Genomic DNA, 288,358 nt, shown 5'->3' with positions numbered 1-288,358 from the left:
ACAAAATCTGACATCTTAGGTGTGTAAAACAAACATGTTAATCACTATACCACAGAGCCATTAATGCTAAAAAATAACCATAGACTTAAAGATGACCAATGTGAAAGTGCCTTAAACGTGCATCCTTTCTGTTATCCAGTAGGGGGCTCTGGCTTTTAAAAAGAAGTCAAACGGCGTAGAAGTCTATGAGAAATTCTCACTTAATCTATAATCTCAATAAATAGTTTATGGTCCCAATCACCAGATTTAAGTCTTATATGCTAAAATATGATGCGCATATTTGAAATTATAACAAGCGTATCATTATAACTAGTGATATGCTAATTGCTTATTGGCTGTCCTAATGGTGATTAGGACCAAAATTCTCAAGTTAGGCTTAAAAATATGACTTCACCAACTCATGTGTGATGTCTGTGTGATTCTGCCAGGAGCTATAACTTGACTGAAAAACATAAATGAAATGTAAACTGAGTTTGCTACCAGCCATGTAGCCTTATTGTTGACAGAGATACTGTAAGTAGATGCTTTGTCAAAATTAGAGGAAAGAAGGTGGCAGGTTCCTCATTTCCACACTATTGCAATTTCTTCTGTTTCCAGTGAATAACAATCAAATTCCATCCTGTATTTTCTACCCGTCTTTGTGTCAAATAGACAATCCTTATAAAATATTAAGTGGGTTGGTAACAGCTTTTCTTTTATGATAAAAAATCCTCTAAAAGGCAAAATGTCTTGATAATAGTAAAACATGCAGGACTCACTTACACTGAAGCATTAAACTAGCATGACTGTTGGGTCATAGGTTATTTTTGGTTTTAATTTACAGTGGGGCAAAAAAGTATTTAGTCAGCCACCGATTGTGCAAGTTCCCCCACCTAAAATGATGACAGAGGTCAGTAATTTGCACCAGAGGTACACTTCAACTGTGAGAGACAGAATGTGAAAAAAAAATCCATGAATCCACATGGTAGGATTTGTAAAGAATTTATTCGTAAATCAGGGTGGAAAATAAGTATTTGGTCAATAACAAAAATACAACTCAATACTTTGTAACATAACCTTTGTTGGCAATAACAGAGGTCAAACGTTTACTATAGGTCTTTACCAGGTTTGCACACACAGTAGCTGGTATTTTGGCCCATTCCTCCATGCAGATCTTCTCGAGAGCAGTGATGTTTTGGGGCTGTCGCCGAGCAACACGGACTTTCAACTCCCGCCACAGATTTTCTATGGGGTTGAGGTCTGGAGACTGGCTAGGCCACTCCAGGACTTTCAAATGCTTCTTACGGAGCCACTCCTTTGTTGCCCGGGCGGTGTGTTTTGGATCATTGTCATGTTGGAAGACCCAGCCTCGTTTCATCTTCAAAGTTCTCACTGATGGAAGGAGGTTTTGGCTCAAAATCTCACGATACATGGCCCCATTCATTCTGTCCTTAACACGGATCAGTCGTCCTGTCCCCTTGGCAGAAAAACAGCCCCATAGCATGATGTTTCCACCCCCATGCTTCACAGTAGGTATGGTGTTCTTGGGATGCAACTCAGTATTCTTCTTCCTCCAAACACGACGAGTTGAGTTTATACCAAAAAGTTCTACTTTGGTTTCATCTGACCACATGACATTCTCCCAATCCTCTGCTGTATCATCCATGTGCTCTCTGGCAAACTTCAGACGGGCCTGGACATGCACTGGCTTCAGCAGCGGAACACGTCTGGCACTGCGGGATTTGATTCCCTGCCGTTGTAGTGTGTTACTGATGGTGACCTTTGTTACTTTGGTCCCAGCTCTCTGCAGGTCATTCACCAGGTCCCCCCGTGTGGTTCTGGGATCTTTGCTCACCGCTCTCATGATCATTTTGACCCCACGGGATGAGATCTTGCGTGGAGCCCCAGATCGAGGGAGATTATCAGTGGTCTTGTATGTCTTCCATTTTCTGATGATTGCTCCCACAGTTGATTTTTTCACACCAAGCTGCTTGCCTATTGTAGATTCACTCTTCCCAGTCTGGTGCAGGTCTACAATACTTTTCCTGGTGTCCTTCGAAAGCTCTTTGGTCTTGGCCATGGCGGAGTTTGGAGTCTGACTGTTTGAGGCTGTGGACAGGTGTCTTTTATACAGATGATGAGTTCAAACAGGTGCCATTCATACAGGTAACGAGTGGGGGACAGAAAAGCTTCTTACAGAAGACGTTACAGGTCTGTGAGAGCCAGAGATTTTCCTTGTTTGAGGTGACCAAATACTTATTTTCCACCCTGATTTACGAATAAATTCTTTACAAATCCTACCATGTGGATTCATGGATTTTTTTTTCACATTCTGTCTCTCACAGTTGAAGTGTACCTCTGGTGCAAATTACTGACCTCTGTCATCATTTTAGGTGGGGGAACTTGCACAATCGGTGGCTGACTAAATACTTTTTTGCCCCACTGTATAGGTTAAAAATAAATGAACTGTGATGGTAGACTGAGTTTTACAAGTATCTCGATACACCTCTTCATTTTATTGAATCTGTATTTTTATTCTCAGTGCTAACTTATACTTTTTGCTCATTTTTTATTAAGTGTGGTTATACCTATATGGTTCCTTCATTTAAAGCACAGTGTTATTTATTCCCAGTCGTTAAAAAAAGAAAAAAAAAATCAACTCATGACTTGCTGTTGTCTGCAATGTGTAAACTAATTATTGTTCCATTTATTTCACATGGAATGAGTTATTGATTGATATTGAATGCGTCTTCATGGTGTTGGGAAAGTGAATTAATAGAAAACGTCACTTCGGCCTCTTTTGAATGTGTTTTTTTCCCCTTCATGCCTTCTTCTCGAATCAATTTATGCTATCCTAAAGCAGTTTAAAGTTTTAAATCAGACTGTTTATCTTCCATGCAGGTCTGGCTGTGGTTGAATGGCTTAAGACATTGTGATTGATTTTTTGTTTTTTTGGATGAAGCCCCCAAGGGTCAGAGCTGAATGTTTGTTGTCTTTGTTTATCCTTTCTAGGGGGCTCTTTGCAAGTAACTATACAGAAACCCATTACCTGGAAGATGGCAGCGCTGTCACAGGCGTTCACAACTTCACGGTATGTTTCTTTTTATTTTCTGGGTTTGTGGGTGACAAAACAAAGTGATTGAATTTCGAACATTCTTACATTTTCTTCTATGTTACCTGCCCAGCAGCTCATATGAATGTTGACCTTTTGTGAAACTCTTCCTCTGGATAGACTCTCCTTCGCTGTGCTAATATTAGGGTCCGTGAGAAAGTAAAGGAAACTTTGATATAGCAGTTAGAACCGCTTTTAAAACCACCTGGAATTGTGCAGTCATGCGCACATAGAGGACAATCCAGGTGAGTGGGGCCATTTTCAGCCGACAGATTCATATTTGATGAAATGAGAAGGCAGATAGAGGTCAGAAAATGCACTCTGTTTTAGGCAACAGCTCAGATCTTTCTTTTTTTTTTAATGGATTGGATCAAAACAAATCCTAAAGAATTGTTTGTTATGAAGGAATCTAAGAAAGATTGAATTGGTGATCATCTAGGTGCAATCTGAAAGCCACAGTGACCATGAAATATTAAGCACCTATCAAGCATTCATGAGTTTCCCACTTTGAAAATTAAGAATATATAGATATGAAAATATATCTCTAAAGTATAACAAATCACTTGTAAATGTTAACCATGAAGAAATCAATTTAGACATAAAGGGATTACATAGAGAAAAGCAAAGCTTCTGGTTGGTTGCATGATGCTCCCGTATGAGGAACACACTGTCTGCCAGTTCAAATTTAAACTTTACTTCAGCTGTGACTAAAATATTTTGACCGTTAGATACACAGCGTGTCTAGTGATCACCAGACAGAACGTCTTTCTTTGTCAGTGCAGCTTTACTTCCTCTCACTTGGCTGTGTTGACTATGTGTGGTTTGATTGTATTATTTGAACGTGCATGTAATGTGAAAAACAGCACAACAAATAACAGTCAGGACTACATGCGAAACAGCAGAGCAAAGCATGAATTTGTCTGCACTGACACAGACAAATGTTTTCTTACGCGAGCATATGGCCGGACAATCTGTCAAACAGCTTTGCTACAACTGAGGTAAACACTCACCAGCCACTTTATCACATACACCTTGCTAATACAGCCTTGGGCCTCCTTTTGTCTGCTTAATTCTTAATCTGCAGAGTCAATAAGATGCTGGAAACATTCCTCAGAGATTTTGGTCCATTATTGACACGATAGGATCACAAAGTTGCTGCAGATTTGTTGGCCGTGATGCAAGTCTGCTGTTCCACCACATCCCAAAGGTGCTCAATTGAATTGAGATCTGATGTTCATGGAAGTCATTTGAATGCAAGCAACTCATTTTCATATTCAAGAAATGATTTTCGAGATGGAGCTTTGTGACATGGTGTGTTATCAGAAGTTAGGTACACTGTAGTCATGGTCAGCATCAATGGTTTTGGTCAACAAAGGATCCCAAAGCGTTCCAAGAAAATATCCCCCACACTATTACACACCATCATCGGCACGAATTGTTGATATCAGGAAGGTTGGGTCCATGCTTTCATGTTGTGTACACCAAATTCTGAATGTTGCGGCAGAAATTGAGGCTTGTCAGACAAGACAATCTTTTTACAGTCTCCTTTTGTCCGGTGGTTTGTAAAATTGTAGCCTCAGTTTCTTGTTCTTAGCAGACATGCATGATACCCAGTACTGCTGTAGCCCATCTGCTTCACAGTTCAACATGTTATGCAGCAGTTTGTCTTGACCATGTCTAGATACCTAAGTGCAATGAGCTCCTCCGTTGTGGCTGGATGATTAGACATTTGCAATAACGAGCAGTTGAACAAGTGTGCCTAATAAAGTGGCCAGTCAGTATTAAAAACAGAAAATAAATGTTTCTTCATATCCGACACAGAAGGCATGATTGGGAACATATTCTTGGCACAAATGAAACCTCATAGAATTGAAGTACCTTCTTTGTTCTTGGCTTCAGTGCTGTAATAAATATTGTTCATATTCATTAAGCTCAAATAGGTTTTCTCCAGCAACATTTGTTCTGCTTTTAAATGCTGCCGGTCTCTCAAATTTTCTATGGATCCATAAATACTCTAAAATATTACAAATGGATGTAAAGAAAATATTCATCTTTTGAAAAGGTTTTTTTTTTTTTTGAGGTTCAGAAAAAGAAAGGCTATTATAGCACAGAGTAATGAATGAGTTTGATGCTGCTGAACCATGAGGAGCAGTTTCAGTCCCTATGAAATAAAACTGCCACCAGCTTGCTTGATTTCAGGGATTTGATTATCAGCAGTTTGGAAAGCAATTTAACGTTGCATTTTCATTTCGATAACAATAAACGGTCTATGAGGTCTGTGTGTAAAAGGCCTAGCAGACTTATAGCTGAAATGCACAAAAAGATGAGATTATTATATTCGGTAACGTCCAACCCACACAGCAAAATGATTTTCCACTCGAGACCAGAGTTGGGTCATCCCTGGCAGGACTTGGCCAGCTCATCAGAATTGCTGCCATTCCAGAGCACAAAGACAATGAAGGAGTTGTAGTGGAGTGTGAGATACAGAGTCCGCAGCTGTGGGTGGATAAATAGCTTCCCATTTTCCATAGCTATCCATTAATTATAAAAGCTGCATAATGTTTATGTGGACAGAAAGAGTAACAATGATCATAACAATAAAAATGACACACAGAAAATAAAGAATAAATGTCTATGTTACAAGTTTTGTGTGACTACAGCCGATATACAAATAAAAATTTGGGAGAATGGATGAAGCCAGACGCAGGAATGTGGCATTTTGCCTCATGTTTGCATTTCTTTTGTGGAGACTTTTGTGGAGTCTGCAGTAGTTGATTAAAAGTGCGGACACTTCTGACCTCCGTCCCTTCTCTCATTCCTCGCTCATGACCACAGCCAGTTCTTCATGGGAGGATCTTTTTACTGGAAACAACCAGATCATTCGAGACTGATCTGTAGTTAATTTATTTGTCCTGCCGGCAGGGAGGAGACTGATATAGTGATCTGGGCAAGGGATCTTGTGGGTTCAGTTCTGTGTCAAAGGCAAGGTACTGCTGGGAGTGACTTGAGTATGAGTCAGGTCTCCCACCATCGTTCCCATTATCTGTTTTACACAGTCTCCCTTTCTCACTAAATCTAAGTCCACGTACAATCCAATAAATACATAGCATGTAACAAAAGTCATCTACTGGGAATATGAATGATTTCCATGGTTATTAAAGCAGTAACAGAATAATAAGATTGTGGTTATAATAAACAATGTAATGTTCACACCCAGGATTTCCACCCACAATAATCTGGATTCTGGTTATTAATCCTCTGTATTTCAAATATGAATGCATAAGCACTTTCCTGTCTTCCTGCAGAAACCTTAGGAACAAAAAGTCTATTCATATCCTTTATATCAATGCATCATAGTCATGATCTCATCAAAGAAACATGAGGTGCGAGCATTAACTGAGTGTACTAAATCCAGCCCTACTCCTCTCTGCTAAACTATAATTTCATATTTCATGTAATGTGCTTTCCTGTCCCTGCACCTTTTTGCCCGACTATAATGGATTGCTCTCTTTTCTGTCCAGTCCACCATCAGAAAGTGTCCGCATAAAAGTTTCCAAGGTTTCGGTCCACTTCTCTTGTGAAATACGCTGCACAAAAGTACCGAACCACCTACGCTTTACACCTACAGGAGCTGCTCTGCCATGGAAACCAATGCCATGAAACTCCCAGTGGACAGTTTTTGTGTTGCACTGCAGTTGATAGTGAAATATCTAGAAACAAAAGAAATCTCCTGAGCCGACTTGCTGCACCAGTGCCATCCTAGTAGAGTGCCATACTTGTGAAGAATGACCCGTTCTTTCGCAGGTGTTTCCAAAAGCATGCTAGCTAGGTGCTTGATTTTACACACCTGTGGCCATGGGGACTGAAAACACCTGAATTCAAAGATTGAGAGTTATCCACATAGTGTTTCACATCTTTATTGTCTTTTTAATACTTTGGAGGCAGCAGAACAACTCGTCAACTGGCATATAACATGTCAGAAAAGAAATTACCTCCACCCAATAGATATTGAACAACATTAATATTCATGAGATGCTTCCTTGCAACTCAGTGTTTATAAGCCCAGTGAAAAACAATGCTTACACCTAATAATTCATGGTGATTTTGTCACTGCGTCTAACCCCTCTTAAAGAGTTAGTTGCATATGAAATATTCATGAATGTAGTTAAAGGGATTGAGTGCATTTTACATGTGTCAACCAAAATTAAGGTGATGGTAAGACTGAAAGATGCTATTTGGTAAGCCCTTTTCCTCTAGCTATTCGGAGAAGTGTGATATTAATTGGATTATCATAACAGAATTACTGCTAAAAGTGCTGGGATTCAGTATTAAGCAAGGATTGCCTTTAATGCCAGAAACCCACTGAGACACTTGGCATGCAAATTCAGCTGCCTATAGAGAGTAACCACCTCGAAGAAGGCCAGACATCCAAATTTACTGCCTGAACTCTATATTTAGAGGCAGTCAAAGTGGGGTGGAAAACTCACATTTCCTTGTTTTCCAGAACAGGGTGGCAGAAGGACCTCACCTGAGCAAGGCTGTCTAGCTGTAGCAGAAGGCCTGTTTTCACTCTAAACCAGACGCTTCCTCCACACCCTCTAGGCCTTGTTCAATAAACACAGGCTTAATTCACTTTCTTTACTCCCTGCTGCAGCTTGACAGGTGGTCCGTGAAAGTGGGTACCTGGGAATACGGCAGAAAGCAAAGCTTGTGCTGGGAAATGTGGAACTCAGATTTCAACCATCATTAGCCTGTGGTGATGAGCAGGAATGGCTTTTGCTAAGCTGGCAAAATACTATTCCCTTATAGTTAATTTACTCGTATTTCACAGTTACAGTGTAACACCTGGGGCTGATTGGGGTGAACTCTGCTTAAAACCCGACGCCTGTTTTGTTTCACACGCTGCTGCTCTATTCCTTCTGTGTTGAGTTTAAAATCCTATTGTTTTGTTTGTTTTGTGCTCCCTCAGGCAAACTGCTACTACCATGGTAAGGTGGAGGGTCATGACAATTCGGATGTGAGCCTCAGCACTTGCACTGGGATTAAGTAAGTGTGCCAGGCGCTAGTTTGTTTCCCATTTTTTGACATGACACCACTGGTGTAAAAGCTTAGTGATACATTCAACAAGCTAACCCTGATCTCTCTGCTTTGGGACCTGTAAAAGTTTATACTGTAGTGCCAGGTGTCGCTAGAACGGTACATAGTGTAGATTTAAAGTCACTTAAAATATGCATAAAATGCAATATGCAAATATGCAAAATTGCTTATCATAATATAATGTTCTATACACAGTTTGATTGCTTTAATTTGTTTTTGTTTTTTTGTTTTTTGTTCTCCACATTGCCAAAAATCCCTCAGTAGCAGTTTTCTATTACATCTGAGTAATAAAGTGGTAATAGTAGGGTAACAAACAGCGTAGTTTAGCGTAATAGCTTGGTAACAATTTGATAAGCTGCTAGAAATAAGAAGGTAATGTCTGTGAGTTTGAATTTTCACATAGTTATAAAATTGTAATACCCTCATAATAATAAGGTAATATCGGTTGATGTTTTAGTATACAGTATTTGGATAGCATTACTATATTATAATGTTTAAATTAATCCTGCCTTAGCTTCCAAGCATTCTGCTTTGCTTAAAAGCAAATATGTAAATATTATGTTTAATGCTCTGGATTATTAAATGGAAACGTCAGCATATTTTATATCTGGATGACAATAGATAACATGTTAGGAAAGAAAGAAATATTTAAAATGTCCAATACACAAAAATAAGACGTCATCCATGTTCTCCCGCTCATCCAATTCAGTGTTGTGGGGGGCGGGGCCGCATTTCTCACCGATTAACCTCTAACCATCCAAAGATCCAGCCTCTCCTGCAGCAAGTAGCACCAAGCCGACAACTTGTATACTGACAAATTTGAAGTTTTGAAGGAAGAACAATGGTAAAGCAAGCATGATGTAATTGACAGTTCTTTGAGTATTGTCTTATTTAAAAAGATGCACTATTATATTTTGTGTATAGAGTAAAATAATTAATTTATCTTTTTCCTATTATGCCCAAAATGACATATTGGAACACGTTATTAATGTCTGTCATTAGAAATAAACCACTACTAAATTCACTTGGGGTGGATAGCTATATTCTGAGTACACCACACCTCTAACCCCCTCAACTAAACTGTTGAAGCTGGAGTGGTACATTTTGGGCGAAAACTCTTAATAGCATTGGTCAAGTTACAAGCTCCCAGTTTAGCTGCACACATCAGCTTCCAGGTAAAATTTGGGCTGTGCACAAGTTTTTGTCTGTGCAAAGAGGACAGTTACAACCAATAGTTATGATGCATTAATGGCTTTACTCCAAGTTTTAATGGTTTAGATTATGGCTAATTTGTTGGTTTGTTTAAAACCTCTCAGGCTGCTTAATTTGTGTTAGTAAATACTGAATTTTCTGCAAACCATGCAAACCAAGGTAAAACCCCATGTATGTAGTACTGTTGCAAATCTTTAAACCTGACATTCATTAAGGTTTTTAAGGCACGTGGAGGATTTCAGTCTTGTCGAAGCGCACTGCAAATGTCAGTGAGGAGTAAGGATTGCAGCAATATCACTGGACACAATCAAGAATGTTTTCATGAAGCAGCCAGATGTCGACACCCTCTGCAGAGGGATATGCCTGATTGTGAAGCTCATTCTGCTGACCTCAGTCTTGATATTTATTCATTTATTTCAGTTATTCTTAAACCTGTCTGCATAATAATAACAGATCACCAGAACAGTTTTGACAGGAAGCTACACAATTCTTGACCTGCTCACAGAGACAAATAGCTCCCCATTTGTGTTTGCAGCAGTCAGGCTTGGAGTTGGTTCAGCACGAGTTTGTGTGATTGTGAACATTGTGCAAGGTTTACAGAATCTTACAGCTTATGCACAATGGGTACACTCATCGCTAATGACATGTCATCTTGGTCATCACGTTTGATTATTTTTTATTGCATTGTCGATATTTGCACCTCTGATAGCCTCTTCCTCGTTCTGCAGGGGTTTTATATCTCTTGGCGAAAGATCCTATGTACTGGAACCATGTGCTGATCGCTCTGATGGGACTCACTGGATTTACACAGCTGAACACCTCAATTTTGCTCCTGGCACCTGTGGCCATGATTTCAACACGACCTATTCATCTGCGCACACAGACGGCAGCCCATTCAAGGCTTTTAGCACAAGGGTAAGGATTATTAAACACATATTTTTTTTCTACAGCTAGTAAACTCTCAGTATGTAGTATGTGATTTTATTTTCATTCAACAAAGGTACACTCTCAGACTGGGTCATGGTTTGAACTTTAGATCCCTGGCCTTTCAACCTGTCTTTTTTCTTTCCTTTCCAAATAAGTCAGATCGTAAAATCAGGCAGAGCAGAGAAAAAGTTTTAGCTTTCAGCCTTCTTTGTAGTTTAAACATTTAACTTCAGTGAAACCTAAAGACGTAGCTTTAATAGGACTAACTATTTATACCTGGATAAATTATCTAGTAATGTACAAAAGTCTTGAGCCACTATCAATTTCTTTATGTTTTTTGGGGGAAATGGGATTTATAGGAACACATGTAAATACAGTATATAAGGCAAAACCAGAGTTTGTACAGTTCTAGTGAGCTTTCTGGTCAGTATTTAGTATGACTACCATTCTTCTTCATCATAGCCTGAACGCCCTTAGGTAAGCTTTCTTGCAATGTTTAGTCTAAGCTCTCCAGAGTTCTTGAAGGATAGTCGAACCTCATTTTTGGATGTCGGCTTCCTTTTGTTCCGCTTTCTGTCAAGATGATCCCACCCTGCTTCAAATATATTGCAGTTCAGGCTCTGGGGAGGCCAGTCAATAACCAGTATTTTTCCATTGTGTGTGTTATCTATCTATCTAGGTATGCTTTTACGGCATTGGAAGTGTGTTTGGGATCAGTGCTTTCCAGATGGTATTATATGGTGGATCAAAATCTGATGGTTCTTTTTTGCATTCATAATTCCACCAATTTTCCTCCAATCTCCAGCACCACTGGCTGAAATGCAGTCACAAACTATGACAGAGCCTCCGCCATGTTTTTAACTTGTTTCTAGACACTCATTGTTGTACCTTTTCCTAACCCGCTCTACAATATTGAAGACAATTTGAACCAAAATATTTCTAACTTCCCGATAAAGATTCATCACTCCATAGTACCACTGATTTTCAGTGCAGTTAATGTGTGATTTGGCTACCTCAGACTTTTCTCTCAGTTTTCCTTCCATTAGAATGGCTTATTTACAGCAACTGTTCATGCTGAGATCATTTCAGATGAAGCTTTGGTGAACAGTATGTGGATTAATTAAACGACCAGATGCATTTCTTAGGTCTTGTATCAGGTCTTTTTTTTTTATTAAATATCTTTTCCCTTCCTAATGACATGACTTTTGGATGCGGTTCATCTGCTGTGGGAAACTGCTTCACTTGCCATCCACTGGTTCAGTTTCCCGAAATTCTTTTGAGGACACAATGAACACCATGCCAAGATATAAGTTTTTAGCTAATAGCTTTTGGGGAACCACCTTATTGGTCCAAAAGAAAATCAAAGATAATTGTGTTATCTTTGGCATTTTTTGTAGATTCAACCAAATAAATGGAAAGAAACTTAAAATGGGCTCTTTGCTAAGTTGTCTGCTATGTGTAAACACAACACTGGTTCATCCTGGTTCATGGTTGAGTCCGTTCAAGCCTTTTTAGGCTTGAATGATTCATAGGTCAGTGTTAAGTACGTTTTTCTGAACATGGTCAGGTTCAGCAAAATGTTTAGATGAGATAAAAGACCTTTGATAAGGCCTGAAGAACTGTTGCTAAAGACTACTTTAAACAATTAAAGAAGTCTGGTTCCTTGGAAGCAAAATATATAGAAATAAGAGGTGATTTTTTTTCATAGCACTCTATGATATATTAACCCCTTTAAAAAATGTCTCTCAAGTTCTTTTGTGCAGCCTCTTTATGGGACTGATGGTTATGACAGTATGCTAAAATTAGTAGTTAGCTATTAAATATGTCTTCACAGAGCAGTTACCACAGGCAAAACTCTCTCTGTTTCATAGAGAACATTACAGTTCCCAGTAAGAAATTAACACTTTGTTTTTTTGTTTTTTCTTTATGCATTAAGATGATATTATAATCACGTGAGGCTCTGAAAAAGATGTAAAGATGACCAGCTGCATCAACTAGCTAGAGAGAAATATTTCAGTTTGATTTTCTGGACTTCAGAGAATATAAAATGCAGAATTGAACAGTGACAGGATATATATTTTTGAAGCCGGTACTTGTTCTGACAGATGCTCTGGAGTGTGTTAGGAGAGCAGTTTTTAAAAAAAAAGCCTGTGAAAAAAGTACATTCGCTGTTTAGCAATAGCATTTGCTCTTAATGTGAGATGAAACTGCTGGGTTGTGCTTACGGCCTCCAGCAGGACCATCCAGAATTAAAGAGATTGCTTTTAAGAAACCCCATCCCACTCTGCCCCCTGCTACAACACTGAGCATAGAGATAAATCACAAGGGGCACGGCCCTGGGGAGTTTCTAACCTCAGAAAGCATAAGCTTTACAGATGATGAGCACTGATAAGTGAAAAACATAAACTCCAGTCATCTTTATCTTTGGGGTGAGGTAAAGCAGGAGTGGACAAACATGGCTGATTAAGCAGATTAGTACAGGGAAGGACTCGGATATAGGTGGTGCATAAGATGAAACAGATGTTCCAGTTGGAGGCTAAGCAAACATACTAAAATCATAATGCAGAAAAAATGTGAGGGACTTTCCAGGGCTTTAGTTAAAACTGATTTTTATTTTTGCAACCATTTCATTGAGATCAGTGTGGGACGCAGACCAAACATATGGGTATACTGACTGAAACATCCTGTGTTTTCACATTGTTATATTTATTTATTTCTCCGGTATTAGGGATTTTCTGATGTTTTATTGTAGAGCTTGATATCTGCAAATGATTATAGCGCTGGCTTTAGTGGCAAGCATTGTCTTAAATCTTAAGAGGAGTACAAAGATTTAGCACAAATGAACAAACCCTGACAACAACGCAATTTAGAAGTTCAGATGGATTATACCCGTGTGAAAAATGAACTTTTATTTGTTTTATTGGATCAAAATGTTCTCATTTAAAGCACTATGTCCCTAACACTCATTATATGCTAAGAGATGCCAGAATTAGAATGCAAATCATCTCCACTAAGATGCAGTTTATTCATCAGGATGTCGAATGTCGCAACCCCATTGTCAAGTTAAAAATGTGAAAACAGAGGAGACAATGTTTTAGACATCAATGTCTAACTAATGGCGAAAGAGCTTAGCAAGCAGTCTTGTTAATATAGCAAAGAGTATGGTAATAAACAGAGTTTAGTGTAGCAAAGAGAGAAGAAGTACATCAAAAAGCACAAAGCCTTATTTGCTGTACTTAGCAGAAGGCATGCAGGTTCATCTCAGCATGTTACACGGGGGCACAGAGGTGTGCACTGTAGCTTTGATAAACTGCAAAGTACCCTGCTTGAGGGTCTAAAGATTAAAAGGTGTGTTGACAAGAGTGCCCTTAGATGATGAACATCAGATGAGGCTGAAAAGGGTAGAGAGATATGATGGCTTGCTGAGAGGAACAGCACGTCTGCAACATGAATTCTAACAAGGACCCATGTTGAAAATGTGACTATCCATAATGACCATGATTTGAGTGTCTTGTCTTTCATGCTTGAAACAGATCATAGCACATGGATGAGTCATGTCTGAAGTGTGCTTTAATTCATATTAAAGAACTATGAGCTTATACATGCTAGCCTAAACTAATTACAGACATCACATCACCTCCTTTGGTAGGTTGAGGGTGTATACCACATCGGCATCTGCTGCCCTGTAGATGCATCCTTCTTTCACTCCATTACCTATAGGTTGATTATCTAGGTTGAGTTTTTTTTATGCACACCAGTGGAAGTTTCATCAATAAAGGGTGTGTCGTGCAGATTTTCCAGATATATGTTAGATAAGATAGATGCTATAAATAGGATAACAGGTTTGTTTTCCACTTTAGATTAGCAGTGTTTTCCTCTTCCAATAGCAGTTTCAGTTTTATTTTGATAAAGATGCTAGAAAGTATCTTTTGTACATTTAGACCTATGACTCTAACTGACTGGATTCTCCTCCAGAACAACATTGCTCTTCACTGAGTTGAAAGAACAGTATTTGTGTGTATTTTTCCTCCCCAGTGGCCTCCTAGAGACTTAATCACCATAGGGTGTATTTAGAGCACACTTGCCCATCCTGGCTTATCTATGGAGGAGGCAGATAAGAGCAGAGAGGATCCAAGCTGCCAGGCCAGCAAGGATAAAGAGGCTCAGGTTGAAAGAGGGCCATGGTGTGAAGTCAGAACCTTTAGCTCGCAGGATCTGCAAGTGTGTGAGTGGAAAGAACAAGATTGTGTGCATGTGTGTACCTATATGCAGGTGAAACAGACTGTAGCGCCGCGTGTTGTATCAAATAGTTGATGCCAAAGCATGTGATCAGTATGTACTTTGTGACCACAGGCTGTGAATTCTTTTACAATTGGATTTATAGAAGTTGCATCATCATCACAATGGTGATTTTATAAGTTTCATTTCATAAATATTAGATCAAAATTTTAATGAACCAATTTATGCCCAAACACTAACGACATTCCATTCAATGTTTTTCAATTTACTGCTAATCAGCAGTAATGGTAATGGTAAATAACCTAAATAGGACTGGACACTCCTGTTTAGTATTAAAATGTCAGCCTAACAATTTTAGCAATAACAATTTTACCTTTAAAAATCCTCAGCCAGGCCATTATTCTTTATATTTTACTTCCAAGGAGTCAGACTCAAGTACTGTTTAATGCTTATTCAAGCATTAAAAACTGCACCTAATTTAAGGGATGACTCCAATGTTGTGTCTAGACATAACAGAGATCATTTCTTAAGGCATTTTGTTACTAGCAGCCTGTCACAAAACACACAATTTGTATTCTTTTTCTTTAGCTCAATCTATGAAAAATGCCAAAGGAATATAGGTTCACAGACATAAAGTAGCATTTTGTATTAATGAGGTGATTCCCAAGGAGCTATTAGCCAAAAACTTGGCATATCTGGGCATGGTGTGCAGTCTGTCCTTAAAAACATTAAGAAAATTGGGCAGAGTGGAGTGGAAGACCTAAACAACAATCTACAGCAGTATTTACTGCTCTCAGAAATCCACAAAGACCTGTCAGAAAACGTTGATCCAGCATCTGTTGAATAAAGGTGATCAACTAAATATTGATTTTTAAGCCTTTTTTTCCTTATATTTTGTATTTCCATATACATTTATAAACGTTTCAATAAGTCGCTGTACTTTGTTTTCTCATTTTCCTACCAAAACACAAAGAAATCAGGGGTGGCACAAGACTTGATGCTGTGTCTTAAGTATACTCGCTGCTGTAACTGATATTATTTCAAAAATTTTCATTTTAGTTTCACACCATTTTCCTGTCTATTCAAAACAGGTTGAACACTCACAATCTCTGACCACACAAAAAAAGAGCTGAATATTCAATATACTGTATATAAACGATGGGTGTAGCTTCCCTGCCCAGTGACTTAACCCTCTGGGGTCGACGGACGCGCCGGCGCGTGGAAAACTGGACTGATACACCTGATACAGATTAAGGCCTGTGGTATTCTCCTCTGTCTTATAATGGACAGAAACTCTTTTTTTGGAGTGGCACAAATATTTTGTGTGCCTTCTTATTTGATGCAGAACACCTGATTGTTCTGTAAATAGTTTTAAATGGTTATATAAAAATGCCTGAGGCCTTGGCTGTATTTTTAGGTAAATAGTACCATATAACTTTGTTGTTTGCAAAACTTGTGCATAATTTTTAGAATTGTGCAATTTCTATTTGCATTTCAAGTTATGAAAATGATTCATTAGACATGTTTGCGGTTTTTACAGTAAAAATATACCTTTCTTCTACTCAGATTTTAAATTTTTTGTCTGAATTTAGATCAATTGTGCTAATATAGTATGTCAAAATGAAAAAAGAACTCCAATTTCAGATATTTGAGGTTGTGCTGAAAATAATGATTCCAAACAAGGCAAGATAAACAGTTTTTAAAAGTGAAATATAAAGGTAAAATCAAAAGTAGTCAAAAACGGCCAATTATACCCTGGACCCCAGAGGGTTAAACCTGCATTCTTTATAATAACCATCTGGGGGAGAATCCTCTGGGTGCAAAAAAAAAAAAAAAAAGCTGGTAAAATCCCCATAAATTTGTCTGAAAATTTTATTTTATATCTATTTAGCAAATCAAAAATCTTTTTACGTTTTATAGAGAAAATCTATTCATTTCTTTATATTGTGTGCCAACAGACCATGCAGCACTGCACTAAACAAGCAATAGCGATTCGTTTGGAGTGTTATCAGATTTGTGTGACCTTAGTGGCTCTTACTGGGTCAGATGTGAAGCGTAGCTGATTGTTTTTTGCTGATTTTCATTTCTGCTGTCTTTTGTGTAGAGTGCCGTTCAGGTGAAAAGCCATCTCCAGTGGCCACCTGCTGAATTTAGGCTGCCCTTTCCAGAAAGCTGCAGTAAAGTGCTCCTTACTAACATCCTTCTCTCTCTACCCTCTCCTCCTACTCCTTTCTTCTCATCCCCTGGTTTATTGTTTTGTTATTTGCACCCTCCACCTCCTCTGTCATTTTCTTTTCTTGGATTCATATCTCCTGTTCCTCCATCTTTCATCCTTTTCTGCTTTCCATCCAACTGTTGCCTGTCCACTCCCTTTCATTTATCTCTTGCAGCATAAACGCCATGCCCAGACTACAACCAAGTATGTGGAGCTGATCATTGTGGCTGACAACCGAGAGGTAAGCAGAGGTCAAACGTCTCATCATCCTCTTCATCTTCCTGCTGACTTCCAAAGTAAAGAGGCTCAAAGACCAGATCCCAAGCTAGCTTCCTTCCTCTTGAGACACAGATAAGAAGGCGCCACCACTGCCTTTGTGTCAGCTCTGATGCGTCCACTCGCTCCCCCAATTCGCTCTCCAGCTCCATCTACATCCTGCTGCATACATCACTGACCACTTGACTCACAAATGAGACCGTTCCTTATGTGGGCTCTTAGACCTTTTAAGAAAGCTAAAAGAAGAAACAGTTTCTCACTAGTTTGAGACACATGGGTCAAAGTCACATGCTTTAGAGCCTGAATAAATTCTGAATATAATACAAAGCAGTTGAGGTTATCTTTTCAGCATAACCTTTACCGAGGAGCCTTTTGATGATAACAGCTACAGCAGCAGTGGCAAGAATGGGGGTTAGAGCGCACCCTATGAAGACATTTCTACAACTGATACAGTGTTACACTATAATGCGATATGTCCAAAATACTATCTTTGAGGGTAATAAGCATTCAAGAGGGCGGCACTTTGCTTCATTCTCTCTACTTGTATTGTTCAGTTTCAGAAGCAAGGCAAGGACATGGACAAAGTCAAGCAGCGGCTGGCTGAGATTGCTAATTACGTGGACAAGGTAACAATTGAATCCAAAGAGGGAATGCAGTGGTGGATTGTGATTTATTAGAGGTCACATTAAGCTTGGTGAGAATTGACCGACCTGCGGGCAGAGGTTGATTGGATTATGAATGGATGATCAATTTCATAACTTGGCTGGGCATTTTGTGATGCAGCCAGTTTAATAGATTGTGCCGTGGGTGGCTGTTAAACACAACAGAAGCAAAAAGCTGATTTATTCATCTGGAGAGCCATACGCTGATAAATATTTAAGGACTTATACAGAGCCACTTTCGGTTTTAAGTGACTTTTTCTATAGCATTTGTGGTTAATAGGTAATTTGCAGTAAAGACAGTGGCAAAAATATTAAACACATCTATAATCGCATCCCTCTCCCTGCTTCCGACTCCAAACTGTTAGTTCTACAGGGCTCTGAATATCCGTGTGGCTCTCGTGGGGCTGGAGGTGTGGAGTGATGTGGACAAGTGTCCCATAACCCAGGACCCATTTACTACCTTGCACGAGTTCCTGGACTGGAGAAAGGTCAAGCTGTTGCCTCAAAAGCCACATGACAACGCCCAGCTAATCAGGTACTGTAGCATAGAGATGCAATGCCTGTGTTTAGGATAAATCCTTTGTATGAAAGGTTTTCTTTATTCGCAACTAAACAAAAGATGCTTAGTAGTACAGTTGATGGTTATTCTTTGGAGCTGCCCAGTTTACTGGGTGGTGTAGAGTTTCTAAAATAAACACATGACTACAAAAAATTGAACTCCCACCTTTTAAAACATCTGCAAAACCCGTAGCGCACAACATATTAGATTTTTTTAAATACACAACACAAAATTATAAAGTAAAAGGTCATTTTTAACCATTATTTATAGCCTACATTGTCCACCAGTTACAGAACGACCCATCCTACGGTATGTGGGTAGATGCTAGCCACACAGACGCTGTCAAGGAGACATGATGGGTGTTTGGGTCTTTACACAGTTGTTACCCCTCTCATTTGGTAGATGAATGTTAACAAAACAACCACGGCTAAAAAAGAAAACATTCAGAGAACAATGGCTCTGTTACAGCTGCCAGTGAAACAAATGTTAACAGAAACATGAGGTGGAATTTTTTAACGAATATATCATTTTTAGTCAGTGGAAAGATATTAACAGTAGCAGTGTTACAGTAGTTGTTGGTCTGTCAGTAAAAGACTTAAAACTGTAAGCTGAGATGTGTGGGCATTTATCTAAGGTGATGTATAATTTCACACAGCTGCTAACTTGGCCGTATGCTCCCGATTTTGAATAAAGCTTTAGCTTATTTGGCATTCACGACAAATTAGAAGCAAATGAAATGCTTCCTGCCCTTGTATGAAAGCCTTAATATATGTTTTTGAAATGCAGCTGCCAGAGCACATTTGCACTGGTGGACCCGCAGCAGTCTTCAAAACATCATCTTCTGTTACAGGAAACGCCGCATATTGCTAGTGGTCAGAAATCCTCAACGGCGCCTTTGATGACAGAAGTGTGAACACATGCATGGCTGCATATTTGAGCAATATAGTAACCATTGTGTTCTCATTTTCAGTGGGGTGTATTTCCAGGGAACCACCATTGGTATGGCACCCATCATGAGTATGTGCACAGCGGAGCAGTCAGGAGGAATCGTCATGGTAGGCTAATAAGTGTGTTTTTAAGAAGGGTATGAGGAGGGTATACATGGGAAACGCCACTGAATCGCATTTAATACATTTTAAGGGATCACAAGCTGAATGAAAATGCAAGTCATAAATAATGAATCATTACAGAACTTTAATGTGTTGCATTAGCACAAGTCATCCGATTATTTCAGTCTTAAAGGCCTGGCTGGCTGGTTAGGTTTGGTCGCCAGATGGTTCTTCACTCTTGTCCTGCAGATGGTAAAGTAGGGAGTGGATCATTAGGATAGAACTGTGTACTGTATGCACACATACTTAAGGCTGTAGAAATGGGGATTAACCCCCAGCCACTGATGACCGTGTTTGACCGGGTTGTGTCTCTTCATTTACCAGCTACCTCTGAACTCATTAGTTAGGCTTTCCCTGTGGGTCTCATTGCTCTCTCTCCAGGCAGTTAAATCTTAGACATGTCAGACATGAGGAATCTCAATTCACCAGCCCTAAATGTCATATTCATTTCATTGGTGTGGTGAGACGAAGCACAGACGGTTGCGTGACGTGCCCTCCTGAGCTCCTCAGCCTCATCTGTTGGTAAATGAGTCTGAATGGGGTTTTTCCAGGAAACAGAATCCAACTTATTTGCATGAATCTGGGCTGCACATTTGGATTGCACTCAAAATAGCTGACTGTTTCTTTCAAAAGCCCCCAGCAGAGCAGTTCAGCAGCCTAAGCTTGATTTGCACAGTGCTACAAAATAACGTGCTGTGACGAGAGACTCCAAAAGTGAGGTGGTCTGACATGTACAGCTTTGCATCCATGATAGCCATCTACTGTATATTATTTATATGCCCTCTTTGTGGGTTAATGCTTTGAACACCTTGCAGAAAATCCCCAGCAAACATCAGGTTTCACTCTGTGTGCCACTGTAGATTCATCTTTACTGTGCATCTGCTAACACCGTCTATTTTTAATTTCTGTCCTGCCAAAATTGAGTGTCTGATTTTCACCGAGGCCGTTTGGTTTTTCTTTGTCTTCCAACCTATTTGCCGAGAGGATGTCTTTATTTGTGAAGATGAAGCAGCACATCTGCCTCTGTCAGAGTTTGACGAGCGAGCTGAAGGTGACAGCCCGCAGTCTGCTTTCATAGCTCATTTCTGTGCCTCAGTGTCGAGCAGACGAAATGCTCTGATAAGCACAGATTCAACAGAATTGTTTGTTTAATCTTGGCAATATGCAATTAGACTCACTTGTTTTGAGTAATGTTTCTCCAGTGGCTCCTGTGGGGAACAACAATTTGGCTTGCGTTAATTTTTTTGTTATTTGGTATTTTCCTCGGAGAATGCAATCAGAAACGTCTGTTCTTAATTAGCTTCTGCTATTGTTGCTGCGACAGATCTGTATACTGAGCAAATTTAATAATGGATATTGCTTCATGGATTCATGCCTAGCCTGGAAATACAGAGATAGCTCTGAATCACGAGGTAAAGACGTTTGAGGGGAGATGAGGTAAGACGGCACGTTTTGTGATTGATCTCTTTTGCAGGACCATTCAGACAACCCCCTGGGTGCTGCAGTCACTCTGGCCCACGAGCTTGGACACAACTTTGGGATGAACCATGACACGCCAGAACGGGGGTGCGGCTGTAGAGTGACTGTGGATCGTGGAGGCTGCATCATGACTCCCTCCACTGGGTGAGTCACAGTTTCAGCTCCACCCCATCTTAAAAAACACAGGCACACATCTAAAATACATCATTATAATATAAAACTATCACTAATTTAAATTAATGTACTCATTAAGTACAGTAAGTGTCATCAAAAAACCCTGATTGCGATCTTATGTAAACATAATTCCACATGCTCTTCCCTTGTAATTTATTGTTTGCTGAGCAGTAAGCAAATTATGCCAATTAACTGTTGGGCCATTGGGTTTATGGCAGATTCAACAGCTGTGCTAATGCCCCAAGGCAATATGACTCACTCCGAATGGGAAGCCAGTAGTTCAGTGGCAGTGCATGGCCGTGACAGCACAAGACACTGACTGACTTATTCCCTGACATAATGCAGATGATGTCTTGCAGACTAAAGATGTGTACTGTACATGTGGAAACAAGAAAGTTGCTCATTAAGAGTATCTGAGTGACAAAATGGCTTAAAATTCAACAGCTCAATTACATCTAATTGCTCACCATAGTCTTGACATCTTATAGTAGACCCAGCAGATGCAGAGGACGTTCTGAGAAGAAACATTGGGGTGTCTGTTTCAGCCAAGGCCTTGTGGTCTGTGGGAGCCTCCGACTGGTGTTTATGCTGGAAACATCCCTCTCTATTTGGTTTGGCCCAAGCCCATGAAAAACACCATACCAGTATTCCTTATTATAGACTTAGAAAACAACCGAGTCTTAAGAAGTGTAGATTTACATTATACTCTGATTGAGGGTATTCCTGGTCAAGGTCTTTGCCAAATATGGCAACAGAGTGAATATATTAAAAAGGGAAAGAAATGTTTGTTGAAGTAGAAATAAAATGGTTTTGTGTTTCCTTTGCTCTCCTCCTCTTGTCGTCTGGCTCTCCCCTTTTCACAGACAGTTACAGTGACGCTATTCTTTGATATACATGCAACTTTAATGCTGGAAAATCTCTTAGCAGCCCCAAGTAAATAATTGAAGACCCCTGAAAACGGTAGTTTTAATGTAGGCAAAACCCACCACCTTCTCCTTACTGTTTGAATCTGAAGTTGCATGTAGCAATGATGAACCTTTCTGAATGTGAAAAAAGGTGTTTGTGCCACACTTTAAATAAAGGCAAATTAAATAATACATGAATATTTAGCATGTTTTTCTCCACGGAGACTGTTTGCTTTTTTTTCTTTTTTTTGATTATTATAGCAGACAAAAGAAATAAATTATTTAGTCCTTGGTTTTAAAAATAATCCCCTCTACTCCTCCTCTTTGCTCAATATTTCTGCCCTGCTTTTTAATCCAGGATTAAGGAACCAATACATTTAAATAAGGATGTTTAGGAACTCTACATTCTCTCATTCTGCCTCTTTATTTATTCCAGGTCAGTACCATAAAGTTTCCCCCATGGGTCCAGTTCAAGGCCCCTGCAGTTGCTTAAAAGCACTATATTTCTACAAACATTTTGCTAAAATTACCCGAATTCTGTTTTTCTTTTTAGAGAGAAAATCAGATATTTTTACGAAACCGTGTTATCTTACACACCTCTACTCAAGGCCTGCTCTGGAAAGAACTGGCACAAATGCCTGTCTGATTATCAGCCCCTCCATTCTGTAATTGAAAGTACTGGCAAGGCTCGCCTACACTCAGTCAATCACGAGTACCGTTTTTTTTTCATAAGTCTCTTTTGTTTTAGTTAAATGGCACAGAGTAATTGTAGGTTCACAGGAACATTGTTGCTTATATACGGGTGCCCTTCAGACTCTCCTGGCCTTGCTGTGGCTCCAGGAATAAGGCAAAGGAGATAATGAGATCCAGTTTGTCATTGTTACTGTGGGGTAGAGAGTGTTTGTGGGGTAGATGATGGGGGCGGGCAATAAAACTGCAAGCTGACCCAGTGCCAACTACACATCTGCACAGAGGACCGCTTGTTTCCTGTTCACACTGGTCACGGCCATTTGTTGCGTCCTCCTCTCTATCCATCTCTGCATCCACCCATTAGCTCTAAATGAGAACACGCTGGTATTTCTCATCCTTTGAGATTATATCTCCTCGACAAACGCACAAACACAAACACAGCAAATGAGCTCATCACTCTTTTGCGGACATATGAGCACGTGCGTGTGTGTGCACAAACATGAGAAATCCATGTTTTTGAAAGACTAATGCAGAAACTACAGTTGTGCATTAGTCTTCCAGTCCTCTTCCATTTTATTCCGTTGTGTCCGAGCTCCAGGTTTGATGATCTGGTTTACTGTTTATTGACCGGTTTTTGTGCTTTCATTCAGAAAGTGCAGCTTTCTGGATGGAAGCTGTTTATCGCAAGGGCCATAAAGTAAGATGTTGAGCTCATAAAACATACAGCAGGGTGTGCAGGACATGAGAATGAAAAAAGAGAGTATAGACTACATTCTGACTGAACAGCAGCTTGGCTCAAATCAAAATGGGATAGAGCGTCTTGGTTTTCAAAAATAAAAAAGATGAATGATTCTCATAATTTTAGAAAAACTGACATGTCATTCTAGCTAAAACATATTGGCTCTTAGGTATATGCAGATAGCACTGATTTTCTGGGCATGCATGTCCTTGATATGTTCTGAAAGAGAGTGTGTTGCAAAATGACTGTAATACAAAGCTGATATATATGTTTTGTCATTAAATAATTAGAAATCACAGAAAGTGAGTCAAAGGCATGCCATGGAAATGTGACTCATGCCCCACTGATGAACAGGAACTCACTAGTGTGCCTTGTTTAATTGGCTCCGTGGGGAAAACAGTGCTCTTCAGTATCTACAACAAGGCCCTGCTGACATGGCATCAAGGAGTAACAGCAGATCATATGACCTAATGGCATCGCTTAGAGCTCGGGCTCTACTTGCATTAAGGAATCTGTAAAAATCCATATGAAATATCTGGTGAAGCAGCAGTCGTTTTGTTTGTCAGTTGTCATGTTCAGCTTCAAATTTTCTTTGTTCACAATTGTGCCAGAACATTAGGTCTTCCTAAATGTATGTCAGTAATAGACTAATTTGGTATTTTTAAAAATATTCCCCCTGGATATTGCAGAAGATCTGATTCATAACCTCATCGCTGTTTCGTGGCTGAAAAGATGCAGTATAAATTGAATTTTTGTGATCTGAACTGCAAGGACGGAAAGGCTGTGAGGAAAAAGCCCCGCTGAGCTAAATTTGGGTCTAACAGCTCTCTGAATTTTAATGTGATACGTTGCAACTAATCACTGGTATAATAGGGTTTGGCTTTAAGGTCATAGTTTACAGCAAACGCTCATATTAAGATGACGCTCGTGTGTTGGTTATTTTATGTTTTAATAAGAAATATGTAGGGAGGCAGGACATTTTGTCAGCTATATCTTCCTTTAAAGATTACTTACTTCATTCACCTCTTCAAACAAAACAAACAAACACAAACAAATGTCACAGTTTATCTACCTTGTTGTTGGAGCAGCAAAGCTTCCAGCTCTGTATTGTGCGCTGTGCAGAAATTATTCCTTATCATAGACCGATCCCCACTCTCTCCATTTGCATCGATGTTGCTACACTGTAGTCAGTGATTGTTTTGTACTCTCTTTCAACCATCAAATGCTGGACCTCTGAAGCTTAGGAGCCAACTGTCAAACACTGACTATAAGTCGGAGATGAACCAGAGAGCACTAAAAATATTCAATCTATACTGGAATTAGAGCATGAGTGGGTGGGAAACATTGAGTTCGATAAGACGGAACAAAGATTTGTCGTAAAGGCAAGGCAATTCGACTTAAATCAGCTGGGAACAAGATTGAGTCAAACTGGGTCTTTTGGCCGAGACGATGAGTGGTTGTCTTCAGCATTTCCAGTTCACCGTATGCACCAGATGTGCCAGCCATTACTGGCCTTGGCAATGGCCTGCTAGCCCTGAGGACTGCAGCTGCTAAATGCCATCCACTGTAAATCATTGGTGCCTCTGCCTTTTCACAGTCATTATTCCTCCTCCTACCTCCAGATTGTTAGGCTATACCAATTATTTGTGTATTGCCTCTCATAAAGAACAGCTGGATCCCTGAGCAGCTCGTGTATCTCAAGAGTTACAAAAAGAAAAAAAGACGGACGTGAGAGTTTTGTCATGCATTGCACAGGCTGGTAATTGAAGAGCAGGGCTGAGTTCATGGAAACTGAATGAATGCAACGAAGGAGGGGGTTCAACTTTTCAACGGGCAATTTTGGCTCAGGCTTTGGGGGCAAGGAGGAAATCAACAACAGCAGTTGCTAAGGAAGTGCCCTGCTTGTTGAACAGCAGTCTTGACAGCTGTTGATCAGAGAGGAGGAGGAGGGGGAAAGAGGGCACAATTATGGTTATTACTACAGCTGTCTTTAATGCTCTTTCCTTTCACCATTTCATTTCATTACAAAGCCACTCTGATCTTTTGCTTTAATCCAGAATGTCTGGAGATCTGCTTCGAGGTAACCCACTTTTACCTAATGCAACCTGCGAACGGGGTGGGGGGGTCAGCAGCGAGGGGTGATGTAAGCCGCCTCCGCACATGTTGGAAATCAAAGACAAGCCAAGAATGAGGCCGTGCCAAACATTCACAAAGTGTCATGACATATTTAGAGCTGTATTAGATGTGAAAACCCAATCAGAGGGAAACACAATTTGAAAGAGTTGCCAGCATTAAGTTACACAGACGTTTCTCCTTCTCAGAAGTCAAAGATTCCAAAGAGTAAGTGTTTTATAGCTTGTGTGCAATACAGCCAGTAGGTCTCAACAGCTCTACTACATTCATACTGACCTCAGTGAAGTGAAGAATTGTGGGTTGTTTGCAGTTGTGACATTTCCTGTCAACAATCCACCAGAAAAACCTTTAAAAATTACATAAAAATATCATCAAATTAATGCCAGTAAAGTTTTACTAATCTGGATTTCATGTTTGACTGTGTCTATAATATTCAGTTGTTGAGCACGTTGCTGCTGTGGCCAGGTTCAAGATAGATGTGTTTTATATGGTAGAAAAGGTCTCTCTTTCCCATGCAAAGGAAAGAAAATCAGGCTTTTAAAGCCACAGGCACGAACAGGCACGTGGGTGGCAGAGGTGGTAAAGGGTCAGCATTAGTGTTGATGGCATAAATAATAAAATGGCACGATAATAATACATTTTATTTAAATGACACCCTTTTTCAAAAGGGCTTTTACAGACTAGCAAGAAAGCAGAATAAAGCCGATCATTAAGGTCCAACAAAACAAGATAAATCTACGGTGAAGTTGGCGGGGATAGGTGCAAAATGCAAGATACAAGATGACAATTTAAATAATAAATATCAATAAAAGAATAAAAGCAATAGAGCAGAAACAATAAACAATGAAGAAAGACAACGATAAGAGAATAATGGAAAACTGAGACTGTGAGAGATGGCTTCACATAAAAGAGGAAGTGATTTTTAAAGAGGTCACTTATTCAGTGAGACTTATCTGCTTATCTCAGGCGGGTCTCTCCAGAGTCGAGGGGGCCCTGATGAGAATGTACATTTAAAAAAAATTCAAGGGTCCTTCATCACACCGGTTGAACGAGACATTTGGGTATCAAATCATCCACGAATTGTCTCATGCATGTACTTATCTATGAAGCACAGCACTGATATAAGTTTGAAGATTACGTATATATTCATCCATTCCAGCTTTGTGCTGAGTTTTATTGTGTCAGTGGAGTATTAAAAATCTCATATGGTGCTTTTGTATCAGGAGTCACAAAGAATGAGATACAATCTGGACTTATTCATGCACATTTTACACAGACGCTGTCATCTAAGGCACTATATTATCACAGAAAAGCTCAATAAAGCCACATGAGGTCTTTAACAAAGCTTTTGGCAGACACAGCCTTGGGCCGAGTGCTTTCCCCACGGAGCAGACCACCCTCTCTCTCTGTTCCAAAAACAATATTAAAAACACACAATCCCCTATTCCTCCTAAATTTATGGGTGTTGTACGTCTTGCAGAGGAAGCACTTTTTGGGTTGAGTGTTCATAATCCTTTTCTCATAAAATATGTCTAATCAGATCTCCCACTCTCCATGGAGAGAGAAGTCACAGGGGCCCTGTGCTGTTCATATGCTGATGGAACTTTGGAGAGCTCGCTGAGCTCTAGTGGTTAATTGATTTTGTGATTAGCAGCAATTAGCCCTGATTACATTAGACTAAAGAGGGCTCTCGTGGGGGGATCTCAGTTGTCTTCTTGCTCTCTCTCTCTATTTGTGTGACTCACGTAACATTTCCTTCACTCGCAGGTATCCTTTTCCTACGGTGTTCAGCAGCTGCAGCAGGAAGGACCTCACGGCTAGTTTCGAAAAAGGCGTTGGAATGTGTCTCTTCAATATGCCAGAGGTCAAAGTGCTGTATGGTGGGCAGAAATGTGGCAACGGCTATGTGGAGGAGGGAGAGGAGTGTGACTGTGGAGAACTGGAGGTGAGGGTGCTGTAGGTCATAATAAAAATAAAAAAAAATGTTTTTATTTTCAGGTCTCTTGCAGCTTTTGCCAAAAACTCTTAGCTGCTACTCATAAATCATTGTTAATTATGTTTTCCATTCTACATCAAATTAAATAAGGAGACATGCTAGAGGGGCGTGCTGCCCTGACACTAGTAGTTCGCCTCAGCTTCAAATCTAATGGCACAAAGCTTTTGTATTGCAAACACATTCTTCTGATAATTAGGTTAAAGATATGAGTATGGATTAATTCAATCAGTGGAAAGAAGACATGTTTGCGAGGGTTGATGTCTAATTGTGATACAGTACACTGAGAAGAAGCACTGCTGACAGTTTCACACTGTCAACTAGTGAATTATTTAAATGAATCTGCATTGGCATGCACATATTTAATGGAAGTGCATGTTGCCAACTGTTACAACTGCAGGATGATAAAACAGATAATCGTGATTCGGCTGACAATTAGCAGAGGCGAGCTGCTTATCGAATTATGAAATATGAAGGCGACATCTATTGTGATTTAGAGGGATATTTTGAATTACATAATAGCCTAAATGAGAGAACGCCTTGTTGTCTTTTGTAATTTGTTTATGCTTTTGCGCCCCATGAGTTCTTTTGTGAGCTGCTCAAGTTTCAGTCAGGGTCACACTGAAAGTGGCCTTGTCCTTAAAAACAAAGCGCTAACATAAGCTCCGCTGACCTGAGCCAGCAACAATAATAAAGCTCTCCACAAAACTGAGCAGAGTCATGCCAACTCAGGCCAGATCAGAGTTCTCAGCCAGCACCCCTCTCCGCCATTAAAAAGCCTCATTAAAAACTCTGGGTCCTGCTCCTCACAATCACTGGCTACTTCTTTTCAGCGTGACTTCTCTGCCTCTTTTTGGCCCCAGGGACCATGGGAAAGGCCCTTAGAAGTTTTGGAAGGCCCATCATATCAGCTGTGTCCCCTGCCAGCTCCATCCATCCACTTCCTCCCAACTCTTGCAGCATATTCAGACTATAATGGCAAAAGCAAAAGAGCTGACCCTCGGGGGTCCAGACAACCTGCATGAGATCATATATGCACAAGCGCACACACACACACACACACACACACACACACACACACACACACACAGTGCATATCGTATATTCTGAGTCTTGATTGAATTCTTGCTTCCATGTGTATTGGAAAGCAGTGTTACTGATTGGTGCGGTGCATGGGTCACGATAGAGGCTAACAGGAAACAGATGGTGCTCAACAGTGAGATGGGAAATGTTATTGTAGATCTGCCCTCTCTCTCTCTCCCTCCAAAATGCCTCTGGATGCTATCTAAGTGACCTAAACCAACCAGAGCAATGAAATAAGTGATGGCATGCTGAGTGACAAAAATGTAAACAGAGCATGTCAGTCATCGTATCGCACCTGCTCTATTTCAGATAAATGGAATGGAATCTATAGCTGCCCCTAAAAGTGCGTGATTAAAATATTTTTTTAAATTAATGCACTGATTGGGAACAGTCCCCTCTTTTTTTTTCATCAGCCTCCACATCTGCACCTGGAACGTTCTTGGGAAACTGGACAAAGTTGGAGATGCCTGTAAATTTATAACCATAGTTTAAAAAAAAGGGCATATTTGTATGCTGAGCTTAAACCTCCTTTTGGCAAAGGCTTTTTCAAAAGCTCACAAAATCGTTTTAAATGTGTATTAAAGTGAGGTTATATTTCCACAATGCTTTGATCTATCGCAACCATGCCACAGATGTTTTCTAGTCCATCCATCCATCCATCCATCAATTTTCTGCTTTATGTCTGGGGTGGACACCCTTATTTCTCTGTCCCTGGCCAGCACCTGCAGCTTTTCCAGGGGAGCACTAATAGGTTTAATATCTCTGATATATCCTGGGTCTGCCCTACACCTCATGTTCAGGATGTTTTACAGTCTTCACCGAAATGCCTCAGCCTCACAAAAGTTGTCAAATGGAGTTTAATTTTTCTAAACCATAATCGTTATTGCTAAAAGTATTAACTCACCCATCCAAATCATTGAATTGAGGTGTTCCAATCTTTTCCATGGCCACAGGTGTATAAAATCAAGTACCTAGGCAGGTACTCTCTCAGGCGCTCAGTGAATTCCAGCATGGCACCATGATAGGATGCCACCTGTGCAACAAGTCCAGGTGTGAAATGTGCTCACTACTAAATATCCACAGTCAACTAATAGTGGAATTATAACAAAGTGGAAGTGACAGGGAATGACAGCAACTCAGGCATAAAACGGTAAGCCAAGTAAAGTCACAAAGCGGGGTCAGTGGATGCTGAGGCTAATAGTGCGCAACTTTCTACAGAGTTAATAGCTACAGACCTCCAAACTTCCCGTGGCCTTCAGATTAACTCAAGAACAGTGTAGTGTGGGAACAGTTTGGGGACAGCCCCTTCCTGTTCCAACATGACCGTGCACCAGTGCACAAAGCAAACGTCCATAGCGACATGGATGAGGAAGTTTGGTGTGGAAGAACTTGACTGGCCTGCACAGAGTCCTGACTTCAATCCAAAAGAACAGCTTTGGGATGAAATAGAGGAGAGGCTTTTAGAGGAATGGTCAAAAATTCACACGAACACACTCCTAAACATTGTGGAAAGACAAGCCTTCCCAGAAGAGTTAAGGCTGCTATAGATTCCTTGCAGAAGTGCTTGGCTTATCAATACTAAATATGTACCTGATTGTTTGTTTGTTTTTTACTCAAGCTAAAAAGTGAGCAGTTTGGAATGTTGATTGCTGAAGTTTCACTTAAATATTCCAAATAGTTGTATATAAATTAAGATAACCTTTGCCTATTTAAATTATCGAGCCAGTTTAGTAAGCAAAGTAATTACTGTAGATTGCTTACATTTGTATTCAGAAGAATTGCATCTGAAAATACGAAGAATACCTGAGTGAGCCTTATATCATGGCAGCAGAGTGTGGGTTAAGTTTTTGATTGCTATTGTCACACCTGCCTGAACTGAAGTGGAGTTATTAGCTGTGGAAGTGTTGTGCAAATCAGTCTTTTACAATTTGCTTGTAAAGTAGCATCGTCTGTGTTTATATAATCTAAAGTTTCATTCATTTAAACTTACGTCTTTCTTTGTTATCTTCTCAGACATTGTCTTAGTTGGATTCTTGAGCGTTATGCTAACTTAAAAAAGTATTTTGGCACTTGCTTGCTTATTTAGGGTTTCTGCAGGGTGTGTCCTTTTCTTTTCTCAGGGAATGGGGCGATTGTGGCTCAAGAGTTGGGAGTTCGCCTTGTAATTGGAAGGTTGCCGGTTCGAGCCCCGGCTTGGACAGTCTCGGTCGTTGTGTCCTTGGGCAAGACACTTCACCCGTTGCCTACTGGTGGTGGTCAGAGGGCCCGGTGGTGCCAGTGTCCGGCAGCCTCGCCTCTGTCAGTGCGCCCCAGGGTGGCTGTGGTTACAATGTAGCTTGCCATCACCAGTGTGTGAATGGGTGGCTGACTGGTTGTGTAAAGCGCTTTGGGGTCCTTAGGGACTAGTAAAAGCGCTATACAATACCATTCTCTCCTGTTCATTTTACTATTGAGTTCAACATGGTTTCTGGGGTCTGAAAAAATCCTGTCAGATGTTTTTCGAAACCTAGAAACTGCTGTTTCCTTTCTTCACTCAGGTTTTTTTAGTTGCTACGTTACACAGTCCTGCTAGGGCTGCATCCCCTCTGATAACAAAATTTGAGTTTTTGCTCTGGGGTGAAATATGATCTCTTTGTGCTGAGTTAATTCTTCTTCACTTTTGTTCCCTCTTATTTACTTTTCCTTTCTCTGCTTGTCTTCTTTTACTATTCTTTTCCATCGGAAGGAATGTATGAATCCCTGCTGCAATGCCACCACCTGCACTCTGAAAGGAGATGCTGTTTGTGCACATGGACAGTGCTGCCAGGACTGTCAGGTAATATGTGTTATAGTATTTCAGTACAAAGTATTTTTACAGACATCTTACAAAAAAGTTATTTTCTCTGATTAACTTGATTTGACATCCTTTAATCCGATGTAGTAGAAATGTGTTTTTTGGCGTAATTCACATTTCTCTGGGCTTCACTGTGGGTCTTTGTCTTTGTTGTCGTGTAGCTGAAGCCATCAGGCACACTGTGCCGTGAATCCAGCAACTCTTGTGATCTGCCTGAGTTTTGCACCGGTACCAGTCCTCACTGTCCCTCCAACGTCTACCTTCATGATGGCCATGGCTGCCACAACGTGGACGGCTACTGTTATAATGGCATTTGTCAGACTCATGAACAGCAGTGCATAACACTGTGGGGCCACGGTACGTGAAAAATCCCCCTTGCTGCGTCACACTCAACAGTTCAACAATTGTTGCGATTTTTTTTCTTTTTATGTGTTTAATGCATCTTGCAGGAGCCAAGCCAGCTCCAGGCATCTGCTTTGAAAGGGTCAACTCAGCAGGAGACCCTTATGGCAACTGTGGCAAGGACACAAAAGGCTCCTTTGCCAAATGTGAAGTGCGGTAAGTCCTGATGTTGCCATAGAAACTAGTGAATGTATTCAATAGCATGTGATTTATGGAATGCAGTTAGGAACATAAAGCATATTGTACCTATTTCATAAAAAATGCATATACCTCATTGAAATAGGAGCACTTTTTCAATGCTAGGCACCACTCTGTGTGACTGAATGAGGCTGACACAGTTTTCTCAGTAGTTAAGAAAAATAAAGCAAAAATGCCAGATTGGTGTCTCAGTTTTATGAAGCTTTTTTCCCCCCAAGTAGCGGATCCATTAGATGATAGAAAATAATCATTAGTTGGAGTCCTAATTGAGGGTTGCAGAGTCATTTGATGTAATGCAACAAGTTCTGTCTCTAAAATCTCAGTTGTGATCTGGAAACGGCGTAAACGAGCTGCCTGTTCTTCAGTTTCTTTAATTGGACAGAAGGAGAAAGATGAAAATGAAAATAAAGCTCCTCGTATCCACAAAACAGTGACATGTAATTTAATTATTGTATTGTTATTCCCCTTGGTGTTTGTTTACAGAGATGCAAAATGTGGCAAAATCCAGTGTCAAGGAGGAGCTAATCGCCCAGTAATTGGCACCAACGCTGTTTCAATTGAAACCAACATACCCCTTCAGGAAGGGGGAAGAATACTGTGCCGAGGTACGCATGTCTACTTGGGTGATGACATGCCTGATCCTGGCTTGGTCCTGACAGGAACCAAGTGTGGAGATGAAATGGTGAGAGCTAAGGCTTGTGCTTTCAGTCTCATTACATTTATCAGTTATGATTAAGTAGATGTTGCTATTTCTATGAGCAGTTCATGAAAGATGCCTATTGTGCTTTTCATATCTTCTATCATATATACTGTTACAACAATGGATCCTCATGTTTAATAATGAGGTCAGCATATGTGCAGATAATCCCTATGGGCCAACATTTCAGACTTCTGAAGGCTCTAAAAGATTAGTTTCAGACAGGTTGTCTACTCTCATCTCAAGGGCACAGCACTCCCACCTACCTGCAGTTCAGACCTTCTGTTTGTGAGGACCAGTCAATCAGAAGAATGTAGCCTATATAAAGGGGGAATGGAGCTTAAATGGCTTGCTTTATCCAGTGAAAGAACTGGTAGATCTTTTAATGAACAGTTATAAATGAAAGAGAGGGTGATTTTCTTTTATATTAAACATCATCATTGTAATCAAGAAATGAAATAACATCAAATCAAACCACTGAATGTGAAAAACGGTTGGTCCACTGTCCTAAAAATGTATGCGTTAAGGTACATACCAAAAAAGGAAAAGGAGAAGTGCTTATTAACTTCCAGTCAGGGTGGAGAACTCCATCCAACATAAACATGCTGTGAAAAAAGCACAAAAGACATACATGGAAAAAGGTTACCAAAATAAAACAGGAAGTGGCTTGTAGTAAAACACAGGAAGCACACTGAATCTGCGTCCCAATTCTTTGGATGTATAATTCGGAAGAGTGCCTAGATAGGTTGCAGTCCCTGATTTGGGTTGTAACTACAGACAGAGACAAAAACAGAGAAAACGTGGTTCAAAATCATAACAACAAAAACAAATATGAAAGTAATAGCACCAATGCTAATCTGTAAGTCGATATAAACACAAAACTTATTGCTGAGAAATAAGAGTGGAGAAGGGGTGGAGTGAAAGGCCATGACTAAGATGTTTTGAGGAGTTCTTTAAGCCGTGTCCTTTTGTCATTTCAGACTTGCACTGGCTCAGACTCTTAACTGACTTAACATTATTCAGTCTATTTGGCATCTCCTAGTGTTCATCAATCTAGCCATTGGTCATTTCGCTGACACAGTTAGTCCATTTAGTCTAATTTAGCTCTCTATGAGCCTCGACTATTAAGGAGGATCTACCCTCCGCCCTCATCTGCAAAGACATTACATTCTGTGCCCGCTGCTGCCAAGCTCATCTTCACATTCTGCTGTGCTATACTCTCTTTGTGTCTGGTGCCTTTAAGGAGACATATAATACATTTCTGATACATTCCCGTCAGTGGTGACATCGTTTTATTTCATGCTATACTGATTTACCGCTGAAGTGCCTGTCAGAAGCAAATTAAAAGAAAGGGCATAGCGCCTCTGTCTGTTTTTACCTTAAAAATGAAAGGGTTTGGAAATTTACTGACATTGTTTTTGAGCTCACACTGTTGATTTTTCGTGTCGTTTTCTGCTTCAGATGTGTTTGAATCGTCAGTGCCAGAACGTCAGTGTTTTCGGTGTGCACGATTGTTCGGCCAAGTGCAGCGGTCGAGGGGTGAGTACAGTACGTTTCATCCTGTTTCGCTGTTTGAAAAAAAACGATGTGATAGTTGTCAATCCTAAAACAAACCGTATTCCGTCTTCACATCAGCTCGTTTGGGCTGTAATGTGTTCAGAATGCCCAGTACACACTGGCTAGAGAGCCATTACACTGCCTTGCAATCAATCACTCTGAATGCTGAAAGGTTCAATCAATTAGACATAATGATTTCATTTCCGTTCTGCGTAAAGGGTCATTCATCATACCATCAGGCAGTCTTCCTTGTCCCGAAAAATCTGTTGAAATCTGAAGGCCCGGCTTTGTTTGGCCAAACCCTCGGAGCAATGACACACAGTCTGACTTTGAGCTGGGGAAAATAGAGATTAGATTTTTCTTAAATGCCACCCATCAAATGTCTACGGGTGGTCCTGTTAGAGATGAAATGTATGGCTTTGTAGTATTAAATTTCCTGGTGAAGCCCAGAGGCTTTGGCTGTGACTGTGACTGTTTAAGTTGCTCTTTCATCAAATGCATACAGACGAAAGAATTGCGACTGTCTGTTAAAGTGAAACGTGTCCGGGTGTTATACAGCGATATTTGTTTGTGTAGCGCCATAAGACATGTCTATGAAATTTTAAGGAATGTTTTACTTGCTGAAATAAAAAGAGACAGGGCACCTCTGCATGTACAGATTAGATCAAGATGTTGCCTTGGAGAGAGGCCCTCACCTGTTCCATATTACTCAGATAGGGAATCCTCTTAGACTTCACCATTCCTGCACGACAGGAAGAGGGAGAGAGAGATTATAAAAATGTGGTTTAAGAGAAAGGGTCTGCTCTGAATTTTATACCAGACATTTTTGCTACGCGGAGCCTAGCAGGGCTGGCTGTTGATCGATTCTGTCTGCTTCATGCGGCACATAAAGAATGGAAATGATTTTATCATCTGTTCATTCATCAGTTTTCGACTGCTTATTTGGGTCATGGGTGTAGGAGGGCATCGGTTTTAGCAGATCTGCCCAGACTTCCCTCTGCCTGGCCATTACCTGCAGTTCTTTCAGTAGGCATTGCCAAGCCAGCAGAGAGATGTAATCTCTCCAGTGTGTCCCGAATCTCCACGAAACACTTCACCTAGGAGATGTCTAGAAGGCATCTTAGATAAATGCCCAGACCTCTTCAGCTGGGTAATTTTAATGCAGAGGAACAGCAGTTCTACTTTGAGCCCCTCCCGAACGACTGAGCTCCTTACCCTATCTCTTAAGGGCGAGCTCAGACACCCTTCAGAGGAAGCTTATTTCTGCCACTTTATATCTCAAGCAAAAATCCCACATTTACTTATTCTATCGTATTAAATTTGAGAAATTGTTACTTTGCTGTAAAGTAAATGAAAATTTACTACTTCTTTTTTCGGCAACTCAATTTCTAATTTCTGAGATTTTTTTTTTAACATTGAGAAATTTACTATGATATTGTATTGAATCACTCTGCATCCCTTTGCATAAACATAACTCATTTGTAACCTATTAAATTTAAGCAGCATAATAAATGTATGGAGTGTAAAAGGTGTTAAAAATAGGGGGGCGCTTGGTCTCATATAATAGTTAACTGTCCTTTTAATATACTGTAGGTGTGCAATAACAACAAGAACTGTCACTGTGAGGCTCACTGGGCGCCTCCCTTCTGTGACAAGGCAGGTTTCGGTGGGAGTGTGGACAGTGGTCCGATCAGACAAGCAGGTAAGTCAGTAGCTGTTACACCACAGGAGTGATTTATTACATTTCAGGTCATTAAATTTAAAGGTTTTCAGAGTGTCATTTTTCAGCATTTTTACCATAATATACAATAAATTGTGGACTTATGTTTAGACACAAACTCCATGTGAGAAATCCTGAAATTCTGAAGTAATAATGGAATAAACTTGGAGAATACTCCCAAAACTTTTGTGTGTGTTTCTGAGCAGACAATGGGAATCTGACAGTGGGCATTCTGGTAGCTCTACTCGTCGTCCTGGGTGCCGGTCTGACCATGTGCATCAAGAGAAAAACTCTACTGAGACTTCTATTTACAAGCAAAAAAAATCCAATAGAGAAGATCAGGTGTGTTTTCAGCCCGTAATAGTGGAATGATTTCTAGATATAATGCATCTTTTTTGTAACAGATCAAGGTCCGTAAATGAAAACAACAGGTGCCATTGAGCGGGCGAGTCTTTATGATTGGTCACACTGTGAATCCAATTACAGTGGTGAATTTACTTTTGATTGCACAGTTTAAATTATATTACTATTGTAACTGGTGTATGATTAATATAATAAAGTATTTAATTACAGATATATAATTTCTCCTTTATATTACAGATCAGTAAGCGCCGCAATCAGTGGACCAACAGCTCCTAACCAGCCTCCATCAGCAAGCTTAACCTCTCCATCCCGACCGGCACCGCCTCTGCCTCACAGTGCCACCATCTTCAAGGTCACTAGATTGCACACATCTGCTTTTGACCGGCCGATCGCATACACACCAATAGATGTGGCTCTGACAAATGGAGGATCAGCAATAGATTATCCTTGCTGTTTTATTTTTCCTGGAATGCCGCAGCTGTTTCGACAGCGCACATCATTCTCAACTAGATTGACGTGCTGTTTTCACACAAATGGCAGCTCATTCAAATCCAATTAAATCATCCTTTTCCATATGGACTTGTAGAGGAGGTTGTGATAATGGAGTCTGTGGCGAGCAGCATGTTCAGGCACTCTAATACATTTCATGTCATTAACAGCTGTCTGTTAAGAGAGAAACTGATTCATCTGCACATGAAGAATGTTGATGCAGCTGCTTAGTTGACTTCTAAAGCCATCTTGTTGCTCGTAATTGCAAGGCAGAAACCGCATTTTGCTGTACTTGTGTGCCTACATCGCTGTATGCCTTTACCTCCCCCCCTACATTATTGCCCTGACTTAGTTTGTAATGGGAAGTGACCCGTGATCGATCGAGTTAGGGGCTGCTGAAGGATAAGAGAAACTGTGTCAGAAGAGCCTTTTGTGTTGCAGGGTGGCACACAAGTGGAGTAAGCTGTTGTGCATTACCATGAGATTGGTGTTTTCAGTTAGTGGCATGTGGTTTTCATTTGGGGTCAACGGTAAAAAGAGAGAGGATGTAAGGCTGTTTGATGTAGGCACAGAGCAGGTGAGGTCATTTTCCAGTTGTTGGGAGCTGCATTAAACTGCCGCCTGAATGCATGTGTGCCTGCCTTTGTATGTCTTATATTGTGTTTAAGCTGTGCACATCTGGACAGGTTTAAATATCAAGCAAGACTCATATTTTGGCTCTTTAGCTGTGTTCATCTTTTAAGAAGCCCAAGCGAGTGCTCATGGGATAGTCGTGGTCTTTTCCCTTTACGAAGTCACCTGATGTCGACTCGGGGGAATAGAGAGCAACTAAGTGGGAGTGTTTGATTTATGTATCTTTGAAAGCATCAGGAAGGACAGCAGAGGAAGAGGAGGAGATTATCATGATTGTTTCTGATAGGAAGCAGACGGTTTCTCTTCTGACAAACTCTTTCAACTTTAATCTCTCTGTAGCCTCCTCACCGAGGGCCAGAGGCGGGGCTCCCACCGGCCCCCTTCCCTCCCCACAGCCTGCATAGACTGCCCCAGTGCCCTCCAGTTCACCTTAGCCACCCAGTCCCTCTTTCCCTTACCGTGTCCCTCTCCCCTGGCCCTGGGCAACCGAGACCCCCAGTCCCTCCTCCTCACCGAGCCCCTCCACCTCACATCCACGTCGCACCCAGAGGGGCGTCATTTCACAGTGCATCACACCACAACTCTTGCAGGATGGTCATGGTGAGTGAATTTCCTGTTTCCTCAGTTGGAAACATTTTATTCGATGATGTTACTTACTGTAATTTCGCCACCGCTGTGTCTGGGGAGCTTTTACTCGCTACCCAGGCCTGTAATACCCAACCGGGGAAATGATGATGTTCGATGCACTTTCAAATTGCTGTTTTTTGATGTCGACTGTTTTCATGGTTCTTTCGTGTGCTATAAAAGCAGAGGCATGTTGACAGTTATGCACAGTCACATAAAATAACGAGGTTAGCCCAGGAGCTAGCGCCATCCAAGCAAAGCTTGAGCTCTACAACAAAAACCACAACATAAATAATAAAAATGGAGCCAGACTCACAGGAGGGGAGCGTGTGAGGGCAGCAACTGCAAGGAGCAAGTATGTACAAATGTCACAGGGTGGCAAACTTATTGCCACTGTTATTGCATGGGCTTTAGTTATGGCATTGCAGGGTTTCAAAACTGAGAGGAACAGAAAGCCAAATAGTAATTCTTATTTGACTTTAAACTGATTTGATTTGTACTCTTGGAGGTACTCAAGCCCAAAGAGACAGAAGTAAAAAGAGCCAATCTAAATGATTTGAGTGTTTGAGTGTTGTTAAAAAGACAGAAACTGATTGGAGATCATTGGTGCACGATTCTTTCAGGCTCAGATGAACAAGGTTGGATCTCAGACAAAAATTGTCGGCATTCATTTCCAGCCTTGGCTGCTTTTATGTTTCGGTTCTGTAACATTGAATATTATCGAAAACGTTTGCAAATGTCACCTTTGCCTGTGGAAAAAGCATAAAGGTCATCCATTGTTACTAATTGATCAAGAAAACTGAACATAATTGAACCCCAGCGACCCCAGGAATACTGCCGAATTTCTTTTTTTGCATTAAATATCTATAATGTATTTATGTTGAAACTACCATATACATAAAAAACAAATAACAACGTGAGAAAACAAAGATTTAATCATATAACAAATGTCTTCCAGGTGACAGTTACAATAGGTGACAAATGCTGTGTATTGCACAAGATGCCAGAAAAAACACACAGAGACACAAAGCACAATACAGCGTGCATGATAACATCTTCTAAAAAGCAGATTGATAATATATAGTATTGACTGCTGGAGAATTTTTAAAAAGCACCCGTCGATTTCATAAAAGCTCATACACCTGTTCAAAATGTGGCGTACAGAAGCTCTTGGCTGTTTTTACTTTAAGAAGTAGGCCCTCTCAGCTGCACCTATTAAATGGCAAAGTGATTCCTGTTGGCAGCAGGCTTCATCAACTGTATCTTTAGCAGCTGTTTGGCAGCTCCAGGATGTTAACAAAGAACATAAGTCATGAGTGAAATCTCTCTGCTGCGGGCTTTGAAGCACTGTTAAATGTGAGAGCTCCACCTGAGGAAGTGAGCGGGGTTTTAGACAGACTGTTTTGTGGGTGTGTGAGGTCTGAGGTTCATCCCTGTTGATCCTTTCTCTCTGTGGTGTTTGTGGAAATGTCTCCTTAGCCCAGGAGAAGAGTAGGGAATGAATCATGATCTCTGTATTCTAGAGAAGATTTAAACAGCATGATAGTTTTCCTGTTATTAGTTGGTTAGAGAAGACAGCGTCAGCGCCTCAAAGAAAAGCTCAAAGAAAAGCAGGCATTGGCTATAATTATCTGACTGTTAGTGCCACCTGGTGGTGAGTTTCCATCATTATTTAAAAGTGTCTGTCCTTTAATAGGAATTGGAGAAGCCCAGTCCTCCTCAGAAACCTCTACCTGCTGATCCAAGGGGGTCTCGACTGGTGCGAAGTCCCTCTGTTCAGCAGAGCCAAACCGCAGGCCAAGGACCTCCTAGTGTCTGTGGCCCTGTGCCTGCCGTACCCAGACCTCCACGTCCTATCCCACACCTCAACAGGTGGGTTCAAACCTTACCTGGATATATTTAACTCGCTGAAACATTTTTTTTACTTTTTTTTTCCACTTTTCTCTTCCTCTAGGCCGAGTCCCAAGCACCCCCCAACACTACCAAAGCCTTGCATTATTGCCAACGTCAAATACAGCAGCTGAGATTTTGGCCAGAAGGGACATTGTTATGATAAGACTGAAAAGATTTGCACTATGAAAACTCTGAAAAACCTTAAAAAGGTGGTGGCTTCTCTGAGTTTTGAATCAGGAGACCTGCCGTGTCCCTTTTGGTGCTCTGTCTCTGAATGGTGCTACGAGTCTGAGCTCAGGTACATGTAAAGTATTTATATTCAGTATTTATTGCCACGCAGTGCACTGTGCCAGACACTTTTAAGACATGGTAGCAACTTTGAATTTTGAATTACTTGTTTTCGTTTCGCGCCTTCACATCAGCCGACGTTTATGAAGGAGAGCGATCTGTGAAATTGTGCCAACGGAGACGCTTTTGTGGAATGTGTTTAAATGAAGGGAACCCTTTACATTGTGGTTTTGTTTTGCGTCATAAGTGAAGAATTTCAAAAGAGTTGTGCAATGATAGATGGGAGCATCAAACAACATTTGTAGTATTTTTTTTTTTTTAATCCACTGGGGTTTTCTTGAAGGGTAACGCTCTGCATAGCAACTTTGGGCCATCTGACAAGGCTTGAAACAACTGCAGCAAAGGAGATTGTGATATTAATACAACAGATCTTTGATGCGTTCTGCAATCAAGAAGACGGGTCGTTTCTTGGCTCAAAAATGAAATCCAGGCCTGTTCCTTTTTCTTCGTCATTTTTATCACGGAAAGGTAACAAATTCAACTGTGAAATGTCACTGATTTGCCATTTCCTTTTCATTTGCAAGGCCCAATATGCACTCTTGAGGGATCCGGGTACAGAGATCTAAAATGAGCCAAGATCAAGAAAGTATCCCTCAGAAAGAGTAAACCTATCTGAAATATTTGCTTTGCTAAAGGTCATGTGTGTTTTTAATTTTTTTTCCCTTCTATGCTTGCTGCACCAAGGACTAGATTAAATCATGGAATCACTGATGACTCGCTTAAAGGTGTTCCTCGCATGTAAACAGCCAAAGTCTGGCTGCGGTGTTCATATGTGCATTTTAAGTCATGTTTTTATCTAACTGGAAAGGACAGTTTTACTTGATAAGAAAACATTTTTAGATTTCATTCTGCCACAGAAATGATGTTTAATGGTTACTCAGTATATGCTGACTCACTCAAGTGTATCTGGGCTTCTGTTCATTTTTTAGTTTTCCTTTTTTTTTTTTTTTTAACATTTCTACTTTACATATTTTAGATAATCTTTTAAAAAATGAACACTGTTTTATCATTTTGGTTTACTTAATGTTTTTGCTGGATTGCAGTGCATCATATATAAATACATATATACATCCACAATGAGCAACATTTCCTTTGAGCACCGCTGTTGTTCACAAATATGTCTGCTAAAAACTGATATGGATAGAATTTTGTTACTTTTGATACTCTTTATAATAATGCACTAGTTTTACATGCATTGCTTTATTTACTTTGCTTTTTCAATGCTGTCTGTCTATGCCTAATAGAGACCTGTTTGTATGTTACATTGTATGTTCTTTGTATGTTGTGTTACAGGTGAGCACATTTTTTTTCATGGAGAATTTTTGTTAAGGATTGTTCTTTAAGGCATCATATGTAAAACAAAAACAAAAAAACACTTAGTGTCTGTGTCTGATCATGGTATTTTAAACAATCAGTATTAGTAAACCTGTTTTTTACACTGAAAACATTTGTTATTGACTTTTTATGCTTTTTTTTATTACATTCACAGAAACACAGGCAACACTTGAACTCATCAATTAAAGATTCAAAACTGAAAAAAACAATGACATGTTCATTCCACAAGCCTGAGCCAGTGTAAATACAAAAAGATTTCATCCAGCTTCACATTTCAAAACCTCAGTGTCAGAACCCTCTGGCACTTTTTATGCTTAATAAACCAATTTTAAATTACATTTCAAATAATAAACATTATAATAAGGGTGATCTAACATTTTAGAGCAGCATTTATTTTCAGAAAAGTCTAAGGCTTCATACTTGCTGTAAAAGCTTATCTCATTTTAATGCTGTGAGCCTTTTTCTTAAAGCAATTTGACAAGGTCTCCATAGGGGATAGAAATAAGGCTTAAATCAATAGAACTGCTTACTATCAGGATTCGCTTGCAGTGATGTGGTGGAGTTAAGTGGTTGTGTGTAATTAAAAGGCTACTGAAAGGAAACTTTGGGGAGGAAATCTCTTGTTGATAAGAAATTGAGGCCGCGCGCTAACGAAGACAAATGTTTCTGATGAGCTTTTGAAATCAGCCTCAGCCAGCATTTTCTAATTAGTCACATTTTATTTGTCAGTGGGTGAGACGTAGTGTCACCTCAGTGAAGTGTCTAAACATTGGGTTTAAAAGCTTTAAATAATGATCAAAATTACTGACATATCTGTTTTTGGCTGCTCTCAGGAGCTTTAGCTCTATTTTTTACAGATTTGCTGTTTATCAGGAGCTGAAATAGTTTCATTTATTACTCTGATAAAGGTAAGGTGATTTGTAAATGAACGCCAATTATGTAAGAATATAATTGTAACATTAAATAAAGTTAAAAATGGAATTCCAGCTAACATTTAAATATAAAAACAATAATAATCATCTATATACAGCCTGCTGACTACTGCTGAAATTCTAATACACTTTAATGAGCTTGTACCTTTCAACGTTACATGAAAAGATATTTTTAGAGATATTGTTACTGGTGGCAACAACGACGCCATAAGTGTCCTCACTGCTTTACACGTGATTTCATGATAATATGCAGGCGATTATGACCGTCTCTCGGACGTGCTTATTGGTGCATGTGAAGCTCTACGCAAATCAAAACACGTGTGAAACCACGCTGAGATGAAATTACGCACCGATGGACATTGCGCGCACCAAGCTCCAAAGTGGACAGCTGCGAACTTTGAACAGCTTTAAGTAAAACATTAAAAACAAAAGCCTCAGCAAAAGGATTCTCTCACCTTGTACTCCGTCCAAATACGCGAACATAGCGTGGGATTTTTGTTTTTTTAAACGCCAGATGGAAAGGCACGCAGTCTGTTTTTCTATGCTTCCGATTTGAGAAGAATGGACCTGTAGTTGGAGTGGAAGAAGAAAACTTAATGCGCACTAGTCCTGATAAACCCGTATGTCATGTGGGAGGAAAATAATTTGGCAGAGCCGAACGTTTGTCCTGACCGTGAAGAAAGTCCCGCAGAAGACACTTTTGGATTTGGAGATGATCTGGAGTTAAATCAGTTCGATGGATTGCCCTTTTCCTCGCGTTACTACAAGTTACTGAAGGAGAGGAAAACTCTGAGTGTGTGGAAGGTCAGATGTCAGTTTGAGGATGCTCTTGCAAACAACCAGCTGGTTATTGTGTCCGGGGCAGCAAAGACTGGCAGGAGTACACAGGTAAGAGTGTAGTCAGTGTTATTATTATTTTAGTAAGGAAATTTTTACATTCAATTTATGAACCTGGACTTATGTACAGGATGAATGTGGAGCTTCATAATAATGGGGCGTTTACCAGAGCATAACCTACATTGTATAAATTACACATGCTTAATCCAATGTTCCCTGCGATTTGATATATTTAGGACTACCGTTTGTCACTCAGTGTTGCCATGCTTGTGTGAACAGAAGCTGCCCAGCTCAGCAGATGATGTTGTGTCACTGTGAAGCTGTGTAAACTCCTGTCTGCCTGACCATCAGTCTGCACAAAGGCTCCAGCAGGGGTGTTAGGGGACCTCCAGCTGCTAAGCCCTGATCCGCTGGAGCCGACACATGCTGCCAAAGCAGTTTTGCATTATGAGCGATAATAGCATAGGATATCTCCTGTCACAGTTTGTTTTGCTGTGTGCTCAAACAAAAGCTGTTGGGATAATCTGAAAAGGACTCTTGTGAGTGAGAAAAAACAGCTGATGTGGTAGAAAACATTCTCTTGTTTAATATTTGAGGTAGTACTGATGTCCTGAATCATATTTTACTATAAAGACTTTTTAAGCTTTTATCAATGATCTTCTTTCAGATCCCTCAGTGGTGTGCAGAGTTCTGTCTGTCTGCCCAGTATCAGCATGGTATGGTTGTGTGCACTCAGACCGGCAAACAGCAGGCTGTAGATCTGGCCTTGCGTGTCGCTGATGAAATGGACGTCAACATAGGCCATGAAGTTGGTTACACCATCCCTCTGGAGACCTGCTGCTCCTCTGACACTGTTTTGAGGTTTGTTAATGAGCTCTTACTGTGTCTATTTCACTGCCAGCAGTGGACTGTCATTTGAATATAATCCACAAATTTCCCCTTTCATTCTTAAATTTTTTCCTTTCCTCTATTCCTTATTAATTGATGGAAGCTCACTGCTGACAAAGGACAGAGCTCATTCTTGATCTAAATAAAGTCGACCAGTTCAAAGGAAATTATGCGCATATCTGTATAGCCTAATATTCAACGACTCTTGTTATGTTATGTTATTGTCCCAAATGTCAAACACTCAGTAGTAGAATCCTCCGAAATATTGCAATATTAAACTGGACAAGTGGAGGACAAAAGAGGAAGTGGTAGACCTAAAGATATGTAAATCTTTAAGAAGACCTGCCATAACGCTTGAAAGATGCGTCTGACCCTTAGTCGATACTAAGGGTCAGACGGCAGCCAACATCCAAAGAGGAGCTTTGAATGTCCTTCAAGAAGCCTGGAGAACTGTTTGTGAAGCTAACTTAAAGAAATGACGTGAAAGCTTGACTGAGAGAGTTCAGGGTATGTAGAAGAGTGAAGGTGGTTGCACCAAATATTGACTTTTAACCACATTAGAAATGTACAAACTCTGTTTTTACAGTATCCTATTATCCATTTTCCCAGTAAAATGAGATGTGTATATATAGAGAGAAATGAAAGATGGCTCAAGACTTTTGCACAGTACTGCATCTAATATATCAATGCACACTAAACACTTTTTGCTTTTGAAACTTGTGCTGGGCTTTGCACATGATCTAGTTTTAATCAAGTAAATGTTAGTAATAGAAACGATCATCTCTGAGTGTTATTTCCTACAGTGCCATGTGCAAATGACCCCTATTCTCACTTATTTTATAGAATATGTGCATCATTTTCACAGCATGGTGTAAAGCTAAAGAGCCAGATAATATTTAGGAGTATGACACGGAGAAATGAAAGGGAGCTAAAAGAGGGTAAATACTGGTCTCACCAGTCAGCCAGAGATCCACTTTACATAAAAGATAATATTACTGCTAGATGTTTAAATCAGCAGCTGCAAAAAAATTAAGACTTAAAACTTAAAAGGGTTTTAGCTGTTCCCAAGTGTGTGTGTGTGTTGGGGGGGGGGGGCTGTGCTGTGTGTACTTTTAACTAACAGGCTCAAGCAAAATGGTGGCAAATTGACCGTATCTTATTCCTGTTTTATAAACCTCTATTATTAACCCTCCTGATCACTTTGGTTTATCAGGTACTGCACTGATGATATGTTGCTGAGAGAGATGATGTCTGACCCTTTTCTTGAGCACTACGGGGTCATAATCATTGACCAGGCCCATGAAAGGACGGTTGGCACAGACATTCTGTTGGGTCTCCTCAAGGACATCCTGCTGCAGAGGCCTGAGCTCAGGGTGGTGGTTCTCACTGTGCCGCCCATGACAGACAAGCTTCTGAGACATTATGGCAGTGTCCTGCATATCAGTCTAGAGTCCTCATGCACTGCTGAAGTTGTGCACAGCAACAACGGCAACAAAGACTACTTCTACTCAACACTGAGACTCGTGCTGGAGATCCATCGGACCAAAGAGGGTGGAGATGTTTTTGTATTTTTAGGCTCAGCTGAGGTAAAAGATTTTATATTTCAAACAGCTCTTTGACTGTGCTAATGCCTGTTGTGATCTGGTTTAAATTTCGCTCCCACTACCTCCTGCAGGAGGTCCACTGTGCCTATAGTATACTCCAAAGAGAAGGGACCAGGTTGGGTGGACAGTTGGGACAAATGGTACTTGTAGTCCTGTGCTCAGGCCAAGGAGGGCTACTTCCTGTCCTGCCTGAGCAGTCATGCTCCACAAAGTCCAGAAAGGTTTTTCTCAGTACCCGTCAAGGTGAGGATGCATGGTGGGCTACAGAGTCTGTCAAATTTGTCATTGACACAGGAGTCCAGAAGAAAATGGTAAGTTAATTCCAAAGTGATGTAGCAATCTTAAATGAGCATTCCTCTGATATTAATTAGCACTGTTTTTACTTTTATGTAAAGGTGTACAATCCGAGAGTAAGAGCTAGCTCAGAGGTCCTTCAACCCATCAGTCAATGCCAGGCAGACATTCGCAAGCAGCTGTCTGGACCATCAGGTATAAGGACGATCTGATATGGTATAATGTCATGTCATCTCCTCACTTGGCAATACTTAAAGCAGTTATCTAAAAAGTTTCTTCTTTGAAAAAATGTAAGCTGCCATCTTTGGTAACTAAATCTGATGCTTCTTGGGTTAGAAACAACAGAAAAGACTAAAGCAGACTGGTTAATTTATCATCCTTTCATTCATTTGGATAATTTTCATACTTGCAGATTTGGACATATTACAATATTAATTAATATTTGGACTTAAGAAAGCCAAAGAAAAAACTTCCCAGCATTATTTAAAAAAAGCAAAATAAACAAACACAAAATTTAAGTGCAACGGTTTTACTGATTTTTTTCCTCTAGGTAAATGCTTCTGCCTGTATCCAGAAGCAAGCCTAACTTCTGCAGAGAACTCCCCACAGATCTTGGAGTCCAACATTACACCGACAGTTCTTTTCCTCAAAAGGATGGAGATAGCAGGCCTTGGACAGTGCAGTTTCATCGACAGACCAGGTAAAATATCTGTCCAGAGGTGTTGCCACTGGAACACATGCAGGACAACAAGAAGTTTTGTTCTTTATTTTAGTTTTTACTGGTTCCCACTAACAGCATCTCTCTCACAACCCAAGCCAAAGATTCGCATGTGGGAGGTTTTTGACTCAGGAAGGGCTCTGTGTAGCTGTTTGAGCCCAGTCATCCATGACTTAGCTGAGCTGACAGCCCAGCTACTAACCATTGTCTGTGCTCTGACCCACCCTAACATGAACAGAAGAGGCCAGCTCATTAACGATTACACAACATGTCTCATGTATTGCAGTGCCAGACGAGCACAATGAAAAGGAAGTCCATGCCAAAAGTGCTGTAATATTTTTTTGAAAATGTGGGACAAAAGGCACTTGCTATATAAATTATATTTTCTCTATAGGAAAGAAATAAAAGCCGAAGGCATTTGATTTGTGATGAGTGTGTCTTTGATTATTCAGATGACACAAGTTGCTGTTGATATTTTATCCCCCTTAATAGATATAGCAATGAAATGTGTGAAATTTTAAAATATTCCATTTGTTGTTGCAGATCCAGAGGGTCTCATGCAGGCACTGGAGGAGCTCGATTACCTTGCAGCTTTAGACGATGATGGCAACTTGTCTGAAATTGGCATCATAATGTCTGAAATCCCTCTGGAACCTCAGATGGCCAAAGCGCTGCTAGCATCCTGCGAGTTTGACTGTGTGAGTGAGATGCTGACAATCACAGCCATGTTGTCAGGTACGTACGTTTTACATTTTCCCATTCCAGAATTTAAGATTAGTTACAAGTGAGGATCCTTTGACTGGTTTGTAGAATCACCAGGTGGACAGCGTAGTATTGGCTCATCTGCAGTTTCTGATGCTCTTTGGTGAGAGTGGTTTCTCTCAGTGAAGTCGACCTTGTTTGTTGTTGTGTTTTAGCACCAAGCTGCTTTGTGGAGCCGCCTGCTGCCATGAGCCACGAGGCAGTCCAGTGTCACAGGAAGTTCCAGCACCCTGAAGGAGATCACTTCACCCTCATAAACATCTACAACGCCTACAAACAAAACCAGAGAGAACAATGTAAGACTGTCATTGAACAGAACCAATCTATTCTCTTCAAGAGATAAGTCTCATCAGCCACTTCATTATTTATACCTTACAGCTTTATTTCTTCATAGCATTGGTTCAATAAGGTGCTGGAAACATTCCTCTGTAATGTTCAAGGAACAGATTAAAGATGATTTGAGCTTTATTTATTTGAACATTATCCTGCTGGAAGCAGCCAAGATAATGAGCCAGTACAGTGTGGTCATAAAGGGATAGACACGGTGAGTAACAATACTCAAGTAGGCCGCGGCAGTTAAATGATGCTTGATTGGTTGTAAGGGGCGGAGAGTGTGCCAAGAAAATATCCCTTAGACCAGCAGCCTGGACTGTTGATGCAGGGCAGGATGAATTAATGCATTCGTGGTGTTTATGCCATCCAAATTTCAGAGCGGAAACCAAAGCTTAACAGACTCAACATTCCTAGTCTTCCATTGTCCAATTTTGTTGAGCCTGTGCAAATTGTAGCAATTTGGTTCAATTGTTTTTTGCTCTTAAATCTGGTGTGGTCTTCTGCTCCTTCAAAGTTCAACATTTGTGCATTCAGAGATGATCTTCTGCATACCTTGGTTGAATCAAGTGCTTATATGAGTTACTGTTGCTTTTGTATCAGGTCGAAACAGTGTGCCCCTCACTTGTTGTTACTGTTTTGGCCATTCTTTGTAAACCCTAGAGATTGTTGTGTGGAAAAATCCCCATTTTGGCAAAATCAGCAGTTTCTGAGATATTCAGACCAGCCCGTCAGGTATAACAACCATACTACATTTAAAGTCACTTAATCTTTCTTCCCCATTCTGATGCTCGCTCCGAACTTCAGCTAGGTCACCTTGACCATGCCTAAATGCATTGGGCTGCTGCTGCCATGTGATTTGATAAATTAAGGTATTTGCATCAATGAGCAGGTGGTGAAACAGGTGTACCTAATGAAATAACTGATGACTTGATCTTTGTTCTCTACTGTGGTAAATTAAAACTAGATTCAAAGACTGTGTTATCCTATGGGACAGATGTTACATTTCAGTTTCATGAAGAATTATAACCAGATGGATCAGAATAAACTATCTATTCTAAAAATTAACGCAAAAAACAGTTAAAAGAAGACATTAAAAATGTTTTTAAAAAAAGCTAAAATGTGTATGTTAATACCAAATGCATTCTCATTTAAGCCCAAGAACAAACTTTCGATTCCGAGAGGCAAACTGCTTGAAATTTTAGTAAATCATATTACGATACTCTTGAATTAATTAATTAATTACCTCCACATTGTCATTTTTCCACTCAATCTGATCTATTTAAAAGGCATTAGGAATTAAACTGTTTTTACTGTGATAGAAACTTGACGTAAATACTGCTGACCACAGCGCTTCTCTCTCTGTGCATGATGTTTTCTCCCAGATTTGACTACTGAAAAGTGGTGCCAGGACTATTTTCTAGATCATTCTGCGTTGAGGACAGCCGATTCCATTAGATCAGAGTTGACTGACACACTGAACAGAATTGAGCTGCCCATTTCTGAACCCTCCTTTGGAACCAAGACTAACACTCACAACATCAAAAGAGCTCTGCTGGCTGGATTCTTCATGCAGGTACAGAAAAACAAAATGTCAATATCAATGAATTTACCTCCAGCAATTCAATTGTGTTCAAGTTTACGAGGCCTGTTCTTTTCCCAGATTGCTCGAGATGTGGACGGATCAGGCAACTACTTCATTCTTGCACATAAGCACATGGCCCAGGTGCACCCACACTCCTGCTACGGGGCTCAGTCACACAAGCTGGGACTGCCTGAGTGGGTTGTTTTCAATGAGTACATCCTTTCAGAAAACTGCATGAGAATAGTCTCGGAAATTTCCCCGCAAGCGTAAGTCAATTGATTTTTACCCCAAATCCCCATCAGAACAGTTGTGTACAGATTAGAACTGAGGTCTCAAGGATTACCTGTCGTGTAGTGCAGAGGTAAAACAAACATGTTTATTACTGCAGTAAGCATGAGCCATTTGATCTCATTTTAATTTGAATATTTTTAATCTCTTTATCTACACAATATCTTGTGTTGACACAAATGTTTTACATTTAATATTGGTTTTCAAATTTCTCTTTTAGGTTCGTTGAAATTGCACCACTGTACTTCTTCTACAATCTGCCCCCTAGCGAAAGCAAAGATATACTGCAAGACATGTTGGACCCACAGGGATCCAAAAACCGCAAAGAGAAGAAACAGGAAGCTGCAACAACAAGTGGTGACGTAAACAGTGGCTGTGCAGCAGTGACACAGACGTATGACAGATGTATGATTCAGTAAACTGAAAAAAAAATCACAAATTTAGACTGCAAATGCATGAATGCTTGTAAGACATTTGTATAATTAATACAGTAAAGCTTAATTTATTACATTAAATTACTCATGTGTACTACCCAATGTGCTTACAGTGCTGAGAAGGCAAAGATGTCTGTGCTGTAAATATAGAAAAGTTTGCAGTTTAATAGTTGTGATCTAAAAACAATGAGTGAGGGGGTTTTCCGCAACACTGCTTAGGTGTGGACTTTATGCGCACTGTCATTTGATATACCTCACAGGCAAAAAAAAATATGTTCGAGCAGAAAGTAATTTGTCTCCTATGTACTTCCCTATTATGCAAAGTTATAAATGCCAGTATACCTTCACATCCAAGGATCTGATTTTAAAGCTGAAATACGTATGAAACAACTTGCTCAGAATAACTGTGCTTTGCTCATTTATCTTAGAACGTACATCAAGGAAAGTCTGCTCTTGAAGGGATGAAACACGTAGCTGAATGTTAAAAACCACATACCTACAGTGTTACAATACCACTCATTTGCTCTGTAGCCATTACTCCCATTCTTCAGTTTACCACAACTTAACACCAAACTCATCTCATTTTGAAGTCTTCCTATAAACACCTTTGATATGCAGTTGCATGTAGTTTCTTCCAGTATTCAAGTATGCGATTATTCCCTATGTCTTTACAATTTGTACAAACTGTCTTTAAAATTTCTAAAAATGGGTAAACTATCGCCCTACATATTCTAAATATGAATACACGCATTCCTAAAGTCAACTGTACAAAAATTGAATATACTGAATGTTTTTCAGAAGCTTGAAAGCTGTCACTGTGTCCATAGGTGTCTTGGTTTATTGTGAAGGTCACACTGATAGATATTCTTTGAGTTTCTCCATGATGGCAGGCATTCTGTCTGTGGGTATCAGCATCACAGTCCTAAAAGGCTTCATGGGCACATCCGTAAATGACCACCTCCCACTTAAACAGGAGTCTGCCTCTTCTTGGACTGTGTAGTGGAACTTCAAGATGGCTTGCTGTAAGGCAAACACGGACCAGGCTTGAAATCAGAGTATAAATATATTGAATAGGTTATCAGATGGCTGTTTAAATAAATATTTATCTGAAGTTTGACATGAGTTAACGAAATGCTGTATTATTACCCAGATACTGTTAAGTAAGTAGCCCTGTGTATAATAAATATTTAGTTAAAACCTTGAAATCTGTGCAGGTTTTTTTCCCCCCGCTTTACCTCATAAAAGAATTCCTCCTCTGCATTGACAAACATGTATTCCTCTTTGGGAGCTCCTCCTGTGGCTGGGATGCTCTTGGTCTCTTCTCTACAGGTCTTGCTGATAATCAGGCAGTAGTGGCACCTCCCACTGGGCTTATTTGTCCTCTGAGCTTCAGCGATTTCTTCCCTAAAGGACCGTAACATGAAAATCTTTTAACCCACACAAATGGATGTTTTTCCTAGTTTCTATTAAAAATAAATACAGAATGGAATCATTTCCAAATCTCACCACCATATTTTATTAATAGAACACAAAACATCAAATGTTTCATAAATAAAATAAAAAAAAAGTATTTTGAATTTGATGACCGCAACATGTATTAAAACGTTGGGATGAGAGCAATAAAAAGGTGGAAAAGTAAGTGGTATTAAAAAGAAAAAGCTGGAATCATTTATAGCCAATTAGGTTAACTGGTAAATATCAGTTCCCAGATGTTCAACAGTTGTTAAGAGGGGATCCTACACTATAGTAATCATGGACCTGTCCCAACATTTAAGATGTGTTGCTGCTAATATATTTCATGCAATACTAAAAAGGTCTCAGTTTAAACATTTGATATATTTCATACATTCTACTGTGAATAAAATGCTGATTTATAAGATTTGCAAAGTATTGACATGTTCTGTCTTATTTCAATGTTTTCAAACACCATCCTGACCATCTTCTACCTGCTCTCACTCCAATAACAAAACACTAAAGATGGAATGAGAAGGTAAAGCAGAACTTACTGGAGCTGTTTGTGCAGTGGAAGGGCAATCTGTGGAGGCACATTGATGAAGCGCTCACTTAGCAGCAGCCCCACAGGCTTGCTGTTATCATTAAAGATCTTCTCCAGCTGTTCTGTCACAATATGAGAAGCATTCTTCTCACACTGATCCACAATCAGCTCCTTCACCTCCTCCACACATTGTACACCCTGTGAACAGTTCCACACGTAGGTATGACAATTTATATTTAAAAAAACAAAACAAAAAACACTGACATATTCCAGCCCATTCAAGACTAATTCGTTTTAGTTTGCTAGTCATCTGACCTTTCTCTCTGTGAGGTTGAGCATGGTGATGAAGCCAAACACTTCATTTGGGTCGTCATCATCGTCGCTGTCTTCGGGCACCTCAGCTTGCTGGAGCATAGTAGAGAGACAAGTAAATAAACAGCTGCTAAGAAATGAATGTGAATGAGCATGAATATCAAGCTTGGGTTTTAAATGATTTTTTTCCCTGTTCCTTTTCCTGGTGGAATGATTGCACAACATAAATCTTTTAAAAAAGAAAACACTTTGGTGCACAAATTTGAATTTATTCCAGCCTAATGTTGCCATCCACTTTGTACAATGTAGCAATGCTGTTAGCAGCAAAGCAGCTCCAGAGCATCATGCTGCCACCACCATGTTTGAAAGTACCGGTATAGTGTTCTTAGGTTCAAAGGATTCTCTGTGGACAGTGAATTGACGCTGGTGTTCCAGCAGTTTCCAGTTCACGGCTTGAACTTTGGTGGTTCCTGAACATCCAAAACAACTCTCAAAACAACTCATCTCAGGGTGACAGTTTAAGTCTTTGTCCAGATGTTGGCAAAGTAGTCCCACATTCGAATAACTGGTCTAGTATTGCTGTTAAAAATAAACTACCAGTTGTAGTAAATAATGATTACAAATAAGATAAATAGGCCTTGGCCTCATCTAGTCAAGACACTGTATAACCTTCAACACCCCTAATCAAAAATGTAAATAAATATATGTATATATTTCAGCCCTTTGGTTCCTCATGTTTGCTTCTGATCCCATTTGGATTAATAAAACTCCAAAAGAAATTCTAACATGCACTCCCAAATGCAGTTTTTTTAAGTCATTAAGATGTGTGCAGTATGCATAGTTTGCATTAAGATGAACAGTTCAAAGAAATCACTGAAAGCCCAAATTTTCATGACATATATTTCCTTGATCATGTATGTAAACTTCTGAGCACAGCTGTTTTTGGGTTGAAACTGGAGAAATAAACAAAAATAATGAACAAATCCTTTTTATATTTAACTACCGAGTTACTCACCTTGACGACACTTCCAACATGATTTTGTTGGATGATGATGTCTGTCATCTCTGATGTATTCACATGAGCTTTTAAGAAAAGCTGGATCCAAACATAACAGAAATGACGTCAGTGACAGCTGCTTGCACACAGTATTTGAAACGTGAAATAACAATAGTGAACCCAAACCTGCTGCAGCAGCTTCTTTATGCCGTTGAAGTCATTGTCTGAGATGGTGTGAGCTTCAAAGTCTACAACGACCTCCTGAAAGCGTAGAAGTCGTAATTGCAAGTTTTATTGTAACCCATTCTCTGATTAGTTGTGCGAAACTTTCCGATATGAGTTTCACAGGGTTAACTTATTACAGCGTATTCAAGTACAGTATCTTCGAAATAACATTTTCTAGTATATTAGTTATTTCTTTTCTCACATGATTAACCAAAAAAGTATTTTCATGAGCATTCCCGTTCACATTAGCCCTACTGCTGACTTAGCTAACTAGTTAGCAAGGCCATGCCTCCCTTCTAAGACGTGTTTGTTCTTTTACCTCATTAATTTCCTCATCTGACGCCTCACTGTCCTCTTCTCCGGAATCGTCTTCCTCCTCTGGATTCTCATCGGAGCTGTTGTCACTTTCCTCGGGTTTTTCACCAAAACCTACTGCCCTTTTCTTAGCCAATGAAGCCATGCTGCAAACTTAAAACACACGTGTCTACTAAGTGGGCGGGGCAAAGACTAGCAACTATCAGCTACGAAACTAAAACCCTGAAGCCGCCATTATGGCTCCACATATACACGGCTTGCCGCTTATTAAATCCACATTCAGAGCTTCAATGTCGGCTTGTCGCCTGTTGGTGAAATGGAATAAACCATTCTATAAAACGGGGACGAAAATAAATTCAGATGCCCCCGAACTCTTTGTCACGTGTAGTAGATATTAATTTAAATTATTGATACTATATTTTTAAATTAAATAAACACATTCTTGTAATATTACTTGTAATACGATTATTTTACAAGGTTAGTAAATTAGACAGTGTTCTGTCTCCCCTCCTCGACCGTGGATGATGAAAGTCTGAATGAACACTAGAGGTACATAAATTTTGCCTAATATTTCGTCTTTTTCACCGTTTGTACTTCGTGTCACTGTAGCTATACGCGGATAAAATATTCGCTTCTATCACACTTTATCACAGACAGGTTCTGTTAATGGCTACCGTAGATAGTCTGTCATGCACCGTCTCTTGCTAGGGTAAACAAGAACACTCTTACGGAAGAAGACACTAAACATACACTTTCAACTAAAATGGCCCATTCGCTTAATTTATTCGCTGTTCATGTACAGTCTTATGATCGTGACTCAACAACAGTCTTATCAGCATGTGACCGTTTTAGGGTGTAACGTTGCTTAAAGTGCCTTCACACCCACTGTCCTCAGTGTTTTTGTAGCTTTAAGCCTGTGACTTTACATTATTGCAGACCTTAGTAAACCTATTTTACCTTAGTTTGTTCGGAATTAACCATCTTTGTTATTTTAATAATCCAGTGTTTCAAGATGCGTGTATTGCTGCTTAAAGAACCAAAAGATGGAGAGTCTGGACCTGATCCCTATATTAAGGTACACGCCCTTTACAGTTAAATCAACTAACCTTTAACCAGTTTCTTAAAATTTGTCAGTTGAACAGTTATTATTTTCACTCCGAAGGAGCTGGAATCACGAGGACATAAAGGAACCCTACTTCCGGTGCTGTCTTTTAAGTTTGTGTCATTAAACACTTTGACAGATAAGGTAAATTGTTGTTCCATTGTCCTTTCATTAATTCGTTCATTTTAACAGTTTGCATATTCAATGGATTTATGTATTTGTTGCTTATTCCAGCTTTTCCAACCAGAGAAATACGGTGGGCTCATATTTACCAGTCCAAGAGCAGTGGAGGCTGTAAGGATGTGTTTGGAAGAGGATGAAAGAAGGGAAGGTGATAAACATTACTTTTCTCCAAGCTTCTGTATATCATTGATATAAATGACTTTTTTTGGTAAAGATCTTAAAAATACAAGTTAAGTTTGTGTAGTACATTTCTGTAATGCCCAGTGTATGTTGTGCTTTTGAGAATGGCACAAAGCAGTGAAAAACAAATGGAACACCAAGTCCATCTATGTGGTTGGGAAGGCCACCGCTTCATTAGGTGAGTCACATCTATGGACAAAGGTAATTTCTCCCAGAATCCTCCTTTGCGTCTTGAGCTCCTTGTAAACTTGTGCTAATTGCACCAGAGTGTGTCGGGCACCTGGTGCTCATAGTGATGTGTGAAATGCTTTGTCTACCTTCAGCCATTTGTTATACACAAGTGACAGTTTGTCGTTAGTGATTGTTCTGTGTCTTTACAAAACAAGCAGGTGCAACAATTTCTACATGTGTGCTTTAGCTTCTTCTTTTCAGTAACATTTGACAGTGGGTTTTTATTTTGAGTCTCTCAGTGAGTTTCTAATTTAGTTATTGAATTAGTTGAAACGATTGAATGTGTTTTCTCTGCCACACTCTTATGTCAGTATTTAGCAGACTGTGCAAAAGTATTGAGCCACCCTCATTTCTTTGTATTTTACTTCCAAGGACTCAGACGTCCTTGTAATTCTTCAAAGTGCTCTTGAGTTACTCATCCAGGCTTTCAGAAAGTCTTTCAAATTTGTCTTTTGACATTTGCTGGTTTTTCCACTTATTTTCAATCCAGGCTTTGTACTGTGCCATTTTCAGAGGAATGTGGTTTGGTTGTTAAGCCACTTAACACTGGCCTATGAATGCATCAAGTATAAAAAAATGCACCCAAGTCAAGGAATGAACAATTGTTGTGTCTACACATAGCAGATAACTTAGAAAAGACTAGACCGTAATGTCTTTTTAGTGTTTTCTGCTTTTAAAAACATCGCTGCGCCTATTTCCCATTTTCTAGCAAAATATAAATAAATGTGGGGTGGTTCAAGAATTTACCACATTACTGTAAAGCTTATCAATTTTTTTCCTTTTCATGATTTTTATCCCATACAGTACAGAATCTAGGTCTGAACCCTTTGGGAGAGGACACAGGGACAGCAGAGGTGCTATCACGACTTATTATTGAACGTACGGCGTAAATTTGGAGTCTCACATTCCTCACAGTTTAATTTTAATAGTAATTTTATGATTGCTCTTATTACTCATATGATCTCACGTATAATTCCCGTCATAGGAGAGGCCACCAATATCCCACCACTTTTTTTCCCCTGTGGCTCAATCAAAAGGGAAGTCTTGCCCACGGCTTTAAGGGAAAATGGTAAGCATTCCCCCTGTTGTGCCTGACAATTAAAAGTCAAGGTGATAAAATTTCCATTGGGATTATTCTAATTATAAAATAATAATTGCACTATCTTTATCACTGTTGGGATCTGTTTCTTTGTTTCCAGGAGTGCCCCTAGAGACATTAACTGTCTATCAAACAGCAGAGCATCCCAATCTGGAGAAAAATCTAAAGAACTATTTCAAAGAGCAGGTAAAGTGTCATTCTTATTGCTTGTATTTATTTATTTGTTTCAATATAGCAGCTGTTCATTTGTTTGTGTGCTTATAGGGCATTCCAGCAAGCATAGCTTTCTTCAGTCCATCAGGAGTGAAGTTTTGCCTTGAAGTGGTGCGGAGGCTCTCGGCTGAACAGCTGACTCAAATAAAGGTGCATCTTCCTCACAGTCATACACAGATAGATTTAAATAATGCATGAATCTGAAGTGCTTAACAGAGCTTTACTCACATAAATGTCTTTGTTTCCAGTTTGCAGCCATAGGGCCTACTACACAAGATGCAATAGCAGCAGAAGGCCTTTGTGTCAGCTGCACTGCAGAAAAGCCAACAGCTGAACACCTGGCGATAGCGATAGCTAAAACTCTGCAGTGACCAGCTTTTAAAATCCACCTGCCTCATCTTTGGTGTTTGTTGTTATTATACATGTAAATATGTACTGTTATTTGTGTATTTTACTGGTTTACTGCTCATCTTTATTGTTGTTGGACACATGATTCTGCTATTTTTGTACTGAAAGAAAAAAGTTATTTTTTGCAGCACCAGAGCCAGGAAAGTCTAAGATAAAATTATAATTAGCTTTATATGATGTAAGAAAATGACTGAGAAAATAAAAGGCAATCATTGTGATAATATTGAAGGTTTTGTCTGTGGTAATTGCTTGTGTGTGTTTGTGTGTTTATTTCCTGTTCAACACAGTGCTTGCAGGGGTCATCCCTGTCTTTTACTGTCCACATGAAAGTGAAGGTTTTAACATCTTTCCACGGATCAGCTGCAGTCCATTTAAAACCACTGAAGCTTGTATAACATAACCACAGAGAAAGAGTCAAATTGAACAGTTGTAGATTGTAAAAGTTTACTTTTCACGCAGAGGTGAAGAAAGCAGGTTACATCTGTAGAGTCACACCTCTGAGGGGTGTGGAGAAGCAAAGGATTTGCTTATAAAGCAGCGTTGCTCCTCACTCGTCATCATCTCATCTTGCATATAGACCTGGGAGTACACCGCTAAAGGACACGATGCTGAATTTAATCCAGCTGATATTTATGTTCTTTTTGACCAACATTAGCGCAACTGATGCAGAGAAACTTTTCCATAATCGGGATCATTCTGATACACAGACACTTAATTCTCACAAAGCTCAGGCTATAACAGACAAGTACACAGCTGAGGTATATTGTTTTTTTTTTCTTCTTTTTTGACTTCCTGTGTTTCTCAAACGTCAGCATCCATTTAACCAGACACAGGATTTGTCTAATGTAACCCGTGTCTTGTTTTAGTTATTTCTCTCTAGATATGGATTCATCAAGCCAGTTAACTGGGAGGAGGTTCGGTTTGAGGATTCAGACACCTCTTTCAGTGGTGACTTCCTCGACGATCTTCAAGCCACAATCCAGGAGGGAACCTCAGCGTCTTACTCGAGGGCTGCTCATCGAGCTGGTGATCAGCAGGGCTATAACCGTCAAAATGAGAACCAAGCCTTTATTTCAGCACTTAAAGAGTTTCAGAGGGTTTCAGGTCTGCCTGTTACAGGGGTGTTTGATGAGGCCACCAAGTTAGCAATGAACAAACCAAGGTGTGGAGTCCCTGATAAAGAGACTGGTCTGACCATCCCTGTCATCACTACAGCACCTCAGAGCAGTGGTGACTTTGATTTTGAAAACAGTACCACTGACAGTTTTACTGAGACCAACAGGAACAACACAGCAAGTGACATAATCAGTGGCACTTCTTTAGGTACTGCAAATTTCTCTGAAGACAACATATTAAATTTTAATGATACAGACGGTGTGTTCACAGCCATTTCCAATGACACCAGCATGAATTATACAACGGAGCTTTTAAAGATCACTTCCCTAAACAGCTCGCACGACAGCAGACCGGGCAGCCAAACGGGGAATATCAGTGCGAACGCGCATCCGAGTGAAGCAGTGAGACGCAAGAAGGAACCTCTCGCAAGTCTCATATCCAAAAGCAGGCGGAAGAGAGATTTGACTCCAACTGGCCACATGGCTTTTTCCAAGAAGGTGTTAAACTGGAGGCTGATAGGAGAAGGCTACAGCAGCCAGCTGACTATTGACGACCAGAGATACATCTTCAGACTGGCTTTCAGGATGTGGAGTGAGGTGTCGCCACTGGAATTTGTGGAGGATACACATGCCCCATTGGAGGATGTTGACATCAGGCTGGGATTTGGTACAGGTGGGTTTTAGTCAATGTTTATTTGCTTCATTGCAGCATGAAAGCTACTTTTGGCTGCTCCTTTATTCACAGGGGCCACAGCAGGTAGCTCCGCATGTCTGGTTTGGCAGAGATTTATGCCAGATGCCCTTCCTGACACAACCCCAAAAGGATTTGTGTCTTCTCCTGAGATGACACTGGGGATCTTTCACTTGTTAGGTGGATATGTAAATCACTATTTTTCTGAATAAAATGTGGAATGTTTAGATTTGATCCTTCACATCACTAGTCTGTGAAGGTTAATTTCTCATTTCAGGATAAAAAAGTTAAAGGATGTTATCTCCTTGGCCACATATATGTTTAAGACTAATAAAACATCTGTTAATGAGGCTTATTAAACACAAAAACTAAGTAAACCACCACCAGTCTTCTTAGACTGGCCCTTCTTAGGGTCATGTGTATGTATGTCTGAAGAGGATCATTAATGTTTCCACTGTACCTCCTTTTTGTGCCAAATAACATATTGCATCGTTGTGAAATTCTTTCATAGGAAGGCATCTGGGATGTAATCAGAAGTTCGATGGCACTGGTCAAGAATTTGCCCATGCTTGGTTCCTGGGTGATATACACTTTGATGATGATGAGCACTTCACAACTCCCAATGTTGGCAGTGGAATCAGCCTTCTCAAAGTAATTATATTACCGCACGATCAAAGGAACTGCCAGATTGAAATAATTCCAGTGATTAACAACGCATTGCTCTAACAACGCCTTAAAAATATTAAACCCGTTCAGGTAGCAGTTCATGAGATTGGCCATGTTTTGGGTCTACCTCACATATATAGACCCGGATCCATAATGCAGCCCAGCTATCTACCGCAGGAGTCCAGCTTTGAAATGGACTGGATGGACAGAAAAGCTATACAGCAACTCTATGGTACATGGTTACAGCACCATCTAGTGGTTACTTATACACTCTTAGAGAAATGCACTTTGCTGTATTTTTGCCCTAATTGTCTGACGCAAACCCTTTTTTTTGCCCCACCTGTTGTGCTTGCATTTGACACCAGGAGGCTGTAAAGGTCGGTTCAACGCGGTGTTTGATTGGATCAGAAAGGAGAAGACACCCTATGGGGAGGTGGTGATCCGCTTTAACACCTATTTCATGAGAGATGGCTGGTACTGGCTGTATGAGAACAGAAATAATAGAACGCGTTATGGTGATCCAGTTCCGCTGCAAACTGGCTGGCATGGGATCCCAATGGATGGAGTAGATGCACATGTCCATGTCTGGTCCAGGAGAAGAGATGCTGTATATTTCTTCAGAGGTACACTAAGTGGAGAGTTATACTGTTTGAAAAGAGTTAGTGAACAAATGAATACTTGGTGAAAATGTAATTAACTTATTTATCTACAGGTACTCAGTTCTGGAGGTATGATAGTGAGAACGACCAGGTGTTTGGACAAGACTCTGAAGGCCACCATTATCCGAGGTTAATCTCTGAAGGATTCCCAGGGGTGCCAAGTCCTATTGACACAGCCTTTTATGACAGGAGGGACTCCCACATCTACTTCTTTAAAAACAATCTTGTAAGTGCAATATTACCTGGCTGTCAGATATTATTACACTAATACAAGAGCAAAGACATGAGGTTCAGTAAGAAAGTAAATTAGGAAATATTCATGAAGTGCTTAAATGACAAGCTGGAATGATGTGGTTCGATATTAAAACACACAGACCATTATACATTATACATTATTTAGACTTAAAATGTGGCTTAGGCTTAATGGTCATTAATCAAACTGTTTCCATCTGTGGTTTGTAATCTAGCAATACCGATTAGCAGAACATGCAGATATAAAAAGCAGAGTCCTGGAGAAAACCCAAGCTAATTAATTGTTTCTTAGGATTATGAGGGAATGTCTTCAAGCAAACAAATGCACTAAAGTTCCTCTGTGAATTGTTTGCATTGTATAATTGAATTGATTTCTGCATAACAAAAAAAAGAGCAATTATCTCTTTGAACAGGTGTATGCATTCAGCATGGAAGCCAACAACTTGGCAAGAGGGTTCCCAAAAAACATCAGAGACATTTTCCCTCCTGTGGTGAACACAGACCATCCAGATGGCAACATTGACGCTGCCTACTTCTCCTACACTCACAATGCCATCTTTCTACTCAAGGGCATACGCTTCTGGCAAGTAGTGGGCAGTCGTGATCGCTGGCGACGGCCCTTTCTGCCACGAAATGGCCTGCTGCCACATAAGGAGGTGGATCAGCATTGGTTTGATATCTGCAATGTTCATCCCACTGCACTCAAACTAACCCGCTGAGAGTGTTGCAGCAGAGATGTGATAGAGCTTGCTAAAGTTTGCATATGTGATCTACTGATTTCGTTTTATGTACACATATTGTCAAGCTGCAATAACTGTCTAATTTCACGGAGACAACAACAATTTTGAATTTTGTTGGCTAATTTTCACCGAGGTGTGTTATTTATATATGTAACAGCTGCTCTTTCATTCCTTTTCTCTTTTTCGGAGCAGTGCTGAATGCATTCTGCCACAAAAACAATCCTAAAGGACTTCCTATTATTGAGATATTCAGAGAATACATGTATGTATAATGTAGATAAAGCCAATAAATGTTTTGCTGAGCTGCTCAAAATGATATTTGATGTGCTTACTGTAAGTGCACTGTGTAGGAAAATGCTTTCAAATGGCAAATGTGCAAAATAACATTAAAACAGGCTTGTGCGTACTGTGAAGTGACTTCTTATGTCACATGTAATCTTAAGAAAACCTCTAAGAAGATTTGTGGTATTATGAGTGTATAAAAATAGAATTTTGCTCAAAGTGGAAGAGCTGGTTTCAGGGTAAAATTACAGATTGAAAGCATCTTTCCTTTGACGTAACAATATTGAAGAAAAAAAAGACATCAGATTTGTATCCTCGGATTGTTTCTTTTTGGTACAGTATGTGCCTGGAAGGGATACAACATTATTCTCTCAATTTAGATTGATGATCGAGGTGTAGATATACAGTACTAGTCCCTATTGGCACGACTGGATGATTTGATAATTCTATATTTGTACGAAACTCTCAATTCCTGTAAATTATACTTGTAGAAATCCACATCTGCCTGTAGGCATGAAAGAAAGAACGAAAGAAGTGACCTGGAAGCCATGAAACTTCGTCTTTATTAAAAACCCTTAAAAGTTAAGAGCAACTCTTCCACTACAATAGGGTTTTTTGGCTGAGGGAATCAGATAACCCCTATCAATAACAACCTGGAGGTGGTGGAAAACAACTATCGAGACATCGTATTTTTGAATGCCCTCTCATTATGTAAGACACACTATCAATCAAAAGAGAGCCTTTTGAAATGCGCACTGAAGTAAAACGATTGAACAAGGTGCCACAATACTGTTATATTTTATAATAATGATTTGAGCATGATGCAAAGAAACAGGCATTGATTCTGTAATCAATATGTTACTTGAAGACGCTTATTAATTCAGCTCATCTTAAGAGATTAGGCTCCTGGTGGGCCCCAGATAACTAGCATTGTGCTGCAGGCGCTCTATAGGCTATATTAATAAATTAAAGTAGAAATCAATTACAAGCAAAGGAACAAAATGTTGCGGTAAGTGGCGCTACATAGAGGGTTATCATGGGATGATGAGTGTACTCACACAGCTATAGAAGGAGCTTCTCTGTCTGCTCATACCTCTGCTTGTTTTTTGAGATAATGTTTTGTTTTTTCTTGTAAGATTAAAGAGATTTCTGTGATTTAACAGGATTAGGCAACATTTTAGTGATTATTATAAACACGAACTTCATATTTAAAACGCAAAGTTAAAGAAAATTAGAAAATAGTATTTATTAAAATACTATATTGTAATATTAACAATCAAGAGAAATCACTTACATATACCCAGGGTATTGTTGTTTGAATAAAATCAGCTTTTATTCTGCAAATCTCAGCATAAAATATGGACACAGGAATGTTGAATTCAGTACATAAGATGATGCAGTGCAGTGCAGCCATTTGATCTGTTTGTTTATCCCATTATGAGGCACCATACACCTCCTCCATCCTGGAATTTCACATGCAGCAAAATCCTAAATACAAACTGTTATTCATGCATTCATATGGTCCCCAGCAGCTCACTGATCTGTGCTTTTGCACTGATGGTACTGCCGTTGAAACTCCCTTCCCTACACCTCGGGCCTCTTTGAATGCGACTATGATAAATGAGATCAGTCATGCTGATGAAGCTGCAGCAGCCCCAGAGAAATACAAAAACCTGTGTCGTTGCAATTCACATGGGAGGCACTTTAGAAACTGGAGAATGGGATGAAACTCCCGCAGCACATCCATATACTGAAAATCCCCAAACTCTTCCAAGACATAAAAATAACTTTGAATACTGTTGCCTTATTTATATGTCTCCAAGGGATTTTTTTTTCTTAAAACATGGAAATAAATGATTTCTGGTGTTATTTCAAATGAGGATCATACAATTATGTGTTTTTGCATTTGTCAAGGGATTAGTTCAACAAGCTGTTGCGTGTAGATTGTGTGTTGCATTTAAATGTAGAGATTTTTGTCTGTGAGTGTTTTAATGATATCCTTGCTGTCCCGTGTCTGGGGTTGAATTAATAATGAGTGCAGGAATTTTATCACTGTTAGTGTGTTCATAGAAAAATAACAAATGTCACATCTTGTTGGAGCGAATGGTAAATACAGTCTCTTTAAAAATGGGCTTTATATTAATTCACCCAAAAATCTTTCGTGTCCAATTCACCACCTTCCCTTGTAGAACAAAAGGCTCACCAAGTTGTAGCCTGATTAGAAAAAATAATGATAAAGTATTGATTGCTGTCATGGACCTTTTGAGCTTTTGTATAGTATTTTCTTATGGGTTTTTTGTTTGTTTGTTTGTTTTCCATTGGGGGGGAGGGGGGTAAGTTTAAGCTTCTTTATTCTTACTTTTGAAATGCAGTTTCATTTTACCTTTTGAGTTTCCCTGTTTTGTGTGTCTTACCTTCTGTTTTACATCCTGTATCATTATTTATGGATTTACTTCACCTGCCTCTTCTTCCCCAGCTGTTTCCATTCTCCCTTATTACCCTTAAGTGTATTCATAGCCCTGCCCTTCCCTTCAATCCTTTGTCAGAGTGTCTGTTTACCTTCTGTTGTGTGTGCGCTTTGTGCCTTCTTTGGGATCTATGCCCTTTAGTCTTATCTGCTTAACCTTACAGTACCTAATACCTTTGGATGATAGCTCAGTACTAACTGAGTATTTTGCTCAAGTACAGGTTTAATCTGCTTAATCTATTTATTCTACTATTATTATTTATTTGAAAACTTGTATTTCTTATTATTTTGCAGATTAATCATATTATTATCAATTAATCTATCAAGCAACATCTCAGGAATTAAAACTGAAAACAGCTGAAATATGAAATAGATAAATGCACATCAGTGATTTTTTATTTACCAGTAACTATGATCCATTGATCCAAAATAATTTAGGTTTTATTAATCTGGAAAAAAAAACCTCAATTGTATATTATAAATATAATTTGGGGACTTTTAAGCGGTGCACAACAGTTAAGCTGCTTAAGTATGATAATAATTATTACTTAATTAAAAGGTCTAAACACTGTTTAAACCAATTATCCGACACAAAGGGAGATTTCCGGAGTCACTTTTCACATAGCAAATCTGTAATAAGACAATCATCAGAAAATCATAGGCAATCATTTTTATGCTAGTTTTCTTCACTGATTTTATTTGTGATCAAATCTTCGAATTTCCCGGTGTCTTGACATCAAATAGCTCAAGCATTGTGTGACAACAATCAAATCAAAGACAAAGGCAATGCAATGTGCAAAGGCTCCACACCTATTCATTTCCGGGCAGGTTTTCTTTTATTAATCTGTTCTCAAAGTCAAGGCGACGCTCCACAGGATACATACAAAAGCGGAATTGTGCTCCTTATCATAAGTACACTGCTATGATTGATTGAGGGCTCTTATGGTAGTTTGAATAGGTTTTTTACAGCTATTAACATGCAAATATTAAAAAAAAAACACAACAACTTTCAGAATAAAATATGAAGCTATTATTTCTTCTTATTCTAAACAGCAAATGCAATAAGAGCAAGAAGTCAATCTCCTGATAATAATAAATTTGCTCTGAGGTATTTACATTCCCATCCTTCCAATTACTTATGCATCTACGCCAGCATTTAATCTTTGTCAAACTGTTCTGCACCTTCGGCAGCCTATAGCTTAGCACCTCCCTCTATGAAGTGAAGTCTGGTGTAAATGCTCTGTTAAAATGTTAATCTAGTAACATTATATTGTGCCTTGAAGCAGTTAAACTTATCTTCCAAAGTTGCAAAAAAGAGCCCAGCAGAGGGCAACCTCAACACACAGTGCACTGTTGTCAGCATCCATATGAAGTTTTTTGAGGCATCTTTGTGGGTTTTACTGGTAGCGGATGCATGTCTCTGTTGCATTTCTTTCACTCCTTGAATATGTCAGATATATTTTAACAGCAGAAAAAGAAAAGATAGGATTTATTCCACGTACTGCAAATGTCCCCCCCACCCCTTGTCAGCAACCTACTGTGGAAATTTTGACGTGCGTGGGGCGAGAGTGCATCCTGAAATGACAGTTTATGGAAATACAGTTTACCTGGTGTACACACACTCTGTGCTATGTTTAAAAAGGGAATTTGTAGTTTCTGCCAAAGATTTCCGACGCCACGTTGAGGTGGAGTGCGGATCAGCATTTATTCTGCAGTAATAAGCGTGGAATTCAGACTTTCCTGAAAAGCGGATTTTCAGTTGAAAGTTGTTTTGAGCATTAACTCTGAGTGGCATCGTTAACAAGGCTCTGGTGTGTTTACAGTGGTTCAAAAAAATCAAGCACTCGGCAAGAGACAAACTACACACAGGAATGCACGGCGATGCTCACAAACATTGACTTTGCAAATGCATACACATGTACACCCCCATTACAATTAAAACGTACAAACTCATACACACACAGATGTCCTCGTACACGTCTCTCTTCCTCCCGTCCATCCTTTCTGCTTCTCTTCTTGCCCCCAGATGAAGAAGTTTGGCTCAAAAGAGAAAAATACTGACTGAATCCTTTGCGACTGCTTCTCAATTTCAAATTTAAATCATTATTTCAAAGGTTTTATCATCAAATAGTTTGGCGCAAAGTGCTCCTCGCTAAGGATCTTTAATGTAGTAGAAAGGTAAATAGGATGTTGAATTCATAAACCCAAGCCTTCATGCTCTCATTATACTGTGGAGAAGAAGAAACTCCATTTGTGTGATTGAAAACTGTGTAAGTGTGGACTAAAACCATATTTTTATATGGCAGAACAAGTATCTTTGCCTTCACATTTCTTCTTGTTTATACATGCAAGCAGGAGTTTCTATGCCAAATAGAAATAGTACAGTAATTACAAATCTTCTCTAGAGAATACCCCATGTATCAAACAGCCTAATTTGAATGAGGAATCCAAATCATGCAAGTGTAATTAAGTATTGTGTAGCCTCATGCATAATGCAGAATTTAGGTATTGACTAAATACCTGATAAACAAATACTGTGAGTGTGGAGGAGGATATGTTTGTCATACCACAAGCAACCTTCCCAACAAATCCAGTCAGTTCGCTAATTTGCCTCCATATGTGGCAGGGGAATCTCCCACCCGCTGCAAACTGAACCTTGACCTTTGGCTAAGGAGGAATTTTGGAGACAAAACAAGACATGTCAGTCTGAGTGGCAACTGCAGGTCAAGGGGGGAGGGAGGAGGTTCTCTTATGCATGGCCGCACAGAAGTGACTACCAGGCCACCACTTTCATTTACAAGCCTGGGAAAGTGACAGGAGTTGTGCGTGCCATGGCAGACAAACAAAGGGAGGAAATAAGAAACGTAAAGCAGTCTGAATACTGGGCTAGAGGCAGATAAGAACACCTAATGCTTGAGCTATCTTTGTGTTTTATTGTATATTCAAGATGCACTTTAAAGGAGGAAAAAAATCTCGCTGTGCTGATTTTTTTGTACTGGAAGTATTTATTCAACACAAAGTGGTTTCTCTGAAAACTAACATTTGTAGAATCGCAGTGTGGGTGATCAAATGTAAGAAGACACTGTTTCTTGAAATTAAACTAATATTGCTTGGTACACTTGATAAGTTAAACCTTTGCAGAAACCAGACGTTTAATTAGTCCGAAAGGAGTTATGCACTGTTGCTGTTACCGAAAGCCTTTTGATAGCTACATCAGCGGCAGCAGAGTTCTTTTATTCAGTTTCAAACGTCCTCATTTTACAGCGATCACAAGTTCCAGCTTCACACATTCACACAAAATATGGTGTGATGTTGTTACAACCTGTCAACAAAATTGTCTCCAGTCATTTTACAGCCACATCTGCTTATAAGACTACTTGCACATTCAGAAGAACCAAACAAGCAATTTGTCAAGTGGTTGACAACTGGATTTTGGCTTTCCTCCTCACTCACTCTGTTGCTCCTTTCACATGCAAAACACCCACCACCTTTTAACCATCATCTGTACCTCCTCTATCTGAAGATCGAATCCTGATTTTATCCTCACCTCACTTCCCCAACCCCTATTTCTCCTCCTTCCCCCTCTTGCCTCACTTTTCTACCAGAGGAACAGATGGGGTGGAACTCAGGGGAGGGGGAATGATGGCTGGGTTTGAATTTAACAGGGGGACAAGGTTGCTACACTTTGTGTTACATGCCAGTCCTGTTTTTGTGTCCAGGTTTCACTTTCAGCTTAAAATTAGGTTGGAAAACATTAAATGGGGTGACTAAAAAGTCACTCATATCATTGTAGACGTACACAGAAGTTAAGCTGAGTTGCAGTTCCTGCTACCTGGCCCACCCAGGCTGATGGTTCACTGGATAGATGTTTTAAGTTATAGCAGCGGTCCCCAACCCCCGGGCCTCGGGTCCGGGAGTCGTTTGGTACCGGGCCGCGAGAGTTGAGGCTCAGGGGTGAAATGTATGGTTTTCAGAGTTTTTATCGGTTTTCAGCGTTATTTTGTTATCGTTTTTATCGTTTACTCGGTTTTCCTGGGTCTTTTCACGTCTATTATGAATAAATCTTCTTTTTTTCGGTACCGGTACTAGTTTTATTTTGTTGTATTTATCCGCGACACCTTAAAGGCCAGTCCGTGAAAATATTGTCGGGCCTAAAATATTGTCCGTGGCGCAAAAAAGGTTGGGGATCGCTGAGTTATAGCAACTCCCTGCAATTGCTATACATCTGCATGCCACTTTCCAACCCAGCCCTACCTCATGATCATCATCTACTAAGAGTTCACATCCACTAGCTCGCTGGGGCCTTTCTGCATTGACTTGTCACATTCTCCTTGTGTTTGGATAGGTTTTCTCTGGATTCTCTGACTTCCCACAGTCCAAAGATGTGTATGTTAGATTAACTAGTGATTCTAAATTGACTGTAACTCTGAGCATGAAAGGTTGTCCCTGTGTCTGAGTTAGCTAACACCCTACTGGGGTACACCCTAACAAGTTGTCCAGGGTGTACCCTGCCTCTTGCCCTATGACCTCTGGGATAGGCTCCAGGCCAACCTTGACACTAAATTGGTTAGTAGAAGTGAATGGATGGATGCTTCAGTTTTTAGTATCCCAGCATTGAAGATGCTGGTTCACTGTCACTCACCCTTAAGGATACTTGAGCAGTTCTTCTCTCTTACCCTGATAACTGAAAAATGTCTCTTGTAAAACAGGTATTTTTTCTGATAATATCACCGACCACTTTCTTGTAACTTTCGATCTGTGTTGTTACAATGTTGCCAAAGGAACACTTTCAGATGTCACAAGTTATCTATAGAGTCCAGTGTTATCGTAACCTTTACAGGATTATGGTCTGGAGCTAGAAAATTATTGGCAGCTATGTGAGCAAAGGGCTGGTATGTTCTTACTTAGTCTTGGTAGTGCTTCGGCTCTCTTTCAGCTGCCTCAGGAGCACTCCCTGGGCTTGCCACCCTTAACGAAGCCCCTAGTCCACGCAGAATACACTACCCCTTCACACAGACGCTGGAAAGAGTGAACGACTGCCACTTTAACCCAGAGATTCTATTCTGAGGGAGCTCTGCCATAAAAATAACACAAAGCACCTTGCACATGATGAAATATCTCTGCAATGTTAAGTCTCTAGTTTTTAATTTGTCAGTAAATGTGTAGTCAAGTCATTATCTCAAAATCTTCTCCTTCCATCCTTCCTTCCTCCCTTACTTCCTGTTCTTTTTGTTAAACACGTGTTAAAATGTCCTGCGCTCATACAATATATAAAAGATGCATTTCCTAGCACCTACTCACTAAACCCAAACAGCAGGATAGCTGTTTTGCAGCATTGCAACTGAAACCTATTTGAAAATAAACCTCAGAGTTTTTCCAAACAGCTGCCATTATTCATGAATGTCAGCTAAGGGGTGTATTTCATATGTCACTGTCAAAGAGATTATATTATGTTACAACCTCTGGCTGGTGTCGGTAACGTGTTTTTAATGTACCAAACAGTGCATCAATAAAATAAATATTGCATGCTTTTCGCCTTGAAGGATGCGGTGTATATTCTAACCTATGCTCCAGGAAGTGTCGTGTGTCAACCATGAGAGAATTATGTCTTAGAGGAGAAGCGCTCTCCTCCTTAATGTTCATGCATTACATTTTGGAATACTCAGTAGACGGGAATCTTGCTGGGAGCTGGAGTTTGGGCTTTGGCTCACTCTCATGTAGGTCACACCTTATTATGGCAAATTTAAAAGTTCTTGCCACGACTCTGTTTAGAAAATGAGAAGGAGGTCCCCTGTGTGCATGTGTGTCACGGATTTAAACGGTACCATTTCACCTCCTTTCTGGAGTGTCTTGTTTGATCTAAATGAGAATTCGGGGGAAAGTGGAGCAGCTTGTGAAGGAGCAGTGAGAAATCGAGACTGACGTTGCCACCTCATAGCCCTGAAATTGTGTGGAGTAGTTGTGCCAGTGTCTTTGTTTGGAGATTAATGTTGCGTCAGTCACATTCTTTGTATGAGGGACACTAGCCAAACTGCATGGTGAAATCTAGCTACATCAAAAACACCCATTTTGATGCAGAGGAAAATAGGAGAGCAGCATTTGGAGGGAATCATAAATTTATCTGACATGCATGGGCTCCCGCTGTTATGAGGTATTGATATTCTGCCAGTCAAAGCTTGCCATTTGTGGCATCATCAACCTCTGTCTTTTAACTTTGTGTGCATGTGTCTTTGTATGTAGGTGGAACATTGCAGGGTTTTGTTATGCGTAGTTGTACACACAGAGTACTGAATTAGAAGGCCCCTCTTTCCATTTTTTTCCTCCCCTTTTCTGCAGGCTTTGCTCAGGGGCATGACACATTTCTGAGGGGCTTTGGATCCACTGGCCTGATAATTCCTTCAATTATTAAATGGTTGGCTGGCAGATGAAGTGAGGCCATGAATAAAGCAAATCTGCGGGCATACAAACTCTGACAATACAAACACTGTACGGCAATCATTTCCTCTGCTCGTCCTTGAAGATACACTACAGTATCCTGAGTCTGTAATTATAGAGATTTTCCTGGGCATTGCTTTGAGTCTCACCACCTGTAATGGCAACAAAGTCAGTAGAGGGTCAGAATCATACACTGAATCCCAGCCAAACTCCTGCAGGAGCGATCTGCTTGTCGGGTCAGCTCTGAGGGCTTTGTCTCTCTCTTTCCGCACTGGTGTTTGTAAAATCAGAAAAGGGTTTTATCGGTGCACGCTCATTGTGAGTCAGAGCATCGAACATGCATCAGATTGTAGCTCTTTTCTTGTCAAGAGGTATGATGCCTGTGATAGAGCTGTGGCGCATAATAAAAAGCTGATCTTCTCCGACACACTATCCTAACTTAGATCAGTCAAGTGTAGGACAAAAGCAAAAGAAGGGCTGCTGTGCTCCGCCCTAATGAAGTTGTAGGTCTTGTTCCTTGCTGCGCTCTGTTGGAGAAACAAAGCTAATCATAGTGAGAGCAGCCCCAGACTGCTACAACAGAGGGACCAGGTGCTTGTTCTTTTTCCCCCCCTTCTTCTTGCTTTTCTTTTTTTTTTTCTCTCAGAGCACCTGCCTTTAACCATCTGCACCTGCTGTCTGTAATAAGACGACGGTGCAGCACTCACAGCACTCCCTGGATGTTCGACAGATACCACAGTTCACTGCGATGATGCCTCAAAGACATACAGAGCACACGTATCTCTTATCTCCTCCTGGGTCTCCGTAAATAAATAAAAAATGGGGGGAGCTGACCTTTTTGTTGCTCCGACAGGAAACCGAACTTGTCATAGCAGAAGCAGAGATTTGGCTTTTTACAAGCAAAAAAGGTTAAAACACCACAGCTTCAGATTGGTGCCACATATAGGAAGCACTGGCCCCTTTTTCTTCTTTTTTTTGCTCCTGCAGTGCCTCATTGTTGCTTGATTTTAATCTCCTCAGCAACAGACTCCTGGTGGATTTGGTTCACAGGGAGGTCAAGGACGAGCCAAACACTCCACCCTCTTCTTCCAGCAAAGCTTGGGAGGAAGAAGATAGACCTCAAAAACTCAGTACTTAATAAACACACCTTCCCCACAGATGAGAAGGTCAATTCTGCTTTTCTTCAGTGTAGACTTTTACCAGGAAAAAGTTCTCTGCCTTCAATCATTAATGATATAAAAAAAATTAATTAATAAATCTTGCTGCGGATGAAATTTTGGACAAAAACCAATATTTTTAATCTATCAAGAAAAATCCAAATTTAGAAATGAATAACGAAAACGGGATGCAACAGAAGATGAACTGTGTGCCACGCTGCGCCTTAGCCTTTCACTCTGTAGCCTTCTCTTTGATGTGCGAGGTGGAGAAAGCATTGCACCTGAGGGAAGTGTGAGAGGGCGATATGGTAGAGAGAAGGGGAAGGGGAGGCTGCAGCACTGTGAGCCACTGCCAACTTACTTGAGTGTCTATCCACCTTAGCCTGGTATAACCATTGCCAGCATTATTGTGCCAGACTCTGCTCTTCCAGATAAATAAATGCTAGACAAATTTCTCTTTGTTAAACCTGTGTCAACTGCTGCATCATAATGAAGGCTGTTGCTGCCAGAGCATGTGTCCAGCCAGTAATGATCCTCCTGTCTGAGAGGACAATGAGGAAAGAATGTATTCATGCAAACGGATCCCTCTGCTGCTCTGTAGACTCTTTCTTCCCGGACTGTCCTGTCTCTGGCGTCATTGTGCATTTGTAAACACAGTAGTCCAGTTACTGTGCGCAATTATCCTTAAACGTATTCATAGGAGATCTGGACTGTAGTCATTCTAATCATTATTCTTATTATACCAACGACTTATCATTCAGCTGACTCCAGTATAACCCCCAGTTAGCATTTGCTTGCACTCAAGAAGAGATTGTTAAATTTAAATTGCAGCATGGTAGGAATACATCGCATCAGTGCTTGACAAAATGCCAAATCTGGGTGATTTTATGTCAGGGATCTGTCAGGGCTGTCTTAGTATCTGGCTCCAACAGGGACCACTGCTTGTTGAAACAATAATACATTACACTGTGCTTCTTTAAAATCCTCCTCTTGGTTAAAAAAAAAAAATGTTCGCTATTCTCACAGGACTCTACCTAATTATGCATGGAAGATGTCTGAGGGCTGTGGGGGGAGGAGGTGAGAAAGGATGGCTACTGGTGGACTTCGCATGGCTCGAGTGCATTGCTGAAGGCAGCCAAAGACTTTGATACCTGGCAGCTGGATCTCCCCGGTCCCGATTAAAATTACTTTCAGAATATCATGCATCATTACGACTGAAAAATTGGCCAGATCACAAGGTTACTGTGATAATGAGGAGAGGACGACAAGGTAAACTGCTGCAGTGAGACACGGTTTCAAATGTGACGCATATTTACCTCACAGGGTTTTCAAAAGGGGACCACATCTCATTTTCTGGAGGGCGACCCCTTTCCAGAGGTCATATCCAATTAAACAAACAAAACGAATGCAGAGCTTTTCGGTAAAATGCAAAGAGGCGATCCCCAGACTGGTGTAAAAATGCAAAGACTGTCCAAGAGGATTTGATCCACCCCCGACTCCACGCCTCCACTCACTCGTGTGTAATATCCTTTCTGTCAAATATGTATGTAATGAGAGTGTAAGGAGTACTAAAACACATTGCCCTCATAAAATGCATTTTTTACACTGCTTCATATGCAGCCATGCATTTGATGAACATTTAGCAATGTATGAAAGAGAAATGTGATCTGAAATATAAAAAAGGGTTTTTTTTATTTCATATATACGTTGATTTTTATGTTTTTACCTTCTAAGTTTAATCGTTCTTACAGTTTATACAGTGGCATGAGATTTGTTTTTTATTTAAAAGTACACTCATGTGTTTCTTCACATTAGCTATGTGAAATGAGAGGTTTTGTTCACCAGCCTGTGAATTCTCCTCAGTTTTTTAAGTCTAATTTAAGCCCACAAATATATTGTTTGGGTTGCTTTATTTTTTTAAGCAACAGCAGATGTAAAAAAAAAAAAATTTAAAAATTAAATAAATCCACTGTTTAACCCAGAATATACAAATAAGCTCAGCCCACATTCCCAGTGCATCAGCTGATCTCAATTCCAGCCCACAACAACTGATGGCTCAGCTAAATTCTGCTCATCCTGTTAAAATCTCATATAGGAGGCATCTGCCTACAATGTTGCTCCCTCTGCAAGCCGCTTAACAACCCATCTAGGTGGGCTGGAGGTGTGTGATTGCTTTGTTACCTACAGAGAAACAGGAACTCAGGCTGGAGTTATACCGTTAAGGCTAGGGGGATGGGGACTAGATGATGTTATTGACACGTGAGTCCACTCAGGAACTCAGGAAAAACATAAGGCAAAAGGGCATTGTTTGCTCTCAGTTCTGGCATCTAATCATCAATACAATTACCTTAAACGTAAAAAAAAAAAAAATGTAACTATCTTGTTCCGTCCATGATCATTTCCTGTTGAACTTGTGACATTTTCAGCACAATGGGACAACAGGAAGTGAACAGGCTCTGACTAAAACTGGTATTCAGATATAATTCTTATTGAAATTGAATCTGCTTTAATATAAACATATTTTGTACAAGAAAATGACATTTTTAATGTCACTTTGTTCGGGGGAGTGTTTTGTTTCTTTTTGCACAATTTATGGCAACTTATGTGTGACCATAAAGCCAAAGGCAGACTCTACACATTTTGAAAAGTTAAATTCATTTTAATGTAACGCAGGTAAATAAGACGTGATGACTCTGAAATGAGACCCCCGTCTCCTTATCAGCAGCTGACCAGAACAGGCATGTGTCTCCTCGTTCTCGATGACCAAAGTGTGTTTTGGTAGCTGCCTGCTGCTCCTGCTGCTGTTGTTGCTCCTTCAAATGACAGACGCTCTGATTCAGTTTTTATTACTGAATCTTACTCCGGTAATGAAGTTGGGACTGTTATGTTTCTCTCATTACCTTTTCATTAAAGATATGACTAGAAAATGGGGTTGCCATGGAGATGGCTCCATAAAGTCTCCAAGCTGTATGCAGGGCTGCATTGTTTACTCTTTTGCCAAGACTGCTGTCTTCAATAGGGAACGAAGACTTTTTTTTTAAACACCCCTCCACCCCCCACGCACGCACGCATACACACACACCCACCCTTACCGCTCCTTCATCATTTTTCCTTTCTTTTATGGATCAAACAATGACCTGATACAAATAGCGCATTCTTCAGTGGTCCTATTTGTTAATGCTGAGAGGTTCCATTAGCTTGCTCATTGCTCCCAAAATGATAGATGATGCCACTCGGTGAAATGAGTGAAAGGAAAAAAAAAGTGATTCACAGGCTGTAAGCAGTAATTTACACAGAAGACATTCAAGAAAATGGTATTGAGACATTTTGTCTAAATGACGGTTGGACTTAATGTCTACAAAAGCAGCTGCCAGCCTCCTTGAGCACTACCTGCAAGGCAAGTAGTGTCACTGGTTCATATAAGTAAAAAGTAGCTGACATTCAAAAGTGCATGTTAACCCATCTATCCAGGCATCTAACCATCCTTCACGCCGTGTCATCCAAAAACGCTTTGGTATCATATTCAAGATGTAATGGCGCCCAGAAGCAAGGTAAATAAACGAGGGTAAATACAGAGTCACAACCTTTTCTCCTCATTCATCAGCAGCATTTTCCAAACCATTAGCCCTGTCATTGCTTCCTGTACTTTTCGTGTCTGCTGGCTGGCTTCACCTCAGTACTGTGATTAGTTCAAGCAGGATGCCCGCTCATCGATTTTGCTCCACTGGGTGTTAGTTAACCCTCTGCCAGCTTTTAATTGCTTCTCTTGCCTGTTAAAGCACTACACATCTTCTGCAGAAAAAAAGAGCTTAAGATTGATTTGTTGTTTTTTTTTTAATTTGCATGCAGAATTGTGCCTTTCGGAATATCTAGATGTATCGAATTGTATCTACGCTATCAAGGAATACATGTTTTACTTGTATCTAAGAATAAGGTGATTAATTGAATGTGTTACCTGCTGGCAGCAATTTCTTTCATGCCGAGAGGTGGAGATAAAGACGGAGAACAGATGAAAGAAGAGAAACGCTTTGTCTTTCTCATGCGACTCTACCTCTGCCTTTCGAGCTTATTGTGTTTGCCGAAAATAACATAAATCTAGCGTGATTGACAGAGAGATGATAGTTGCAGTAAACAAAAGGTGCTGCACATACACGGAGAGACGAGGAGAGCGTGGAATGGGTTTTTGAAAACAATAAATCACAACTTGCACAAAATTCATGCTGCAACAAATCTCATTTGAGTTTCATTACTACCCCTGGATCCTTCATTACGCAATATGTATCTGTTTATATCATGAAAAAGACATTTAGACATAAATTATAAAGTTACTAGAGGACTCTTTTCCTTCATTAACTCAAGCTGTTCACTGACAGTAAAACATTGTTTGCAATGGATTTATATTTGTGAACAGAATTTTTCATTTTACACAATCAGCCCTCTAATCACACCTGCGCAAAGCTAATCTGTAGATCTAACCATTTTAATATCGGAGCTCTACTTTCTGATCTATGAAAACTTCTTTTGAGGACCCCATAAGCAATCGGTTGCACGTGCCCCTGGCTTCTTGGAAACCAACTGAGAACTGCTGCAATAAATGATCCCAGACCTGCTAACAACCCCGAAAATGTATATATGTTTGTCATGGTTTGATATTAATCCACCCATAAGGAACAGTTTGTTAAAGCTAGACAGGAAAAGTCGGCAGATGCTCTGTCATTAAGACACGAGAAACGTCATTCACAACGAAGGATGATATATATGTTTTTATATTGTATCTGAGATGAACACTGTATGAAATTCTAGCAGTGAAAATGTCATCTTGTGAACAAATGGCAGAAAATCATCTGCAGCAGGAGGAGCCGATGTGTGCTGATGGATTAAATTTAGCAATTTGTGGAACAAACAATTATTTTAAATGACTCAATATTTGGTTGGAAGCAGCACCTTCTCTATGAAAACAACATTTGTAAATGAGACTAATACATTTTATCAACATGTTGACAGAAGTCCTAGAATATGGTTATGAGGGCCTCATAAAGGCAGCCAAGCAAAACTTCAATACTTTGCTAAATGCCCCCTTGGTTTTCTACTCCCTATCATTATTTGAATGCTTTTTGAAGGTCTTTAATTTGCATCCTAATGCTGTGCCCTTGTTCAATTTAATTTACAATGCAGATACAGAAGCGATAAGTGTGATGGAGGTTCATCCCCCAAGAAAAGGAAGAGAGAGAGAGAGAAAAAATAACAATAAGGGGAAAAAAATAATCATTTTACTTTTATATGTCTCTCATATGAATTGAGCTGATAAAACATTCATATTAAGCGAAAAACCATTCACATCAGCAAGTGCATTATTAAAGAATACATGTGGAGACATAAAATAATCATTTCTGAAGCTGCTCAGAGGAAATTTCATATACATCTACCGTATGACTAAGCTGCCCCTTGTTTCACAATTTGTTTATCTGCTTTTTTGCTTCATGTCTACATGTTTGCTTAGCAGTAATTTATGTACTCACAGTCAACATTAGTACATGCAAACAAACAAGACAGAGGCGCACATTTAGGGAAGTGGCAGAGCTGGCGCAGAGTGAAAATGACAATGGTGTCACAAGAAACAGATTGGATTTGGGCATTTTGGGCCTTTTTTTCCCAAGGAAAGGGTGTAAAAAGTAGGTTGCAATGCTGGGGGTGTATGTGCCCAGCCCCCAGGGCTGTTACAAAAAATATGGGGCACTCTCACTCTTTCTTTCTCCTACACACACACACACTCACACACACACACACTTCCTTTCTCTCTCTTCACCTCCCTGTTTTTTCTCCCTTCCTCATTATATCTTCAATTATCAAGTCAGGAGAGAAACTCATTATTTTTGGAAGTCAATGCCCATACCGGTGTTCTTTTTGACACAACACAAGAGGGGTGCAGACAAAGTCCATTTGTCGAGATTCCAATCTCTTAATACCATTAGCTAATTGTGAGAATAATCATTTTAAAATTACACCGAGGAAAATATGATTTTATATTTTCACTTTTAAGCTCCTAGAATTAACTACGCAAAATGATCCTTTTATGATCCTGTGCAGCTGTATCATTAAAGAGCAGGGAGTAATTACTGTTGGCTGATTTCACTATTTGATGCAGCATTTTAATTGTCTTACGGGACACTTTTCGCAAGCCGTGACCAAGCTTGGCGGCACGTGACCCGACTCCGGGACTGTATCTGATTTCATTATTAGCCCCAGTTTGGCTGGCTTAGCCCTCATATGTACCATGAACACCTTTACCCTTGGGTGGCTCGAGTTAATTACTTCAGCCAATAATGCCTGAGATACCACCTAATAAGCATGGAGAGTTACAAATTATGATGCTCAGTTGACGTGTTGCTTGTATCACATCAGTATTTGGGGGTGCTTTAAAAAAAAGATGTTGAACTTTTGGCATAGTCTTTGTTTCTGTGTTAGCTTTGTGTTCTGAATTGATTAGCCAGTCGAACTTACCAAAGTCATTAATTAAATTTGCTCCTAGTCTACCTAGATATAGATTCTCCCTCCATAACAGAACAATAGAAGTGAAATGTACTGTGTGTGTGTCTATGCATGTGTTTTTACAGAACTGCCTCCTAATGAAAGATGTGCTGTTGATTTTTGGGAGATTAGTAGACCACACCGTTAGCAGTTTCCACTGAAACTGCTGTGAACAGTGAAAGCTGCTGATTAATTAAATTACCTGTGAAACTATTAACTTTAGTCACGAGCGCCAAATGGCAGGCTCTAAAGATCTTACACTTTCCTAAATATACATTTTTGTTTGTTACACTGGCTTTCCATAAAAATGTGTCTATAAAGTCCAAGCAAAGATGACACAGACGAAAAAGAAAAAAAAAAGCTGTGCCCACAGGCTGAGTAGTACTATTTCTCAGGAAAATTAAGTTCCCGTTTAACATCAGCCAACAAACACTGGAAAATACCACCATTTTCCAAATGATGCTGCCAAACCCTCCATTATTCAGACAGCACACAGGCATAGTGATCTAGAATAATGCCTTGTGCTCTCAAAGTGTCTTTTTAAGAGCTTTAGTATGAGCCCTCTTGCACTTAGCGAGGTTAAGTTCAAACTGTCTAACAGTTAGCATGTGCAAATGGGCACAGTTCACCGATGTGCAGAGGACGCAGGCTGTTTCATGGCGATTAGGTGTATCTAGGGTGGTAGGTTTGTGACTACACGTGTGGGTTGGCAGTTGGGGGAAAACTTGAGACAATGGTCCACTTCATGAGCGTACACTGTAGAGAAGCCCTCCCACACAGCCTTTGTTAAGCGTTCTCTCTTGAGCTGGCACTCCAGCCTCCCTGAGCCCATTGACTCCCCCTGGATGCTCTCCACAGTGTTTCCTGGGTGAAATATAAGGGGGCCTCTTTAATACTGTAACATCCGTATCCATTCCTTTCACACATGCCCCCCTCTCAGTAAACTACAGCCAATACAATTTAATCCCATTTTGTAGGCAACTTAAATTCATCCAATTTCACAGATTAGGAGTTGTGGTCTCTCTGCAAAATTTTGCTTGGTTGCATTCTTGATGTTTCTTTAGCTTTCATTTTTGACACACTAACACACAAGACACACAACTAGGGCAAATTTTATATAAATATATATATATATATATATACATGTTCATATTATCTAACCTTTCCACTCTTTAATCTGTGCACTAATTCTTATGAAGGCCATATAAACCGCTTGCATATTAGTGTATTTTCCATAAGCCTGCTTTATTTAATTTCAAAGACCTTGTTGGAACAAGTGTTGTTTCTATAACAACCATAAATCACAATGTAGCTATAGGGTCCACATAATTAAACTGAACATATGAACATATAGCGCGAATGGGATGCAAGTCTTATGTAGCATTTTTATTTAATTACAAAGTCTTAATTATAAAATTGAAAAAACAGAAAAAAGATGAATTGTTCTTGAGCGTATTGTGCTCGTCGTCGCAGCCCCTGACAGAAATGGGTACAGTGTCATTTGTTAAAGGCTTTCTTGTGTTTCTGTGAGACAAGCCTCTTTCCCACGTTATAATTTCACCTTCTCTGATGAAAACTTTTCATTCCTCCTGCCAACTTAAAGCCTGCGTAGGGGTCATAAAGTAGCTTGATGTGTAGTGCACTTCTAAGGGTTTGTTTGCTCAGTGGGAAATGAGAAATGCAGTAATTCTTTCAAAAACTATACAGCGCAAATAGATGTATTGCACAGAAGGATGATGGAAGAGGTGAGGGGGAAGGAGGGGGGGGGCGCAACCTCTGACAACAGAGACTGGTCTGTTTTATGAAAACGAACACCGATGGTTTTAATTTACTGACTGCATTAGTCGGCTCCTCTCTAACCAAGCTTGGTGTTGTCTGTTTGGCAGCAGCAAAAGTTATTAATGGTGCAATAACAGGAGGCAAGCCTGGGCACAGAATATTCTATTCTTTCTTAGATTGTGTAATGATTTTCCACAAGCGAGAGTGCTGCCTGCTATTCCTCTTTGCAGCTTTCTTTTTAATGGAGTGATGAGGGGAGGAGGTAGCAAGAATGCGGTCCTTTGGGTTAATTGACTTATATCCTTCACACTGACATGCCTTGTAAGCATGAAAAAAATGTTTGACTACCAGAGAAGATATGAACCGACATTCACCTACTTCAGTGTATATGTATTATATGTCCTTTCCTTTAACACGAACTGTAGCTAAAATAAAATAAAAATTGAAAATGTTGTGTTTCCGGGGGGTGGTGGGTGGGGATACACAAGAGGCCTCTTTGTGCATATGTTACATGAAGCATAAAAGCATAATAAATACAGACAGGCCTAACGCGCTCTGTTACATATTCATTTTCTAATCTGGGAGCATATTTGTGACCTTGCATGTTAGCAGATGGATTCAAGAAGTCAAGCGGTCATTAGAAATTCAAACCAGACAAAGGAAGTGAGTTCAGTAGGAGATTTAGATGATGACCTCCTGCCTGGAGACTTGTTTTCGGTAGCTCGTTCAGGTTTTATAATGCCAGCTCTGCAGGTTATGTTTTTAACCACAATTACTGGCCAATTGTCCAAGTCTGTTCTGTGATTTATGGGTTTTAAAAAACAGCGTACGAGAAGGTCAAGTCGCAGGGCAAAAGTGGTTGGCATTACTGACATGTCCTCTCTTTTTTATCCTCTCAGGGAAACTAAATTTGCCTACACTTCAGTGAAAGATAAACTTTACATTGATCTAAATGTGCGTACAACCCAAGGTTAACACTTCCTCTACTCTGTACTTTTAATGCTACTGAGTATGAATCAATACACGCTCAGCCCCCTCTCCTCTCCATTTTTTTTCCACTAGTCCTCATATTGATTCCATGCATGAGCCTGCAGAGTTATCACAAAACAAATTGCACAGACTTGAATTTGACAATCCCTTTATGAGGAGCGCTTCATTGATTTCTGGATGGTGGCTCTGCTTGGCTCCTTTACAGAGGCGGGAGGGAGGGGGGGTGCTCATTGGAAAGACACACAGCACGGCTTATTCTAATTGCCTTATTGCCTATTGTATTCTGGTGGAAGCTTATGCAGCACAGCGTCACAGGGAAGAAAGTTAGTGACTATTGCTCACATGTACAGTAAAATATACAGTGTGTTCTCCACCTTTTTCCATGGGCATATTTCAGCCCTGCTGGGAATAGCTCTGAGTTGCCACTTTTTCAGGATGCGTCGTGTCAGCGAAATCAGTCCTGCAGTGAGAGGCTTGACACTGCAGTGACAGCGCAGCAATATTTCTCCTCTTGTTTCAGGACATATTACCAGCAGCATGACATCAGAGGACTCACTGTGCACCTAGACCCCCTTCTTACATGCACCACTGCCCCTACAGTCCTCTGGGTAAAAGGTGCTGCATGCTATGTGATTCTAATCATCTTTTTTTTGTTTTTGTTAAGTTAAAAAACAAAAAATCTGACTGGGGTTTCTGTGTGGAGTTTGCACGTTCTCCCCGTGTCAGGGTTCTCTCCAGGTTCTCCAGCTTTATCCCACAATTCAAAGACATGCAGTTAATTTGGGTTAGGTTAACCGATGATTAGAAATGGTCCATAGGTGTGAATGTGAGTTGGTTGTCTGTCTCAGCCCTGTAACAGACTAGCAGCCTGTCCTGGGCACGCCCCACCTCTCACCCTGTGGCAGCTGGGATGGACCCGGTGACCCTGAATTGGATCAACAGAAGAAAATGCATGGATAATTTGGGGAGTTTGTTTTTTTTATTTATGAGTAATTATCTTTCTCAAAATACCTTATAGCTGTGTTCTTTCATTGATTTATTCATTTGTATCTTACATTTGAAGTACGTGTGAGTCTAAAGCCATTGAAATGGGCCGCCATTAGTTTTTTTTCCTCATATAAAGAAATTATTCACCTAAGGCACTTTCCATTTTTGTATTGATAGGCAGGTAAAAGGCATATATAAATGGCTCACAGTATACAGAATGAAGAGTATAATATTATGAGACATTGTGTGTCTGTGAGCCACCTGATGCAATCCACCTCCAGGGTTAAGAGTTTATCCAGACCTCCAAGGTACCATATATATTTCTTGTTTACTTCTCTACATACAGTAGATCACTTTGATACAGAAATGGCCACTAAAAGCCACTCTTCTGCCTCTGCAGAAAGTGGTATTCATCTCTGCGATGTCCTTTCTTTTTCACAAGGTTTTTAGGTCTTCGGTGTAAAGAAAAAGGGGAGGGGGGGGGATTCTGCCTGCCTCTGCCTCCTTTTTCCTCCGTGTGGAATAAAGCTGCATTTTGAGGGGGAGTACTGTCATGCATCATACACCAGGAGAAGCAGGAAAACAAACAGGGCCAGATTCATCAAACAGGGGGAGTTACTCAGCAGGGTGGGGGAACGTTGGGTGTTAATCAAAGTTGAACAGCTCAACTCATTTTATTCCCAGCGGAGAAAGACGGATCGAGGCGGGGGAATAGCAGAGACTGCATAGTGTGTCTTGTCTATGAAAGCAGTGCATACGAGATGACATAAAAGTGTGAAGACATAGATAATTATGTTAAAAAGTTGAAAAATCCTTCCAGTTTTCTAACTTCAACTGAGATTCACGTTGCAAGGATTCATTAAATAAGCCCAGCTGCAAATTGTGAGTACGCAGTTTAACATATTTTCAGCTTGTGCGGCACAACCTAGTCACTCTGGCTTATTTGTTTCTACGTCCTGCAGACTTTGATGTGGCCTGTAATCTTGTCCAGTCTATTAGGATATTCAGATCGAAGCGGAGAGTAAATTAGTAGAGAAGCACTCGTCCAAATTGTGTCTTTTAAAAAATAAAAATAAAAGTAAAAAATCTGCAGTCCCTAATTGGATGAATGGATTTATTTTGTTTTTGGAACATCCGTGGTGAGGCTTCTGTTTAATCTCCGCGGGCCCCTCATCCTGCTTCCCCACCCACTCACCAGATTGATTGTATCTCATAACAGACAATGGCATCAATGAATTCAAGTAGTTTTTCCCCCCCTCTTGGGTAGAGAAGAAAGAAAATCATTTGCATGCAGGTGACATGTTCAAACAGGGCAAGGCAAGATGAATCAAAATGCAACTCAACAGTTTCCCTAATGCTTTGACCTAATTATGCACCCATTTTTCCTGCCTACTTTTTTCCCCCCCTCCACATTGGCTAGTCATATCAAATCCAAAAACATGCAGGATTGGTTTTGATGGAAAAGTCTCTGCTGATTCACTGATTCTGTGTCTGCCTTAGATTAAATTTACTGGAAGATTTGATGTCTATAAAAGAATGTGCAAGATCAAATGCTTAACCATAAGCTGCGCAGAGACCAGACGAACCTTTTCTCTTTCTGATCAGCTATATTAGTGAGTATTTCCCCTTCAGGATGCTCTTAAGGTTGGACATATCATCTTACATCACACTAACCACAACAGACAAATCCAGTGGGCAGAAGACTATACTTGCGCAGACCAAATGAGCATCAAAGAGCATCAGATTTATGATGGTGGAGTATTGATCCCAGAGGAAATTAAAATCATGTTTATAGGAAATTACTTAGATGACCCCACAGATGCTGTCTTACCAAGACGAATATGAGCGTGAGCATTGTGCAAAAGGAAAAAAAATCACTGATTTGAGTGCAATATTGAACCTGAACTATAAAATATAAGTGACAAGTTAAAGTACAGGTTCAAGCTTAATGCAGTGCAGCTCGAGAAAACACATGCAAATACAGAAAGTACAACCTGTATACAGAGGAACAGGCTTTTTCCCCCCCAAGGGGCACTAAAAGGTGACAAACACATTTGTCGTTGTGGCACCTTAAAAAGTCACTTAAATCTAAAACCAGATGGCAGAAACTGTGTCCTGGCCTAATAGCATTTCCTGTTCCTGTGTGTGGTATTTGCTTTATTTAGTTGTGTTTTTTGAATTAGCAGGGAGGGGTTCCCTTAAAGGCAGCGTTAAAGCGTCGGAGAAGATGTTTTTCTCACTTTGCTTGTAATTTGCCTGCTTGCATGTGTTTTCTCAAATCATAGTGCAGCAAGGTCTCAGGGTCACCGCACTTGTCTGGACTTTTGGATAACAAAGCAGCAGCTATTTTCCGGCACAGAGAATACAGTCTGAAATGTGACTGCTTGTAGGCTTTTGTGTTTATTAAAAAAAAAAAAAAAGTTGTAGACACTTAAGCTGCACTCATGAAATCCAGGAATGAAATTTATGCTTAAACTAGCTATGTGTGCTTGGTGGAGTTTTTTCTTTTTCCTTTTATTCTGTGGCCGTCTTATTGCTTCTTTCCAAAAGCCGTAACACACCACTGAAAGAAAAGATTCATACCATGGCGTGTTAACCTAAATGAGAAGAGTGGGAGCTGAGAAATAAAAGAAAACGTTCCAGTCATTGCCACCACCCTGTACTACAGTCTAGGCCAACATTAACACTGAAATGAGAATGACCTCATCATACGTTCAGCCAAATCATCATAAGTGACATGATATTAACTCTGCCAGACAGCTTTATTTTTTTTTTTCTCGGGCAGTTCTCCATTTTGCTATAGTTTGTGGTTCTGTGCCCTTGTTATCTGGCCCTCCAGACTCTACTCTGACTGTGAAGCAGAGGAGCAGAAAGATGGCAGTAATTCATTTTGTGCCACGCCACAGGCAACGCTCTTTTTCCCTTCTGCCCATTACCTCTAGACCAGACTCTACGTCTCAGCAGGACACCGCTTCCTTCCGCTCTGGCCCAGACCCACGGTACTCCAGGGGGTTGAGGTTAGTGGACGACCCACTTCAGATTCTGTCAGCGCCACCCGCAAGCATCTGAGGCACTCCATTCTACCTCCAGGAAAACTGCAAAAACGATGGCAGGCTCACAGTCAGTTTAATCGAAGAAGCAGTGCCTGTTTTCTCTTCATTTATCTTCATATACAAGTTGGAACTCCATTTTAAAAGACCTCTTAGACTAGACTTGTTTGTACAATCACAGCCATATAGTGGCACGTGTGTGTGTCTGTGTGTCTTTTCGAGCTTTTTTGCAATATCCAAAAATAGCATTGTGTTCTACTATGTTTTATAGTTTTGTGGTAAGCAGGAAGGCATTAAGTATTTTTCTAAGGTAAAATATTCTAGTTTGGAATGGAATAAGGCTCAATTACAGTCCAATTCTTCAAAATGAGAAGATGTGCATCAAATACAGGATGCCTGGATGTTTTTGAATTTAGAGTGATACATTGGAAAAGCACTTTTTTTGCAGTATTGCCACAAGACCTAATTTGTTCCCCCGGCAGGCATTTGAGTTTTGTTGTTTTTTTATCTTTATTTTGACATGTTGTTGTTCATGAGAAGATGAGGAGAAATATCTCATTAACAGGCTCTCTCCTATCTCCCTTCATAAATCACTGACATGGAAATGAAACTGTCCTGACAAAAAGGGAGATGGATAGAGGAAAACAAATGCAAAAACATTACATGTACATTCATCCCTTCGCCCTCCTCGTCGCTGCTTCACACGCAGGCATTTCAACAACTGGAACAATTTCTGAATCGACAATTAGAAATGCAACAAAAACCTGAAGTGATTTAAAAGAGGATAAAAAAAATCTAAGAGGGCACTTGTGCTACACTGCAGTGTTTTCACAGGATGGCAGCTTGAGCCTTGATTCATTGATTCTTTGTTCAAATGTGACAAAGCCACAGATCTCTGATTACTGAGACAATGATTACATTTGTCTCATGTTTGTGCAAGGTTTTTGCAGTCTCTTTCAAAAAACCACACCTGCATGGGTCAAAAATACAGACATATTTAAAGTTTTCTTCTCATTCTCTTCCTATGCTGAGCATGGGTAAATTATAAATAATATAACTTATATATCTAAGTTTTGGAACAATGGTAGTAAATAATAAAATACTCATAAGCTCTATCTTGTTTCTGCAAGAACCTAAAAAAATGAGGAAAAAAAGAAAAGGTTTGAAACCTCGTGAGTTGAAAAATGAAGCTAACATTAAAACACCCCAAAATTTTGGGCTTCTTGATTAAAGCTCCCTCCAAAAGCATAAGCAAAGAAAATTCAATACTAACGTTCACACCTTTACATGAGGAGACTAAAAATGAGGTCACAGTCTTGTCCAAGAATTATTTTTAGTTCTCTATGTTTAATGTTCCCCTTCTTGACATGTGAACAGGAGGTGACTCAACCTTTATTTGTAACTATATATCACCTATTTATACTATAAGGCTTAGTCTTCTGTAAAGTAAGAGTGTGGAAGCTTTGACAGAAGGCTATATCTGCTAGCTCTAACTCTAGAATCGGACCTCACAAGTTTTTTTGTGGTTTTGTTGCATTTGGGGGCACTTTTGATTCAATTATACATTTTATATATTCAATTTTTCAATAATACAGCTTGTTGTGCAGTTAATTGTAGTAATAGTCCAGACAGGAATTGTGTTTGTAGGTAAGCGAAATTGCTGTCTGGATTTGTTTACAAAAATGGAGTTTGCGTATATCTCTAGCTAATTAGCATTAACAAAAAAATTGGAACTCCACCCACTCATGCAAACGTGGTTACTTTTAGGACTTCTTGCTCCTTCCATCTTTTGCAACTTTGTGTAAAAACCAAGCCGTAGCAATATTTTTTAATTACGAGTGAAGTTAAAGCTGTTATGCTGCTAACTGAAACGTTATCTTTAGCTCAGCAAGACACAGCAAGCACAAGTGGCATTTTAATTGCCTGTTTAAAAATGAACTATAAGAAAATAATGTCAACCCATCTATGGTGTACGCTACTTCTCGCCCTGTGAAACCTGGGATAGGCTCCAACTTTCATTTGCAAAAAGGCAATAAAGCAAAGTGGACTCTAAAGTAAGACCAACTGCAGATGAAGTCATTTGCAACAACAAGCAAATGCAGATTGAGATGTCAGCCAATGGGATCCCAGGGGACAGTTCAATTCACAGGTACAGTATCCACTGAGAGAGACGAGAGGTAGGCCCATGCAGGTGAGTCCACAGGCAAGGGTGTAGAAATGTTTCAGGTGATTATGTTTGAGATCGAAACTAAGTAAGCTAACTGCTTGCTTAGTTTGCCTGAGCATTGGTCTTTTTTTATTCTGAGAAAGAGGTTTAGGAAGGTGAGCAGGCAGGTGAGGTGATCCGCTAAATTCTCCAGTGAAGGATTTCAAAGAGGGAGGACCAAGTTGATGAAGAAGCCACTCTTCCACCAAACAGGGAATGCTGGGAAACAGGGAAACGCAAAGAAAAACTAAAAGGCTTAGAAAATCACATGGAAGAGCCTGTTAAACACTCAAATGTAGCAAACAATCTGACAGAGAGTGGACACTGGAGATGGTCATTGACTTGTCAGAAGATGGATGGATGGATAGATGGATATCACTGACCTTTTGAACACGGCTTCTCTTTTGTCTGACCATGATATTTTTTGTTTTGAATATACCCTGATGTGTTACAAATATATCCTCTTCCCCTCACGTTCATTTATTTTTGAGTCAATTTCCTTCATACACTCCAATAAAATTTTAAACTACATTGCATCTGACAACGCTGACACTTCTATCACTCTCCCAGACAAGCATAATCAACAATCTTTGTCAATTTTGTTGGATTTAAACTCACAGATTTACCCAGTGGTTGTTACACAAGGGAGTCCGCAGCCCGTTATCCAGTACACCTTCCTCAAGGAGCAGCTGACATTTACTAGTGTAAATCTGTCATCTCAGGAGCTATCTGTATGCCACAGTGTTTTGTGGGGAGAACTTTGACTTTGAGCATGCATTCGTTAACAGTGTAACTCAATCTGAGAAGTGCTTCAGCCTAGCGATGAAATCTAGAAGATTGCAGCTGCGAAAACAAGCAGCTGATGAGTCCCTGAGGAGGTCAAATCCTTTTGCACAACTGAAAATAAGCTCTGATGCGTATGCAACCCTGCAACGGGCAAATCTAGATATAAACAAAGTCCTTAATTGAGATAAGTAGCTGCATTTACCTAATCTTGACTATTTTCGGTCTTGTCCTAGTAATTATAATATCACTCCACAATGTGCAGGTACACTTGAAGTAATTGCTGGGTGTGGGGTAAGCCTTGATGAAGTGGGATGCTGATAGCACCCGTGATTGGATAAAATATAAATCTTTTGATCTCATGTAAAGGTTAAGAATAGTGCATCAAATTTCTCTTTAATTCTTTTTTTCTTTTGTTTTTTCAAAGCAAAAACTCGTTTTTGGAGTTTCATCTGACTGAAATAGAAAATGAATATTTCTTTGATCTCTGAATGAGAAAAAAATGCCAAAAGCGATCACCAGCCAACAGGGAAAGTACAATAACCCAAGTCTAGTAAATGGTGTTCTAGCAGAAGGAGAAAGCAGAGCTACACAATACAGCTTTTGCGAACAAATGCAGAGGATTAAGTAAGTTTCCCTTTGAGAAATTAACTAGTACAAAAAGTGGAGATAAAAGAAGAGACAGAATAACAAGGCCTATTCAGAGGTTTAGCCATGCATTAAAAATCATAGTGTTAAGCTTCCTGACAGATGCTAATGAAGTGATGTTTACATTTTTGATTCGCTGCCTAAACAAAGATAAGACATGCTCTCAGAAAACAGCAAACCCTGCAATCCAAACACATCCATTGAGTCTGTCACCAAAGACATGACAGCTTTCTTCCCTTTCTTTAACAACAATAAGCAGCTCATTTCCATATTAATGAGAAAAAAGAAAGGCAAGTGGATGAAGGGGGGGTGTCGAGCACGGAGGGGGCGATGTTGCTTCTTGTTGTCTTGGCACCTATTGACAAAGTCTTCAAATAGGTTGTTAATGACCAGCCTAAAACAAAGGGAGCAGCCTGTGGAGTAATCATATCAATATGTTGTGTATGTACATCGTGCTGAGTACTGTCGCCATATCTCCTGTGTGATTGCTCTGGCGTAAATGTTTTTTGCCACACATTTAGATATACGCACGTGTTCACGCAAGGACACGTGCGTGCACGTGTATTTGCCGATCTATAGACAGTGCGAAACATCTTTAAAAATCAGACATCCTCATCACACAGGAAGTAAGCTTCAGTACACCCAAAGGGTAAACACCAAATTAGCAGAATTAGAGTACACAAAGCCAAATTGAGAGGGGGGAGGGGTGTTACAAAAGATCTATTGGATCTCTTAGCACCGATGCCACAAAATGTAAACTGTTTATGAGAAAATGCTGTTGTCTTGACCTGCAAAGTAAAAACTGTACACTTCGGATTGGGCCATAAAATCCGACTTAAAGAAGGGGGCGGGGTACCGTTTTTACACTGGGTTCATTCAATATGTCACAGAGACTTCTAAGGCTGTGATTTTTTTCTTTATTTGATGTGAACAAATAAGTTGGGTCAGACCACAAAGGTATTTTAACCACCTTGAAGAAAAGAAAATTTCAGCTTAATTTCATGATCCAGCATTTTTGGATCTTGCACCACTGAAAACTACATGTCTGCGTATTTCAGTTTCAGTTTCAGTCTAAGCATAACAGTAGATTCTTTAAGGTATGCAAGAAGTTGTCATCAAACTATCAACATCACTCAACGTATGCAAGAAAATGTACAAATGCAAATATCTGCATATTTCAGTTTCTTATATGACTTAATCCTGGATTCCCCTCAAGGATATCAGACTCACACTTGAAAGAGATGAAAATTTAAAAAAAAAAAAAGGTTTTATTCACAAATTACATCATAACTTATTATAAATAATTTTGTTGTAATCCATGTATCAAAGTCCCAAAATGTAAATTGTGGCATCTCTGTAATTTGTTCCCGTATTCTGTGTAATTTCTTAGGAGGCATTCGCCAAGGCAACACTTGACTCCGAGAGGCATCTCCTAAACACAATCTTCCAGTTCATAGTGCATGTCATTAGCCTCCTAAATTACAAACATCATTAGGGGAATTGAATCAGCTTAGCATCCTGGGGGGGCTCAGTCTGCTGTTCCTACATGGTGAGCTCATTCTGAGTGTGGTGTCAATCCTATTTCACAAGTTCAAGGAGACCCATTGGGGGTCTGAGCCGTTCACCCCCTCTTTATTCTTGCATGGTGAAGCCCTGTTTCCTTATTAGCAAAATAAAAAAAAGAGGTTGTAGGTGGGTGGGTGCGTGGTGCAGCCTTCATATATGTTGAGCATGTAGGAGCAATGATGCATACTGATCTTTGCAACTTAAACAAGTGCTGGGGCATGCTTTGGCAGCCGTGCATGTTATTATTGATTTGTTTTTATTCATTAGAGAAAATAAATATATTTTACAACTCAACCAAAAACAAAAAAACAATACAAAAAAACAGAGAAATCAGACTGTAATAACTTACCAAGAAATGGAAAGTGTGGCGATGAGCAGGTGCATGAAAATTGCGATTGAGCTGAGTACGTGGGGAAAATCCTTTTGAAAAGAGTCTTCAAGGTGGGAGTAAAGTACCAAGGGAAAGCAACTGATTCATAGGAGGAGAACTGAAATATAGGAGGGGGGGGATGACTAGAAACACAACATGAGGAAAAAGAAATTTAAATAAATTCGCCCCTCGAACCTCCAGTGCAACATGGTCCTTGTACTCTGGAGCAACAACTAATTCCAACCGATGTAAAAAACATGGTGGGGGTGGTGTGCCTTCAATAATTCATCTGGAGATTGAAAGATGTGTGTCTCCAGAGACCGTAGTGTAGATAGCATGTTGCACAGCTCTCCAGGGGACTCGCCATGAACTCTGCATGTGAATTTGTGAGTATGGAGATTGAGTTCAGGGTTCAACATGAGAAGGTCTGATATGGCTCTACACTGAACCCTACCTCCTCTTCTTACAGCATAGAATAAATTCCTCCAGTACTCAAAACTCCCCACAGATCTCCACCAATCTTTTATGTTGATGCAGTGGTGGATTCGATGTGAAATGCAGATCACAGTTTTTTGCATGTTCAACAGTAAAAAAAAAAGTAACATGGCACTTTCCTATTTGTTTACAATGTTGCTTTAAAGGGGATCTGATAGCGTGCATCCCTCCAGTGTTTTTTTTGACTTGAGGCTGTCGATTCTTTTGTTAAAATGATAAAAGAGCACAATAAAATCTTATTGCTGGCTCTGATTTAACTTTAAGTTTGACAAAGGAAAACAGAGAGCATGCAGCATGAGCAGTGGGAATGGAAGATTTAAAGAGATTTCTGCTTCTATATACAGATTACATTAGCTGCTTGTGATTATTGTATGCCGTTTTGCAGTGGGTTGTCATTTATTTGTAAATGTTTTTGCAGCCATGTAGTACAGTGCTTTGTAAATCCTTTTGAATTTTCTATGTTTCTGCATAAATATGGCTTAAGGCATCAGCATTTCTTATAAGTAAGTAAAGTACAAAGACAAATGAATTAAAGGTTTCCAGTACCGTCGATCAGGCTTGCATACTGGCTTGGAAGAATTTTAGCCCACTGGTGATGTGGCGGTGAGCTTCCTCACATAAACTGCTTGCTTCGGGGACTTCCTCAACATTTATTCTAAATTAAGAACAGGACTTTGACATCGCCGCTCCAAAACTTTTCAGGATCAACATTTGTGCTAATGGTTGCTGCATGACTCACCTTCTTTTGACATTCAGTTCGAGAGCAGTTTTCCTTTAGAATTATATATAATTCACAATTCATTTGTCCATCTATGATAACAACCTGTAATGGCTCAGATGCAGCATGTCAGAGGCTGTTCTAGATCTTGCTATTGGGGAGTAACAATGGTCTCACATTTCCTTCGTTTGTACACAATCTGTCTGATTGTGATACATAACAGGCAAAGTCCAAAGATGGTTACAGATGGTTTTGTGACCTTTTCCAGCTCAATGAGCATCAATTCCTTTTCTTAGGTTCTCTGAAATCTCTTTTGTTTGGGCCATGATACATTTCCACAGACATGTGTTGTGAAGGACAGACTTTAGGGATTCTTTAGAGGCCTCATATTTATACTTGAACCTCATATTAAGATAATTTTCAACTGCGATCTACAGGCATGCTGCTGCAGGAAACAAGGTGGGTTAGAAAGATAAATAACACTCAATGGTTTTTCTGTAAAAACACCACTACTTTGTCATTTTTAATTAACTGGGTTCTGTTTTGCAACTTGTGCGAAACGTTTTCAGGTCAGCTTTGTAAGGAAAAATAGAAAATTATTAAGGATTTCCAAAGTGGCACTACTGTAGATGTGTTTCTTCCTTTAGTGTGAAAATGGAGTATCTGATATCATAAAATAGTCACAGTTTTCTGCCACCATTTTCCGTTTTTCCAATTATCTCACTGAGTTCGGTTCAATTCTTGTCTTCTTGTGCTATAAGCTGCCCAGCCCCCACATATAGCCAGTGTTCTGACAAAAGGTGGGCAATCACTGATGGAGAGACCAATAGAGAAGGGAGGTCAGGCAGAATAGAGCAATAAGAAAGTTAAAAAAAAATGGCTTGCTCTGTAATGTAATGAGATTGAGAATGAGATATAGAAATGCATTGTGGTTTCTTGAATCTGTAGCAGCGTTCAAAATGTTTATCAGAGGCAACCTCTTCATGGTTTAATCATATGAATCAATGTGTGTCGTTTGTGCAACAAGTTCCAAAAAAAAAGATAGTAAAAATCAATCATGTGCTGTCCTCCATGCGCCCCACGCTTTCACAAAAAAACTGGGGACGTGCTCTTTGCTGTATATTCTTGTCAAATCAATTGAGCATGGGTGAGTCCAGTGTACAGCACAGTTAAACCATGTCTAGGACTAAATTAAATTCTCTGCCTTTACAAAAGCCATGGCACTACTTGCAGAATAATCACTTTAGAGAAAGCAAAGGAACTCCTAACATAATCAATATTGGGTTGTTGAGATTTGTACAACTCCTTTTCTGTAAAAACGCTCCCTCTACACAGAGCGAACATAAAAAAATCTAAGTGTGTCTCTCCTTAGATCTACAAGGTTTACCCTTCCTTCACCTTTTACTCACTTGGCTGTGCTGTTTTATGAGCTTTCAGTCAGCAGCATCCCACAGTGATCCATACTAAAGAGCACCATTAATCATCGGTACAATGTAATGGGGTGAAACACAAATATCACAGCCTTGTACAGTCTCCTATAACATCTTAGTAGTATGTTAAAGCAATTCCATAAATTATACATTGACTGCAGACTAAAGCACTGCTGGTACATTCATAATTCTGTGTGGTAGCATTGTATGGAGAGAAAGAAAGAATAATTTTGACATATTTGCTTGTAAAATTTTTATCACCCTATGAAGTTGGGTAGAATTTATGTGACAGGCATGCAACATTTTGTCATCCATGTTAGTGGAAGTCGGGGTCGGTGCACTCAGACATCGCATCTAGTTGAAATTTGGACCACACACAGATAATCTGGCTCTCAGGCAACACTGGCAGACCAACAGCCAGAACTGACTGCTATGGCATATTTTACAGTTAACGCCAAGTATTTGAGATTTGACGTGCCAGCGATTTAAAATGAAGATAAAAGGCAAAGAACTTCCTAAACTATTCATGATTGGCTAGATGCTGGTTTTCTCTGCCATTTGGCGAAAGACAGGAATTTTACAGGGATTTTATTGTAACTTTTCAATGAAAAAGGCTGAGTGGTGCACCAAACAACGCTGATCAGAGCAGTGAGATGAAAGTGTTGTGGTGGTGCTGTTAAGTGATTAAGATTATGATTCCAATATGTTTGATTTGATCCCATTGGTCAATGCCCTATTCCTATTGCTTAATTTTAGCTACTGCAACTATACTTAAAGCCGGATCAGGTGACCCTGAACCCTGAACCACCCCTTTCTTATTCTACTATTGGTTCAGACTTTTGCAGGACAGAGGTTTGTTCCTGTTAAAAGAGAGTTTTTTTCCTTACCACTGTCGCAAAGTGCTTGCTTCTAAGGAATCATCTTAGAAAATGCAGGGTAGAGCAATTTAATTCAGTCTTATTCATATAACGCCAAATCAAAACAACAGTCACCTCAAGGTGTTTTATATTGTAATTTCTCAATAATAAAGAGAAAACTCCAAAAAACAACCTTTTGGGTAAGCACTTGGTGACAGTGGGAAGAAAAATCTCCCTTTCAACAAGAAGAAATCCCTTGCAGAACCAGGCTCATAAAGACAGGATAAAAGACAAGGTGCAGAACAGAGTCAGATTTTAGTTTTGAGCCGAAGCTTGAAAGATTGCATTATATTATTGATCATATGATTTGGTACTATAAAACTAAACATGCATTGAATTGACTAGCACTCTACTGTGATTTATATAAAAGGTGAAATCATCTTTTTTAAAAAAAAGAAAAATAATAACAGCAGGCCACGGAACCAAAACAATGAGCTCAGAGAAACTGAACTATACTTAAAAACAATATAGCCTCAACACAGTGATAAAAAAAAAAAAATAATAATAGGTGGTACAGTTTTTAAGAACTGAGAAGCAGAAGTTTGACAAAAAAGCCACATATAGCAATACATCAGATAGTTAACTTTTAAGAGTTCTTGAACTTATCTTCAATGCTCTGAGCATCACAATTTAAAAAAAAAAGGCATTCCCCAAGAAAAGCACTCCTCACCTGAAACTAAAACTATCTCAGTTTTAAAAACTCTTTTAAAAAGAGAGAGAGAGATGCGGTCATTCCAGAGGAAGAAACCAAAAATGACCGCATCATTTATGCTCACCGCGGTAGAGGAAGGTGTGTGTGTAACAGAGAGAGAGAGGGGGGGAGAGACGGTGGTGTGTGTGTGTGTGTGTGTGTGTTTGTGGTGGTGGTGGTGGTGGTGGGGGTGTTCTTCTTCTTCTTCTTCTTGGTTTATGTCATTGGTTTAAACGACCCAAGACCCCGCCTTTATAAAAAAGAGAGTTAGACATAGTGTGACTACAGCCAAAGAGAGAGAGAAAGAGAGAGAGAGGTAAAATAAAGCAGAGAAGCAGTTAGACACCTACTCGGCGTTTATGCTCCGTCGTATTTGAATAAACAAGGACTCGCTTCAACACATTGTAGCTCGTTCCCTGCTCGGCTATCACTCCTCTCTATCCGGTTGTTTCTTCTCGCCTGCCCCTAAAAGAGAAAAAGAGAGGGGGGAGAGAGAGAGCCCGCGAGAGAAGCCGCTCGTGCAGCGCGCGGAGGATTAATAATAAGGTGGAATCAGAATTACTCCAAATCTTATTTCGTGTCCCCGAAGCGGATGATGCTGCCGCCGACGTGTGCCTAAAAAAAAAAAAAAAAAAAGTCGGCTTCTCAACTTGCTATCTGATACCATTCATCCAGGTAAGACTGCATTTACAGAAGCAACACCAGCCGTGCAGATTTAACTCGTGTAATTCAGTTTTGGAGGAGGGATGGTGGTGTTGGTGGTGAGGAGGGGGGTTCAAAAGAGAGTTGGCCGCCGTTGGGTTTCGGGTCCGCATACGGCTCTGACCATGTGTGTCCACCTTACTGCGCCATGAAGATGGGGGAATGGTCGGTCGGGGTGGGTTGTACACACGGGAGGGAAATTATTTCTGACCACGTATATAGCACGCTGTGTCAAATGTGGACACGACCGGACCGCGTTTCCCTCCTTACAGTGTTGACATTTACGTTCCTCACCTTTACATGGCGAAAGGTAGCTGTTCGGCAAAGGCATGCGGAGTGTATTGTTTTTGCACACAGCCAGACCCCTCACGGAGTGCGTGTCGGTTAAAAGAAAATAGGAAGTGCATTAGTAGAGTGTCTGTTGAATGGCTGTGGAGTTGTACAGGCTGTGTTGTGCTTTCCAGCGAGACTATTTGCTCATAAATCCTCTAATACCCCATGCTTGATCCGAATGACTGAGTTTTTGTAGGCATAATAGTGTTGTAGAAGACGTCATCCTGTGTAATCTTCAGCGCTCCTCGCTGCTCAGTCTGTGTCTCTTAAAACAAAAAAGAAAAAGGAAAGAAAGAGAAACGCACACGCAAAACGCACGCACACAAGTCATCCCAACAGGAGTACATTTGCTGCATCACAATGTCACTGACCATTCACGTGTTTGTGTCCTTGCACACATTTTAAGACCTCTTTTGGAGACGCTTTGCAATAAGCTGTTACGCATGGTTACGGAGGATCAGAGGGCCCCTTAAACTTTTTTTTTGAATTGCAGGGCCCCGCAAATAGATAGAAGATCAAACACCTGCATCTGATGACATTTTGCCCCGAGGAAACTCACCTGAAAGGATTTGGTGGTTTAGTGTGGAGCTGCAGAGGTGCAGTTTGCCAAATAAAAGTAAGATTTTAGAAACTGATTAACTTAACAGTTGTTAAGTGGATGGCGTTCTCTTGATCCCATAGACGATGTGACTTGAAAACCGCTAGAGGAGAATAATGAGCTGTTTTCTGTAGTCCCTGCTCTTAATCAGTTAGCTGTATTTTACATAGAGGTGAGTGTATATTATTTTAATTGCTGAGCTGTTATTTGCAGCTGGAATAAAGTATCACTTCTGGTTGGGTAAACTTTAAAAAAAGTAGTAAAGAAAGTGCTTCCTCTGTTTACAGCCACCTTTAGGTGCAGGCAGCGTATAAATGAGCTGCTAATTGCCTTGTGTTAACTTGTTAATTACACCCACTAAAGTATTCTTACATATTATTGGACTAATTAATTCACTGATTACTCTGAAAATATGACAACAGGACACGTGTTGGATTAATGAAGAACCGGGGTTATCCCAATTCCTTATCGCTCATCATTAAAAACATCATCGTCAGTAATTAATTCTTGTCAACTAAGATAATTTCCATCCAGCACCCACACCAAAAGAAAAAGTATAATCTTGATATAATCAAAGTAAATAATTGGATCACTGCAAGCTAAATAAGAGGTGACCTCTTTGTCTGTGCATGTATTGACTGAGAAGGGAGGGGGGCGTGTGCGCCTTAAGGAATATCAGACTGTTACAGATGTGTGCAGCTTGGACATCTGCTCCGTTGTCAGCCATTGTCAAGGAAGCAGTTAAGATGGTGGGCAGATCAGCTCAACAGAGCTCCCTTGTCAGGAAAAAAACGATAAACTGCAAAAGTGCAGCAGGAAAGAGCTCCTAACACAGAGCGGTATTCTACATTCACAATTACTCCTGGTCCACAGTGGATCAATTCCTCATTCATAACCAATAAAATCGCTACACATACGTTAAGATACATATTTTTTTGCAGAAGGCACCCTTTGTTAGGCTCACCTTCCCACACTGTGAGTCAGTGTTATCATTTAGAATGGGACCTGTCATGTTTCCACAGAGGAAATTGAACAGACTCAGTTAGCCGACCCCGTGAAGAGCCTGCCCTCTGCCATCCTCTCCTGTGTTGCCGAGCAGCACCCTATCACTCAAGGCAATTGAACGTCTCTGAGGGGACCTCTGTTAGCCCCGTGCAATATTTATTACCATCCATCATCCCAAGACTCTCGCTATATGGGTGAATAACAGTGGCTGCTAAGTTCTGTGTTAAAAAGTTCCCTCGCCAGCAACCATTAGAAGGGATTTATGAGAGCGGCTTCCCAAGAAGTGCTGTGGAAGGGAGAGGGAGCATGTTTTAGAGTTGCTGCGTAGCCTGCCCGCTGGGCTGTGCTGCCAAATATGTCATGGTTAAAATTCTGACTGGCTGAAGAGCTGCCTGAATGTCTCATTTCCATTTCAAGTTTGTTTTCTTAATAGGTTCTATTGCTTTAATTAATTAGTAGACTGGAAGAAAATTTCCCTGAAAATGTCACTCTTTCACTGTTTTAAACCTTCTTTGAATGGAATGTGTTTGGTTTTGGGTGGAGGGAAACATTTTGAAGTGCTGGAAAGTTGCATTTGGCATTTTTCTTTATTTTGACCTTTAGTAGATAAAACAACTGATTATTTGCAGCTGCCTTGCTCAGTGCTATAGTGACACGTGTAGCATTTAATACACCATGCTGTGTAATTCCCATATTTGCTGAATTGTGAAGCTAACAAGATGTCTATTTTCAGTGTATTTTCTTTGTAGATAGTAATGATGCTGATCTAATGTTCACTGTGGGCTTTAATAAGAATCAACTAATGTATGCATGCTGTGCATACAGAGCTGGTAAATTCTGCCTTCATGTCCTTTGAATGAGCCTGTGTGCATGTTGTGTGAAAATTACGTGCTCGCTACATCTCGATGTAGTCTTTGATCCTGCAGAGATGAGATGGGAGAGGGTTTTTTTTCAGTTTTCCACTCTGGTGAGATTATTTGTTTGTCAGGGTTGAAAACAATTGCAGTGTATCTAAAAACGGGTGAAACCATGGGTATGGGACAGCACCCTAAACGAATGCCTTATTACGCTTCTTTTAGGTCAATTTGAATATGTGTTTTAATTGGTCTCTGAAGGCTAAGACTAGTCGTCTTTTTTTTCCTGCGTTCCTCAAAAGTGCCTGTGTGATGTGACTGCGTAGAGCTGACGAGCCCGGGAGCAACGGTGTTCATTTGAAGCTCGCTCAACCTGCTCATTATTTCCAAGCAAAGTGAAGATTGATTTAGCTGAAAGCTGGGATAGTGTTTTTAATGTTTACTTTTTCTGCTGTGAAAAACGTGGCCGTAGAAACTGATCGAGACGGTAAATCCGGCCCCAGATTGCTCTTGGTCAAAGCAGAGAACTTGGAAACAAGGTCTTTGCTACTCACGGCAACAAGAGATGTCATTACTCAGCAAGAGGTACTATCTCATGCTTTGAAAACTCCTCTCACCTGTAGAAATGCTGTATTGAAAAGATATCTCAAAGAAATAGTTTACTTGTCATTCCCATTTCTTTGCTTTTTCTCTTAAGGCATTGTGAGTCTTCACTTTTACGCACATTGAAGAGCGCGTGTGTTCAGTGTGGGTGTGGTTAGAGGGGGACTATCATCGCTAACCAACCCCCACCCCCACCCTTTCCTATAATTTCATTGACAGTAGCAGCAGTTGTGTTCTCCAGAGCTACACAGGGGTAAAGGATAATTAGAGCTGTGGATGTCTTTTTCGTGGTAACGGGGAAAGTGGAACCCTGTGCCAGCACTATTCTCTGTACTATACAAAGGGACAAGATCCAGCGATAGGGTGTGCATAAGAGATCTACAGTATTCGCTAACACAAACAGATGTATTTTATTCTGACTGAAACTAGTAAGGCTGAACCTCATGTGGCTTCTGAGTTGGCTGGCAGTTTTTTTTCCCTGCTGTTATTGGAGTGGATGCACTGCAACAGCCACTCTGTGCTTTTACCTTGCACCACTCTACATTAGTATCAGGGGAGAGCGATGTGCCCGTGTAATAAAGTGTAGGTGCATTGTCTTTCAGCAGTGCAAAAGGTCACGCAGCGCTTGTACTTTGGCCCCTGTTGGCCGTGTCAGAGACCATCTTGTTAGCATTAAGGTATGAGTCATTTGGCAAAGCAGCACTACAGCAATTAGAGTTATTAATTATTTTTTCATAACTTAATACACTTTCGTTTAATGCATATTAATTGATGTGCTCCCAAATCTGCACTCACATAATCCACCAAGGATTTCTCAAAGGCAAGCACAAAAGGCTTTTATTATCTTAGGAGGAAGTGGTCTTTTGGGACGTAAAGTGCCCCTACTCAATTGTGTATTACAATATGAAACAGACGTAAGTGAAATGAAATTACAACATATCATCAGCACGGTGAAGGATCCTATTGAATTATTACCTCGGCAGCGCCATTGTTGTAATGTCAGGCTTGCTCTCTTGGATGTGACAGAGGGGTTTTTTATAAAGTCTTCATGCAAGGAAGTAAAAAGCAGTTTCAAGGTTAAACTGTGTGAAGGCCAAATGTTTGGGGAGGCTGGATTAATTTCATGTCCCATAATGTGATTTGCAGTATCTCCTCCTCTCCTGCCCTTGGTTTCTTTGGAGATGTGCGAGCCTGATGAGAGCTGAAAGCAGGAGGGGAGGACAGGGGGGGTGCTGCTGTAACTATCTGCTGCATTTATAAGTGTTTACAGGACTCCTAAATGGAATTAGGGAAGATGGTGCGTGCTTACAAATTCACCATCATTCCCACACCCTGTCTCATTACTGAATACTAATTCAGAGGTTATTCCTTTGGTGCGCGGCAGAGAAAATGAGCTTTCTCTCACACATGCTAGCACGCACAACCACAGACAGACATATGCTTAAATATAAAATAACAGAACACACACCCAAAAAAGCGCAATCACACGATGGGCGCTGGTTCCCGAAAAACAAAAATTAGTGGACGTTATCAATTGCAGGGCAGGCTACGAAGGAAGGGGGACCACCATGAGAACAGCAGCGAGTCGGCCTAAGAAGCATGCTGTACCCAACACTTTATCACACAGCATCTGCAGCTTAGCCGTGTGTATCTGTATATCAGCCCAGTTAATGAAACTGTATTGCATTGCCTCATCTTATACATACAGATGTCTTTATAGATATGTACACATTTCATATGGCACCATTAACACAGATAAACTTGAAGTACGTTTGCAATATAAGGAAGTGATAAAATCAGCAACTGAGGTCACTGCAGGGAGTGTTTGAGGTGTAATACTGGTGGGTGAGTGGGTGGGTGAGGGTAAGTAGCACCATCTCATTACTGCCATGCTGCAACATCAGTGATTGAAGTACATCAACACTGGGGCTGCTCAGTTTTGGTACTTAGATTAAGATTTCTGTCCAAATGGAATCAGCAGCATGTGGGTCATTCTCTAAATTGGGATGTAAATGTGATACACTGTGCGGACAAAAGATGCTCGAGGTGAAAGACGCAGCTCAGTACACCTGTGTGGACTGTGTATAGTTCGGATGTGGGTTGAGTAAATTTAACGTGTGGATAGCTGGGCATTTCTTTCCCAGTCTCTCCTTAGGTAGCTTTCAGTGAGGGCAGTGAGTATAATGAGCTGTAAAATGAGTAGGGAACAGCGAGTTTAGGCTGTCTGTTGCAACATGTTGTAGTATTTTAAACCTCTCCTTGGCAGGGGTGCGCTCAGTGGTCTGTGCATCAAGTTGCTGTTCCTCTCCTTCTCAATTTCCTGCAAAATATAAATGTAAGTGGCGTCAGTATCACCAGTGAATTTTGTTTTTTGTTGTTTGTGTGAGTTTTTTTTTTTACCTCTCCAAGTTCAGCTACAGTCAGATAAAGAATTAGATCTGATCTTTTGATCTATCCTTAAGCATTCACCCCCCTAATTTTAGGGAATTGTTGCTGATGCTATTATAGGGCGCTGGCTGATGCATTTAACATATTAGGGAAATTAAGAAGCTTTTGTTTGTAGGATCTCTGAAACAAACTGTTTTTGCCCCCGCTTTTGAGACAGTGCATTTCAACATCTTGCAACACACTGCTTTTATCAAACACAGTAGAACACGTCACTTACCAGATACTTTGTGGTATAAAGTATTGCAGCTGTGCTTTGATGGTATGAAAAACACCCCATGTGAGGTATTGGCATTTCAAATGCCTTCAAACTGCACTTATTCATATTTACCCTTCACATACACCCTATAGCAACGCCAATGTAGCCCTGTAGCGCTATTATATGTCTGAAAGTGCAGTTGGTAAGAAGAATGAAAAGACCAGGGCTGCTGTCTCACACTTTCTTATCTTGTTTCCTCTTTGGCTTTTTTCTTGTCCTCTAATGCACATATCCATCTCCACACCCCCACCCCTCCCCCATGCTAGTGGAGGTCTCATTGCTTATGTAATGTCTCTAAACATTTGTGCAGCATTAGGGGAAGTCAGGCATGCCAAAACTGTGCAAAACGTCCCTCTGTGCACCCCATAGAGGTGGGACAGATGGCAACCCTCGTTCCCAGTCTTGTAAACTGCCTGTGACAGGCGAGATGGCATATACACAGCTGAAGTAGGGCAACACTAACTAAAGCTTTACAGACAGTGGTGGACACAATTGCATGCACCCTCATCAGTGAGGTGCTTACTATGAAAGCCTCGTTTTATTGCATTTAGCTGTTAATTACAGCACAGTGTTTACCGCTCGCAGATTCGTGGAAAAGTTGATCCGCACTGTAAACGTACCGTCGCTTTGCCCCGCCTGTGATCCAGATTCTGGCACACCTATAACAATTGCTATCAAATTCTCGCAAGAGATCATCCATCACAATGTTAAAGAAGGTGACCCGGAGTTGTTTTCTAATTCAGTCGTTAATCACCGCCACAGCAGAGTGTCGGGCACTTTCACTTTGTTCCCCTTAACAACTCTCTGGGCAGAGTCCATTACTGAGTAAACAGACAGTGAAACACAGAAGAAATGAATGAAGCTGCCCAGCACAGAATCCCCAGAGGTGAGATCAAATGGCAGGCCCGGTGATGATGAGGGATGTTTATGGCTGGCACTCTATTAAGAGGAGGCTCTTTCCTGCTGGCTCATAATGAACATCTACCTTGTGAAATGGTTACTTGGAAGCTTTTTTCTTTACACTGAATTACTGGTCATTTTCATCAAATTTTGCCCTAATTGCTCTCAGCAGTGAGTCAGGGGAAGGGGCACTGATAAAAAGAATGAGTTTTAGGGTAAGTTGGCAAGGTGACTGGCTTATGGCAACATTAGCCATTTTGATTTGAATAAATCTCCACCACCGTTTCTCCCCCCTTTGTATGTTAATGAAAGCCAGCTCCGTCCTTGTAGGATGATATTTCAGGCCTGAACTCTTCTTCTTTTCTCTGTTTACTCGGCAACGCCTCCTCCAGATGTCCCCCACTGCGGGAGGCTTTGAGGCAAATGTGAGAGGCTTCCCACTAAACCATACACTCTCACACACACAGACATGCACACACAAACATGCACTCTCACATCACCTCTGGGGGTAGCCACTTTAGCTGACCTGTTACGAAATATGACTTCATGGGCTTCAGACAAAAAGTGTGTTGTTTCTATCAAGAAGAGACTTAAATATTGCTGACAAAAGGTGCAGCGGATGTGTTGGGGAGAAAGGAAAAACATCTCTGAAAGGAGAATGTTTTCGTAAATCACAGACAATGTACCATCTGCACCCGGCGGGGTGTATGAGCGACACTGGACTACTGCTGTGAGGAACTATTGCATTGTTATTAAATGGCTGTTGCCTCACTGGCAACCATATTAAAGCCTCAGATCCTGTGCCTGATGCAAGGCAACGAAGAGGAAAAATTTAGGAGTGGGGTGGGTGGCAGAAAAAAAAATCCCAAACCAGCCTGGCCTTCTGGACATGTTGACACAATGTGCAACTGCAATTGCATAGATTAGAAGATGGCAGTAAAACGTCTTGACAGTGAAAAGAAAGATTTTTTTCCCCTCTCGTCTTTGCCTGCTCTAACCTCTCTTAAGTCCTTGTTGCTGTCCATCACCACTACTTGCTCAGCATCTTGCACATGCTGCTGTGAAAGGGGAGCTTTTTTCATAGGTAGGATCTATGTCTTAAGAAAGGCAGATGTTACAGTTCGGGCTATACCAGAAACTCATGCTGGGAGGGTAATTTTCTTTTCCTTTCTAGATTTTCTTTTTTTTTTTTTACTATGACCATATTCAAAGAAGCTACTTTTTATCCCTTAAGCAGTTCATCTTCAAAATTTATTTACCATTTTTTTTTACTATAGGATGTTCCTCCCATCTCATGGCGAAGGAGCCTGGATCTACTCGTGCTATATCAGCGTGCTCACTTATTGATGACGGGGTTCATTTTGTGCACGTTGAACTACTAGCAGAGAGTTCGTGAAATGCCACTGAAGAGCGAGAGCTGATTAGCTCGTCTTGCTCTCCCCTCATTTCATTCTCGCACATTCGCACGCTCTGATAACAGTTTCTTGTTAACTTTCTTTGTGTCAGAGGTTATTAAAATGATGCAGTTTGAATATATAGTTGCTGAATTGACGCTGACCTGTGCCAAGCTTTCTGTGCAATGTCTGTCTGTTATTGAAGGAAGTATTTTTTGTTACTTTTTTCTTGTATTTCCTCCAAATGTTTTGACCCTGAACAAACTGCAGGCTTTATGAAGATTGTCCAACCTCCCCATTTTGTTTAGTTTTGGTCAGTTGCTGAAAAGAAGCTTCAGCGATGTGTAATTACATGGTTATTATTATTTTTATTATGGGATTTGGGGAATTGTTTCTAAATATTTTCTTTTTTCTACTTTTCCTAAATGGCATGCAGTGCACATGTGCTTTTATACACATGTAAGACTTAGTCTCTGAGGGTAATCACATATTTTTCTGGGCTTCTAGCGTAGCCACTGGAGACTGGAGTCAAAACTGCCTTTTTGCCCCCCTATCATTGTTTCCAAAAAATTTGAATGAATTTTTAAAAAGTTAATAAAAAATAATAATACGATTCCGAGCCTTTAAAGGGCAAAGGTACCAAAATTCCAGATATTAAAAAGCCTTCCCTGGTGAGAAATTAGAAGTGGTTGACAAAGAGGACAAAAGACTCAGCTATTTTAATAATCTCTGCAAAAGACAGACCTCGGATCATTTTGTCTTATCATGTAGAAAAGTTACAAAAAAGAGAAATGCATATATTTCTATCACATAACACAGATTCATTGCAGGGCAAATACCACGTATAGTCACCCACCAAGGGCACATTGTGAGCCAGGAAAAACCCCGCTGGCCTGAGGAAAAAAAAAATAAAATCCTAGTATTTTCTCAACTGTGACACAGAACGAGCACAAAACCCGAGCAATACTTGTAAAATGTGGAGTCAAGTGACTGTCAGATCAGTAGCTCTGTCCCATCCCTGCTCTGGTAACTCTGCGAGGAGTGAATTTGTGAATGCCCATAAATATGCATACGTACTTGAACTCTGCTGCTTCTTTTTTCTGTTGTTTTTTTTCTTTTTTTCTTGACAAAAGTTTCCGCGGGTCTGATTCTTGAAGGCCGTCATGGAGCTTGACGAAAACCTGACATTTGGAAAGGTCTGCGAGAGGGATTTGTTTGTGACAGCTTCAAATTACAGTGGCACGGAGGGAGCAGGAGAAAGGGGAGGGATGCAGAGATTGATGAAGAAAATGGCTCCTGCTTATTTAAATGTCAGTTCAGCAAGGTGAATGCCTAAGCTTCTTTTTTCCCCCGCAAGCATTACATGTGTATTCCTCACAATGGAAAAACATTTCTTGCCATCTTTTATTCTGTGTGTGTTTCTCACCGTCTTTCTGTTTGGCTCAGGCGGTGTTATTGGCAGGAGGCTTTATGCCTTGTGAAGCTTTGCCAGCATCTTGACAGTAACCACAAACCATTTAGTTGTTTGTTTTGTGTAGGTAGTGACTGAAGGACCAGTCACTCAGGTCCTATTTAGACTGGAGGTTTATTCTGGACCATATATGCAGCAGTATAAAATACATATTAATTTTCCGACTCTTGCGCTCTCTCTGCAAGTGCAGAAACAAAGCAAAAGTAAGAAAGACATCACTGCGAGTACAATCTGGGGGAAGAAAGCACACAAGGAAAATAACTGATAAGTATGCTGCAGTTTCTGTATATCCAGAGTGATTTCTGTTATGTAACAGCAGTTTTTTTCCCCCCAACAAAGGCTGTTACTTCTTGTCAGCCCTCAGCGCACTTACGAGTGCACAGGGAGCTCTGCCTGTCACTGACCTTTTTAATAAGGATGAGATGACCGAAATACACCAAGTGTCCCTCGGTGATGATAGCCAAATGTCACTCAAACTAAAGGACTGTAGCCAGACTTTCACATTGAGATTCCAACAATAGTACAGAGGAGGGAATGCAGAGCCCCCTATCTCTTTTCCTTGACAAATAGCTGATGACACTGTTGGATTAAGTCCTCACAAGTCATGCCAGCTGCTGGAATCAGATGACAAGTACCTCCATGTCTACGTGTCTTAATCTTTTTCAGACACTTCCAGCCGTCGTGTATAACTGGAATATTTATCACACAGGTTGCAAAAGCCAGTAAATTATGTGACTTAAGTGATGCCTGAGTTTGACAACTGCTTTCCTGAAAGGCATGTGCCCTTTTGCCTACTTTTTCATTGTGTCCTCCTGCCATGACACATTTTATTGAAGAGCTGTCTGCGGGCGTACCACAAGAACTCTATGCTGTCTCTAAACTGCAGCCTGCACAAGTTCCCACAGTAGAAAATAGACTTTTCGAATCAGCTACTGCAAACAGAACCTGTTTTAACAGAAGCATTGCCCATAATTAAACTAACGCATAGGAAAGTATGCTGGGGTGGCTCCCGTGATTAATGGAGCAATTACATAATCCATTACACTGAATTATGAATGTGCTAATGATGAGCTCATGTTGGGTAATGATTCCTGGAGTTTGCTTGTGTAAAATATGAAGAGGGAAGCAGAGAGGACTGTCGGTGTTTGCAGATGTTCCTCTAATCACTAGGAGGTAAGGCTAAGGAGGAAAAAGAAAATGTGCGACTTCCTACAGAGAGTGGCACCTCCACCATCACGGGTCATTGCTTCCTGTTCTAGAAAGAACGCCTCCTACTGTTCCCACTTGGATTAGATGGCGTAGATTTGAGTGTCTCCTGCTATGAAATACTAAGGCCATACTAATCTAAATTAGTGTTTTATGTAATTTTTATGATGGGAGCATAAAGTATGCAATTAAGGAGGCAAAAAGACAACATAAAGGATGACAGCTGGTGACTAAGCCCTGTCATAATTTTCTCGCCTAAAACAGTGACTGGCTGCAAAGCATTAATTTGTTGTTTACATTCTTGTGTCTTTGCTATGCTTGCTTTGGTGCAGGAAATGCCTCAAATATCTTGTATCATGTTAACAGAATTCTAGTTATATATTAAGTAAAATCAACAGTTTTTACTTTATTTGCGAATTCTGGTGTTTTTTGGTAAAGATGCACTGATCGACCGGCCAGGGGTCGGGATCGGCCGATTTTCCGTGTGCTTGGCCCAGATTGCCTGGTGAGTCTCACATATGTCCAATTATGAGCTGGTCTGTTTCATGCATGTCGTTTTCATGCAGAAAATAGCTGCTCACACAGTTACGGCTATATGCTAACATATTGTTTGTGTGCTGTAGCCATGAAGCAACCTTATTGAGAGACTTAAACACCCTCACCCAATTGAACATGCCCAGTTTGAACATGATAGCAAAAGGAAAGTGGCTAAATCTGAAGTAGCCAAAGCTCAATATGAGCCTTGGTATAAGCAGTGAAAAGACCAATGCAGTTGCAAGGAAAATTGCGGAGATGGGTCAAAACAGGGTCAATGTCAATGCAAATAACTGTTGTACCTGCTTTTGTTTGTTAAGCTAAAATATGTCAGGTAAAGTCGGGTGTACAGCTAGTTTTATTTTCAATTATGTAAGTGAGAGTAGATCCTGCAACTTACTGCAGTGTGTGGGAAATTGTAAAGTTGAATCATTTCTTTTATCATGAAAACCATTAGAACTGAAGAAAAGTTGGGTTTTCTTTGTATATGCTGTCAGTTATAGTGCTTCGAACTGAAAAGAAAATTGCAGCGGATAGATCTCTATCCTTCAGTCCAGCTGCTACAGGTGTATAAGATCAAGCACCGAGCCATTCAGTCTGCCTTTAGGAACATTTGTGAAAAAATAGTTTTGAAGAGCTTACTGAATTTAAGTGTGGTACTATAAAAGGATGCCATCGTTGTAATAAGTAAATATAAATAAGTCAACTGTGAGTGGTATTATTGCAAAGTCGAAGCCTTTAGCAACCACAGCAACTCAGACGCAAAGTTACAGATTGGGGTCTGTAAGCGCTGAAGGGTGTGGTGCGTCAAAGTTGCCAACACGCTGCTGACTGAATAACTGCAAGGTTTGAAACCTTTTCTGGTGTTAACATCAGCACAAAAACTGTGCACGGGGAACTTCATAGCATATGTTCCCATTGGTGATGAATAGTTGTGTCCAGATAGCGTAACTTTAATTTGCTAGCAATAGCCAGAATAAGCTCATATTGGACCAACTCTGAATAAAAGTGTACTAAATTGATAAAAGATGCAACAGTGAATGCAAGATGAAGGTTTTGCTGTTTTCCCTGGTATTAATTTTTAATGTATGAGTAAGAGCACTTTATCTATGCAAATTGCATTTACAATCAAACATAGTTCTTATGACACTGTGAATGAATGATTTGGTATTGTCAGAAGATTTGAAGACTTGTTTTGTTTTCTTTGTTTCTTAGTTATTTTTTCTGTGACCTTATTCAGCTTCACATCTTATTACTAGATAATCTTGAAAGTACATGCAGCGTATCTGATGTTGAAATTGTCATCTGGCATTTCTTGTGTTTAGTTTCTTTAAAGCACTTAAAGCAGTGTAGGAGGGTTTCAGTTTGTTTTTTCTATGTAATGCCTCATCCTTATTTTTCTTGTTAAATAAAAAGACTTCAATTAAGGGTTTGAATAATAGTGCATTTCAGACTTAACAGACATAACAGCTACTATTTAAATGCAATAACAACTTTAAATAATAATAACTTTAAACCCTCCTAATGACTTTTCATGAGGTTTATTTCTTATAGCTCCTTCAGGGTTTTTACAGACAGTGCAGATACCTCAGTAGTACATTCTTATGAATATACTTCATAACGTTCTCATGAATCTTAGCTTAGGTCACCTTCTTCTTTTGGTTCTGCAACAGCCTAACCACAGAGATACCACCAAATGTAAAAAGCACGTGTTTGGTCTTTGCATCTGGCAGACAACTCGCTGCAGATATGTATGTAAATACTGCATCTGAGATAATAAGAAACACATCACAAGACAATAAACTAAAAATGGATCTGAGTAAATATTTTAGTAGAACTATTGAATATCTCTCATCGATATGGATGAAACCATGGCTGATGGCTGGATTAACTTCACGATGGATGCCTGGTGATTCTGTCTGTGGATGCCAGTCTTTGTAATTGTCGGTTGAGGTCTTACAATTCTCTTACAAATAGCATTGCTGTGGAGTTTCTGTGTCTTATTTACTTGACAAGCAAATAAAAGTACTTTACTGTCTGAAAGTACACAGTTTATCTTGTTTAATTAATAAATGCTGTTAAACCATGAATTTACTATATATATTGTTGTGAACATTCATGAATCTTCACACAGCATCTCCAGAGAACAAAAGTTCATTGCAAAAACAAGTTTTAATGGGGCTTGTGTTTACCAAGCTATGACCTCCATGCCCTGAATCCACATAAATGGGCTTCCTTTTTTCCTCCAATTATATTCTTTTTATGTGTACAAATAACAGAATCTGTTTGTTGATGTAGCTCAACCTGCTTCAGCGTGTTAGTGGACCTCTTTAGCTGGGATGATTGACGTCCATTATTTTTCAGCATACCTTGTCTGTTATAAACTTGCTGTGGGTGCGTCTGCATTAGATCTGGTTCATTTGAAGTTCACCGTGAGTCCATTTTCTTAGGTAAACAAAACAGCCTGACTGTCAGCTTCCAGCTGAGGACAGTTATCTGCTTATCTGTGACTGAAAATTTATTTCTTCTTCCTAGTGGGAAATTCCTCTTTGCATTCTGTCAAGGTAACAGTGTTTGTCATCTTTGAGCGAGAGGTGTACTCCGTGCTATCTGCTGTAAGGGAGTCGCTTCGGCGTTGGAAGCTGGTAAATGAATTTTGTCTGTTAATTTTATGGGGAAACAATTGCAAGGCAAAAAGACGAAAAAAAAACTTTAATGGTTTCAAATATCGCAGTAAAAGTTTGTAACTGTTGAGAAGCGTGTCTCCTCTCCAGAAATTGCCTGTATTGTTTATTGCTATGGTCAGAATTGCAAAGAGGAAACATTATGAGAGTTTTGATGAGGTTGTTAGTTTGTGTATACTAGCACGTGTATGCGCAGGAGTCCATCCGAGCATCTGTTGGCTGTTTTCTCTCTGCGTGTGCTGCTGAGTGGAGCCACCTTTTTTATATATGCAATTATTATGTAAACATGCCATTTTGGTCTCAGAGCCACTTTGTCTCACATTGGCTCTGACTGTGTTGCAGCTCAAGACTGAATTGAATGCCACTGAATGCCATGATTTCTTATACTTAAAATACTTAAAATAAAATCATACACACATTGTGAGCTGTTACGGTTATATTTGTTTTTTCTGATTCAGTGTGTGTTTGTGTGTTTTTTTTCTTTGTTGTGTTGTGTTTGTTTTTTTGTCTGATTCTTAGCAGGATTATTAAAAAAGGTCCGGATGGATTTGCATGGAAAGTTTTCAGAGAGGTGTGGCATCGTCCAGCTTGGAAGAGATAAACAATTGGACCATTAAAAGATAGGGCAATGCTGAATATGTCATGTCATATCTTCAAATTTGTATTTTTATTAACCCGTTTTTCCCATGACAATACTCATGCATGACGTCTACGCAAAGGGCGTTTGGATACAGACACATTCAGTGACAGTTTATTTCTGCAAGCTGCAAAACTGTGACTTAAATGAATACTTAAAGCTAGTTACAGTGTCTGAAAGAGGTTTGTGTGCAGTTAGGGTCCCTTCCTGCCCTCCCTGCTCTCCAGGCCGCAGGCAGCACAGTGTCCTTTGGTCTTTATAGTGGGCCTCTGGGCTCTGGGCCACTAGCTCTGCCTTGTTCAGGTCCTTGTTCTGCTCTGCTGGTTGCATTGGCCCTGTTGTGAAATGTGATCAGTCAGCTCCATTAGGGCCTGGACTGGGTGCTTTTGGAAACCAAATGGCCCAATTCCTGGTTGTACCACCCAGGAGTTGATCTCAGGGATTGGTCGGAGCGAGTAGTGTCTGTTGCTTCGTAGTAAGTCTGCTGGGAATGCAGCCACACTGCCTTGTTGTTGTGGTATCGCGGGCTTGTTTACCACGTTCTGCCTTTGTTTGGACTCTTTTACATGTTAGGTAACAGTGGATTATGTATTTTCTTGTGGACACACAGTATGCCCAGATATGTTTCAGGTTAGTTTAATAACTTTTCTTATTAGTTATTTTAGGGCTGCTGTTGAAGTCAGTCGTAAGTACCCTGAACTCCCACCAGTATTTTTAAAGCCACCTTTCAAGTTTACAAAAGGTGAGTGTTAGACCCTTATTAGATATTTATAAGCTATATATTTGTTAAAAAATCATTTTAACCCATCACATCGTCTTTGTTGTTTCCATCTGTGTCAAAGATAGAGCAGCTTTGTTGACTTTTTGCCATTTGTTGTGCTGATTTGTGACTGTCTGACATGCTCAAGCTGAGTGACCCATTCCACTTTAACCTTCTTGTTCATGTTTTTCCAGCTGTGAAGTGAATGTCCCCGCCTTTTTTTATGTTCCTTGAAAACTTGAACATCAAATTTGTGGCTTTTGCTGAAAATATGAACAAATACAAACTCTAAATTTGGCATCCTGTTTATTAGACTGACATCCTCTAATGTGTGTTAGTAGTTCATTTGAGGAGGGTCACAAATGCACAGAAAAATCTGATACTTTACACGAGTCCTGACTTGGAGCGACCTGTTAGGTGGATACATGGGAAGTCTGACAAGCACGCTTTCACTGCAGCGCAACTTTTCTAAACCAGTCTGCTTTGCATAACATCAACTTGGCTGCCTGTCATTATTGCTTTGTAATTAACCTGCAGAGGCTCAAAACGGGCGCCCTCTGAATGGCTTAATTAACCTGTGCCTAAGAGGCGGCTATTGTCCTCTTTGCTTCCATGACCTGCACTAAGCAGCCTCAGTACCTCGTATTCTTTCTGCTCTCATGTAGAGCTATAATGGCTGAGAAAAAAGCGTGCCTGCATTTGTACTGAGATGATATAAAATCGTGCATGGATAACATTCGGGTCTTAGCTTTTAATTGGCGCCATCAAACACTCGATTTTTGGAGTCAATATTGATTTTAACAATAAAGCACAAATTAATATGAATATGCCAATTTACTTTATATACTTAGAAATGCTAAGGAGACTTTTAATTAGGTTTAATGCTAACAAACTATTTGGCATCTTATCATAAAGATAAAACAAACGCTGCATGCTACTGTCTGCTCAGCTGTGATACTACTCTGTCTACAAGACCTCTACTGGGCCACTGTTAATACTGCAGTAGTTTTGAAATTAAAGCATGCATCTGAGTTACAGTATGTTCTGTTTTTTATTGGGTCATTTCAGATGACAGATACAAATAATCTCCAATATACAAATCATCCTCCTTATGTATGGAGAAGGTCAGGAGAGAGAGATAGAATAGGGAGTGTCTACAGCCATAAAAACTGATGGAACACAGAAACGTACTGTCAAATTTTGGTCCATCTTCAATGTGTCTGACTGGCAACAGCTTAATTTTTCAGCATGACAATGAACCCAGACTCACTGCCTTTGTAGTAAAAGCATAATGGATAGACTTTCAAGCCCTCTAGAATTATACAAACTCTATTTCTGCCATATACGCTGTATTTCCATCTATGTTTGCACATGTTTCTATAAATTGCTGCTCCTATTTTTTCCAATAAAATATCTAAAAAAAAGAAAGGTGAGTCAAAACTTTTGCACGGTACTGTTTGTGGATGCTATGATAGGCTGATTTTCACCAGTGTTATCACTGAAAGTATTTACTATTCTGGCTTTTAATTACCAGGCAGGGGATTGGTCAAATGGCAGGAAAATAATTATCACTAGTTTGGCTGGTTGTTTGTTGTTTATGCTAACTGGCATTAAGGCAGTCTGTAAAGCTATTAGCGAGTTTACTGACTTTTTCAAGGCTGCTTCAGGGTTTTCAGTTTAGTCAGAGGATATATGATGGATATAAGCTGTTTTGTTCACAGTTTATTGTTGACAAAGGCAGATACATTAAAAAATGTTTTTAAAAAAAAGCTAATATGTGTATGTTAATACCAAATGCATTCTCATTTAAGCCCAAGAACAAGTACAAATTGCTTACTTTAATGTAAATAAAGACTGCTCAAGTGTGATTGGTCAGTACAACCCACACAGCAAGCATGCTGCAAATGGAAACCAGAAAGCCTCCGCTATTATAAATCGTCTCCCTTGTCTAAAGATTTGCATAATCATATGCAGATATCTGTTTATAGATATTAGCATTTAGCAAGCAAATGTGCCTAACACTTTGTTACTCTGCAAAAAGGGAAGATTTTCTGCTTCTTTTTAAATAATATGCATATTAATGTGCACTAGTGAAGCTTAAATAATAGTTTTCTTTTGTTGTCTACTTCTTATTGAATAATTAATGAGAGATTTGTTGATAATAAAAGCAGGCTAGTTGGTTTCATCCCTGGGCTCCCGCTTAGCTGAGGAAGCAAAAGTTGGGATAGCTTTGTCAGATAAGAGCATATAATTTCATGGCATCACCCTGTGGCATGGCACACCTTTTCTCATCCCACCTAAATTGAGTTGTCTCCTTGTTTAGTCAGCTTGATTTTTCTCAACATCAGCATGGAGCCCTGAAAACCCTTGGGATTTGAAATCTGTAGATGTGCGTTTGTATAAGGGAAAAAGAAAAAGGAAGAGGTAGACTGCAAGGCTTGTCTCTAGTCAGTTGGAGCAGTCTGTATGTGTGTCATCTCACGAGTGGAACACCAGCTTGGCCCACTTCTGCCTGACCGACTATACTCTACGGCTCATCTGGGCTCTTCCCTCCTGTCTCTTTTGTTTAATTTGCTCTCTCTTCTACACTCCGTCCGTCTCTTCCCTGCGTGGGGTCCACTTCTCATGTCTCTTCTCGATATTCAGAACAGACCAACCAAGGCTCGCAGAAGATGTAGAACGTCCCAGGTGAATCGGACAGAAAGTATTAGCTCACAGTCAGCGTGTACAACGAAATCAGACTGGACCACCCAGTGCAGATTCACACACATACAGTTCCACACCAGTGCATGCATACATACACATCTAGGTCAGACAGTGAAAGGGGAAGAAAGGGGGGAACCTTTAGCTTACATCATGCCAGCTCTGTTTTCACAGACAGCAGGGGCTCTGAGGCTGTGTGAGATGATATGGCCTCCCCGTCATCTATAACTAAAGCTCAGACACAAGTGGTACGTTAAGCCAGAGAAGCTGTAAATGATTCAACCTTTGTATTTGGCTCCATTTTATCTCACTACCAAGGATGGAGATTACATCAACAAGTAGAGTGAATACTTGACAGAATACCTGCTGTCAAATGTCAAGTAGGCCATTAGGCTGCTAAACGCTACACTAGGTTCAACATCTCTAATTGTGCACCTCTGTTTGGTCATATAATGTAACTCACATATTTAAAGCTGTATTCTTTACGGAAAATGACGATAAAATCAAAATAAAGTACTAACAGATATTTTCATTTGCCACGTTTCATTCTAAAAATTACAGTAAGTTAAATAAATGTGGCGAATGAATGTCAATGATTATGTATTCAGAGATTTCAATGCTGGTATTATTAATATTTGACATGTCAAAAACATGTGAAGGTTATTACAATGACAGCTCAGCAGGATACGATGTGTTCATTTTGAGCAGGTGCTAGAAGGGTTTGTGTTGATGTCTCAGTAAAGTAGAACACTTGTCAATCATTTATTGTACAGCAGAGCTGAGAATGAACCAGGTCCCAAGAAAATGCACTTCAACTTTGAAAGGATGTTGAGCAAAGCAGCATTTTTTTTCTTTCGCTTTTGGCAGACTATATATTATCAGTCTCTTGCTGTCTACATTTTGTCTCTTAGATCACAAAATTATATAAATGGTCTCCAATTAGGTGTAATTTAAATGTTTAATCTTAAGCTTTCTTGTAGATTTGACTTATATTATGAATTAAATCAATTTTATACAGATATTTACAGATCGTTTGTATCAGGGGTTACATTTGGATTTCATTCCAGTTTCAGCTGTTTTGTGGTGAGGGTATCTATTTGACATCATAGCCAAGATGCAGATTCTTGGCTTTCTGTTATGAAAATTTGTAATATTTATCACGTTGGCACTCTGGATTGAAAGGCCAAAAAAAGCTTCTTTTTTTCATGCAGTCTTTATGTTCTGGCTCTTTCCCAGTTCGTTAGATACAAGCTTCAAAATAACTGCATCACCAAGACAGACAGGCTGAGCAAATCATCTCCAACCTGTGGTTTACTGTTTATACGTGAGAGTTGAGATGCCCTTCTCTTTTAACAAAATGTCAAAATATTCCCCTATTTACTAAATGACGGAAAATGTGAACATTTTTTATACTTGGAATTTTTTTTATTTTAATATCGTGGCTAAAGCTCTTCTATAAAACATGATAAAATTTTAAGCCTTGAGACCGAATTAGGAGTCAGCTAATACACATCAGCGGGTAACTAGGAGAGTGCCAGAATGATGGATACTACAGACACGTCATCATCCTTTGTGTGCGTGTGTGTTTGCACACTCATTGCCTCCATCTAAGACCTTCTCGCCGCCCATGGCCAAAAATGTCACTCCAGGCTGCTGTGGGTTCATTATGCCATTATCTACCTCAGGCCACAGTCCATTTGCCGGGCAGAGAGTGATGAAGCTTTTTCACGGGGTCACCCCTCCTGCTGGAGGCCGGTCAGCTGAGGTGTGTGTGCGTGCATGTGATGAGAAAGACCAAAAGACAGATTGTTCACCTGTATTTGACACTAATCATGATTTAGCACAGGATGAGGAATGTGTTTTGTATTGTAACCACTCCATACATATGATTTGCTCTGATTCACATTGTCTGTAGCTGATAATATCTATCACTGACAATGTACAGCTCAAGATGATGGATTCATTATTGGCTTTGCTGCAAAGCAGTAAAAGCAGTAAGTACACTTTGTAAATGCAGCACAGCAAACAACCTAAATCAAATCTAATGGTGTATCTGTCTGTCATTTGGAGTTACGCACACTCAGTCCCAGCTAGGTAATTTTCAGACACTGCTTCATATCTCAGCGTGGGAAGGGTTAATCCATCAGAAGCGAGTGTTCTTGTGTAGCTGAACCATATTCCCTAGGCCTTTCACCCATCCGTTGCCTGAAGAGAACGGCCAGCTTATTTTCTCTGCATATTAAAAACTGCCTGGAGAGGTGGCAGGCAGGGCCTCAGGAGGATGCAGATAGCAGGGGAAAAATGAGTGGTAAGACAGAAACTGCATGGGCGAGAAGGGGTGGGGTCTTTTTTTTCCTTTCTTTTTTTTTTTTAAATCAAATAAATGATTAACTAAATACATCTCCCATTCCTGTCCAGGTCCAAAAAAAAAGGGACCAGCTTTGATCTGCGTGGCCCTTTGAAATGATCTAAGGAATGAGGGAGAGGGATACGAGGGAGGGGCAGGGGTAAGTAGGTGAGACAGGGACAGGAAATGCCACGCCTCTCTGGGTTTAGAGGGGAGATATCACAGGTATACTTGCACAGAGTGCAGCAAAAGCAGAGCTGTAGAGAAGGGGGAAGTCTGCAGTGGTAAGCTTTTGGATAGTAACTGAGGTTGTGGGAGTTGTTCGGCAGCTACTGTGTAAAGTGAGCACAGCTTTAAAATGCCTTAGGATAGATTAGCCTCCCAGGATCCCCAGAGATCAATGGGGCAGCGTATGCCTCTTCCCCATTCAATAGTAAATTTGGCTTCACTTTCTCATCACAGGAGGCTGAAGTACTTCTAGATGTAAGTCTCATATCTGCCATGCTTGGCGGCCCCTGTAAAGAGCACGATGCCGACTTAGGCGGAAAGGTGCACCCTGACTTACTCCTGTAAATGTTTAAAGTACTTCTCTTCCCCTGCAGCTATTCAGCTTTCTTAACTTTCACAGCTGCGCTCTGTGACTAGTTGCATGGGCATTAAATCATCTGGTAGGTCTACTTAGTCTGTTTTGTTAGTTTTAAACCTCTCTTTAAATCACTTCAGACAGCAGGGTGCAGATTACATTCATTATCAGCAAGAATATTGCTATAAACAATGGCACAATAGTGTGTTTGTTTTATGCCATTGAGTGTACAGAAGAAGGGTAACTTTGTGTTGTGCTGCGGCAATTAAAAAAAAAGCTTTTGTTAATGCAGAATGTGTTGTAGCATTAAAGCCATCTGGAATTCCCAACTGCAGTGGTGGAGAGAGCAAGTGATGACTTGTACTTGTCTCTGTGGCTGTGGACTGACTGTGCTGGAACGTAAGCTGTATAGCTATACCTCCATCCGTTTTCCTCAGCTTATCTAATTCAGGGTTTTAGGGGGTAAGAGCCTGTCACACCTATTACAGGGCAAGAAGTGGGGTAGACCACAGACAGAACACCAGTCTAACGCAGGGGTAACACACAGAAACAGGCACTGACTCAAACTCACATTCACACCTAGGGCCATCTTGGAATCTAACATGTATGTCTTTGGACTGTGTGAGGAAGCAGGAGTAACTGGAGAGAACCCAGGAATTCCTCCAGAGGGAAAACATCCAAACTCCACAGAGAAAGGACCCAGCCGGCTGGCAGATTTAAATCTTGTACCCTCTTGCTGTGAGGCGGTATTGATAACCACTGCACCACCATGCAATATATCGTTTTTTCCGAAATTTGAGAAATGTAGTCTCCTATGTTAAAATGCCCAACTAAAGCCAAAGAAACATCAGCTAACTTATATCAAATGCTTTCTTTGAGCATTTAATGCAACTACTTAGATATCTGTGTCTGTTAATTGCATCCATATAGTTATAGGATGTGCCTTGCTAACTGCTAATCAAGCTAGCTAGCATTACCTGAAAACATATCACTCCTATCGCTCTTTCAAACATGGTGACTTTCGATAAAAACAGGGAAAAAAGGTAGTCAAGGCTGACATCGGTCCATAAATAATAGGATGACATCACGGTAGTACTGGCCATTTTTATAAACAGTGTATATGCTGAAGCTGCACTTTATGCTAACTGCTAGTCTTGTAGCAGCTCTTTAGCTTATCTTCAAAAACATTTAGAATTCCAAAAGTTTGTAGTTGCTGTCTTTTTCACTCGTTCCTCCCTATGTTTGCTTCCTTATGTAACAACAAAATCGTGGGAGGAGTGGGTGGAGGCCTACATTTTTTTACATTTCCATATAACTCTACCACTTTATATAGCTTAGCACTCAGTAACTCTTAGAATCATCCAAATGTGATGGATATAATTTAAGTACCTCTCGTAAGTACGTCTTAGCTGCCTATTCTGTTTCATTATGGGTACTAAAGATGCATCAGCTGCAGTTTTTCTATGATTACAAGGAGTATATTTCCTTTTTTGCTAAGGAAATGCCTGAATAAGGTACATGTGTATATCAGCGTGTGTGCTACACAAAGAATGTTTTGTGATAATTTCACATTATTATGCAGAAATGTTTAACACACTTCACATTTATCTAATTATAAACGTGCAAAATAGCCAGGAGCCACGCTGAGTGAAACACAGGTGTTGAAAACAGAACAGCCACCATGTTTAAACAAGGATTGACGTTGATTACCTCATCTAGAGATGTTTATTATTGAGCCAGCCTAGCATTTCACTGAAAGGCTACTGCTTTGTATCAGTGACTCTGTCTGTCCTTGTTGTTTTTTCAAAGCCAGGAAACTTGGGTATTTTCCTGAAGTCACCTGATGCTTTTAATTTCGCAGTGCGTCGGTTATTCTGTTGGAGTTCTTTCTTAGCGCTTTTGTTCCCACGAGACCGCTGGATCCTCACTTTCATTAAAGTTGTTTGGAGAGTCTCTCAGCTTCGGTGCCTCGTAAAACAAACTATGATGAAAACAACTAAAAAAAGCCCCACACAAGCCAACGCTACCCCTCTGTTTTATTAGTACATGCACACAGAAGCAGACACACATACACAACAAAATACTGTTTGTTGAGGTTCTAATGAGTCCCAGTAGCAGTGGTTTGATTTTTTTTTTCCCTCTCTTCCTAATTTGACATGCTTCAATTGGGCTGGGTCCCTCTCGCTCCGCAGACCTCAAATCCTCCATGCAGAGGCCTAATGAATCTTCTCCATGTACACAAACAAAGGACAAACAAAACAAGCAGGAAACGCTCACTTCCTTAAGCTTGTAATTGTCCTAAACATGTCAGTCAATCACAGCAGCTTGCTCGAGTCTACTTTCTATGCAGACAAAAGGGTTATTAGTCACCCATGTGAACACACAAATCTTCTGATTTCCGAGAGGTATGCTCGTGTCTTGGGTTACAACTGGCGGAGTTTTCTTTCATTTCTCTTCAGCCGAGTTGGAGCATTCAGCATTGTACTTTCTGCTTAGGAAGGTGACACGAAGAACAATGAGTCGAGCCTCACCGGTCTCTTAGGGCTCTCCATGTTGAGGTTCAGCAGTAATTGAATCGGGGCTTTTGCTGCCCACAGAAGACAGTGTGAGTGAATTGTCTCAGATAGTTTATAGGGTAATAAACTCCCTCGACACCAACACCTGCCAGCTGCGCTCAGCTTTGACCAGTTCTATTTAATACCTCTTGCTGTGCACCTGCAGCCCACCCATAACGGTCAACTCGGATCGCACCAATCGACACAGCCAGTAGGCGGTTGTCTCTTTTTGGATATTCCTGAAAGTTATGATTAGGGCAATTAAAATCTTGACTCAATTAGCCCTGCGCTGTTGACCTTGTTTGCAGGTTAGGATGCTGTACAGTATCTCTGGCCAAATGCAATTACTGCAATCTTTTTTATCTTATCTGATCCCCTCATTATCTTACCTCTTATAAATAGTGACATTTTTTTCTTTTTTTTTCCTGGACTTCTCTTGACAGCTGCTCACAGCTAAATCAAATCCGTCTCTGTTAAGAGGAGCAGCTGAGTGGGTGAAGAGTAGGTGGGCAAATGGATGCAGCGCTGATGGCATCTAGAATTGTATTTGTCACAAAGGAGTCTTTCATACATTACACTCCGTGTTTACTTAAGCCAGTTTGAATTTTTGGTCAGTCTGCAGTGTTCAGATGTAAAAAACTAAATAAATGTTGCAGTGAATAATGCTAATTACATCCCTGACAAAACTGCACCTTTAAAATGCTATTACTGGGTGAGCATGAATCTTCTCTCTGCTTTTGCGGCCAGCTTTCGGTATTATTAAGGAATTGTGCATTAACAGGAGTCAGCAGTTTCCAGTGCTGCAATCTCATTACATTTACAAGGAAGGGATGAAGAGCAACAAAAAAAAATTAATTGGAGGCTTGCGATAGTTAGGACAGGAGCCTGGGCAAGGGCAGAATAAATCAGAGATCCATTTGACAGCTTTATGGCACTGGAGAGGGAGAAGTGGTTGACTTTAATGAGTGGAGATAGAAATGTTGAGTTACTTTATTTTTTCCTCTTTCTCCCTATGACACGCACTCCCCTCCCCCCCTCATCAGCTTAGGCACACAGCCCCTCACCCCTGAACTATTTGGCCTGGCTTGATATATTGAGTTAATTCAACCCGCTCTGTGCAATAATTCATGCGTTTCATGCATTCACTGTGATGCAGATGCAGTGTGGGGTGGATTTGTTCATTTTCTCTGTAGAGATTGCGAGCCTCTTTCCTCACTCACACACACACACACACACACACACACACACACACACACACACACACACACACACACACACACTTCTGTTCTGCCTGTCACCTACTCTACAAACTGTCCCCACCCCCAGCTCCTCTCCTCAGCTCTTTGGAAGTTAATTTAGGTGAAAGAGTGTCCGTCTTCAGCAAGTAATTCTTGCAGTTTCAACAGTTTGTGTCCCTTTTCAGCAAGGAAAAAAACCCACTAAGCTTGGTCGATGCCAGCACAACAGCCCAGTACGCTCAAACGCTCCATCTTTCTCCCTACCTCCATTCTAAAGTCTCCTGGTCCTCGCCCTGCGGTCACATCCTGCCATCACCCCCCATCACCAAGTTCACTAAGGTCATCCCCACAAGGGGCCAACCCCTCCCCAACCTCCCTGCTGACTTAAGCCTTGTGCTTTTATAATTCGGGGGGAAATGCTGGCTACTAAAGCAACCGGTGAAGTGGCTTCTGCAGGGCAATGGGGCCCTGCTCTGTGTGCACTTATTTATTCTGGGCAGACCTCTGTGTGTGGTGTGTGGGGGTGGCATGTGTTAGTGCTCTAGGATTGTTGTATGCTTTTGTGAGCAGATGGATAAGGTCACACCTCAGAAGGCATTGTTTGCATATTATACCACATAGTGTATACAGAAGTACCTGAAATGTAGAGCTGCAGTTAACATGTGAAATACGTTGAGCACAAGGTTGCAGAATAATGTAATGTGTTTAACTTGCATGTTTTGTCAGAGAAGATGTTCTCTGTGTTGGTAGGAAGTGAAAAGAAAATGACGAAAAGCAGCAAATGTTCACATTTGGGAAGCTGGAACCAATGAATGTTTGGTATGTGTGCTTGATAAATGACTGGAACAATTAAGTGAATAGCTGAGCCCTGCTAAAATCATTTGATTATGAGCGTGTATGAAGAAAAACAACTGTAGTTAACAAACTACACTAACAGGCATTTTGCTCTGACATTTCAATTAAGTCATCTGAAATTACAAGTGCAGCTCAAGCAGAAAGGTCTAATTAATCTCAATCTGGTACAAAAACCCAAAACAAATGTTTTGCACATTTGTAACTCTGTGTTCAAAGGCATGCCATCACTTTGCAAGCTCTGCTTTGTTTTCCTTCAGGTTTGAGCAGTGGCAGCGTTGGGTTTCTGCAGTGTTTCAGAGGCCTTGGCTAAGACCAGCCAGCCAAAGATAAACACTGAAAAGCATTTCCCCCCAGGCCTTGAACACAACTCAATATAAAGTCGAAGCCGTCACCTTCACTTTTACATGGAAACTCTCGAGCTGGAGTTAGCAGAAAGAGAAAAAAAACCTACTTCTTTACGTGGTCTGGCAGAGTTGCAGAGCACATTGTTTTCATTTATTTTATTTCAGTTGGCAAGGTAGGGGTGAGTTAAGTTTTTTTTTTCTGTTTTACTTTAGCAGTGGGAGGGAAAAAGGAGGTCACATTTGTTGGCAGTGCTGTGGGAGTGCACTGATACGAGTGCGAGGGCTTTGTGTCAGGAGACATTTTGTGGCAGACAGGAGAGAAACCTAGCACAGTGACAAGGGCTTTTCTGCACTTTAAAAGGCGTGACGACCCCCGTGACCCAGTGAGTTGAAATGGAGGCCACTGTCAACTCTCATGCCTGATTAAGAAAAAAAAATCTCTGGCAGCAATGGTTTCCTTATAAAAAAAAATACCAACAAAAAACCCAAACATCTGTGGGATGGCGATTTAGATTTTAAGCAGTGTAAAAATTGTTTTTGTGTATGTTTTCATGAGGTCTGTGTCACTGCTGCTCAGACAGCACAACTGACCTAAATGATGAGGTGGTCAGTGTGACTTTAGTGTAAATACAATGCCATGATTCGTGTCCTCGTCCGTTGTGTTAGGGACTGTGTACTCTCAGGAGATCTCATTGACTTTTTCCTGCACTAATACAGAGATATGCACATCTTTATGTACCCTTTTCATCCTACACTTGATGCGTTTAAAATGCGGAACACTAATACTAAATTTGTAGATAAAGCTTATGACATTATATTGATAATAATGGTTTACTGGCCGCCTTTGATGTGTTGATGGTTGATAAATTATGCTTTGATTGGTCTTTCAAAGGCGACTCTTAACTGTAACAGATGGCAGCTTGCAGTGTAAAGTTTGCCAAACTTCTCTTCAGTTTATGTTAGTGCCTAGAAAATTAGTCAAGTAGCTGAAGCATCTATGAATAAGCCTTTATTTGTCACTTGTAGTTGTCCGCAGCGAAATAATTGTGAGTGGTTTAGAGAGTGGTGTACAACATTTTAATATATTATAGAAACTAGTAGACTGAAAAGTTCCTTGAAAGGATTCCTCTGGTTATATAAATACATTCATATTTTTTATACATGTGTTTAAATATATTGTGTAATAGCAGCATGTAGAGCCCCTGCCCTGGCATTGTAGTAGTGTTCATTGCCCCAACTTTAGTCTTGTGGCTGCTTATTCTTTAGCATTTACCCCTAGATTTAAACTTATATTTATTTATTGGGTTGAATAAATTGAAGCTTGTGCAAGTGCTTTGGATCTCCTTCACAAAGACTGGACGTACTAGTTCTTTTCTACAAGGTTGACTTGAAGCATTTACCACTTTGATTAAGCTCTCTCTCTAGCTGTTTCAGCTGAGTGGCTGGCCTGCTTTTCCATCAAGCACTTGCTTGTTATCTGTCTTTGTTATTTCTCTTTATTTTAGAGGTGGTTATATGGATTGAGGTTAAGGTTTGGTGTTTGGTTATGGAATATATGATTTAAGTTTCTCACATGTCAGCTTCAGAGAAATGCAGGAACAGCAGAAACGCGACAACACCGTAGAGATTGCATTTGTTCGTGAGAGCTCCTACAATGCAGCCACATGTTTGATGATTCCTAAAAGCAGTCACACAAAGTAAAAAAAAACAAATCCCACACTATCTATTAAATGCATTTTAACTGATTTCTCGCACTTTAGTATTGAGGAGATGCAGAGACATGCTCCATCTTTGGAAAGAGTGGATGCTTCTGCACTCTAATCAATTCAGGTAGGGCAGCTTTATCTGTGGAGCTGCCACCAGAGCCACGCTGTACAATAACTCAAGGCGGGCATTTGAGAAGTGTGTGAGTTTGATCCTGTGCCAGGGTGATGAATAGCTGTTTTTTCTCTTTTGTTGCCCATCAGCACTTTTATTCTGCAGTTAATCCGCCAGGCCATGCGTACCTCCCCGCTGTAATTTTTCACCTTGCTGCGTGAGATTGTGTTTGTGCATTTGTGTGTGTTTCCCTATCCTGCTGTCAGTGGTTGGACTCATGCTCCCACACAAACACAACACCTGCATGTGCTCCGCCCTGCTGGGATTGGAGGTTGATTTAAAAGTGTGTGTGTGTGTGTGTGTGTGTGTGTGTGTGTGTGTGTGTGTGTGTGTGTGTGTGTGTGTGTGTGTGTGTGTGCATTGATAGGATTGGCATCTTGTGAAAAGTTAGTGGGGAGTGAGAGCCATATATAACATGTCAGCATGCACTAGTTGGGGGGAAACGCCTGTTACTGAGATGGGTCGGGTCTTAAAAGGATTGTAATCTTGTTACAGATAATGCAGCTTATCCACCTGTTTTACTACATCAGTGGATACTGGACTTTCTGCTCAGGCTCACCTCCCACTGAGACCATGTCCGCACTAAAATAATTACAGCTAACAACCCATTTTTTCCATTTATCGTGCCCTTCTGCATGCACCAATCTTTCTTCTCATTCAGACATGGATATTTTACCAAACATTCTGCAGATTGGATACATTGAAAAACTTTTTTTTCCATCTGGCTCCAGCTTGGCTGCTTGAGACAATCTCCTGCTGTTATTCCCAACACGAACGTCTCCAGTGGGTCCATGGAAAGCTCAGAAGCTTGAATTTCACATGAGAATTTAGGAAGTCCTGTAGTCTGTGGTCACCTGTGTTTTTGAAAGTCAACACACATGGTGTTCCTATTGTCACATGTTTGAGCTATTGTGATTGGTAATATTTAAACATTCCTGTGACTCCATCTGACTGCAGAGCTCCCTTTCAAGGTTGTCTCTTTGTGCACTTCTGGACCACTTCCAGCATAGCTGTTATTTTTAAATCTCTCTGTTCTTACCACTTGCATATGTGAATCTGTGGATTTATCTCTGACCTTGCACAGAGAGACAACATTAACTTTCATGCCAGCCAACCAGACAGCACTGTTCAGTGTCCCAGCCCTAAAGAGGCACGAACAGGAGATCAGGGTCGTGCATCATGAATGTGTCTGTCAACACAGACTTCTGCTGTAACATCGGCAGCCTCTAAGGGAAAATTGCACACCTGTTAACAACACAACATTAAGTCACAACTTGCCAAATTTGGCTTCTTGGACCTTCTTCCTTAAACGAAATTCAATGTCAGCATTTGACATAATGGAGGAGATCCAGTATGTGTTGGAGATGCACAAATGTGGTGGTCAGAACTGTACTTTAAAGGAATGTCTGAAAAATGGCAGCCATCGTTAACGAGGAATGGTGGCAGGGGGTTATTCATAATACTAACAAAGTCTTATCTTTTGCTTGCCTTCCACTCATTCAGTTTACAGTTTACATAAGGTTCATTATTCTCCATCAAGACTTTGATATTTACGCAGATATAGAAGTTTGTCTTTTTCCTGTCCACAACTGCATAACATTTGAACTGGTTATTTTAATGCATCTTTAATCCTTGACACTCCATTCCTCTGATTGGTTGATTACCATGTTTGGGATCCTTAGTCCGCCTTTTACACAGGAAGAGTTTTTTGGCTTCACTGGCCAGATGTTGCCTTCTTCTAGAATGAAAGTCTTCTAATCCTACTTCTGTAGCTCACTGGATTAAGGACACTGTTTTTTTCTTAAACACAAAAAATGAAATACACATTAGGGGCATGTATTGACAAATTTTGTGCAGAAATGGCAATCTTTATTTCTTATTTGAGAGTCCTTCTGGACTGAGTGCTGCTATGAAGATTTGTGTATGTGGTTGAGCCGGGGTGAGAAAGGTGTTTGTGTATAGAAAAAAAAGAATGATAAAATTGATCAAATGATGTCAGCAGTTTTGAAATGCCCAAGAAATAATTTTAAATGGGGGATCAACCACTCAAAAGTGCTATGGTTTTTTAATGAGCTGACTAAAACTTGCTATGACCACAGCTCAAAACGGGCATCTGTAAGCAGTAGCTGTGGTGTGAGATCAGCTATGTTAAAATGATCTGATGACATAAAGCCTGTTGGAAATTTTCAATGGTAAAGTGTGGCTACTGAAGAACAGATGATCCCCACCTGATAGTTTCAAGATTACACCGAAACTGTGGTGGAGCTTTCAGTTAGATGAAGCTGGACCCCACAGACTTCACATTTCTTCAAGACAGGAAAAGCGGATTTTCCTGTCCTCACTGAAGAAAATCGTAAATCTGATGTTTGATTGATGCAATGCAGCAGAGCAGGGACAGCTTTTACGAACCCTTAATAAACTTACAATTTTATTCTCGATGAGCTCTCGCTACAGAAGATGGGAATATATGTAAATGAGAACAATGAGATGAGGAGAGCAGAATTTCTTTACTAGATGATGGCTGGGATTTGTGTATTTACTAAAAAAAAGAACAAATGTAGATGTTACCTTGTTTGCATGCGTTATGTGGACAAAAAACCCACTATTACACACGCTAAACAGCATTTTCAGATTTAGCTGGCTCAGTGTAAATGCAGTCTGAGTTGCCGTCTTCATCCCCACTCCACCCCCCAAAAAACATCTTGGTCACTTACATTAGATCTCTTGCAGTAGACGGGTTATAAGCATACTGCACATAAAAATGGTTAATGAGGTGTAAGTGGAATGACCTGAAATTCTGTACAGAGCTTTACACCCCAACAGAAAACCTCACCACCTCTCATTTCTCTAGCTTTTCAGACTAGCTCTGATTAGGGAGTTCAGAATCCTTGTGGTCATATATTAATACAAGCCTGAGCACTTTGAGGCCCTCCTCAGCCTTGCACTTGCCGCATCGCTTCATGGCGTTGCGGCTAGCCTGCCTCCAGAGAGCTGTTCTACATACGGCGGACAAGGAGCACAGCTTCACGCAAAAGCCTGCTGAGACTTTACACCATTTATCTCTCAGCTGCAAGGTTGGGCCAGTACTAATTGACTGAGCCGTGTGTGTCTGTATGTGTGTCTGTCAGTCTTGGTCCCTTGAAGCATGGCATATTAGTAGAGCTTGAAATGATAGGATGTGGTGGTAAAGAGAGAGGTAGGCCAACCTTGTGTTGCAAGCCCTTCCAAGGGGGCTCGGATGAAAAGCTCTCCTGTTAGTTAATTATTGGCTGTGGTTCTCCAAAATGTAGCCAGTAAAACTGCTGTGGGAGCAGACAAACCACACTGCTGATGCTGCATTTAAAGGAAAATATCCGTTAATTACAATGCATGAGTTTTTTTGTAGTTATGAGCATCACTGATGTTAGTTATATAACGTATAACATCAGTCAGATGATATAATAAATGGCAAGCAAACCCACTTAATCAGTGGGTGAAAACTGTGTGCGCCAAATACATCAGATGGCAGGTGAACTAGGAAGTCAGTATTTATACAGTGGTGGATGTTTGCAGTGCACAGGGTTTGTAGTAATGTTACAGTTAGCGTGAATGACTGAGTTGATTTAAAACATGAATTTCCTGGCCACACATATCACGTTACCACGTTTCAGCAATTAGGTTTTCCTTTTTCTTTGAACACATTACCAAACAAATTGATTGTCAAAACTACAAAACGTTCGACAATCTGGAATCATCCGTAAATGTTCATGGCAGTGTGAATCTCATGTCTGCTGCAGCACACCCTTCACTCTCTTTCTCTGTGTTTCTCTCACCACTCTGCTCTGGACTTTATCAACATGTTGTTTGACTTGGCTTCCACCCAATGTAAGCCCAAGAACAGCACGGAGTTGGCCGTTTCATCGTCCACAGGGAGAAGGGTGTGTGTGTGTGTGTGTGTGTGTGTGTGTGTGTGTGTGTGTGGGCGTGTTCATGGGCACGTTCTTGGGGGAGTGGAAGAACCTCGTTCTCCTGGATCAGGAAGCTCTGAATCATGCTGGCTCTTCCTGGAAGGACCCAGAGGGAGCCAGGCTAAGCCGGCTGGACTCTGGCAGGCTGTCTGAGCCGGAGCCTGGCCTCTCACTGACACCAGGCTGGTGGTGAGTGCAGTTCTTACCTCACCCTCACAAGGCAGGCCACACCTTCCCTCTGCTCACCAGGTTGGCACGCTGCAGGCGTTTTCCTGTACTGGGAAGTGTTTTCAGCTTTGGCTCTGGCTGTGCTGTGTGCTGATAACCCCAGCCTTTGGAACACTGAGAAACAAGATTTTATTGATTGGACGTAAATAGCACAAGGTGGGCTACAGTGGAATACATTTTGAGACTAAATTTTCATTACTGATAGCAGTAGTTCAACAATTCTGGAGTCTGAAGGCATTCACTTTAGCATGCTTACCAAGCTAAATATAAGTGTGTCAAGCTGTCACCTGCCTACGCTGTCACAGGCCTTGTTTGGTTCATGGAAATCACACTCTCCACAGCCTGAGGTGCTGAGGATCTTAGGCATGAAAGTTGATATTAATAGTTGAGCCGGGTTGGTGCTGGAGGGTGTCCACACCTTCCTGTTTTCTCTTTCTTTGTTTTGGCCCACTGCTGACAGATTTACCTCTAGAGGAACTCCAGCATTTGAAAGGGAAAAATGGTCTCCATTGTTCAAAGGGGGCTCTAGTGGAAGGAAAACACAGGCCTTTTTTGAAGAAAATAACAAGGGGGTAATAATGGTTTGAGATTTCAATAGTAAACAACCTTGTCATTGAGACTAGTGTTTGTTATTTCTAAAGGAAATTGAGAGGATAGAGGTATTTTTCCAAGTGAAGTGTGCCTCTTTGGTTGGAAGTGTGAACTTTAGCTCGCTTTGAGGAGGTTTTCATTTCGGAGTCTCTGAAGAGGCTTGCTGAGCTTCAGCTTTTGATAGGAATCAGCAGTAAGAGGGATGGATATTGCTGTGCGTTTTCCTGCTGCACACTGTCAGATAACCTGAACCGGTTGTCTCGTCTCACAATTTTCCTGTCAAACTCCACAGGGAAATTAAGTCAGGAGAAGTAACTGCATAAGTTGTCCAACTCTATCTTAAAGCTGCTATTTTGTGTTTTTACTGTTTTGGCAAAGATCCTCGCAGAGCTCAAATTGAGACATTGCATTGAAATTGTAGCGTCAGCTGGGAAAGAAACTAAGATAAATACAGACTTTAAATTGTATTTGACATGTCTTTTGAAAGATCACATAAAGCTTTTCTGTATGAGACATAATTTGGCAACTTACTAAAAATAACCAGTTAGATAATCTAACTTTCTAACCATCCTTTCAATACAGATAAAATACACTGCCTCTCACTGCTGTTTTTTTTTTACTCAGAAACTCGTTCATCATCAAAAGTAAATCAATACCCCATTGTCCGGATTCATTCCATTTGAAGATTGATAAAATCCTTGTTGTTTCACTGTGGTTTCTGTGTTTTTGCCAGATACTGAAAATGTGTATCGATTGACTATAAAAGATTGCCAAACAGTGGATGGGTTCGTAGTTACATAATGCAATTCAAACAACTCTAAATCAAGAGACTATTCCCATCTAATCCTGTAGTACCTCATTTTAATCATTGAAGATCTGCACCACGCGTCTTATTATTTTATATTTTAAAAAAACCGCAGCAGCTGTTGAAGATTTTTCGTCATAATTACTAAACAAATATTGAAATCAGCTCAAACTAGAAAGAGCTACGAGCGTGTACCTGTGCCAAGCCTCAGCAGTCTCCACATTTGTTTTTCCTAATAGAAAATGTTCACAAGTTTGTAATCTGGATCTTTATTGGATTAGACATGATAAACAATTGTGGGATGTATGTGCCAGGCTCATTTCTTGTTTCAATCAAGTAAGTGCAGTAGCTCGTGTGAGAAAACGAGTGCCATATGAAGGGAATCCTTTTAAAGCAATTACAAATACTATGAGCTGCGATCTCCATTTGTTTTCATTATCAGAAGATTTGGATTAATATTCTGTTCCTGTTTGTCATTCATTTTTATTTAATAATGGTTTCAGGTCTAATAGATAAGCACCGAAAACTAATCGCTGATTGGTTTGTTACTAGAGCAACTTTTTGTTATAATTCTGACATATGCAATACCACACATTGCTAGTTCTGGCCTGGAGCTCCTTTTCCCTTCAGAGCTGTCTTAATCCTTCATTGCAGAGATTCAGCAAGTTGCTGGAGTTTTTGGTCCATATTGACATGATAGCATCACATGCTCTATTGAGATCTGGTGACTGGGGAGGCCATTTGAAAACAGTGACCTCATTGTCATATTCAGTTAGCCATTTTGAAATGATTGGAGTTTTGTGACATGGTGTGTTATCTTGTTGGAAGCAGCCATCAGAGGATGGGTACTGTGTGGTCATGTTCAGCAGCGATACTTAGGAAGGCTGTTGCAGTTATATGTTGATTGATTGATAGTAAGGAGGCTGTGGTTTCCCAAGAAATGATCCCCCACAACATTACACGCTCGTCTGCATAGTCTGGTTGTAGCGAATGATTATTTGAGTAGCTGTTTCCTTCATGTTAGCTTGAAGCAGTCTGGGTATTCTTCCCAATCTGATGCTCAGTTTGAACTAAAGCATGTCATCTTTGTCATGTCTACATGCGTAAAGCCATCAAGCTGCTGCCATTGATTGGCTGATTAGATAATCTGCATTAACAAACAGTTAAACAGGTACAACTGTTATATCTGAAGTAGGGCTGTGCGATATGACCAAAATCTCATATCCCGATATAAGAATTCTATCATCCCGATAACGATATAAAAATGTAACATTTTCTGTAAATTATGTGAATCTCGGGCAGCTCGTCTTGTGGGAAGTGTTTCCAGCTGCGCGTCATGTAGCTGGAGTAGAGTGTTTTAACCGATGCATGAAACTATACATTTTTAGACATAAGTTGTAACAGCCGCTGTTTTCTTTGTGAGTATTTATTACACGGCGTGCTGCGGGGAAAAGCCTGTTCTAACGTTTGAGTCTAAGGTTTATTTTTTAGCACCTGGCGGCTCTTTTTTTTACTTCTCATCCGTAAATAATCTGCTCTTTCACGTGATTCAGTTTATTTTGAAAAGTCTCAACAGGATCTTGAGCTTTATTGTGAAAGGTTTATGTGGTACATAAACAAGCGGACGCGATGGTGTTACCGTCGTTGTTGCTAACGACAAAACATAAAAACAGGTGCTTGTCCATCCATAGTGTGGTTATAATAAATATAAGAGAAAGAGAGAACTTTAAGAAATTAATATAGCCACTACAGTGACCATCAAAACTGAGAAAAAATATTGCCGTAAACAGTTTATTTTGAGACACCGCGAAACAAACGATATATCATTATAACAGCCCTAATCTGAAGCATCCAGTGAGTTATATTGACCGACAAATTAGACAAAAAGTGCAACTTGTTGTTTTAGAATAATCAAGCAGAAGTCTCAGCAGCTATCATATTTTAGTCTAAGCATTAAGAGTCAGTGTATGCAATTGTCAGTGGCTGAAAACTCTCATGTTTTGACCCTGAGAAATAAAACCTAGGCCTGTTTGCTTTTGATGTGGATTGGAAACATGCTGAGTGTGGATTTTCTGGATTTATCTATCACTTAAATGTTTCATTGAGAAAATCCCCAATAAATGAATCCCCACGCTGTCGGGCATTAACTGACGTTTGTGGAAATGTATCACCGTTAGATATATAAATGTCAGAACCTGTCTGGTGAAGAAAAAAGAGACTCCCCCTTCAGCAGCAAGCCCAGGGCTTCACTAGCACTTGCTCAAATCCTTAGAAAGTAAAGCCTTACTGGAGCAGACCCCAAGGCTTAATGTCAGCAAATTAATTATGGATTCACCCAATTAGTTCACAAACTGCACTGTGTTCTAGGGAAAATGATCATTCCCCCAAATGATGTCTCTCTTCAGTCTTTGTCCTACTGTGCGTTGCGTCTCTCTTAGAACCGCGAGTGTGCATGCCGGCGTGTGTGAAGCGACACGCAGCAGGCAGGTAGCCTGACCTTTTTAATTATTCAATCTCCCAAACTCATCCTCAGACACTCTCATACCGTCCAACCTTCAGTTTAGCTTTCAGTTTAGCTTTTTAACTACTCCTGCCTGTCTAAATATATTTCTGTCTTTCTTAAAATAAAACATCCTGTGTGCTCTGTTTTTAAAGCTTTTCTAATCACACTGATCTGTGTCAACACATGAAGTGATGCTGTAACTCGAGTGACTCATTTGACAGTGTGAGATTGCCTTTGCTCAGTCTGTACACCCCCACCCTGTCTGATAAAGCATGTAATTATTGCTATCTAATGAAAGTCGGTCAGGGACGTTGCTCATATCTATTTACCAAAGCAAAATTATTTTCTTATTTCATCATCATTAAATTTCATCGCATTACAAGATGATGCTGCAACAAATGAATTTAATTTGGATTATTTTTTTTTTTCACATCCTCCTATGGTTAAAATCACAATGTTGGGTGGAGAATAACCAGGACAGAATAGAATTAATGCTTTCATTATTGATGACTGTATACGTTGGGTTTTTGATGTGTTAATTAATTGTTCGGTGAATAAAAGATCAAAGTAGAGCGCAAAATGCCAATCACAAGATCACCTAACAGTTTCTTCTGCCTTAAAAAAAGGTCAAACAAAGCCACAAAACCAAATGATGTCACTTACTTTATGTCTCAGCCTTGTGGTCTTCCTCAGTACATTAAAGGAAATAGAGGTCATTTGTTTGGCAGACGATTGGCTTAGAGAGTCACATGGCTATTGACTTCCTGATCTGATATACATCTTTCTGATAACTAAAACCAGAATTGCACAGATCCGAATCTCCATTATACCACCTGCATTATTGCTCAATTCAATGACTTGTCATCAGCAACATGCGGTGTCTATAAACTGTTCACCTGCTCTCTGTTGTAACCTCACATATGCCTCCATATAAATGTGAAGGTTAATAGCCACACGAGGACCAAAGAGTCCTTCTAGGAAGATGATCAGAGTTATTGACTTCACATGTCTGTGTCATTAACGTTGTGCTTGATCGCTGCGCCGCTGCACATAGATTAAGCTTAGACACGCCCCCTATGTCAGTGCCAACTCAGGAAGTTAAATGGTATTAAAACCACTAAACATATCTATGGCAGCATATGTGTTACTTTTTTATTCACATATGTGTGATAAAAACACGTAACCTTTAACTTTGTTAAACCGATACATTAATAAATTAATATAACATGAGCCAGATAAAAGAATAACATTGAATAAAAAATTTAATTTAAGTCGAGAAAATAATAATGGATTATAGGTTAAAACTTCAAAAGTTCAGCACCCAGCAGCTGCATAAAACTTTAAAAATATGCTTAAGCTTAGCAAACAATCTCCCTATTTCAGTTGTAATAATACTAGGAGGTGTGAAAAAATGAAGGGGTCCTGAGACGGCCTTTTCTTATTGATTTGTTGGTGTTTTCTTCTGTCATAAATCACTTTACAACGAGATCAGTCATTTGAGACTGTTTGTCTTTGTGCTGTATTCGAAACCCCCGCTAACTGACTGCCCTTCCCCCACATCTGCGTACCATACATACTCTGACAGGGATCTCTGTGTGCCCCTGACATTGAGCAGAGTTTGCAGACTGTGATTGTGCTCACGGGTGAAGCCATCCTTGGGAGACAGAGCCGGCTGTCACAGATATGGATTCGTTCATTTAATGTTTTGGTGTCTCGCGCGCAAATGTTTCCCTTTCAGTGAGCTGTGGCCACGCAAGCGGGGGAGTTTTATCGATCATCTGACTTTTAATAGCTCTTAAATATTAAGATTCATGTATATGACCTTTGTGTTTGAATTGAGTGTGCAAAATTCCTGCCTAAATACCCTCTCATGCACTGCTGGCTGCACTGTCAGGCTTGTTTCACTTTTTCTTTTATAGTATTGAGAAATTGAACTCTTGATTCATGTGAGTTTTTCTTCTTTTTTTTTTTTGGAAAATGAAACAGTTCTCAAACCACAGCTTATAGTTGATTGTCTAACAGAAAAGAAACAGGCATATAGATGGGGAAGGTTTGGCCTCTGTGCGGGTCTTGTTAGCTTCTGTGAATCCTCCTCTTCTCAACTTCCCACCCTCTCTGTCGCTCTCACTCTTTATGTCACACACACACACAAGTGGATGGCCCTGGAACAAGGGCCGGTGATTGATAACTCTGTGCGAGAGACCTCAGAGGCAGCGGCACTACAGAGAGATGGACAGATGAAAGGGGAGAGGGAGGAGGGACTGAGAGGAGACTGAAATGAAGTAACAGGGTGAGGCCTTCCAGCAGCAGTTAACATACTCCAGCCGGGGTACCATATTGTTAAAAAGGCACCCTGGAAGTAACCTTGTGTGCGGCTTCCTCTCGTCAAAATCATTCTTTTCTCTGCCATGACAGTAACTTAAAGATTACTCAGCTGAACAGGAAAATGATTAGCCTTTTCCACCTCTGCATGGATTATTTTTAATGGACCCTTCTTTATCCAGGTTGTATGTTGTTGCATTTATGACCTGCTAAAGATCTTTAAGCATTTAGGTTTCCCATAAGTCCATAAAGGGAAAGAACTGAAATCATTAAAGGAGGCTTATAAACAGAAAACGGTTTTAGAGGGGACAAAATGGTGTGGCAATGTACGCTTAAATAGGAACATGTGGAGGATTTTTTCCTCAAGGAAAGGCTGCATACAAGTCTTTATACCTCCTGGTGTGATAGCTCTGCATGGTCCCATATGTGCAGAGGTGTCCTGATAATGTCACATTTCAGCACCACCCACAGTAGCATGTAGTTTCACATTTGAATAGCCAGTTCTGATGAATAGCACAGGTCGGCTCAGATCCACAACATATGAAATCTTTACCTTCTCACCCTTCTCGTGTTTTTTACCCTCGATATTTGACCACACAGGACCGATGAAGACTTTGTGTAATGACTTTGCTGTGATGCTTTCTGACACAAAGAGATATTTCAGTGATCTCAGCACTTTGTGAGAGCAAAGGCGCCTCAGGCTCTGGTCCTGGATGAGCACAATATGGGATATGAGTGTTTTGAGAGAGAGAACGTTTAATCCCTGTTGTGCTGCAATAATTTAGTTCCATTTGACTCAGATGCTTTTCCCCGCTTTCCTTTGTAACAAAGATGCAATTGTACAAATAATTGCCTGCATGTCTGTGAGTGATAGCGAATTAAAAAGGCTTTGTCGGGTTACATTTTCAGACAGCTCAAAGTTACAAACTTCTCTTTATCTGAAATGGCAACTGTGATTATGTGTGCAAGGCCAAATCGTGGCCAAGCTAAAGTTATTTGAAGTTCAGTAATCATCTGGCTTCATATTGTGTGGATGTGAACATGTGTTTCTCTCTGGGTAGATTCTAACTACCCTCTATTGGTCTGAACGTGTCATTACATGACAGTCCATCTTCAGGTTCGACACATCACTTTATCAGATGATAAATTTCCCCTCTCCAGTCTTATCAGCTTCCTTCACATCGACTGTCGTCAGACTGAGCATTTCTGCGCTTGCTTTGTTTTGAAAAACTTTCACGGCAAAAAAAGGGAAGAAGTAGACTGAGTTGAGATACCTCAAATGTCACAGTGATCAATAAGAAATGTGATGAGTGACAAGTTAGATGGAGCTTCACATGAGTATTTGTCAAGGAAAGAAAACACACTTCAAACAGGGGAAAAGTGGAGCTTTTAGAGCACTGAAGTTTTGTCACTTTTTAGAGCAAATGGAGCACTTTGTCACCAGCAGTGTCTGAGTGCATGTGTGTGAAGCTGTGTGATTCACTGATTTCCTGTATATCTATTGCCTGCAGCTTCCCAGACTCTTTGTGAAGAAGACGCTGTGGGACTTTGTAGTCAAGGCCTCTTTAATGCATTCCTGTGTCAGAGATTTTTTTGGTGCTTTTACATCAATGATGTGTGTATATACAGTAACTACGTGTGTGTGTGTGTGTCTGTGTGCGCCTGCGTTGCTTTAAGCCAAGTTTCTTTGTGTTTGTGCCTTTTGTGTAGGTGTATGTGCCGAGGCGGTATGCCCCGGGGAGTAGTGCTGACAGTGCACTAGGAGTCTGAACCTTGTCAGTATTGGTGGCTCAGGAGGAGAGATACCCTGCTGTGCGGAGCAGAGCCCTGCCGTCCTGTGCTGTGCCGCGTTTGACGCCATGTCCCTGACTGACAAACACAAAGTGAAGAGACAGCGACTGGACCGAATCTGTGAAGGTAAAGTTTTGTGTATGTACCCATCTTAAACTTTTTTTGCACTCCCGACTCACATTTTCCTGCACTGCTCTTCTCTCTACCTTCGCGCCAGTTTTTGTTGTTTCAAGAGCTACTTTCAGTACGTACAAGCAGGCCTCCAGATTTTGCTGTAAATTAACTTTGACTGGGTGTCAACTGGGTGTGATGATGATTCTTTATATTTGGAGCTGCGCTGAACCAAAATCCTGGTTTGATGGTCTACATATTGAGGTTTAAAGTGACCTCAATTTGGTCAAAAGTGAGCATTTTTAGAATACAGGTTTAGCCTGGGTTTAACCTCAAAATCTGCATTTCTTTTGACCTGCAGAGAATGGAATTCTTGCTAAGTGCATCTCCTTGTTGCTTTCCTTTGGAAAATAAATCCTCACTTTTATGTTTTTCCTTCTGTCTTCATTGACCGCCTATTCTTGCTGTTCTTAGCAAAACCCTAGCACCTATCGGCGATCAGTGCCTATTGATTGCTATAATTTTCTGCTGGCACGCCACACATGTCAGATACTACAGTAACCAGTCTATGAATGTTGACCTCAGCAGCAAACATTCATCTAGTGGATGTAAATGAAATTACTGCTTTACTCTGGCCTCTCTGCGAGCTGTGGTTGGTTTGTGTAGGAGTGTCTGTTATGTGACTTATGGTTAAGGAGAATCTCTAAACATCTGAACTCAAGTTAGATTACCGCAGGGGATTGAATGGTTTCCATCCTGTCACGCCTGTTAAAAAGCAGCCAATTTTACAGCATGAACTGCAGTGATTATTAAGCTTTAGGTGGTGGATTATAGAGCTGTGGTGTTGTATTGAAAGGCCTGAACATACAAGAGGAACCCCCTGCTGCACGCATAGCTACAAAGTAAGCCTAGGCAACAAGGAATATGAGTTTTTGTGTGGGTGTATAAACTGTATCTGAAGCCTTGTGAATGTGCATTTTTAAATCCACTTGTTTGACTGCCCAGCGTGTGTTTTGTGTTGTGTGTGTATGTGTGTGTGCATGCGTGTTTGTGCGTATGGGTCTGTCAGACTGTGTCCTGAGGTAAAATCATCTCCTCTCTGCTGTCTGGGTCCCCAAGAGGCTTGTTAAGCTGCTAGGCCCTCCTGGAGCCAGCGCAGAGAGAGGCAGACATGACTGCAGTGCTGGAAAATGAAGCTAGACGCACCATTACCCCCAGTGCCAGTATATTTGTTTTGCAGCATGATGTAACCACCTCAGCTTTATGCACATGAAATGAAGGACATATGCCACACTTCCAGCATATAGTCAGGACCAAGAAACCTTGTCTGTGATGTAGCATTTGGAAATATATACTGGCATTAGGAAATTACCTTACAACCCTGAACCAATAAAAGCAAATCTTTAAGTTCAGCATTTCTCGAGTGTAATCAAGCTTTTTTTGGAAAAAAAAGTTGTCTGAATAACTAGTCATCACGAAATCAACCCCTTCATTATTTATTTAGTCAGTTTTACAAGTTTAATAATAATAGTATTGTTTTTATAGCTTTGACTACACTAACAGGTATGCAGTTCTGTATTATCTTGACAGCTAAAATTTAATGAGAGAGAAAGAAATACGGAGAACCTGAGTTTTAAAACAACATTTTAAATGCCATGAGGTGCAATCATAACGTTTTTTGACTACACAACACCTGACTTAAATTTGGCTAATTGCTCTTAGGGCAGTGCTTGCCCACTTCCACTACAGCTGCTGACCACTCGCACTCTGGACCTCCTTTAGCATGTTAAAACCTGGGGCGTCAAACTTGAATTTTTATTTTTGGGAAAAGACAGTCACAGGGAGGCATATCTGATATATAGGGCAGCTGATGAGCAAAGGTATTTTTTGGCTACAATACTGTGTTTTTCAAAGCACCCAATAGAAAATAACTCAGTCCTTTGGGTAGAACTCCATATTGACCGTTTGACCCTGGGGGATGAAATAACAGTGCATGTCTTAATAAGCACGCTCCCGGCTGTGCTTTTAATCTTATGCACCAGATATCCGGCTTTTCTAGTAAAGAAGTCTGCTGTTTGGTCTCATGGTTGTAGCAGGAGAACCAGCGCTGATCACCAGTGATGATCCCTGACGTGACAGGTGGGTTAGTTTTACCCAGACGTTGATGTCTGTTGTGTTGTGCGCAAGTTGTAGATCCATGATGAAATCCCTGACAGAGAAGTGAAAAGTGTTTAATAGGGGACTTTCACAGGGAGATCTGAAAATAGCAGGGTAAAATGGTAAATGCCTGTATTTATATAGCGCTTTTCTAGTCCCTAAGGACCCCAAAGCGCTTTACACATCCAGTCATCCACCCATACATTCACACACTGGTGATTGTACATTGTAGCCACAGCCACCCTGAGGTGCACTGACAGAGGCGAGGCTGCCAGACACTGGCGCCACCGGGCCCTCTGACCACCACCAGCAGGCAACGGGTGAAGTGTCTCGCCCAGGGACACAACGACCGAGACTGTCCAAGCCAGGGCTCGAACCGGCAGCCTTCCAATTACAAGGCGAACTCCCAACTCTTGAGCCACGATCACCCCGAAAGCATCAACGTTATACATGGTGCAGTGCTGCCCAAGAAGATGACCTTGAATTGGAGAACAGGCAAATCATTTTAATTAATTTATATTTTTGTTTTTTTGGTGGGGGGGAGGTGTCAATAGCAAGTTTATTCCCTTTGCACTCAGAGTTACATGAGAAGATTCATACCACATGCTACATGCTTTACCACATGCTTTATTTAAACAGCAGAACCAAGCTCAACGGGGCCATCATCTGCCATGGCTGAATGGGGGGTTAAGCAGAAAGAGAAGTGGGGGGAAAGGGAGAACAAATGGAGACTGAGACAAAAAAAACTAACTTTAGGAGAGAGAAGACAAAATGTAATGACAAGCAGTGGTGGCATATAAATACATGCCTGAAGCAGCATTCTTAAGGGATAAGGGAAGGTGGAGAGGGAGTCTCTGCCTTCCAAAATCCAAACTGGGAAGCTGCCCCCAGAAGCTGGATAGCTTAGCTAAGCATAAAGATTGGAAAGGGGGGAAAGCTGCTTTTGCTTTGCCCAAATCAACTTTCACCACCTGTAAAACTTGCGGAGATTTCTTGGCCAGGACTATTTGCCAGTCAACATGCAAAGACTCCAGGAAGTCACTTATCCCAGCCAAGAAACAATACAGTACATAACCCCCTGCTGAACTGTTGTTTTAACATGGAGGTTTTTCACTACCTAGGATTGCTGCTGATCACAAGCTGTTTCCTTTGGACAAAGCAGTGATAGCAGTTTTCTTAGTGCTGCTCAGCAAACCAACATGACAGCCTTATGAATCTTTTTTTTAACTAATAAATGAATGAAGCAATGAAATTTCCAAGATTTCCTTAAAGTTTTTTTTATGGGCTATAATTACAAATAAATTTTATAATACACAGCACAACAAGGAGATTTCCTTATAAAAGTTCTCTCTTCCCCCCCCCCCCCAAAAAAAATAAAATTGAACAATAGTTCTTTAATAATCACCTGACCTTAAAGGTGAGTCGTAAGTAACAGGAGGATTTTTTCTATTGGTTGAAATAACTTCCTGATTACCATTGCAGTCCAGATCCAGCTGCTGAATTTGCATGAATCAGACAGCTGAGGTAGTTAGTCATTCCTGAGGGAACAACAGTTTGTCTGCTTGGCTTGAGCGCAAAGCCCACAGGAGACGCATAGAGAGATGGTAACAGGTGTTGCTGTGATGCATGCAGAGCTGCTTCATGGTGAGCTTACCTGCCGACGTTCCTTCTCGCACACTCGCAAACACAAGCACGCCGGCGTGAAAACTCACACAAGATCTCCAGATGGCCGTCATACAGGATCAGTGCATCAGTCCCCTGGTTGCTATTGTGAGGGCATAAAGGGGGGGGGGGGGGGAGACAGCTTGTGATTTGTTCACGAGCCAGTGACCAGGCCGAGTTGTCCCACTGATTGCATGTAGTGGAGTGATAAGGCTGCTATGGCGATTGTCTCTGAGCAAGGAGAAAGCGTACATGAAGCGATCTGCTGCTTTTGGTTTCACACGCAGGTAAAAGCCTCACAGGACCTATTTGGCTACTGTCTGGAGTAACTCATCTTAATCCAGGTTCACACTTCAACCAGACTCGCAGTTGGCAAACAGATACAGACCAGATGAAGCCATGATTTGCGCTGTCTCTTCTCAATCTCTTTCAAGTGAAAATCTGGAACATCCTCTTTGGAAAACGTCTGCTGAGACTACACTCTCTCTGCACTGTCCAACAGAGCCTTTGCCTTTGTTTCCATTGTTTTCCCAACATTAAAATACACCTCTTGTCATATCCAAGTCAGCTCTCGTTGCCACGCAAGGTGCAAATTGTAATTTTTTTTATATTATAGCATTTCCCAAATTGTTCATCCTGGCTGTCTTTATATTAGCATTTATGGCAGTGGGATCACATATGCTGTATCTCTGAAAACCCGGTGGCTAGATGACAAGGCTGATTAAGCCATTAAAGTCCTTGATATGTATTTAGCATAATCTGGCCTGTCTGCAAATAAGAAGGCAGGGAGCTGGTTGCAAATGTTTTATCAAAAGCTGCTAGTTAGCTCAATCAAAGCAGCTGCTGGGAAGCATCAGCCTTAATTCGGCTTTATGAGAAATAGAGAGATGCTTTCTATCTCTCTTTCTCACTCTTTCTCTTGTTCTGTTTCTTTCTCTCTCAGGGGTGGAGAGATTCATTTCTGTCATCTGAAGAGATGAGGAGTGATCTGCCACGGCCCATGTTCCTCCCAGCCTCAGGTCCTTTCATGTTCTCGGCTTAATTTGAGCTGAACCAATGTTTATCATTCTGCAGCAACTGGGCCGAGTGGCTGGGAGGGAGGACAGTTTTGCTCCTGATCCTTTTTTTTTTCTTTGCAAAGATTGTTGTTTTTCTTGTAGACTGCATTACTCTTTTCCCTCTGGGTTAGATTAGTGCCGCTCTAATCTAGTCAGATAATGTTTTTATCAGCATCTGCATTTTATTCATGTTGTGCAACATGATGGCACTTTATGGTGGAATAATTAGGAATATAATTTATCCTTATTAGATGCAAAACAAAAGTAGTACTGCAGACACAGAAGCAGAATTGTTCTTTCTAGTTTCTGATTGCATTTGCTCATAACTGTTATAGTGAATCTGTTTAGTGTGAACTTTGAACTGGATTGAGCACTTGAGGAAAAATAACGTGAGTCATGTAACTAGCTGTTTGGGTGTTCTTACCAGCTTTACTGATTCAGAGAAGCTTAGAGTCACCAGTTAAGAAAACTATATTTTTGGTGATCTTTTATTTAACTGATTATTCAATGAAGCTTATTTTGTGGCCGTTTTCTTTAAACTAGAACCCGATCGATACAGCTTGAATGAAAGGTTTAAAAATATATCTGTTGGCTGATTCATAATGAATGAATCAATGAATTTATAGCATTGAGGATTGAGGACTGCCATCCCAGGAATGGTGTCAAAATCGTTTCTTATATTTTATTGCCAGTTTATTGCCAGTTGATTACTCTAAATTAATTTTGAACTTAGAATATGTTTCCTTTTAGACTACAGCTGTGGCATGCTTTCAAGTAGTACAGTATATATGCTATATAGTTTCTCACTTAGTACATTAATTGAACAGGATAGTCCATATTTATTACCCATTATCCAGTTCAGGGTTAAGATAAGATAAGATAAGATAAGATAAGATAACCTTTATTAGTCCCACACGTGGGAAATTTGTTTTGTCACAGCAGGAAGTGGACAGTGCAAGGCTGTTGTAGCGAGGCTGGAGCCTGTCAGTGGATTTATATTTGTTAAATGTTGAATTTACACTGTAGGTACATCGCAGACATCTCTGAAATCCTACATGGTAGCATGCACCTCCCTGGAAATGTAAGTACATGTTGCTTCGACTGGCCTGTTCAGTACCGTCGATTCATTCTGTGCATTTCCAAGTAATTTTTTGCTGCAGTTTTTGAATTTGTCAGTGAGAGAACAGGAATGATTATCTCAATATAAGGACTCAAATATGTCCTGGAGAAGGATTGCAGAAATTGCAATTATTGGAATGTACGTAAGGGAATGACCCCCCAAAAAAGAGTGGAGGACCCAGGAGGGAAAAGCATCTTATTTGTTCCTATTGTGGCTGGTACCACATATAAAACACTGTGACACAACCATGAGGTAATTAACAGATTAAAAACCACACAAAGTCCTGAATGCCGGTAATGGTGTCGTGAACTGTTGGTGCTATAGGCTCGACAAAGATTTACCGCAGAAGTCTCTTTTAGCTAGCACTGGCATCACTTGCAGCACTGACAACACATCCACTGGCTGAAAATTGCTGTAATTCTTATGTCCTTCTCCTTTTGCTTTATAGCTAAAATTTTAATCACTAAGGGTAAGAAATCTGTTGCATTATATTTCTTTATAGGTGTTTTATCAGGATTACGTGCAGCTGCTTGTCTAAGACACTGATGAATGAGTAGTCTAGCTTATCTTGGGAGATGAAACATAGATTGCGGCTATTCTTAAATAAAAAGTGCCAGAAGACATACTGACCTTTATACACTATGCATTAACACTACAGAAAATAAATAACGTTCGCCTTCTATAGCGTTCAGCGCATACGAATATTGCCACCCTTCCCCCACATCTCTGCTTTTAACTACAAAAAGCGCTCTTTCATTTAGCCGAACTCCAAATCATTTTTCACCAACGACTTAGAGAAAAATTACATTTTCTCTCTCTCTTGCTCTCTCCTTCCCTCCCTCTTCTTTCACTCAGCTGCAGCTCCAAAATGCAAGCGGGCTGTCGTCTCTCCCTTCTGTCTGCCCCATCTGTGATGCAGTATGGGCCACTGGCTTGATAATGATAGGCAGGCGGAGCGTGGGGCTGTGCACAAGGCAAAGATGGAAAATACCAACCTGCTAAAATGGAAGACAAAACTCTAATCAGTTGCTTCACCAAGTCTACTTGAGGTCTTGCCCTGTAGCGGCTCTCTCTCTGCCCTGCGTTCCTCCCATCCTTGAAATCTGTAACATGCTGAGCCGTGCACTGCAGAGATGCGAGGTGGTAAAGAGGCAGAGGACAGCGTCTTGATAACACAGCAGATGTAAACCCTCTGAAAGCCATCAGACCAGAATTGGTACCATGTGTTTTTCTTTCCTCATCGCCCCTCCTTCCTGCCTGCACTTGTGTTTGAGTGAGAAAAGGCCCAGAGGCTCGTTAAAACTTTAATATACTGTACAATCACAGTAATTGAGTAGAATTTTCAAGTTCTTCCAGTCATGGTTTTAATTTATGAAGTCCCTATGAAAGTTTAATGGATCAGCAGTTGTAGAGTCGCAGCTATCTAAATCATTCTGCAGCTATCTCTGCCTGCACTGCCTGCCAAGTCCCGCCGTTAGCGTCCTGTGCCCTAGAAAGATGGCCAGATTGCTCCAAAGGCACGACTGTTGCTGGACGTCTGTTCAACACATTGTACCTAGAGATCTTTCACAGAGCCGCATGACTGGCTGTGAGCTAGCAAGCCGAGGTTTTGGCATTAATTTTGATGCCGTTCACCACATATCCAGTGTTTAAATTTGGAGTTTCCCTTTATTGTATTATTCATACAAGCAAACACAGGATCCCTGTTGCTTGATGAGTGCAGTGTAGTATGCTCACTTAATTATGGAGCAACTCTCGTGAGAGAAAGGCTTGTCAGGGAAAATGCACAAGATGAATTTGCTACCACAGCTTCTTTTGCTAATAGATTGCGGGAGATATGATAAGCCACGTCCTTGTTTCGTTGTAAGCAACACCAGTCCGACCGTACTTGAGATGTTTATTATTGTTATTAATATTTTGTCAGGAAGCGGGAACTGAGTGACACACAGCCCTGAAAGGGGCTTATTAAAAGAAGTTATTGTCTGCGATCGCCGCAGAGAGATACAACACAGTGATTAATGGTGTGTTTTACAGTTGACAAAAAGGCGCAGGGAGACTCAGACCTGAGAGTACAGGACTGAGAAATCACTGCACGGAAATTGCTAGGTATGGGTTACCTCTAATAAAAGAAAGCATTCTTCAGATGTGCGACATCATGCGCTGCACAGAGCTGCAGGCAGAAACAAAACTGTTCTGATTTCTTCTTTGTTTGACCTACTTAATGCTCTCTGATTCAGATGTTCCATAATTAAAAATTCTCTTGTTGTTTTTTTGGTTTTGTTTAGATATTTTATCACTATTGCATCATTTAAGCCTGGAGTCGAAAACAAGGCGGTTCTAGCATTTGGCTCTGCGGTTTGACAGGTAGTGGGACAACATAAAGAGACACAGCATTATAGCAGTTTCTTGTTAGTCTTAAACTGGAATAAATTTAGCCCGTCTCAGTCACGCTGTCTCAGTGTCTTAGCTTCAGAAGCATCCAGATGATGTCACTAGAGACTTGCAGCAAAAGGTATTCCTTTAAACCCGAGGTGTCTATTTCATTGATGGGTAAAACGCAGAACAGAAACAATCCTATAGACATTTAGATGTGACAATCTATTCGGTATAGTCCAGTCATTTTCCCTTCCTTTCCTTCCTTGTCCTATTTCACATTATCTGTTTTCGAGGTAAAGTCAAAACTGGCAGCCTCTCACTTTATCGGCCTTTTTTCCTATCAGACACTTATCAAAGCTCCTTTCTTCTCCTCCTGCCACTGTTTGCATTGCTCTTATCACAGCAAGTAAACACTGGCAGTTATCTCGCTGATGGTGACATCTCATAAGCCACATCTGCTCTGCTGCGCATCTGGTGTGCAGTAGCAAAGTGTAAGTTCTGTGAGTGGATAAAAATGACGCGCACAGATGATATTGTGATGGCTCACATTGACCAGAATGCCTGCTGACAAACTGATAGATATAGTGGCTTAGTACCATGTAATAATGCACTAATTCAGTTCACACGTATTTAGATTTCTGCTACACACCTGTAATGTTCTTTCAGTGCCTTGTGCACAGTTGAGATACTATTATGTTGACACACCAGCCTACTGCAGTAGGTGTCTCTAGGATCATGCATTACAAGGACCATATAGACACTACTCATCGTAGTATAAATCAGTCATGACGAAAACAATCATTAGAACACGGCTGATTATAGGCATTCATATATGTCAACTTGCCCAGTGGTTTCCTGTCGTTTTCTACCAGTCACTAAATAAAATGTGGCCCACAGTAGTACTTGTGTGACTGGACACTGTAACCATCTCCTCCCCCTCTCTTAAGGGAAATACACCATGTCAATCCCCAACCTCCTCTGTCCCTTTGGGAAGATCCATTAATGCCCAGAGGGATACCGGCTGCAAGCCAATGGAGAGGTGAGCGGTAAACACTCGAGCTTTACTCTCTATAAACACATCCAGAGGTATCAGCAGTATGTTGGCTGTGTATACTATCTAGTTCAAGTGATGTCACAAGGGGCAGTGGATTTAAGCAGGTTTTAGTTTGATGCTAATCCCCTTGTGGCAAACGCAGTGGACATGAAGACTACGCCTGCCAATGGCGTGCATCAACCCCCAGTGGATTAGTTCGCCTTGTCCCCTCCTCCATTCTGCTGCCATTGTCCAGCATGTGTTTTTTAACCCCAATTTCTCACCCTCAGTCTTAGCTTGGAAAGTAACCGTGATACCCAGCACAAGCATGACCTCTGCAGTAGAATGGAGCAGAGCTGCAACCTAAAGGTGTGTTAATTTTCTGTGTGTTTGTATTCTTTCTGTGTTTTTATCATGTTGGGCCTCTCTCCCCACAGATTTCTCATGTTTCCAGGACTGAATTATTTAAATAGGTTGCCAGCAGGGAGCTACATGATAGCATAGACTGAGAAGTGAGGGGAGGGGAGGGGGGCTTTCGGTTGCACATCAGGTAAAAGGGTACCTCCTGCTTCACCTTTCCTTTTTTCCTCTCTGTTCCTCTCTTTTGATTGGGGCTGAGTGTAACTGGAGAGTTGAAATACAACACCTGGCTCTATTTTCCGCCTTTATAGCTGCCCTCTTTATTGTCTTCACTGATGCCTAACTCAAGTGAACAGTCGTATTTTGGTGGCTCTCTGAGCCAGCGTGGTCCTGAATGGAGTGAAGGCCAGAACGATAGGGCTGCAAGTCGCTGTCACTACTGCGGTAACATTGCAGGGTGTAGAAATTCTTCTGCACTGTGTGGGGAAGACGGAGACGTTTGGTTTCACGGTCACCTAGATCTTGGGGAAAAACGGGATCCAGTCCTCCACTCCTCTCTATACAGACAGATCCAGCAGGACCAGCATGGGCAGCCACCACTGAAGAAAACCTCTGTACCTGACCTAAGCAGCAGTCTCTACCTCAAGGAGCTAATGGCAGGCCGGGCCTCAGCACCACCTCAGGATTATTACCTCACTGACGCCACCTTATCTGGTCATCCACCTAAGGAGTCTGGGTTTTACAGGGATAACCAGCACTTGCTCACCAGATCAGCCTTGCATTATGGGCCCAGCGTTGGGGGGGTTAGGTCTTCCTGGGATCAAGGACAAGCAAGAGCCACACCCTCTTTACTGGCCTCTGCTTCTACACCTACACCCGCGCCTCTTCCTCCTCCCCCTCCTCCCCCGCCTCCTCCGCCACCACCTCCCCCTCCGCTTCATGAGCTGAGCCGTTTGTACAGGGAAACTCTGGGATCTAAGATGATCCCAGACGTCCAGCGTATTGGTGGCAGCTCTCCCGCTACTGCGATCTTCGGGGCTCAGCCCCCGCTTCCTGTTTACGCTGCTGAACCGCTGTCTGCTCGTCAAACTTACAACAGTATCAACAGCTTGCGCCTGGATCCCCTTCAGCCAGCTGCCACCAGTTCATTGGTGGATCCAGCTTCTCAGGGAATGGACGCAGCTTTCCCCAGGGCTTACGGAGCTGTAGCCTCCCAGAGGCTGCCTTATGATCCAAACTATGACCCCAGCTCAGCCATGGTGGCTGCCACAGCTGGAATGGTCTCCACCTTGCCTCCTCACCAACCCAGTGCTGCAGACCCTAAGAAGATGGTGGACCCTGCTTTCTTGGCTTTCTTAAGAGGGGAAGGCTTGGCTGAAAGCACAATTACACTTCTGCTGCAACATGGCTTTGATTCCCTTTCCACACTGGGGATGATGGAGGACCATGATGTTAGGTCTGTGGCCCCTAATTTGGCCCAGGCCCGTGTTCTGTCACGAGTGGTGCTCAGTTGCAAGACAGTTGGGACGGCAACACGTGCCCGATCTAATAGCTTCAGCCATCGCAATGACCTCTACGTGCAGCCCCAGGGTTTGACTATGGACCCCAACCTGATGCAGCAACCTCCCACCACTGTCCAGACAGTTTCCCCTAGAATGGGAGAATTTCTGGGTAGAAGACCGAGCAGCGCACCCTCCCAACATCTCCTGGAAACCACCACCTACCCAGGAGCACGGCCGCTGGCACCTGGAGCTTTTCCAGTCAGCCCTGGAGGATATAGCAGTGCTGTGACTCAGGGAAGACCCTTCTCCATGTATAATGCCCACACCGGTCTTGCCATGTCTGCTCTCGGAAACCAGCCTCCACCTGCTCCAGGCACCCCTGGAGCTGCACCTAAAACCTTCTCTGGCTCCTATTCCCCGATGGAACTGATGAAGAGAGCCCCCAACTTTCCCCCAGCATCACCTGTAGGAGCAGCAAGCCCCCTTCACAGCCCACAACTTCTCCGCAAGGGGATCAATGCTGCTCCTGAGAGTACCATAGTTCCCGTCAGCTCTGCCACCACTCTTCAAGCGCAAAACCTTAACAACAACAAGATGGTGGGACGCCGCACCGGTCCACCTGTCATAGTCTCAACCATGGTCACTACGCCTGACACAAGTAATGTCCAACCTCACTTTTCTCATTAATTTATGCAAACCTTCCATCCTTATTGCTGAATAACCTTTTTTTTTTGTAAGTTGGTAATAATTTTCTTCTGTATATTAGTTCTACATATTTTGACATGGATTTTGGCATACTAGGAAAAAAATCACACTGACAGTGTTTTTGAATGGAGGAGTAGCATGCAAGATGCATCTGACAAGTTAAGTAGCTATGCTCGGAGGGGTCTTCTTTTTTGAATTACGCAACTATTTATACATGTATTGCAAGAGAGTTGTGTCATTTGCCAGAGGGGATCCTGTCTCATCATCAAGTTGAAATATTTCTTTTGAGCAGCACTGCTTTTATTGAGGTCAACATTTTTTCCATCTATTTCTTTTTAAAATTGTTGGTCAGAATTATTTTCAGGCACGAATGTGCTTTTGGAGTGGTTTGCAGCTCCGTTTTGCTTTTCAAGGTTGCCTGCACTTGATTTGGTGAAGTTAGAAAGCACATTTTAAACACTTTTGATTATTTAAGTGTAAGATATTAGACAGAGTGAGTTAAGTGACAGAATTGCATCAATGTTAAGCTTGTCTTATATGTAAAAGTTTATTTCCTTGATACAGAGCTACTGTCATTCTATTTTACGCTGCACTCTCTCCTAATCTGGGGCTTAACCGCCTCAAATCCAATTACACTAATTGGATGTATATTTGCGTCGACTATAGGAGGTAACTGTTTTTATAGACTCCACGCTTCCACTCAAATCCTGCTTCCAGTGCAGCGCAACTAAAAGAGTGTTTCTTTTGTTATAAACTCAAATTTAACTAATATATTGAGTTTATTAAGTAAATGTCCACTGATCTGCATTGTACACGTTTTCCAACATGCTCCAAGAAGCAGTATACAGTTTAGATTGTAAAATCACTGCTAATAAACAGCAGTTGATGTTCATTTCGAAATTTCATTATAGCTTTTTTCATAGTGACAGAGCCATTAAGGAAATAACTACTAAATTAATATGTTTTTGGAGCTTTCCTAAGTGTGCTTTTATATTTAGATCTGCGGAAATACAGTTATTAATGGGCCTCAAACAAGGCTAACACAAGTAGTGAGGTAGCGTTTTATGTCCAGATACTGCAAGTGAATTCTCCAATGAGGCATCATCTCAGCTTATTTTGATTTCTCCTTCTAACTAGTTGATATATTTCCCGGCTGATGAGAGCTGATGAGCTTAGGGAGGAATTAAATCTTTTAACCTTGTTTTCAGCCGTGTAACCCTGTATCTTGCCGGCCTCTCTAATGGGTCCGTGGGCCGCTGCACTTGTTATAGAGTAATGACTTTTATGAAGTGGCTTCCCTTCATGTGTTGTCAAGGAAATAAGAAGCGAGGTGTGAGAATCAGAAGAGGGAGAAGGAGATGTGGGGGAGGCAGGAGGGTTCCTCTCGCAGTTTCGCGGAAATGTACGCGTCTCTCCAAGGTCACGGCGACGGCCGAACGTACCCATAACAGCAAACAAACTCATTTGCATGGCGCTGACATTTGTTGCTTCACTAACTTCATCTGATAATGGGCGGCCCTTGCTGCTGATCGGAAAGCGTACTTCTTAATTGTGTGTTGCCAGGCAACATAGGTTTCAGTGGTAATCAGAGGCAGATACACATTTAGTTTTTTTTAAACTTGTTACTTTTTTGCAGAGATAATTGAGTGAAAACAATAAGACGGTGTAGGCCATTTCTTTTACCCACCCGCTCCCCCTGAGCAGTGTACATCTCAAGAAATTGCTAGTCACTTTTCTGCAGAGGCGCTTGTATATCTGTGAAGAGCCTCTCGCATTACATGCATGGCGTTTTATGTTAAAACATGCATATTGATGAAAAGTTGACACGTAATTCCTTTTACACGTCCTGAATAAATCCTCCCAATACGAAGCACTGTCCTTTTCATCGTCTCACATTAAAGTGGACGTTCACACATAGCGTGAAGGCATCTACATTATCGTACCATTAAATTCAAATTTATTCTCCAAGGAGAGTTGTAAAAACAAAGACGTGAGCAGAAGTGAAATCGGTGCTTTCTTAAAATATTTATGTAGATGTAGGTGCAGGTGGGAGGGCCCTGCCTCCTCTCCGCTGGGCGCTGTCTTGGTTGGCTAAAGCTGTAAGTAGTGTTAATAATGGCATTAAACGGTTGAGTCAAGCTCTGTTGCACCATTTCCTTCAACCTTAAGTAGGGAGAGGGCCTCGAAGCACTTGCATTGGCCATGGAGTTGTCCGTCAGTGGCATCCCACAGAGCGGCACAGGTGGGTGAAACTTTCAGTGTCACGTGAAGCAGAAGAGCCATTTCCCTGGCTGTATGTGCGATTGGCTTGTAGCCTGAATTGTGTGCGTGCTCAGTAGATTAACAAAGGTGGACACTTGCACGTGGTTTCCTTGTGGAGATAATCCGCAGAACATCTTCAGCTGTACTTTTCTGGGCTGGAGAATTAGCAGGCAGTGTGGGGAGGAGACGGGGTATATTTTGGGAGCAGAGCTTGTAACTTACAGGGAGGAGTGAGACCAGAACTTGGCAGCAGCGCCTCATAGCCATATGGGATGTGTCAGTTGATGTGTTTACCTGAATAAGTCTGTTCTCTTGGTGACACACTCGGTGCCCAGGTTGTAGTCAAAACACAGCAGATCACCTTTTTTTTTGCCTCTGAGAGGAAACCATTGCTGTTTGTGGCTGACAGTTATGCAACCTTCCAGTGCATGGTTCCCATGGGGGGCCTGAATGGGATTTTAATTTCCCTGCCTGTGTTTGGAAGGACATTCACGAGGATGCATGCCTAATGTGCACTCAGCTGTCCTTGGCTAAACTGCTTTGTGTTCAGGTGTCTGACGTTGATTTCACTGTGCACTCGTACATGTTTTTCCCCCTAGCTAGGTGGAAAGAAACAACTCCCTGTGTGTCATTTTGGCCCTAGACTAGTACTTGCAAATGCTTTAGCAACAAGGTAGCGTCTGTCTTCCTGCGTAGCCACTCTGGTTTTGATTCTATGGGAGCAAAGCGCTTTGATTTATAGCTAACATGGTCACACATGCATAACTCCAGATATTCATGCATTACGATATATGGCTGTGTGTGTGCGCGCTGGTGGAACAATGAACGAGGTTGGCACAATCCACCATGCTGCCACACATGCACACAGACAACAGATGCCCGTCTCTCAACAGCAGGAAGTGCTCATTTTCATCAGGATGGCTGAATGTGATGAAGCTGACAGCAGGACACAGAGACAAGACCTTAAGTTTCCTCTATTTGTCTCTCTCTTCCTTTTACTAGCACTATCTACTATACATATAAAGTGCCGTCAGGAAGTGTTGCAGTAGAATTGTTTTAGCTCTGCTTTAAAAAAAATATCAGCTAACTTAAAAACTAGGCACATCACGAGCTACTGGAGCACAGCTGAAAACGTCTGTTTTTCTGATGTGTATGTGTATGTGCAAACATGTATGATCCAGGCTCCGTTTTCTTTAAATTCAAATGCCCTGCGGTGTTAAGGCAACACAAAAATAACTTTCCTAATACTTCCTGGCTGAACTGCATGTTTACCCTTTCCTTACTTGTTCTTAATGCAGTTATGGGTTACACATTATTATTGTGGAGGGCTAATAGCTTAAGGCAGGAATAGGCGCAGAATTAGAGAGGTGGAAGCCTGCTGTCCACATGTATGTGTTTGTGCATGCTACTATACAAGCATCACGTGTTGCTGACAGTGTGTCATCCTCGCTAATCCCACTGATATGAATGAAGGGAGACAGACAAGAAGGTTCAGCTCACACATCGTCGGTACGGAGTTATTATGTGGAGCTGTAATAAGCATCTATATGTGCTTTTGTATTAACGCCTTATAATCACGCACATGCAAAACCCTCACTACTTTAAAGCTGCAGAGCAATTTATTCAGTGCTAACTCTTCGTTTGTTCCCTTTTTTGTTCACATAAAAGAGTAAATGTGTAGTAATTGTAGCCTTTGTGCTTATTACCTGTAATTTTATTGAAAATAATTGTGCAACAAACTGAATGAACTCATAACATTTGGACAATTTGTTCTGTAGTAAGTAAAACACATGATCGGTGGTAATCGGTAAGAAACTTTCCTACCCCGTGTGCTTCACAGTAACTTTGGGATTCTTAGACACTTGCCTGTTTGCAGTCTCTCTGTCATGTATCTCCAGTTTCCTTTAAAACCTGGTAGATGTTACATGAACTGTCTGCTGCTCCATCTCCATTAAAAATCCGTATTGTTTGTATCCCCGAGGAAATACGACAAATCTATTTTTCCACTTCAGTATTTATTTCAGAGAGAAAAAAAAATTGAAGGGAAAAAAAAGTGTTTTCGAGCCCCATCCTCACTCACCCCTCCCTCTGTGTTTTCTCATGGTTGATCTTTCCAAACCATCGGTTGCGTTCACAGAGGGATTAATGGTTTCTGCAAAGCCAGCCAACCCGTGGAGGGAATGGAGCCTTCGAGCGAATGAGGAACAGCTGGTCTCCCCCTGCTTGTGACAGCTTGAGTGTTTGAGTGTGTGTTTGTGCGTATATGTGCGATAGTTGCAGCTGACCTCTGCGCAGGGTCAGAGGTGTTCCTGCTCCGAAATAACACAAAGTTTATGTTGCCGCTCTTCTGCATTGCTGATAAATGCCAGTCAGTACTGTCAATAGGCCTATTTAAGTATTACGGGTTTGCAACACAAGTTTTTGTTTATACTCTGCAATTACCCTGTAATTACCCTTCAAGTTTGTGTGTTTTTCATTATTGAGAGAATTTTCTGTTATTTTGTGGTGATCAATTTGCTGTCGTCCTCAGTGCTAAAGGTAACTGCGATGGTGCGATGCATACAGTGTGAGTATGTGCGGGGGGTTTTCTCCAGCTTTTGTGGGTCTTCGTCTGATGACTTGTTATGATTGGTGGGAAGAATAATTTGGCTATTTCGAGAGACTGCATTGTCATGTTTATTCTACTAGTCTCCCCATCCCATGGCAGTTTTGTTTACAGGATAGCAACGGCGTGCGCTTGCTGCTCGTGCTGCAAGAATGGCAGCGCTTTGATATAATCTCCCCAATTATCTGTCGTCAATTCCGCTGTATATTATTCCTCTCTCCACAGCAGCTGGGGAGGAGACTGGTTTTGTGCTTGTCACAGAGGAACAGCTGCATCCACTAAAGCAGACAACTACCTCTGCATACCTCCCCAGTTATTCTCTCCTTTTTTCTTTTTTTTCTTTTTTTATCCCTCCCCCTCTTTCTCTCTCACTCAGTGGTGGGCAGGTCACCCTGAATTATTCATCAGTGTGAAATGAAAAAGCTCATGGATATTGAATATCCCCTCTGAAGTGGTGACCAACATTGTGTTTTTTTTTCTCCTCTTCTTCGATTTTTTTTTTTTTTGCAACTGAAAAGAGTAAAGAGAGGCAGATCTCATTGCCAGGGTATTTCAAAGGTTAACCGATTGCTTTACCTCGTGCACATATTTACTTCTTTCATGGTCTGTGGTCAGGGAGGAGGGAGGAGGAGAGACACTGAGAAATACAGAGGATGAAGAATAAAACCTAGGAAGACAGATGAAAGCAACAGGATTTTTTTTAAAGGTGTAACAGTAATCTCTGTTCTTTTTTTTCCTGGAAGAACTTGTTTCTCTGACCACCATATAGTGGGTGATCTCATTGCCTAGCTGATGTACTAACCTTTTTTGTTGTGAGGCCTATTTTCTTCCAGTAAAAATTGCACTTCGGCCGGTTGTGGTCATCCTGATCGATCAGTTGTCATTCGTTCCCCATGTGGTCCTCTGTGCTTCTCTATTGTCTTCCGGGCTAGTCTTTTGTCCTGTGGTTTGATCTCCTGCCCGTGTTGCAAATCCATGTTACCGGTTGCCATTCATCCAGCACAATTGCCAGTAAACACAGCAGAGGCTCTCAGAACATTTCCCATGTGAGTTTATTTGTAATGGGCAGGGATAATAGGTAGAAATTAAAAATTCGGTCGAATATTTTTGTTTCCCATTTGCCGTCCTAAAAAGTAAGTGAATACTGATTTTCCAGAGGACAAAGATGTGAAACATCCTCCTTACTGCCATAGAGCAAATGCTAAAATAACAAATAAACCAAAATAATCTGCTCAGCAGCGAATCCCTCATCCCTTGTTTCCTATGTTGTACACACTAATAGGAGATGGAGTGCTTTATTTGTTCAATAATACCTGAGAGAACAGGCAGCGCTGACCCTGCATTGCTCCCATTGGCTGCTACCTTTGCTTCCTTTCATTTTGGTCCATTTTCCTCCATTCCTGATTTCTACTGCAGCACAGACAATTACGCAGGAATGCTTTTAAAGGTATTCTCAAGCTTTACAAATGTTCCTACAGGAAACAGCCAGGGGTTCAAACGGCTTTTATTTTTTTTTTTTTTTTATGAGCAACAGTTCTTAACAGAGTCATAATGACTGACAACTGGAGAGAAGAAAGATATTTTATTTTCCCATGAAAAAAAGAGAAAGTCAAATTGTTTGTCTTCCAGGAAAGCCTCTTTTTTTTTTTTTTTTGCTTTAAACTCATATTTGGGAACACGCCGTTACCTCTGGGTAATTGTGTTTTAGCTTGAGTGAAATGCATCAATTGTGACGGCGTACAAGTTGCGTGGGAACGTCGTTGTGGCTTTAAGGTGTCAGGTTTTCCAGGTGTCAAATTGTGCGCCCAAAATGCGAACTCCGGTTACAGTAGGTTTCAGGGTATTATATTTTGTGGGGAAGAGGTCTGTGCTGCCACAGGAAGTGTAAAATATCATTTGCCATGGTAGAGGGAGGTGGATGAGTAGGTGGGTGGGAGTTTCTTTTCAGAGGGTGTAGTGCGATGAAGCGGGGGGGGGGGGCTATGATGATGAAAATGGCTGTAACTCTTTAGCAAAGTGAGCTTTAAAAGGCTGTAAGTGGACACCTCATAGTATCTGATGGCTGACTCCTGGTTGACAGGACCCCCATGACCCCAGTGTATTTATCGTAATGGAGCACAGCTGGGCTGCAGCTTCGATGGGTTAATAGCCATGTGACAGCTTTTGGGGGTTGGGGGGAGGTAGGCAGGAGGTATTTTGTGCACGTATGTGCATGCATTTTATTTACTCGTGCACTCCGTTGAGTGGCACACAGGGGCCACACTTGGGAGGGTTGGGACTTTGTGCTCCACTCTCTCTGCCAGGCCAGATGGCTCCTGTCACTGAAAGGGGAGGAGGAGCGATGGAAGGAAAAAGGGGAAGGATGGAGCTCTGAGTCGCCCTTAACAGCGCTAGAGTGGCCTGTCCCCAGAGCCACCACATCTGGAGACCACCTGCTGCTGGCTCAGCCTGCTTCCTCCATCCTCACCGCTCTTGCACACGCTCACTTTTCTCACTCTGTTTTTCCAGATGGGGGAGGTGGCGGTGGTGGCAGTGGTGTGTTTGGTCAGGCTGCGTGCCTATATTTCAGCAACTTTAGTGTCTGTGCTTTGGGTGGAGGAGGTGCAGGAAGGAGTGAGCTGAGGAGGGATGGGAAGAGGAGGTGGCGTGAGAGCATAGAAAAATATCATTTTATTTTATGACTGCACCAGCCTCTGAGAGTTGTGGGTTTTGTATTTGTTGTATTTCTTCTTTTATTCCTCCCCAAGTAAAGAGACAGAGTGAGAATGTTCGTTTTTCTTCTCTTAGCCGTTGCTGCAACTGATCCACAGGCCACGGGGGGGCTGTTCCTGCCTGGAAAATAAAGCCTGCTTGCCCTCGTTGGCTCCCCCCAAATAAAATACACTCATTTGCATTCCCATGCTGTAATTTAGCCCTTCTCTCTCACACATACACTCTCTCTCTGCCTTTGCTCTCTCTTTCACTATCTCTGTCCCTCATCCCTGCATCTTTTCAGCCCCGGTCCTTGCAGTTCCGCAGGGACTTGAACGTGGGAGGGGAAGAGAGGAAGGGAGGCAGAGAAAACAAAGGCGAAGAGGCAGTGTTGACTCAGGGTTGTTATCTGGACCGCCGGTGAGGGGGTGGGGGGTCTTGTGGGTATCTGTGTGTCTGCATACATGCCTGGGGGGTTATTTACCCAGGCTGCCACTGTCACGGCAGGTGCTTCCCAGTGGATAAACCTGGGCCTCCTAAATAAATATTCACTGCAGTGAAATCAGACTTGCATCACCAAAAATTAAACTAATACTGCCCTCTTTCCCTCCCTCTGAAGAATGTCCAGACCGCTAAAGATCACCCATATATTGATGTTGCATGGTGACTGGCTTTACGATCATCCTGATATTTTGGTTGGGTGGGATCAGAGGTTTCAGCTCTCATTTTAAGTTGTGAAGTGAACAAACATGATCTTTGGCTAAAGTTATTTTGCATTGCTGATTCCCTGTGAATGAGGGTTGAAATTGTTTTATTGGTCTGAACGGAAGACTTAGTTTGTTTGCTTTGGTCTTTTTCCCCCACATAATAAATTCAAGCAGACAATGCGTTCATAAGGGACAGATTTACTAAAGGTTTGTGGCAGTGCCAGCTCATTTCTGGAATAAAAAAACATGTTGGGATTTACTAAAGACATGCAGTGTAAAGTTAGCAATGGAAAGGTGTGGACTTTTTTTTAAGCCATGTTTGTAGGGCTTCGTTTTTCAGATTTACAATTTTGGGAAGTGGAGTCTGCTGAGGTTTGCAGTAGTCAGTTTACTGCCAAAAACATTCCTGATGCACTGAGAGTGTATGCTAGAAGGAAGAGCATTTTATTCGCTTGTGCTAATTTATTTTGAATGTGTTATCAGAACATATTAATTGCCAAGGCACGCTGTTCTTGCTGGAGGAACTCAAAGACTGCCCAACTAGAAAAAGTCACACAATTCCCGCTGCACCAAAAATCTTGCAACCCGTAATTCTCTTTTTTTTCCTTTTGTCCTCTTGTTATTTAAGTCAAGCAGGGCTTTATAATAAAACTTTTACTTTCACAAAACTGCCTTCAGCCTTAATTTCACTGAGTCTTTCCAAGTGAAAAAGTAATGACACAAAAAATTCGCATAGTTTTTCATGTTTCGGGACAAAACTGCATACAATGTTGCTACTTGTTAGACTATAACAGCCTAGCAGTCATTTATTCTATAGGTAGAATCAATCAGAATGTAGTGCTGTTGTAGCCTACACATGTGAGTTCTCATTTGTGTGTCTTCCTTACTCCATGAAGAACACCTTTCCCTACTATTGCAGTTACCTTGGCCACAAAGCTGTTCCAGATGTTCATTTTGGAAACATATTGAATATTGTGATTTGGAGGTATTTTATAATAACGATTGCATTCCTCCACTGGTCCCCAGAAGATTTCTTCTTCCACTGTTTGTGTAACTAATAGATTCTCTTGCTTATTAGATCTTTTTTTTAGGTGGATTTTCTGATTATTGGAATGAATTGGCTACATCTGAACTCACGAATGTGCACAGTGACTGTAATTACCTGCAGAGCTTGTAGTTGTAGTTGAACCTGTAGCTGAAATGAAAAGAAAAAAAGGTCTTGTCTGCTTCATTAACATTGCATTCCAGCGAGAATCAAGATATGCAATTTGTAAACTTAAAAGTCACAGTGTTTTTGGGATACTCGTGGCTATATTAGTACAGATTTTGAAATAAATCTCTTCACCCCACTGGTATGGTAAATTAAATTTGTGATGCTCAGCACTCTGTGGAAGCCAGCAGTATTCATTGGGAAAACTGTTCCGTAAAGTCTGCGGACATTTTTTGAGCAGATCAAGCATAAGTAGAAGTACAGTACAGGAGAAAATCATGGTCTTACAGTGTGCTAGAAAAAAATTGCATTAAAGAATGCACAAACTCTTGATACCACTAAAACTAAAATAAAAAATAGAACACCAACACTTAGCTCTTAAAAAGGAGAAAAAAATCAAAGCAAGAAAAACGTACTGTAAAAGCTGTCTGGTGATATTCTCTGGGGTTTAACTGCTGTGGAGCTGAACCTCTTTTTGACCCAAGTCCAGCATCTGAAATGAACCCCTGAACCTCTGGTCATAATGTGGTCAGCTCAAGCCTCGTCTCCAAGCGGCAGGTTGGCTCGCTCTACCACTTACTTTCTTAAAATCCCTTTAACTGCTTTAGGGGGATTTAACGGGCCTCTACATCCACTGTGCTCTCAGAAGCCAAGTTCTAGCGCTTACATTAAAAGGGCAGTATAATTAGGCTGGTTAAAGAAGAAGGCTCCCTCTCATGGACTGTAAGAAGGCTTGGAACATTTGTTGGGTCTTCCAGAGCGTGAACGCTGCCCTTGATGTCTTACTATGCTAAAGGTTGGCGCTCAGAGAAACCATGCAGCAGGAAGGAGTGTAGACTGAAAACCTCAAGTATTATTATGCATCCCAGGAAAAGCAGCACTATTGCTTTTCTTGTAAGTGTGGTTGATTTAAAATTTAACAGATTTCTTTTTTTTTTCCGTAGAAAGCCACACTAATTTTTTAAAGAGGCAGCTAATATAAAAACCCAGATTTACATCCTTGTGCAACTCAAAGCACCTGAGAGTAGGTTGATCACTTATGTTTACACAAAGACTGTGTTTACTATGTGTAAAGTGAAGAGAAAAATGAAAGGCTAAAATAAAGATCGGTAGACATTAAAAAAATTGGATTTCAAATGGAATTGATTAAATCTGACTTTAAGATTTTTATCGCACTGAATATTTCAGAAATTCAGCGCTAAGGTTTTTTTTGGTCAGAATTTCAATTAAATACATTTTGGGCAGCAAAACTGAAATGGTGTGGGGAGCAGGGATGGGATGCTGCAGTGCCAATCTGTCGTCACTAGTCTTCACTCGCCTCTTCCAAATAAGCATGTCGTTACATGCTCGTCAGCTTTTGGACGAGTGCTGGAGCACATCTCGCTTTCTTTGAACTGGGCCAGTGGTTCCCCATGCATAGCCTATTGCTTCTGTGCAGCTGCATCTTCCCTGCTTTAACCCAAAATTTTCTGCACAGAAAAATCGAATGAGAATTTTTGACCTTTGCGAGAATGAATGTAAATTCATCCACGTTTTCATTCACTAAAAACCAGGGGAGCTCAATGCAATTATTAGCATTCTGTCTTGGGGTGTTATTCTTAAAATACCCCCCTCACAGAATGCCTGCATCTTCTGGGATTCTGTGATATTCTTGTGTTAATATACTGCTGTCAGACAGACAACCCCCACCCCAGCTTTTTTAATATTATTAAAGAGAGAAAGATCAGAGGGGCAGCCATATCCCCACACTTTATAAGGAGTGTGAGCATGTCTGGCCGGCTGGCAGGAAGTGGGTTGCTACTGCCTTTGATGGTCAAACTCTCTCAGATGTGTCATTGCTGCAGACTGTAGCTCGGATGACAGGTCATGTCTCCGCTTGTTGGGCTCTTGCAGCTGAGATACAACAGCCCCAATAATTACCTGAGCAAGCACACACACTTTAAGCGGATATACATCATGGTCCTACACACAGGCAAAAAAAGAGAAGTAGCTTTACACTTAGATGGACACTGCTTGTGCTGTTTCACCTTTCTGCTTTCACTGTGAGTGATGATTTGCTGTATTGGCCACGCTTGTCACGCAGCTGACGGTGTGCGTGCACGTGTGTTTATGTGTATGTTCGTCGCCGTGCTCTGGCGAGTAGCAGGGAGGCTCCGATTGCTTTGTTATTCCAAACAGGGTGTTTACAGCCACTCATCCTCACAGTCATTCAGCAAGGCGATCTGTCAGCTCTCCCCTACAGGGACCAAACTGTGAACTTAACACGCTGATGACTTCCCTGATGGTGTGAAGAACAGCAAAGTCTACAGCTGTAATGTTGTTGCTGGAGTGGCTTGAATGTTGCATTGTTCTTGCAGTTTGTGTGTGTGTGTGTGTGTGTGTGTGTGTGTGTGTGTGTGTGTGTGTGTGTGTGTGTGTGTGTGTGTGTGCATTTTCAAAGGGAGGTAGGCGGTATGAGTGTGTATGTCACTTCCCCAATGTTTTTCCAGTAAGCCCCCAAAATATCAGGGTGGAGTGAGTTTGTGTGCATGTTCAGTATTTTTGGTGGGGAGTGGGGAGAAGGTCTAGATGAAAGTAGAAAAGAAGAAAAGGAAACCAAATAATCAGCAGGGAAAGGGAGGTGAGGCTTAGGCTGGGAGCAAACCAGTGTGTGTGTCTGTGTGTGTGAGGGGGGGGAAAAGGGGCAGGCATTCTCAAAACACCATGGAGTCCAGATCAGAAATAAAACATAAAAAAGTGGAGAGGCAGGAGGAGGAAAAAAGGGAGGAGGAATTGTGCTTGAGTGTGTTATGCGTGTGGATCCTGTGAAGTGAACTGAACACAGCCGTAAATTGTGCAAGCCCAGAGAGTCCAGCTCTGTATGTCCAAGCTGGCACGTCTGATTTAGACAGATCTTTTTTTTTTCCTCTCTTTTCCCCGATGCAAGGTCTTTTTTTCTGCAGCTTCTGGTTTATTATCTGCTAAGACAAAGGCAGGAGAAAAAAAGCTAAGGAGAGAGAGCGATAGAGAGACACGCAAAGCGAATAAATGTTGCGCAGCTGACAGCAGAGGAAGCAGCGAGAGAGTTTCCAGCTACTGCGTTCCCCGACCGCAGCAGCCTTTTCTTCCTGGGAGATTTAAAAAAGGAAAAGAGAAAAGGACAAAAGCTCCTGCCCCCGTCTTTCTCCGTCCTGCTACCATCCGATCATCAGCTCTGACCTCAGCGTGTGTGAGTAAGCGTGCATATAAGGACGCCGCGGGTGTATGGTGCTTTTCTCCCTGCCCTCAAAGGCATGGACTAAAGATGATGCAGCCAGGGGCTTAGTGAGAGCCCGCACCGCAGAGACCCCTTCCCCTCACCAACAGGGCCAGACCGAGAGGAGCAACTCCAGGGGAAGGGGGAGGGGGGTTAGAGGAGTGGAGGAGGAGGAGAAGAGGAAGAAGTGGAGGGGGGGGGTACCCTCCATGGATGATTGCAGAGGGTCCTTCACTTTCCTTTTTTTGTGTTTTTTGTTTTTTCCACTCCCTACTCGCCTCAGTCATCTCCTGCTTTCGCTGTGATGCATAGCCTTTAAAAACGAATAATGTGGAGACAACATTTTCCAGGCAAGCAGCATGTTTCCTGTTTTCTCTTCTGGATGTCTAATAAAGTCTGGCATGTGGGAGGTGGGAGGGAAGTAGGTGAATGGGGAGGGGTAGAGGGAGTATGGGTAAGAGGAGAGGAGGGGAGCAGTGTTTTAGAGTGTGTGTGTATGTGTGTGGATGCATTGCGTGCCCGGTAAGGAGTAGTCATTTCGGGGTCTGTTACTTGTGCTGCTGAACTGGGCTTACTAGGTTTTTGCTGCCTCTGCAGTCTTGGGCTCAGAGTTGCACTTTGTAGCTCAGGGCAACGCCGAAGAATAAAAGAGCGGGAAAAAGAGAGAGGAAGGGGAGGTAATGGGAGGTCCGGCGTGGTTCTGCCATGGATGCTGTTGACACTCGCTTTTGTCCCGCAGTGGAGTGCGAGCTCCGGCCCGCCAGTGCACACAGAGGGTACCATTTAAAACAGCCGTGCGCTCATTTTCTTGGCAGGGGATGGATTGGTGTGGCGGGCAGCCGGGTGGTGACAGGGGTGGGGCACTGGCAGCGGAGGACAAGTGGCCTTTGTGTGCTACTTTTGGGGAAGTGAAGGGAGGGAAGGGCAGGGAGGAGGCTGCCAACAAAGGGTGCTTATGCCCGCCCTCCACACCCGCTCTCTTCAACTACTACAACTCATGCAATGACCTCGTGCTGTCACGGGCAGACTTTGGGTCTGCGTGTGTTCTAGACAGGTTTTATGTGCACACGTAAGTAAAAGTACAAGCGCCATGTGAAATGGAGGGAAACTTAAGTGAGGAACACAAAGTGTTGTTTGACCTAACAGCACTGTAACCTGTGCACAGCAAGCTTCTCCTTTACCTCGCAGCAACCTCCTGGCTGTTCACCAAGGTTTGCTGTCCCATTCATTACCTCCCAGTTACATACTATCGACCCTCATGTCAACGTTTTCATAAAAATCTCACTTTGCCTTTGCAACCTTTTCCTCTACAAGAACATTTACAGCATGGAAATGTGGTTTGAAGGCCTTTTGTTGAACATGAATGTGGTTTAGAATCTTCTTCCTAATTAATTTGTTACCAATTAAAGTGCATCTGGTACACAGCAGACCATCCTATGTGCTCTGGCTTTCCTCTGTAGAGTTTTCTCATGTGACATCACATTGCTCAAGAATTGCCCACCTTAACTATCAGTCATGAGGGAAAAATGTGTATTGCCCAACTGGCTGCAACTGCAACCTCCTTTTAGTTGCTTTGGTTTCTAGCAGATCACCTCAGTTGCTTGTATAAATGCAGAGTGGTATAAAAGTGAAAAGAGGTGAGTGAAGAAGAAAGGCTCAGTTCATCATAGGAAGCACTCAGCAGCCTAGGTCTATTACAGTGTAACTGAGGGGTAAGCATCACCTGATCCAGCCATAACTATAAGATTTATCAAAAAGAAAAGTAGTATTTATAGTCAGGTATAGGGTATACATGCTGGCCTCTCGGTGCCTGTAAAACATTTGTAACATAAAGTTGGCCTACATAGTGTGTGCACCACTGTAGGCCTCTATTTTGGTTGATGCTGTTTTGCACTCTGTGGGTGATTTGGCATGTACTGTTAGGAAATGCAAGCAGCGGGGTTGTGCCTAAAGTCAGGTTATGTAGGGAATCAGTAAATTATTAATATGATTTGCATGAAAATTTTAACCGGAACGTCAAACCTGAGAGACAATCGTGACAAGATTGTTCCACTAATATATATAAAAAAAAAAGATTCAACTTTCTTCTCAGAGTTGTCTAAAACTTTTTCATTTTTTCCCTAACTCACAGTAGAGATGCCAATTTGCAGTGAGGACGTGAGATTTACTACAGCACTAGGTTTTTGTTTGGCCTTTTTGGCAAGTTTCTGGGAGAATTATCTTTAATTAAGAACAGCTGAAGCAATCCACTGCGAGTGACATGTTTCTTTTATAATAGCCAAAAAAGGCATTCAGTCTTGATTTATTGTGTGGCGCATGTGACCTGAATGATTTGTAGAATCGTTTTTGCCAAGAAAATCAGCAATGATTTGATTGTAATTTGAATTTAAATCAAAACGAAATCCTTGTCAAAATGGCTCCATATTTTCTTTAGAGTGTTTAAATTATTTAAACGGCAACTGTTTCCGCTAAACGTAAAGGTAGATTGTCAACTATTTTGCCAGCCTGGGAAAGTCCAAATGAAACCACATGTTCATATGGTTTGGAACTGAATTTCCCGGAGGAACCCACCCGAGGGATTAATAAAGTTTCATCTAATCTCTAATATCAAAGCGCGCATGTAAAGCAGGCGTTACGTGACCATTTTATAACCCTTCTCTCGCCACCATCGACATGCCCCACCTCTCACACGCAGCCTGCTCCTTTTGGGCTTAGCAGGGAAAGTATATGGGTCATGTGTTAGCTCAGGGTGGCACAGTAAATGGCTGTAACAGTTAGCGGTCAGCAGCAACCCCCACCCAACCTTGTTGTTGAGATGGAGCCACCTGCAAACAGCAGCTTGGGGTTGCTAGGTAACCTGTGGCAGAAGATGATTATAGTATGGCGGAGGGCTTGTCTCTCATTAGCACTAAAGTGACTTCTGTTTCTCTGCTCTTCTCTTGATTTTAATTTCTCATTTCCCCGTTGCCCCTCTAGTCCCCCTTCCCCTCACTGGAGGCAACATAGCACCAGCAGCAGAGGCCAGTGGTAGGATAAGACTCCTAGCTCCCTTCACCACATAATGGAAACACTGGCCTCATCTCCCGGTACGCCGCTCTGCTACTTCCTGCTGCCAGACTCTGACTAAGTGTTTCTGGCTCAGAAACCGCAGCCTCCAGCCCGGACTGAGTTAGGGTTGTATTTGTCTAAAGGAATGATTAGAATTTAAATACAGATTTAAATACTGAGTAAGATTACTGGAAAAAAAGAAAGAGGAAAAACACTGATCTTATGAAGTTTGGAATTCTACATCAAGTGGTTTTAAGCTTTTTTACTGGAGGCCTAGATTTCCAAAATAATTTCCATTGTGACCCAGTTCTCATTTTCCACAACTGGTGTGCAATCTAATTGAGAAAAATGTTCTGTTTTTAGACCGCTAACTGAGCCCCCACATTTTATTACAGGGAATTAAAAAGACTTTAGTAACATAATATCTAGCAGCCATGGATGTCTTTAAAAAAAATCATTTCAAGGCTCGTCTTTCAGCGTCTTGGAGCCCTCATGATAAATATGTCTGTGCTTTTAGCAGGGAGAATTATTTTAGATGTGTTTGTGTGTTAGTTTCATTCCAAAAGTATAGTAATCACAAAGCAGAGGTATTTAATTGAATAATATAACCAGCAGATAAACCATGGATACCTGTACAGAACAGTGTCGTATCTATCAGGCTGTAAATTAAATGTTTTTAGATTAGTGGTTAAATTAAATAAGAAAATGTCACTTATGTCGCTAATTTTTGACATGTCGAAGATTTGCAATTAATTAAATAGTTGAAGAAAATCAAATAATTAATCACCAATGAAGAAAATCATTAGTTACAGCCCCAAATCTATCATTACACATATTACACCACAGCAGGAGGTGTGTATGCGTGTGAACATGCATCACATGCATTATTTCCTTTGGCAGGTAAACCCACAACAGCAGCTGCCCCCCTCAAAGAAAATTAATTCATCCCTAAACATCTCACGCGCATGCATTTGCAGCCTGGCAACAGTTAAGCGGCAAGCAGAGGACGCAAGAACTAGGAGGAAAGGAAATGAGGGAGATTAATTAATGGAGGAGTGAGTGAAATTAAGAGCACTCTGCCTCCTGCGGCTCTGACATTACCTCCAATACTCCACAATCCCCTGCCCTTCACTTAACACATTTGTTGAGATTTGGTGCACCGTATGAAAGTCTGTGCTCATGCTTCAGTTCAAATCCTCTGGCTGTTTGCAGTCAGGTGGCCAGCGGCCGCGTTTGCCAAGGCGCCAGGACGTAAACCTGCAGAGAACATGGTAGACCTGCTGAAAATGCTGTTTTACTCCTGCCTGTTGCCTCTGAAAAGGTGTTGCACAGCTGTTAAAACAAGTGAGCTTAGAGAGTGCTTGTCACAGTGGAGGTTAAAGCTTGTTTCCAAGGCTTGCAGTGCCTCTCACTGAGAATGTCTTGTTCCAAAGAGTTAAATTCATGCTGAGATAAAAGATAAATTGGAGGTTGACAGTAAATCGTAATCTTGAGAAAACTGCTGGTGGCTTCAAAGCACAAAATTATTCTAGTTTATGGCACTTTAGAGGGGATTTTTACTACCTTTTCACCCATAATTTGCAAGCCAAAAAGCCTTTAGATCGATGTTAAGTTTTTTAAACCCCGACTATTTGCATAGTTTGTATATAAATGATAGTCACTCCATTCCATCCCTCATTGGTTGATGAAATCCCATTATGAATTCTCAGGACCAGACTTCTTGAATGTACTTTCAAATGTACATTAACTGAAAAATAAGAAGGTTACATGAAAAATACCCCGTAAGGCACCACTCAGGCAGTAAAAAGAGACCCTTTACAAACTGCCGCCACCAGGTGGCGATACCTGTAGATTGAGTAAAAAATTATTCCTATTTTGAACATCTTTTTCATGTCACATTTCAAAATGGCATGAAACCACATTGGCTATCATCTTGTCAATCCCACGTCGGTAGCTAATGGGTGCCAGACCCGTCCCTCCTCATCACATCCATTTTTTGCAACCAAGATGGCGAAACAGAAACCCTCATATCAAGGATGTTACGAAGGAGAAAATTAACTATTGACGTGAAAACTGTCTTTTGAAACAGCCTGTGAACATGTTTATTTTAACACGAGAGTTTATTAGCGCTTTTGAAGCCAGCCTCGAGTGGACACTCGAGGAAGTGGATACTTTCAGGCACTTCTGCGTTGCCCTCATTTTCTAGCCCCGGGCGTTGTTGCCTGGTTACGAGACTATTACTCCCCATCCATTATTGTGACTTAAATATGAAGCTTTAAATTGTCAGATGTATGAACACATCTAAACACACACAATTCTATATTCTACTTAATTTAGATTGGTACAGACTTGTTATAGATGCACAGAGCACAGGGATGCTGTTGAGTATCACCACGGAGAAAAGAGGTGGTGAGAAAGGTGTCATGAACGCATCACCTATCAGAAACGGGTGTTGTGGTGTTGTGCAGCTGACAAACCCAGCGGTTCCGGTCGAGACTGGTTTGATGTACTTGCTGTCAATTTAACACAGAGGGAGTGTTGCCTGTCACCTCCCTGCTTTCCCTGCCTGAATATATCATATCCTCTCCATCAAAATCAACAGTGTAAGAATCAATCTGTCACACAGGAGGACATGCGCGCTTCGGCTTATAGACAGACAGACCAACTGGAATTGAGGGTCGGAATAGAAAATGGAGGAAAAGAAATGACAGTTGAGGTGAAAGAATGACAGAGAAAGGAGGGGCAGTGATTACTGAAAGACAGCTGAGGAATGATAGCAGAGGTCGGGGAGGAATTTATGTGAAAAGGGAGAAAAAGAAAATGAGATGCGCAGTGAGCAAACAGTCACTCAGGGCTAGACATCGGCAGCAAAGAGGAGCTGTCAGAAGATGCTATCATACAGGGAGAGATCTGCGAAAATACAACAGTGCCAACGATACTTTAAAATGTAGCAGAGGAAGAAGTCGACAAGAGGGAGATTAAGAGACTGAGTAAGAGACTGAAAGGTCAGAGGAACCCAGTGGATGATTCATGGAGTTCAGCCTATCTAACTTCTGCCTAAGGGTTTCACACAGCCTGTCAACCACTCCTCTCTCCTACTGCTTCATCTACAGCTTCTCTAACGTGCACACACACTGTGCGCCAATAATTGTTAGATACAAGTACACACTGGTAGGATGAAGCAGGGAGAAGCCATAATCAGTATTTTTCTTCATATCTCTGAATCAGTGACAAGTAACAAGTGGCATTTAGTTTTTAGCCTGTTTTAGGTTATTGTTTTTACTTTAGTGCACATTTGCACCTTGACTCTGAGCAAGAATAAAAGCTCATCAGCAACTAAATACATCTGCTGAATCCTAATGTTGCCACCTATGATAGACTATTTGTTAACAACTTTTATTGATAGTTGTGAGATGTTTTCTTCTGCCCTCTAGTGGACATGTAAGAAAATCTTGAATAGAATAAGCTTGAATAGAGTTTGTGTGATTTTTGGGAAGAAAAATAAGCCAAAGTATTTGGAAATGACTTATTACTGGCCTCTTACATAACTTTCAACAGTCCAAAACCCAGACGTGTTCAGTTTACAATGACATTACAAACAATCCAGTCATTTGTTTCACTCGATCGATCAACCACCATTCGTGGAGTGTTTCTGACACACCCTCGCCAGTTTGGTGTTGATGTTTTTGACCACTGCTGCCCAGTCTTTACCAGCTGCCTCTATTAATATTCAACAAGCTGTCACATACAGATGCGACAGCCAAGCTGGTAAGCCTCACCTTTCCCACCGTCATGTCAGCTGTCTTGAACAGGGAGCCTGATAAGGAGGTAGGAAGCAACGGAGGCGTTTGATGGAAGGCTTGAGATGAGGAGGCGGAGGGAGAGGGGAGGAGGCGGCTGTCTGTATGTCAGGGGAGAAAACATCTCCTCCGCCCTTTGCACCGCAAGAGTGGGGTGGATACGGCCGTTTGCGCCTCCGACCCCAACTCATGGCGCAGATGCCGGCGGTGCCAAAAATAAAGTGCATTAAAACTGGCAGCCAAAGCCTGTTAAGTGATCACCATGACAACAGGCGGAAGGCGCACGGAGACGACATCTTCGCTACAATCCTCCCCCCCTGCCCTAAGAGGCTACACTGCTGGACTGCTCGCTTTCTGTCAGCTGGGCTTTCTCTGCGTCTCTGCTGTCGTTTATGTGTTCCTTCTCCTTTCAGCCTCCTTCTCCCCTGATAAGTCTCCTGGGAGCTCTTTAAGCTAACAGGCAGTGTTTAGTCTGGTTTTATGCTTCCTTGTTTTACATTTTAATTTCACTCTTCTCTGAATCGCTCCTCTTTTTCTTCCCCCCTCCTCCCCTCCCACCTGTTGTTTTTCTCACTGTGCATTTTAACTTGTTTGTGCACACACACATCTCATCTTAAATCTCCTTATCTCACCTATATCGGTCCCAATGCTGTGTGCTGTAATCCCAAAGAGCACTGCCCTAATGAGACCTCCTCCACCTTTGCTCTCCTTTCCCTTTCTCCACCCTGCTCCTTATCGCATGGCGTCATTGTAATCTTCAGGATAACTTTGAGAGCTATGCATACACTAGTGCGTGCACAGAGTGAGGTCATGCATGAGCATCCCGATACAGATCTTAGCAGCAAACCTAGATAAGAAACATGATGTCGTGAAGTCACAGGGAAACATCCGCAGGGGATCTTGTTGTCGGGGTGAATATGGTGACCTGTGCAGTGTTGCGATGCTGTTTCTTAGCAAGGAGCAGTTTTGCTTCTTCTAAAGTCTCTCCGTCCACAGGCCAGCATCTGAGGGAAGCATGAATATTGATGCTCCTCACTTGTTAACATTGTATGAAGCAGGGGCTGGTAATTGTCTGTCTTCGAAGCGCGACACGTCCTCTTCAGTGGGATGTGTGAGAAGGTCGATCCCGCTGGGGAGTTCGGCTTCTCTTGACTCATTTTACTTCAAGTGAGAAAAGTAGCGAGTAAGGAGAGGAGAAAGAGCCGAGCGGCGACAGAAACCCGAGTTACGACACGCACTTTGTCAAGTGTGCCGAAGTGCAGCTGCGAGTCGCTTCCGAGTTTGTTTCAGGCTTGTAGCGTTTTCTCCAATGCTCTTCATTTCAATGATGCATTGCTCTTATGAGGCATTTCTAAAGGTGTCCTCACAGTGTTTCTCTTTTCTTCTTCTTTTTTTTCACCCCTGTTCCACAGCAGCTGGTTCCACTCACACTGCCGTTTTTTAACTGGTAAAAGAGAACGACCAAAGTGTGCGTGTCAGTATGCACACAGGGGAATTTGTTCCCCTTCATATGATTGTGTGAAACTGTCTGCTTGCATTCGCCTATCTGTGTCAGTGTATGTAAATGTTTCTGTGTGCGTTTGAGAGCCAGACCCAGAGGATTCCTGCAAGTGAGCCCGTCTTCTAATCCAGTCTTGAGTAGGCGCATTGATTTATTGAGCAACTTTTGTTAGTTCGGAGAAGCCCCGCTTCCTGCTACATCCTAATCAGCACACACAAGTGCACACATGCATACACACAGCAGATGATTGTTATCTGAGTGTTGATTAACTGAGTGAAGACTGCAATTTAGTGATAGTTACATTTTATATTTTATTTGGATTTCATCTTTCCTGATTTTGAAAGCTACTTTCTTAATACCTTTTCTGTTTAAAATAATCTTTCCTCTTCTTGAATGTATCTCTCCAGGTATTCGGCCTCAAATCATGAACGGGCCCATGCATCCCCGCCCGTTGGTGGCCCTGCTGGACGGGCGTGATTGCACCGTGGAGATGCCCATCCTTAAAGACTTAGCAACCGTTGCCTTCTGTGATGCTCAGTCCACGCAGGAGATCCACGAGAAGGTAGGAAGACGCACGCACCGTAGTTCACTTTCAGTGTCTTCCACATCGCAGCTGAACCTTGATGGAGAGACGGAATTTACCCGTCACTCATATCTCCCTCTTCCTTTTTCTATAGCGCTGATATGTGAAGTGCGTTATATTGGCCTCATACACACCTGCCAGTTAAAATATAGTGGCTTCATTATGATTTAATGTCACTTTGTAGCACTGACTGTAACGCCTATATCAGTGCCATTGTTCTAATAGAGAATCTCGTACAGCGGGGATGCGGTGTAATTACATTGGCTTGTAGAGGCTCTTTATTGCTTTTTATGCAGCGCCGTGGTTACAAAACAATATATGGCCACAGAAATGGGTATCACCCAAGTGCTATCTCTTCATCTGCAGACAGAGTGAGGGCTGCTATATCTTCCATCGCGCTGTTTTTATGAAAATGGGACATATTAAAAAAGAAGCATTTGCATAGAGATCAATTCAATCAAAGACCTTGGGCGGTGAGGAGAAGGGGGGAAAGTGGGTAGCTTTTTGTTTGTTTTAACACTGCCTTATCAGGAAAAACATGATTGTAATGTTCACCTCGCAAGCATATTCAGCAGTTTGCAATAATAACTTGCAGTCTAGATACCCAGAGGGGCGGTATAGATTGAAAATGTCCAATCTCTGCTTTCTGCAGCATGGATGCGAAGATGCAGTGTTGATAACTCTGGGAGTTTCAGTTCAATGTTGTCAGGGCGGACAGCAGCTGCCACACTCCCGTACATATACACTAGACAACAATAAAAATAAAAAAAATCTTATGGAAAAGATTGGCCGAGGATTGAATATGAAAGTTGCCTAAGGTTATGTGAAGTCTTCTACCTGGTAATCCTCTTTTTTCTCAAGTGATAGGGATACAATAAAGCACACAGGCAAATACCAATCAAGATCAAGTTACAATACCACTTCAGTGAGACCAAATCCTGTATGCAGCACCTGCGCTCCAGCATCATAATCCAAGGTCTCTGATCCCTCGTCTTTGTCACAGTCGTCGCGCCTCATAACCACATGTGGCTTGTAAAAGTTGGATGAGAGCCCATATGGCAGGGAGTCAATATTGGCCTATTACTTTGTGCGCCGCCTGACTGTGATCATCCAAAAGAGGTGTTAAGCTTGGGGCTTGCAGCTAATGACTCTTAATGTAACTAAAAGATGATAGATGGAAAAATTATGATACTGTGTTCAGTTAACAGTTCAATCTCTAAAATGCAGGGGGGGGGGGGAGCCATACATTGCGTGTTGTCGACTCGCGTCATTAGTTAAACTGTGAATAGAAAGTCTTCACAATATCAGCAAATGTTTACTATTTTCCATTTATAAGAAACAATAAATTTTCAAAGCAGTAAATCCTTTAATAAACCCTAAATGGGGTTATATAGATATTTATAGCACTTTTCTGTTGTTAAAGTACTTCACCCATTCACATTCACATATTAAATGCTGTGCTTTATCTGTTACACACACACACAAGGATGAATGGGGGCATTTAGGAGGTTCAGGCTCTTGCACGAAAACAGTTTAAGGTGCATACTGGAGGAACCAGGTGTCAGACTAGTTTAGTGGACATACTGGTTAACATCTGTTTATTCTTTGGCACTAAGACATAACTTTTTTTGCTTTCTTGCTGCTATTTCACTATTTAGGTGGGGGACTGGGGTAAATGTGCAAGAAGCCACGTTGCTTTAGATAAGCACTGAGGCTGCAACCAGGAAAACTGGTAACCTCCCTCTGACCTAAGCGGCTGGACCTGGCATGTAGTCTTCTGTAAAATCAGCACATCTCGTGTGGACGGATTTGTTTTAGAAGTATTGAAAGATTTTGTGGAATCGATGCACTGCTAAAGTGGATTTTGAAGGTACAATGGCCAGTGGGGTCAGAGCTTGTTGTGTTATGACATATTTCACAGTATTTTGTGACGCTGTCCTGCAAAATGCTAAGCCACCTTCGTTGTAAGAAGTTTTAAGTAGTCTGTAGTTTTATGAAGCAACAGTTTGAGCAGCACAACATCCCTGCGGATCACTCACGGGATGACTTCATTGCCATAAAGTCCCCCTCCTAGAAGCTAGGAGTGTGCACTACAGTGTGCACATCACCAAATCAAAACTCCCTTGAAACAGTCTATCTTTTGCTCAGCCAGGCTAAATGTGAAGCACGGGCTTTGTGCCTTGTCAGAAAAGTCCAGGCGTCATAAGAAATGATAGATCCTTAAAGCGATAAGGGTTTGGTTACAGTGGAGAGGGGGATGTAGCTGAGGTCAGAGTTTCCATTAACATCAACTACAATCAGGCTAGAAGATTCCTTCCCCCAGCTCAAAAACAACACAAGACCTTCAGGATCAGCGCAGAGGGAGACAATTATGTATGTGTGCATTTTGGCCGGTCGCGCATGTGCGTGTAAGGAGTGTTTTAACCTTGAACTAATATCTGGAAGGCCTGTCCAGGACACTGCTCTAATAAAAGCAGTATGGAAATTCAGAGCTAATCTACTAATCACAGGAAAGCTAATGCAGCTTGGCTGGAGGTGAATGTAGAGCTGTTATTTAGGCGCTGACAGGGGCCGGGGCTGATACGGAAGGGGAATAGTTTAGATCCACATCATAGGCCAGGTCACCTTGTCCACGTTAAGTGGCAGAGGAGCAGCATGAGCAGCATTTCACAGTGATTGTCCCCCCCCCGTCCAAGGTGACAGAATTCAGACTTTTTTGGGAAATGTTTCACTTGGTACATCTTAAGATTGTTTTTATTTATTCTTTTTTATTTAACTTGAATGGATTGCCTTTGGGTAGGTAGATTCAACAACGCCACCATGTGGTTGTTTAAAAGCACAGTTAGTTTTGACCTTTACCTGCTTTAAAATAAGTAACAACCACTTTCACTTACACTTAGCTGACATGCATCTTTAAGCTGGAGTTTGCGCAGCCTAAAATTTTACTCAATGCATGAGTACAGCAGGTAAGAACATTTGGAAGAAATAACCACAAGCTACTAGTCTTGATGCATTCTCAATCATCCAAGTAAGTAAATCTCCAAAAGTTGATTCTGTTCATCTTCTCCCACTGAAAACGCTACATCCAGATGAATAGAATCAACTTTTGGAGACACAAGCTACTAGGGCAAATGCGGGATACATTCCCAGGAATCGGGAAATTTTGAAGCCTGAAATACAGAGCGGTACAGTCTGGGTAGTAAATTAGTTACTTTCTTTGTAATGGGGCTATTTTAATTCTATTATTCTATTTAATTTATAAGGCTTATCCTGCAATCAGTACCTCTCTATCCAGTCACTTATCCAGATCTTGTGTCCGTAAACGCTCTTGGTGCAATTGTGAATACCGTGCAGAACTGAGCCCCCGCAAAACAATATAATGACTGTTTCTACTTCCAGTGCAGGTCTGTTAAATGGACAATGTGTCAGTGTTGCTCGCGGCCATGTGATGTCTGTAGTTCCCCCTCGATGTGAAATCTATAATGTTCACAAATGTCGGAAGTCACGGCAGGCGTGTGATTTTCACAGCATCTCTGAAAGGAATGCGACAGTGTGATTGTCATGAGCTCTTGTATCCCCAAGTGGATTTAATAGCCGTGTTTTGCATGAGCAAACGAGTAAACTGGCCAACGGAAGACACAGATTAAGGAGGGAAAAGCATTTCATTCAGTTGTGTCATGCAAAATTTTATGAATACATGTGTCTGCAGGTGCTTAATGAGGCAGTGGGTGCCATGATGTACCACACCATCACCCTGACCAGAGAGGACCTGGAAAAGTTCAAAGCTCTACGCATCATCATCCGCATCGGCAGCGGCTACGACAACATTGACATAAAGGCTGCTGGAGAGCTGGGTATGAACTCTTTAAATAGCGGCTACTAAATCATAATCATTTTCTTCTCCACATCTGTGCTCGTGTAACAGCCTCTTTTTCTACATCTGAGCAAAGCTCTAATGTGTTTTGTGCTCCTTTGATACGACTATCCTGCGTCGCATTGATTTCTTGTGAGGGAGCAGGTCTGCTGATTTGCTTGTTTGATCGTTTGTTTGCCTGTTAATGACAAACGATACCTCAGGTGCCTGTAATCAGATTTAGGTGAATCTTGAAGGGAAGATTCATCACATCGCAGCGTTAAAATTGGACTGACCATCTAAAAGAAAAGCAGCGATGAAATAGAGCTAATAGTCGTTGTCCCTAAAGCGGACTACTTCGAATACCACGTATACCGTTTCCTTGTTTTTACTGTATGGATTTTTTCTGAATAGTATCAAAGGCTGAATAAATAGTCAGATGAAGTGCAGACATCCCGCTGTGAGCCAGAATGTTCAAAGAGACAGAGTAAAAGACACACGGGGAAGGAGAAGAGTTCAGTTTTCTCCCTGAAACACCACCCAGGCTTATATCAGCAGGCTGGTGGCTCAAAAAGCTCTTACAGTTGACAAAGCTGCCATTTCCCTGCCAATATGAGATACTGTGTCTAACTGCCACCCACTCACCGAAGGCGCTCTGCCTTGCAACACAGGAGTCAAAAGCTATCGTGCCTGGAGAAGGCGGCGCTGATATGACGGCTGTTCTCGGGGAGAAGAAAAAAGGGGCCATTGATTGAGCAGGCTCGGTCTATTTTTTGCTGTCTAGAGACGACTGCGCTGTTATTCCGAGATACAGAGTGAGATGAGGACATTAGGAGGAGAATGAGGGCAGGCAGAAGTGCTTAAGTGTTAGAACAGAGAAAAAAAAGTAGTCTGTGTTGTTGGAGGAAACGGCAAGGTAATACCACAAGGTCAGGCCTGTATATCGGCTGAAAGGAACAAAATTATGAACACTGCACTGGATAAGATCTTGACTTTACATATTTACGTGTGTATCTTCATATTATTATTGACGTTTAGCAGGTGATGTTTGGAATACTGATTACGTTGCCCAAATATAGACCTAATTAAAGATAACCCAAGTTATTAAGGGATCAGTTCACACCATTATCAACTTTTCATGTTTTTCCTCTGGCCTGTCGCGGGGGCAGCAGCCTAAGCAAAGAGGCCCAGACCTCCCTCTCCCCAGCCACCTCCTCCAGCTTATCCGGGGGAATACCAAGGCGTTCCCAGGCCAGCCGAGAGATATAATCTCTCCAGCGTGTCCTGGGTCTGCCCCGGGGCCTCCTCCCGGTGGGACATGCCTGGAACACCTCACCCAGGAGGCGCCCAGGGGGCATCCTTGTCAGATGCCCGAACCACCTCAGCTGGCTCCTTTCGATGTGGAGGAGCAGCGGCTCTACTCTGAGCCCCTCCCGGATGGCCAAACTTCTCACCCTATCTCTAAGGGAGAGGCCAGCCACCCTTCGGAGGAAGCTCATTTCTGCCGCTTGTATCCGCGATCTCGTTCTTTCGGTCACTACCCACAGCTCGTGGCCATAGGTGAGGGTAGGGACGTAGATCGACCGGTAAATTGAGAGCTTCGCTTTTACACTCAGCTCCCTCTTCACCACGACGGACCGGTGCAGCATCCGCATTACTGCAGCTGCAGCCCCAATCCGTCTGTCGATCTCCGGCTCCCTTCTCCCATCACTCGCGAACAAGACCCCGAGATACTTGAACTCCTCCACTTGGGGCAGGAACTCATCCCCGACCCAGAAGATCTACAGAAGATATCACCCCTATATGGGTAAATATAATAAAATATACTTTTGGACCAAAAGCTTCCTTTGAAGTTTTTATAATATATGACCTGTGTTATAGTACATAATATCCATTCACGTATCCATCATCTTCTACTTGTCTAAAGTGAGGTTAGGGGTGGCAGCTGCCTAAGCAGAGTATTCTAGTCGTCCTTATCTCCAGCAACACGTTTCAGTTACTCCTGTGGGATCCTGAGATTCCCAGACTAGGCTAGATGTATAATCTCTCTAGCAGGTTCTGTATGTCCAAGGTCCTCACTCTATCTCCAAGACTGATCCCAGCCACCCTACAAAAGAAACTATTTTCATCTGCTTTTATTCGTGACCTTACTCTTTTGGTCATGACCCAGATCTCATGACCGTAAGCGAGTGTTGGAATGTAGACTGACTGGTACATGAAAAACATCAATCCGGCACACCAAATCCACCGGTCTGTTTCATCCTCGGCTGCAATGCGTGCTGGAGGTCACGCTCCAATGAAGCCGACATATTCTGATGTCATTTTCACACTCCCTTGAGATGCTGACCATGAATATCAGAAATCATAGTGACCCATGTTGGTTTTTTCGCCCTGGACAATAAAATCTCCCTCTGTACTCATATTTCACGTGTCACATACGTCTTTAATGTGCTTTTCAACCCTTCTGCCTTGTGTGTGTTTACTGTTCTATCTTTAGGCATTGCCGTGTGCAACATTCCCTCGGCAGCTGTGGAGGAGACGGCAGACTCGACCTTGTGCCACATCCTCAACCTTTACCGGCGGAACACCTGGCTCTACCAGGCTCTGCGGGAGGGCACGCGAGTCCAGAGCGTGGAGCAAATCCGGGAGGTGGCATCCGGTGCCGCCCGCATACGTGGCGAAACCCTGGGTCTCATCGGTTTTGGTGAATATTCAGTTATTCGCTTTCCTCTTTTAGCCTTTTTCTGGCTCCTTCTCTTGCTTTTTCCTCTTATTTTTATCATGTTTTTTTTTAATTTACTCCCCCTTCCGTTGCTTCCACTTTTGTGCTTTCATATCCTCTCACCACTCAGTGTGCCTTCTGTTTTCCTGCTCTGATAAGGTTATTTTTCACCCTCTGCCCGTCCCACAGATTATCTCAAGGTTGTCTGTTTCGCCTCCCTGCGGGCTGACTTCCTCTCTCTGCCTCACTGTTCTCATCCCACTGCTTTAATGCTCACCATTATATCTCTATTATACTCTCTTCTTCTGTTTTCAACTCTTCTTCTCTGTCACCACGGTCCCTCGACATCTTGCCCTGCCATGATCAGGCCTCATGGCAGACTAGATTCTTCCTCTGTGTGTTTGTGTGTGTGTTCTGACTTGATTCCCTCTCTGCACCTGTTTTAGTGGTGATTGTGTGTGTTTGTGCGTCACTCTGCCCTGTCACAACATCACCGGGCCGACAGATGCTCTGTCTTCTCACAAGCCTTTCCTGAGTGCCACCTTATCTCTCTGTCCACATACACCCCCCCCCCCCCACACACACACAAACACACAACCTCCTTCCTCCTCTACAGGTCCCAGACAGCTGCCTGGACTAACTGTGCCTGAACAGCGGGTCCTGGCAGGGAAGATTTCTCCCCCCTGTCTCTCCCTTCCTCATCCAGTCCTCCCATTTCCAGCCTCCTCTGCTGGTCTTTCTGGCTCAAGCTGTCTCCAAAACAATATCCATTGTCAGTGGGAGGTTGGGGACATCGAAGACCTCTTGGCGTTGGTTTCTAGGACTCTGCATATTCAGCCAGCTGCACAACTGTCGGCAAATACACAGACTGAAAAAAAACCCCTCTAGCTCTGGGGTGACAGTAGACTCGAGGACTTGAAGTACCAAACAACCAACCATTTGATCTTCTTCTCAAAAATAAGTTCAAGCCTTTTAGTTGTGAATTATTCTGTTATTTCTCATATGTAAATGTAACCAAGTAGCTGTGGTCTGCCTATCTACCTCCAGTAAATATCCAGGATAATCCTATCAACTAAATTTGATCTGATAAAAAACTCATTTTCAACTTTGGAATTTGGGGAATATGTTAGTCTGGGAAGAGACATCTAAGATACCTTTAATCAGCATTTTTATATGAATGAAGGCTTAAATGATCATCAGGGTTCAGTGTGATAAGCTTGAAATGCCATTTTAGTTACTAAATGCAAAACAACATTTTTAACACATTATATTCCCCTAAAAATGATATTTTTAAATGTTGCATCTTATACTAAAAGTGATTGCAGACAAGTATAATTACTTTCTCTTGAAACGTCTCAAAGCAAATTCAAAACAAAGAAAATTCCACTTGCATATTTAGCATTTCCAGTTGGTCAAATCAAATTAGCCGTGCAAAGACAGTGTTGATACTGCAGCAGATGCAGATGAGGACCGATGAAAAAATGTTGGAATTCATTACCCAAGTCTAATCCTTCCCACATATTTCTGCAACATTAGCCGATTATGTGTCAAGGAAACATAAAAACTGAATATCCAACCGCCAAAATTATGCTTCCATGTTTTAAGAGACACAATCGCAAGGTAAATAAGGACTTTTTGACAGCCTCTGGTAGTTGCACATTTTTCTATGCTAACTGTACTCACTTAAATTTTTAATTAACAGAATCCCATTACATCCATCTTGAAGTTGCTCACAGTGAAAAGTCTAATCACTCAAACCAGTTTATTTGAGTGATTAGGTTTAGTTCACTCTCACCACTATGATCAGTATCATCTCCACATGAAGCAGGCAGCTGTTTTCAGACGATTGCGCACTACCCGCCTGCGCCAAATTGCACACAGACACAACTGACAAGTATTTGAAAGCTAAAGAGAACAAATAACCGTATTGCACGTTATTGGATTTTGCACTTGTTGCATCTCTTTGCAGAATATGGAAAATATCTCCAGTGATATTGTGATGTCGCCTGGTTCCTTTTGTAAAAACAGAGATAATCTGCCTGCTGTGCACAAGGACTTTTGAAACAATGTTTTTTAAAAAAAAAAACGTTGACCTCTTGGCCAATTGCCACCATGTTTGCCTCTTCACTGTTGGGTGAGACAGGGCTGATTTCAAGAATTGGTGCTTCAGCCTCGTGTTTTACTGCAGAATCTGAAACCTTTGTCAGCAGAAAAATTTGCAATGCAAAGCAAACATCTGCTGCCGAGTCGAGAGTGAAATGACAGAGATCAAAATGTTCAGATCCACCTGAGTGGGTGGCAGACCCCCTGGTTTTCGTTGCATGTGGCATTGATAAGTGTGGGACGGGAGGGCGAGGCTTAGAAATAGAGACGACAGAGGAGCTGACATATTAAAGGAAAAATCCGCACAAAAAAAATACAAATTCTTTTTTTCCCAGTGCAACAAAGTTAGAGGTATTTTTAGATGCCAAAAACTTCAGCTGTTAACTGATCTCATTGTAAATCAAGATTGTGTAGATCTAGTTTCTCTTTAAACCCAGTTCTTTGCAGACATTTTCCAACAATCAGAGAGGGAGAAGAAATCATTGCAGAAGAAGTGATGATCCAACTTTCCACAGCTGCTCCAAAAGGTTTAGTAAATCACATCGTACTGCAGCTGCAGGATGACCTGGTCTGTTTCAAACTGACAAGAAAAATCTTTTTAAAAAATTGATTCCTTTACTGCTGCATCGCTTTTTTAGCTTGCACTTACAGCAGCTCACACCCACGCTCTGTGTTGTGTCAAACGTGGCCTGTGAAAATTAGGAAAAGTAACGTTAGCAGAAAGAAATGGACAGATGAATCACTCGAAGAAAAGTAAAGTGCGCAACTGTGATCATCGCAAAATTTGTAGTTTTATTGTGCGATAGCTGCAGCTATATCTGGGTCTTTAGCATTGCACGTCTCTTATCGGCTGACATTGAAGGAGAAGAAGAGAAGGAGTGATTCTCTTCAGCTGTGGAGTGTAAGAGCAGGATATAATGCTCGATCACAAAGAGGGGACCTTGAGAGTGTAAAGGACCTTATCGATCCTTTTTACGAGCAGCAACATCCACCTCTCCATTACTCTGTCCCTCTCTCTCTCTCAGCTGCTGCTGCAGAGCAGAAACTGGCGTCTCCAGCCAACAGAGTGGAGACTCGCATCCTACACAACAAATGGCTGTGAGAGACAGAGGGAGAGGCTCGAATGCTGCACATTCAGTTTCTGATTCACTGTCTCACAACTTCACCTCACATTGGGCCTCATTCACAAACAGTGTGTTTGCACAAACGTGTGCCTAATCAGCACAAACAAATGTTTTACTCACAAATCCGGGATCCATCCGTGTTTTCGTGCCTGAAGTGGTTGGTGCACGGCAAACGAACGTAGAGCTGCCTCAGACTTAGAAAATATAAACATACATGTTTTAACTAAATGCTTAGCAGGTTAAAACTGACTTAAAACACTTAAAAAACCTTTAATTTATTAAGGCAGTGGCCAATTACATAAAATAAACACAAATCCGTTGCCTTTCATCCTTGCTGGACGTCATCGCCGTCACCTCGCCACTGTTTCAACAATGTCCTACTTACGGATGTTTGTATAATCTGGTCGGTTATTCCTTTTTCCATAAACTTGTATCTTAAGCTTTTTTCTTATATCTAAGTCACGGTCTGTGCGTCAAGGATTTACCGCTTCAGTGATTGCAACCCGAGTCTCTTGGTGTGTCTTTCCAGTTTCCACCTTAGACATTATGTTTCCTCAGTCCACAACTTTTTTTTTGCTTAAGTGACCTTTTTTCTCTTAGAACAGCTTCACAGCTTTCTCTGTGATCCGCCTCTAGGCAAACACGTTTCCTTATATAGAGAAAAATGGGGCCACGGAAGTATGCTGACTGCAAGTAACGTGCGTGCACCTGCTGATTTACAGTGATTCTCTAACGTGCACACGATAGTAAGAGTAAAATTGGCTGCTTTTGCACGATCCACAAACCTGACTTTTGTTTGAGTGCTTATTTTGTGCACAAATTTAAAAGCACACACGGTGAATGAGGCCCTTTGTTTGTTTGTTCTTGTTGTTTTTTAATTTTTTCATCATAGCTCCTTGTCTTCATCGTAAGCCTTTTTTCCCTTAGTGATATTAAAAGTAGCCTTTTTCACAACTTTAATATAATAAAGCCGACATGAAAAGGCTGTTGCAACATGAAAGATGTTCAAGTGACATCCTGTTACTATTAGAAGAATGAAAGGTTTATTTTTTGTGAAGTTTTTTTTAGACATTGGCTTCTTTTTCGCTCATTTTCAGGTCAGAACTTGTACTTGATTATTTTCTCTTTTTTTATCGTTCAAGCATAAAAAAGCACTCAAATCAGGGGATGAGCCAGTGCTCAATTTAGCAAAGAACTCATTTTAAATTGTATCTTTAGGCAGTTTGTCAATAGTATTCTATCACAATAATAAAACCTATTCCCCCCTTTTTTTGGATTGGCAAGGTGGTTTCTGAAGAGCTATAAGACAAAAACTTATATCTCTGCATTGTTTGCAGTGTGTCTTCAAAGGGTTAGAGTGGTGGATGGCTGTGGCTTAGAAGGTTGTGGAGTTCCCATACTAATTGGAAGATTCGTGGTTCAATCCCTGGTCCTCCTCTGCATAATGATATTGTGAGTGCAAGATACTGAACCCAATGAGTTCACTGGAGTGTGAATGTTAGATAGAAAACACTGCGGACGCAATTCTACGTCCTACATCTTTTTTGATACATGTCTACAAACTAGTAGATGGTCTAATACGTCTTGATGCATGCTCAATCATCCAAGTAAGTAAATCCCAATCTGGATGTAGTGTTTTCAGTGGGAGAAACATTTCGTCACTCATCCAAGTGACTTCTTCAGTCTCAGCTGACTGCAGGTTTCCCCAACCTTATAAACAGTGCATTGCACAATGACTGAAACTAACATCACTGAATGAACGATGGGCTGGGAGGTCAGTTCCTTGATCATTAATGTGCAAATTCTCATGACCATTGATCAACAACTGACCTCCCAGCCCATTGTTCAGTGGTGCTAGTTTCAGTCATCGTGCACTCACCCACTGAAAACGCTACATCCAGATGATCAGAATCAACCTTTTGGGATGGTCTCAATGGAAGGGGTGGTTGTCAAGAAGACTTAAGCAAGGGAAACAGAAAAGGCTGAGATATGACAAATTACACAAGAACTGGAAACAGGTCTTATGGTATGATGAACCAAGATGAACCAGTGGTGTTGGGGATCTTGTCAAAATTGATGGTATTATGAACACAGAAATGTACCGTCAAATTTTGGCTACTATGCAATACCATCTGGAAGGCATCTGAGCAGTTTAATTTTGTGACATGACAGTGATCCCGAAACACACTGCCAATTCAGTAAAAGCATACCTGGATAGAAAACACACACAAACCATGGAGCGGTCGGACCTCAACATTACTGAAGCAGTGTGGGATTATTTTGACAGCGAACAGAACAAAAGGCAGCCAACATCCAAAGAAGAGCTTTGAATGTCCTTTAAGAAGCCTGGAGAACTATTTCGGAAGACTACTTAAAGAGTTAATAGTTAACAAGACATGTAAATGATCAGTGAACTGGTATTTAACAGTGCAACTTTTGAACTTGCCTGGCTTTTTCTGGAGAAGACACGCTCTGTTAACGTACGAGAAATCCCTCTGTGTCTTTGAGCACGTTGACAAACTTTATAAACTCTTTGTTTGTGTCCCCAGGTCGTTCGGGCCAGGCGGTTGCAGTGCGAGCCAAGGTTTTCGGCTTCAACGTCATCTTCTACGACCCCTATCTGCAGGACGGCCTGGAGCGCTCGCTGGGCGTCCAGCGCGTCTACACCCTGCAGGACCTGCTCTACCAGAGCGACTGCGTCTCCCTGCACTGCAACCTGAACGAACACAACCATCACCTCATCAACGACTTCACCATCAAACAGGTGCATTACTCAAAACAAACACAGACACGCGTCGCCCGCACACGTGTCACCCAGACAGAGCTGAACATCCCATTGAACAGCTGTGACCTGATGTGGGCTTAATGCGGTGCTATCTAGCAGGTAGACAAGTCGAGATGCTGGTATATTATTACTCTGTCAGCCTAGTGTCTGTCCTAAAGAGCATTATATCTGGCAGAAAGAGAAAGCAGGAAGAAGAAAAAAAGGACTGGAAACAGCAGCAGCCTTCCTGCCTGTACATTCCCTGCTCTTTATCTTAAGCTCCACCAAAGCTGGACACAAATTCATTCCTTTGCTCTGTCAAATGCAATTAGTGCCAGCCCACGGCTACAGCAAATATATCGACTAGGCTGCACAGTGTGAGGGGAAAGTGCTGCTCTCTGAGTCAATAACTGCACTCTGAGGCACTGCCTGGGGTGACACCTGCAGGGCAGCTGAGGAACTGCACAAGCTGGGGACGCATCTTCCTTCTGTCAATATCACCCCGCACTGTGACACACTCTCTCTCTCTCTTTGTCTTGTCCCTCGCGCTCCATTCTTCCTGAGTTACAGTATGTGAGGAGATGAAGAGGAGTGGGTGTAGGGTAATAGCCTAACCCAGTTAACTCTGTGTCTTTTCCAAAGCACAAGATTCTCAGCTGCCTCTTAAGTGCTGCAATGAAAGAACACTTTTCTGTCTTTCCTCACCCAGAATTTGGCAGTGGCTCTTAACGTTTAAAGTGGAAACGTGTGTGTGCATGTTTGTGTATTTTCTGTGTGTCAAAACCACCAAGGCCTAATAAAAGACTGCCTGCCAGCGTAAAGGCTTTTCATGCCCCTGGATTTCAGCTTTTGTCAACATTAAGGGATTACTTTCTTCTGAGCATATTCATTTGATTTTTTTCTTCTTCCTCCCTCATACACTTTTTGTTGTGCCTTATTTTCTCCCCCCCGGTAAGCAGCAAGGGGTGGCGGTGCTACTTCATCTTTCAGCTCATCCCTCGTCCTTCATTTCATCTCCTTGGTTTGAACAAAGCCTGCTCTATATCCCACATCTGACAGCATTTGTCCCAGTTGCCTTTCTGTCTCCTAGATCTTTCAGGTGTCAGGTGAAACAGAGATGTCACCATTTTATTCCTTCTTCTCAATTTATGTCCTGTTTAATATGTCTTAAGACATATAATCCAGATTGATGCTCTCTTTTAGATCAAACACATTCATTTGCCTGCCAGGCTGGCATACACACAAAAGTCCATACATGAGCTGTAAAAAAGCTGGCTTCATCTGTGCCTAGTGTTGACTTGTTTGTGTTTGCATGCCTTTTGCACTACAGATGCGTCAGGGTGCATTCTTGGTCAATACTGCACGGGGAGGTCTGGTGGATGAGAAAGCTCTGGCCCAGGCGTTAAAGGAGGGAAGGATACGCGGAGCTGCCTTAGACGTCCATGAGACCGAGCCCTTCAGGTAAATGCACACATGTGCCAAATCCTGGACAGATATAGGCAAGCAAAGTGATGGGTGTGTAGGAAGGGAAAGACAAAGAAACAGAAAACCTTTAAGAGATAGACAGACAGGCAGGAACAATGGCAGATATAGTTATAATGAGATAAAAGAGAAATCATGTGCTTCTAAAAGGATCCTTCAGGGCCCTGTGTGTAATAGAATTGAGGAGATGGAGAGCTGGATTTATTCTTGTCAGAGCAAGTTAAAAACATTTAAAGGTACAGGTGTATGCTTGAGTTTGAATAGAGGTGCAAAAAGAGGTGAATAATCTCCATTTTTTGGTATCCAAACACAACGATAACCCAAGAAAAGACCATATTTATACAGGATTATTAAAACAGACCTTCTTGGACATTTTTCCTTACGCTTTATTCGTGAGAAAGTGCCAGGGGCAAAGTGGTGAAAGGCCAAAACTAGGTGAAAAGGCATCAGTAAGTGTGTCATAACATGCAATCAGCTAATTAAGAGTGAAAGTGTACAGCTTAATTTGAAGTATAATCAATAAATCTATAATTTCTTCATTTTGGCAAATGAATGAATGAGTTACAAGTACTGCTGAATTGATTTAATAACTATTCAAATGACATCTTGACACTTGTTACTTTTGTTGTCAATTATAAACAAATTAATTCAGTTAAGTACTGGTGATATGAATAATTGGAAAATCTGGTAACAGCTTCATCATGAACTATACTGGTGACACTGGGTAACCAGTCTGAAATAATTGTAAATGAAATAATTTCAGATTTATTTCCCAAAGCTCACCTGTTCCCCTTATGATTTGACACCGTGTTTTAGCTTTGAGCTACGAACTGCTTTCATCAGAAGGCAAACAGCTTGGTACGCGTCCCACTTCTCCACCATCCTAAGATCCGTGTTTTCCGTCTCAGCGGGTAACTGGTGTTGTGTTGTTCACACGTCGGGGGCAGTCAGAGAGTTTGGAGGCTGATTATTTCTGGACAGCTGCTCAGTTGAGTGGCTGCTCAAGAAGGCTGAAACTGAACCCGATGAATCTGGAACTCATGCTCCGCTAACCCAGCATGTCAACGGGGGAGCGTTTCATAACTTTGGACCTCCATCCCATGCGGCATGACACCGATTTCAGGACGCTGCTGACGCGTTGCAAAGCTTACACGCAGAGAACCAGGCTAGGTGTTACAAGGATGATGGAGGGGGAGGAGGGAGTTGATGCTGATCTGTTTTTGTGAGTCTCCTGAGAGGAAAGAGGCTGACAGAAAGGAAGTATCAAAGCAGCAGGAAGAAGATGGTGGCATCTGTGAATAACAGGATCTGACATTTTACCCCACTGGCCATATTTCCAGACAACTGTCATGTAAACTGTACACAAATAGTTTTTAAAGGAAAAGAAATAGTTACAGTATCAGATGGTTTTGATATACAAGAATATGTTTTGTCATTGGCCTCAAAATAAAAATAATTAATTCTACGTTTGTATTTCTTTATAAGTTAATTAGTGAAGCCCTCCACAACATCCGGTACAGCCTGTTATTGATGTTAGTTTTAATATAATTCTGTCATCATGTGCTTGTTGGAGAAAATGTGCATACTGTATTAATTTGACTGTGTGCTGTAGTTTTGCTCAGGGCCCACTGAAAGATGCTCCAAACCTGATCTGCACGCCACACACAGCCTGGTACAGCGAGCAGGCCTCACTGGAAATGAGGGAGGCCGCAGCTACCGAGATCCGAAGAGCCATCACCGGTAAGCCGCCGCGTTTCAATTTTGTTGTCCAACATCCATCGAAACTAAACATCCACGGCTTCATTATGGAGGCCCGCGCCTCGGTGCAGTCTCCCGCGTGACCTGTTGCACGTCTTTTCTTTCCCAGATGTCACATTTCCACTTCAATAGACCCTCGGCAGCCTTTATTAGATCTGGACCTCTTAATTGATGTTATCCTTAGCTTCACGACACAGAGTGGCTCTCGGGGGCTGGCCTTGCCGCCACCCTGGCCAAAAAAAAGAATTTAAAAAACTGATTGTTAAATGGTCCTAATTTGCATTTGTGTATCTAAGCCTGATATGTTTGTCAGTCTGAACTCATTAACACTTTGCATAGCCTGGCCGCTCATGCCCTGTAACAAGTCGTAGCCTTCGAGTGTGTTAGATTTATGCAGCTCTTTTAAGCTGAACGCGTGTCTCGTGACAGGCCGTATCCCTGACAGCCTACGAAACTGCGTCAACAAGGAGTTCTTTGTCACTACGGCACCGTGGGCGGTCATGGATCAGCCAGGCGTTCACCCTGAGCATAATGGCGCTGCCTACAGGTAAGGACTGAAAATACAGCCATTATTTTCATTTTAAGAACAACAGTTTTATCACCTGTGAGCTACACTAAAGTATCATAAACTAGAGCAATTTCCTTCGTTTGCTCCGCCTTTATACAGTTGTAAAAGATGTCTTGATAGATCGGTGGTTTTTATAGGTTAGTTCACCACTCCTGTAGAGCCTAGCATCTCATCCGCTAACGCTTCCCCTTAGCAGCAGAAATAAATTCTGTCCACATTGTCCCACTCTTCGCCATTCTTGATCTCAGCATTTCCACCTCCATGTGCTTCTTTCACGCAGCCAAGTGAACCAAACTCTTCCAGGCGTAACAACCGGCATCCCCCAAGACAAAATTAATGCCTAGATCAGGACCAGGTAAATACGATCATCTGGGGCCAACAGCCTCCGGTTGGAGGTCCTGGATATAAGACCCTCTCACCTCCTGAGCTCACCTGATGTGTGTCCCTCCTGTAGTTCCCCTTCAGCACTTACCTGTTTGAATGAACACAGAATAGAGATGGGTAGCAGTGAATGTGGGTTTTTGAGTGTCACAGAAAGCATGACATGAAACCACTGAGGTGCACTTCCATGGATGGAGTCATGCTTCGTGGTTTCCTTCTTATAGGTATTTGGGAATGTTCTTTCCAGCTATTTTCTCCTTCTCTGGTTGATGGATTTTACTGTGATTTCCACACCCATTTCCCCCCCTAACTAATGTGACATATTAGCTCTTTTCCACCAAACAGTCTCAGGAAGTCTGTGTTTCAGGAAGTATTAAGATAACTGCATAACTGCATTTTTTTAAAACAATAAAGGAAAAATGATGGGAAAGAAAAATATGTGGCTCATTGATAAATAGAACATGTGCTGCTTCTTTCATGAGAGGATTGTGTTTTCTCCTTTTTATATCAAATTATGACCCAATCATCTTTAAATTAGGCACTAAAACTTTACGAGCTATGAGCAGATTATGTGCATTTATAGACCAAACAGTATCTTGCCTTTTTATTTTAAGTACCATAATCTAAGCTGAAGAAACAAATCAATAAGCAAGGCAAGAAATACTTTCCAAAGTATGTTGATTAATGTAATCTCTATAAACAGGAAGATCGCCTGGAGAGTTCATGCTCCACCAATGCCCACGTCCTGTTTTAAGGAATGTGATCCAGATGTACGCCAAAGTTTAATGGATTCTTCTCTACCTCCGCTCCCTCGTTGCTTCTAGCTTTATGAAATTAAAGCCTGGTAGCTTCCGCAACTTGGTTCTGATCTTAGAGAAGTAATTAATGTCTTTTTTAAATTGTTTGATGTGTAAAAAGTTAGTAAACAGCAAAAACTCTTTTTGTCTGGCCATCTGTTGAGTCTCCCTCTCTTTCCCCATCTTGCACCTGTTTCATGTTTAGTCTAATCTGGCTGCATATTTTTCTGGACATATTAAAACGACAAGAAATTCCAATTTTATTCACATTAATTTGGACCTTTCTGAATCTGAAAATTCAGCCTGAAAGCTAAGTAACTCTTAAACACGTTCCTGAAAAGGTGGAAAAGAAGCAGCAGTTTCACTAGATGATGAGGTCTTTGCACAGAATCCTGTCTTTCACGGTTGTACGTGGGGGTTAGGCTCGTGTCGGCACCACTAACCTCTGACCTTTTCCCTCCCCAGATACCCGCCAGGTGTGGTTGGAGTGGCTCCGGGCGGCATCCCAGGGGCTTTAGAGGGCATGGTGCCTGGTGGGGTGCCCATCGCCCACACCTTGCCCTCTGGTACACACCCCTCCCAGGCCCCATCGCCCAACCAGCCCTCTAAACACGGCGACACTAGAGAGCACCTCACCGAGCAATAGCAGCAGAAAGGATACATACGGCAGCATCTCATCCGGCCTGTTGACACTCAGAAACAACCAATCAAAGCAACTGACCAACTGGGACCAAGAGACAGTGAAACGACACAAGCGGCTGCCTGCTAAAAATCCAGCCAGCAACTGGGAACAAAAGAAGTGTTCCGGGAAATTTGTACTTTTAACCCTTTTAGTTTTTACTCTCTGTCTCTTTGGGTTCAGTTACCGACTTTACTCTTTGATGATGATGTATTTTTGTCTTTCTTTGGGACATGCCTATGATTGTGGACACAGAGTCCAGTGTTTTTAGTGCTCCGGGATTACCCGATGAGACTCTGTTCAGCTTCCCCCACCGTACCACCCACCTCAGAGCTCATGGGAAATGTAAGCCCACTTCTAAACACACCAACTGAACAAGAGAAAAAAAAAAAGGAAAAAGAAAAACCTTTGACATCATACGTTACTGGATCGTATGACCCCTGACAGCGCTCCTAATCTTCCCCGCCTCTTCTTCACCCAGCTCCAATCCTCATTGTGTAACAAGTGTGTGTTATTTAGGCCCCCAATTATGCCTCAGAAGAGAATTATTATTAATATTGTTTTTTTCTTTTTATCATCAGTGTGAATGACTAAAAATGGATTATCAGCTTATATATATTTATCAAATTAAAGAAAAAGATTGTTCATCAATTATAGTAATCAAAAGTGGGCTTTAACCCTTTCCTGGCAGTGGTACATTTGACACCTGTCACAGCTGGAGTTCCAGCTTTTCACCACTAGAGGGCACTTGTACACAGTGTGAGAATTTTTGAGTTTTAAGTGTCTCCAACTTACTACTTTTTAAAGCAGTTGGTGATTAACGTAAAGCCATTCATTAAACACGTAACTGCAGCTGAAGCTTTTGAAAAGAAGTTATTTTGTACTTTTAGTTCCTAAAAGCTCAGCGATGCATCCAGTTCTCTCCAGAGAAGCGTCTGATGGCTAACTAATCATAATGGCAGTCTTGTTAGACATGGTGACCCAGTCCCTTCTGTGAGCACATTTCACACTGAAGACAGGAAAGGGTTAAATTCAGCATGGTTTCTTAATGACTCAGGAATAACACTTTTTTTTTGCAGATATTGTTTCTCCTCCCGCCCCTCCCCCCCGCAAAATAATTGTCTATAAAAGGAAAAAAAGAAAACACAAAGACTGATCTGGTTCGTCTGAATATTGAATATTTCTCTCCATCATCCTCTCCATCGTGGTATTTTTATAAAAAGGACACATTCACACATTTTTTTGGTGTTAAAGAGTTTTGAGGAGTCCTGTTAGATTCGTATTGCCTAGTTAAATGTTCCTATAACCATAGTCCTATGTGATCCCCCCTCTCTACCTGCTCCTTAATATTTCCTTTGTTCTAATGAAGGCCAGGTTCTTTGGGGCATCCTGTACTCTGTAAGAGCAATAGCTGAAACTCTTATTTAGTGTCCCAACAATAGCAGAAGAGGCAGCCAGCAGTATGTTTTTGTTTTTAGTGTGAGTATTTGTATTTGTTTCTTGTACAAGGTGAACATTTAGCATTCAGTGCAGTTCAAATAAAAAAAAAAAAGAAAGAGAAAAAAAAAAGATAAAGATACGATTCTGAGAACCAGCCGTCTGTACTGACTTCTTGATTTTCATGTAAAACAAGTTTACTCCCTTGTCATGTACATGCACTGGCCGCTTCATTAGGTACACCTGTTTGTTAACTCAGCAAATGTCACAGCAAGAAAATAATCACATTTAGCCATGTACAGTCAAGATTGGCCTTCAAAGGCCCAGCAGAATGCAGAAGAAAGGTGATTTTAGTAAGTATATCAGTAACTACTGATCTACTGGGAATTTCCCCGTACAGTAGAGAAGAAAGGTGAGTGGCACTTCTCTGGGTGAAAGTGCATTAATCGTGCACGGAGCATGCAGGAGAGCATCTCTGAAAGCGCAACGCATCGAACCTTGAAGCAGGTGGCGTACAACAGCAGAAGATCACATGCGTGCTGTGTCTGTCTGATAAGAACAGGAAGCTGAAGCTACAATTTGAAGATTTGTCAAATTGGACAACAGAAGAAGAAGACTGGAAAAATGTTGCCTGGTTTGCATGTCTTGATTTCTGCTGCAACATTTAGATGATAACACCAAATTCCTAGCATGGATCCATCGTTCCTTGTATCAGTGATGGAGTGATGGGATATTTTCTTGGTACTTTTTGATCCTGTTGGTACCAATTTATTATTGAGTAATGCTGCTGACCATCTCAATCCCTTTCTGACCACAGTATACCCACCTTCTGATGGCCGCTTCCAGCAGGATAACACTATATCACAAAGCTCAAGTCTTCTCAGACTTGTTTCTCAATGTGACAATCTGCTGTGCTTGTCACCAGATCTCACTGCGCACCTTTTCAGATGTGGTAGAATGGGAGAGTCACATCATGGATTAGCATGAACGTGCAGCCAACAAATCTGCAGCAACTGTGTGATGCTATTATGTCAATATGATCAAAATCTCAGAGCACTGTTTCTAATACAATTTTAATTGTATGCTATGAAAAATGAAGGTCATTCTGAAGGCAAAAAAAAAAAGAGTCCACACGGTATTAGCATGGTGTACTTCATAAAGTGATCAGCAAGTGTATATTTCATAATTATGAAAAAAATAAAATAAAATAAAAATCACAATATCAGGGCTTTATCACAAGTGTAAAGCCCCAATACTTGGTGGTGGTGGGGGGGGATGAAGACAATACTGAAATAGAATGAAATCCAGTATTTGGGGCTACAAGAAATAACTTCTTATTGAATGAAAAACAAAAACAATCTCACATTGTTTAGTCCCAGAACAATTAATTTAAAGGGGAGGGGGGGGGGAAAAAGGTCTGTTTTTATAAACCTCTCTTGATCTAGTAATTCTGTAAGTTTTAAACAAAATCCTGCTGAGGGGGTAAAATAACAGACTGTATATAAAAGATGAATGTATGGAACATAAGTGAAACCTACCTTAAACCTGCAGTTCTTCATATTGCCAGCAGGGGGAAACTCTTTGGCTACAAAAAGAACCCTGCAGGTTAATTAATATTAAAAGTCTTATTCAGAAATTTAAACTTTAATAAAAATTTGTATTTAATTTTGTCTAAACTGTTGTTTTGCACGTTGCAAATTACGGCCCACGTCCGAGTTAAAAATGATGATAAAGCTAATGTGGGGCCCATCTTGTCCTGAATGTGTAATTTTCTTGGCCAAATTAGCCCCACTATCAAGCACCATGATGGCCAAGATGTAAATATTCAATTTGAGCCTTTACAACATAACTTTACTAACCAATAAGTGATGGTACCGAGGCTAAAGCCATCTTTTATATACAGTTTATGACATGCTTCTAAAACTAACTGTGATTTGCACTATAGAGAACTCCATACTGCAGTGATCCTACTTATATTTAGATGATGTGGGTGCACAATGTGAACATTATTGGCTGTGTCCTTGTGTGCGATCAAACATTCCCGATCCACCATCACCCAGTGACTTCAGCTATAACAGGAAGGAAAAGCAATCGTACGTGTGTGGCGTCACCAATTCAAACAACGAATTTAACAGTGGGAATTAATGAACAATGCAAGTAAGTAAGTAGGTGCAAGTGAGTCAAATTTAATATTAACGCTGTCCACTGAAAGAGGCGGGGCGTTTGGTTTTCTTTCCCCCACCAGCATCATCACCACCCCCACTCAAACACAAACTGTGTCACACATAGAAATGTCAGTAAGCCTGTATGTCCTCCCCCCCCTCACAGAATTTATGTATAATCTGTGCAAAATAAAATACTTCAATACTTCAACTGAAAAGATCAAAAAAAAAAAAAAAAGCAACCAAAAAACAGATAAAACGGGGCAGAACAAAGGGTATCGCCTCCGCGTGCCAACTCTTCTGAACAAATAAATAAATTCAACATCAAATGGGGCTTTGTAGAGGGGATCAGCAATCAGGAAAACAAGTGCTCTGTAAACCTTAAACATACACACACACACACACACAAAAAAAGGATTATCATCCTCTCAGTTTGAAGCAAAAATTTCTGTCAGGCAATTCTGTATAAATGAACTTTGCCATCTAGTGCAGCTTCAGGATTTCCTTAAATACAGTATATTTTTCCTATATGAGCTATTACTTCTCTCACGGTGAGATAATTACCTTGACAGGAAGCATCAAGATAACCGGTAAGGACTATAGGGAAGCAAACCAAGTGGACTTGCGTTCATGGGAGCAGTAATCAGGATTCTGTTTGATGGTGCTGGTATCTTCTCTACCACAGAGCTCACAGAACACATGCATTATTACAAGTTAAAGATTTACATTTTTGGAGAAACGAGGGAGGGGAAGGGGAAATGTAGATAGCAAGGTAGTCTCTCCCAGACCCTATAATGTCCATTCCACAGATTTAAGAGCTCTTTTCTCTCTTCTCTATTTCCCCCTCACTCACTCATCTTCATCGTCCTCTTCCTCGCCATCGGAGAGAGAGGCACAGGGGTGGATCTGGCGGTATCTGTCCAACCACTTCTCCACCATCTGGGTGACCAAGGGGTGGTTACGGCGGCGAGAGCTCTTCTGCATGGCAGCCAGCATGCCTCCTTCTGTCACGCAGCAGTCCAGCCATTCCCTCAGCAGCTTTTCCTGCTGCTCCTCGTTGCCCATCTGAAGTCACACACAAAACATGCTATTAGTAATGTTCAGATACACGCTTTCACCTCACAATAGCACATGTTAAAAGCTTTCCTGCATCAAGACTAATTTGCAAAAAACAAAGCTAAAACTGGTCTACAGCCAAAATCACTGAAACTAATGCTAAAGATTGTTAATCGTTTCACGAGGCACTGCTACCAAAACTGGAATTTTTATTACAAAGGCCGCTCCACCCAAACTGTAGATTCAGTTTTGATGAAATGCAACAAGTATTAAATACAACTGGTAGATTTTTCATATTTTAAGATTAATGCAGTTTTAAGTACTGTGACTCAGAAATGGTACAAGTGAAAGGCTTATAACATCTGGTAGTGCGCTACATTATTACATGGTCACATGGTGAAACCAGCTTGTCTACAAGTCAAAATACACTGGGTAATTGATCCAACTGCTGTTTCTTCACATCCCAACATCCCACCTACACCTAATATTTTAACCTAGCCTTGTAGACTGGGCTTTAAATGCAGTCAGCACAGTTCTTTTTGGAAATTGAGCTGGCATAACCCTGCTAGGCTTTCTAATATTCTTCATTAGCCGCTACAGTGGATCAGCCGCCTCCATAATCACACTATCCCTAGCATCCTCGTCTTTCATGCCACCCCTCTTTTTATCCTCCTTCACTACATCCATGAATCCTCCTTCCCAGTAGCTCAAATCAAACACCATCCCTCCTCTGCACATCTCCAAACCACTATACCTAAGCTGTCCCCGTGATGTACTAAATCTTAATCTTGTCCATCCTGGTCACTCCCAATAAGAAAATAAAAATTAGGACCTTTGTCTCCTCTGCCACCTCCAGCTCCGCCTCCTCTGTCAGTTCCACCCCCCGCCCCCCAAAAAAAGCAGTAAAGTTCAAAAATATTTACAGTAATACCAAAATACACTTCTCAAAATTACCCAATTACCTGCTTTTTAAAGTTAAATTAAAAAAAAAAAAATTAACAAATCTGCAGTTTTACAGCACAACCACAGTTCCTACCTCTTGTGCAGACAGGAAGTGAATATGCAGCAGCTTCCTTTCGCTGTCCACCAATGGCAGGAAAGTGACTGTGACATCGTCGTCAGTATTGAGGTTGGCGCCCGCACCGCGATTGTCGTAGCCGTCGTTCTCCATAGCCACCAGGGCCGAGAAGTGACCCCGTGTGTAGCCCAGGGCAATGGGGCTCTTCCAGCAGAAGCTCTGCTCCCATAACAGAGGCAGGTACACACCTGAAGACACACAAACTAGTCAAAAGGTGCTGCACGCCACAGCACTCGAGGCATCGGCCAGGAACAGGCTCGGCAACTGTTCGCTCAAATTGTGTGCAAATGTCAGCCGAGGCCGAGCGCACTCTCAGATTTGACCTGACGCTAGAGGCGGCTGCTTTTTAGCCCGCTGAAAACAACCGGTTCTTTGTGAGCAGAGACGAGCTCCGCGGTGCAGCCTGATGCTCTGCTTTTTCAGAAGTGCACCCGCCCTCACCCCTCTGGCTTCTGACAGGCCAGCTTCCAGCTCCAAAAGCACACCAGCAATCACTAAACACTTAGCGTGCAATGTACACAAAAGCTATGGTTTCAGTCTACACACATAATTACCGTAATTGAGGCAGGCCATCATAACCAGGCTGCACCCTAAACGGAACAGATACACAGCGAGGCATCACAGACCATTTTATTTATTCAAATTATCAGTGCAGCACACCGAATGAGGTCAAGATATTCTGGCAGCCACGCACTCCAGCTGTGCTCACTCTGCATCTCATACACAATAGCCTGTCTGTATGAGTAATTCTAATGGCCTTGTTTCATGTGGTGTTGCTGCAGGTGTTTAAAGCTCACGCCATGATAAATGTTAGAAATAAACAGCGAAGCTCACCGGGGTCAGTTTATCACAAATTCCACTCAATTTTAAAAAGTTCTTTCTGCTTAAATTAAATATTAGCAGAGCTGTAACATAAGTGACTACTACACCCTCTACAGTGCACACACGAGGGTCCAAAGCTTCACCTTTGATAGTCACATCAATAAATATTAAGAAACATACTGATCAGCAAGTGTCAGTACTCTGTTTCCATTTTCCCCAAGATCTGACACCCTTTACAAGTTCAGGATCTGAGTTGAGAACACCGTTTTGTATTACAGCCACACGATGCCTCACCTTGAAAACGAGTGTATCCTAACGTTTCCCCACGGAAACTTTTGTAGTATTTCACTCCGTAGACTATGATGGGTCTTCGAAGAATATGTGCAAGAACAAAAATGTGGGTCTGCTCTAGGCTGGCCCCGGGCTAAAAAGGAGGAGAAAAAGAAAAAGCATAAGAATAGTTAGGCATTGTGATCATACTGCAAAGAGAAAAGTATCTTATGCGCGAGTATGAACGCTTTTCTTTCCTTCTCATTGGGCACATTACATAAGCACTTTTAAATATTCTACTGCTGCAATGATCTATCGCATAAAAAGGGGTTTCAAAGTTTCAGCCTTGTGGGATGGGATTTAAAAAGCTTGGTTTTTATCCTTCGGCTCTCATCTCTCCGTTGCTGTCAAAGCCTGAGACGAGGTCATCGCTTGGTAGCTTTTGCTGTGTTTGTTTGTGCTGCTGGTAGAGTGGCTCTAAGCTAAATGCCTGTAAATCCCAAGGTCACATGCTGGGGAGAGAGAGTGCTGCTTCAGCAGGCGTGCCGGTAGATCAGCTGTCTACAACTTCATCTTAGGGGATCAGCAGTAAATTGCTTATGTCCTATCTGTCATTCACACATGATCCACCATGCACAGTGCGACCCTTCCGACTGTCTTTTCCCATTTAGACTAATGCACATATATGACAATAGTTCATAGTTTCAGTAGCTTGTGCTTTATGCAGACCTTTATTTCCTCAAATAGAGTTGTTTAAAAAAAAAAAAAAAAAAAAAAAAAAACGTGGTCGAGGTCACTGCAGCAACAGAATCTGACAAAACAGCAAATCAATAGCTACACTAACATATGTTTTGCACTTCTGGTGGTGTCGTGAAGTTGGCAAGCACAATTAATCTACTTGCAACTGCGGTGTCAGCCTGTTGAATTATATAACCGCACGCCCGTACTGACGAGATAACCTATCGGCCTGTTTGAGGCGGCGGAGTGAGCGTTGTGCACGTAACACGACTACCCAGTGTTAGAGACCAGATGGAAGAGGCTCCACGAACAGACTGATTGTGTTCATGTCAAGATATTAAGCAGATCAGCTTCTAGCTTTGAAAAGACTGTTTCAAATGATTTCAATGTAAAAGGGCTTATTTAATTGATATTTGTTCAACTGTATTAATTGTGCATATTGAGTTTCTTTGAGGATAGCTGTTTGTAAATGACAGTTTTTGAGTTGAGTGAGCAAAATATAAATGCATCCAACTATCTTATGAGTTGCCTTTCCTTGATCAAATACAGGCGATACATTGCAATTTTGATGTTTTCCCACAATTATTGCAATATGACTCACACGCTTTTGCTGACTGGAGTGCTGCAAGAGTCTAATGAATATGCAAACAATGCAAGAGAGGAAAGGGACTATTGTTATGTAAATATTTTGGAGACAGACGTTTTGGGTCATAAACCTTCCCGTTTTGCCTTTGTTAGTGCATCAATTTATACATCATTTTCCAGCTTTTATTTCTTTTGTAGACCAAAAAATAAAACACATTTAAAATGTACCACTGTCTTTAAACTCAATGGAAGTGAAGGTAGGCTGTAAACCAGAGACAACAACATAATTACCTGGCTGGCCAAAGACAGAATGAAGGCCCAGTCTTCCTGCCACTGCTCCTCTCTGAGGGAGAAATGTAAACCAAAGCTCTGCGAGTACCATGACTCCCACTCCTTCCAGCGTGTGTAAAACCTATTTTTAAAAAAAAGAATATTATTATACTATTTTCAAAGCTTATTGAATTAAAGGTGACCTCGAGCTCAGCCTGCTTGTATAGAATGGATTACTTTATGTATCCATTTACAGAGCTTCAAAAGAGCTACACTTTAAGTGCCAGAGGTCTTAATTATACATAAACAGAACAATCCACACACCTGCAATGCTCATTAAAAGGACTTCTACCCATGTTTTTTGTCTTGTATGAGTGTAGTCTATAGGCATGTCCTCTAGAAAGAATATTCTGTTATACACCAGTTTGAAAATCTGGATTTACAGTCACTCGTATTCCAAGAATATAGCAAAAACTTTAGAATAAATATAATTATGATGTAAACAGGTCATAAATTCACAAAGGAAAAAAAAACAAAGTGCTTGTGTTAAAGTGAATCGAATCAATACAATAAAGTCTAATTAAATAAAATAGCATAACTTGGTAGAGGGGGAAATGATGAATGACTTTTTGTTGTTGTTTTAATGTGTCCAGTCTTGTTTGCAGTTTATTTCTTTCAGTTCGTCTGCTCTCGCTTTGTTTTTATGCAGATAACACGAGGCCATTTTTGAATATGCAACATGAACTGAGAGCAGCCTGTGAAAATTTTCAAGTGTCAAGTATCAGACTACAGGAACTGTGTAGGGCTGAGCCTCTCACCAGTGGGAGCAGTCGTGCAGGCTGTCGTGGAGAGCCTTGCGGAGGACAGAGTCCTTGTCGTAGATGCCCCAGGTGGCCTGCAGAACAGAGTCCAACAGGCAGTCTCCGGCAGTGCGGTTCCACAAGGCGTAGAGGCGACTGTCCAGGCGTGTCCCCAGCTCCAGAGACCAGTTGATAACAGGAGATTCCTCTTCCAGTTCTATAAACAGATATAAATGTGCGATTGGGTGTTGAGGACTCCAAGACAATAACTAATCAAGTTCTGTTTTGTTGCAGTGAAAACACAAAAGAGGAACTTGTGGCTGCATTTATTTTCTCCGCTAATATATTTGATAGTTTAATGAAAAGAATCAAAACAAAAAATTGTGTTTCCAAAAACTCAGCATAGGATTGCATAGATGCTGCGTTAAGTGTTTCAGATGTGCAGCTGCTGCAGCCGCTATTTCCGCAGGGACAAAATGCAAAATGCAAAACCTGCTTTTCTCTTCCCATCGTGAAATATTATTAAACACATCTCCCTGAATATGCAATCATATTCTGCACCAGAAACTCAAGGCAGCTCTATCCAGTAGCCCACTTTAAGGTGGCTTAAATGGGTCATAACACTCCTTTTATATCTTCGTTGAAACACAAAACACACACACAGCTGCACTGGGAGAGTGTCATTAGATAAGTATGTGGGAGGGAAACTAGTGAGCTCAATTAACCTAATTAGAAAAGGAAAAGAAGACGAAGCAGGAGGTGGGGAGCTGATTGAAGACAAACACAGGCAGGGAAGATGCTAGTTTAAAGTCCCTTCTATTGCAGGACGTGAATGGCTGAAAACATGCAACTGGACAGATTGAGAATATGACACAGGATATAAAGAATGACATCTTCAGTACCTTTCTGCACATCTCGATCTAACACCTCATCAAACAACTTCTCCTGGACAGCAGGCGGCAAGTCTTCTATATCTGCAGAGAAACATGGGAAAGATAGGTTTTCATGCTCGTTATAACCTAATGGTAGACAAGGCCGAGGGCAACATAAATGCTACAGTAATGACACACAGAGGGGATGTTCTTCACTGGATGGCATTTTGTCAATGGCACACTGTAAATACAAGCTCTGTGTATTGAACTGTGCACACACAAAGCCAGAACACTGGTGGCTGTTCTCTGGTTCAATAGTGAATGGCACTGGCTTTGTCTGAGAGCAAGAGAGACACAAACAGACAAAGCGAGAGAGCGAGTGCCCTGCAGCTGGCCTCGGGCCAAATTCACTCTGTAGTGAAATGCTTGGCATTAGACGCACACACACAAAAATTCAAATTTATATGCAAAGGCTTCATAATCTTTGCTCCCAGGGGCAGCAGCAGGACTAGATCAGAACAGTGGGTGTTCTTAAAAGTAAAGTGCATGTCATTTCAGTGAAGACATAATGCCACAGGGACGAGCTGATGTTTCTCTGAGCAATGCGGCGGGGTCCTATTCTTACACTCAAGTTCACACATTGACAATTTAGACATTTATACTGTGTAGAAGAAAATTCTACAAAGAAGCCATGAATAGAATCCCAAAGAGCACAAAAGTAATTATTTCCCCGTTACTTGCTTCCAGAGTAAATGGAGCCAGTAATATTCAGTGTCAGACATGACAAATATTAAGACTGGTTGTTGGGGTGGGAGTTTAATCTGAGCTGTTTATTGAGGCTACAGGAAAAATTATATATTTCTGCGAGCACAGGCCCATAAAGCAAAACTGATAAAGGGATAAACAGGAAGAGAGGTTAGATTACACGCACAAACACACACCAATAAAAAAAAAAAAATAAGTGGTATAAGCATTAAGACCCAAGTACCTGCGGGCAGAGTAAAAGTGACCAAGTCGGTGAGGAAGTAACAGGTGAAGTCTCCTTTACGTTGACGTAGTGAAGATGCAATCTCTCTGCGGATCTGCTCCGTCAGCTCGGGACACACCATGGAAGGGATGCACTTGGCTGCTTGCTGGCTCACCTTATAGACATGCACACAGATTAAAAAATTTTATTTTACAATGAAATTAAAAGATTAAATGAATATGTGAACTTTGGACTATATAACTAAAACTAAGCTAACTTATCTACACTTAAGATACGTCTGCAAATGTACTACCCCAAAAGATTTGTTATGCTAAATGCTTGCCCTCCCAAACTGAAAATTCAAAACCGCAAGCTCCACCCACGACATTATGGTAGCGCGCCAGATGTTGTCCATCAGCTGCAGCACGCCAGGAGGGTTAGCATCAAAAGCTGGGCAGGCACAGTGCCAATTCTATTAAACAGAAGCATTGTAGTCACCCACACTGCATGCCGAGAGTGAATGCGCTGCCATCCTGTGCACTCAGATACACTGTCTTCTCTTGCTCACAATTTTGTTTGAATTGTCAATTCCAGTTTTAGTAGTATTAGTGAATCTTCTCAAACAGAGACGAGATCCTTGACACATACTCATACGCCGTCGAGACATGGTTCCCATGCATTTCACGCAGCACAAAAGAGGAAGTTGGTCCACCTTACCCACCCAAGCGTTTTTCATTCTGGGGATCAAACTCTCCCATGCATAGTAAAGACCTGCCTTTCTATGCTTGCCAACATGCTTCCTGTGCCTTTTCCTAATCACTGTTTGCTCTCCGAAATCACATCAACTCTTATCATGCCCCATAAGAAACAATGACAGAATAGCAGCAATTCTAATACCCCCCTAATTCTAAAAAAGTGCTTTTCTGCTGTAATTCTATGCATTAAGAGCATCTATTTTTCATTATATAGCACACTTGGTAAGGAGCAATTATAAGCGGTTGTGGCTGATAATGAGAAATACAAAAAAGCACTTAAAAATGAAAAGTTTCTGTAACATAAAGACTTTACAGGCATGTTAGAATTTTTAGGATCTTTTTATAAAAACTGACATAAATCCTCTTAAGATTAAAAACTTATAGCAAATTTTTGCTCAAAGATTCAAGACTATGCTTACCTCTGTTAGCAGAATGGCGAGCATGTCCTGCCTTTGAAAGCGAATAGCCAGATGTACCAGAGTGAAGCCTACATCAAAAGCTGAGGACCGATTAAGGAGCTGCACCTCGTCTGCAGTGAGCTGTCGGGCAATGTCGCCACCGGATGACTTATAAGCTTCTACTGCCGCCAGGTCTCCCTCCACAACGCCTGCAGGAGAGGAAGGAAGGAGGGAAGGTTTAAAAAAAAAAAAAAAAAAAAAAAAAATCAGAAGGAAAAATAATGGAAAACAACTGTTAAAAGTGATGAATCAGTGCCTAAATATTGCTGACACAGCTTCTTTTCTAGGATTGTGTGTAGCAAGGCTACCAAACTTTAATAGAGTGACTCATGTCAACATAGTCGGCCATTTATGTCATCACATGACATACACATTCAAGTGCGGTGCCATTTAACAGCACTACAAGTCCAACCTCAGAGCTGACCATAAAAGGTTCAACACCTTTGTAAACATCATAACCCATCTGCAATGTAGCCTTTATTACTTTGGATTAGTATTACTTAGGCATACTGAAACAAGCAAGTGTATTCAAAAGATAATCAAAAGAACATACATGTATCAGCAAAAAAAAAAACAACAACATTAAAATCCATTTTAAAAATGGTTTAGATATATTTTTTGGAGCAGCTTCAATCCCCATGTCTGTTCTTGTAGAAGCAAGATGTAACAGACAGCTTTAAATGTGCTAACACAACATCGCAAATCACAATTTATTAATATTAAAACCTGGGAGAAATTTGTAAAACAAATTCAACTAGAGGAAAAAATTAAATAGGGCCTTGATGTCATTCGACAGCTCTGATGACCTTTAGATGTAGCCACGAGCTAACCGAGTGCAAGAACAGTTATCACACTGTCGGGCTACTACATAGCAGAACAGACAGAGCAATGTAGCTGTAATGTGGCGCTATCAGAGAGCTGTGTAACACATAGGACAGTGTGTTGAACCTACTAGTCTCAACATCTGTTATGAGTGAAACAGCCAGGTAGCAAACAGGACACTGGAAGAGCTGCTTTATTTAAACTGGCTGCCTTACATCAGGATGTTCTCTCAGGCAGGGAAGAGGACAGTTGAGTGAATCTGGACTAAAACATTCCAAGCATGACCCTTCTCATTTTACACATACTGGGTGACATTTTGCAAACAGATCTATAAATACATGCAGAATGATTTGAGTTGCAATAGCTGTTGCTATGCGGGAGACCTCAAAGGAACTCAAGAATGCGGTGACCCGTTTTCAGTGAATACAGGCAGTTTTGCTAAATTTAGACTTAGATAAACAAACCGTAAACCTTTGTCAGCGTCAAGCTGAAGCTGTTGATTTACTGGTCGATCTATGTTCCTACCTTTCCCTGTGGCCGTGAGCTCTGGGTAGTGACCCAAAGGAACTGATTGCTCATTTCCGCTGCTTTTATCAGCAATCTGCAACTAGTGTACCCTTAGAGATAGGATGACGAGAATGGCAGTTCGAAAGAGGGTCAGTGTTCAGGCAGTTGACTATGATACCTCCTGGATGGCTCTTAGTTGAGGGGATTCTAGCATATCCAACTGGGAGGAGACCCAGTGCAATCCTAAAACATGCAGGAGAGATTACGTTTCTCACCTGGCTGTCTCCCATGACATCACTGATTAGACTGCTGCATCAAGTCCCTGATAAACAGGAATGGATAGATGGAGAGATATCCTACTGGTTAAGGCAGCTAGGTTTGCAAAAAAACAAAAAAAAAAACAAAAAAAACCCCAGACCTTTCTTGTGTGACTCATACCAATCTTTGTAATATAAAACAAAAGCAATAAAAGAGAAGTTATGAAGACTTTCTAAAAACCGAGAAACAAGTAATTGGATGGTCAAGTAATGTGCATTGGCATGGTGAGCAAGCATTAGTGCAAACCAGATTTCTCGACCAGTATTAGGGCTGCCACGATTAGTCGACTAGTCACGATTACGTCGACTATCAAAATCATCGACGACTGATTTAATAGTCGACGCGTCGTTTGAAGCTTTGTAAGATCACAAAAGACGCAGGAATAAGTAGTAGAATTTAAGAGTGCAATAACGGACTGAAACAGAAGATGGCAGCACTGCATGTACAAGGATGCCAGCTGCTGTTAAACCCCGAAGAAGAAGAAACTGTGTCCCAGAATTCATAGCGTAGCCCAGCTCAGTTTCCAACAATGGTGGCAGCTAGTTAGTTTTAATATTACTCTTATTATTCTTTCTGGGTCACAAAATAAACGTTTAACATATTTTCAGGCGAGAATGTAGCTGTATAAACCTCAAATATCTGCTCAGTTTATCAAGACACCACATATTTTCAAAAGCGCTTTTCGGAGACGTCTGTTACCCACTAGCTCGATAGCTAGCCGGGGGCAAGGCTCACTAGAGCCCGTGAGAACACCGGACTCCCAGCAAATAGTTTTCAAACCCACTGCCGTCTTTCGCTACTCAGGTTAAATATATATAAGGCTACGTTCACACTGCAGGCAAAAGCGCATCAAATCCGATTTTTTTGACCCTATGCGACCCATATCCGATCATGGTATGACAGTGTGAATGGCACAAATCCGATATTTTCAAATCTGATCTGGGTCACTTTCGTATGTGGTACTGAATCCGATACATAGCCGATGTTTTAGAAAGCGACTGCTGTTTGAACGGTCAGGTCACATTAAATCCGTCTTTTACGTCACCGACACAAGACAGACGCCAATTATCAGCTCCGGAGAAGCACCCGAGAAGACATCGTGAACGCTTCCTGGCCATCCAGTGTAGATGTCAGTGAAACTGTTGGGAAGACATCGTTGGAGAAACGTGAACATTTTATTTGTACTGTATAATCTGCAGATTCTGACAGAAATCTGCAACTATCCTTTGAAGCACCGCTCCTCTAAAACAGCAATAAGGATAATTATTAGGTTATTTACATTATTATGTAAATAACAAAATAACTTAAAGCAAAAATTGGTCCGAAGTCTTTATATTAACGGCCATCTGTCAAACAATACTGTTTGGTCTGGGTCTAAACAGAGCGCGTTGTGTGTGAAGTCTTCTTTTGCGCATGCGGGCCACTTTGAGCGTTCACACTAGAGCGCGTTTGCTGTCGCATTTTATTTGTAGTGTGAACACGCAGACACAAAAAAAAAAAAATCTGATTTGATCAAAAAAAAAAAAAAAAAAAAAAAAAAAAAAAAAAAAATCGGAATGAGCAATAAGACCTGCAGTGTGAACGTATCTGCAAATTTCATTCAATTTTAATAAACTATCATCTTGTCTTTATTTTTAGTTAGCACATACCATAAACACTTAAAGCTGTAAGCTAATGATAGTTATATAAGAGCAGATGCATGCTAGTGCAATAAGCTGTACGTTTTACGTCCAATAAATGCATGATCTGATTAGTTGACTAATCGCAAAAATAATCGGTGACTAGTCGACTATCAAAATAATGGTTTGTGGCAGCCCTAACCAGTATTTTATCTTTCGGAGCGCTGTATGGGTCCTTTCATTTAATGTAAATGAAAACATTTAAGTTTTAGCAACTGCAACCCATTAAAAGATTAGGCTATGTAATATTCGTCCCCATAATGACCCAATCACCCAGAGATGGGTCATAGAGGTTTTTAGGCATGATGGTTTGTGGTTTTATCCCAACTAGAACGCCTCATTACGCCCTCAGTGAACTAACATGTCAGAATATTTTGCCTTTGCATGCTTGACAAGGTCAGCTTCATGAGACCATGTCTGATCCCAGCAGTGCCTACAAGTCTGATCAATGCACATCATGCAGGTTGTGAAAGACTTTGAGCTAATATTGGTCTGCGCTTAACAAATACACAGTCTGACATTGTTTCTCAATCAGCTGCTCCACAGTAACCTATGGTTATCTAAAAGTAATGTGCTGGAACAAATGAAATCAATGTCTGTTTGTGTTTGTTTCTCGATATCTCTCACCATAAGTACTACAAAGTGGTGGGCTTGCATTTTTTTTGAATCATCTGAAAAATTCAGTTCATCGTCGAGATTAATTTAATCTTCTGAAAGCAAAACAAACAGAGGTCCTTGATAATGTTTTTTTCTCCCACACCACATTATCAGGAACCGCATCGAAATATAAACAGAGCGGCAACAGCAAGAGACACCAGTTAGGTTTTTCACTGAAACAAAAGAACCATAATACAAAAACATGTCCGCTTCCTTTTGTGGGAAAGCACAATCAATGGGAATCATCTGATTTTGGCTCTTGTACGGAGCACAAAAAACATTAAAGTAGAACTGCAGGAACACAGTAAAGTGAAGTGAGATCGTGTTTTCAGACCTGAGGAAGTGCTTGGCCATAACATACTCGACTCAGGCACTTCCTCCACTGACAAACACTTTGAAGAGCACATGCGGTATAACCGTAAAGAGTCAGAGACATGGTATGAAGAAGAAGAAAAAAAGGCTCAGCCATATTTAAAGTTAATACATGAGTCTTCCCATGTCTTTAAGGACAGCGGTAGGGAGAGGGGAAAAAAAGAAAACGACAAAAAAAAAAAAAAAAAAAATACTGCCAAGTTCAATCAGTGCAAAGGTCAAGGGGGCGTTGATCATGTGCTGCACTCATGTTTTTTTTTCCTTCTGTTTTTTGTTGACTGTTTTTAATGTCCTGTCAATGTTATTTTTACCTCTTGGGGGGCTCTGTTCAGCACATACGCGTCACTGTTTACAGGGTCTATTGACTGTGAGCCAGGAGACTCTCTGCTCCATGGGCTGCACTTGCACTACGCTGCCCAGACGGCCCATTCATCCCCACCAGCTGGGAAGCACTCACACCCTCTCAGTTGCTCAAAGATGCTCTCAGAGCCCAAGTAAAAGCACTGGGAACATCAGTGGTGAGTTGGACCAAATTCCTACTTTCCCTTTTACCACATTTTATGGTTTTTTTCATTGCAGTCAGCAGTATTTACCTGATGGCACCGCCCTATGAAATAACACAGCAGGAATTTCTTCTGTACTCTAATATTTGGAGACTAAACAATGAGTCATGCCGTCACTCATTTATAAAATACAAAGTGGCTCTTAGTGCTGTGCAACCTTGGCACTTTGCAGAGTGATGCACCATCTGCAATGTAATAACACAGAAAATGTGTTGCATTGGGGACAATAACTGCCACCTCTGTCTGGAGTACAATGCTTTGCTGTCGCTTAGCATGACATCACAGACACACAAAAAAAGTGTTGTTATAAGAAAAACATGACATAGGAGAGTGTATTCTTTTTAAACAAAATTAAGAAACAAGCACATTTTCACATCATTCATTTGCTATGAACCAACTGATCTCCTAATCCATGCAGAAATTACATGTAACGTAGAAAGGAGGAAAAAAAACTCACCAGCACATGCACTAAGAAACAGCCAGTCAGTTTTCTTCATTCGGTTCCTAATCTGCTTTAACCTCTTGAAGTCGACTTCTTGTTCCTCTTTGCTCATGGCTCCAGCTGCAAGCTCTATCCTCTGGAAATCCATAGTGACATGATCTTCCCTCTTGGGCATAGGAGGGGATCTCCTTTGCCCCTGGCCTTCGCTGCAACTGCCCCTCCACCGAGCCCTGTCTTGCTCGTTGATTACGGGTGAGGGCTCCGCAGACTCGGCCAGCTCTATGGCTTCTTGGTTGTTGGGCCTGGGGAGGGCACACACCACACATTTTGTAGTTCTGGGCCAGTTCTGGTAAGTGCAGGCGGTACATGTCCAGTGCTGCTGGTGGGTGTTGAGTCTGTTTCTGTCATTATACTCCTCACAGGTATCCACAGGAGAGTGGAGAGCAGGGCGGCAACCTGCATTGGAGCCTGACGTCTGTGGGGACTCAGTGGGGCTGCTGGTCCTCGGGCGCTGACAGAGGCACTGTGTGCAACGGATGGCACGAGGCCAGTTCAGATAGGTGCACATCTGGCAGGACCACTTATTGGCAATCTCAGCCATACTGGGTGACCTGACTCTAGGCCTGGCACTGGAATCAGGACAGATGAGGAGGCTGCTGCCACTTTCACTTCTAGAAGGCTCCCACTCCAGCCCGGGGTCCAGATCAGGACTGTTTTTGTAAGGTTCCTCTGTAATAATGGGTCCCCTCAACCTCGGTGCACGGCACATAGTACATTTGATTGCAGATGGCCAGTTTTCATAGGTGCAGTAGTCACAGGCCCACTTTATCCTCTGCTCCGTCATTGTGGACTACTTTAGTTGGATGCACTGTTGTGAAAAATCCCGTTAGAGTTGAGACATAAACAATAGCTCTGCGAATAATCTCGAATAAGCAGGTGTTACAAACCATTGTGTTTAGATATAAGAATTCCGTCCAGCATATGCTCCAGCAGTTTGTAAACTAACCTGCATCTGATCGGGCACATTCAATGACACACTGGCAAGATTACATTTTAGAGTGTTTGATTTGAATCCTTAATAATCCGTAACTCTAAGAAGAATGGTTAACAGCGCGGTTTTAACTCATCTGACTAAAGACACTATTGCGTTACTCTGCAGTTGTGTTTTTAGTCTTTAGCTTTAGCTTGCTAGCTACTGAGCTAACCTCCTAGCATATATAGAGCTAACTGCCATCAAATCCAACGATTAACGCGCACGACGGAGCATACAGTCATGGAAAAGGTCATAATTTCATTCATGTGAAGAAAAATGTGATAATCTTACCGTTTCGTGACTGCGCTGCGCCGCCGAAAACCACAACAAACCCTTCTCGTTCACTCCCCCTCCTCCCCTCCTCTCCTCCTCCTCCGGCTCAATCAAACCTTTCCCAATCCGAATGATTTCGACTCCTCTGCCCTCTCACATGTTTACCTTCGTGGACTCGTTAACCACTGGCGGAACAAAGCAATCCCCGGCAAAGCCTGGAACACCTCGAATCATCGTTTAAATCCGCGACTCTCCGTGGTTTACATTGCCTCCGTGTTGTTTAATGGCGGCGACAGCAGACAAATGAGTAGCAGAGCCAAAATAAACGCTGGCCTGCCTCCGTCACCAATCATCTGGCTGAGTTCTCAACGTGATTGGACAAAGGTAAAGTACTGTGTTGCCTTCAGGAACGTCCGGAACAGTCAAAACGCCCTGGGGGGTTTAATTTTTAGGACGCAGAAAGAGTTGATAACCACGTCGTGAAATACTTTGCATATTTTGTCGATTTTTAGGCACATTGCACTAGACAAAAACATGTTGATGTTAGTCATGCTAAGACATTTGCGATTGGATAGTTTACACATCCCCAAAGATTGGGATAGAAAACTGGATTACATAAATATGACATTATCCGTATGGATATTAAATCCGATATTTATAAGCAGCATAGAAACCATGGTGAGTCTGTAAATTGTTTAATTTCTTAAATTATATTTTGAATACATTCCAATTAAATTCTGAACTAGCTGTGAAGAATAGCAAAAGCGTTAAGTATATGCTGATGTAACTGAAAAAAATAGGCTTTTCGGTTATGAATCAAGGGTTCCGCTTTCTCTGGACACGCCCCTTTCAAAACGTCACTGAAAACATGGCTGTTTTCTTGAGCCGGTTACACCACGTTTCGCTCCACGTTTCTAACGCGGAGAAAATAGCTAATGACCTTGTCTCTAAATTCAAGTTTGATTTATTTGCTGCCAGATTAACTGACAAGTCCAAGCAGTTTGCTTTCAGGAAAGGAGCAGCAGTTTTCGTCGTAAATGAGAGACCCAGTAAAAGCAGCGTGGGACTGAATGAAGGGATACTGGGATTAGCTGACAGATACTCCATTGATCCACAGCGGGCTGACTTGGAGAAGTACAAGCAGGGTAATAATTCTTTGGGATGTCTTTATGATTTAAGCCCTCTTCATCCGGTGGATACTGTAAACAACGTGTGTTTCGAGGTAGAGGATGTCCAAAGGTCATTCAAGGTTCTTCGCGATCTGGGCTGTAATTTCTTGGTGCCTCCCACCACCGTTGAGGACGTGAATGGTCCTGTCACCTACTCGGTAGTAAAATCAATTGTGGGAAACGTGTGTCACACGCTAATTGAGAAGACAAACTATGAGGGAGTCTTTTTGCCAGGGTTTGATGTCATTGAAAAGGACTGGAGCTTGGGAGAAGAGGACATGTCTTGTCCTGTCACACACTTTGATCACATAACTTATGCCTGCCCCAGGAAGACAACCCACCAGGTCATGGGGTGGTATGAGAAGGTCTTTGGTTTTCAGAGGTTTTTCATTGATAGGTGAGAAATTGCTCCGAGGCATTTGTTGCCATATCTTTTCCCCAGCGTGGTGTCAGTAATCTCAAGGCTGTTTGTTCTCCTGAATAGTAATGAAGACGTGGATGAAGGTTTTGTGATAAACCAGGAGGGCATTGGGCTTCGACTTACTGCCATGGAGTACTGGAAGTGCAGCAAAGCAGGCATCGCTCTTCCTTTTGCTGGCAAAAAGGAGCCTGACTGCAAGTTTGTCATTGCGGAATCACTGCCCGAACAAGGTAATAGAAACCCCTAGTTTCTCATTTAAGCCACTATTTATGATCTCCGCCATCATTGTTTGCATTTGCTTTGTCAGGCCGGAACCAGGTTGACACCTTCTTGGAGCAGCATAGGGCCCCAGGGATCCAGCACATTGGGCTGTACACTAAAAACATTGTTTCTACTGCGCACACGATGGCTGAAGCTGGCGTACAATTTTCCTCCCCTCCTCCAGCCTATTACACTCAGGTTTGAATGATTTTGAACTATAATCACTGCAAGAAGCGACCTGTGTTTTATTCATATTTTCACATTATAGTTCTGTTTAATTTATATAGTTGGCCTGGATTTTGAAATTTTGGGAATTTGGGAGAAGCTTGTCCTCATACTTCCTGCAAGGCAGGCTTTCAGAGATTTTTCAGATCTTGTTAAAAGGGTACATTTTGATCCAAACCATGATATATTACCACACTTGACAAAGTAGTTATGCCTAAAACCTAGCTGAACTGTGACTTAAGGCTGAAAACGATATCAAAGAAAAGAGGGCTTTGAAGGCAAACTTCTCCCACTAGAACACATAATCCAAGTCATTATCACACTTTTCAAGGTTATGCCATCACCACACAGAAGGAGAACAGGGTCTGCTTTGTACCAGTAATCACAGGAGCAAACACTATAATTACAGACTTTGTAACAAGTTCAAAAATAAAGGAATTTTCCATCTTTTTAAACCCATCCCATTCGCTGTGGCAGCTGGGAAAACAGCAGGAAATAGAGGAAGCAGGTCACAGCCCCCAGATGCTAGCACAGCATGGGATTCTCCTGGATACAGACCTGCACCAGGATCCTTTATCACAGAGAGCATCCAGTGAAAGTAAAAGGTAAGAGCCAATCAAGAGTTGTAATCTCTCACAGCCTTCAAAGAATGCCTCTCTTGTAAATTGTTTTAGTCAATGGTTTCTTTTAACTATCTTTGGCATTATCTTATTAAATAAGTGAAACACTGTGAAAGTTTTGTGTGATGTATGGCTGCTCAATGTCAGCAAACAATCTTATCAGTCATCTCTATTAAAATGAGGACATGTTCCTGTTTTACTATTCAGTACAATTACAGAAGCCCGTTTGGCTTGCAACATGCATGTGAAAACTGCTTGACTTCGTTTAAAATTGCTGCAATAATGATGAAAGACACGAACCACAATTTTTTTTTTTATTTTTTATTTTTGTATTCACCAATGAAAAGTTGTGGAAACAGTCCCGAGGCTGAAAGTGAATCTACTGTGCTGCTTTTCCCCTTTCAGACATCTTCTACAGGTGTTCACCAAGCCCATATTTGCTGAGAATACCTTCTTTCTCGAGCTGATTGAGCGAAGAGGGGCAACGGGATTTGGCGAGGGGAACATCAAGGCGCTGTGGCAGTCAGTGCAGGCGTACATGGAAAATGAGAGGGTGGATCGTCAAGAACCTCAGGGATCCTCAAAAACTGCACAAACTGCTCTTAGTTAGCCACTCCAAACATTTCTATAACAGGTTATGTTATTTCATGTGGCTGCACTATTTACTGAAAAACATATGAAATATTTAAATTAGTCTCTAAAAAGTCCCTCGTTGCACTGATGACACATTACTTATTATATAATGTATTCATATCTGTTGAAATGGGTGCTGTGTTCTGTACTTGAAATGATACAACAAAAGACACTTGCTGTAGGAGTAAAATAATGTCTTTGTTTTCACTGTCTCAAAGTAAACCACATTGCTCCAGAGTAACCTCAATAAACTTGACTCACAGTAAACTGTGAAAATCAATTGCTGGCTTCAAAATATTGTGCTCCGTTTTTCTTCTTGTGTGGGCCAAACTTCAGAATAAGCACACTTAAAACCTCTTAGACCTTCCTAGACAAAGACTGACAATGGCCAGTGCATTTTAGTAATTGTCAAAGATACTGGAACTTACAGTTACTTACATTATATAGTAGCACTTGCATGCGGTACTTTTACTTTGCAATGCTTTTGGGTGCAGTGGCTTGTTCTTCATTGTTAATGCAGCATATGTATGTAAAGTGTCTGAACACCACTTCCACATATACTCAATGAAGTATGCACAACAAGCTCAAGCTGCTAGAAGACTGAAAGCTTGCTAATGCATCAATGATAGTGTGCTTTTTTTAATGTATACTGTGCTATAATAACACTGTATATTAAAGTATTTTCACTTAAAACATTTAAGTGCATTTGCTTACTATAATGCTCATAGTTATGAATGCAGGAAAAGTGAGAAATGTTTATTTATTTTTTTACATTTTATACTAAGGTATTATTAATTGATTTAATGCATTAGCATCACTTAGTCAAAGTCACTGTCCATATGAGAAAAAGTGACCACTTCATTGGCTCGTAATGTAGAAATGTATCCCAAACTATTATTTGCTGTTCACTTCATTATGTAAGCATTATGTTGGTGGAAAATTAAACTAGGCTCTTTGGCCCCTTTTTTTCCCTAAATAACCCACCCACACAGTCACTTGAAGAACTGTTACTGGTCAAACAGCTGCACCTCTTTCAGAAGCCGTAGTGGTTTTAGCAATGTGCATGCTTTGGCAAAAAAAAAGTGGCTTTAGAACCTCTTAGAAGGGATCTCCAATCCCACAGAGATGTGCCAGTTCAATTAACTTGGCTATAAACATTATGGATGAGGATTAGTGGGATAGATGAGAAGCAGTGAAGTTTAATGGACTTCCATGAAAGCCATATGTTCTTTTTATGCCCTGTCTGTAGTTACAGTATCCTACTGAGTACACAAGAGAGTCACTGTAAAAACAAAACATAAAAACTCAGCAACAGGCAATTTATGAAATGAATGTACTTCTGCATTTTGACAAATGGTGTCAGTGTTTTTCCTTTAATCAGGGGTCACCTGCTCAGGCAAACTGCATTTTAAAAATGTTGATTCTGTATTAAGGATTTATGTTTTTCGATTACATAACAAGCAAACCGAAGCAGCACATACAAAATAGATGCACTCCCCTTTCTTCATTCACCACTGGAACTGGGCTGTGCTATGGCACGAGTTTCTAAAGTTTAATTTTAATTGCATTTGCTTCGAATTATCTGATATAATAGGAAATTATGCTGTGTGATAGAGAGGATTAACTGTTCATTAAAGTTGAGAAGGGATGGCTCCTGTAACAGGAGTCTTTTAGCCATCTGTCTCCAGCCACAGTGTGAACCCCAGATGGTGTATAGCATTCTGCATGGGGTCTCAGTAAATGGAGCTGGAAGATAACTCCCTATTTACTGTTAACCATACGCTAGCTACAGATTTATTAACAAAAATCATAAAGAAATATGCAAAAACATCATAATTTGTAGCTACATCAGCAAACACACTCCAGGTTACTTTTTGTAGCATTTTCCTACACTATAATTGGTGCACACTGCCCCCTGGTTGTGATAGTCACAACACACACTAGCAAACCTGTTGAACAGGAAGACTTCCACCCCTGTTCTGCAAGGTACTTTCTTCCTAAAGAGTGACTTTTAATGCTATGAAACAGAAAAGCCAAAAGTTTTTCTTATTATCTGTTTGCTAAATACCTTCTCTATAGGGATTTTGTGAAAAACCCCAAAACTCTAGCCCGGATAGTAGAAGAGACAAATCCTGGGTGCCCTTTAACACAAAAGGCAGACAGTCTAAAACCGAGGAGGACAGCCTGACAGTCTGGGGGAGATTAGAGGCACACAACAGATGTTACTCCTTGATTAACAATAGTGTCTGCCAGGGGTGAGTCTCAGCTCCCCACCCTTCTGAGGCCCACTATATTAATTCCAGCTCCTAGGAAATATATTGATTTACTGTACATAATGTTATGGGACAGGGATGATAATTTGCAGTCCTTTAACAATGCATAGAAAAAGCATGGACTTCATGAATTGAATTGCCACTGGCTCATCCAGTGGACCCATATTTAAACAAACAGTGAGCTAAACCAACTTTAAGGTGAGATACCCACCTCTTGTAAAAATACTTGTTTAAATAAACTGATAAAAGTGTACAACGACCACAAGCACACGTCTGTTTTATATGTTTAAGAAGTTAGAAGGCAAGCAAATATTGTGTGCAGGTTACCACATATACACCAGCTGCACAGCGTTTGTGTGTGCATGTATGAAAAGCTAAACTTGTATGGCTTTGCTGCTGTAGGTCATGATAAAGACTGAATTTAGTTCCTGGAAGAACATCTGCTTGCAATAAATCTATTTATTCAGGATTGGCCTGTGCTGTACTGGAACTGATAATGTAAGGTGGAACAAGCTATGTATATAGAACATGCATTTTACTCCCTCACCCTGTCTGTAAGTCACACGCACTCGGTAGGTTATCATGTTACACTGCTGTGTATTGTGAAAGTACCCTGTCTATATGCTCAGATCAAAACTGTGATTACTTTTCATTACAACAGGGTTGCTCACACCATTAGTTGTAGGCGCGGGGTGGTCTCTTTTACAAAAAACATCAGAGGATAATATTTTCATTTCTACCATAACAAGCTTCGACTGAATTGTGTATGAGGTATAAATAAACTAAAGAAACGCAAAGAATATGAGAAAACTAAAAAAGATTGTAGCATAAATAACTCGTGGGACACCCCTCGCCCCTACCCAAAGTGGTACGGCTCGCGTATGTTGTCACAGGCTCATTAGCGTGCAGTCTTGTTGGACAGTAGAGCACTGGGTTAATGTTGTAGTCTGCAGGAGCTGCCTTGAGCTGAAGTAAGCTTCCTGTTCTTTTTTTTCTTTAGTAAAACATAACTCAACACGGTCAACCGAAACTAACCAGTTGCCCGGTGGTTGTTGAAGATACGAGACGCTCACCGTGATGATTGTGAGTGGCAGTTTTTAGTCTAAAAAAAAACTTTCTGGCTTAGCTAACTTTGAATCTGTTACTACTATGTCATAAAGAGTGAGGTGCGATGTTCCTCTGTGTTTTGAAAGTGCGTGGTTTCTGTTAATGTAATATTTATGGTGACACATTAGAAGTAACTCCCAGCAAAGTGTTGTCGGTGAAAACAAAACATAGCTAAAAGTAGTAGTTAGTTAGCTTAGCAACTTTTCCTCTTGTGTACTGCCTTAGCCATGCCCTTTTTGTGTTTTGCCTAGGTTATTACTTGCATAAATTCTACTGTAAATGATTTTGTCTTCTGCCGCTTATTATATTTATGTTTTGTCACTATAATTTGTGATTTAATATTGTAGGGACTTATAATAATTATATATAAAAAAGATATAATAGTAAGTTTGTCCATTCATCCACTCAGCATTTTTGACAGTAAGTATAAATTCATCCACATACATTTGTAAAGTGACTTTGAAGTCCAGACATTCTGATCTCATACTGGATTTTCCCTCACGCATTGCAAAAGAAGTCAGTGTTGGTTAGTTAGTGACAAATGTATAAGACTTTTAAAATACATTTTACAGGTATTTATTTGCTGGTGGGACATTGGTGGCCCATCTATTTCTCAGATCCGTGTGTAGTTACACTCTATGCTGTTTTTCTTATCTTTATCTTACCAACCTTACCCTCGGGTATGAAGTCAGGACTGGCTGATACACAGTCCAACAGATTCTGCAATTTAAGTGGATGTTGGGATCATAAACACAAGAACTTGTTAACTTGTTAAACCTGAACTACTGGCTGTGTCCCATAGCTATAATTGGGTCTGATAAAATTTATAGGTGGCTTGTATCATTTATTAGGGTTACATTAGGTGACTTGTCCTTGAAGTACAGATGTATTTATTTTTTACTTTCTGTACATGCATGTGTAATATCTATTTTTCACAATTAGCAGCTTGTGGCCTTTCTGTCATAATCCTGTTTGCTTCTGTGAGCTCCCATCACAGTAATTTCTTTGCCAGACTCATTTCCCTTTCATAAAGGATTTTAGAAAAGGGGTTTAAGGGAGTGTTTGTGTTGGTAACTTGGACTAGCTTAGTTTTCAGGGCCTTTTCTTCTAAAATTAAGAGGCATCCACCTGGATGGTTGGCAAGCTCCTCTGAAAAACTGTTAAACAGTTTTAGCTCAAGGACACGAGTGACTGCCTATCAGAACTTGCCTTAAACAATATGTAAATATCCTGTGTACTGTAATGCCATTGTTGCAGCATTGTTCACTTCCATGAGACAATGTTGGGACTACATGGTATGTAGTCAGAGGGAAGGCAGTGTTTAGGTTGGATAAATTCCTGCATGTAAACCCCAGGAGTAGTCTCTCCCCTGCATTATAATGTCCACTCAATGTGCCTTATTCTTATTTTGGTCCATTAACATGCAATGCTATTCCAATGTCGTTGTTGTGTCTTCAAGCCTCTGTAATTAAGTGACTTGGCTAGATTTAGAATTCAAGTGGACAGCATTTCTCTCCAACTTGGACAAGTTTGTTGAAAGCCTTGATTACAGAGATCCACAAAGCCGTTGTTCTGGACAAATGTATACAGTGCAAGTGATTATGTATGAGAAAATTAAACAGCAGGCCTGCTTTAAAACGTAGGCCTCCTTGGCTGCCATGCATAGCCATGCTGAGCCTTTGTGTTTATGGTAAGTGGGCAGCTGCATGCTTGTGAGACCTTGGCTGTACCCCAGGCCCTCAACTGAGTCTGATAACTGCTATTGAAGCCTCCCAGCCATGCTCATTTCTGACTATTCACTCACTGCTTTAAATGTAGTGCACCTCCTGTTTGACATAGCCTAATTTCTGTGAACATGCAGACAGCTGTGGGCTAGCCTGCCTCCTACAATGAGTTTCATAAATTTCATTTCAGTCAGTCAGCCGTGACAGTACTTAGTAGCACCTGCCCTTTGTGAGACCAGCTTATGAGAGTACCAACAAAGAAAGTTTCAGGTTTCAAAATCTTGAATTTCATAGTAAGAATTCTGCATGTTGATATTGTTTTAAATTTGGATGTATGTTCCAGCATATCCACAGATACAAAAGCGCAACACTAGTTTGACACTATGTCATTCACATATCTGGTCTATGATGTAGTATCACTAGCTATATTAATTCAAACACCACCATGTCATTAGAGACTGTTCAAATGCGAGTCCAAATATGGGGCCTGCATGCAGCTCAAAGATGAACAACATCAGTGCCAACAGCTTGGGGAAACAAGCTTTTTAGGAACATGCATATTCTTTCCAAGGGAGTGTTTCTGCAGAGAGCCACAGCCAGGCATTTACCCAGCATTCCTTTCACAAGTGGTGCAGTCATGAAGAGCAGCATAAATCCCTCAGTTCGTTTTTAAGTCTGGCCATCTCAGGTGCTCAGCAGATGCTCAGATTATTGAGATGGCCACAATCCTGGGATTGTTGAGGGCAGGACACAGCTCCAGCTGCCATTCTTTTGTGCACATCAAAAGAGGATGCGTGGAAATTTATCTTGACATCCTCGCCATCACAAGATGTTTGTGTATCAGTGTACCCAGACGAGAGCTTTAAATTTAAGCACTGCGATATCTTTCAAATGGGTACATAATAATCTTATAAGTAGTTTAGAAGTGTATTATACACTTGATTTGGGGCTAAAACAATCATATGTTGTTTTCCACCAGCTGTCCAAGTGCTATATAGATGGATTAGTATTAGCTCTGATTGCCCATCAGACACAAAGCTGCTAAATCCTTATATAATGGTGGCCCAACCCATGGGATTACACCGTAAGTCATGTATGGCAAAGCTGTTCAAATTGACGAAACAGGGGTGCACTTATTTTAGATGTGCAAACCCAGTTTAAGTAAAAAAAAAAGTGTCATTTCTTTTCTCTTTTCATAGAAAAAACAGTAGGGTATCTGGAGGTTTTGAGACCTTGGCTGACTTTAAAGCAGACATTTGCTTTAACTTGACCCAATCAATTCTGTGGTTTCCTGTCGTGTCCTATCTCATTTACGCTGTGCCATAGCTTTCTGTTTCTGACAACCTAAAGCTGCGATGGTTGAAAGCCTTCTAGTGACCACAAAGGAAGCGTGGAGTCCCATCAGCTTGCCCAAGGCGGCTTATTGTTGTGTTTCAGAAGGGCTGCTGTCACTGCAGACTTGGCTGCTGTCACTGCAGACTTTGCTGCAGTCAGTCAGCAGCCTGTTTGCATGTGATGGAAGGCCACGTCTGAGGAGCACGTCCTGCAACGTTGTTCCCCTTTTATAGAGATTAGACTTCTCAGTTGTCATAGTGTCAGCTGCCCTGGCTCAGATAAAGCGTTATCGCGCTGCAGAACCATAGAGACTCCCACTGATTCCCGATAATGCCAGCATCGTTAATGGAGGTGATTCGAGTTTTGACATCAGAAGGGGAGTGGCACCCCTTGGGCAGAAATTCTAGATACCTCATTTGGCAGATTACACCGTCTATGAGCACAGCTGTGCATGCAGTATTAGGTGAGTGGGTTGGGTGTAACCATTAAGCACTAGTCATGCTATGGTATGGCTTCCACATTTGTTTTACAGGTTTGTCTGTACAAGAAAAGGCAGACCAAGCTAGCCTTTGCCAGAACTTATTCACACACTGACACAAGTTTAAATGGCTTTTAAAGGCTGCAAGGTTAGGCTTTTATAATTGTGTATTCAACTCATGTCATGGAGCCGAGGAATGTTTATAATTATGTCATAAACCTCACCCATTTAAAGCACTCAGTTCAGATTTATGGGAGATGGGATTTGTGGGATAAAAATGAAATGCCCAAGCATGAGAAAGATGATTAAGCCGCTGCTACAGCGGTGGTTGTTTACAATTTTAGAATTAAGAATGTAGGACTCGATTTTTTGTCTTTTTCCATCCTTCTAGGGAAGGGAGACGTAATTTAATTACCTCTTTGTTCAAATAAATGTCAGAACTTTTCTCATGTTTGGGCAAACTTTCTTTTCTCTTTGTTAATGTCGCTTACGTATGTCACCAAGTCATTCAGTGTAATATATAAACAACTGTTTCCTCTGTCCAAGCACATCCATAGCTATCTCTGCAGTGAAACAGATCTCTGAGGTTAATATTCATGCACAGTGTAATCGGCCTGACCCACTCCAGCTTCAGGCTTTTATGTGTCCTTTTCTCAACACACAGGCCACAAGTTAAAACTGCCAGACATCCTTGAGTGGTGTTGATCTTGTTTTATATAACTCTGCTAAAAACGTCCTTCTAGTTAAGTTGTTTTCTTCATGTGGTAAGTGCTTGTAATGGAAATCATATGCCGAATGCAAATGCCACCTTCAGCATGTCAGCTCCTGCAGGGTCTTGTGATGCTCTTCCCCCAACATCCCTCACGCACACACACTTTACCCCACCGCCGGCAACCTCAGATGTCGCCTTTATTGTTTCCCACGGTGTCTCATCTTCTGCACAAAGCACTCTTTTGTTTTGCATGCACCATCTCCCCCCCCCCCCCCCCCTTTTTTTTTTTTACTCCACTTGCAGTTGTTCTGTCATTTAAGTGCACACCCTCTGACCTTGCATGCAACGTACGAAGATCTTGTGTCCACTTCACTTTATTTCAGTCGCCTATCTTACTTGGCTTCGTGTGGTACTGATCTAGTGGTTGTAAAATTCTTCATGATGATTATATAGATTTATATCTGTGACTAATCAGCAGTTTTACTGTAATCATGGCACAGCATTAATACGAAGAAGGTTGTTTTAATAACCGCAAGGTCAGCTATTCCCAGCCAGCCCCTGAGGATTCAATTACACAACTTTGACTTTGCTCTATTCCTTGCTGTGTGCTTAATGGAACACTTTTGAGGAAACTTGCTCTCTGTACTATAAAAACAAGCAAAAATAAAACAAGGTATAGAGTTCCACTTTTGTTGTTAGGTTGGAGAGAACATTGAAGTGAAACACCTTGTAATATTAATCTATCGATGGCAGCATGACGAAATAGGTGACGCCTTGTCAATCAAAGCGAGTGTTTGCTGGGAATGTTTACTCCATTGAGAATAATAAACAGAGCTTGTCGAGCCATTGACCTCCTTGAAATTTCCACTATCTATCTTCCAGATGTTGAACAGGATGCTCCTGTGTAGAGTGACGGGCGAGTTGGAGAATTTATCAGTATTAAATGCTCATCTCTGCACATGCAAGTTAGATCTAAAAAGTTAAAAGCTTGCTCATTCGTGAAAGAATGTGTTATTTGTGGTTTCATGGTTGTCATAAGTGTGCGTGCCTGTGCAACGTTAACAGGCCAGTGATTGAAATCATTTGATAGACTTAAACTAAGCATGCATTATCTACCCAGGGTATAATTTAATCTGATCAAACCATCCTAACTAGCTTTGTACTGTTTAGTTTGACCTAATGGTGACAGGTTACCCCATGTAGTCCTTATTACAGTACTTGCTAATAAGCATTGTTAAAAAAATAAATAAATACAAGTATTAGTAAGTATTAATTGAAGTAGACTATGAAACCTGTTTAGATTTAGCTGTGAAACATTTTTTTTTACCTAATTCTCTCCCTTGATGCATGCTATTTGTGCCATCCAAATGACCAATGAAGGGGTTGACTTACAAGTTGGCTTTTATAGTAGCAAGATGAAACCTTATAAAGAATGTGACATTTGCACATTTTCCCATTTTATACAGCTACAGTAAGAGTGAGAATGTATTTCAGTGTTTAAGCAGTGACACAAATCCCCCTTTGGGGATGGATGAGAAAGGGCATCCGGCGTAAAACTGCCAAATCAAACGTGGAGCTACCTGCTGTGGTGACTCCTTGTAACAAGGCAGATGTATGCAACAGTTGAATTGTCTCCTGATGATTTGAAGAGCAAATGTACTGGTGATCAGGTGGGGAAAGCCCTGACCCACTTTTTAAGTTTTGCTTCTAGGTGTGGTAGAATTAGAATTATTGGGTTTTTACAAAATGTTATGGGATTGGTTTAGATCACTGGGTAGAGCAGGAGACCTATGTGCTGTAAGACTAATGCAGAGGTTTGGGTTTGAATCTGACACGAGGACATTTACTTGTGTTATAGTTTGATTACTTAGCTGAATACATCGTGTAAATTTTTGTAAAATTGTTGGAAAGCTACAACTGGAACATGACAAATGGGTAATGTTTTACATAGCATAAGCATGTTATTATTTTCATTGCATGCCCACATTAGCATATAGCTCAAAGCATACAGCCTGACAGCTGCTAATGTGACTGTAGCTCTAACTATTCTCAAGGAGAGAGATTTCCTGTAAGACTTTTAAGATTAACTTTTGATATCATTAGGAGTTTAGTAGTTGAAGCTGAGATGATGATAGTGTCCCTCCATAAAAAGGAGTTTGTCTTCTCCTCCTGCTTGATGGCTCTCTGCTTATATGGTCGATAGAATGTCAGAAATGTACTGAATTATAATCCTGGGCTCATCTTTGTGTGTCTGCTCAGGATTGGACCGAGGAGTGAAGCACATTCTGGGAGGAGCCGAGGGTGGGCGTCTTTAATTTATGAGAAATCAGTCTGCTAACGCCGTGCTCATCGAGATGTCCTCCAGCTTAACTTGGCATTACCGTAACGACGTGGGACAAGCATGTGCGTTGCCATGGTGATCATTTACCCCAAAACACTGGAAAAGAAGGGTGCCGATGATGTAACAACCAAACGCACAAATTTTGTCCCGGTAAGAGGTTATTTTTTATTCATGTGAGCAGATGTTTTGTGAGTGTGTGTCTCTGTGTGTTATTTCACATGTTTACATAAAATGACACAACCTAACCACGAGACTTCACCCAATGAGGAAGAGGACAATGTTCTGCTCAGGTTTAGGAAGTTATTGCTGGCCACTCATTACTCCATAGCACTTTTTTGATTCTGCATTTTATTTTTCTAATTTGCCAACTTTAACCAGAGCTACAAAATCTTAGTCAGTAATAATCCACTCTGTTGAACCCCCCCACCCCCCATTTTTTTTACCAAAATGATATTCACAGATTCACTAGAAACGAGTATTATAGTGCTCTATCTACTAGGATAAGCAGCTCTGACTCAGCACAGAGTAAAAATTCCCCCACTAATATGGACTGACTTTGCCCTCTTAGTCCCATGAAATGAAGTCATCATGTTCACGGGCTGAGCATCCATCAGAGGAATTTATGGTGGAATGCTTTCTCTCTCTCTTTCTCTGCGTTGCCGAGTTGCACGTAGGACCAGTAACGCATACACAGAATCTGTCTTTCCAGTAGTTGTTGTTTTTGCTTCTTTTTATTTGTTGGTTTACTGACTTGTAATTATTAAAGCCTGTTCTACATTTTATTTTTGTGGCTTTCCTGTAAGCTGAAAATTTTCTTTTTTTTTCTTTTTCTACAGTTCCAGGCACAGACCATGAGCCAGGGGACAGCACTTTTCTCTTGCGGACTCATGGGTAAAGGTTTGCATTATGTGACATGGATAAAATCTTAGATCTTTAACTTATTTACATGTTGCACATTTCTTACAATAACAAACAGGACAGGAAGTGTTGTTATAAAGTAGTTACAGTGGGGCAAAAAAGTATTTAGTCAGCCACCGATTGTGCAAGTTCCCCCACTTAAAATGATGACAGAGGTCAGTAATTTGCACCAGAGGTACACTTCAACTGTGAGAGACAGAATGTGAAAAAAAAATCCATGAATCCACATGGTAGGATTTGTAAAGAATTTATTCGTAAATCAGGGTGGAAAATAAGTATTTGGTCACCTCAAACAAGGAAAATCTCTGGCTCTCACAGACCTGTAACGTCTTCTGTAAGAAGCTTTTCTGTCCCCCACTCGTTACCTGTATGAATGGCACCTGTTTGAACTCATCATCTGTATAAAAGACACCTGTCCACAGCCTCAAACAGTCAGACTCCAAACTCCGCCATGGCCAAGACCAAAGAGCTTTCGAAGGACACCAGGAAAAGTATTGTAGACCTGCACCAGACTGGGAAGAGTGAATCTACAATAGGCAAGCAGCTTGGTGTGAAAAAATCAACTGTGGGAGCAATCATCAGAAAATGGAAGACATACAAGACCACTGATAATCTCCCTCGATCTGGGGCTCCACGCAAGATCTCATCCTGTGGGGTCAAAATGATCATGAGAACGGTGAGCAAAGATCCCAGAACCACACGGGGGGACCTGGTGAATGACCTGCAGAGAGCTGGGACCAAAGTAACAAAGGTCACCATCAGTAACACACTACAACGGCAGGGAATCAAATCCCGCAGTGCCAGACGTGTTCCGCTGCTGAAGCCAGTGCATGTCCAGGCCCCTCTGAAGTTTGCCAGAGAGCACATGGATGATACAGCAGAGGATTGGGAGAATGTCATGTGGTCAGATGAAACCAAAGTAGAACTTTTTGGTATAAACTCAACTCGTCGTGTTTGGAGGAAGAAGAATACTGAGTTGCATCCCAAGAACACCATACCTACTGTGAAGCATGGGGGTGGAAACATCATGTTATGGGGCTGTTTTTCTGCCAAGGGGACAGGACGACTGATCCGTGTTAAGGACAGAATGAATGGGGCCATGTATCGTGAGATTTTGAGCCAAAACCTCCTTCCATCAGTGAGAACTTTGAAGATGAAACGAGGCTGGGTCTTCCAACATGACAATGATCCAAAACACACCGCCCGGGCAACAAAGGAGTGGCTCCGTAAGAAGCATTTGAAAGTCCTGGAGTGGCCTAGCCAGTCTCCAGACCTCAACCCCATAGAAAATCTGTGGCGGGAGTTGAAAGTCCGTGTTGCTCGGCGACAGCCCCAAAACATCACTGCTCTCGAGAAGATCTGCATGGAGGAATGGGCCAAAATACCAGCTACTGTGTGTGCAAACCTGGTAAAGACCTATAGTAAACGTTTGACCTCTGTTATTGCCAACAAAGGTTATGTTACAAAGTATTGAGTTGTATTTTTGTTATTGACCAAATACTTATTTTCCACCCAGATTTACGAATAAATTCTTTACAAATCCTACCATGTGGATTCATGGATTTTTTTTTCACATTCTGTCTCTCACAGTTGAAGTGTACCTCTGGTGCAAATTACTGACCTCTGTCATCATTTTAAGTGGGGGAACTTGCACAATCGGTGGCTGACTAAATACTTTTTTGCCCCACTGTATGTACTAGATGGTCTATGATTAAAGTCTAGTGCATTTTGTTCATTGTAGCTTTATGTTTGGTGAAACATGTCTGGCAGGTGTTTTTGCCAACAGAAATAATACAGTAACGACTTTGTGTTGGGGGTTTAGCATTAATTTAAATTTTGCGGCACTCCTTGATGCTTCAATACTCCAGACATGCTGCAAAAGAGTCATATCTTTAGTTTTCTTCTAGCGGTAGGACATACTTTACAGTCTCTGTTTTGTATAATTGGATGTATTATGTCCTTGCAGTTACTTGGCATTGAGTGTGTAAGAATTGAAAATGTCCTGGCATAGAACAGAGCTATACCAGAAGGCCTTTTGTTCTTTGTCCTACCCGTGTATTGTGGATGGCATTTTGGGGAATTTTATCTCCAGTGAAGAAGAATAGACCTTTTGCATACCAGAAGTGGGCAGTGGCCTCGATGTTTAGTATCTGACTCAGAGTTGACCAACCAGTTCATTTGGCATATCTGTTCTGTGGTTTACGAGTGTTGTTTCTATGACAATAACAGGTGTTTGCATGGTAGCTTTGGTTTCGGAGAATATCTGACCATTGACTGCAAATACCGAGCTGGTCTGATGCATCGCTCTTGTAAATCTCAACGAAGAGATGAAAAGCTGTAGTTAGAAGCTTATTGACATTTGCTCAGGCATGTTGAGTCAGTTGGACGTTGAGCTCCATTCCCTTTTCCAATCAGCTGTACTTACAGACAGTGACGCTAAAGCAGTGGCTGCAGGGCAGTATTTATTTTTAGTGCCAATTAAACAAAGCAGTGAGTAGTGTCAACACAAAGTACACATGGTGACACCCATGCTTATGCATTGCATAAGTTGCGGGTACTAAACAATTGTAGTACCTAGGACTAAAAGCAATTTTCTTTGTTTGAGATTCATCTCCTAAAGGAGTTTGCACAGTGCTGCAGGGGTGTATAATGGTGGATTTTTAATTGTATCTTAATATATTTTTAAAATCTTTGTGTAAATTTGACACTAGGGAGTAAATTTGCAGTCCTGCATGAGTATGGAGCTGTTGTTGAAAACTGCTGAAGAGACTGAAGTGAAAAAAGAGGGAAAGTAACAGATTAGCACTGGAGTTTGAACACTGCATTAAGATCTGTGGGCAGCTGTTGATTGATCAACACACTTTCAGTTCAAGTTTAGCCCTTACATTGTTTCCCATATTGTAGGTGGGATTGTGTTTGGGTGTCTTTTGTTTTTTAAAGGCAGTTTCATTCATGTAAATGTGGTCTGTCTGTTGCAGACACAAGCCGGTGGAGGGACATGGGTCACAGGTGTGCCATCCAGCGGAGGCCAGTTGGAACCAGCCTGGAGAGCCTGTGGGATGTTCTGCCAGAAGTGCACACAAGTTCTGCCCACTGGGACTGGGATGTTGGCTCCACTTCAAGCACAATCACTAACTTGTTGCAGGACCTAAGCCTAACAGAGGCCTCGCACTCCACCGCTCCCCCCAGCAAACGACAGTGCCGGTCCCTGTCTTGCTCAGACGAGCTCAGTGGTTGTCGCTCTTCCTGGCGTCCTCAGGGCTCTCGCGTGTGGACAGCTGTGGAAAAACGGAGGTGCCACAGTGGAGGAAGCGTCCAACGCAGCAGTATTGGAAACATGCAGAGTGGCTTTGCGGGCATGCAGCGCAGCTCCAGTTTCAGCCTGCCTGCCCGATCCAACACCCTTGAGCTGCCGTCTTTCACCCAGCGCCCTCCATGGTCTTCTGCGTTCACCAGCCTGACTCACTCCTCCTCTTCCTCAGTGCCCCTGTCCTCCGACCCTTCATCGCAGCCCCTCTACCTCTCTCATGAACAAATTTGTCTCCCTGAGCCTCGTGGACCGTCACCTCCCAGCTCCCCCGACTCCACTCCAGAACTGGAACGCCGTGGAGGACAGGGGGGTCTTCCCCGTAGTCGCTCACAACCATGCGTCCTCAATGAGAAGAAGACTGGTGTGAAGCGCAGGAGACCAGATGACACACACAAACAGAGGCCTTCACTGGATCTGGCAAAAATGACACAGGTTGGTATTTAACATGTAGATCAGATGATAATATAATATTTTTCTTTATTTAGACAGAAGAAACATTAAATACTGAAAACCTGCCAGTTTACCTCTTCCATTTAACAACACGTTGCACTCAAGATGCTGTCTGTTAATACACTGTATTAACTTTGAAACTGAGCCAGTCATAATTTATTAGGAGCTTTTTCCATTGGCGTTTTTATGTGGCATTTATTTATCGGTTAAACGCGCCACAACCCCATGACTTCAAGGAGGAGGATTACAGGAAATGGTCATACCAGCTGGAAGCTTTGCGAGGTCAATCAGTGTCAGTCACAAGCATTTTTCTCCTTATGTGTCGGATAAACAAAACACTTATGGTTAAGGTCACTCCATTGTTTCCCTCAGGCGTTGTCATTAAAGGCAATTGTTAATTCATGCAAGCCTATTCAGGGTCACATTCGATTATCTGAGCTTGTACTCACAGAGTTTGAAGAAAAGTAGCCCCATTAAATGTGCTACTGAATAAAGATAATTTGATCAAAGCAGGAATTACTAGAGGAATGATTAGCTTCGGTTGGTCGCTTCTGAAATTTGGATTTATCTGGACATCCTGGCAGGCGTTTGTCTGTTTGCCCCTCGAGCTCACACACACACACACGCACGCACACACACGGTGCAGTTTCACACATTCACTGGCTGGATCATAAACTTGGAGCTGGACTTGGCCCCTGTGAGAAAGTCACCCAGAGTTCAGCAGTGTCTTAACAACAACGCTGCTGTGACACGACAAACAGACGCCGCACGCGCTCCAAGCAGGAACGAGGTCAGCGTGGCGAAAACAACCTTAGATGAGGCAGAGAAATTTCAGGGTGCTTAGATTTGGATCTTCCCTGCTGCTCTTTGTCTCTGTTAAAAAGGCACAACTCTGACAGGTAGAAAAAAAACAAAAAAAACTTCCAGTGATCGGTAAATTTTGTTGCTTCACTTTCTTTTGAATTGAAGTGACTGGCGTAAGGCAAACCCTGGAGGAAATGACTTCCAAATGACTAGCATGAGAGGGATAAAATATCATTTGACTTTTAGCCTAGTTACGCAGATGAACTTTCTTCAGTCTTTTCTAAATGATTCATTACAGCAGTAGAATATAGAGTTTGACACGTAGGTTTATCACTCAAGCTGCTTACAGGTGGATGTTGAGGTGGTGGACGGGTGGAAACAGCAGGCATCCACACAAGGAACTGCAACTGGAATTTCAGAGGGAAAAATGGGAAATGTTCAAGTTTCCAGCCTGAATTAACTGCAACAATCCCATTATTCATAAACCCTTAATTGTCGTTATTGCTCTAATTGGTTCTGAGGAACAAGCTTTCACTTAAACCTATTTACATTTTATAGGTTAAGTGATTTCATTGAAAAAAGGACTAAATATGTTATATTTAAAGTATGAAGTGTGTAGTTGCCTTAGATTCAACAGAAATGACATTCACGTTTGATGATAGAGTAAGTCTGTTTGGCACTCAGCTCAAGGGCTTATATCGCTTCACACCCGTCGCCCTATCCGCATTCAAAGTCACCTTACTATTCAAAGATCGGTCTCAGTGCTGAGTGCGTCTCTAAAGTGTCCTCTCATCCACACGCCTCACTGGTGTGATTTACTCTCTGCGTGGTTCACTGTGACTGCAAGTGGAGCAGCTGTGGCAGAGGTTATAGATCGTCTCACAGGGGGGGATATGTGTCGGGTAAAGAGATATTGATTTCTGTAAATTCAGCTCAGTGCGTAGATCGCTCCCACTACCAGGCCTCATGAGCTATTGATCAGCTTTTATTGACGGAGAGTCAAGGTCAGTATGGATGAGGAGACTTTCTGCTCTCCTCTTCGTTTCATTCAGTGGGTGGGTGGGAACGAGGGAGCGTGACAGTAACAGACAACGCAGGCAGTACTTACTCATTAGCCTCATTTTTATTGGTGCAGTAAGTTATGTGAGGATACGCTGTCAAAGAAGATTTTGTGTGCATAACAAGTCTGCTACTCTAAATTAGAATTGTATTTGGTTAAGTTAACATCCGTGCCACTGTTTTTTTCCATATCCCAGACTAATTGTGACCTTATCAGTTTAGTCTCATGGTCTCTCAGGCGAGAAGTCTGAGAGACCTAATGCTGAAGGCAGCAATGTGACACTGGCCTGCTGCTGACAAATGCACCCGCTTGACTAGAGCCAAGAAAAACAGCAGCGCCCTTTTGATCTAGTAGAGACTTTACTCACTCATGCATAGATCTGACCACGATGCTCTCTATGTTTGCAACTCTTAGTGGGTGATAAATCCTGAAAAAGTGAGGTTATTTGTGAACTGACATTGAATCAGCTAGATTTGAAATCACATTTTTATCTATGCTGAGAGTAAAGAGGTGTGATTTGTCGAGTCATAATTAGGGAACTATCATTACGAATTGTTATGAGTTAAAACCTACAAATATTTCCCTCTAAAGGTTTTATGTATCTCATGTTACTATAAACTGTCCTTTCCTTTGTGGTCTTAAAACTTACATTTGATTTATCTCTTATCTATTTATTAATCGCAACTCACTTGGCTGTGAGCTGCATGTCTAACAGTCCCATGCTTGTTTCATGTTATATAAGCACACAAGTGACAGCAGGTTTCACAGAGCTCCTATTCTCCCGTGTCCCTCTGCCCTAACACCGTAACAGTCAGGCATGAGGCAGCTGTCCTGCCTTCTACACATTAGCTGTACAGATTGGAAAAGCCTCAGTTGTAAAGCTTCTCGTTCCAGCGTGCACAGCTGTCACAGGACTTGCCCACAGCAGTGCTGGCACACATGTATTTGCCTACAAAAGGTTCTGGGTTTCCCAGATGTATGTGGGTGTTGTGCAGAGTCAAAAGGCCAACATGAGTGATGTCTGCCTCCTGGGTATCTGGCTACTTGCTGTTTTCCAATCTCTCCCATCGGCCTTCAGATCACAGTTAACAGTCTCACATGCTGTCTGTAATGGAAGCTAAATTTGTATCCTTCAAATCTTGTTATATTTTTATATTATAGAGTTTCTTGACCAGTGTCCAGCACTGACCTCACTCAGTCACCCACATGCTGTTTGAGTACAGTAGTGGGATTGTTTTCATAAGACGTCTGTGTGCCTTTAGCCATGCTTGTGTCCTCTTTAGGATATGGGTCATACTCCAGGAAGGGAAATGTTTTGTGGTTTAAGTGCAAGTCTGCTTCCTTGAGAGCATGAATTCAAGGCCTCTAAAAAAAATTCATTGGCTCTCCACAGAAACTTCGGAATTTCCACAGTCTGAGCTGCCCAGGATTCACAGGCGAGGACGGCCGCGAGTCCAGCCAGGCTACCCCCACCCTCAGGAGCACCACTCAGCGCGATACTGACGACTCAAACGAGCACAGCTTCAAGGACATTCAGCCTCAGACCAAAGAGGGCGAGATCACCAGCACCGTGTCGTCAGACACCGCTACAGAGGATGCAGACTGGAACTCCACCGATTGTGACGACATGACACCAGGAACGACCAATGGGAAAGACAGTGAGCCTTTCTGGGCAGGTCTGTGCAGCATGAGGAAGGATCAGCTTGGAGGCGAGCTAGATATTGAACAAATTGAGAGGAACTGAGCGGGACTGCCTTCCTCCTGGGGGAAGCTAATTTAGAGGACTGAAAGAAGAACAGTGCTGATAGTCTTAAGGAAAAAGCAAGTGGAAAGCTAATACAATGAGTGTTCTAGCACTTGTCTTTATTTTTTCCCTTGTGGAGAATTTTGAACAGGAGCTTTGTGTGCTAAACGCCTATTTTTGTGGACTTTGTGTAGTCAGAAGCTACTCCCCCACTGTGTGGTATCTTAAACGTGTCTCAGGAGAACAAGAAAGTCAGGGAGGATGGATGTGGGTGAAAATAGAACTGATAAATATAAAAATGATTATGTTGGCTCACAGACTGGGGTCTTTAACATTTCTCTGTAACCCTGATTACCCTAATTGTACTAGATATGGAGAGAATTCACAGCGGGTTTGTAAAAATTCTCTGCTCCAGGAAGAGGGTCTTTTCCTTTGACGTTCTTCAGTAGTACGTGGGTACATGATGGAGAAAAATGGAGACTACTTCATGAGTTACTGTTAGTAAAACCCCTTTCACTTTTACTGAGCAACAGGCTGCACGCACACACCATAAAGTATACTGAAGAGCTTAACATTTCACACAGTAACATCGGGCTTATCTCTGGATCTCTGCTCCTGTATGTTTGAAGAAACGTGATGCTAATAGCGTTAATATTCTTTCTTTTTACGATTTGTAACTACAGAGTTATGTAAAACATGAGCATATTTCTATACGAATAAACACACTTTTTAAAGTGTCATTTGTAACTTCATTATTTAAGTGTTTTTTTCTTGTCATGACATATGGGATCTCTGGACTATGTTTAAAGCAGATTTTAAACTCAGCTAAATTATTTACCATTGGAGCAATTAAAGGATTCTGTGACTGCCAAATCCCTTTCTGGCCACTTGCACGTCTGCTATTTCACCATGGACTGCAAATTTAAACAGACAGAGGGGGAAAAAAGATAAATAATTATACTTTTGTGCAGCCGATTAACAAAGGTGATTAAAGCTAGATCAGCAGCTGCATCCAAGCAGTTTTCATCAGAGTGTCCAAAAATTTTGTGTGCGCGGAAATCAACTTTTACATCCTGAGGCATCTGAGGGGGAGCCATAAATTCAGCCTCGTAACCCTTATCCAATTCAGCGTTGCTGGAGTCTGACCCAGCTGTTGTAGTGTAAGAGAGGTGGGCTACACCCTGGACAGGTGGCCCGTCTATTGCAGGGCTAACACAGAGAGGCAGTCATTCATGCTGACATTAACATTCACAGATAATTTAGAATTGGCAAGTTAATATTCACGTTTTTGAGCTGTGGGAAGAATCCAGAGTACCTGGAGAGAGAACATGCAAATTATACACAACAAGGACCAGCCTGCCAATGAACCACTAACCACTGCACTGCTCAAGGAGAGCAATTAGTGCAAACTGCCTAAACTGACCGATGCCTTGCTGGTGAAAATCTACCATGTGTAGGTGATGCACAGGATTTAAACAGCGTAATCTTAAAATACAAGTTGTCCTAAAAAAGGTGCAGTTTGTCATTGGCAAAATCACACAACTCTTAAGTCAAATGCTGGAACAAATCAGTTTAAAAAGACTAAAATCTTCACAGTAGAAGGCCATCGAGATACACTGAATAAAAGTACTTTCATGCTTAAACTTAAATAAAATCCAACATTCAAGTTATTTGAGGAAAATATAATACTTTTTCCATAAACTAGCACATGCTTTTATATTAATACATCTGATATTTTAAGATAAAAAAGGTAATACAATCAAATACATAATAATATTACATGATTGTGGGGTATAATTGTGCATAACTAGATCTACTTTTGATGATTTTAAGGATATTTTGCAGAGGAAAGTTGCACAGTACATTTTAATGCAGGGATTCTTTGCTATCTTATAAGTGTTACACACTAGCAATGTTACTTTTGGTCAAGTAAAGCAGCTGAAAGACCTCTTTCATTAATAGCAGCAGTGCACAGGACAGCAAGGTCATTGTTGGCGACGTCTTTAATGCAACGATGCAGACTGACCCAATTAAGTTGCAGGAAAAGACAATCACAACCGTAGTAGTGGTACTACTGATGAGCCTGTGTTTGTGTGCTGAGGCGGCGAGTAAGTATGGAGGACGCCAGGCAGAGTTGGGAAGTCCGGTCCCTTTTTCTTTCTCTCTCTTTTCCTTTGATGGCGGGTGGAGTAGTGGAGCTGAGCGACGGTTCACCCCAGAGACCTTCCTCCCTCCCTGCTTTGGGAAACAAAAGGGGCTTTTTCTCTGAGGAGCACAGTGACGTGGGAGGCGGCTGTGAATATGGGCCATGTGTCAGGGCTGCTGCTGCTCCGTTTGTCTGTTTCCCCTCCCCATCTCTGATGCCTGTGCAAATCTACAAAAATTTATGCCGTCGTTACATTTTTGATTCACTTCTCCCTGACGGCCGCACGCTCCTCCTGCAAGTTTGTTCACACTTGCAATGATGCTTGTCATTCTTTGAAAGCAATGATGTGCCACTGAGGGAAGAAAGACTCCTCATTAAAGACTAGCTGAGTAATTTGAAGATTGCTTGACATGCTATACTCAAGGCTCAAATTTCAAACGAAGCATATCTGCAGGTCGCCTGCAATGCCTTGTAAAGTGCTGACTTGTGGCTGTTGCACGAGAAACCTTTGAGGCCATATTTACGCTCAGAGTCACCAGTGGTACACACAGCTCACTAAACCTTTCTCATGTACTGAGTTGAGAAGGAAAAGGGTAAACACGAGCCTTTTTAAACGTGCCGTGCAGCAGCCCAACACACTCAGGGCCCCCGGCCTTTAATCAGTAGAGCGACAGAAGTGAAGCGAGACGATAGATACAGCAGGAGGGGTGCATGACACTTGCTCAAAACCCTCCACCACACATAAGAGAAAGGTGGTCACTTTTGAGGGGCTTTTGGAGGTTAATGACACTTCACTTCATACGGCATACTTCAGCTTTAAGACAACAGACGTCCCACACTTTTCACCGCATTCGTTTGCTTCTCTATTATGAAAGCGTTGCGCTGACAGTTTTCCGTCCACATGTACATAAATAAATCATTTTATTTAATATTCAAATATGATGCGTGCTTTACAGAATTTTTTTTTACGCCATTTTTCCGGGTGGAAAAGTCAAACCATATGTGAAATGAGCCGAATATTGGCAGGAGTCTCGGGTTAGTTGCCAACCACAGCTTGGCAGCTCAAATGTGGTAGAGGTGAAAAGCAATTTAGCAGTACCACCCAACCACAAAACATTTCCAGTAGAGCAAATGCTTTTTTTGTTTGTTTGTGTGTGTGTGTGTTTAAGTAAAATTGCGAGGAGCTTAATTTTGAAAAGTCAAACCAAAATATCAGCTCAAACCTCCAGTTACTGACTGGTCATGTTGACTACACTTTGCAGGATTCACTCTGAAGTACTTCTGGGAAAAACTGTATTCATTGTCGTGTCTTAAAAGCAGACGTCTGGTCTTACACAAAGAATGAATCAGAAAAGTCATAAATTCTTATTTTTTTTGTCAATACCTTCTGAGTTCAGTCCAGTGTCACTTCACAAGACAACTGCAGGGTCTAAAATGTGAGTCCTCACCTCACCGACCAGTAAAGTTGTAGTTTTTACCTGTTTTGCCTATTAATGAGACTTGTTCCCCATCCACACCAAGGGTCTAGGAATAGAACAGGTTATTTATACTTTCTTTCTAAAGCTGTATTCACATGAGACAAATTCAATAATAGTCGCTTTATGTACAACTATGAAGACTGTTGGGTAGAAAATCGGGGTGGGGTTGGGGACAGCACAGAGAGGGAGGAAATTTAGGGTTTGGCTCCAGACCTAACATCTTCAGACGTTTCAAATCCCTCCTGCACCACCAAGAGCTGTTGGCACAGCTGCCCACAAGGGAAGGAGAGTGATGAAATGTGGGGAAACCGCGTGTCTTGGCGAGCAAAATCAAGAGGCCTCTTTTAGACCAGCTTGCTACACGCAGAAGGGAGGGGATAAATAACTGGCTGCTGTAAAAACAAGTGCACGTTTCTGTGGATAATGGTGCATTTAGAGCTGCAGGTGTGCGACGTTGTCTGGTCAGCTGACCCTCCATTTCCTGTCAAACAGGAAGAACCGAATGAGCAGAGATGAAAGTTCAAGGTAGCACACAGCTGGCAGTTGTTAAGGTGGGTAACTGCAGGTGCATTACAAAAGCGGCTGTGTGCACGCTGTGTAAGAGGAGCCTAACCCAAATAGATGACATACAAATGTAGTGTATGTGAATATAGTCTGAGAGACACACTGCAGCAGGGAGCACTCTGCAAATATGCACAGTGTGTGTGTAATGAGCTGGGGAAAATCACTTATAAAAGTATCTGACCATAAGTTCGATTTACATTAAAATAATTTCAACAAATAGAAAAAAGTATCAAAACTTTGACTGGGATTCTGTTGCAAACGCAAACACTGTTGAAATCATACCCCTCACAAGAATGTTAGTACTGAATGCCAGAAAGTGGCAGGATACTTTCAGCATACAGCCACATTCTGTTCTTGATCCTCAGACTCATGTTAAAGGGATTTGCATCCCTAAGGTGTCCGTCAACATAAGATGAAAATGAGATCATCAGCTCAATGAGCTGAGGTTGTAGGAGAGGAGGGCGGGAGGGGTGAGGATACTCTTGTGGTCGTAATCATATTCTGCTATGACCAGAGAAGATGATACTTCAAGACAGACATGTAATGAACTCTGCCTTGAATCAAGTGCACTAAACGGGAAATGACATTTACAGGTAAAATGCAGAAAAGGCTATAAAAGGGAATTCTTCTGCCACTTTGACAAGTTGTATTTGATATCCAGTCTCGACACATGAGTAGTCAAAACTCTGAATAGGTGGAAAACAAAGGTTAGTATCATATAACTGATCACTTGTGAAACATGGTCACAATCTCTGCTATTCCAGGTATTCCTAAAATATTGCATTCACAGGATTGGCACAGATGGAGTGTCACTGTGACTCTGAACTTCAGACACTGAATTCTAATCAGTTTAACCTAATGTAGCCCCTTAGTGGAGATCTCTATGTAGGTACAGGGGAAATTCCAGATTCAATTCTCTGTGCATATATATATATATATATATATATATATATATATATATATATATATATATATATATATATATATATATATATATATATATATGTCACAGGCATCTCCCAAAAGATAATAAGATGATGTACAAGAGGCATCATTGTGGAAAAAAATATTTCTCAGCTTTTAAGCAAACGGAGGAAATAGGAGTTTTCCTATTTGTTAAGTCACTTAACACTACCTGTGAATCATTCAAGCATTTAAAAAGCACCTAGCTCAAAGGATAAACCAGTGTTGCATCGTCACATAACTGAAAAATTAGCAAAGAACAAATTTAAATCGTATCTTTAGTCACTTTGTTACTAGCAGCCTGTCACAAAAACAGATGAATCTAGAAAGAAATGCCCCTAATAACTGTTTGACAGGCATAGATAGTATTTTTGCACCAACAAGGTGTGGTGTGTCTTTTAACAGCTGAAGAAGTGGAGGACAAAAGAAAAAGGGGGAGGCTTAAAAAACTTTTCTGTTAAGTTTTTTAGGTCACGACTAAGAAACAGGAAAAATAAATCTAACAAAAAGGAAGGAAAGTTAGGAAGGAAAATAGGGGAAAGGCAGAGGTATGCCAAATTACACAAGAACTGGACTGAAAAATCGGTGGCAGAAAAAACATCTTTGCAAATCAATTATGGAGTAATGAATCCAAATTTGAAATATTTGTTTCAAATCGTTAGCAGTATGTACGAAAAGGTCAGGCAACAGTTACTGCCTATGGCCATCTGTGAAACACTGTGGAGACTCTGTCAGGGTTTGGATGCATTTCAGTCAGGGATGTTGGAGATCTTGTCAAAATTGATGGAATTATGAATGCAGATTTTGATCCACCACATAATACCATCTGGGTAGAATTTGATTAGAAACAGTTTCATTATTCAGCATCAAAATGATCCAAAAAACACTGCAAATAAATCCCAGCAGCCATTTCAAAATTTCATCGCAAAATATACCGAAATAAGGGGTGGCTCAAAATTTTTGCACAGCAGTGTATCTTGCGTATTTTATTTCATTTCTAGCATAAATTGAAGTACAAGACAATACAGTTATTTTAACGTACTGAACACAATGCAATACCAAAAAGGCCCAAAGGTGACAAACTGATGTAGCAATCACCTTTACATGTTAATCTCCATAACAGCTTTGGTGAGACAAGGATTTGCCAGTCTATCAATTTGTCCCATGACAGTGAAATCCTACTCTACATGCCCAGACATGTCTCCCAAAATGAGGTCACCTCTATTATCTGAAAGCAATCTTGCTGTGCAGCGACAGGAAAAGAATCTATGTACTGCACCCCATTAGGAATACAGTATATCGCTGTTTAACAGTGCAGACAGCCAGGATAGGTAAACTGTTGCTAATTTGTAACTTATGTCAAACGGGTGGCTAAACTCAGGCTGGCCTGAGAGGTGAGGTTAACAATCATCCAGCTCTGGGTCATGTGTGTGTTTGAGTTTAAGACCTAGTGATGGTGAACCTGCCAAAAGGGGTGTATGTGTGTGTTGTAAATTGTGGCCTAGATCCCTCAGATACTTCACTTCCCTTAACTGGAAAAATAACCTAGTTAAAGCCAAGTGAATTCATTCGAGAGTATTCAAATGCATGTTTAATAGTTCAATACGAGTCCAGCAGGCAGTAACATAATGGACAAAACACAGGGTCAAACAATGTGCAGGCTGTTAGAAAACTGGGTACCAGCTGCTAGTGCTTTTCTGCGTACATTAACATTTATTCCTGAATTGCAAATAGGAGTGGTACAACCAGTCAAGCTGCAGTTTCATACTACTGCATAACATTTCATTACCTCTGAATGCCCAGACATACTCAAGCTTGTGTCTGCTAATGGTGAAATAAACCTAAGAGACCTCAATGTATCACTTGAAAACGAGCTTTTTTTTCTTGTCGAATTTATTTGGTACAGTGGAACCTTGGGGGCAACGATTGAGAATCATTTGTTTTACGCTCCATTTCCAAAGATCTCAACGATCCAGCTGTGACACTGAAGCCCAATAACCAATCTTTTTTTCTTTTGTTTTTTTGGCCACGGTCGTTTTATTAACCCTCGGTGTGGATACCGTGTGTAATGAGTGGCTTTTGACAGAGAAGCTATGACAGGACCGTCTCCAGTAAAAGCCCGCTTAAAGTCAAGTAAATAAAGATAAGCAGTTGAAGATCTGTGGTTCTTCAATCTGATGGAGTGTCAGTTTCATTTTTGTTTACACAGAGAGAAACATGAGCCCAAGCATCAGCATAATTTATCGCATTCAGCAGTGGTTGCATTTATCATCTCTTAGACCAGCTCACTTCCCATTTCCAGCGATTTATTATTGTAAAACAAAAGCCTCTCCGATATGAATTCCAGTTTAAACCTGAGCCAAGGCTGAATTTTCCCCAAGTGCTTTAAGACCTTGAGCTTTTCTCTGACAATGACTCAGACAAATTTCCAAACTGATGGAGATTCCACACATTTTCACACAGACTCGAAAATGATCTTTCTTTATAACAATCAAAGAAAAAAATCAAATATTTCCTGCAGCCCTGTATGGGTTGTGCACGTTCTCTGTTTTCATCACATGACGCACAACAATTACTCTGCGTTAAAGTGCAGCAAATGTTTAGTGCAAACTGTGAGTACAGCAGCTCTTCGGAGAATTTGACTGTGGGAACTTGAACACTGCATTTCTCTCGCCTTTTAACTGTCAGTCAGCAGCTGGTTACGGCACACTCGTGTCATCTTGAGGTATCTTATCTATGCCAATCATGTACTGACAAATACACAGTACAGCTCAAGCATGCTCAACACTATCTCTTGCAGATGGGATAATTGTTCTGCAAACTTCATTCCAGTTTGTGTCACACTTCGCAGAGCAACAGATGGGAGTCTTTCCCATGTGTGACAATACAGTTGGCTGTTAAGAGTTTATAGAGGCCATGGGCTAATTAATTTAACTTTCATAACAAAGAAAACTTTCAGAAGCTACTTTTTAATGGTACTGCTGATCAGCTAGAGTTCAGTGTCCACTGCCTGGTGTTCAGTGCCCCCTCTGACTGAGGATCATGTCCACCGCCTGGGCCAGGTTGTCTACAGTGCCGTCAGCCGTCACCGCCGGGTGCCTCTCATCAATGGGCCTGAGGGAGGAGAAGCAAATGCACAGGTTTGAGGACCTGTATCGCAGGACAAAGGAAATCTTGGGCACAAAAGGGATGGTAAACAAGGACTAGCAGTTTGACGCAGTCGAGTGGATTAACAATGCTGAATGCATTATGTGGGGGGATAAAAACAAAACAAAAAAAAACCACAACAAAACACAACTGAAACGAAAAAGAAAGTTTGTTATCAAAACTGTCATCCTGTGTGGTAACTCTGGTTCTGTTAAGAGCTTGTTTAACAGCATTGTATTTTTAGTTCTTTTGGCTGCTCCCCTTACAATGTATCATCTGCCTCAATCACACCCTTTCCAAAGCATACCTACACTCTGAATGTCTTTGACTACATCCAGAGTACATCCACAGTCGTCATCCTTTGCCCAACATATTAGTTGATTTGAAGGTATTTCAGGGTAACAGTGGCTCCATAACCACACCTTTCTATCATATGTGCAGGCTACTACACCACAATTATAGTGCTGTTTTGTATCAAGGTTAGGATCAAATCGTAATATACTGTTAATCTGTGAGGCTGTAACAAAACACATTACTTCCACACATGGTAACAGACCGATTTCTCCAAACTTGCTGTTCAGCTGTGCTAATCTCGTGGCTCTGTGGCCCCTTGACTACATTGACCTCAAATTTTTGTTAAGACATTTAGAGACACCAGTGCAAGAGACACTTGCAGTATTCCCCTGACATTCTCATCAGCTTAATCGTTACTCTGCATTTAGGACAAATTAGCAAATGAACTAATGCCAAGGTGCTGAAAATGGTTTACCTCAGACTTGTGCACAGTCTTGTTCTACATTTGTAATTGGATGGACTGCACAGAAAGGGTTATTGTATTTACAGCACGCACACAGAAATGATGTTTACATTTTTTCCCATATAAAGTACCCTACATCAAAAGGTCACGGGCCAATGTCCAAAATTACCCTACCCATAATCCTGTTTCCACACGATTTCCTAAATTGTGGGAAAGCTGTGGACTTGGTCAAGACGGGCAAGGCTGTAGCTTCAACACTGGCTGCTGCCATTGTTTGGATCAAGGCCCAGTGATGGATGCAGATTTGGTTGTTTAATCAGCTGGTAGTGGAAATGTAATCCATTTGGTGTGGCACTAGGCCCAAGCTCACACGGAGGACCTCCTTTCCACCCAATTCCATCAAAAGACAGAGACGCCCCTTCATTCATCAGAACTGCCCTGGAGTCCTGCTCATTTATGGAGTGGTGCCTATAGACCCCCCCCCACCGGCCGCCTTGACCGGGCTCTGTGTGCTGCCTGTGTTCCTCAGTCACGGCTTGGAACTCCAGATGGGGACTCTTTGTCAGGCCCTGGGTGTGAGGCACACACCACCATTAATCCTGACTTCTGAGAGCTTACAGAGCCCCATGGCAAATATTTGTGAGCTGCCCAAGTGTAGTGACAGAAAGAAGAGGCCTGTGGTGGTGGAAATGGGGGAAGAGGTGCTGAATGCCGAAGCCACGCTGAATATGGCAAAGCAGTGCCATGTGTTTACGCATGTCTGTCAGCTGCCAGTGCTTGGGTTATGTGAGCTGGTCCACTAATGGTTGGGGTTTTATGTCTCCTGTGCTGGATTACTCCCGCACCCTTTTCTGCCCGAGGACTGATTGAGTTCACACACGCATGCACGTACAGGCATGAACGCACAAGCAACATAGGTTACGTGGCTCTTATGTTTCAAGAAGTGAAGCCAAAAGTATCAACCTCACTGTGTTTTCAACCCGATGCTTTTTTAAATCTCTCCCCGACTCCATCTTTTAGATAGATGCATGCGTGTGTATTCATTTTGCTGCCTTCCTCCCATTCCCATGAATAATGAAGAAGTAACCAGGTCAATGTGACCATGCAAAATTCAGCACAATACAGCTAGTGTTACCGGTGAGGTAATCTGCGGCTTGCTGTCCTTCAGGTCATTGCAATATCAATACACGTGAATAGATAGGTTTGGTCCCTGAGCCTGACTGACATTGCAGAGCCATCACATAGGGATGAGGTCAGCTATGAGGCAGGAGGTGGGGAGCAGCCAAGGCTTTAGTACAACACAGCTGCCCCTACGCTGAAAGAGCAAACTGCCTCATCAGATGGTTAGTAAATGATCACACGATTTGTGCTGCAAGTAGTGCAAGAAAAAAAAAAAAGATTAAAAAATCCAAAAGGAGCAGGTTGGCTAGTGGTGAACAAGCACAGCAGCTGATTTGACAAAAACGATTTTGACAGCTGATTAACACTCAAGCAAATCATCAATCAAGATGTCAAACACTTGTAGGCTCCAAATTTTTTTTTGACAGCTGAAAATTTGAATATCTTTGGTTTTAGACAGCTAAAGACCTCACATTGGGCTCTAGGAAGATTAAATGCTGATCAAAAAGGAAAAGTGGAGCTTTAAAGTTGGGTTCTCTAATGCTGTCGATCCTTTAAAGCTATGAATGCCCCATGTGATTCTTGCAGGTTGTCACAGGACTTGCTTCCAAAATAACAAATCAGTTGTGAGTGATTCGAGTGTGATATGACATATACAGTATAAAACTTGACACTATTAAAAACACTTTATTTGCAGCCACTGGTTGTTCCTCCGTGAAAAGAAAGTAGATAAGAATGACTCATGTAGTGAGTGCATTTGTTTGTGAAAGTCTGCTGTGAGTCAGAGACACACAGGGACGAGGTAAGATATAGAAATAAAGAAAAGGACTCTTGTTTAACCTGAAGAGAAGAGGGCGGCTTCACCTTTGTTTCGTTTCGTTTAGATGCATTCAGCTGACTCCTGAGGTAACTGACCGCAGGGTGAGAGAGCATGAAAACGCTCTCGCTGGTTAATGCTTAACTCGCCTCGTGCACAGAGGGAAGCAAAACCGTCACATATACCCGATTTCGATTTATACTTGTCTCTTAACCTCTGCACCTCTGCTGAGCAGGCATTTTGCTTGACACAATACTGACGAAAAAACAAAACAAAAAAAAAAAAAAAATCAGGTTAGCAGCGCGCAACTCTCGGTGATATTTTGGTGTGAAGGCGGTTACATACTGAGCAACTCAAGCTAGAAATATCTGGGTTTCCTGTGATTTGACTGTAGGACAAAAGGCAACGTTGAAGCTTTGATCTAACTTTTAATGGCTGCTATTAATGGTGTAGTCAAAGAAGCATAAGCTAGTATAAAATCCAAACTGCCTACATGAAATATGGCTCCTATTAGACAGAAATTAGCATTTGTTAGCAATGAAAGAGGCTGGCTACTCAGTGTAGGCTTTAAAAGTAGTACCGTTTAACTTTGGGAGGTTCTTCTGATCAGTGTGTTTGCGCACTCTTAAGTAGGAACATGGGTGTGACAAATTCAGCCAAATATTTCAATATTTCAGCCACGTTGCATACTTTATGACTTGGCTTTCCGAGTCATCATGAGAATTTTCCCAGTTGGAAATCTGTCACAAAAAGTCACAACTCTAAAGAGGGCTGAAGTTACCAAGAAAGTATACTGAAAGTCATAAAAGCATTTAAAAACAAACCCACAACAAGAAACAGGAATAACCAATAAAAGCTTACCAATAGAGACATCACATAGCAACTAACTCAATGAAATGACATAGTTATCACACTGCTCCTCTAATAAATAGGAGCTACAGGGTATCATTGTAGGCTTTGTGTAAAGTGAGTTGCCACCTAGCAACACAGGGAAGATAACACTGAAAGTAAAGAGTCACTCTGCAAGTGAAAGGTGGAAAAACAGTCAACCCAGGCCAGTGTGTTGTTTTCATGCCAGACTAGTGAAGGCAGCAGGAGCTGAAACGCAGCCTTTTTTCCACTATAAAGACGATGATATTAAATATAACCTGAGGGAGATCACGTCTTGATGACATTCATAGCCTTTATGTTGAGCCAAGCCGTGTGGGTGACATAAGATGCAGGCACATGACAAAGCTCTCTACCTTCACCCTGGGGACAGGGAGAAAAGGTGTGCAGCTGCTCGCGTTTCCTGCTGCACGGTGCCGCTTTAGCAGCGTCGGCCTGGAGGGTGAAAATGTGATCCGTTTGACTGACTCTGTTGTAAATAAAATGCCACAAGACCGAGTGAAGATGTAGCGGGGATCGTCGACACCAGCGATGCTACAGCCTGGTTTTATTACAATCCGCTCCGAGCTTCACTTTTCCTATCTTTCTGTTCTCTTTTACCTGATAGGTACAAAAGCACAGATAACATCCTTGAAATAATACAGCTGCACCTTCTTAGGAAAAACAGCCCAACTGAACAGAGGAAACCACCATGTTACGTGCATGTTATGGCAACAGAAGTGACAGATGCTAACTTGAAGCCTTCACATCCTCTGCCGAGTTTGTGGCAGTGCAGCGACCGTTATCACTTCACTTTACAAAAGGCTACATAATGTTGAATCATGATCAGCAAACAGCTGCGGCATGGTTTTCACACTTTACGCAGATTAACGGTTCTTTCCAATCGAGCTGGACACAAAAGGGGGTTCCCTGGTTGCGGCGCAAAGAGCTACTTGATTATTTTTTTCCATCCTGTGGCTGTACGAAAACCTCCTGTGAGTACGAGCGATGACTGTGAGCGTGTGTGAGAGAGAATCCTGACCTGCTGAAAACCACCTACTGGAAACTTTCTGCCTTTCACAATAACAAAAACATCCAATGCTACGTGAACAGGATGCAAACCATAAATTTTTTTATGTCCTCAACGACTACTTAGGACATAAACTTTTAGACATTATAGATTAGACTGACTCTTTATATTTGGTGTGACGCTCATCGCTTTGAAATCTATTTAATGAATTATAAAAGGTTTTGCTGCTATGGTTTAGGTGCTAATTTGTGGAGTCATCTTAGGTGATCCGGTGGGAGCAAAGGGAAAAAAAATATATATCTAAATTTTAGCTTTTAAGAAGCCATTACCTTCAACATTTAACAGCTGTCCTTGTCAGTGTTGTGCTAAATATGCAAAGCCTTACGTGACCCAGATCTAACCACACTGTTTTCATCTGTGTGCTGTTATTATTAGCAGCACTGCTGATGACTTGCTGAATTGTCTTTTTGTGCGTATATCTCAGGGCGCATGGGTGTTATGCTAGCTCTGAGGTGCTGCTGAGTCACCTGCATCAGATAAAGAAAATGCAAGTACAACCATGCATACCCACTTGCTAAAACAAATCCTAACAAAAAAAATGGTTACAGCAGAATCCAGGCAAAGGCCCAAATCCCTCTAGCCAAGCAGCTTGTCAATTGGTAATTGCAAGAGGGATTGGTTCCCCATTGAAACGGCTACGGGTCTGTGTTCATGTATTTAAGAGGCAGTGCCATGTTTCAGCCTGCCATCTGTGGGCTACAACTCGCTCTACTCTCCCACTCTCACTCATTTCCTCTTCTCTTTCTCACGGGTGGAAAAGTACTGTTGAAGGAGCTCAGTGACTGAGGCCTGCTTGGTTCCTTTGTCTTACCGTGGGAGTCTGGTCTCACTGCAAAAAAAAAGCTCAGGTTAATTATTAATATCTCATTGACTTATAACGCACAGCAGGCTTTAAAAGAGCTTGCAGGCAGGGGGAAGCTAACACCCATGGGTGGGGAGGCTTCTATAACCTCTTTGTGGCTACTGCCACTTCAATCTATGACCTCAATTCAATATATGGCACACTATCAGGTGTTCGGATTACACATTACTACGATACTAAAAACAAAAATGAAACAAGCTTTTGAGATTTTGTTGAAGACGAGTCTCACTTTGCCTTTCAACTGTTCAGTTCAGCTTTGTTACTTCTTGGATTTATGACTAGGTAATTGATCATAGGGCTCTCTTATCTGTCACATAAGACAGGACAGCAAACTCAGGACCCCATGTAAATGATTTAAACTCTATATTTAACTGTATAACAAACAGTAAGACTGTTGGGTTTAAAAAGGGGGGGGGGTTTCAGCAACCTGGAAACCACCTAACAGCTTTTTACACATACATTTAAAGTTTTTGATGTTTTTAAAAAAAAAATTGGCATGATGCTTTTCTGACAGATTGTAGGTGAATGTAGGGCTCCTCCAGCTTGTATGTAGAAATGTCCTTGGACAAGACACTGAACCTTGAGCCTCCCAACGCTTTCATTGGAGTGAGATTGTGTGAATGTCAGAATAAAATTTTAAGTGCTTTATGAATGGGTGTGTAATTGGGATAATGATGCTTGTAGTAAAAACATTTTGAATGACAAATCAGACTGGAAAAGGGTATGTATAGTTTTTATATACCCATCATGGTCATAAACATCATAGTAATTTGGGGTTTTTAGATTATTAATGTGAACTCTTCTTCTTCCATAGTGAAATTGTCACCCAGTCTACAATGGGACATCTTTGACTTTGAAAGAAAGTTTGAATTTATTTTGGATTTTCTCTAATCTACACAGGTTCAAACATATGCATACGCTCAGGTGGTGCTGAAGGTTCTACAATGTCTTTTAATTTGATGCTGCTGCCATGAAATAAAACTTTTATGGTGGTTTTAAGACTTGTTTTATGCATTTAGATGCATAATTGCTAAAAGTACGTGCTAGGTGGTTGCTAAGCAATAAGATGGAATCAAAATATGTGATATAGATAAGAACCTTGACAGACTTAAGATGTAGTTCTGTGCCAAGTTTGGTTGCTCAACTCCAGATTGTGTACGTGTAGTTGGTAGACAAAGAAACAAATACAAAAAAAGATTTTGCGATAGCCAAAGTATAGCTACACAAATCTGTATCTTACCAAGTATGGATTGTCTGGAAACACCATGCTAAATTAGCATTTATTTTTTGGAGCAAGTATGCTTGCATCAATTCAGATCCACAATTTTGTACAAATAATTTACAATAACAGTTTCAGTTGGCATCATGATTGGCTGATTTTGGTTGCACGCTACAATTGGAAAATTTAAAAGGACTGACCACAGTAGTGAAAAACTAGAATGATAAATAAAGCAGTTACAATTTAGGCCCATCCGCTCCGCATTTGGAATACACTGGGCATAAAGATGGAAAATTAGGAAGTGGCCCATTGCATGATGGGGCTCAAGTAGCTGTTAGCACGAGCAAGAACTAACAAGCGAGTCTCTTTTTTTCCAGTGGAAATGAACACCCATTTCTAGAAACATGCAGCAAAAGAAATCCAACTAAAAAACACAGCTTTCATGTGTTATCTGTTAAATAGAAGGGAAATCCAACAGTGGAAATAGGAACCTTATGCAACACACATTTATCCCAGTTTACCATGCATCCTGCCAAGGCCCTGCTGCTGACTGACAAAGGAGATGCTGAGAGTTGTTAATGGCTTGTCAGACATCACTGTGCTTATCTGTATGCTTCTGATGATGCATAATGTCAAAATTACTTTAGAATTATGCCTTATTCGGTCAGTCTAATAAGAAATGAACACAGATTTATATACAACCCATTCTGTACAGTCAGGTTTATACATTTATATATAAAGCTAACAGGTTAGAACGTGCTAGCTTTAGTTCCTCTGAACATCTGGGTGGACTTGGACACAAAAGAGGGCCCCTGTGGATTTAGCTTTAGCTCAAAGGCCACGTTGTGCACATGTCACGCATCCCTTTGCTGGTGTAAAGAGTCAGTGTTCTTGTGGTGCACAGATAAACAGACCTAAATGACACATTTAGAAACACTGTAGCTGACAAATTCACAGCCCACAGCCTCAGCGGAGAGGAGTGCACTTCGATAACTTCACTTCCTTCCCACACAGACAAAACTAATGTGTTAAGAGTGGTTAAGAGGACAGGGTGTGGGACTGCGCTGTTACACGAGACACTATGAAGTGCCTGCACTCTTTTCTACAAAGCAAAATGCTGCACAGATCAAGACAATGCAAAGCGAAAATGTGACTCAAGCGTAACCTGCTCAGGCAAGACTACACATTCAATTCAGTTTAGTGTGCTTGAAGGAGAGAATTAAAGGCATTATCTTAGGTAATCTACATTTCATAACTGTCTAGGTTAAAGGAAGGCCTTGCAGTCATACATGAAACCATGACCATTATCATATGTGCTGATCTATATGTCGTGAGGAGGACTGAAAGCTAAGCTAAGCTGAAATACATAATGTATCTGGGAGCCATCCCAGAAATGACCACAAAATAAAAGCTAACTGGCACCAACAGTCCAGCAATAATCAATTTCAACATCATGCCAATATAGATTTAAAAGCAAATATTTTCAGTCAAACTGCCAGATCTGATCACCATATGGAGGAGGTCCAACTTAAATTTGGATCACTTCATTTTTATTAGACAGCCATTCAAATACAGGCAAATGATTTATGAGGAATAGTGCCAAGTTACAGCATGTGGTCTCTTAGGAAGCAGGAATACAATTAACCTGCCCTAAATATGCTAGTAATATTGGGGTTATTATACTAATTCTGTCCACTTTATTATATTAAGCTGACAGCAAACATTTTTCTACTTGAAAAGCCTTCTCTTGTGTTTGCTGAGGCTGATTGGCCATTTGCTTTCTTAATGAGCTGTCTTTCCTTTCATTCACTGCACTCACAATGGCTTTATTTTCAAGACTTCATTACAGGTTTCAGTGGAAATCTGCTCAGGATATCCACACTAATCACAGGTTATGTGCCACTCAGAGAGAGCCAGTTCAGTCTGGGCTGGGAAGGTTTCTCTGGACTGGTCTGCTGGTGGACAACTGTACAGTGTATTGTAGTCTGTTAAGCTGTTAAAATCCTTTGGTGCTTACTCACAGATTAATTGTACCATCACTTTTGGATTAAGCCAAATTCTTTTTCTACTCTCAGACTTGTTGGTTCTGATCATACTAGCAGTTAAAATCATAGCTTGGAATATTTGCATACTAACGCATTGGATGAGAACTGCATGTCCTCAGGGATATTACTCATTGCACAATGTTGCAATGTTGCAAGCTCATAGAAACTTCATTGACAACATCCATGTTCGTGAAATATGCCATATGCCAAGCATTTATCGTTTTTTTTGACATATTCTTGTCTGTCAAAGAGCATTTTCAAAAACTGTTAGCTTTTCTTCTAGTTATCTCATTACTACACTATCATGTTTCACTCAGTTCTCATGAATCTCAGTTTACCTATGCGTCAACTGTAATATCCGTCTAGTAGCCTTAAAGTCAAAGAATCTGACAGTTACAGAACATCCCAGTTGGAGAAAGTTGCTACATAAGAATAACCGAAAACACCTTTGGACTAAACTAAAATAAAGACTAAATACAAGTGCAAAATTACTGCTTTAATTTGAGTACATTTTACAACAATATTGAAAGAACTGCTTGTAAGACATATAATACCATACATAGTGCCTGTGGGTACAACACAAGCAGGTTTTCTTTCAAATTGTTTCCTAGGTGAGGTATGTGAACACTAGTTCATGCGGAAAGGAGCTAGCACACAGCTCAGAGTTCCCACAGAGTGTTCTTAGGTGACTGAACACATGAAAAGGCTATTATTGAGGCTCATAAAGCCAAAAATAAATACATTTTAAAAATCAGCAGAGCGATATCAAAGGTAAACCTAGTAAATGACACATGACCTGGGAGACCAAGACTGCACAGAGAGTGAAGAGTGTTCTCATCAAGAGTAAAGTTCATGGCACCCTTTTTCACCTTTAGATGCCTTTCAAACATGTTGGTGGCGAATGTGTTGTGGGCGGGGGAACATACAGCTTTCGTCGCGCTTGCTGATAGACAGGAGTACGCTTTTACACCCTCGTATACTCTATATGTTCAAAAGGCAACACCCGCCACACCCTTCTTCTATATAGATGCAAAGCAACAGCTAACTAAAAGAGGCTACTCTGTTGTCTCTATTATTTTTTTTTTATTAAAAAGCCACAAAAAAACGAGGAAAAATGTAATTCTAAATGTTTTGTGAACCATTTTAATTCATTGTCTTTTACTCTTTCTACTACGCTTGCAAAAACTGTAGAAAAGCTGTGCTTCTGTCTAAATATTTATGGACATGATTGTACTTGGTGTGCCCACAAAGGCAGGAGTGGAGATATTTCTGGAATGATCGGTGGAATCTCAAACGCTGGAACAACATGGGGTTTTCCTGTTCTTTACACTGTGCCAACAAGGGCCATGAATGCAGCATTGAACTAATGAACCGTTCTTTCTTTAGCATGTTCTTTTGCAAACATGCATAAGTCAGCATCTTGATGCATTCTCAATCATCCAGGAAAGTAAATCTCCAAAAGTTGATTCTGTTCATCTGGACGTAGCGTTTTGTGAGAGAAACGTTTCGTCACTCATCCAAGTGACTTCTTCAGTCTCAGCTGACTGCAGGTTTCCCCAAATCTTATAAAAAGTACATTTGCATAATGACTGAAACCAGCCCACTGAAGGGACAATGGGCTGGGAGGTCAGTCTTCTCATGATAGTACTTTCTATCATGAGAAGATTTTGTCACTACTCAGTGATGAAAATACTTATGAGCCCCTGAAACGAGACCCAGGAAGTGGCTACAGGAAGAGGGTGATAGACTGTCTGACGCAGTTAGAACAAGACAAGGCTATTGACCGGACCTCATACCACAGGCTGTACCCAGGGGAGTCTACACCAAGTCTGTATGGTTTACCGAAAATACATAAACGGTGCACCTTTAAGACCGATTGTCTGCATGATCAACTCTGTCACCTATAACACCTCCAAGTTTCTGGCTTCGATCCTCAACCCGCTGGTGGGCAGCTCTGAACACCACATCCAGAACACCCTAGATTTTGTTGAGAAGGTGAGAGCTGTCATTATGGAGGCAGATGAAACCATGGTCTCGTACGACGCTACATCTCTCTTCACTTGCATCCCAGTCACGGAAGCGTTGGAGGTAGTCCGTAAGAGATTACAGGATGACACCAACCTCAGCAACAGGACCACTCTCAGCATCGACCAAGTGTGTTTGCTTTTGGAACTGTGTCTTCATTCCACCTACTTCACATACAAGGATCAGTTCTACAGGCAGAAACATGGGTGTGCCATGGGTTCCCCAGTTTCACACATTGTGGCCAATTTGTACACGGAAGAAGTGGAAAAGAGGGCTTTGCTTTCCTACCCTGGAACACCACCAAGCCGGATATGTGGATGACACCTGGGTGAAAATCAAATCTCGGGATGTACTACATTTCACGGATCACATTAACTCGGTGGACCGACACATCAAATTCACCAGGGAGGATATGAAAAGTGGCAGGTTAGCCTTCTTAGACTGTGAGATTGCCATCAGTAATGGGGGATATCTAAAAGCTGACGTGTACACAAACTGGGTGTCATCAGGACGCTACAACACAGCGCGAACACCATCCCCACTGACACAGCGGCCAGGGAGACAGAAGAACAGCACATCAAGAAGGCCCTGAGTAAATGTGGTTATCCCAGCTGGACTTTTGTCAAAGTGGGAAAGGCACCTAAAGAAAGCTCCAGCCGATCCAGGAGAGAAGGACAACCGCTGCCCAAGCGAAAACCTATAGTGATCCCATATGTGTCAGGAGTATCGGAGCAGTTGAGATGCATTTTTTCAAAACACCAGGTCTCTGTGGCTTTTAAACCCCAAAACACGCTGCACCAAAAATTGGTCCACTCCAAGGATCGGGTCCTCCGACACAAACAGAGTAACATAGTGTACGCTGTTAAGTGCAGGAGGATTGCCAGGATTTATACATCGGGGAAACCAAACAACCTCTGGCGAAGCGGATGGCACAACACAGAAGAGCTACCTCATCAGGCCAGAACTCTGCAGTCTATTTACACCTACAGGCCAGTGGACACTCTTTCAATGATGAGGATGTACACATCCTGGACAGGGAGGAACGCTGGTTTGGGGGCGGAGTCAAGGAGGCCATTTACGTGAAAAGGGAAAGACCATCTGTGAATCGAGGAGGGGGCCGAGGGGTCATCTTTTGCCATCTTACAATGCTGTGATTGCAGCCATTCCCCAACTCTCTGTGAATGGTACTCATGGCCATTGATTAGTGGCCATTGATCAGTGGGTTTTGGTCAGTGGTTGTTGATCAATGGTCATGAGAATTTGCATAATTATGATTAAGGAACTGACCTCCCAGCCCATTGTCCCTTCAGTGGGCTGGTTTCAGTCGTTATGCAAATGTACTGTTTATAAGCTGGGGAAACCTGCAGTCAGCTGAGACTGAAGAAGTCACTTGGATGAGTGACAAAACATTTCTCCCACAAAACGCTACGTCCAGATGAACAGAATCAACTTTTGGAGATATGTCAGCATGTTTGTTTTAGTAAATACAGTAGAGCATTGGCTTGGTGCAAGCCATAAAATTACTGTAGGGACAGTAATCCATGTATGGTAAGCACATGGCCACTAACCCAACCCACCCCCCAACCCCGCTATGCTTCTTTCCTGTTGTGTCCCTCGTTGACGGCCACAGACAGAAAGGGCATGAACCAGGGTGCGGTTTCAGCAAACTATTTCATAGTTTGTATCATCAGGGACTAGTTCCATCTTGAGAGCTTCAATCTGGCTCAGCCTGCTTGTTTCCACACATTCCCATTAGCAGCCAAGCGTTAGCCGCAGAGAGAGTTTCACAGTGTAAACCACTCTGACGATGGTTGCTGCTGTGTGAAAATGTTTGCTGTGTGCTCTTTGCCAGATTCCAACTGGAATCCACTATGGGCTTCCTCTGGCGCCCATTCAAAACACCTATCAAAGCTGTGCCGGTATCCCACTCTTTGCTGCATAGCTTTCTCCCCGGCACAAGCACACACGCCAGCGCTGAGGGTGTATGCACACGCAGCACATGGGGAAACGGCAGTAGCAATTAAACTGGTTTACCACTGCTGCATGCAGAAACAGCATGATGTGAACCTGCTTTTATGAAGCTTCAAAGCTTCCCAGTTCTGCGCTGATGCAGTTCCTTGAAGATAAGAGAACAGAAACAAAGAACACACGATCGGTCACAGGAACAGGCTGCTGTAGATCACTATTGAAAAAGGTAACATACGCTTGAAAGAGGAAAACAAGGGCATCATACTCATAACCTTACTGCTCAGTAACATTTTTTAATTATAAACGCCAAGCTCACAGCTTATTTGGGTTTTTTTTGTACTTCCACAAAATAATTACCAAAAAACCCCCCCAAAAAAACCACATTGACCCACCACTCATTCGCTAATATTGCTTTTATAATAAAGTGGCCCTTTATGCTCACTTCCATCGTGTTTCATAATTAAAGGTAATCCTTATTATTTTTTATGCAGCTCTTAGGTCGTCACCTGTCGCCATAAAACCCTTTCACCTTCCTTAAAGCTATTTTTCTTTTGATTGGCTGTCCCTCATAAACAAGGATATTAGCCTATGCTGTTCTCAGTTACATACGCAGACCTTTAATTTAACACTATTGTAACAGTGCATACAGATAATAAAGGCTTGATATGGCCACTTTATAGTCATTCAAACCATTATTAAAGAAGCAAAATGGTTGGGACAAACCTGCAGGGAACACTGCAGTTGTGACACTTTACTTCAGGTCGCTGTTTTGGTTTCTAGGCGTAAAGAAAATTCCCCGTTTCAGTTCAGCTTCGCTGCTTGTGTCAATCCTGTTTACTCCCGCGGCAGATAAATGTTTCCTCCCGATACCAAATGGCAGACAAACAAATTGAGTGCCTAGTTGGTGATGAGCGTAACACTTAGCAGCCAAGGACCCAGACACCAGCTCTCTGAAGAAGTGTTGCTTTTGCATAGACTTGCGATTATCAGCTGGCCATAAACATTACTCCAAATGAATGCTAAAGCTGCTTCATGTTAGCTGGCAAGTGTTTCCTAACAAGTTAAAAAGGTGATAATTAGTCAATATCAGGTTTACAGCTTGAATCCATGTGACTATGAAATCCATTAGCTTTAATACCAAATGTTGCATATAATTGGCCCATTTCGCTGGGAAAATGTGTGTTTTTTTTTTTAAGTACAATTATGCATAATTGTCCAATCAATTATTGTTACAATCTGCATTTCAGGCCAACATCAGTCCAAGAGCTTTTTCCTACACACAGCAGAGCTTCATCAGAACAATAATTTAATTTGTGTTTTTAAAATTACACCTGAAACCTAACCAACTACTGATTTCTGATTTTCAATAGCATAAACAGCAGTTATGGATAAAGTGTAATATGGATGGTATTCAGTAACCACTGAAATTTCATATACAGCTATAATGTTCTGACTGCCATTAAGCATGTAACTTGAGAAGTGAAAGCCTGAGTGGGGTTTGGAGCAGAGCTCAGTGTCTGTGGATTGTTCCCATGCAGCTGATTAACATCAGCAGTCCGATCTCTATACTCTCAGTGTAATTTCCACCCACTTTTCAGTGGTAGGCCCCTCTTTGCAAACCTGGTCTACATTAAAGAGCAAAGGGTTCTCTGGCTCCCTTGAGGTGCATTAACTTTCACTCGTTATATACAAGAACAAGGGAAATTTGACTGCTAGCAGAACTGCCAATTACAAATGCCCTTATGTTGTGCCTATAGCTCACCAACTAGTCCAGCAAAGTCACGTTGCTAGCTCCACTTTTGAATTTAATCAAAATGAGCCACATATATAAGAAAATACATCTTATTTAACACTAAAGTGAGCACTTAAGTGCACATAAAACCCTCTTATCGTATAGGTTTACTATAACATGTATCCATTAAGTTCTATTTGATACTTTAAAAAACTACAGACTTTAGCTTTTAACACATTAAAGGTCAAAGACACACATATAGCTTCAGAATGAGCGAGGCACAATTTTGGCTCTTCATCCCTGAAGCAGCCAACAAAAACAAAACAAAACCGGCTTGTGAACCAACTTCAAAGGATGTAAAACTTTAGAGAGGATTTTTTAAAAGTAGACACTCAAAAAAAAAAAAAAGAAAAGAAAAAAAAGCTTAAAGTTGTCCAGAGCTATGAGTATGTCAAGTGAAAAGCATTTTCACACAAGCTGATACGATTTGATTTGTATCTTTTTCCCTTCCTGTCTTGTCACCGAGTCTGGGGTATTTGAATCCGTAATTTCTCCGAGTGTGATGGGAACTGGAGGCCTGCGCAGCATCTGGTTGACTTGGAAACAGCTGTGTTTTCACAGTTATGACTGAGGGTTTATAGCCGCTCAAAGCGAGCCTGGGTTCACCGGGCCCGTTTAGCTAAACAATGTTAAATCTCAAGTCTCCCCCCACTACTCAAATTCCCACTGAAACACTGTTAATGTCAAAGTTACTCCTCTTCCTCTCAGAGAACGTGTAAAGTCAGCAAGTCTGGGCACTCCGAGTTCTGGGTTATTATTAAGTTTCCCATGTTTAATAAACAAAGACAGTTCGCTTTAGGTGTCATAAATGAACAGCCTTTATACTCTGTTCCTAGTTGTGGGCAAAAGAATACACAAATACTGTGAGGCTCTTCTGTTATTACTGTTTCACACCCACATGATGTGCTGTTCAGAGCTGCTATTGCAGCAATACATTCGAAACACAGATGATTTCTTAATCATTCATAATAACAGTTTTGGTTTCCTTTGAGTCATTATATTGCTCTGCTCAGCTCTCCCCAGATAAACCCCTTTGATAATACTAATAGCAATAAATCCACAGCTGATAAACAGCATGTCATAGAACCCAACACTAGTTTCACACATGTTCCTCTGCTAATCTATAACCAGATGCTTTCTCCACAAAACATAGTTAGGCAGTGATATAATTTAAGCCCTTTTACCCTGTTTAGTAGAATTGACACTGTTCAGAGTGTCAGCACACTGGAGCTCAACCGAGCTGCTGGGAGTAGACTATGAAGTCACACAAACCAGATGAATTCATGTGCTTACTCCACTGAGACTCTACAGTAGAAAAAGTTCAGCCCACTTGGCTTCTAAGCTAAACATGCAGAGATGTGCAGGTCTGTCTTTCTCTCTCTGAACGAATGACTGCCCAGACAGAGGGCAGCTTTTATAATGAGTGACCATGCTCTTAGCTAAGGATTAATGCTGAGTGATGCTCAAGCAGATTACTCAGCGTTCTCTGGTCACATGACTGCAACCTGCATGCCAGTCTACGTTGGCAGGGCAGGTAATAAAGAAGAGCACTCGTCAGATTGATGCGTGGTTTGCAGGCAATTTAAATATTTCCATATTCATATTCTGTTGCATGCATCTGACAGCTACAGTTGCTAGCTATCCATCTTTACATAAGGGTTACTCACGTTAAGACAAAGGTAAACATTAAAAGCCCACAATTTTGTTTGTAGCAATTATTTTACTTTGGGGAAAACCTGCATAAGCTGCAAGAGTAAGGTAGAAATAAAAAAAAAAAAAAACGTCATCACTTTTCTCACATATCCTTAAACATGCATATAAAGGGTAAAGCATTTATATTACTTACCAGAACTGCAGACATACTAAAATTATAGTAAACAGTACATATGGCATAATGTAGTTCTATACCAGCATCCTCTCTTACACCCAGAAACTCTTCTCTTTTCTTAAACTGTAAGTACCACATGGTTCTAAAATAATCAACCATAAATTTCCGTAATTACACCATAAGGAAGGCGTCCCAGTACTCCCCAGATTTGGGACTATAAACCCTTTGGTGACTACGACCTTGCGGGCAACGAGCATCTACATGTGGAGAGAATAAAGCTTTTTCTGGCAGATTTAATCAAATAAACAAATCTGAGGATTTAAGAATATGGTGGCTGACTCACAGGAAGCCTGTTCATTACAAAGGAAACATTGCGCCCCAAATCTGGTGTAATGCTGCCCCCGTGTGGACAAACTAAGCAGCTTCTTGCAAGGACATTTTTTTCCAAATGCACTCACAGAAACCCTAATAGGTACACTTTGCTAGTACTAGTTGAACCCCATGTTGCTTTGAGAACTGCCTTGATTCGTTGTGGCATAGATACAACAAGGTGCTGGAAACATTGCTCAGAGATTTTTGTGTGTGAATTGTGGCCTTAGGTTCATTTTCTTAGCTTACAAGAGAGGCAGCCAGTGTGGTCAATCAAGGTTTGACGTGTTGTGCGTTCAGAGATGCTCCTCTGTATACCTTCGTTGTAATTGGTGGTTATTGGATTAATGGTTACGGTCTTCCTATCGGCTCCAGCAGTCTCTCCACTGACCTCTGGTTTCAACAAGGTACTTTTTACCCTGCCGCTCACTGGATATTTACTCTTTTTAGGGCCTGTAAACTGCACACTTGGTTGCGTGGGAAAATCCCATTGGATCAGCAGTTTCTGACCAGCCTGTCTCACAACAACATCCACAGCACGATCAAAGTGACTTAAATTGCCTGTCTTCCCCATTCTGATGCTCAAATTCAACCTTAGTAGGCCGTCTTGATCACATCTTCATGCCTAAAATACACTGATTTGCTGCCATGTGATTAAATGAGTAGATATTTGTTAATAACCAGCTTACGTACCATCTGTGAAACAAAAAATTAAATGAAATAAAATGAAATGAAAAGAAGAGTAGCAGCAACATGGCCGATGACAATATTTACTTCTATTATTTTTATCTTTAATAACCATATAATTAAACAGATAAGTAAAACAGACAGTAAGAATATGGATTATTCAGGACAGAACATACTGACTGTAACCGTTAGATAAAACGGTTACCCAACATAGACAAATCACAGTTCACATAGCATATTTGTAGATTTAGGATAACACTGACCTGTACTTGCCAGTCCGCACCTGTACACCTTTCATTCCACAATGTTGGGCCCCACCTACATCATTTAAAAGATCGTCTCCAATCATCAGCACCTGAACGTGAGAAGGGAGAAGAAAGAGAAAACAGCAGTTCCATAATCCGTGCAACTGATGACACAATACTTGACCCTTTGTGGTTAACCAACTGTATCACTTGTTAATACCACTACAGTATGTTTTTGAACATTTGGATACACTACAGATCATTACTGCACCGAGCTGCCAGAAGTTATTCTCTGATGTCCTTGCTTCCTTACTAAGCTTCATTAGCGCTTGGGGAGATCAGTTTCATCCAGGCCTCCATTCTACTCATGTTTCATTTCAAAACCTGCTTAGTCGTCATCTCAACTGACCAACCTTTTGCACCACTGCCCACTAAAGAAGCCACAAAGGGGGATGAGGACAAAAACAAAGGAGCAACCCATGATGGGCTCTCTACAACACAAGAAAAACAAAAAGGAGACCTATTAGAACAAATATAGTGCACTGGGAGAATTAAAACAAAAACGGGGATTAAGAATTCAACCAGCGTCACTAATTTTAGATAAAATACGACTACTTAAACTACTCGCGAGATTAAACAGGAGCAGCTTTTTTCCCCCTTCAATGCAAGTGTGTCAAGGGCAAAAAGAGGTGGCTACAGACTCCTAAGAGAACCTAGTGCAGATGTGTTTTAAAAACATCCACACCCTAGACCTGCTTTGCATGCTCAGTGAGGTCAAACCATGGAACTACTTTACTTTATTAATGAAGCAGAGGCACAAAGAAAGGAGGGGAAGCTGATGAAAGCGGAGACAGAGCTGGTACAGAGAGTTCCTTGAACACAGGAGGAGTTCAGTATCAATTGACTGGGCCAAACAGGCCGTTGTTCAATGATTCTAAGAAGGCATTTCTTAAAGAAACAAAGAAGAGAATAACAGTGGGTCTGTAAGGGAGCTTTTTAAGTGAGTGACTCGACAAACAAGGAAAAGAGCCTGGGTGAGTAAATGAGTGCTCTGGAGAGGATGGCAAAGTTAGCTGTGAATACATCCATGTATCTGAGAAAGAAGGAAAATTACTAGAGTGAAACTTGTACTGAGATTATTGAAACTTTCGTTAACATTCTTGTGTCTGTGTTGGTGGATGTGTTCCTCTACATGAAAAGGTAACCAAAAAAAAAAAAAAGCCTGTAGGAATTTTACAATCAAATCAAAAGACCATGTTTATCTGTTATATATTATAATTCCACAAGTATTACAAAACTTGTGTCATAATATGAATTACTTGTTAAAGTGTCTTCTTTTGCATTCTTCTCATACAACATAACACAATGCTTACTCTTACAAATACTTTCAATAATGAAACATATGATATCAGACTTATAAGAAACAAAAGCAGATATAGTGATATAGTTGATTCGATGTGTTGAAATCATATTGTGCAGCTTTTAGTTGTCATTTTAAATATTGATAACATGTTGTTGAAAGCATTGACGCCCATATTTTGGCTGAAAAGACAAAAAAAGACCCATCAGAGAGATAGGAAATCTTTAAGAGTGGCTAAATCAACACTCTGGTACATTCTTAAAATGAATGAAAACACTGGATAGTTCAGCAACACCAAGAGGCCTGAAAGACTGTAGAAAACAACTAAATTACAGGATGACAGGATTATTATTTTTAAAAAAGAAAATAAAAAAATTAAAGCTGAAAGTTTGTAAAGTTAGCTATATGTGACTAAAGTGCAATCTATTGTGGTAGACTACAGATGCAAAACTAGAAAGAAAACACTGTGTCATTGGTTCAGAATTTGTTGGAAAAACTGGAACAGGAGCGTCAGAGCACAGAGGAACAAGCTCAACAAAGCAAACCTGCAAAACAAGAACTAAAGGCGATCGTGGCTCAAGAGTTGGGAGTTCGCCTTGTAATCGGAAGGTTGCCGGTTCGAGCCCCGGCTTGGACAGTCTCGGTCGTTGTGTCCTTGGGCAAGACACCTCACCCGTTGCCTACTGGTGGTGGTCAGAGGGCCCGGTGGCGCCAGTGTCCGGCAGCCTCGCCTCTGTCAGTGCGCCCCAGGGTGGCTGTGGCTGAATGTAGCTTGCCATCACCAGTGTGTGAATGTGTGGGTGGATGACTGGATATGTAAAGCGCTTTGGGGTCCTTAGGGACTAGTAAAGCGCTATATAAATACAGGCCATTTACCATTTACCATAAAGGCAGCTGGTCTTTATTGCACAACTGACAGTAAACTTTTCCATCCTAACTTGTGCTCTGTGCACATGCAGGGCCATGTATTGCTGCATACCTCATGTGGTTTAAGGCCCATATCATTGAGAACACTCCGGAAGAATGTCGGGGAAGGTTTTCCAATTACTTCTGCCTTTAAATCACAGGCATACTAAAAAGAACAAAAACACAAAAAAGCCAACATTAAAAATAACTTATTTATTTCCACTGAACTCTAAAAAAAAATATATCAAAATATCGGTGCACCTATTTTACCTCCAGAGCTTTCATGTAAACACCAACATCTAATTTTAAACCGTCCGTCTCCTTGTAGTATCGCCTATGAAGAAAGATTAACATCAATAAATACATTTCATTATATAATGATGGGTTACTTGGAATAAGCAATAGAGTAATGTCGGTTGGCTAGTAATATTTAATTACCCCTGGCCCAGGGAGAAAAGCACCGGCTTTTCCAGGCCTATGAGGACCCTGAAAGCCTCGTTCAAGTTCTGATAGGAAAACTTTTCAGCTGCATCTCCTACAATCACACAGTTTGGGTTGGTTTTGTCAACACCGTCAAACTCCGGGAGAAGTCCTGCAGAGAAGGAGCAAAGTCAGTCATAAATGGGTTATTGCATCTTCTAAAATCATTAAATTATTAGATAATTTTCAGCTCAACCCGCTTTGATTAGTCTGAATATTTTATGATTTAAAATTTGGGCACGATGGACATAATGATTATTGTGAAATTTTAGTTTCATACATCAAATATAATTTATATACTGTATATGGATTCATGCCAGGTATTTGTAAGAATAAGTAATGTCTTATGCTGCAAAAGGGGAGACTTTACCAAGTAAATCATATTATAAGACACATAAGTCTTGTTTTACTTATGAGACAATTTAAGTTCCATTCAATAGCCAAGTTAGACGTGGTCCAGCAGAACACTCAAGATGACTTGAGATTAAATGAGTCAGTTTATAATTTAACACCAGAATGTAACAGAAAAAAACCCTTTATGTACTCCTCACATATATTATACCAGGGCTTTTAATGTGCATTTATTCCAAGTGCACTCTTAGAACACAATCAACGAAAAAGTGGTCTGAAAACTTTAGATGCTCAAATATGAATCTTACCATCATGCACCAGCAAGTGAGGACGTAAACCTCTTTCTTTGAGAACAGCTATGGCTGCAGGCGCAGGAGGGAAGACTTCAGATACAGAGATGTCAAAGTCCAATCTTCGAAGCTTGGCTACAAACTTCTCTCTGGTGGCCTGGGTCTCATTGGTGCAGAATCGCAGCTGCAGGTCGGATTCCTTGAGCCTTTCAATAGGTCAGGAGGGCAAAGCAGGTGGTCACATACATCATTAAGTCTGAGTGACGGACTTTGACAGCTATTCAAACTGAAGACGTAAAGCTAATCAAATTTCTACGTAAAATTTTCACTCACTTTTTCACAGCTTCGATCGAGCCAGGAATTGCAACTCCGTCGCCCTCCCCGCTGTCATATAAAACTCCACACAGGTCCAAAATGACACCTTTTAAACTCTTAGCACAGCCCGGCCAGCCACTGTCCGCCATGCCGAAGTGATTAGTACGCATGCGTGTAATATAAAGCGGCATGTGGCAAAGCACGTGTGAAGTTTAATGTGTTTATCGAAAACATACAAAACAGTATTTTTTAAATGTACATCTTTAAGTATAATTAGACTCACCATTGGATCCCAGACGAAGTGCTTTCAATAAATTCTGGACGGAACATTAAAAATAAACTTAGAAATTAATTTCAAAGAAGTAATTTATTTATTCATGAATTAATAAAAATACCTAAACAGAATGAAAAAATACATTTTTATTTCAGTGATATAATACTTGCTGTCTTTTAAATTATGCAATTACTGCGTGAATTGCAACATGTAGGCGTACCCCATCTCACCGTGACGCAGTCGCATTGAAAGAGCCACGACACTGCCTTCCCACTGCACAAAACAGAAGAGCTACCAGCTGTTGTGTCTATAAAGGACAAGCATCATCGACTTGGAAAGAGAGATTTGACCACGCTCGGCTTTCTTCTGGTACTGTCTGACTTCCTTTTATTTTTCCTTCCTCTTTTTGAATTTTTTTCTTAAATAATTTAGGGATGGAAATTTGGCATCCGGAAGTTGCTCATGTTCCTCTGCTATCCGGTATTACATAAAGGAAACAAAGCACCTGTGTCTCTGCAGCAATTTAGATGCGTTTTAAAGGGGGACGAGATAAGATAAGGAACCTGTGTTAATTCATACTGAATCGCTGATAAGCATCACATTTAACCACTCGATCATTTTAAACTACATATCGCTGCAGCTCATGTCTCAGGGCCACGATACAGGTTTGTATAATCCGGGATTGTTTTGGAGAACTGAGATATAAATATAAATATACATAATCTGAAAGAACTCTTAACTGCCCATCTTTATTTAGCCTGCTGGGGCTGGTGGGTGTATCCCGGAGGCAGCTCCCACGACAGCCTATCATGGCTCACCTAAAAGGAGCTTTAATGCTGTCTGCGGCACATCAGCAGGGACACGTGCAGTGTCATTACGTTAAACCTTCCAATTTACAGTGTTTATTCTGTGCTGTACATGCTAAAGCTGCTGTCTACACTCTTGTTAGTTTAATCATATTGACTTAGGTAATAATAGATTTCCCTCAGAAGGTGGCTTATAGCATTCCAGAGTTATTGCAATAACATTATCTAGTTTGTCTTCTTAGTAATAGAGCTAGGGATATAATAAATAAGGAGATATTTTTCCGTGATAAGATATTAAAGAGGTTTACAATAGATATTAAACTACAGGCTAACTCACGAAGAACTGCAACTCTCAATAAGCAAATTAAATGATGGTTATTCCAACAAAGAGTATTGTTTAGGTTACTTCCTGTATATTATTTTTATAGTTAAGTTGGTGTATTTATAACACTGTTTTCTGCTGAATTTTATTTTCGTAGTTATGTTGTCAAACTAAAATTACATGTGTAGTTTTAGTTAACTGTAATAAAACTTAAAAAACAACAACAACAACTTTCCAGCGAAAAGACAAAAGCCCTAATAAACACAATGATGTGAGACACATCAGAGCGATTTGTTTTACCATGTATTTCTCACCTATATTCAAGAAAGCCTATTTTCATGAACAGTGGAAAAGTCTAGAACAGCTGCCATACTGCTGTGGGATTACTTTTTTGTTAACCCGCCTTTAGTATGGGAGTGTTTTACATTCAACACATTGTGCTGGTTTTGAAAGGGAAGCATTGTTCAGCAGGCCTGTAAAACCTATGCAGTCTGTGGAATTTCACATTGGAGTATATCAGCTTATTAAAGTTCCAACTCTGATGCTGCATTTTATTTTGAAACAGTCTCAGGCATGAATTTACAGTAACCTTTTTGTAACTATTCAAATTTTTTCTTGTTTACTTAAAACCTTTGAAATGTTTAAATGTAACTTCATTATTATATGTTAGAAATTTTCACGTTTACGCAGTCCTAAAAGTAGAGAGGGAAAGACGAGGATGGAAGAAATAAAACTACAGAGAAGATTCTTGGAAGTAGTAAAGAATGACATGCAGATGGTTGATGTGACAGAAGAAGACTCAAAGATAAGGATGAGATAGACTCTTAAAGGGAGCAGCCAAAAGAAGAAGAAGAGTTGTTTTTCAAGAGAACTTTATGAGACTTCTTAAAAGTTCTACTTTGGATTTTGGCTGCCTTTGGTCTGTTCTCTGTCAAGATGACGATCCCTACCTGCTTCAGTAAAATTGAGAACCGGGCTATGGGGAGGCCAATTCATGACTAATAGTGTTCCATTGTGTTTTTTTTCTAAAAAATGAAGCTGCTGTGCCGACATCCCCAAAACCACTGGCTGATATGATGCCTAAAACCATGACAGATCCTCCACAGTTTCAAGAATAACCTGCAAACCATAGCAATAGTTCTTTGGGTGTCTTATCAATACCATTTTGTGCATGTCAAGCTGCTACATTGTTATTTTTTGTAAATGTTTGTAGATTTAACTAAAAATGGGAACAAATTATGATTTTTTTTTTCTTTTCCTGACATGCTGCTGGTAATAAAGTGTGGAAAGATATTTTCAAAAATTGGTTCTTTGTTACGTGTAGATTCAACAGACACAAAGGTTCATCCTTTTAGTTAGGTGCCTTATGTTTGAGCGATTCACAGATCAGTGTTAAGTTGCTTAACGAGCAAGAAAACATTCCTTTGAGAAGGGCTAGTTACAGTATCCAAAGAAAGCCTGAAGTATGTCAAGGCCACATTAAAAATTACAAGAAAGTCTGACTGCTTGTAAGTTAGCTCATTTTTCCCACAGTTTTTTATTAGGTCGTGGTTTCACTTCACTACCCCAAAGCATTTACTTTAACTTTATTCTTTACCAATGCCTTCTTAGAACAACTTGCTTAAGGTTTTGTTTTGCTGCCATCAAACTGTTCCTTTTATGCATTAACAGGCTCTTTCAATTAGACAACAGCATCTGCATGACTGCTGACGCTGCACCAATCCTCTGCTGATCTCCCCTTACTCATGAACAAGACCCCGAAGTCCTTCCACTGAAAAGAAAATTACACTAACACTAAATGAATAAAGATCTTTTTTCCCACAAATTTGTGGAATTAGCTATTTTTAGCTACCTTATGGAGTTTTTATGTAGTGTTTTATTTAAATCCCCATATTTTGTTGAAAGATACCATAATCATTTTATTTAGAAAAACCAAATCTATTTCTTAATGAATAACAATAAAAAGTTCTTAAAATCTGCAGTAAACTGCTTGAATGTACTTCTGTGCGCCATTGTATCCATAGCACAGTGAAATATTAAGGACTTTTATTATGAAAGGACAAAATGGGCTGAAACTAAAGTTGTTTTGGGTGAATCTGAAATTCCAGGCAAGGGAAAGGTGTGGGGAGGGTCACAACTTTGGCTGTTGTGCTGTCAATTGTTCTTGACCTGTAAGTGAGTAGTTTCTTCTGCTTTTATTGATTTTAAATGTTTACACATGTGCCATTGAGTTAATTAATAGATGTACTTGTTGTATTGAATTTATGTAAGAAAACAAGTTAATGAGCAGTTAGATTCTATCCTCGACCTTGTTATCGTGCAAAGCTCACTGCAAACATAAAATGCATATTATGCTTACTATATCATATTATATTAGCATTTAAGATACTGTTTCTCAGCGTAGTGAGTAATGGGTGAAATTCCATCTCATGTATTTGGATATTTGTGTTAATTCTAGTTGAGGCCCTTTTACCTCGCAGTGATAACTACAGTTAATTTGGATAGCATTGTTTGATAGAAATGGTGATTAAATCTTTATTTTATCTTATTAGTTATATTTTTACTGTAGAAAATTATGACATTTCGTCTATCTGTGATTATCTGAGGCTGAGAGAAGACCAAGGCCATGTAAAAACATTATTATTAAGCAGTATCCCTTTAACCAAAAGTAATTTTAACCTTAGCTAGCAAACAGCAGTTAGCTAATTAGCTAGCTAGCTGGCTAGTTCATGTGACTAGCCTCATTACACTTTGCCAACATAATACAAATGTGTCATTAAAATCTACCACTATTATATATTTAAACTCAGTTGATTCAACACTGTACTTAAGGTAAAAAATCCTGGTGTTTTTATGTCATATTACGTGGGGTCTTTTCTGTTCTGATATATCTCAGAGACAATTGTTGCTCTTTTAGCATATTACAACTAGTGCAGTTGGTTTTAAAATTTAGTTACTTTAATTTAATTATCTCATAAAGTTCTTCATATCAAGTGGTGGGGAAAAAATGGAAAGATCATTTTGCATGTTTGTGATAAAAATGAAGGCCATTTAACAAACACGTATGTTTCAAACACATCCTTGTAAAATATGTTGTAATGCTGTATATTAAATTGCCCTAAAATATATAAAATGATGAATAGCAGTAATGTGTAACAGACACGACAATTTAGCAGTAATATTTACCCAAAAAACGAGAGAAAACTAAAACAGACAAAAAATAGTACAAACATGGTACAAAAGCACTCCAAAAATACCACAGAAAGACTGAGAATCTTCCCAGCTCCTGCCTGTTTTATAATTAAGGTCTCTATTTAGAATTAAAGCATCTGTAAATCTGTAAACTTTGGTTATTGGGATGTTGGATTACCAATATGCACTGGCCCCTGTGAATAAGTCATCTATTTCCTATCTCAACTCAACTGAAGCTGTCTGCTCAATTCTCCCTAAAACAAATATCAAAGTACACTTTGTTTGGCACTGCCAAATAGACTCAGGTGAGTTAGCCAACTAACCAATGTAACTGTAATTAATCTTGAAGTTTGTATGGGGTTTTAAAAGGAATATTCATCTGAATTAAAAACAACATTCACAACTTGTTTAAAGTTACTTGACTTGGAGTATATTCGCAGTAGTTATAAATTCAATTCAGTTTTTTTTTATATAGTATCAGATCACAAAAACGGTCACCTCAAAACCCCAACCCTTAGACAATCCCCTTTGTCAGCAAGCACTTGAAGCAGAGATGGTTCAGGTTCACCTGATCCATAAGTTTTAAGATCTATGTTTTAAGTCTGGTCTTAAAAGTAGAGAGGGTGTCTCTCTCCCAAATCCAATCCGGAAGTTGTTTCCAGATTAGAGGGGCCTGATAGCTGAAGGTTCTCCTATTAATCAATGGTAGAATCTTGAGAATTTTTGCATGTTGATGGTAGGGCTGCCACGGTTAGTCGACTAGTCACGATTACGTCGACTATCAAAATCGTTGACGACTAATTTAATAGTCGATACGTTGTTTGAAGCTTTGTAAGATCCTAAAAGACGCAGGAATAAGTAGTAGTAGTAGTAATTAATTTGCTAGGCGAGGAGAGACAGCGTGTCTAAATTTCAGCAGTTTTACTTGGTCCGCCTTTCTACATTTTTGAAAAGAAACCTGGAGTTGGTCCCATTTCTTTGAGTGATACGTCACAAGATGTCCTAGCTTTATCCAAAGCTGTTTTTTCAGAAAGAGAAATACAACAATTTTCCTTGCTATATAAAGATCTTCTAAACAAGTGCAACACTATTTCCTCTCCAGCTTCCAAGTTATCTGCTTTAAGGAGCGCATTTGTGAGTTAAGTACGAGTTAAGATTTGTAGCTTTATTTGTCAGAAAAGCCACAGTATCCAGTGTTGTACACAGTGAGGATTTAACTCTAGTAGCAAAGTAATTGACTTCTGTGGGAGTAAAATTTAGTTAGCTCCTCTGGATTGTCTTGGCAGAATATACCACTGGAGGAATTACTGCCTTAAACTTAGTTACTGCGCTTTCAAAAGGACATCAGCTGTAATGAAATCTGTTCCCCAGTGCTGTGTAATACATAATAGTAAATTTAAATGTCATCAAAAAGTGGTCCGATGCAGAAGGATTCTGAGGAAAACCTGTTAAATTATCAGTTTGTTGTCAGGACAAGATCAAGAGTATAATTAAAAAGATGAGTCATTTTGAGAGAAGCCAGTTGGGTCTAATGGATTATCCAGGCTGTTGTTTTCAGTGTCTACAATCATGTTAAAATCACCAAAGCTAATTAATTTATTTGAACCGATCATTAATAACATTATAAAGTCGAAGAAATTGGATAGAAGCTTTGAGTAAGTGCCAGATGGACGATAAACAGCAACAACCCACAATCCATAAAATGCTCACAGTCATTGTTATTGTGGTTGTGGGTATTTTATGGATAACTGTTAAGGTCAACCTTTCAACGGCTTCTGCAAAGGCCTGAGATGCATTAAGTCGTTTTTCGCTCACAATCTGAAATTTGTATAACTACATTACTGAATGAGGTAATACTTATTTTGAAACATGTATTCCTTGGGGTTTCATCAGGAAGGCTGTCCGGTATAAAAACGCTGCCAAATCAAACTGTTGCAACATGTTTTATATCTTGAAAGTCCCATGTAAGAGGCCTGTGGAATGACCTTCAGGTAGATTCAAACCCAGGCTGTCTGTTTAACCCAGTGAGCTAAACCAGCGCTCATCTGCCAAGTTTTGTTAAGGACCTATTCTTTCTCTCTGTGGCTTAAGAACTTGACCGGGAATGCTCCTAGGAAAGTTTCATTGAGGGGTTTCAGGGCGAGCACCCAATATGCTCTCTCAATGTTGGGCACTAAAGAGGCTCCAATCCTGTTGTCAATAACAATTCCACAGAAAGTCAATGACGTCATCTTATTTTGTTGTGAATGCCCTTCCCTATGAGTCATTTTAACTTCTGTTTATACCAACTCTGACAAACGTCTTCATGGGAATGAATTTCAGTCATTGACATTATCATTTTCTCCACCGTCTTTAATTCTTAGGTATATTTTATTTATAGGTTCAATTATACAGTTTAGGTGCTGTTTGGAAGGTTGTTTTTTTTCTGTTACACATTTTTGTTTGTCCGTTGTATCTCCAATTTGAAAATGTTTCAGATATGTACAACTGTTGTTTGTGCTTAAACTTGCAGACGTGTCACACAGCATAAAAACAAATGAAGGGAATGTTTCTCCAGCTGAGCCGTGCGATCCATACCGCACCTGCTCTCCGTTATGGCATCCATTCTGGGACGCGCCCCGTCTCAACTGCCGCCTCCAAAAAGAGGGTTGAGCGCTCGTTGACTTCTGAGGAAATCTACGCTCGTGAAGGCAAGCATGGAGCGCACAACTACCATCCCCTTCCTGTGGCCCTGGAGAGAGGAGAAGGTACGTTTGGCATATGACTATTAAAATTAATACAATACAGAACTGTGCAAAAGTATTGAGCCACCCCTCGTTACTTTATATCTTGATACAATTATGAGCTTAGAAGTCAATATTTGGTATGACCACCTTTACTCTTTAACACAGCCTCTCTTAGTTAAGCTTTCTCATCATTTCTTGGCATAGTCGTCAAGAATAGTTCTCCAGGCTTCTTGAAGGACAGTCAAAGCTGTTCTTTGGCTGTTGGCTGTCTTTTGTTCTGTTCTCTGTCAAGATGATCCCACAGTGCTTCAACAGTGTTGAGGTCTGTTCTTTCTATCCAAGTGTGGTTTTACTACATTGGCAGTGTATTTGAGGTCTTTGAAAATGAAACTAGTCAGATTTCAACACATTGCTCTTTGGAAATTGTATTGTTGTTGCAAAAGTACAATTTTATGCCTGTCAGACTATCTTTTAAATTGTTCATTGTTTCAACTAAAGAAATGGGAACACATATATTTATGCAACAGACTTCTACTAACAAAGTGCCTCAACATACAATTTAAAGTTGTCTGTTATGTGTAGACATAAAACCGGTTCATTCCTTGAGTTTAGGTGTGGTCCAGGACTTCTCCACAGTGATCTATGACTATTAAAGCTAACACTATAATTAATATAACAGGTTTGTGGTTTCACTGTAGTTTTTCTGGAGAACTTGCTTTTCTTCTTGACCATTATTACTTCTTTCAGCGTCTCTCTTTAGGTGTCTACATGGCAGATCACCTGCCTCCATCTTACTCTATGCCATCCATAAACTTTCTCTGCAATCATCCACTTTTCCTCTTGCCTGATAGCTCCATCTTTAAGGTCATTTGCCCACTCTTCCTCCTCTGCACATGTCCAAACCATATCAACCTTGCTTCTCTAACTTTGTCTCCAAACCACTTAACCCTGACATGTCCATCTGTTTTTTTCCCCTTCCTCCCAGGCATCTATGTGTGGGATGTGGGGGGCAACCGGTACTTTGACTTCCTCAGTGCATACAGTGCTGTAAACCAGGGCCACTGCCATCCCAAGATCATAGCTGCACTCACCTCCCAAGCATCGAAGCTCACCTTGACTTCCAGAGCGTTCTATAATGATGTGCTGGGAGCCTATGCGGAGTATATCACCAACATGTTTGGCTATGATAAAGTTTTGCCAATGAATACAGGTAACATCTAATCCTGACTGCGCTAGCTATCTTTGAAGGTCATTGTGAGTAGATTTGTTGACTCTAATATTTTGTAATGCAACAGGTGTTGAGGGTGGTGAGACTGCCTGCAAGCTCGCACGCAAGTGGGCCTACAATGTAAAGGGGATTCCCAAAAACAAGGCAAAAATCATTTTTGCAGGTAAGTTGGTTTTTTTTTTTTTTTCATTGAAATTGACTTCACTTTTCGTGAGTGTGTCCATTTTTTTTCACCTTACGCATCATTCTGTAAGAAATAGACCAAACGTTACTAACGTTTACTTTAATAAGGTAAGATGACCCATTTCTTGACTTGGCAGGCACAATAACCTCCACTATTACGGGATTAGGAGACCAGTGAGCTAAACCAAGCAAGTTACTTCTTAGAAATTGTATCTTTCAGATGTTCTTTGTTCAAAAAAATATGATCCCCCTCCCCCCAAACAACAATAATATGATAAACACACCATCTTCTTTACTCTTCTTGATTAGAGGGAAACTTCTGGGGCCGCACCATGGCAGCCATCTCCAGCTCCACTGATCCCAGTAGCTACGAAGGTTTCGGCCCCTATATGCCAGGATTTGAACTGGTCCCATTCAACGACATACCTGCACTAGAGGTACAGGTTTTCATGCACAAGATTTTCTGTACAGTTAGTTTCATGCTAAGTGGATAATATAGTCTATGAGACTCTGACCATCTGTGTACATATAGGGTAGAAATTACACATTGAATTTAGCTATTTTTGTGAATGCAGACCTTTTTTTAACATAACAGGTGAATAACTGACTGAAGTACTGTTTATTTATTGACAGAATTATCATATACTTGTCTTTTTATTTTCTTTTTTTTTGTCCGCCTCTCCAGAAAGCCCTTCAAGACCAAAATGTTGCAGCTTTCATGATGGAACCCATCCAAGGGGAAGCTGGTGTGGTGGTGCCCGACCAGGGCTACCTGACTAAAGTCAGGGAACTTTGCACAAAATACAATGTAAGTCCTGCGCAGAAAGGAAAATAAGTGTTGTAATTACCTACAGGTTGATATGGAAACAAATGTTTCCCTTCAAACTGAACTAGAGTCTAGTGTTTGTTATAAAAACAAGTATATTTCGCATATTTCCTGAAGCTTGCTTCATGCTGTTTTATGGTTTCAAGCATATGAATGTCAACATCAAAGAGCGGGCATTTAGTAGAGGTAGTTAATTCTTAGGTGGTTGATAAAAGCTGAAAGAGAAGTGTTTTGACTTTTCTGGAAACAGCTGTGTAATGACTTAGTGGTCTGTTTATGTACCAATAGCATAAATAAAGGCATGTCAACAAAATCTTTAATCAATCTTTGTTTTTTCTAAGTTTGACAACAAGATGTCCATTTACATTCCACGCTTTTTTCAGGTGTTGTGGATTGCTGATGAGGTGCAGACAGGCTTGGCACGTACTGGCCGACGGCTGGCTGTGGACCACGAAGACGTTCGTCCGGATATGGTCATTCTAGGCAAAGCTCTTTCTGGAGGAGTTTACCCAGTAAGCATTTTACTTTGGTTCAATCACGCTTCGTTACACGTTATGAATACTCGGAGTTCAAGATTTGTGAGACAAAGTAGACTCAGAACTTTTCACCTTTGCTTAACCTGATCTGTTTTTGTCTGCACTAGGTATCTGCTGTACTGTGTGATGATGAGATAATGCTGACCATCAAACCTGGTGAGCACGGCTCCACATTTGGAGGTAACCCGGTGGGCTGTCGGGTAGCTATTGCTGCGCTAGAGGTCAGTGTTAAAATGCACTTTACATTCACTTATTGGCATACGTAAAACAAGTCAGCAAAAGTTTTTTTTCCTTATTGAGTAAACAGATTAAATAAAATGAACATAAAATTTAAAATGCATAATAAAGTTGACAGTAGCAGAAGAATAATCAACCTGTTTGTTTTCCACTCTTGCTGCTCTTATTTGTAGGTGATAGAGGAGGAGAAGCTGGCAGATAATGCCCAGAGGATGGGGGAAAAGCTGCGGGCTCAGCTCAACAAGCTGCCCAAAGACATAGTGACAACAGTGAGAGGAAAAGGCCTCCTCAATGCAGTCGTCATCAAAGAGACCAAAGGTATAGTAGTGATCGTTTCTTGATAGCTAACATGAAATATTTTAGTCAGTGAAATCAGATTACAAAGCTAATCGACGGTCGTCTACTTTTATTATCAGATTATCAAGGCTTGAGTGTTGCCATCATGTTTTAATGCAGTGGTTCTCAAACTGTGGTACGTGTACTTGGGCTCTCTCTGGTGGTACGTGGGGATCTTTTTTTAAAGATTAAATAACATAGCATTGTTGAGGTTCCAGAGGCTCTTCTGGGAGCCAGAGTAGGCCAGGAAATGTCTCCCCGAGCATGAGTCCTCTATGTAGAGCAGCCAGGGAAATGAGCCCGCCAGCGCTCTGTAGCAGCCGCGACTGCTGCTACAGAGCGCTGGCGGGCTCGTTTCCCTGGGTCTTAAAACTGCAAAGGCGGCATGGTGCTGTCACGCCCTTTCTCAGTGATGCCGCGGTGCCTCAATCCCAGCCAGCATCGATGAGTCAGAGACCCCCAGAAGAATCGGTGCTGGATGCCGAAGCTCCTGGTAGCCAGGAGAATGCGATCTATTTCTTCTGCAAGTGAGCAGTAATCATTCGCAGCCAGCAGCGGGGAGTTGGTGAGGCCAGCTCGTACCTGTAACTGTTGGAGGAAGACGTGAGTCTGGAGAGCACCATTCCTAGCAAGGACAGCGTGCTCTCCATGAGCTCGAGAGCGGTACCTTCACCCAAGCCCGAGAGAGAGAGGAGTTTCTCTGCATCGGAGAGGGAGTAGTGCCGCAGCAGCAGCGCCTTGAGAGCAGTGTATTTCCCTTGGGTGGTTGGATCCCGGAGGAGGGTCATCACACAGCCGATCCAGTGAGGCCAACACATGATAGTATTTCGTGTCATCGGCTGAAATGCCACAAAGAGCAAACTGAGATTCGACATGCAGGAACCATGAAGGAGGGTTGTGAAGCCAAAAATCTGGTAGCTTATTTGCCACAGCAAAAATTAAAACGTACAGCTCTGCTATCACTTCCGACATAAATGAAGACAGAAAACTAAACAGCAGTAGCGTTTGTAGGGTTACTGAAGTTGGGATAGCTGGTATATAATGATGTGCTGGGTGGTGGCTAGCTACACAGCTAAGTTAGCATAATATAAACACAGTGAAGCTGGAGGATGAACGCTAAGTTTTTTCCACTCGATAAAAGTTAATGTGAGAGTTTCTGATGGTAGGGACAAATGTAATCGCATGACAGGATGCTGTAAACAGACCAAACTTCAATCGGGAGAAAACCTGCAATATAAGGTTAGTCATTAATATACTGCTGCATGGGCTGGGCTGTAGTTACATCATAATGCTTTAAAATGAACAGTGATCATAAAAACTGAGAGAGGCCGACGGTGATCACTGACTTTGACATTGAAATGACAGTTAAAATAACATTTATATAAGAAATAAAATTGTCTGTGTAAACTGTATGTGGTGTTAAATAATACTATTGTACTTTAATGTTGGTCATAAGGGTGGTACTTCAAGAGCCATATATTTTATGGTGGTACTCATTGTGAAAAGCTTGAGAACCACTGTTTTAATGAGTATAAACGATATATTAGTGTAACTTATATTAAAACAATTTCCCCCAGACTACGATGCGTGGAGAGTGTGCTTGCGTCTTCGTGACAATGGTCTGCTGGCAAAACCCACCCACGGTGACATCATCCGCCTGGCTCCTCCCCTCATCATCAAAGAGGACGAGCTAGAGGAATGCATTGATATCATCCAAAGAACCATCATGTCTTTCTAAATAACTGAACATCACACTGACATCCTTCAGACTACTAGCTTAAGTTGTGATCGGTCAAGTAGCTAGTTTTTTTCTTTTTTTCCAGAATCAGTATTTCCGGGCTGGGCATTGCTGTAGAAATACAGTATAAAAGTACTGTGTATTTAGTGTTTGCGTCATTGAGGACACTGACACTGAACAGACAAACTAGACAGCCTCAGGAAAGAGTGCAATTGTTAGAACAGTGTTTGTAGTAATATTTGCTTTTAGACTCTCGGTAAATGGAGTAAAGGATGAGTTTTCTTTTTAAAATTTTAATTTTAAAAAGAAAAAGGTCAAAAGTTACAAAAGATTTTCGTTTTAATAAGCCTTCACAAGGCTGAATGAACACTATCTTGTGTAAGTGAACAACAAATTTATTAGTCTGCTGTTACTCATTTTTTTAATTAGACTAAAGACATAATTGCTGTTTCATTCCATGAAAACTATCTTAAGGAGCTTTAGAAGTCAATACATTTATAAAAGTTTTAAATCCCACGTCCTTAAAAGCACATTTTTAAAAATCAAAAACAAAAGCTAAATTATTAACAAGGATACAAATGATTGTGCATTGCTGGAAGAAACGACCCCACATGATTGTAATAATTTACACTTCATACTGAAGGATTTGGTATTTTGATTTATATAACATCATATTGTTTAAGGACTGTTGAATCTTTGGAAGGCTTATGCTGCTAGCTTTGTTTGGCATGGAGTTAAGAGTTTACTGTATTCATGTTTTACATTTCTACAGTATGTATAGATTGTCATCTTACAATGTTACTTTATGTTGTTGCATCTGTTTCGCTCTAAATAAATTATTCTCAAATTATTTATCTCTTTTCCGTTGTCTCTTGCTCTCTGCTTGCACCAGTAATGCAGCACGTCAGGAAGTGAGGTCACGGACTTATTCAGATGACTTTGCTGATTGCAATCTGGAAGATATCCCATGTAAAAAGAACCTTATCTGGGTTGTACTCACTTTGTAACTTAGGAAATTCGAAATGGGACAAAGTTCTCGGTCACAATACACAACAGGGGTATTGGGGTATATCAAAGTTTGTTCCTTGTAAAGGACAAAGTTTAACGAAGGAAAAATATCCAGATTACTCTTTTTTTTGTTTTTTGTTTTTTTTATGGATCAGATCCACAAACATGCATCTAATGACTTATATAAGCTTGGATAATTTAGCATGTCACAAAAATGTTGCATTGCATTAAAATATTTGCAATGACCACAGATGTGACACTAGAGGGTGCTGTGCTCTTTTTAAAATGAAACTGGATCCAAAAAACTATCCAAGGCAAACATGCTGTACAGAGACAATTCGAGCCCTACTGACAGAGTAAGGTATGCACCCTCTGCTTAACACTGTCAGACAAACCACAGATTGGATGATCCCTCTTTTAGCACAAACAATCCTTCAGGCTAGTGCTACGCTGGGATTTCCACATATTTACAGATCTACTCTGACTTATTCTTTGGAAGTGGTCAGTGTCAGAGTCCAGTATATCAACTTTATTTTTCTTGAGCAGAAGCCAGCACATTTTTGATCATGTGACAATTCAGACGAGGAGAAGGAGAACTGGCTTTTTAAATATGACTTAAATATGAAGCAGTGGCGCATCTTATGCTCTGAGGTGGGCAGATGTGGAGTTGTAAGTCAGGAGGGATAGGAGTGCAAGATAAACGCTACACTGAAACAAATATTTAAAATTTCAGGATGTAACGGTTACTTTTAATCACCTCTGACAACACAGTAGTCTCACAGCAAGAATCTCTGGTGAGCTGACTGAAGTAAAAGTCACATGAATTCCTGTCCCTGGCCACACACACTCACAAACAGAAAACAGTAAAACCAAGAGAAACGAAAAGACTACATATACTGTAAGTCACTGTGTGATCAAATAACTTTATGCTTACAGTGTCAGCATATCCCAGTGGTCCTACATCCCAAACTCTCTAACAATAAAACATAATCCCATCACTAGTTCTACTCCACTTTCCCCCCGGTGTTTCTCTGCACTGGGGCCTGATCCACTGCTTGAGAACCACAAACATAGCCTAAAACTTCAGCCATATGACCTTCAGGCAGTGCAAATTAGTGTAATTACTGTGGAATAAACACATTAGTCTGCAGTAATTACCCTTTTTTAAATGGATGTTATTTCAAACCCTTTATTTAGAAAAAAATATGCAGTAGACATCAGGTGTCACTTTGAGACAGATACATAAAAGCATAATGAATGCACTTAGAAATCAATAAAGTCCGCAAGGTTTAGTTCAATGCGTTGCACATGTGATGGAATACTAATGGCCAGCTTCTCTTCAGAGGCTTTGTATTGAGTGCTTTTTTTGTCAACAATCATTCTTCCAAAGAAAGCTTGGATTATGTTTTGTGGGAATGCATGGCTTGCAAAAGAGCTGGACAAATTCTCAAGTGGAAACTGCAGACTAGCCACAGTCTGATCTGCAGAGCAAAGAGTCACGGTGTCAGATAGCATGTTTCCTAATCAAACCCACAACTATTTTCTGACTTTTTCCCGAGGTTTAACCTCATCTGCTCTCCAGCAGTCTCTGAGTCGCTGCCATCGGAGCAGGTTTTGTTTTATCATTGATGGGAAACATTAGGTGGAGGTCTGGAGGTTCACACATAGGACTTTTTGAGACATTTAAATGTGTTTCAAGCAAGATTTCTGATAAGCATCAAAAATTTCTGCAGATTAAAAAACCCCCCAACACAATTACCTTTTGAAACGACTTCAGGAAGACAGATCAGGAAGATCTCAACTACGCTACGGAGGCTAATTAGTTTTTAGACTTTTTTCAAATTATAATTTAGGTCATCATCTAATGATGAAGTCTTTGTTTGTATCAACTGTTAAAACAGCTGGTATATCTCAGGAGACAAATGTAAACAGCACTACAATCTAAGATAGATTATTATTTTGCATGAAGGAGGTCAGAGAAATGACAGGGGAAAAAAAGTGCAGTTTGCTTGTAAAATATGACTGGAATCCAGTTTGGCAGGAGAAATAAGGGTTATCATTGGGTGACACTGAGAAATGTGCAGACTTTGATCCCACACTCTACTGAGACCTGCATCCTATCCAGCCGTGGCAGAAAGGCATACCATATTCCACAAATGAGCTCCAGTTTTGGCAGGAGAGTGACAGGTCAGAGGATCTGGGAACACGTAGGTCCAGGCACCAGTCAGGCTTTGATTACCTCAGCCAAGCCTAAAGATGCTCCTGTAAAGCCACATGAGTTGTTTTCCCTGCCATGCACTCAGTGCCGACTGCCAGCCAAGTCCATTTGAGCATGGGGTGGATTCAAAGCCTAGTGTTTGTTCCATCACAATTCCTCATACCAAGAAGGTCAAGAGAGGCTCATCCAGACGACATGGCTGCTCTCAAATCCGCTCTTTCAGCTCTTTGTTCTTCACCTCCTCTTTGTCTCTAACCCCCTTTTCTGTCTCTCCATCTGCCTTTCTTTTAATTTGTTATCTCTCCCCGTGCCCCTGCTCTCTTTCTGCCCCTTTGTCTCTCCCTCAGCAAGCCCATTTGTATTCGTTCCTTACATAATGGAGAAATCAGATTGTGGTACTTAGCAAGGATGTAATCAAAGTCCCGTGCCAGGAATTTAATTCAGGTGAAGTTGCAGTTAAGAAGAGCATACATTATAAAGCTCTGTATGTATTTTTCCGTGGTGAATAAGGTGCCAGCTTGAGAATTATGACCGATGCACTGCTGCAATAGTACAAGCTATTCATTTTTCCTGCACCACCACAGATAAATCAGAGGAAAACATTGGGCTCGCCCGCCATTGCTCATAATAATAGGCCTTTTGCATTAAGTTTATGACAACTGAGTGCACCGATAAGAGACATATGCATCTTAAAGGGCAAATGACACATAACCACTGAGGAGTAATGCACACCGACTATTTTTCTCTCTCACCATGACCGTCTTGTAGTTCACACCAGAGGGATATTGATCAGGCATGGCAAGGTCCTCTAAAGGACACGTCCCTCCCCACAGACCTGAAGCACATTGGGCAAGTGGGATTCTCAGACCAGTCATTTTAGTTGTCACCCCCTCACCTGATTTATTTCTGGATTGTAGACAAGCGTGCAGGCTGTAAAAATATGATCTTCAGAGGTCAATTTTGTAGGGACTGATGTTATTAAACATAACGATGGAAAATACTGATGCCATTCAAATGCTCTACCTCATCCTGCTGACAGTGAGGAGGTTAAAAAATGAAATAACATAATGTCTGCTTGGAAATGGTCATCAAATACACTTTAACTCATTTTTACCTGAATCTAATTCTCTCGCACAACAAAGCTTTTTGCAGCCTCTTTCTTTGGTAATCGTTATGCTTATTGTACACTGTGGTTGTAAAGGAATAAACATCATTAGCGACAATACTCGGGTAGGCTGTGCTGTTTAAAAAATGCTCAGTTTACACTAAGTGGCCAGGAAAATATCCCCCACACCATTACACCACCATACAAGGCATATACATATACAAGCTCCGACCCTCCAGATATCCATCTATCTGTCGTCCTTTTTTCCATTTCATTCTCTGACTCATTAAGATGGAGCTGATTGTGAAACCTGATCATGGAAGAAAGCATAAATCAAAGTGTACCTAAGAGTATCTGATGTATTACGTTTCTAGGCGCATCTCTTCGTGCAACCGCAGCTGTGGTACCGCATTCAAAATGTCTGGCAGTAATTCAAGACGAGGATGACTCATCTAACTGCCGTTCACTTCTCTGGGCACCGTCTCTTCGCTTTGCATTAGAAAATAAACTTGATAACAAATTTATTTAATTTTATTACCCACAGCCGGGAACACTGCTGTCTGGGTATTTGATTGGAAAGACGTAATTACAGTCAATAGAATTCCACTGATTGAGCTCCGCTTCGATATAATGAATGAAGAAAGGTTCACAGCAGAGGTGAGAGGCGGCTACATCCGAGACCCCGGGTGGTGAGCCTGTTGCCAGAGTGTGATTAATTCAACTGACTTCAAATACAAAATACAAACACACACAAAGAATGCTCAGAATATGCACAGCTGAGACATCAAAGGAATTACTTAATGATGAATGTGATCACGATCTGGGTATTTCGCAGTGGTCAACATTACCTTTAAAGGAGTACTGGGTGGTTCCTACTATATAGACAAAACAAAAGGCAGTGACGGCCTTTGTCTTTACATTATGGCATAACTTTGATGATCACAGAATTGTTATTGTGAGGTTGTTAAGTCTTCAGATATAAACCAGACATGTTTTTTCCAAGTGTTCAAACGCCCATCTTCTCCTTCAGTCGAGCAGTTAATTTGGAACTCCCCATAAAAAGTCTTAACACAGCTGATTCTAATTTTAGCCAAACTATGATTCATCCTAATCTAAACTGCTTGCCACTGATTCCACTGTTACATGTTTGGCCACTATTCCAGTAGGAGGTACCCAAGGTTCACATGAGTCTACCGTGACACCGAGACCACAGTAAAATGAGAACACACCGCCACTCGTGGCCCCGAAATATGCCTATGAGTATTTGAAGGCTGCATAAGCCGCAGACAGAACCAGTCACCGCCGCCCTCTTGTCTCTTCAGGTCAACCAAAGAAGCTGGGCGCTAACTCGGTCAAAACCATGCACAAACTGATGTTTCATAAGGACTTGGCTTAGCCTGCAGACTGGCCACAACAGCTCCACACAAAGCCTCACTGTTTACAGTGTTTGGGACTGAGGTGAGCGAAGAGGAGGAGGCAGCAGGAAGGAGGAGGAGGAGGAGCGGGGAGAGGGATGTGGGCTCAGCTTGCACTGTTGGATGGAGAGAAGAAAAAAGAAAAACAAATGACCAGGAGAAACGGGACCATAATGGTGCCCACAGGAATTTGAGTCTCAGGCCTCAAAACACTGAAAGGTCATTCTGCATGTCCTACAAGAGGATTTAGACAGAGTTTATACGAGAAGTAAGTGCATGGCACATTTAGGAAACAGGAGGGGGAGGATAAATTAACCCAGTGCATATGGTGTTTGTTTCTTCAACAAAGGGATGGATGTACTGGGCTAAGTGCTGCTCAAACCCAAGGTGATGAATCAAAAGAAAAATGTGTTTGCATGTAGGGCCCTTTCAAAGGAGACTGGAAGCCTAAAGTATCAAACAGCGACTTGCAGTGACAAGGAGATGCAAGTCTGGAATGGGCAAGCTGCCACAGAAGCTCTCAGTGTCATAAAGGATACATCACAAGTTTAAGCATCGCAGTGGCACTCTGCAGCTGATGCAGCACCACGTCTCTGTAAACAGAGCTCTGCAAACATGAAATGTCACTTTTTAACTTCAGCGGTTTCTGCCAATGTCTCTCACGATGGAAGCCATCAAAGGTGCATTAAAGTGTTGTGAGAACTCACAGCGTCAGTGATAATGGTAGCATGGCGCAACACTGTGTAAAAAGGCGGCCCTTGGTCGCTGGAGGACAGAAAGCCTTTCCGTTCATTATCGGCCAGAGATGATATGAATCAGCAATGTTGCTCCTGCTCTTTGTCTGAGCTAATTTATCACTAAAAAGGATGTCACATTTCTTTTTATTAGCCAAGTCAGTGAATGTTGGCACGCCTTCAGTGCTGAGGAAAGGTCTTCAGCCATCAGGATAATCTCACAGTAAGGTCTGTCGAGACACAACATTGGCTAATCTCTTGAGTTAGATGCCTTCCTTATGTTTGAATGACCCCTACGCTTGTGTTACATGACTTAACAAAGAGCAAACATTCCTCTGAAAATGGTCAGGTACAAGGACTGGATTGAAAATTAATGAAAAAGCAACCGATGTCCAAAGAACTGTGAAAGACCTTCAGAAAGCCTGGCAAACTACTGCTCAAGGCTAATATAAAAATTACAACAAAGGAACCAAAATATAAAGAAATTACGTGCGGCTCAGGACTTCTAAAGCTAGCACTATAATTAATGTGCCTGACACGCATTTTACTGTAGTGGTTTGTCTGGAATCCTTTATTATTTTCCCCAGAATGTTACAAAACACCAGTTTTTTCTCGAGAAATTGTTTTTTTTGTGTTCTTGTATTTTGTTTACCACAGTCTTTTGCCTGGTTAATGTAGGGATCACCGCAGAAGATTATCTGCCTCCATCTCACCCTATCCCTCACACCTTCTTCTCTCACACCAACCCTCTTTCTCACTAATCCCCCCTCTGTGGTCTTCCTCTTTCTCTCCTGCCTGGCTGTTCCATCTTTAATGTCCTTTCTCAAAATATGTTCACTATTCCTCATCTGCACGTGTCCTTTGAAAGACCTTCAGAAAGCCTGGGTAACTGTCAACTGTCAAAAGCAAGCGGAATATAAAGAAATCAGGGGTGGCTAAAACTTTGCACAGAACTGTATTAAAATAAGTACTGCATACACATTAAATGGCTTTCTGTCTAACTGACGAGTTTCAATCATAGTTCAGAGCCCTTGAGTTTTCACATTTTTAACGTGACTGATGATATAATATCTATCATGTTAGGTGTGAAACTACCAGCAGACTACATTTGCCAGGGTTTTCTAGCCACGTAGGATGTATAGCAAGCATTGACATCTCTAGCAGACAGAAGCAAAGCAAAGAGTGACACTTTAATTAAAAGTTTTATGCTTTTGCCCAAAAGCATTCCCTTTTGACACATGGTAGGTAGGAAGGAAATTACATATGCACACACACACACACACACACACACACACACACACACACACACACACACACACACACACACACACACACACACACACACACACAGGGACAAATGATGAGAGCTTTTGATGTGACAGCAGAGTCTCCTCCCCGGTTTGTCAAAACGTGACAAAGTGTGTGACATTCCTTATACATGTGAGTGAATGTGTGGAACACCCTTTGAACACCACTCACACACAGGAAGTTGCCAGTTATTGTTAGACTGAAGCACATTCACATAATCTTTTATCCTCTGCTCCTTTCCTGTATTAAAATCAAATCCCTCACAGGGAAGCACTGATGAATAAAATCACACAGTCACACACAAAATTCTGTCATTACTGCTCCCTCGGACTTTTAACTTTAAATTTTGACTCATGCACCTCCAGAATTCAAAGGCATTCTGCAGGGCTTTGATCCTTAAGTGTCCTTCAGAATCCTGCTGAAGCTGCACATTCAGACCTCATGGTATGTTAGTTGCACACTGGCCCTCCACTGGGGGAATTCAAAACAGCCCCCTCTGCTTCATCCTTATACACGCCACAGCTCCATGCCTGGGGCTATCAGCATACCATAGACCTGGTGATGCTAGGGGAATATGCCATATCTGCTTGTCTTTATAGCAGTGTGGGGATGACCTCCCAATAATGTCACATATTGATTTATCTGGGATTACTCTCTGTTGTAGATTTTGCATTACCCAATGAGCAAGAACCAGTTGAAAAAAGAGCTAAACTAATATGATGCATTAACATTAATGTAATGTAACAATACAGCTCAAAACGGACTCACTTTTTTAGCCACCTACATGTGGTTCAGTGCTACGCATCCACCACCAATGGCCTTCTCAGACTGCCTTAATGCTTTTCTGCTGGAACTGCTTAGAACATGTCTAACTTGAAATCACTGACCTTTTTGTTAACTGCAATTTAATGGGGTGATTCACTCTATTTTCCAAGTATACATCCATCTTCTTAAAAGTGTTGACATTCCAATAACCCTGCTTTTGAGCAGAGTCCTCTCAATGCGTGCTTGCTTACTACTGAAACACCAAACAAGCACACCCTTGAGATTTTGGCACCCCACTTTATGAATTCCATAAATTCAGTGCATTTATGATGGGCCTGCCTGGTGCTCTTAATGAGACTCGTGAAAACTTTGCCTGGTAACACTTTGACCTGCTGAGCATAGGAGAATACACAGTAGTTATTTGAGGGGTGATGTCACACCCAAGTGATAGGAGTTTTCCATGTCTGCTGGCCTTACGTAAGACTGAAAATATCACACCACGACCTAACAACGATAGAGCTGGTTTTTTTTGGTTTTTAGCTTGGATAGCCCTCCCCAGAAGATGGAAAACAAAGATTTCTCTTTCAAACTAATGAAGTTCCACAAATCTGGAGTTTCTATATTAACAAGCAGCCAAAAGTCCTCATCAAAGATCTCTGCAGTCCCAGTAGTAGGTTTTGAACCTTTAAACCTGGATCAACAATGAACATTTTGCACTGCAAAAGGTAAGGACCTAATCCCCAAAATCTAACACAGTTTTTAGTTACTTTTAACCAAGACTACACCTAACTTTTGGTGCAGTAGTGCTCTTTAGTCACATCTTAATTCTTTATATTTTGCTAAGTAAATGAGGCACATGACCAAATGTGCATGGAAATACAGTATAAATGTCAAAAACGGAATTTGTACAATTTTAATGAACTTCAAAGTCAATATTTAATATGACAAATGACATCAACAGAGTCTGAACTCTCTTAGACAAGCTTTCTTGTCATTTCTATTTCAAGATGATCCCACGCTGCTTCAATAACTTTGAGGTCCGGACCTTGGGGAGGCCAATCAATGACTGACCTGGTCCAATTGTGTTTTCCAATCATGTCGTTGGTGCAAAAAAATACTATGTTATTCCTGTCAAACTGCGCTACCTTTGGCATTTGCCACAAATTCAGGAACAAATTATTATTATTTTTTTAATTTGTGACACGCTACCAGTAACAAACTGTAAATTTATAATCTAAAATTCTCTAAATTTTAAAATCTCTAAAATTCTCAAAAAAATATGATTGCTTGAAAAGTCTGAAGAATTGAGGGATGGTTCAAATCAGCGGTCCCAAACCCCGCGCCCCGCGAGAGTTGAGGCTCGGGTGTGAATTTATGGTTTTCAGGGTTTTTATGGTTATTTTTTTATTATTTTTATCGTTAACTCGGTTTCCCCGGGTGTTTTCCCGTGTGGTATGATTAAATCTTGGTACCGGTATTGGTTTTATTTTGTTATGTACCTTAAAGGCCAGCCCGTGAAAATATTGTCAGACGTGAACCGGTCTGTGGCGGAAAAAAAGGTTGGGGCTCTAAATGGCCCTTAACCATTTTCTGAATCCACTATTAACAGGAAACCACATGTGGATGCAACTAGTAAAAATGACCCTTGCCACCCAGAGGCTGTCTGACCAGCAGTTAGATTCACATGAAAAAAAATAAACAGCTACATTTAATCAAAAATGGTCCCTTAAACCAATTTTTAAGCCCTTGGTAGAATAATGAGAAATCAGACACCTAACAAGCTGAATCCTGCTCTGTTTCATATTGGCCAGTCACTTCCCCGCATTGTGGCCATTCACCTTTGTGACACAGTTCAGCGGTTTGTGTCGTCAGACAGGGCGGCTCTGTAATGCTTCATAATCAAGCTTATCTATCCAAGCGTGGAGAGCAGCTGGACTGAGCTGATATTAGTATGCTCCCGGTGTGGCTCAGTGACAGAAGCTGGAGCTCACTCTCCCTTCCTCTCTCCCTCTCATTGCGTGGTATCAGATGAAGAATTTCATGTGAGAGAGGGTAGAATGAAATGTGCTGGCGATCTGCAGCAAACTTAGATTGACTTTGTAGCTTTTACTGTTTTGAAGTAACTGATGGTCAAAGCACACATCAGTCTAAGCTGGATAATACTGACCCTGACAGCTTGTTTGCAGAGGCAAAGGCGCTGTGATTCAGCAGAGGCCCAAAAGAAAAACTGGACCACAAGTTGGAGATAGATGTCAAATAAAAATGTGTGCTAGAATTTTTAAACTAGCCCCTGACAGTGAGTTCAGAAAAGCAAAGTGAGCTGCTGGTGTGGAGCCTTGCTGTAATCTGACAGACTGATGTGATAAAATCAGGCCAAGCAATTGCATCGTTGTACCTGGAAAAGCTTTTTCTCTCCTCTAAAAGGACAAAGGCTGCAATTAGCGTTAGTGATGACTGCCAACTGCTGACATGGCTTTGTATCACCCACCCATCGTGGCTCTGTTTGTACCGTTTTTTGAGGTGGGAATCATTAGCTTATCTCAGTATCATGTCTCCAACAGAGAACGCTGACCGTAGAGGCAGTTTGGGCTCCGGCAGGTGTTTTTTACCCAGTGGGGATTGGCTAGATGCAATTTGCTGTTTCAGAATTGGACTCTTTTTCAAGGTTGCTCTTCTCCCACATACAGACTCCACTAAAAACATGAGAAATGCCTGGCAGCCAGGTACCCATTGTAACCACTCGAACAAGGATCGAGACAACTCTCAGGTAATTATAGAAGGTAGAACAAATTTTAACCAAAGAAACAACCTTTGCTTCAATCTAACTTAGAAGTCAGTACTCATAGAGAAAGAAGATGTGGGTTAATTTGACTACAAACAAATATGGATAATGTAACATATATTATAAGTCATAATAATTTATAATTTACTTTCAACAGCTTACCAACTTTTAGAGATTCTTTACTTTTAGTTGACTATATTTTTCTTCTCAGTTCATAAATGAAATTGCATTTTATTTATTTATTTATTTAAATTTTGTGATTTTAAGTTTAGCTGAACTGACCTGTCCTACTTGCAGAAGTACCATGTAATGTAGGTTATTCCTAACCTCTTGCTAAGGTATCACCGAGGGCCTGTAGTGATGCGTAACACATGTGGACCGTGCTTTACAGATCCCTAAACAAAAGCAAACCGTCTTATTTTCCTGTGACGGGCAGCAAGGTGCAGAATGTGACTGCAGCCTTAGCTAGTAACGATAATTCATTTCTGAGTGCATCCACTCTGCAAATGATCTACATTCAACGTACCCACTGGGGTCACTCTGCAGAACAAAGCATTCCTCTTCTTCCACTTTGTTAGGTACCCTTGTTCAGCTGCTTGTTAACTGCAGATGGTTGACAGCGTGCTATCTCTCTGGAAGAAAGGTGATTTAAGTGACTTTGAACGTGGCATGGTTGTTGGTGCCGGAGGAGCTGGTCTAAATGTTTCAGAAACTGCTGATTGTGCCAGTAGCCTTTAACGCCATGTGTTCTCCTCAGTAAGGATGAGAGAGAATGGGATATTTACACACAGTTTTTTTTTATTCTTACCATTTGAGTGCCAACTGCATTACAAAACCACACAGCGATCTGTGTCCTCCTCTGGTCCCTAATAAGGCGATATAAGTCAGGTGTGCCTCTTTCCTCAGCTGCCACTATTCCCCAAACCACACCACTCCATCTATCCATCGTCCAGCTGAGCCAGAAGGGCAGGCCATCTACCAGTCAGGGGGCTGGTGGATCGATCCCCAGCACCTTCATTCCACATGTCCTTGGGCAAGATGCTGAACTTTGAGCTTTAAAAAATACACAGGCATAGAAAAGAAGTGCTGTATAAATATGTTTCTGATTAAATGAATTCAGCTTGTGGTATGATGTGCTTTGAGTGCTCAAGTTGAGTAAAAAGGTGTTATATAAGTGCCAGTCTATTTAGTAGAAAGGTGTGCCTAATAAACTGTCTGTTGAGTATTTATATACTGTGTAATCATACACAAAATACAGACTCAGCAGGAGTAATAATTTAAACACTTTATTTAAGTAAAAATGAGTTTGGTGACATAAAAGTGCCTCCAATGCTGGAAAACTAAGTACATATTCTATTATCTGGCAGAGAAGAGAGGGGAAAAACAGAGTTTACACAGGGGAAACAGTCAGGTACAGGTGAAACACCTTAGGATGGAGACACCAGAAAGTAGGGTTGAGATCACCTTGAAATAAGATAATCATGATGTCATTGCACGCTGTGTTCCTCACATCCTTCTGCATCTTTTGGAAAGCTAGCAACATTTTATAGCTCTCAATATTAGACTCAGGGGTTGTTTCTGGAAATAAAAACATAGCGGCCAAATGGCCTTCTGTGCAGATGTCGTGGATTTGTTCAAAATACCCTCTTTTTAAAAAATGTATTTATTTATTCTGATCCTTTTAAGCACCACAAGGCAAGTATGAATGGGCCTGGATCTGTTATATTCAAGACAATGGAGCCATTTCTACCTTCAAAACTGTCCATCTGATACCAAATCAATGTGGATGGATAAACAGAGCAACAGTTCAGGGAATAAATATGCAAATTTGGTTTGAGGGAAATTGTCACTTTAACAGTTAAGCTCCAGCATCCATCATGGTGGGAATAAATTACACATTACGATGTTTACAAGTTCAGTGTTTCTTTTCCACTGTAAGGCTGAAAGAAAGACAATTACGATATGGGGAATAATTCCCCACATAATCTCTCTCGTAAAAACACCCCTCCTGGTAAACTTACTCATTTACTCACATGACAAAATAGCCGGTTAGATTTTTATAACGCATTTTTCTGAATTCACACAGGGTCATAAGAATTTGATTGCCCTTTATTGTCTTGAATATTGCAGTAAATGTGCATGGACTTAAGAACAAGTTTACTATTGTGTCACACAAGGTGCACTTTCAACTTGGGCCGCTGAGAGCCGGGAGCAAAAAAACACCCAAAGAGCCAGAATGGCCCAATACAGTGGATATGCTATGGTGTTTTTTTTGCCTCTCTTCTTGTCCATCCATTAACAGTGAATTCATTGGTTGCCAAGTTGAGAGTGAACCCCGGATAGGTAACAGGTAATGTTATCCACCTTGACATTTCCCCAGTTAAATGTAATCTCTGGAATTTAAGCCACATTTCTTCAGAGAGACACACTCTGACACACTATTGCTTTTCTCTTCCTTTGTATCGATTTGTTTTGTATCAAAGAGCAGTGAAGGCAGGGATAGAGAAGGGAGAGAAACGCCGTGGCAGAAGCACAGCTCTTCTAAAATGTGTTTTCACTATGTTAGATCAGGCTTTGTGGTGACAAAACATAAATGGACTGCATTTATAGTGCTCTCATCTCATAAAGGATGTGGCTGCATGAACATCACTGTATGCCACTGCAAACTACAGATATGGAAAAAAAACATAACATGATGAAAAGCCTGTCATTCACTTTTTCCCCATGAAAAGTGAAGAACATCTTTCACACCTACACCTATATGTATATATATATACAGAGGGCTGCACCAGCTAAAGGAAGTGTTGGCATTTTTAATGTGCAATCTGTGTAGAAGTCTTCCTGGAGTGTTTCTTATTTCGTCGTTTTTAAAATAAACCTCAGATAGCACAGGAATAGAAGAAATATAAGTACAAAGAACTTGCCAAGGTCCTTGGAGGGAGGGAGAAAAGAAAGCTGCCAAGCTTGTGTGGGCAGCATTAGAGCAACATCCATCCCTGGTGAGGGGTGGAAGAAGGGGAGGGAGGAACGGACCACAGAGGACCCCAGCTCTTTGTTGGGATCTGAAAGATGGACAATGCTGCTACTGTGTGCCGAGAGCAGGAGCCATGCTGCTGCTGGTTCCATAATACTGTCAAAGCTTGTCACAATTATGCCACTCTTTTATTATGTTCTATCGTTTTTTCTAATTCACCCCTGCTTCACTTCCTTTTTGCCTTTCTCCCCTCCACTCTCTCAGCCTTTTGCTTAAACCTCACCTTTCATAGTAATGATTTCATGTAGCGCTTGCTTGTGACCTCCTGCAGTAAGCCACAAATGGCATCTGCAAATGATCCAATCATGCCACTGTGCTTAAGGTGGTGGCGTGATTGTAAATGTTAAAGTGAATAAGTAATGTCTCTAATTTTACACCAGCTGGACTGCAGATGTGAGATTTGTGATAAGTGACACATGGAGAAATTTAAAGGACTCAACCAGTTTGCTATCACTGTGTAAGAATTGACTTGGACTTATCTCAAATGAGATGTTTGATTTGGATTTGCCTTTCACAGTAAAATTTGGCTTGCAATCTCAAGGGTTGGTCTGGACCTGTCACACATGGCCATTTGTTTAAATTTTCCTGATGCATTCCAAATATCACTTAATAAAAGTTTGGACACAGGAATGGGACTTCCACCCGTCCACCGCATTCACAAGTCCAACATGATGAGAATCTCTGTCAGCCTCTGTGAACTCCCTACTTCATCTTAAAAAGAAAGCACTACCTTGTTGCACTACTGGGAAGGCAGATCTCTAACTATTTTTAGCTGATCTCTTCCTCACAAGGAGTCACCACAGCAGGTAGCTCTGCATGTTTGATTTGGCAGATTTGTTCACCAGATGCCCTTCCTGAACCAACCCCAAAGCACTCAGATTTAAATCATGGAGCTTTTGCTTGTTAGGCAAATGAGCAAACGATATACTTTGGAGCCACTGAGAGTCAGATCACTAAATTAACCCAAATGTTTTTTAAAAAAATTCACATTACACTGATAGGAGTTCCTCAGCCATGCCATGAATCTCACAGTACACAGTTTCTGTGCTGATGTTAATGCCAGAGGAGGTTTGGAGCTCTGTGGTTACTGAGTTAGCAAAGCATTGGTGAATTCTATGCTTTATGCAATCATATACTGTGATTCTTAAATGCTTTGCAACAGTATCCCTTACAGGTCATTGTGGAACTGCTAGGAGGGGTTGTGTGATTTTTTTGAGGTTTTTCTTCTGTTATTGTAGGGTTTTTACCTTACAATATAAAGTGCATTTAGGTTGTTGTAGTCATTTGGCACTATTTAAATTTAATTGATTCAAAAATTAAGAAACTGAACGGCTCATTTTGTTTGTCTACAGAGTGTAAGTGGTGATGGACTTGGCTAAATGGATATTTCTGTCCGTTTGCCTGACCTTTTACCAGACCTTAAATCAAAATGGTAAAACTTGACTTGGACTCATCTCAGTCTAAAATTGCATTATGTCGACATTTTGCTTAGTGTTATTGAAGGAGTTAGAATTGGAGTTGATTGGAGTAGTCTGCTGTGTCCGACAGTGTAGCAATCAGATCTGTTGTCTGAAGGCCAAAAAATACCAAACAGATTTACTTTTACAAGTGGACCATTACAGCATTCGCTATCCGGTCGTTAAGTCTGACGTCACTAGCCGTGTCTGGGCCTAAACTCCGCTGCAGGTCCATATGTCAAACGATCACTATGGCATTACTGAGAGTTGAAAAACTGTCTAAAGTCTTTCATCTTTAATAAAATGATCAGCGTTCTGCTCTACCAGGTGTAACAATTGAGTTTAACATCCAGGCCTCCATGAAAACGGAATTTATGACATTTAACGGAGTTAGAAGTTAGCAGGAAGTTAGCTCACTAGCTTCCATCTAAATACAATATAGCATGTCCTGACTGTGGGGTTTTGGAAACAAATTAAAACGTACAGCTCTGTTATCACTTCCAACATAAATGAAGACAGAAAACTAAACAGCAGTGACGTTTGTAGGGTTACTGAAGTTTGGCTAGCTGGTATATAATGATGTGCTACGTGACCGCTAGTGACACAGCTATGTTAGCTATAAACAAGCTAACTTTTTTTCCACTCGATAAAAGTTAACGTGAGTGTTCTCGGTGGTCTGGAACAAATGTAATCGCATGGCAGGATGCTGTAAAAGGACCAAACTTCAGCCAGGAGAACAACTGAGATAATCCATCCACAATACGAGGTTAGTCATTCATATACTGCTGCATGGGCTGGGCTGTAGTTACATCCTAAGGTTTTAAAAACTGAGCTTAAATAAATGATTAGTGGTAATAAAAGCCAAGGGAGGTCAACAGTGATCACTGACTGTTTTAGGAGCTTTTTGAGATTAAATAGAAGAAAATACAAAACATTAAACATGTTAACAGCACAAAAGCCATATTAAACGCAGACTACTTTAGGCCCGGAAGCAGGATTCGTCACGTCATCACTTAACGACCGGATAGTGGTCCACTTGATAGTCATATTTTTTAGAACTTTATTAGGATTTTTTATTTTGAGCAGAGAATAGAAAAGAAAAAAAGAAAGAAAATATAGCTGGAGGGACAAGTAAACAGACCGATAGGGACAGAGAGAAAGGCAGAAAAAAACATGAGAAGCTGTTTCAACACCAGCAAAAACCAAAACCAAACTTGTCTTGACTAACTTAACCTGGTGTTGTAAGTGCTCGATGACATTAAACTGGACTTCTCAGTAAAGTTTGCAAATAACTCTTGCAGCAGAGGCTCAGGGCTTGATTTGGACATCTCATTGTGATTTTCTCTAACAGATTTTAAAGGGCCACAGAGTTGTGTGCATTGTAATAGTGCCCAGCCGGTGGCTGCCTCCACCCCAAACACGGCAATGATTGTCTGAAGAGACCTGCTAACAAGAGAAAAAACTGAAATAACACGAACACGGTATAAAATGTGGTGGTAGTGGTGCTTGTGCTTTCAGACTCACTTGAAGTACGCATGAAAAAACGCTGCATAAAACGCTTCACGTAAATGTAGAGGCAGCCAGCTGTGGAATATTGCAGCCGTAAAGTGGAGAGGTTTTTTTTTTTTTACTGAACAAAGCCAGGACAACCGCAG

At 41.1% G+C, this 288,358-nt stretch overlaps 11 protein-coding genes across 26 annotated transcripts in view; 8 read left to right on the top strand and 3 right to left on the bottom strand.

Annotated features, from left to right (window-relative positions):
• adam12a (ADAM metallopeptidase domain 12a) overlaps positions 1 to 41,785 on the top strand; it is a 79,639-nt gene extending 37,854 nt beyond the window's left edge. Inside the window, exons 4-23 of the mRNA XM_004561177.6 lie at positions 2,992 to 3,070; positions 8,061 to 8,137; positions 10,129 to 10,315; positions 16,957 to 17,022; positions 17,612 to 17,683; positions 18,085 to 18,254; positions 19,249 to 19,333; positions 20,862 to 21,010; positions 27,275 to 27,452; positions 31,309 to 31,398; positions 31,578 to 31,773; positions 31,866 to 31,974; positions 32,500 to 32,698; positions 34,175 to 34,252; positions 35,864 to 35,972; positions 36,197 to 36,332; positions 36,591 to 36,705; positions 37,815 to 38,075; positions 39,796 to 39,971; positions 40,054 to 41,785. Coding sequence (XP_004561234.1) covers positions 2,992 to 3,070; positions 8,061 to 8,137; positions 10,129 to 10,315; positions 16,957 to 17,022; positions 17,612 to 17,683; positions 18,085 to 18,254; positions 19,249 to 19,333; positions 20,862 to 21,010; positions 27,275 to 27,452; positions 31,309 to 31,398; positions 31,578 to 31,773; positions 31,866 to 31,974; positions 32,500 to 32,698; positions 34,175 to 34,252; positions 35,864 to 35,972; positions 36,197 to 36,332; positions 36,591 to 36,705; positions 37,815 to 38,075; positions 39,796 to 39,971; positions 40,054 to 40,123 — 2,602 coding nt within the window. The 3' untranslated portion in view covers positions 40,124 to 41,785. The remainder of the gene's footprint in view (positions 1 to 2,991; positions 3,071 to 8,060; positions 8,138 to 10,128; positions 10,316 to 16,956; positions 17,023 to 17,611; positions 17,684 to 18,084; positions 18,255 to 19,248; positions 19,334 to 20,861; positions 21,011 to 27,274; positions 27,453 to 31,308; positions 31,399 to 31,577; positions 31,774 to 31,865; positions 31,975 to 32,499; positions 32,699 to 34,174; positions 34,253 to 35,863; positions 35,973 to 36,196; positions 36,333 to 36,590; positions 36,706 to 37,814; positions 38,076 to 39,795; positions 39,972 to 40,053) is intronic.
• Positions 41,786 to 42,927: 1,142 nt separating this feature from the next.
• Positions 42,928 to 51,552, top strand: dhx32a (DEAH (Asp-Glu-Ala-His) box polypeptide 32a). Of its 2 annotated transcripts, none has more exons than XM_012921862.4 (11): positions 42,928 to 43,495; positions 44,112 to 44,305; positions 45,546 to 45,918; positions 46,008 to 46,247; positions 46,332 to 46,425; positions 46,781 to 46,930; positions 47,492 to 47,683; positions 47,866 to 48,006; positions 49,426 to 49,616; positions 49,704 to 49,891; positions 50,134 to 51,552. In XM_012921862.4, exons 1-11 carry the CDS (start codon positions 43,235 to 43,237, stop codon positions 50,330 to 50,332), a joined length of 2,223 nt encoding a protein of 740 aa, XP_012777316.1. In that variant the 5' UTR covers positions 42,928 to 43,234; the 3' UTR covers positions 50,333 to 51,552. The 2 variants fall into 2 exon arrangements, with proteins under 2 accessions (XP_012777316.1, XP_076743704.1); XM_076887589.1 differs by lacking the exon at positions 42,928 to 43,495 and adding an exon at positions 43,859 to 43,983.
• Positions 51,022 to 54,476, bottom strand: bccip (BRCA2 and CDKN1A interacting protein). The gene is made up of 7 exons (XM_004561178.3): positions 54,197 to 54,476; positions 53,839 to 53,913; positions 53,671 to 53,751; positions 52,659 to 52,748; positions 52,354 to 52,541; positions 51,583 to 51,751; positions 51,022 to 51,367 (listed from the first exon to the last, which is right to left on the bottom strand). The coding sequence occupies exons 1-7, from the start codon at positions 54,335 to 54,337 to the stop codon at positions 51,197 to 51,199; spliced, it is 915 nt and encodes a 304-aa protein (XP_004561235.1). The 5' UTR covers positions 54,338 to 54,476; the 3' UTR covers positions 51,022 to 51,196.
• A 125-nt stretch (positions 54,477 to 54,601) lies between these two features.
• Positions 54,602 to 57,836, top strand: uros (uroporphyrinogen III synthase). Of its 2 annotated transcripts, none has more exons than XM_004561179.2 (10): positions 54,602 to 54,741; positions 55,196 to 55,267; positions 55,355 to 55,438; positions 55,529 to 55,625; positions 55,761 to 55,835; positions 56,693 to 56,767; positions 56,874 to 56,957; positions 57,088 to 57,173; positions 57,252 to 57,350; positions 57,449 to 57,836. In XM_004561179.2, exons 2-10 carry the CDS (start codon positions 55,205 to 55,207, stop codon positions 57,569 to 57,571), a joined length of 786 nt encoding a protein of 261 aa, XP_004561236.2. In that variant the 5' UTR covers positions 54,602 to 54,741; positions 55,196 to 55,204; the 3' UTR covers positions 57,572 to 57,836. The 2 variants fall into 2 exon arrangements, with proteins under 2 accessions (XP_004561236.2, XP_004561237.2); XM_004561180.4 differs by lacking the exon at positions 54,602 to 54,741 and adding an exon at positions 54,753 to 54,901.
• A 216-nt stretch (positions 57,837 to 58,052) lies between these two features.
• Positions 58,053 to 61,986, top strand: mmp21 (matrix metallopeptidase 21). Its single transcript, XM_023153697.2, has 8 exons — positions 58,053 to 58,366; positions 58,475 to 58,796; positions 58,995 to 59,396; positions 59,926 to 60,065; positions 60,171 to 60,312; positions 60,446 to 60,703; positions 60,793 to 60,965; positions 61,405 to 61,986. Exons 1-8 carry the CDS (start codon positions 58,214 to 58,216, stop codon positions 61,708 to 61,710), a joined length of 1,896 nt encoding a protein of 631 aa, XP_023009465.2. The 5' UTR covers positions 58,053 to 58,213; the 3' UTR covers positions 61,711 to 61,986.
• A 33,538-nt stretch (positions 61,987 to 95,524) lies between these two features.
• On the top strand, positions 95,525 to 189,856 carry LOC101467118 (C-terminal-binding protein 2). 10 transcript variants are annotated; one of them, XM_012921849.3, is made up of 10 exons: positions 95,525 to 95,905; positions 136,225 to 136,443; positions 169,856 to 170,010; positions 173,741 to 173,885; positions 176,382 to 176,588; positions 182,383 to 182,597; positions 183,928 to 184,058; positions 185,692 to 185,819; positions 186,267 to 186,384; positions 188,049 to 189,856. In XM_012921849.3, the coding sequence occupies exons 2-10, from the start codon at positions 136,374 to 136,376 to the stop codon at positions 188,227 to 188,229; spliced, it is 1,350 nt and encodes a 449-aa protein (XP_012777303.1). In that variant the 5' UTR covers positions 95,525 to 95,905; positions 136,225 to 136,373; the 3' UTR covers positions 188,230 to 189,856. The 10 variants fall into 10 exon arrangements, with proteins under 10 accessions (XP_012777303.1, XP_012777304.1, XP_076743699.1 ...); XM_012921850.4 differs by having other exon boundaries at positions 95,526 to 95,905; positions 136,225 to 136,431; XM_076887584.1 differs by lacking the exon at positions 95,525 to 95,905 and adding an exon at positions 96,863 to 96,881.
• Positions 189,857 to 190,758: 902 nt separating this feature from the next.
• Positions 190,759 to 207,548, bottom strand: zranb1a (zinc finger, RAN-binding domain containing 1a). Its single transcript, XM_004561184.4, has 10 exons — positions 207,217 to 207,548; positions 205,908 to 206,760; positions 200,494 to 200,681; positions 199,341 to 199,494; positions 198,383 to 198,454; positions 197,499 to 197,697; positions 196,702 to 196,822; positions 195,112 to 195,241; positions 193,954 to 194,183; positions 190,759 to 192,926 (listed from the first exon to the last, which is right to left on the bottom strand). Exons 2-10 carry the CDS (start codon positions 206,734 to 206,736, stop codon positions 192,711 to 192,713), a joined length of 2,139 nt encoding a protein of 712 aa, XP_004561241.1. The 5' UTR covers positions 206,737 to 206,760; positions 207,217 to 207,548; the 3' UTR covers positions 190,759 to 192,710.
• Positions 207,549 to 207,672: 124 nt separating this feature from the next.
• hpdl (4-hydroxyphenylpyruvate dioxygenase-like) lies at positions 207,673 to 210,807 on the top strand. 2 transcript variants are annotated; one of them, XM_076887588.1, is made up of 6 exons: positions 207,673 to 208,343; positions 208,602 to 208,764; positions 208,852 to 209,018; positions 209,096 to 209,247; positions 209,752 to 209,879; positions 210,300 to 210,807. In XM_076887588.1, the coding sequence occupies exons 1-6, from the start codon at positions 208,010 to 208,012 to the stop codon at positions 210,502 to 210,504; spliced, it is 1,149 nt and encodes a 382-aa protein (XP_076743703.1). In that variant the 5' UTR covers positions 207,673 to 208,009; the 3' UTR covers positions 210,505 to 210,807. The 2 variants fall into 2 exon arrangements, with proteins under 2 accessions (XP_076743703.1, XP_004561242.3); XM_004561185.5 differs by having other exon boundaries at positions 207,674 to 208,764.
• A 2,901-nt stretch (positions 210,808 to 213,708) lies between these two features.
• On the top strand, positions 213,709 to 229,523 carry fam53b (family with sequence similarity 53 member B). 3 transcript variants are annotated; one of them, XM_004561187.2, is made up of 5 exons: positions 213,709 to 213,771; positions 220,416 to 220,647; positions 221,334 to 221,394; positions 224,394 to 225,157; positions 228,433 to 229,523. In XM_004561187.2, the coding sequence occupies exons 2-5, from the start codon at positions 220,558 to 220,560 to the stop codon at positions 228,781 to 228,783; spliced, it is 1,266 nt and encodes a 421-aa protein (XP_004561244.2). In that variant the 5' UTR covers positions 213,709 to 213,771; positions 220,416 to 220,557; the 3' UTR covers positions 228,784 to 229,523. The 3 variants fall into 3 exon arrangements, with proteins under 3 accessions (XP_004561244.2, XP_004561245.2, XP_004561243.2); XM_004561188.3 differs by having other exon boundaries at positions 213,711 to 213,883; positions 221,334 to 221,388; XM_004561186.3 differs by having other exon boundaries at positions 213,711 to 213,883.
• Positions 229,524 to 236,223: 6,700 nt separating this feature from the next.
• Positions 236,224 to 259,113, bottom strand: lhpp (phospholysine phosphohistidine inorganic pyrophosphate phosphatase). The gene is made up of 9 exons (XM_004561191.5): positions 258,978 to 259,113; positions 258,757 to 258,790; positions 258,492 to 258,611; positions 258,177 to 258,364; positions 257,476 to 257,629; positions 257,308 to 257,371; positions 257,111 to 257,203; positions 254,790 to 254,881; positions 236,224 to 237,048 (listed from the first exon to the last, which is right to left on the bottom strand). Exons 1-9 carry the CDS (start codon positions 258,991 to 258,993, stop codon positions 236,952 to 236,954), a joined length of 858 nt encoding a protein of 285 aa, XP_004561248.3. The 5' UTR covers positions 258,994 to 259,113; the 3' UTR covers positions 236,224 to 236,951.
• Positions 258,983 to 271,727, top strand: oat (ornithine aminotransferase). 2 transcript variants are annotated; one of them, XM_004561189.6, is made up of 10 exons: positions 258,983 to 259,116; positions 265,580 to 265,814; positions 266,779 to 267,003; positions 267,089 to 267,184; positions 267,514 to 267,641; positions 267,890 to 268,012; positions 268,414 to 268,542; positions 268,674 to 268,787; positions 268,977 to 269,121; positions 270,717 to 271,727. In XM_004561189.6, exons 2-10 carry the CDS (start codon positions 265,604 to 265,606, stop codon positions 270,875 to 270,877), a joined length of 1,332 nt encoding a protein of 443 aa, XP_004561246.2. In that variant the 5' UTR covers positions 258,983 to 259,116; positions 265,580 to 265,603; the 3' UTR covers positions 270,878 to 271,727. The 2 variants fall into 2 exon arrangements, with proteins under 2 accessions (XP_004561246.2, XP_076743697.1); XM_076887582.1 differs by lacking the exon at positions 258,983 to 259,116 and adding an exon at positions 261,936 to 262,046.
• Positions 271,728 to 288,358: the final 16,631 nt, after the last annotated feature.

This window comes from Maylandia zebra, linkage group LG8 (genome assembly GCF_041146795.1).
Source record: "Maylandia zebra isolate NMK-2024a linkage group LG8, Mzebra_GT3a, whole genome shotgun sequence".
In the NCBI taxonomy this organism is placed as follows: domain Eukaryota; kingdom Metazoa; phylum Chordata; class Actinopteri; order Cichliformes; family Cichlidae; genus Maylandia; species Maylandia zebra.
This window is presented reverse-complemented; position numbering and strand designations above follow the sequence as displayed.

Bases quoted from the DNA above. Each gene is read 5' to 3' on its own strand.
- dhx32a (XM_012921862.4), top strand. From the start codon at position 43,235: ATGTGGGAGGAAAATAATTTGGCAGAGCCGAACGTTTGTCCTGACCGT. The intron at 46,426-46,780 runs GTATAAGGACGA...TTTTTCCTCTAG, and splicing joins GCAGCTGTCTGGACCATCAG to GTAAATGCTTCTGCCTGTAT. The intron at 49,617-49,703 runs GTACAGAAAAAC...TTCTTTTCCCAG, and splicing joins TGGCTGGATTCTTCATGCAG to ATTGCTCGAGATGTGGACGG.
- bccip (XM_004561178.3), bottom strand. From the start codon at position 54,337: ATGGCTTCATTGGCTAAGAAAAGGGCAGTAGGTTTTGGTGAAAAACCC. The intron at 52,542-52,658 runs GTCAGATGACTA...AACTGTTCACAG, and splicing joins TCAACCTCACAGAGAGAAAG to GGTGTACAATGTGTGGAGGA. The intron at 51,752-52,353 runs GTAAGTTCTGCT...ACGGTCCTTTAG, and splicing joins CCACTGCACAAACAGCTCCA to GGAAGAAATCGCTGAAGCTC.
- uros (XM_004561179.2), top strand. From the start codon at position 55,205: ATGCGTGTATTGCTGCTTAAAGAACCAAAAGATGGAGAGTCTGGACCT. The intron at 55,836-56,692 runs GTGAGTCACATC...TATCCCATACAG, and splicing joins GAAGGCCACCGCTTCATTAG to TACAGAATCTAGGTCTGAAC. The intron at 57,174-57,251 runs GTAAAGTGTCAT...GTGTGCTTATAG, and splicing joins AGAACTATTTCAAAGAGCAG to GGCATTCCAGCAAGCATAGC.
- mmp21 (XM_023153697.2), top strand. From the start codon at position 58,214: ATGCTGAATTTAATCCAGCTGATATTTATGTTCTTTTTGACCAACATT. The intron at 58,797-58,994 runs GTCTGACCATCC...GTGTGTTCACAG, and splicing joins AGTCCCTGATAAAGAGACTG to CCATTTCCAATGACACCAGC. The intron at 59,397-59,925 runs GTGGGTTTTAGT...ATTCTTTCATAG, and splicing joins CAGGCTGGGATTTGGTACAG to GAAGGCATCTGGGATGTAAT.
- LOC101467118 (XM_004561182.4), top strand. From the start codon at position 146,518: ATGCCTAACTCAAGTGAACAGTCGTATTTTGGTGGCTCTCTGAGCCAG. The intron at 148,343-169,855 runs GTAATGTCCAAC...GTATCTCTCCAG, and splicing joins GGTCACTACGCCTGACACAA to GTATTCGGCCTCAAATCATG. The intron at 184,059-185,691 runs GTAAATGCACAC...TGTGTGCTGTAG, and splicing joins CATGAGACCGAGCCCTTCAG to TTTTGCTCAGGGCCCACTGA.
- zranb1a (XM_004561184.4), bottom strand. From the start codon at position 206,736: ATGACGGAGCAGAGGATAAAGTGGGCCTGTGACTACTGCACCTATGAA. The intron at 200,682-205,907 runs GTGAGTTTTTTT...CCTCTCCTGCAG, and splicing joins GTTTCTTAGTGCATGTGCTG to GCGTTGTGGAGGGAGACCTG. The intron at 195,242-196,701 runs GTAATTATGTTG...CCTCCTTTTTAG, and splicing joins TTCTGTCTTTGGCCAGCCAG to CCCGGGGCCAGCCTAGAGCA.
- hpdl (XM_004561185.5), top strand. From the start codon at position 208,010: ATGAATCAAGGGTTCCGCTTTCTCTGGACACGCCCCTTTCAAAACGTC. The intron at 208,765-208,851 runs GTGAGAAATTGC...TCTCCTGAATAG, and splicing joins CAGAGGTTTTTCATTGATAG to TAATGAAGACGTGGATGAAG. The intron at 209,880-210,299 runs GTAAGAGCCAAT...TTCCCCTTTCAG, and splicing joins GCATCCAGTGAAAGTAAAAG to ACATCTTCTACAGGTGTTCA.
- fam53b (XM_004561187.2), top strand. From the start codon at position 220,558: ATGTGCGTTGCCATGGTGATCATTTACCCCAAAACACTGGAAAAGAAG. The intron at 220,648-221,333 runs GTAAGAGGTTAT...CTTTTTCTACAG, and splicing joins AACGCACAAATTTTGTCCCG to TTCCAGGCACAGACCATGAG. The intron at 225,158-228,432 runs GTTGGTATTTAA...GGCTCTCCACAG, and splicing joins ATCTGGCAAAAATGACACAG to AAACTTCGGAATTTCCACAG.
- lhpp (XM_004561191.5), bottom strand. The intron at 258,365-258,491 runs GTGAGTGAAAAT...ACCTATTGAAAG, and splicing joins TCGATCGAAGCTGTGAAAAA to GCTCAAGGAATCCGACCTGC. The intron at 254,882-257,110 runs GTATGCAGCAAT...TCTCACGTTCAG, and splicing joins TGGGCCTTAAACCACATGAG to GTGCTGATGATTGGAGACGA.
- oat (XM_004561189.6), top strand. From the start codon at position 265,604: ATGAAGGGAATGTTTCTCCAGCTGAGCCGTGCGATCCATACCGCACCT. The intron at 267,004-267,088 runs GTAACATCTAAT...GTAATGCAACAG, and splicing joins AGTTTTGCCAATGAATACAG to GTGTTGAGGGTGGTGAGACT. The intron at 269,122-270,716 runs GTATAGTAGTGA...AATTTCCCCCAG, and splicing joins CGTCATCAAAGAGACCAAAG to ACTACGATGCGTGGAGAGTG.